Below are 281,704 nucleotides of genomic sequence, written 5' to 3' on the forward strand. Positions count from 1 at the left end.
CTGCTCTAGAAATTCCTGCCGTAACATATAGAGCAGCCATGGTCTTACACGACTCAAACCCTGGCCACAGTTGGCTGGTTCTGGAGGAGGCACCTGATCTGGATCGGTCCAGACATAGTCCCTTATCCCTGGCCAAAGCTAACTGGATCCAGGAGAAGAGAATAAATCCCTTCCTTGTGGACTCTTTGAAACTGGAATCTAAGGAGCAGTAGTCAATCCCCTTTTCATGTGGGAAGCAGTAAGAATTCAAACTCAGAAGCTCTTGGAGTCCATGTGGGTAGAACATCTGTGGTTTCTTCCTCATCTTCAGGTGATAGCGTCCTCATCTTCTTTTGGGAAGTGCTGGCCTCCCCTCCCTGTGGTCTGATAGGACTGATGGACCAGGGGCTGGGCCCATCAGCTGGGCTGATCCATCAGATTCCCTCCAAGGGCTCTGGAGCTTGTACAGAAATGCACAGGGAGATCAGATGGTTGGGGTTCAGCTGTTCCCTAGCAGGGCCCCAAAGATGGGGATCCCTGAAGCCCCCGTTCTATCTTCCCTGAGACCTGGTTAGTCAACTGTATTTTTTCCCCAATTCTCTAAGCCAGGAGTTTCCAAGAAATTCTGCCCTTCTTTCTCTTCTCCAAAGCCTCACCCACCACACACACGTTTTATTTTGAAAAATTTCACAAGTTGCAAAGTTGAAAGAAGAAGAGTACAATGGAATTCTTATTCCTTTTGCTTAGATTCACCACCTGGTAACATTTTACCACATTTGTTCACATAGACGCTCAAACTTTCTTTTTCCTTCTTTATCGTTTGCAAGTAACACTTCATCCCTACGTCCTTCAGCAAATTCTCCCAAGAATAAGGACATTCTCCTCCGTAACCATAATACCGTTACCCCATTATGCAGTCGTGCAAAGTTGTGCACGTTATTCTCTGTTGCACAACGAATCACCTCAAAACTTACTGGCTTAAAGCAACAACTGTTTTATTCTCTACCTTGGTTCTGTGGGTCGACGAGTCTTGGCCAGGTGACAGTGGCTCAGATCTCTCTTGCAGTTGTAGTCAGACGGCTGCCTGGGGCTGGAGCCAGCTACCTTCTCCTTGCTCACGTGGCTCGTGGATGAGACCGCCTGCTGGCTGGGACCTCCACTGCAGCTGTTCGTCAGAACACCTATGACCTGGAATGGCCATCTGTGGGGTAAATCTTAATAACACCTAGAAAAAGAGGAAAAGGTACCTTTACCGGGAGAAAACGGTGGGCCCCACCTCCCCATGTGGTCTGGGCTCCTCCCGGCATGGTAGCTGGGGCCCGGGACACAGGACGCGGAAGCTGCGGGTTCCGCAGGCCTGGTCCTGGCACAGCATCACTTCTACCATATTCTACTGGGCAAGCAGTCACAGAGCCCAGATTTAGGACAGAGCCCCATCTATTGCTTGGAGGAGTGTCAAAGAACTGGGGGGCTATGTTTTAAAACTACCACAAATCCTCGTAAATTTAATGTCGACACCATAACATCACCTAACACGGTCTCTTTTTAAGTTTGTCCCCTCGTATTTTGTCTTTCACGACATTGCCAATTTTGAACAGTCTGGCAGTCTCTGTAAGAGTATCTTCCAATCCATATTTATCTGGCGGTGTCCTCGTGAGCAGATTCAGGTGAAAGTGTTCCTGGCAAGAACACTACCTAGATGGTATCGTGCAGCCCCTGCAGATACCCGGGGCATGTAATGTCAGTTTGGACCTTCGCGGGGAAGGCTGAGCTGTGTCACCAGGTTAAGGTGGGGCCCACCGTTTTCTCCCGGTAAAGGTACCTTTTCCTCTTTTTCTAGGTGTTATTAAGATTTACCCCACAGATGGCCATTCCAGGTCAACTTTCCTAAGTATGCGATATGCCCCTTCAATATGTAGATTATGTTGTGTATTTCTAGAAAGTTCCTTCTTTTGGGGGCAGGGGGGTTCTACCTTTTGTTTGATATGAGTTCTTTTCAGTTGTTTTGTTTCCTTTGGGCACTCCAGTGACTTGTGTTCTCCTTGTATATCTTCTTCTGCCATCTCTTTCTCTCTGACACCCTACTCTTTTTTAAACTTTGTTACTGATTTTTTAAAAAAGATTCATATATTTATTTCAGAGGGAGGAGGGGCGGAGGGAGAGGGAGAGAGAGGATCCCAAGCCAACTCTATGCTGAGCACGGAGCCCGATGTGGGACTCGATCCCAGGACCCTGAGATCATGACCTGAGCCAAAGGCAGACGCTTAACCGACTGAGCCACCCAGGCGTCCCTACTTTGTCATTGATTTTACTTTTGTTTTCTTGGTTCTTTTCTTTCCTTCTTTGATATGAATGCCTCTTATTATATTCTCAGTTGAATTTAATTTCTCTTGAGTACCTTGCAATTTAATCATCACTTCTGAGAAGACTTCGACTTTTTTTTTTTTTTCAATTTCTTTCCTGATTTTTGTTAACTCTTATTTCGGTTTCTAATTTTTTGACGCATTTCTTCTGGATGCTCCCAAGTTTCTGATTTAAATTGTTTTCATCTCTGCAAATGGTCGTTTAAGAATATAGTCCAAGTTGAAGTGTTACATCAGAGTTGTCCTCTGCCTGGTGGTGTTTTTCTGGAGGAGACTTCTCATCAGCTGAAATATTTGTCTTTTTAAAAAAAAAATTGTGGAAGGGGCGCCTGGGTGGCTTAGTCGGTGGAGCGTGTGACTCTTGCTCTCGGGGTCGTGAGTTTGAGCCCCATGTTGGGTGTAGAGATTACTAAAATAAATAAACTTTAAAAAGTTATTGAAGTGTAGTTGACACACAATGTTGCATTAGCGTCAGGTGTACAAGAGTGATTTGACAGTTGTCCACGTTCCTCAGCGCTCACCATGGTGAGTGTAGCTACCATCTGTCACCACACAACGTTACTACAACATCACTGGCTATATTCCCGATGCTGTACTTTTCATCTCCGTGACTTAGCCGTTTTCTAACCAGAAGTTTCAGCTGAAATGTTTTGATTCTCATTTCTTGTTTTTCTCTTAGAGTTGGATTTGTATGGATGTTGTCTGCTTTTTTCTGTTCACGCTGAGGTATCTTCTATTTTCTTTGACCAGCAATAATCGGCATTAGCAGACCGGGTGAGAGGTTTGGGTGACTTCATTTCTTAGTTCAAGAGCACCCTCAGGGCGCCTGGGTGGCTCAGTCGGCTTGGGTCATGATCTCAGGATCCTGGGATCGAGCCCCGCATCAGGCTCTCTGCTCAACAGGGAGTCTGCTTCTCCCTCTCCCTCTGCCCCGCCCCCTGCTCTCTCTCTCTGTCTCTCTCTCAAATAAATAAATAAAATCTTTTTTTTTAAAAAAAGAGTAGGGCGCCTGGGTGGCTCAGTTGGTTAAGCGACTGCCTTCGGCTCAGGTCATGATCCTGGAGTCCCTGGATCGAGTCCTGCATCGGGCTCCCTGCTCAGCAGGGAGTCTGCTTCTCCCTCTGACCCTCCCCCCTCTCCTGTGCTCTCTCTCTCTTAAATAAATAAATAAAATCTTTAAAAAAATAAAAATTAAAAAATTAAAAAAGAGTACTCTCTTCTGTTGGAAGAGTGAGGTGACATTTTGAACAAACCGATGAAACCTTTTGGGGAGGGAGGATTGATACGTTTGTTGATTTGCTGGCTCTTCTTGTTTCCATCAACTTACTCCCTTACTTCGAGCCCACAGCTCACGCCCTTCCCTCCATTCACCAGCAAGCCTCCCAGGGCCACCTTCCCCTCCCCAGTTGCCCCTGTCACCCAGAACTGGTGCCTTTTCAAGACAGCTACTCCGGCCCCGCACATTCAAAAACGCCTTCCTTCCTTTCTTTATTTTAAAAATTTTATTTTTAAGTAATCTCCACATCCAACGTGGGGCTTGAACTCACAACCCCGAGATCAAGAGTCGCACGCTCCTCCAACTGAGCCAGCCAGGTGCCCCCAAAACACCTTCCTTTCAATTCTGCCAGATGCCGGTGCTGTGATCTACTGGGCGTCAGACCTCTTCGCAGTATTTCCGCACCAGGGCAGGGCTCGCTCGCTCTCAGGATCATTTTATTTGTGTCCCCATCCAGGCTCTTGCTGCCCTCTCTTCTTTTGCACGGAGTCTCCACCTGACCTTCTCTACTCTGTGGGGTCCAGACCTTGTTCTGCTGCTTTCGGAGGTTTCTTTCTCTACTTAGTTGTAGACTGAAGTTCCCAGCACTCTGTTTCCTGGTTATGCTGAAGGCAGGGGGCAAGGGTGCTTTTATTGCTCTCCTTCTTCCTTCTGTGTGGCTTTGGGAGGACATGTGCAGAGATTTGGATTTGGGCTGCTGTCATTATCCTAAGGGAACCTGAAACCCAGCTCAGGTCCTCTTAGTGAACTGGCTGTGACCACTGGTAAGTTACAGATGAGTTATCAGGTCAGTTCCTGTTAGTTAATTTTTGTTCAAGTTGGCCAGAGTTATCCTATTGCTTCCAAAGAATCCTAGCTGTAACATCCTGTTTCCGGACACCCTGGATGGAGCTGGGTTGCAGGGAGAGGCAGATGGGAGCTGGAGAGAGAGGTGGAGGAGCTCTGGAGCCCTGATTTTAAGCCATCCTGAGGTCCAGGGGGCATTTCTGGGAACCGGGCGGCTTCATAATTCTGTATATTTACTGAAACTTTTACTGAAGTAAAACACACTTTCACAGAATGAACACACCCATGCCATTAGCATCCAGATGAAGGACAGAACATACAAGTCGCCAGAAGCCCCCTCATGTCCCTTTTGGTCACTACCCCCTCAAAGGTAACCAATATTCTGACTTCTCTCACTATAGGTTATTTGTCCTGTTTTTATACTTTGTATGAATGAAATCACCAGAATCACACAGTATGTATACTCAGGTCTGGCTTCTTTTTGCTCAATATTATGACAGTGGGTTTCACCCACGCTACCGAGTAGATTTGGGATCTATTTTGGGGATTCATCTAGTGCCCTGGGAACCACTCCCTTTGTCTAACGAGCATAGCTGTGACCGAGAGCCCTTGAACTCCGTGGGCCCCCACCCCACCCCACCCCGAGCGGGAAACACACGCACCTCTCCACCCCCTCGCCCCTTGCCATTTACACTTCCAAATTTGGAAACACCTCTTTTCCTGGAGTGCCCCCCTGCACCTGCTCTCCATCCTGTCCCCTCAGAATGCAGTCCTCGGCCGCTGGGAGGACATGGCTGTACTATTAGTGAAAATATCATACGGATAACTGCGTGTTGGCCGCAACCTCTTTCAGTTGTGCGGAGTGGAAGTGTGCACGGGAACGGCTTGGGGGGGCTCCATCCCGGCTCTCTGTTAAGCTCTTCAGGATGGGGAGCACGCCATGTACCTCTGGGGGACCATGGTGAGGATGACAGGGGCTTCCCCATAACAATGGGGTTGTCAATGCTGTGCCCGTGATGCCTGACGTGGACGTCCTGGGCAGGTCTGGACTTTGCATCACCCGGGATGAGGAAGCCTGCGCCCCCCCAACAGGGGCTGATTTAATTGGTTTAGGAGGCGCCTGGACATGGAGAGTTTTAAAAGCTCCCCAGGTGACTCTAGTGGGCAGTAAGGTTGCCAACCACGGGCCTGGCACATAGTGGGAGTGCAGCCAATGCTGACTTTGGGCAGAGAGAGAAGCGAGGCTGGTTTGGAAGGCTGGGTGTGCAACTTCCTGTGGCTGGCGCCCCCCTCACTCTCCTTACCTGCCTCCTCATTGCATCCCCCCCCCACCTCCGGCTTCTGCCCACCTAGGAATCCAGGACATCCCTCACCTGCCGCTTTCTGCCCCCGGGTCAGCCCGGCTCCCTCTGTACTTGGCGGGGCATCAGAAGAGGCCCCCTCTCTCCCTGCCATCAGAGCAGGTGAGCCGGGCTGCACACGAATCCGAGGGGGCGGCGGCCCAGCTGGGAAGCAGCCTTGAAATAGACCCCTCGCCGCCCCCGCTGCCTCGCCCCGGAATCTGCTCAGGTGAAAAACAGGCCTCTCAATCCGGGCGTCTCACCGGGCGTCGGAGGGAGGAGGCGCCGAGCCCTCCCCGCCGCGTGGATCCCGGCCTGGGTCGGGCTCAGAGCCGCGCAGACCCTCCCCGGGCCGGGCCAGCGCTGCAGTGAGGGCGCTCGGCCACCGGGCGGCGCTGCTGGCCCGCGCTGCGGCGCTCTCGCGGCAGCTGGGGCTCCCCGCCGGACTGGTCGGGGCGGGAAGGCCAGCGCGGCCGCTCTCCCGAAGGGGGGCTCTTCATGCCCCTCCCCTGTCCGGAGCGCCCTGAGATGTGGTATCCCTGAAATTCTGGGGTGGAGTGGGGCTGAATGGGCCCTTCCCGAGGAGGCTGGGAGGGCGCGCGTGCACAGATCGGGGCGTTCAGCCTCCTGCCGGAGCCGGCAGGGAGAGAAGCGGGGCCCCCATCCCTGCTCTCCTGGTTCTTCGTTTCGTCGCACGTTTCCCACCTGCTTCCTGATTCTGAACTTTGGGATGGGGGGAGGTCAGGACCATCTATCCATCTAACCGTTCATCTGTGTGTCTGTGCACCCGTCTACTCAGGCACCTGGGTTTGCTCCGAGGCTGTAAATCCAGCGGACACAGGAAATAAAGGGGCGAGAGATGATCCTTCCCCGCGGGGGAAGCGGACCACTGAACTGCAAGCTCGAGAATTCTCCACGAGGGGTGATGGTTAAGCTGGGCCTTGAAGATCAGGGAGGGGGTCTCTGGACAGAGAAGAGAAGGTGATCCAGCCATGCAGGTGAGATGGAGGAGGAGGGCCAGGGTCTCACTTGGGCTGGAGGGTGCAGGGGAGCGAGGGCAGCGGGAAGACGGTGCCAGGAGCTCCACCATCTCTGGGGCCAGTCATCGGAGCAGCCCTGCGAAGGGAGCCATATCAGCCCCTCCTTATCAGTGAGGAAACTGAGGCTGGAGTGGTCAAGGGACCTGCTGTGGCCCTGCAGTGACACAGTGAGTGTCCTGGCGGGGGCTGAAGGCAGGTGTATTAGGCTCAGGCAGAGAACGAACCTGGCCTTGAACCACAGAGCACATTAACAGGCCACACCAGGCCAGGGTCAGCCGAGTCAGCTCACAGTCCTGCACACCCGGATGCTGGCCTGCCAGAAACATAGAGGGTCTTTCCTGGCCCTGGCTTCTACTTTTGTGCCCCTGAGGTTCCCCCGGCCCCTCTCCTCCCCACTCACACCCTGCTCTTGGGAGGGGGTCTGCCATCAGCCACCACCTCTGCATTGTGCGGGGAGAGCCTTTGGCCCTGGAGAGGCGAGTGAGGCTCTGCCCGCAGACGGGGAACCCTTGGCGGGACCAAGCCAGTGCCTCAGGGTACCCACTCCTCCCGTGACCGCCAGGGGCTGGGGCCAGAGAAGCTTTGGGTCCAGAGGGTAGGGGCTCAGAGCTGGGGCTATGCAGAGTTGGGCCAGGGACAGAGGTCAGACTGAACCCCGCAGTGAAACTGGTATGCCGTGCTGGCCCAGTGCCCCCCCTTTCTGGGCCTCCATTGCTCCTCTGTACCCCAAAGGGGTGGTTCAAGCCCCTGAGGTGGGGAGGGCTGGGGAGGCCCAGGTGTGGGGATGTCGGGGTGGGGCTTCATGCATGGGGGGGGAGCCCAGGGTCCCAGCTCAGCTTGAGAGGCCCCTCCTCCCCACCTCCCCGCTCTCCCACCTTGCCCCTGCTTATCCCCTGAGTCTTCAATGGTGGGTGGGTCTCATACCCCACTCCAGCTGGTTGGAGTTCTATTAATATTTCAGTTTGATGAATTAAGGATTCTTTCTGCTCTCCTTCGGATGTCCCAGGAGGGAATTAAAAGCACATCCGATCCAGTCAAACGCCATTAAAATGCAGCCCACGAGGGGAGGAGCTGGTGGGTGTGGGCTTTTCTTTCCCAGCACTGCTTTGTCCTCTTTGGGGGGGGGCGGTCTGCATGATGGGTTGGTCTTTGTGAGGCTGGTACAAGAGGCAAGAGAAAACTGGGGCAAAGGAGGAGGGCAAAGGGTATTCGCAGGAATTCGGCTGCCTTAGTGGGGGATCGGATCCCGCGTGTGGCTCAGGTTTCCAGGGTAACTGAGGGTGTGGGGTGAGGAGGGGCCGTGCAGCTGTGACCCCAGCCCCATGACCTGATCACGACTGCCGCCCGTGGGAGTTGGATGTGTTCCAGGGCAGCCCCGCCTCCCTGGCTCCCTGGGCTGTGCAAGAGATACCTCTGCAGTGAGGACCAGAACCTTGGAGACAGCGGGAACGGGCTAGATGCTCCTGAGGCTCTGAGGGCCGGAGGGCCTGGGGGTCATTCCAGCTTTCTGTCCCATCAACTGTCTGGGTCCCCCTTCAGAGGGAGCAAATGCTGGGGCTTCCTTCCAGCACTGTCTGGGAGGTTCTTAAGGCTGGACTGTGTTGGGGGGGTGGCAGGGACTGACAAAGGGGCTCGGTGGCAATTTCCAGCCCAGCTGTCAATCGGTCAGCCAGGCTGTGTGGCCTTTTCCTCTTCCCAAGTGCCTGGGGCCCATTTGGAGGACAAGCTAAGGCTCTAATCACAGCGTCCCTTACACTTGAAAAGGCTTTCTTCTCCCCTTCTTTCCTTCCACCCCCAAATTGGCCCAAGCCCCAGTGGCATCAGGATCCACATTTGGGGGGCACCTGAGTGGCTCAGTCCTTAGGCGTCTGCCTTCGGCTCAGGTCATGAGCCCAGGGTCCTGGGATCGAGCCCTGCATCGGGCTCCCTGCTTAGCGGGAAGCCTGCTTCTCCCTCTCCCACTCCCCCCTGCTTGTGTTCCCTCTCTTGCTGTGTCTCTCTCTGTCAAATAAATACAATCTTAAAAAAAAAAAAAAAGAGGATCCACATTTGACAGGAAGGACACGGAGGCTCCCATGGGGCAGGGGACTGGCGTGGGACACCATTAGAACAGTGGTGCTGGGGCCATCTGCGGCTGGGCGGTCCGCGGAGTGTGCGCCTGAGATCGGGGAGAAGTGTGGAGGGACGCCCTGGAGAAGGCAGAGCAGGCGGGGCCCAGCCAAGCAAAGACATTCCCTTTCCAGCTTGAGCCTGTCCCCCTCCCACCATGGCCAGCTGGACTGCGTCCCCTCCTGTGCCTGGCACCTGGCTGCCCCCTCTGGGGCCCAGAGCCTGGCCACTCAGCCAAAGGAGCAGGCCCGCCACGAGGCAAGGCCAGGCGGGATGGGCTTTTAAATGTTAATTGTATTTTGACATCCCGGCTTGTGACATCCATCCTAATGACATTTGGCTCGCAGCTGACAGCCCCCGGACATGTGGAGAGAGAGGGATGATAAGTAGTTTTAAATTGCAGTGTGGCAAAGAGGCTGGAAAATCCTGAGTCTTAAGAAAAAAAGAGAGAGGAAGAGGGGCGGGAGAGGGGAGGAGGAGGAGATGAAAGTAGAAATCAGGGAGGAGAAAGAGGAAGACTCCTTCTGGGGGGGGCGGGTCAGCCATTCATTTGTTTAACAAGCGAACAGGTACTGGGCGCCTACCGCAGGCCCTACACCGTCTCAGCACCGAGGGTCAAAAGCCCAGGTGGGCTGCCCGCCCCACCGCCCCGCCTGGCTCTCAGCTCTTGTAATTCCTGCTCCTCTGTCAGGGTCTAGGTGACTCTCTCCCTGACCTCCCTTCCCCGCCACCCTTGAGCTTGAGGCAGCACGGATGCCTCCCCTACTTTTCCTTTCTCCTCTCCCCTCCCTCTTCAACCCTAAAGGTGGGGAAAGCGAGGCCGAGGAAGGGAAGGGGAAGCTTCATCTTTCAGGCCAGGGAGCTCCAGGGCAGAGGGAAGGAGCTAAAATTGACCTTGGACCCTTTCTCTCCCTTCCTCCACCCCACCCACAGCTCTTCCCCTGCGCACCCACTTGGTGAACCTCCCCTCCTTCCCAGCTGCCTCCCTCACCATGCAGGCAGGAAGAGACGGAGACCCCCTAGCCCAGCGTTTAACCTTCTGTTCTGTACCCCCATTCTCGTGGGGTGCTCCTGTAGCATGTGTTAAGCTCTCTCTAGCAAGCTGGTGCTGAATGTCCCCTAAGTCCTCACGTGCCTCATCTGGCTTCTGCCTCTGGTCCCACACAGCTGGGTTTAGCAGAGCTGTGTTCAGAATCTGCTCTTTTTTGCTCTCTGCTCTGTCCGGTCCCCTCGCTCCCTTTGCAGGCGCAGGTGGGAGAGTAGGTACGACTGGGCTGTGTAACGGGAAAGTCCTTGGTCCAAATGGGATGATTCCAGGCCCTTATCAGAAACCGTTGGGGCTGAGAAAGAATTTAGAAAGAAAACATGGCACGGATATTATATATTGTACGACACACCAGGAGGCCTTGGAGCAGCATCCCCCAAACAAATAGGCCGGTTCCTGTTCCTGCCGTGAGACAGCATCTCCCACCGAGAGAGCCAGACAGTGGCAATGACTCGCTCTCACATCCGGTTTTGCAGCCAAATGGGTTTGTGGAAAACTTAGGGACAAACTTGTGGTTTTCAGAGCCTTCTGGACTTTGGAACTGTGGAAAGGAGATTGCCGCTTTAGCCAGCTTGTGACTCCTGAGAAAGTCTGGAGCTCATCGGAGCCGTCCCGGAGATTGGACCCGCACTGGCCTAAGGGAAGAGCAGATCCCCGGGTCCCTCTTCTGCTAGTCCCCAGCGGTGTCAAGAGGGGGTCACTTGCACTTTGTCCTGGCCTGTCCCACAACCTGGGCTGGGGGAATTTCAGAGCACCCATGCCCTTGAGACTCAATATCTCCGTGGAGCAAACAGAGGGCTGGTGTGACCCTGGGAGGCAGGAGAGGAATGACTGATCCCAGGATTCTTAACCGCAGGGTCCCCGCCTCTGACCGCAGCTCTTCTCCACTCCTCCCTGCCTGCAGAGTGACTTATGCCCCACTAGAGAGGCCTGGAACCCCTGCCGTCCCTTGTAGTCGGCTCTTCATCCTGGGAATGTTCTGCCGGGGGACAGTTCTTGTTTAAACAGACTACCCCTTCAGGGGCATTTTCATCTAATGGCCTGGTTTAGAGGAAACCAAAATTAAAGCCCATCAGACATGGAGATTGAGCCAACTTGATGCGGGGACCATCTATTAGGTGTCCCGGGCCTGCCAGGCTCTCCCCTGGCCCCTGTACCTTCAAGTTCACTTTGATTGATTTCAACAGATTCTAAACTTGAGGATTTTCAAAGGCAATCACCCTCTCTTAGTAGGCTTCTTTTGCAATGCAGAAATCAGAGGAGCAGCTTGGTGGGTTTCAGGTCCCAGCACAGTGGGTGGGAAGGAGCGGGAGGTGAGAATAAGAAATGGAAGAATCTGCTGCAGCATGAGGGAGTTAGATCAGACTTCAGGAAGAACTTCCAGGTCACAGAGACAGGAAGCACAGGTGTATTATTATTTGTATTATTATTTTCTCTAGGACTACCTTCCTCTTTCTCTCCTCCCCGCTGAGCCCCTACCCCCAATGCTGAGATGGTGTCTCCTTTTCTCTGGGTAAGCCTGTGCGCATGGGATTGATGGATTAGAATGACCACCGTGCTTACCCCCCTGGTGTCAATCAGGTCAGCCTTTTTAAAGGTTTCAGAATGAGACCCAACCCTGAATCTCAGCATTCTTAGGGAAACCTCACACAGCCCCTCATCTCACTGATAAGGAACCCAATGCTCAGAGAGACTGGGTAACTCACTCAGGTCACACAGTCTTAGCACCAAGGACCTAGCCTCTTGCTTCCAGCCCTAGGCCCCCTCCCCCCACCTCAGCCCCTCCCCGTCAGGGTACAGCTTGCTGAATGGGGCATCTGGGAATTCAGACCCTTGTGCCACCTGGCCTGGGCCAGGACCTTTTGTTTCCTGACCCCTTGAGGTCACTTCTGATCCTTCTTCCCCTACAGAAGTGGCTCTGTAGCTCCCTTGTTTCCACGTGATGCCCCCACTCCCCCAGGTCGGGGGACGCCAACTGAAGTTCCTTGAGGTGTATGTGTGTGTCTGGGTGTGTCTGGGTCTGAGGGTCTCTGCGTGTGTGTGCCTGTCTGTATATATGTGTGTGTGTGTTTGTGTATCTGAATGTGTCTCTATGTGTGTGTGTCTGTGTGTTTCTGCGTCTGTCTCCAAGACAAGTCAAGTCAGCCCAAGTCAGCAGGAGGGAGAAGGAGGGTGTCCCAGCCGGACCAAGCTAGGGCTCACCGGAGAGAGTGGGCGGCTGAGCACTCTGGGGAGGGGTGTGGGGAGGCCTGGAGTGGCCCAGGACGGCTGCCCAGAAGAATGAGGCTTCAGGCTGGGCACCTTCAAACTGGACGAGTCCACAAACCCAGCCATCTGCCAGCCAACAGCGTTTCTTTTTTTAACCCCTGAAAAATATAGCCTGCCCAGCCTTCTGCGACACAGCTGGTGGGGGCGGGGGGCAGGATAATTATGGCCGGAGTGAGGGCAACACCGAGGGGCAGGGGGTGGGAAGAATGGCTTCCTTCATTTGCCTTCTCCATAAACCATGGCCCATTTATTTTCAGTTTAATTGATTAATTAACTAATTTATTAATTAATTCCATACAAGGATATTGAGGACTATATCCTGTGTTAAAAATGTGGCTCCCACTTACTAGCACCTAAACCCAGGACTGGGCGCTTTGCACACGTCCTTTCATACCCAGGTGCTCGCCCTTATGGTAACTTTCCATGAATTAGACGAACGACCCCCTTTTTGCCAGACACACCTACCTCAAGGTAGGACGAGCCACTTGCCAAGCCCCAGGCAGGCTGAGCTTGAGCCTCCCAGCATTCCCTAAATGGGTGGCTCCTTGCACCCCAGCCCTGCCCTGTGAGGGCAGCTTCATGGCCCTTGTTCTCCGGGTGGGAAACTGAGGGACCCTGGGCAGGAGGACCCAGGCAGCCTGTGCCCAGGGCCAGGCTTCTCCGGGAGTGACTCGAGTGTCCCACAAGCCCAGAGCAGTGCAGGTTTGGCTGGGCAGAGCCACTGGATGGCAGGAGCTTTGTGGCCTGAGCTTCAGTCTCTGTAAAATGCGCCATGCTGAGGTGTGCGTGGCCACGGGGTGCACGCCTCAAGGGCAGGACGGCGTCCAGTCATTTGTGGATTCCCAGGGCTGGGAATGGAGCAGGATCTCGGCCCGTGCTGGTTGCATTAAGAAAAGGCATGAATGAATGCATGTTCTAGGTCCTTCCATCAGAGACTTCGGTCTGTCTGGATAAATGAGACATGTATTTGGGGCCATTACATGTGTCAGCAAAGAGAGTTCATGCTTTGCCAACATTTATTCTTTCACCGAACATTCATTGAGCTCACACTATGGGCCAGGCAGGGTGCCAGGCACTGGGTGAACCATGGTGAACAAGTTGCAGTTCTAGCTTGGCATAGTCTGGAATTCTGGAGGAGGGGATGCCTGAGATGGTCTTCGGGAAGGAGTAGGGGTGTTGGATGAGGGGCAGGGAGGGAGGAAGGGCAGGCCAGTAGGGGGAGGGTCATTCCTGCTATCCTCAGACTCCCCAGACATTCCCGTGACCTATAAGGGTGCTATCTGTGGAAATTAGGGGTTGGGCTGTAAGGGGGGGCTGAGTCCCCCCCAGGCCCAGGCACATTTGAGCACGGGAGTGACACCCTGCAGATCAGCCAAGAGGACTGGGGTGCTGATGGGGAGGGAGGCCACTGCCAGCCACTCTCCCCCCAGCTCCCTGGCACTGTGCTGAGCACCCTCCCTGGGACAGATCAGCCAGGACTGGGGTGCTGATGGGGAGGGAGGCCACTGCCAGCCACTCTTCCCCCCAGCTCCCTGGCACTGTGCTGAGCACCCTCCCTGGGACAAGGACAGTCACACGTCACAGCTCTAATTGAAGCCGCTTCTGCAGTCTGGGACGAGATGCTCTTGCAATCCTAAGAGGGCTGCATGGCTCCCTCCCTCTCTTTTTCCCCTGCCTGCCTCTAAGGCCAGTCCTCTCCTGGGATTTTTCACAGGCCCCGCCCCCCCCCCCCCAGGAGGATTGCTGGGGCTCCAGCTTCTCCCTGACTGAGGGATTCTTTCCCGGCTTGTGTTGGCCTACCCGCCAGGCCACCTGTTACACTTTGCAAACCAGTGCTGGAGGGAGACCAGCAGGCTGTGGACCATGGGCTGGGGGTTCCCCTAGCCTAGTGGGGTTCCGGGGAGGAGGGGGGCTCAGCGGAAAGGGGCCCTCCAGACAAGCTGTGAGACTAGGGGCAAATGGAATTGTCTCACGGGGCCTCAGTTTCCCCCCTTCGTGCTAGGCTCGCACCGGGAGTGGTGGGGCGTGCAAATGAACATGCCACATGGGGCATACGCCACGTGCATGCGGATGTGTGAGAAGAGGCCCTGCGGGTGGGGGTTCTAGTGACGCACAGGGGTGGGGAGGAACGCAACCCCTTTGCATCGCCGCGCTTTGCTGTACTTCTCAGGGTGTGTGTCGGAGGCTGTGTTCCCTGACCCTCGACCTTTGGAGTCGGGGGGGCCCCCGACACATCCTCGGGTGGCTGAGCTGACACCCGCAGTGTGGGGGGGAGGGGGCAAGGAAGGGGGCTTCCAGGAGAGGGCGCCGGTGGGGCGTGGTGGGAGGGGGAAACACTGCGGGGCGGGTGTGGCGGGGTGGAGGGGCGCTTTGCGAGCCCGGGCCTTCCCGCAGTGGAGGTGCGGGGTCGGGGGGTGGGCGCCCAGGTTCTCTCTCTTTAAAAGGCCGGCGGAAGCGCGGCGCGCTCGGCCCGCACTCGCCGCGCAAACTTGCCGGGCTGGGCTCGCGCCTTCCCCGAGTGCGGCAGCGGCAGTGGGCGCGGGGGCTGAGCGGCTGCCGTCCCCTCGCCCCCTCGTGCTCCCGGGCGCTCCCGCCCCCTCCCGCAGCCTCCCCTCTCCGCGTCTTCCTCGCTCCCCCTGTCTCTCGCTCGCTCGCCAGCGCGCTCTCTCGCTCGCTCTCATTTTTTCCTGCTGCTGCTGCTGCCGCCGCCGCGGCGCCGCCGGACGCCCGCATCTCAGCCGGGTGCGCTCGCCGGTCGGCTCCCGCTCCACTCCCTTCCCCGCCCGGAGTCCCCGGCTGGACCCCGCTCCCTTCGGCTCGGACGCCGGGCTCCGCGGGGCCGGAGCAGGGCTGGCCGCCGCTCCCTAGCTCGCTGGCTCGCTCTCGCCGGAGAGGCAGCAGAACGCCGCGCGCTTGGAGGCAGCTCCGGCCGGGCAGCCGCCAGCTCATCCCCGCTGCGTCCGGGACTCCGGGCGGCTCCGCGCCCGGCTCGGTCCGCAGCGTCAGCGCCGTCCGCCGCGGCCCGGGCTCTGGGCAGCGCGAGGAGCCAGCCTCCGCCGCCGCCGCCTCTCTGCGCCCCCGGGGCAGGCGGGAGCGCAACCGACCCCTCGCCGCGGCTCAGACCTCGCCGGCGCGCGGTGAGTTGTGGCCCGTGGGGAACCGGCGGAGGGGACCGTGCCCTCCGGCCTCTGGGGCGCGGACTGCGGCGGGGACATCGGGGCTCGGGGAGGTGGCCTTTGACGAGCTCCCGCGCTCAGGGCTGCCCGGAGGAGGGCCGGCGGACCCGAGCTCTCGGGGCTGGAGGGCGCGGGATCGAGGCTGGAGGGTCTCCCTTCGGGGCTGGGGCAGGCTCTCCGAATGCCCCCGAGGGAGGCAACGGGGCAGCCGCTTTTTTTTTTTTTTTTTTTTGCGGGCCTGGGGGAAAGTGTCTCTGTGTAGGGGGGGTATTTCGGGTTCTGCCGGATGGGGGGTCGGGCCAGCTCTCAGGTGGGGGCGGCGGCGTTAGCGCGCCCCCTCTGCGGAGGGGCAGGGCAGGCGGGGGCGCGGGGCGTTATTTGCACCCCTTCCCCGCCGGCTCCCGGCGGGAGGGCTGGCAGCGCCAGCCTCGCGCGCTCGGCTCCTTTCCCTTGCACCGCGTCCCGCTCCCCCGGCCGCCCCAGCGCCACCTTCGCCACCGGCCGAGCCCGGCAGCCGCTCGCTCGGGGCCGCGGCGGGTTGGGATGGCGCTCCAGGGTCTGGGGTCTCCCCGCGGCCCCGGGACATCAGGCTAAGGTGCTCCTCGGATACTCGGCACCGACCCTCTCCGGGACCCTGGTGAACCCGAGCCTCTACCGGGGCCGCCGGGAGGGTGGCCAGGCCGTGTGTGTGTGTATGTGCGTGTGTGTGTGTGTGTGTGTTGGGGGGTCCCCTCCGAGGTCGGGCTTCCCCGGCGCCCAGGAACTGGCACTGCCCCCTCCCCGCGCGGGGGCGGGGCTGCGAGGTGGAGGCCCGGACGGAGAGCGGCGCCCCCGCACCGGGGCGGTCTGAGGCTGTTTGTGCTGAAATGGGGCGGCGGTAGCAGCGGCGGGAGTCCTGAGGCCCAACGTACGAGCGCCCCCTGCCCCCAGGCCACGAGTGACACCCCCTCCTTCAGACTTAAGGTCCTTTTTGGAGGAGGCTCCTTGTTTCCTTACCCCTCTCGTCACCATGCCTGCCCCTGGGTGCGGGGAGAGCTGCTTTGCGGGACTGAGCTGGGCTTGCCGAGTGGGGTGCCCGAATCCACGTGTTTGTTGGAGCGGTGGTTAGTCTGTCTGACCCTCTGTCGTCTGTCGGAAAGCTCTCGGTGATGGGGGAGGGAGTCCTGTGTATGTGTGTATGTGTGTGTGTTCCCATCATAGTTCTCCATTCTGGGGTGAGAGTGGGGGCCCAGGGCAGGCAAGGCGCCGGTGCTCCAAGTCTTCATACTGGACATCCCCTTCCCACAGCCTGCTGCTCAGCCTCACATCCCGGGGCCAGCTCATGGTGGAAATTAAGAATGTTCTAATTCCCATCTTCCCACTCCCCCAGGGTGAGCGCTGGGTCTGCCCCACATTCCTCCCTGAGATCCACAGGGCATGCGGGGCCTCAGGCTCTGGGTCTGCATGAGCTCCTCCAGGCCAGTGCCTGGGTGGTGGGAGAACTTCAACCAAGAGGTGAGGAACGGCAGGGAGCCTTTCCTGGTGACCTCTCCTGAGGTGGCAGACAGAATTCCCACAGAGGTGTCTGGAGGCTCCAGGTGTGGTCACCTCTCTTGGGCAGGCTCTGGGGGCCAGTAGTGAGGGCCCCTGAAGAGAACGTGTCTACAGTGGAGAGTGGGGGTCAGAGCCCTTGTCCCTTCCCCTGGTCCCCGCAGGGGACCACTTGGTGGGCCTCTTTAGGCGTTAGTCAGAGTCCTGTTCTTGGCATGGGGTGGGGGGCCTTTGGGGTTGGTGCCCCTGAGCCTTTGCTTAGCCTTGGATGGGCATGCCTGCCCACTTATGAATTAGGTGACCTCTGTCTTCACCTTCCTCCAACTTCTGTCTATTAGCCATAAACTTTCCCCCACCTGTCACCACCCTCAATCTCTGAGACAAAAATACCAAAAAGTTAGATCCCCCTGAGGTCCTGGTTACTGCAAGGGCTACCCCTCCCTGGGACATCTGCATTTAAGAGAGGCCCAGAGAGGGAGATGGCAATGCTGAACCCCAAAGAATGCTCTACTGGCAGGGGGTCTCAGGAGAGAGATGTATGGGATGGAGGGAGGCAGGCAGCAGGCACAGAGAAGGGGTCCTGAGCAGGCAGAGGGGGAGGAGGGGAGGCGGGAGCATGTCAGGAGTTGAGCTGCTTTCTCGGCCTCAGTGGCCTAGCGTAGGCCGCTCCTGTCTTCCTCCCTCATCCCTCCTCCCCCACCCTGCGTCTGGGCGGCTTCATTCTGTTGGAGGCGTGACGTCCCCGGGAGGAGCGGCAGACAGGCCGCCTGAGGTAGGTGAGGGCACCAGTGAGAGAGTGAGCGAGAGTGAGCAGCGTGCTAGCAGGAAGCGTGGGGGGTGGGCCCAGGCCAGGAACGCTCTGAGGGGTCCCCAGCCCAGCTTCCAGGATGCTTGGCCCCACCCAAACCCACCCTGCTGTGGGGGGCGCTGCTGGCAGGAAAAGATCGGGGGGGGGGGGCCGGGACCCGCGGGTTTCTGCGCTTGATAATTACAGCCAACAGACACATCCTCTTCCCTAGACAAGTGCGGAGCCGGCAGCCCCTAATTACCACCCACCCCAAGACATCTGTCCACCCTGCTGTCATCCTCTGCTCGGCCGAGAACCCAACTTGGCAGTGGGCAGGCCCCACTGGCAGCCTGGGCAGCTGGGCCCCGCCGGCTGCGGGACGGAAGGTTATCTTACTTCTGCAGAGTGGAAGCTGCCTTTTGCGGCCCGGAGAAGGTGTGGGGGGGGGGGGGGCGGTGGGGCTGCATCGGGGCTCGGGCCCTGCTCGTGGGGGCTGCCAGAGAGCTGCCGGCTGGCTGGGCCGACCTGAGGGAGGAGACCCAGGGGCTTCCCATGGGGGGCCGCCTGGCCTGGAGCCAAGGACGCTAGCTTTGTGTGGCTCCCATCGAGCCTGGTGTCTGCTCCTGGAAAGAGCAAGGAGGGCTTGTTTTCATGTCAACTCTGCCCTAGTTAGCAGGGGACTATCAGAAATTAATTGAGAGATTTCACTGCCTTTGGCCCTTGCAGTAGGGCAGGCCACCTTTTCCCGGCTCCTGGGAACTCGTTCCTTTCCTGCCTGTCTACCGTCTCTGGCCTCCCTCTGTCCCCTCGCCCTGCCTCTCTCCCAGTGTCCCCCTGCTGCCTCCCAGCCCAACTCCAGGGCCGCAGCTCTACATGCCAGGCAAGCTTCCTTCTCCCCGCCAGTCCTGGAGTCAAGCTGGGGGGGGGGGGGGCTTCAGCCTCTGCTCCCCCCACCTCTCTTTCCCTGCCCAAGCCTGCTCCTGAGAAGGAGGCGTATCAGCAGAACTTGCTTGGAAAGGACAAGACTACCCCACAGCCCTGCCCAGCCCGCCTCCTAGCCTGCGGGCCTGAGAGGGCCTCTTCCAGCCTGTCCGTTGTTTCTCTTGGCTCCTTGGAAAAACGAGCACCACAAGGATAGTAAAAATCACCCCTTAAATTAAAGCTGATGATTCCCGTCGAAATGTTTTATTATTAACCTCACCGTTTAGTAATCTCGCGGCAGCAGTGAGGCATAAAGATATGTGTACACACGTATATTAAATAAATTGGGGAACGCAGTGCGTAATGACATTATCTGGACCCCGTTCAATTAAGGTCGATATTATCTGCGGTAATTGGGTAATGCCAGCCCGTAATGCCAGCCCATGCCATTTTGGGCTGAGCCGTGCTGACTAGCTGGCTGTGGTGTCTAGTGAAGCCTCCTTGTTCTGGAAAAAGTACTGGCTGTGGCCCGGGGAGTCCCAGGAGAGCTCGGTCAGCTGCTGGTCCCAGTCTGGGTCCTGCTCTGTCCCCTACCCTCAGGGGGACAGGAACTAGTCCCCCGCACTTGTTTTCTGGTGGGGGCTCTGACTTCTAGTAAAAACACTGTCATTGCTGTGGCTCACACCTTTACCAGTGATTTTAGATCTTTAGAAATCAAGATTGGGGACTTGACCCGGATTCTTAGGTTTCTAGTGAGTGATTACTTCTCAGGTGTCGCCGCCCCTTCTCCCTGCCTGGCTTCAGTGTGGCCTACTAGGGAGGGGAGTGTCACCCACCAGCGTGGTCATGTTCGTGGCCGTGCCAGACAGTGAGTTTGCTCTTTGACTTGCTAAGCCAGTCTGGGCCCTGGCCTGGCAGGGCAGTGCTGGGGGGGGGGGGGGGGCGGGGCGCGGTCTTATTTAAGGGGGGGGGACAGGAAGAAGGAGGAGAGAGGAAGCAAGCACATTAGCCGGGAAGCCCACAATGGCACCAGCTGCAAACAAAGACACTTGCCCACTTGGATTGTGCCAGAAGACTGGGGAGCGGGGAGGTAGGTGGGGGCAGGGCGAGTTGGGGCAGGAAGGAGAGGCCTGGGGGCCTGCATGGAAGTGGGGGCTGCAAGTGGGGGCTGGCAGGTGGAAGAGATTTGGGCTCTGGCTCTGGGGGAGGGGGAAGGTCAGGGTTGGGCCTTTCGTGGGCTGAACTGGTTGGCGGGGGCGGGGGGGCCCAGGGCTGATGAGATGGGCTTGCTTTGCCCTCCAGGGCTGTGAGCTGCTGTGGCCTTAGCAGGTGGCAGCTCTTGGAGTTTGTCATGAATCCTTGCCTGTCACGGTGCTCCAGGCCCTTCAGTGGGCTCCCATTTCTCCAGCCACAGAGGTCTTGTTAGATCTTGTACTTGATGCCCTCTCTGACCTCCTCTCCCACCTCTCCCCCTTCCCGCTGCTCTCCAGGTCCTTGAACAATGAATGCTAAGCACGAGCTCAGGGACTTTGCACTTGCTTCCCTCTACCTGGGACACTTCTCTCCCAGAATGGCTCACACCTTTTCTGTTTTTAGTTGCTGCTCCTATGCCACCTCCTCAGAGAAGCCTTCCTTGATTATCTTTTTCTGAAAAAGCCGCAGGGTCTTGACCTCTCTCCTCACCTGCCTTAGATTTCTTCCTAACCCCTGGATTCCCCGAAGTGCTGCACATCTTTGTGCAGGTTTATTTATTGCCTGTCCTGTGCCACCCCCTAGGCTGGCCCCACAGGGCAGGTGCTGGTGTCCGTCACTCGTAGCAGTTTCCCAGTGCCCAGAACAGAGCCTGCACACAGTAGGTGCTCAGCACATATTCGAATGACACGGTCAGTAACGATGGTCGTGGCAGAAGGGATTGTATTCTATGCCTGACCACACGGGGGGTTGTAAGAATGCGGTGCCAGGTCCGAGTCCTCCTCTGCCGACACAGGATGCTGCTGCAGACCCTGCCCTGGGCATCACCTGTGGCTGCCTGCTGGCTCTGGGCAAGGACCTGCCTGTGTCTTGTTGCTTATTGAGAATTTCCTGTGTTCCGAGCCTTGGGCTAGGCACAGGGGATACAGAGATGAGGGTGGCCCACGCAGGCCCTTAAAATCTTCCAGGCTCATCATTGCCAAATAACAACAGAGAGAGAGGCGCGAATGTGCGAGAAGGAGGGAAAAAGAACTGGAATAATCAAGGCAGGCTTCTTGGAGGAGGAAGGGTGTCAGTTGCTACCTGAAGGGTGGGAGTCACAGGGAGGAGCCTGGAGGGAATCATAGAGTGGGGGAAGCACAGCGATGGATTTGAAGTTTTCTCTTTAGTTTCTATGGGCATTAAGCTGAGGAATGACTTCCTCATCCCTCCTGTCCTCCAGCCGTTTCTTCTTTCCTTCCCCATACATTGCGGTGCCCACCACAGGCCCAGCACAGAACCAGTCACTTCTGAGTCAGGCCCTTGCTGTTCCAGTAGAGCAGGGAGGGGATGGCTTGGGAAATGAGATACGCGGTTTAGGCACTTGGGAGGGTTCCTTATACAGGCTGGTGAGCTGGAGCTGCTTGGGGCTGGGAAGGGAAGGGGGCACGGAGCCCAGACCTCCACTGTGCCTTCCTCCTGGCTCTTCAAACATGGCTTGGCTGGCCCGGGGAGTGTCTGGGAGCAGGGCTTCTTCTCTATTAATGTTGACATTGATCACCTGGGAGAGAGGGTGGGAAGAGCCCAGAATCCTTCACTCACATCACATCATTCATTCACTTCCACAACCCCTGGTGGGGGGTGCCAGGCACTTGCCAGGCTGGGATGCAGAGATAGCAAGCAGAGTCTGACACGATCCCCCAAGTTGTGGTCCCTGTGGAGAGAGGGTTGGGCTGCTGGGATTTGAGGGAGCTAATTGGCCATCCCCCCTTTCCCCATGGACTGGGAGTCACACGGGTGGAGATCGAACTATGGGCCTTGTTGCTGTGCAGCAAGGTGGGGGGGCAGCTTCCTGTTACCTCCCTGGGTCTAGGCCCTGTCCATTTGGGAGGAGACTCTCCAGCAAAGCACACCTCTGCTGGGCCAGTGTGGGGTCCCAAGGGGGATAGGAGGAGGTTCTCCCTCACTTTTCCCATTGGGGAGCCAAGCTGCCAGCCCCTTCTAGGGAAGTGTGAGATGTGGGCAATGAGGCATCTAAACAACTCAGGAGATTCAAAACAGGCTCCACTCATCCATCCACGATGCCTAGCTCTTCTGAGCATCTGGACTGGGCCGCCTGCAGGGGCAAAAGTTAAGAGAGAGGACTCAAGTGCTGGAGGGCGAGTGGAAAAGCTGAGGGGAGGGAGGAGGCCTGGCTTAAGGAAGGCAGAGGTTGGGGGGTGTGCTGGGGGCACGGCAGGTGGAAGAGCCCAGAGCTTGAGAGCAGCTCTGGGTGCAGTCCCCATCCCCGGGAGCAGAGTGCAGGGTCATTCCCTCTGACTCTGTCCTTGACTTTGGGGTTTGGGAGAATTCTCTTTCCTTAGCTTTGGGAGAATAAAAAGCAGCTTAGTGAAAAGTAAATCAGAGGTTAGTAAATCACAGTGGCTCTCTATGGATCTGGTTGTTGTTCCTTGGTTTGTGGTTCTTCCTGGCTCGCTCCCTGGTTGTGGAGGGAAGGATTTAGGTTAGACGTGAGGAAGCATGGGATCCAGCTCGTTAGGACTTGGAAGGGGTCACTGAGGCAGGTTGGGGGAGTTTCTCCCTGCAGGCCTGCAGATATCAGAGAGGCCCTCAGATAGTGGGGTGCCTGGGCTGGGGGGGAGGGTAGACTGCCAACCCCCCCCCCCCCCGGCTCTCCTCACATCCCCTTTCATTGAAGAGGATGTTTTGAAAAATACTGTTGTGTGTGGAGATGACCATGTGCTCTTCCCTCTGCTCATCCCTCCCGCCTGTCTGGAGCCAAGGATCTGGCAGGGGGTAGAAGGGAGGAGAATACAGGGTTGAGGAGAGAGGTGGGGAAGGAGAGGGAAGGATAGAATAAGAGGCCCCCTGGGAGTGGGTGGGCACACTGGTTTAGACATGCGGCCTTCCTGGTGATTTCATCTGGGGAGGGATATGTCCCCCTCCACCAACCCCCAAACGTCTGAGGTGTGAGCTTCCCTGGCTATTTTAGATTTGGGGGGGGTGGTCTGAGGACTTGGAGCCTCCCCCTATCTGGTCCCCCTTCCCTAAGGTGGAGGCAGCCCTGTGGGGTCTGGAAGGATGGCCTTGCCTCCCCTTGCTGCCCCACCCCCAGGCTCTGTTCCTGGTGGCTCCTTTCACTTAGAGTATTTTTACTTTTCCCTTGTTCCTGTTACAGGATCAAAGGAAGGAGGGGAGGCTAAAAGAGGCAGTGGTTTGCCTAGCTCTTTGGAGATGTTCAGTAAAGGCAGACCTGGCAGGGCTGAGGGATGGAGTGGGACCCACTGTAGGCTCGGGGCGGGGGGGGGGGCCCAGTCCTGGCGGAGGGAAGCCCGCGAGCAGTCTGACCAGCTTGGGGCAGGCCGGGGCCTTGAGGTCTTGATTCCAATCCTGCAAGGATTTGCTTTTCTTCTCACCGAGACCTCCTTCCTCCATGTTGCCTCTGCCTCTCCCGATTGTGCGCGCGCGCGCGTGTGTGTGTGGTAGGTGGGGTGTGTGTGTGTGCATATGGTGTGCGCGGTGTGTGTATGTTTCTGTATGGTGTGTGGTGTGTATGTGGTTCGTGTGTGTGTGGTGTGTCGTCCGTGTGGTGTGTGTGTGTGCAGTGCGTAGCTGTCGGGTATATGGTGTGTGGGATGTGGTATGTGTATGTGTGTGATGCGTGTGCATATTGTCCGTGTGGTGTGTGGTCCGTTTGTGTGTGTGCGGTGTGTGTGTGCGTACACGTGCCCCTGTGTGCACGTTCCTCGGCCTAGAGGGGTCAGGCTTGCAGGAGAAGCCAGTGGCGAGCCCTCACGAAGAATCTGGAAGCCTGAGCAGGGCCCGACTGTCGGAAGCTGCTGTTCGTCGGTCTCCCGGCCTGCGTCGGCCCTGCTCCGGCCTCGGCACCCAGCCTGTCGTGATGCCAACCATCTCTCCGTTTTTCATCCAGGCCGACCAAGCCTGGACCTGCAGGGTGTTCGGGAGGACCCCTGGGCGGGCGCGGGGGGGCGCGGGGGGCCTGCACGGCGCTGTGTGCCTGGGGCGGAGGTCGTTGTGTGAGCGTCGGAGCATCGGCTTCCTCGTCTGTGCGGGAGGGGTGGGAATGCCAGCCGGCTCCTGGGGGTGGGAGCGCCACCCGACAATGTAAGCCACGCGCTTAGTATGGTGCCCTGCACGGCGCAGTACGTTGTCATTGCTCCCCAGGCCTTCCAGCCTTTGGACAAGACAACGCTTCATGGTGCAGGCCCAGAGGGGACTCCTTCCCATCCCTGTCACAACTGAAAATGCCCTGCAGGGGCAGTATGGCCCCCAGACTGCCTCCTCCTCCAACCCCTCTGTCTTAGAGATTTGGGAACCAAGGCCTTTCCAGAGGATGGCAGGGTGGGTACAGGACTGTGGGAGTTGTCCGAGGCTTCTCCAGTTGCTCCTGTCTGAATTGCGGTGCCCTGAGTCCCCCATAGCCCCTCACTCCCCGTGGTCCCTGTGGTCCCCGGGGAAAGCGATCTGATAAACTCAGGCACAGGGAGGTGGAGGTGGAGATGACAGTTCCATCCAGGGGTAGCTGCCCCCTTCCAGCATCATAACAGCTCTTAACTCTCAGCCTTCCCCCAAGCACTGATCCCCCCACCCCCCACTGCTAGCTCACTGGCTCCTGGCTTCATGGGGGACAGTGGGATTAGGAAGCTTTCCTGCAGGCTGCCCCAGGTCTCTCCCCAAGTCCTGCCCCCTCTTGACTTGCTCTGTGACTTTGGCAGGGTTATGGGATGCCTCCGGGCTTCCGGTTCCCCTGAAGAATGGGGTGCCGGGGAATTAGTAGCTGTGTTCTTGGCCTCTGAGGAGCTAATGGGTGAGGGAACATTTGATAAGGGGTCAGAGGTGAGGTGAGGGTTCAGAAGGCGCTTGCCAGAGAAACCCAGGAGTTGAGGCTGGACTCTGGGGTGGTACCCTCTTCCCTCTCCTTTCCCCAGATCTGGAACAGTCAGGGCCTTTGCGGTGGGAATTACAAGTAGGGGACAGGTGGCTCTGAGACCCCTGTTTGGCCTGGATGCAGGGATCACATCTCTAGGAAAACCTCCCAATCCAAACGCAAGCCCTTCTTCTAAATGGCTAGGGAAACTGAGGCATAGGATGGGCACGTGGCTTGCTGGTCTTCATTTGACAAGCCCATCAGGAGGGAAACCTGGGAGTCAGCCCCCCAGCCAATCCCTGACTCAGCTTCTAGCTTTTCTCCCTGTGGCCTTTTAAGTTGAGGGGAGGGAGGTTGCTGCTGGCTTTGAGCGGGAGGCTGGGGCAAGGGAAGGAACCCCAGGGGAAATTAGCCCAAATTAGCAGTGAGAATGAGGAAGAGCTGGTGTTCTCTCCTCTACCCTTGCAGATAAATATTTAATCACAACAACAATAATAATGACAATGATCATAATAATGTGCAGTAGCTCAGGCTGTAACCTGAGCCCCACTCTCAGAGGGAGGAAGGGGGGAGAGAGGAGGAGCAGTGGAGAAATTGAGAGATAAAGACCATGAGAAAGATGGCAGGGAAAGAGGCCAAGCAAATGAAAAGGAGGCTTGCCTTCTTGAGCTTGGAGCCCCTGGGGTTACCCTCTGTCCCGGGGTGGCTGGGCAGCTGGGGTGGAAATGTGAAATTTCATTGCCTGATTCAGGAGGAGGAGTCTGAACCCGGACAGCCCCAGCTTCTTCCTGGCTGCTCACTCTCAGGGTGAGCAGCTCCCAGCTTCGTTTCTTCTGCAGGGGGCCTTGCAGGCTTTCCTTATCCCTGAGTCCCCAAGGAGCCTAAGTGTCTCTTGTTCCAGAGCGGGGAGCTGGGTTCTGCGTGGTGTTTTGCTTCTCACTACCTGTGTGACTTGGGCAAAATGCTCTCCTGCTCTGGGCCTCAGTTTCCTCATCTCTAAAATGGGGTCGGACCCTGTAGAACTGGTTTCTTGCTACTCCTTCATGTAGGTGAGTGTTGAGGAAGACCCCTCTTCCTCCCAAGTCAGTTCCAGGCTGTTCCTGGGGAGTGTGCTCTCTGATGCCCGGATTTCTGACGGCAGTGGGTACAGGCCTTGTGAAATCTTCGAACATGACCTAATTTCTGCCTCAGGCTCTCCCACTTGAACCAAAGTTGAGCAGCAGCTGGGAGAAAACCAAGTTCAGATTTGTGGAGCCTGTGGCGATAACCTCCAGCATCTCCTTCTCTCAGGCTCCTGATGAGAGATCAGAATAGCTAATGTCTTCTTTGGGCTTCTGTTTGATTCTCTCTCTCTCTCTCTCTCTCCCTTCTAAGGTTGGTAGGAGGAAAGCACTGAAGCTGTTTTCTCCTTGATGCCAAGATACGTCAAGCTAGGAGCACTCTCTTTTCACACTCCTCCGTCAAGAACAGGCCTGCAGGACGTGGGGACCGAGACTAGCACTTTGCTTCTCCCTGGCCACTCCCGGCTGCCTGGGAGCATGGCCCGTGTCGGCAACTGAGCACTGCCCGAGTGGCGGGGAGCACCAGCATGGGTTACCCCGTTGGCCGCCCTCAGCCACCCTGCTGCTGAAGCTGCCCTGGAGAGACTTGTGGGAGCTGACCCACCCATGCTCACCCAGGCTGTGGGGCCAGGGGCCTGCCAAGGCTAGGAGTGGGGCCTGCCGTTCATGGGTCTCTAGGGATTTCCGAGATGCCTGGGAAGACAGGCTGGGGCTGGTGGTGGGCCCAGCTGCCTCTTTGCCTGCTCCTTAGCCTTTATGGCCCCTGGGTGCCTTTCTCCCTGGGGAAGCCCAAGGGCCACCCCCACATGAATTCCATCCGCATAGATGGGGACATCACACTGGGGGGCCTGTTCCCAGTGCACGGCCGGGGCTCAGAGGGCAAGGCCTGCGGAGAACTTAAGAAGGAGAAAGGCATCCACCGGCTGGAGGCCATGCTCTTTGCCCTGGATCGCATCAACAATGACCCGGACCTGCTGCCCAACATCACGCTGGGCGCCCGCATTCTGGACACCTGCTCGAGGGACACCCATGCCCTCGAGCAGTCACTGACCTTTGTGCAGGCGCTCATCGAGAAGGATGGCACGGAGGTCCGCTGTGGCAGTGGCGGCCCACCCATCATCACCAAACCTGAACGTGTGGTGGGTGTCATCGGTGCCTCGGGGAGCTCAGTCTCCATCATGGTGGCCAACATCCTTCGCCTCTTCAAGGTTAGTGCCTGGCTGGTTGGCCCCAGAGGTGGTCTTCCGACAACCCCAGCCCTCCACACCCAGGGTGCTGGGCCTGGCTAGTTTCTTTCTCCTCTTCCCTCCAGGACTCTGAGGAAGAGGAAGAGAGTTATTCCCCCCGCCCCCCGGAGCAGTATCTGAGAATTTGGGGGCAGTCCTGTGGTCAGAGCTTAGGTTTAGCGGAGTGAAGATGTCGGGAGGGCCCCAGCTCCATGGTGCTGACCATGGTGCTGAAACAGCACCGCCGCCCGGAGCTCCTTGATCAACTCAGCTCCTCTGTGGGGAATTCTGAACCAAGAGAGGAAAAGGAAGTGCTGGAAAACAACAGAAGGGAGGAGGAGATAGGTGGACAGATATGTAAAAAGACAGATAGATGGATACATAGAAATACAGGTAGACAGAAAAGGACAGAGTCGAAGAGATAGATAGGGAGAATGGAAATACGAATGTTGGAGATTGCCAGAGACATAAAGCAAGACTTTTGTTTTGACATTGTTTTCAAATAATTGCAATTCTCAAGAAAGATATGTTTTTCGTCTAGTAGCTGAGAAAGCCCAGTGTGGCCCTCCCACTCCACCCCAAGACTATGCTTATAAAATGTGTCTTGATTTTTTGGAGGGGGCACTGGGCTACAGCACCTGCAGAGGCTGGACGAGGACAGGGAAAGGGCCTGGCAGGAGCAGGCAGTCTCTGTTTCTCTTGCTCCCTGCCTGGAACCAAGCTTCCCTCGCTCATTTCCTTCCTTCTGCCCTTCTGTCTTGCACACCTTTCTCCCTTTCCTTCTGGAATCCTTCCCCACCCCCTCCTTGCTACCTCCCATCCTCTCTTCCTGGGGCAAGAGCTGCTGATTTGCAATTCAATTGAAGCCAAGTGCTTTGCTAAGCTGCTAAAACAACTGAAAGCTACCGGGTAGAGAGAAAAACATTACAAGCATTTTACCAATAATTATGAGCCGCTCTTCTCTTGGAGCCTGCCTTGTTTGCTCTGTGTGTTTGTGTGTGCTTGTGCTTGTGCTTGTGTGTGTGTGTGTGTAAGGGGTAGGGGTGTGTGTGTTGGGGGGGAGAGAGAGAGAGAGAGAGAGAGGGAGAGAGAATATGCTGGAGGAGGAGGAAGGAATGCACAGAGGAAGCCGCTGGGTCCTTCCTTCACCCTGGTGTCAGGTTCTCAGCCTCTGGAGGTGGCCCCTTCCCTCCTCAAAGTCTCCAGAATTAGGCGCAGTGGGCTGAGAGAGGCTGTCGGGGCCCATGCAGAGTGGGAAGTGCTGAGGCCATTTGCCCAGTCCCATGATACATAGTACTTGGGGGGCATTTCTAGGGGCCTGGGTAGAATTGGGGTTGAATGGTGTAGAAGGCCATCAAGATGGGCAGGGGGGTGGGGGTGGGTGGGAAAGAAAGAGAGTTAGAGTTGTCCTGTCACAGCATGGGGTGGAGGTTGGAACTTTCCGGGGTCATGTGCCATGTGGTTCTCACCTATGGGCCTTCTTCCTGGAGTGCTGGTTTTACATGATGATCGAGATGGAAACACTATCTTAATTTTCAAGCAAATGGATGCATTATGAAGAATGCCAGATTAAGATGAAACAGAAGGCTTGAAGGAAACCTTGCCCTTGCAGTAGACGATCGGAACAACCCCTATGGGGCTGTACTGCCAGACGTCATTCCTCGTAGATGGTTTGGGAACGGGTAGCCTGGTCCAGGTCTCCCACCTGCGCTGTTTTGCACTGAGGAGTGGAGACCCAGAGGGGAGGAGGAAGCAGGGCTCAGCTGCCCAGGCCCTGGCCTGGCGGTGGCTTAGGCTAGCTGAGTCATCGCTTCAGCCCACCTGCCCCAGGCCTGAGAGGTGAGGCCACCTGGGGCCATCAGCAGAGGGGATGAGCCCCAGACTCCTTGTCAGTCTGTCTGGGTGGGGCCTAGACCCCTGTCTTAGAAAAGGCCAAAAGTTTCCTTATTGGAGCTTTTTATTAAACGCTTTCGGTGACTCTGGGTGTTTCAGAAGACAGCCTGATGGGGCCCTCATGGCTGTGACCTCAGTGAGTGACCCCGCCCGCCCCACCATCTCCCAGGGGCGAGCCAGTGCCCACTTCATAGGGAGGTGGAGAGGCTCAATGGAGTGGAGAGGTGTCATGACACAGGGTAAAGGCTCCAAGAATAGGATCCGTGAGCATTAGGACTTAAAGCATGTTCTTGGGAATGTGGCTATTTTGGGGTGAGGCATCCAGTGACCCCACATGGGAGTGCACTTTGACTTCTAGTCCCTCTCTGGTTGGGGAAAGGTCTCTGGTGGGGTGAGGGTGACTCACCAGCCTAGGGGCTCCCAGGTGTTCCTTTATCTCTGCCCATCTGGTCACCTAGGAACATGGCTGAGGCCTCAGTTTCATCTGCGCCTCCTCAAATTGCAGAGAGATGAGGGGGATGGGGCAGGGGGTCAGGAGTCTCCCTGGCTGCACAGAAAGCGCGATGGGACTGGGAGGTAGAGGCCTGGGGAGGAGAAAAGGAATGGGGGGCAGAGGGGGCATGTTGGAAACGGAAGGGCAGGGCAGGGGAGATGGGGAGAGAGCCAGAGGGAGCCAGTCATCTGTGGTCTGCGTTCCCTGGGTTCCTTTTAACAGCGTTAATGTTCCAGGCTGGCGACAAGAAGGCTCCTCAATAATTAAACTGATAGAAATGAGAGGCTGGGTGAGAAACTTAAAAGCCATTTACAGAGGCAAAAACGTTGAACTTTGGTGGTGGTGGCTGGGGGGAGTCGGGAGCAGGAGCCCCTGGCTGGAGAGCATGAGGGAGGGGCGCCCAGGCCGGGGCAGCTCTGGTGTCAAGTGTCTCTCTCAAGGGCACCTCTGCGGCCCCAGCCCCGCTCTGCCACGGCCAGTAAGTGGGGCCTGCTGGGAGCTTCCACCAGAGGCTCTGATTACAGCTCCCCTTCCTCCAAAAGGTGAATTTCCTGTGCGCAGCTCAGAGAGGAGCTCTGGGCTTGGGGGTACAAGACGTGATTTCCTCCCTGGCGAAAGCTAACGGGGTGCTGTCGGGGTCAGGGTGTGAGCAAGACTCAAAACTAGTAGCGCTGGAAGGGGCCAACTCCCCATCATACAGATGTGGAATCTGAGCCCTGATTAATTGTCAGGGCAGGGCTGGAAGTCAGGTCCCCTGCTCCCAGGCCTGACTCCTTCCAGAATGTCTGTCCAAATAAACTGGGTTGGAAAGTGGGACCCAGGCCTTCATGGGGACCAGAAGCCCTGACTCTGGGAAGTCGTGAGTCTGACTTGACAGCTTATATCCCTTACTTCCTGTTCCCATCCTCTTCCTTCATCCTCATTTTGGCTCTCTCTTCCTGGGACGGGGAATATTGATGGGTGTAAAGAACACGTTTTGGAAGAGATCCTAAAGGCCGAGGATGTGGCCTGCACAATACTATGTTGGGACAGCCCGGGTTCTGGAGCCAGTTCGGTCTGGGTTTGAATCTTCTTTCCACCGGACTTCCCTCACCTCCATTCACCCTATAGGTCATTTACACCATAGTGTGAATAAGCCAATAAGATCTTTTCCCGAGAGCCCATTGCTGCGGGGAGAAAGAACATATCAAGTGCCTTGGAAGGAAGCAGTTTTCAAATCCCAGACTTGTAAGAGCGAGAAGGATTCAGAAATCATTGCATTGAGTCCCTCATTCATTTGCAGCAGACAGAAAAGCTGAGGCTTGAAGAAGGGGGTGTGGCTATCCAGCATGGTGGTTAAGAATTTGGATGCTGGGGCCAGATAGTCTTTGCCACTGTGGCTAATGGTTTCTCCTGTTTGTGCCTCTGTTTCCTCATGTGTAAAATGGGGATGAGAACGGCCTCGTAGGCCAGGTGGGAGAATTAAGAGTTAATGTCCAGAGCAGGCCTAGCACGGTGCCTGGCACACAGTCAGCCCGCAGGAAATGTCACTGCACAGCTTGTCGAGGGGCCTGAAATCAGCATGAGAGACTCCATTGATGTGGAAGAGGCTGGAGCGGGTGGGCAGTGACAGACGGTGACCTTTGAGGCTGATCCTGGAGCGGCCCCACCATCTGCTGGGTCTCTCATGTCTTCCTGCAGACTGAGCAGCCTACCTAACTTTCAGAGAATGAGCTATGTCTCACTGTCACACAGTGGGGCATGGGAGGAAGGAGTGGGGTGCAGTGGAGGGAGGGTAGAAGGGGGCAGGCAAGAGAGGGGGCGGAGGGGACACCGGTGAGCGGGGGCGGGGGGGAGGGTGGAGATGGGCAGGTGCCCCAGTTTCCTAGGAGAGGATGGGCCAGGGGCGCTGCTGAGCTATATTATCCCTTCTGTGCACCCCCCTCCCCCGCCTCCCCGCCTGGCAGTGTGATGCTCTTGACCCACGTGGGGCCGTGAGTGCTGTAAAGGTTTGTGGCTCGCTTCTGGAGAAAGCTGCCTGCCTGGTGCTTGGCTCGTTCTACTCCTCAGTGCCTGGCCCAGGACTCTGGGGGAAACTTTGTGGCTTAGATAACACAAGATGTTCTGTTGAGGATGTGGCTTTGTGTCTTCAAACTGTTTTCACTGCACAACCAGGAGGAACTTTCGAGAGAGTCCATCCACCCTCCCAACAGCTTGCCCCAATCCCTTGAAGACAGCTTCATCCTTCCAGCGCCCAGGCCAAAAAACTTGGTGACAGCTTTGACCACCCTTTTTCTACTGTCAGCAAACCCTATAAGGCTTTCCTTTCAGAATGTGTCCTAGATGTGACACCCCCACCCTTCCCACCCCTGGGGCCTCTCCCCCAGACCATTGCAGGAAACTTCTCTTCTTCTCCCTGATTTGGGCCTCTCCACAGCCAAACCTTTGCTCAGGGGCCACAGCGATCTTTCTAAAAGCCAGATGGAATCTACTCACCCCTATTAAACCTTTCATTGGTTTTAGATCAAAATACAAACTTCCAAACTCCTGCCTCTCTGAGAGGCTCTGTGCTACCTGGCACCCTGACCGCATCTTTTGTCTCTCTTGGGTATACTCCACACTCATACCATTTTCCTTATGGTCCTTGATGACACTATTTTCCCCACCACAGGGCCTTTTCACCTGCTGTCCCCTCTATTTCAATGTTCTCCCTTGACTCTATGAGTCTAGATCCTTCTTATTCAAACTTAAGCTTAAATGGACTCCCTTCAGGGAAGCCCCCCCCAATTATTCTGTCTTGTTTCTTCATCTTTCCTTTTATGGCACTCATCACAGTTTGTACTCCTGTCCATACTTCCTCGTTTTCCTGTTTGCTGTTGGCTTCCCCCCTAGACTAGGGGTTAGCGAACTACAGCCCAAGAGCCAAATCTGGCCCACCACCCGTTTTTGTGTGACCCATGAGCTAAGAATAGTATTGGTATTTTAAGTGCTTAAAGAAAAAAATCAAAAGAATCATATGTCACGACACAGGAAAATCATGTGGGATTTAAATTTCGGTGCCCATAAATAAAGTCCTATGCCAGGGCTCGTCTTGATCCTCACAGCAACCCCCGGGGGTACAGTTGTTATCCCCATTGTACAAATGGAGAACTGAGGCCCAGAGAAGCTAAGCAACTCGCCCCAGGTCACACAGCTGGTGTGGTGGAGCCGGAATACAAACCCAGGCTGTTTGGCCCCGAAGCCACCCATTTTGCCAGTCTGTGCTCCTATTGCTTGGCCATCAGATAGACTTGGGTTTTACACCTGGCCTGATACTCACTGTGGGGCCTTTCTGAGCCTCAGTTTACTCACAGGCATGCTGGTATTCACCTGGCAGAGGTGCTAATGTGTACAAAGCCCTTAGTAGGTGGTTAGGGGACGCTGGTGTTACGTGAAGGTTTTTTTTTTTTTTTTTAAAGATTTTATTTATTTATTTGACAGAGAGAGACACAGCGAGAGAGGGAACAGAAGCGGGGGAGTGGGAGAGGGAGAAGCAGGCTTCTCGCCGAGCAGGGAGCCCAACATGGGGCTCGATCCCAGGACCCTGGGATCATGACCTGAGCCAAAGGCAGACGCTTAATGGCTGAGCCACCCAGGTGCCCCTACCGGAAGGGTTTTGATAGATGTTAGTGTTTGTGAGGTGCTGGGCCCCTGGAGGGGTGGGGAGGAGTGGGCAGTGGGGCTTGCTGAGGGTGACTATCAGGGGCTGCTTCCTCAGGTGGGGAGCACATAGCCCTTGCTTTTACTGCGTCCCTCTTTCCCCCAAGCACTGGGTGTCCCTCTGTGGTGAGCGTCCCGGAAGGGGGATCTCAAGACATAAGGGTCAGGCTGGAGCCTGCACAGAGAGGGGAGGGAGGTGGGGGGAGGGGACACATGGCACCAGGAAGCAGCTGCAGCCCCAAGGGGGAGGCTGAGAGCCCCCCACCCCTGCGACTACTCCTCTGCCCGTTCTCTCTGTGCCCTCTGAGCTCTGTCCAAACCACCTGGACGTTGCCCATGGTGGAGGGGTCGCCATACAGTCAGATACTGGGGAGACAGAGGTGGCGGGAGGACGGGTGGGTAGGGCTGCTGGGGTAGAGGTTGTGTGGCTTCAGTGGTTCTCAAGCCGGGCTGCTTATCACAGTCCCCCAGGGGAGTTTACTAGAGCATTCAATTCCTCAGCCTCCAGAGGGCTGATGAGACCTGAAGGCCAGGTCTGTGTTTGGACACCTGCCGGGAGGCTTGGTTGACCACCAGACCCAGGTGCTCTGAGTCAGTCTAGTATTCCCCCCCTCCACCTGGCTTCCCCAGAAGGCACCCCGCCCACCCTGCAGTCCTCTCAAGCCTGCTGCCTCCCAGGTGCCCCCCGGGCTTGCAGACCAGCTCTGAACACAGGAGGTTTGGGGGTGGAAGGTGGGATTCTGCTCTGGCGACTGGACTGGCAAACAGGCTCCTTACTGTGAAACTAAAAGGAGGGAGAGGGGCCTCCAGGGCGACTTCCCAGAAATGCCCGGGAGGGAGGCCTGGGGTCTCCTGGAGTCCAGGTAGGAGCTGACAGGGTCCCTGGGCGAGGTGTGGGGCTTTGCGGAGGGGCTGAGGTGGGACTGAACTTGGGGAGGCTCAAGTTCAAGACTGCTGGCATCTCGCTCTCTCTCCTGTCTGGACCTCGGTTTGCCCATCTCTAAAAATTAATTCCCCACCCCAGGAATTCAGATTAATTGGTCTGAGATGGGGCTTGGGTTCCCCAGGTGATACCCACGTGCAGCCCAGGTGAAGAACTACCGCTCTAAGCAACCTTATAAAACAGGACACAAAATGGAGTAAGGCCTAGCCCTGGTGGGCTTCCATGTTTGAGAGGGAAGACAGGCAGTGAACAGGTAAAACAGATAAATATCTCACGGGGAGGGGCAGTTCCCTGCAGAACGAAGCAGGGAAGTCACTAGAGAGGTGAGGGAGAGGGGGACCAATTTAGATGGCATGGTTGGGGGTGGCTTTCCTGAAGAGGGGACATTTGTGCAGAAGCTCGAATAGAGTAAGGGGGGGGGTTGCCCTATGGATATCTGGAGGAAGAGTGTTCTACGTAGAGGGAACAGCAAGTACAAAGGCCCTGGGGCAGGACTTTGCCTAGTTATTGACCTAGGAACTCAAGAGGGAGGACCAAGACAGTCCTGGGGACAGGGAGGGGGGGACCAAGGGGGTTCCAAAACCCACATCCTGATCCTTATTACTGCAAAGCGTGTTGTGGGAGGGGGATCAGCAGGAGTCTGATGGCCTTGGGCAATCCCTGGGCCTTTTAGGACCTCAGTTTCCCTACGTGTAAAATAGGCAAGTGGTCCCTGCACTGTCCTTGTGGAGCCACGGAGGTGATGGGGGAGGATCTATAAGGGCAGAGTCTGAGCGAGAGGCTCATTCTTTCCCTGGGCTCCCATCCTGCTGCCTCGTCCCACCCATGCCCGCACTGTCCCTTTTCCACACCACCCCCCACCCCAGCCTGAGGAAGGAGAGCTGGAGACAGGAGCAAGGCAGGGCCAGCCAGACCGGGAGGTGGCAGGGTGCAGTGGTGAAGGCATGGGCTCCGGGGCCAGATGGCCTGGTTTCAAACCCCTGCTCTGCCATTTATTACCTGGGGGGGGGGGCACCGCTCTGTGCCTCAGTTTCCTTATCTGTGAAATGCCAGAAACCCACATCACAGGGCACTGGGAAGATTACATGAATGCATTGCAAGTGCTCGGGGCAGAACCTAGCATGTAGGCTGCAGATGGCGGCTGAGTGCCTGGTTGTCGCGGGCAGCCAGGAGCACTCACTGGCCTTGGCGGCAGCCACATGGTGGGTAGCTCAGATCTTGGCCCCAGGTCACTCCGCCTCTCTGGACCTCGCTCATCTCATCTGTGAAATGGCAGAATCACATGTACCTTTCAGGGTGAGGATGTGGAATAATGCAGTGAGGAGCTGGTGGTGTGATGGGTGCTCAGTAGGGCTCGGGAATGTTAGTCCTCATCTGCTGACAGAGCATCCAAGAGGGGGCTCAAGGGGGAGGGGGTGTGGTCTGAGCCATGCTGGCTGGGGAGCTGGGCAATGCTGAGGGGCGGATCGCCGGCTTCTGGCAGAGGGATGACTGGTGAGTGTACTGAGTGTCCCCAGTGTGATGGTCCTGGGGCTCCCCTGACCCTCACTGAGAGGTGTGGGGGATGCTGGCATGATCTCCGGCTCCCCACTCAGGGGAGGGCTGTGGGGCCTCTTACCACTGAGGCCTCCCATAGCTCAGGGACCTGCCTTCTGGGTCTCGCTCTGCTGCCAACTCACTGTGTGACCTTGGGAGGAACGAGGGCATTGGATCAGGCGGGCTGACCCCACTCCTCTACCCCGTGACCTCTCCTGCGGAAGGAGCGCTGAGCTTACTCCCCAGTGGTCAGGTTGCCACAGGATTGCCACGGGCCCCGTGACCTTTCTGGTCGTCTCTCCAGTGGAGTCCCGCCTGCCTCAACCCTGCATGTTCTCTGAGCCTGTGCCGTGCTTTCCAAAACCTGCCTCGGGGATTTTCCTGGCTGTGCGCTCCTCCTGGAATGCCCCTCTTGATGTCTGATGGGCAGAGTCAGACTCCTCCTTCAAACACTGACTCAAAATCCAAGACTTTCCTGAGCTTTCAAGGACGGAGGTGATCCTGGGGCACATGGGGCCCTTTGTGTGGCTCTTGTGGGTCTCCCTCAAGTCCATGGGCTTGTCGAGGGCAGGATCGGGCTGGACCCCTCTTGGTCGTCCCCTTCCCCCCAGTGCCAGGCCCGGTCTGTCAGTGCCAGGGAGTTCCACCAGGTGTGGAACCGTGTGAGGGAGCTGCGCCTGCGGCAGGGGTGGGGCCCGCACTGTCCGAGGAGTTACGCTCACGGCACCTCCCCCTGCCGAACCCTGAATGAGCTGTTTGCTTTTCAGTTTCCTCCCAATTTATTAAACTAGCATTTTTATGACCCGGACATGTTGGAAATGAAAAGAAGGCAAATTCTACTTTATATGCCAATTGACCTTTACGCTTGCCACTTGGCTCAGGGGCCTGGGCCGGGGCGAGGTGATGAGATGCAGGCTCCAGCCTCCGGGCTCTGGGGTGGCGGGGCAGAGTGGTACCCCGGAGCTGTGTTGGGGGCAGGGAGGCAGGGCCACCTTTGGTCCCCAGCCCCTGCCTCATTCTGTGGGACGCTGGCTTTCTCTGCTTCCCTCTCCTATTCTCCCCACATCTCTCCTTGCTGGCCCGTATACCTCCTCTGGCTCTGCCTGGGCCACTCTGGATCATGTGGGGGCCTCATCCATGGTTAAGGCCAAGAGGTAGGAGTGGCCCACAGCTCACCAGGTCCTGCACAGGTGTGCCCCAGCCTCACTGGCCACTCTGGCCACCTGCCTGCCTTACCCCTTGATTATGGCCATCTGCATCTCAGGACTGAGCGCTCCCTGGTGGGCACCCGACCCCTCCAGATCCCCCTTCCTGACTCAGATTGTCCCCCTCAACCCCAACATAGTTCCAGAAATTTCCCCTTGATTGAAAATGTGGCCTGGCTGTGGGCAGCTGCGGCTCTGGGCTCTGCTCTCCTCGCCTGTGGGGTGGCCGTGGGCCGGCTCTGCGAGAGGCCCAGGGTGGTGGGGAGGGGCTCAATCACTGGGATGTGACGCTGTTTCAAAAGGGCAAATCCTGGCTCTGCCCCTCCTGGCCGTGGGACCTGGGGCAGGTCCTGTGAGCTCTTTGGGCCCGTTTGCAGATCTGTAAAATGGGGAGGACGGTTGTGAGCGTGAAATGGGTCAAGGCAAAGTGACTGGCCCAGCGCCTAGCATGTAGTAAGTGCTCAGGAAACAGTAACTGTGGGGAAGTGTGCTCATGCGGGAGTGGGAGGCTGGATTCTTCTCCCTGTCCCCTTCTTTCACTCTCTCACTCCTGGACCTGAGTCCTCCCCAGGGTTTAGTTTTTCCTGGGGCCCACTGAGAGGTGTCCCAGGATGACCCGGGAGGCAGGAAGCGCAGGGGCAGTGAGGGTGGGACCAGGCCTGGCTGCCTGCTCCCCAGCCATCCCCAGGGGCCTAGGAGGAATTTAAAACTCATTAAGGCTGAAGTATGCTGGAGAAGCCCGCTGAGCACCACCCCCGCACCGTGCAGGAGCAGCAAGGGGCCCTAAGGGTCCTCTGGTGTCTCTGGCCAGGGCTGCAGGGTAGAGAGACAGCACTTACCTCATTCTCCCTCCCCCTCCGCCGGGGGTTTTGGGGGAGGCCCCAGGGGAGGCCCGGCAGCATTAACCTCAGTCAGGGTCAGGACTGTGGGTGTTTGTGTTCAGTGCAGTTGCCTCCTGCCCTCTGAGTTCAGGTCCTGAGAGCTGTCAGGGGATCCACTGTGCCCCCCTCCTCCCTCCCGCGGTAGCAGAATGGAGAGGGCGAGGCTAGACCCTTAGGAAGGACTTTGGGTGGAAGACACCCCTCCCTCCCCCCTCAGGGGAGACATTTGAGGGTTAGGACTGGGCCCCGCCCCCCGGTGTGTGCGGGAGGCCTGGCTTCCGGGATTAGGTCTGTTCTGAGGGGGGATGGGGGAAGTGGGGTGCACAAAGCTTTCACAAAGGAGCCTTTTATCCAAGATGAGTGGCATCTCCCATGTGGGCCTGACAGAAAAGGGGTTCCTCTCTCTCACAAGGCATCATGAATTTTATTACCCCCAAATTTCAAGCATATGGAGAATTATAGAGCCTAATAAACTACCCTGTGCCCACCACCTGGCTTGGTCAAATATTGATGTTTTGCCCTAATAGTATCAACATTTGTTTTCATTTTGAGAACGAAAACATGCCAAAGGTCATCAGAGGCCCTGCGTGTACCTCTATGTGCCCCTCCTCTGCTTCCTCCTCAGGCAGCCACTGCCCTGTCCTGTATGGATTGTTTCTTTTTTATTTTTTAAGATTTTATTTATTTGTGGGCACCTGGGTGGCTCAGTCGGTTAAGCGACTGCCTTCAGCTCAGGTCATGATCCTGGAGTCCCGGGATCGAGTCCCGCATCGGGCTCCCTGCTCAGCCAGGGAGTCTGCTTCTCCCTCTGACCCTCCTCCCTCTCGTGCTCTCTGTCTCTCACTCTCTCTCTCAAATAAATAAATAAAATCTTTAAAAAAAAAAAAAAAAAAAAAAAAAAAAAAGATTTTATTTATTTGTCAGAGAGAGAGCACAAGCAGGGGGAGCGGCAGAGGGAGAAGCAGGCTCCCCGCTGAGCAGGGAGCCCGATGCGGGGCTCGATCCCAGGACCCCGGGACCATGACCTGAGGCGAAGGCAGACGCTTAACCGACTGAGCCACCCAGGCGCCCCCTGTATGGATTGCTGCTAAGTCTTTTAATTACTGTGTACTTAAACATAGTTTTGTTTTGCATGTTTTATGCTTGCTGAAAATGTGATCGTCTTGCATGTCCTGCGGCTTGCTGGGTTTGCTCGGTATCACATTGCTCCTCAGTGGCCTAGTTCCTTCTCTTGGCCGTGTAGTTCCCCACTGGAACAGTGCCCCGTGCATTTACTTGTTCATTTGCTGTGGGCACCTGGGCAAGTTCCCTGATGATCTTCCTGGTTCCACCAACGGTGTTGCACAACCATCCTTGCCAGTCTGTCTTTGTGTTCTTGGGAGAGTTTCTTGTGGGTCGCACCCAGGAGCGGAATTGCAGACTCATGGGGAATAAGCCTCCTGAACTTTCCCAGAGGCTGCCAGGCTGCTCTCTACCTTGTGTGCAAGGGCGCTGATTTCCAAACCTGCCTCCCCATTGGAACCTCCTGGGGCTTATTAAAACACAAGTTTTCACCAGGTGCCTGGGCCTACACAGCCTTGCTAAGGGGACTCTCAGGCTGTGAAGTCTTATTTCACCAAGCTCCTGGGGGCTTTGTGGACCTGCATTCGGAGATGCCTCGCCTGGGTCTGCCACTCACTTGCTGTGCAACTTTGGGTGAGTTGCTGGATCTCTCTGAGCCTGGGTGTCCTCCTCTATAAAATGAGGATAATGATAAATGGTGAGGACTCAGGGTTGGCCCTTGCCTCCCCCGGGATCAGCTTGATGTTTTGAGGCTTGTGATGTGCCCAGGGTTACCACAGCCTGACTAGGCTCTCGTGTCATCCAGGGGAGGGTCGGACCTTCTTGACTCCATCTGTGAAGTCAAGCTTGGATTCATTGTTTTACTCAGCAAACATGACGGACCTCTGCTTTGTGCAGACCATGCTTTAGAAACCCGGTGTATGGGTCAAGGCCCCTGACTTCGGGAGTCAAGGGGTCAGTGATTTCATGACAATGAGATGAGGGCTTTCGTGGGGTGGATGAGGTGCCCTTCATCAGCCTGGTAGGGGGTGTCAGAAAAGGCTTCCTATAGGAGGGCAACCAGCTGAATAGCCAGGATACAGTGAGCTGGGTGGGGGGCTGTGCTGGCCAGCAGGGGAGGGCCTTCCAGGCAGAGGGACCTGGAGTCTGAAGGCCTGGTGGCGACAGGGAGAGCCTGGTGCTTGTGTGGAGGTCGGCTGTCTCGCTTCGGGCACTGCCGAGGCTTGGGGTGACACGGTAGGACCCGGGGCCTGACACAGGCGCCGACCTCCTGGCAGTGGTCGCTCTGAGGCCTCAGGTGGCAGCTGGAAGGGGGTTTATGGGAAGCCTGAAGTGTGAGGAAATGTTAAGTGCCTTCTAAGTACTTTGATTATTTTAAATTGCTTAAGTGGTTTCTAAGATGGTCGTAAGTATCCCGGGGACACAGACACAAAATCAATTACGAAAGTACAACAAGCCTCCATGAAGGGAGAGTTAAGCCCCCTCGCCTGCCTGCCCTCCCCCATGCCCACCTAGGCCTGGTTCTGGCCCTGGCCAGTCAGCCTGGACCAGGACTTCTCCTCTCACCTCCAGCATCAGGCGGGGAAGCCCCCAGCCTCTGTGCTGGGCCTTCCTGGCCTTGAGTCCTGGCTTCTTTCTCAAGCATTTTGAGAGATGGGGGGAGAGGAAGATGTGTGTGGAGGGGTAAGGGTGGGAAGCAGAGAGAGGGATTGTATGTGGAGGGGCCTGAGGGGGTCTCCTTTAAAGATGCTTCTCTCTCCTGAATGTGCCTTTTATCCAGGGGCCCTGGAGTCCCCTAAGCCTATAGTATTATTTTTGAAGTGCATCATACATTCCCACGGGCATTCGAAGGAAGCCAAGGACATACCCCAGCCCCACCACGGAGGCAGCCACTGCTTCCTTTCAAAGAGGGCTTGGGGCTGGACTCGGGGCTGCCGTGTTGCACACTCGGGGGGCGCCATTCACTAGTGTATCAGGGGAATGCTTGCACACCTATGTTTTCCCTCATGTTCACACGGCCGCAGCACCTGCGTGGTGACCTTGGGGATTGTTCAGCGGTGAGTAAGGAGCTTGTCCTTTGTATGACCACACAGTCCTCTGTGCTTCTGGTCTCCTTGCGACGGACACTAGGTGGTTCCCAACCTTGCCAGTTTGTGAGCAGGCTGCGTTTGTGCACCCACCCCCCTGCACATCCCCAGAGTGCCGGGTCAAAGGGCCAGTGTAGTTGTAATCTCTTGGCCTCCTGCCAGCCAGGGGTGAGGCCAGGACTCCCTGGGGCTGGGTCTCCACCTCTGCTGGCTGCTGGGAGGGGCTGGGAGGAGGCCCCATGGCTGATGCTGACCTGGCCTCTGCAGCCTTGTGTAGCAGATCGTGGGGAGCAGGGACCCCAGTCCTTAGCTCAGGAGCTGCCCAGAAGAGTGAGTGGGCCCTCCTTCACTGTGAGTCTGTGTGGGGCAGGGTGGGGGCAGTCCCAGGCCTCTGTGCAGGTCCGGCAGGAGCAGGAGGCCCTGGGCTCCTGGGCCTCCATCCCACACATGCTCTAGGAAGGTGCTGAGAACTGGCAGGGGTGGGGGTGACCATCGCTATCCCGGCTTGGTTGTCTGCCGGCCCACCCCCCCACCCCCATCATTCAGGTGCGACTACTAGCAAAACCGCTTTCATGCCCATACTCTGCTGTCTTTGGACTCCATGACTGCCTTGTGTATCCACCTAACAGATGCAGCTCGGAGGGGTGGTGACTCCTTGGGTCCCGCAGCCGCTCAGGGCTGGAGTTTGGCTGGTCCTTCGCCTCCCTGGCTCCTCAAGGAGCACTCCCGTCCCAGGCCCGCACATTATGCTCATCCCTCCATCTGCACCTTGGTTTAGACACTTCTGTCTGCTGGGAGGGCCCACCTTCTGTTCTAACCAGCCTTGGGCCCTTGACAAAAATCACTCAGACTGTCAGCTTCTCCATTTTCCCATCTGCACAATGCATCCAGACCCAGTTTCACTGAATACTTTCTGAGGGTGGTGAGGCAGGAGATTTCCCACTTCTTCCCGGAGGGCCTCAAAACTCTCCTTTTGGGGGGCTTGAAACTGTTCTTCTTGTTTTCTATGTAAATTTTCCAGGTAATACGTCCTCTGAAGTATCAAGGAATCCGCTGCCTTCTTTCTTCCACCCCAAGGTACGCAGTGAGATGCAAGAAAAGCCTTGTCACCCGGAGCACATTGTACATATTTATTATATTAATTTTGCATAATTCACCAAACTCTCTTTGAAAGAGATGTGGCTTCCCTTACTGAAAACCCTCTTTATTCTTCCCCATTCTTCACATCCAGTTTCAAACCTCCTCCTCCTCTGGGACCCTTCCTGCCCTCACCAGTCCTCACCTGGACGGGCTCCAACTCCCCTTAGTCCGTGCTGGTCCCAGAGCTTTCTTTCCTTCTAGCCTCCCCGCCAGAGAGACCCTGAGGTTAGGGACTGTGTCACCTATTTCTTTTGTGGGTCTCCACAGAAGCTAGAGGGATGAGTTGAAAAATATAGTTTTTAAAGATTTTCTTTATTTATTTGTCAGAGAGAGAGAGTGAGAGAGAGAGAGAGAGTGTGAGCATGAGCAGGGGGACCGGCAGGCAGAGGGAGAAGCAGACTCCCTGCTGAGCAGGAAGCCCGATGTGGGACTCCATCCCAGGAGCCTGGGATCATGACAAGAACCGAAGGCAGACGCTTAACTGACTGAACAACCCAGGCCTCCCAAGTCGAAAAATATTTTTAACAGAAAGAAGTCAATGTGAAAAAAAAAAAAAATTCTCTGTTCCTAAAAGAAATCAGGCACAGAGCCGGCTGGAACTGAGGCAGCAGGTACTTGCTTTGACAATGAACTTTCCCCTATTTCATGAGTGATCAGATGAGTGGGTTTTGCTCCAATTTGTACAGTGGTCTTTGGCAACGTTGAAGGAGGAAGTGGCTTTTTCCTTAGCTTTTGTTGGGATTCCAGTTTAATTAAAAATATGTATGTTTTCTGTACAGCTTGAGATTCAGCATGTACGATTTTGGGAACTTTCAGGCACCTGCTGTCGGCAGCTTCTGAGCATTTCTCAGAAACTGTGGTAGGGCCTTAGGGCCCGGAGTAGAATAGGAATCGGGGGGACAGGGGTCACTCAAAACCACTGATAGTGTACGATCTTTCACAGTTACTTCTTGGTCATTCCACATGACCGACAGTCCTACAAAGATGTCCTACTTTACATGAAGAAACTGAGGCCCACAGAAGTTAATATGTGGGGCCACCTAGCTAGTCAGAATCAGAGCTGGGCTTAGAACCAGATTCCCAGCCCAGTGCTTGCCCCTGCACACTCCTGAATGTCACGGGCAGGTCCTTTGAGGCCGCCCGCTCTTAGTGTGGGAGTCTGCGGGTGGTGTCAAGTGGGTTTGTAGGCTGGCATAGTGTTGGTCTTCCCTCGGCCCCATGGAGCACAGGATAGTCAGCTCTGGGTCCCTATGTATGAGTGTGGCCCCATGGCCCCTGACTCCTTCCTGTTGGTGCTGTTATAAAAGTCAACACGTTCATTGCAGATTTGGAAGAAAACAGCAGAGCTTAAAGACGCAAATGAAAATTGCCCACTCATCCTACCATCCAGAGTTAAAAACCTGAAGCGTGTGTGTATTTCCTTCTAGCCTTTCTTGTGTATAATTTATGAAGTTGCGACCATAACATCTCTGTGGTTCTGTAGGCAGCTTTTGCCCACCAGCCTACAGTTGGGAGCATTTTCCACTCTCCTCAGTCTTTGAAACATGGTGTGTAATGGCTACGTAATCCCCCATCAGGGGGCCCTATCGTGTTTTATGGCTGGCGGGGTGTGGTTTCTGGGCTGCTCCCTCGGCCGTGTCTGTGCCTTTCCAGTGGGCTGTCTCTCCATGAGGCAAAGGGACAGTGAAGGCTTGGGTGCTGGGTGGTGGGGAGCAGGAGGTGGGTGGGTCCTACCTAATTGGACCGGTTATCCTGGGAGAGACAGGTGCTCAGGTGAGCTCTCTGAGAGGGCGGACGGGAAGGTGGACATGGCAGGTGGAGTGTGGGCGGCAGAGTCAGGTGGCCCCAGTGATGCCATGGGCATGGGACACCAGGGCCTGGAGAGACATGCTCAGCTCAACTACAGGCATGGGGCTGAGAGGTTGTGGCTCCCACTTTATTCCCGCTCAGGATGGAAGCCCCCCGAAGCCCCAGAAATGAAGCTCAGGGATTCCAATCTAGGGTGGTAGAGGAGGGAGGGGGTGGGCTGGGGGCCAGGCTGCCACGGAGGGGAAATGACCTCACCCGTACCATGTGCTGTGGACAGGTGAGAAGTGTGGCAGGGGATGTCTGGAGAAGGAGGTAGAAGACCCTGGGCTCCCAGGGTGGCTTTGCCTCAGCGGCCCATCTGGCTGCCCTCCACTCCAGTTCTTCCCTCTGGCCCTTGCCCCTTCTGCTTCGGTTCCCCTGCACCACTCCCTAAACCTCCCAAGGTCTGATCTGCTGGCTTCTGCTTCTGCTGTTCCCTCAGTCCCTGAAGAATGCTCTGTCCACCTTTTCTTTCCTCTACATTGAAAGAAAATTGGGGCACCTGGGTGGCTCAGTTGGTTGGGCGACTGCCTTTTGCTCGGGTCATGATCCGGGAGTCCTGGGATTGAGTCCTGCTTCGGGCTCCTGGCTCAGTGGGGAGTCTGCTTCTCCCTCTGACCCTCTCCCCTCTCATGCTCTCTCACACATTCTCTCTCTCTCAAATAAATAAATAAAATCTTTAGAAAAAAAATAAATAAAAGAAAATTGAAGTTTAACTTATATACAGTAAAATACACACGTTTCAGGTGTACCACTTGATGCGCTTTTAATAAATGCATGTACCTGTTTGAACATCAAGACCGAGAACATCTTCAGTACCCTAGAATGTTCCCTTGAGCCTCTCCTAGTCAATAGCCTTGCTTCCCCAAGGCTAATCACTAGCCCGACTTCAAACAGCATAGATTATTTGCATCTGGCTTTGAGCTTCATATAAACAGAATCATAGAGTAAGCCTTTTGTGTCTGGCTTCTTTCACTCACATTGTCTGGGAGATTCATCCGTGTGGTTGGTATTGTTCTTTTTCCTCGCTCTGTACTATTCCATTGATTGCTTAGTTTATAATTTTTTTACCCATTCTGCTTCTGCTGGACATCTGGGTTGAATCCAGTGATTGGCTATTATGAATAAAGCTACTCTGAGTATTTGTATACACATCTTTTAGTGGACATAAGCACTCATTTCATATATATCTATACATGAACACGCACACATACACGCGCACACATGCGGAATTGCTGGCTCATCAGCTACGTGAATGATTAGCTTAAGAGGCGCTGCCAAGAGGCGCCTGGGAGGGGCGCCTGGGTGGCTCAGACGGTTAGGCGTCTGCCTTCGGCCCAGGCTCCTGGAATCAGCCTCGCATGGGGCTCCCTGCTCAGCAGGGAGTCTGTTTCTCCCTTTCCTTCTCCTGCTCCCCCTGCTTGTACTCTCTCGCTCTCTCTGTCAAATAAATAAATAAAATCTTAAAAAAAAAAAAAGGCACCTGGGAGGCTCAGTCAATTAAGCGTCTGCCTTTTAGCTCAGGTCATGATCCCAGGGTCCTGGGATCGAGCCCCGCGTCGGGCTCCCTGCTCAGCGGGGAGCCTGCTTCTCCCTCTCCCTCTGCCCTTCCCCCTGCCTGTGCTCTTTTGGACTCCCTCTCTCTCAAATAAATAAATAAAATCTTAAAAAAAAAAGAAGGGACTGCCAAACATTTTCCCAAAAGGATTATACCTTCTTGCTACCTTTTTTTTTTTTTTTTTTTTTTGCTTTGGAAATTTTACCTGTGCCTCAAGGTCCATCTCAAATGCTACCTTTCCCATCATCTTGTTGGATAGCAACACTGGTCATTTCGGGTGTCAGCTCTACAAGTCAGGGTTGTGTCTCTCTTCCTCCCGGTTGGAAACATAGTAGGTGCTTACTAACACCAGTGGTTGAATTTATGTGTCTGGCCCTCAGTCAGAGCTTCACAAAGGTCATCAAATGTGGGTGATCAGCTGGGAGATCCCACAGGTGAGGAAGCGGGCTTGTCCAAGAAGCAGCAGAGGCCTGCCGCAGCGCCTATCCCCGAAGCCGGTGCTCATTCCACTGTTCTTGGCGGCATGTGTTTGCAATTTCTTGCTCTTTTTCAGCTCGCCCACTTTGATTTCACTCGGCCTCATATTCCAGTCCGGGGGTTGTTGAATTAAATCTCGTGGGTGACCTAGTTAGCTTGTGACCCAGCCAGCTCCTGAAGGATCTGCCAGCTTCTTCTTCCTCCTGAGACTGTGCCCCAGAATCAGGGATTTTCAGGTTGGGGTGCGGGTGGTAAGGCTGCAGAAACCCACTCCCATGAAACAAAAGCCCTCTGCTAGCATGGCCCACATTTGTACCTCACTTTAACGTTTCCAGGTCCCTCTCCATTGAACGTGACACTCCCTGGGCATCACAGCCTGGGCATCGTCATTTGCATTTTCCAACTGAGGAAGGCAGAGCCCAGGGAGGTGGTGTGATGTGTCCAGAGTTCATCGTGGAGGTTGGAGAAGAGCTGGGGTGCTCCTTGAACTCCTGCCTTCCAGCCACGGGCTGTAAAGTGTTTCAGAGAGTGCTGGGAGATGGTAGAGAATCGGAGTAAGGCTCAAACCCAGCCAGGCTTGTCTCAGGGCCGCTTTGGGAAGCTAGAAAGGCTCTTTTAGGTCACTGATTTACTAAATGGTCTTTGAAAGCCCTGAAGGTTTTGCCAGGTGTCTCAGGGGCAACCTCTGGATTAAAGTCAGGGCAGCCTCCTAGAGGACGGGGGCACTGTCCGTGGTCCTGAACCAGGACTCGGCTGTGGGGAGGCGAGGGAGGGCAGCCGTGTTGGCCTTGGGGGCACTGATGGCTTCCCTGGGGGTGCTATCCTGCCAGTTTTGGTGGGATCTGGGCATGTGGCTGGGCAGACGGTGCGGGTGCCTTGATATTTTAATTGAAGCCTGGAGACACGGTTGCTCTCTCTGCTGCGCTAACAATGTACGGAATAAATAATTCAGCGGTGGCTGTGTTGTGCCTGCTGTCCTCACCCATGGGGGTGGCCACACTTGTGCTCATGCATGCAGGCTGCCAGGTGGGCCAGGAGCTGCTATTATAGGCTGGGCCAGAGGCAGTGCGTTGCCATTTTCACAGGGCCCTGGCCACCTCTCAACCCTGGTGAATCGGTTTCCTCCCAGGCATCCCCCAAGGAGAGGTTAGTGGAATGTGGGGCCGGCTGCTCCCCTGTGCTGCAGTTAAGTGGCACTGAAAGGTCCGTTTGTCCTCAGACCAGCCTGAAATGCCAGCAAACTGGAGGAAAGGCCCCTCTGAATGGACACTCTCCCTGGACTGTGTTTGAACTGGTTCCATTTGATTCAGCAAATATTTATGGAGCTCCAAGTTTGTGCAAGATACTGGAGCAGGTGGTAGGGATGGGAGAGATTGCCAGAGTGAATAAATCTGGGTCCTTCCTGGATGGGGGGGTGACATACATGTGATTTGTCATAGCTCAAGTTGGGGTGTGGGAGGGCTGTGGTGGAGGAGCAGATGAGGGTCTGTGGGGCCTCAGAGGAGGCAGAAGTCACTTCGGACAAGGCATGCATGGGAGGGGGGCTGCCTGGAGGAGGTGGTCAGTGTCCTGCAGGCAGAGAGGAGGCCATGACAGTGCTCTAAAGGGCAGGTGTAGCTGGAACTTTAGGTATGCCTGGTTGGATGCAATAAAGCTTGTGGCATTGGGGGTGGGGAGTTGGGTGGTGGATAAGTGGAGAGTGGGGCTGGGGTAGATTGGGGGCTTAGACCAAAGGTGTGGACTTGATCCTATAGAACAGTGCCCTGGTTAGATTTGGGGTTAGAAATATTCCTTTGGGTGTGGAGTGGAGTGTTGGTTGTAGGCTGAGCCCGAGTCTGAGAGAGTGCTTGGGAGCCAATGGAACAGTTCCAACTAGAGGTGATGGTGGCCCGAATGATGGCCTTGAGCGTTCATTCATTCATTCATTCATTCACCCATTCACCAGGCAAATAGTGACTCAGATGCTGGGGGCTCAATTAGGAATATATCAGTGAAGGAAAACACATACATACAGTCCTTGCTCACATGGAGCTGACCTTCTAGAGGGGGAGAAAGATAGTAAACAAGGTAAACAATAATTCAGGTGGTGACAGGCACTATGGAGGAACATTGCATAGAGTGAGGAGTTTCGAGAGAGAGGAGGAGGGGAAGGGCTCTTTTAAACAAGGTGCTCAGGGAGAGGGTGTTTGAATATAGATCCAGGCAAGTAAGGAAGGGGGCAGGTGGCTGGATGGTGTTTGGGCAGAGGGCACAGCCAGTGCAAAGGCTCTGAGGCAGGAACACTCATGGTTCATCTGAGGAACAACAAGCATGCTGTTCAGAGAGGAGGGGAAGGGGTTGGCAGGGCTGGATTGGCAAGGACTCCTGGGTGCCAGGACAGAGTTGGACTATTCCTTCCAGTTGTCATGGGCAGCCTTTGGGGGATTTTAAGCAGAGAGTGGTGGGATCAGATACATGGTTTAAAAGGTGCTCGCTGGCTGCCCTGTGTAGACTGGATTTATAGCATTGTCAGGGGCGGCCGGCGGGGAGTTTCTTTGTAATAACCCTCCATCCTCCTCCATTCCTCTCTCTTCCATTCTTGCCTCCCCTTCTCCTAGGGGGGCAATCAACCCCCAGTCCTCCTCCACAGAAAGCCCCCGAAGAGGCTTCCCAGGGGCCTGGCAATTCTGAGGAGCCCTGCCCTGCACCCGGCCCCGCACCCCTGGTCCCCACGCCCCCTGCCCGCCAGGGCTGGGACCCTCAGCCACAGCCAGATGCACCTTGCTCATGGTCCTCTCTGAGCCTCAGCGTTTCTCCCCCATCAAGTGAGCATCAGTGACAAATACCTCCCTCACCTGGTTGATGTGAGGTTTAAATGGGAGAATGTATGTGAAAGCTGAAAATGGCAGGCGATTATTCTTATACTTTTCAAAGCTAGAGGGAAACCAAAGCGAGTGGTGGAGGGGGGGACCCTGAGAGTAGTTATTTAGGAACCTGTGACTCTAAGAGGTGGCCTGGCAGAAGCATAAGTGGATTTAAAGGCTGTGAGGAAGAGAAATTCGGGGAGGCAGCTGCCCAACAAAGTACCAGAGGAAGTCGGGGGTGTGGGGCACATTCTTGGCCTGAGGGTGATGCGGTGACCTGTGGTGCTTGGTGCCCTGAGCTGGAGAGACTGAGTCCTGTCCTCACAGGAGTCCTTCCTCAGCATCCTCTGTGCCCTGCACCCCCTTCCAGCTCCTTCCTACCAAGAGGCTGGGGCCAGGAGGGTGTTTCCAGCTGGAACCGTGGGCATCAGAGTGTCCTCACTGGGGGGGGGTGCTCATGCTCCCTGCCATCCACACCCAGGCCCTTCTCCCCCCACAGAGAAGCTGGTGAGTCCCCTGCCCAACCATAGGGAGCTCCCTCTGTCCCATCGCTGGAGGGTGGTTGAGTTAACTGCCGTTCATATTTTTGGCAGAGAGCTGGCAGTGAGACCTAAACTGGGAGTGCGCTAATTGAGGGGCTCCTTCTGGGGAAACCCCTGTGACTGGCGTCCGGGGGTCATGGCTCTGCCATGGTCCTCCCAGCGGCACAGCTCATAGAGCTGTAAGCAGGAGACACCGCCTCCCTGGGGAGGGAGAGAGGACAAAAAGAAAAGGCCTGTTTAATTTAATTCCATGTTTTATTGCTTGTTGGATAAATAATCTTCATTAAGATGGAAGGTGGGGGGATGGACAGGGAGAAGTTTGATTAATTTCGAGCTGGTTTCTCGTTTGTTAATTTTCTTCCAGTTCAGCAGGATTATTAAAACAAATTACAGACACTGCTCTCTCCTCCCTAGGCTCGAGTGGGGCTTGGCTCGCAGGGAGTGATCCCGCCCCCCACTTTCCACTATGGTTATTTAGGTGCAACTTGGGGTGAGGGAGGAGGCTTCCCCACCTCAGGGTCTCTGGGCAAGGCCTCCCTATTTCTTGTTTGGGTTTTCATGTCCCCACAGCCTCATGGAAGATCTAGACAGCCAGGAAAAGGAGCATGGGGGTGCTTGCCAACGCATCCTCCTCCCAGCAGTGCCAGTGACCTGGGCAGTTAGTGCCTGGGGCAGGGGGCAGGCCTGCCAACCCCAGCCCCCACGCCCGGTATCCATGGGAGCAGGCCAGGCGGGCAAGCAGAGTAGGCGAGTACACAGCTTCTGGGCTGCCCCAAGCTGGTCCCTCAGTCCTCCTCCACCCCCAGGACCTGGCCACTGCCTGGTCTGGCCCTTTCCCTGCCCATCAGCTCTCGCCCACCTTGAGCTCTGCCCCTGCCAGGCTGGATCTCCCACTGGCTCCAGCCAGCCCTGCAGAGAAACTGCCACCTGTCGGGTGTTAATGGGCGATAGCAGGTCAGCACTTTTCCTGCTCACTTGTGGGCAGTTAAGAGTTCCAGCTGCTTGATGGGCACCTGGGCTTGGCAGTGACTTTTGGGAGGGGGTTATGAGCACTCTTTTGTGCTCCCCAAATGTACTGTGAATGATGACGGCACTGGTTTTAACTGTACCAGAGTGCTGTGTGTGTGCGCGTGTGCATGTGTGAGCCTTTCTGGGATATCCGTGTGGCACACCCATGTGTGCAGGTCCTCCGATTTGGGTGGACTGACTCTGAGTCTGCTGGGCCTGCAGTCCAGGGCTGAGTTCTACCGTGTGTGTCTGTCTGGATGTGTGTGTTTCCTCTTTCCTGGCCCTGCCACCCTCAGCTGATACTCTGGAGCATGCGGTAGGACTGTCTGGAGCTGTCCGCCTGGCCATGGCAGCCCCCGGAGGACTGTGGAGAAGCCTCTCTCTACTTGGCTCCTTGCAGCCCGTGGGGCACAGGGTCCCCTTGGAGAGGGGCCATTTTCTGTGGGCTTCTAACTCTCCACATGCCCAGCCCACCCCTGCTGTCTTCCCGATCTCCAGGCGGGCGCTGGAGGAATGGGTCCAGTGAGGGACAGATGGCCTGCAGCCGGGGCCAGGGAGGAGAGGGGCACCATCTCGATCTCCAGCGTCTGGGGGCCTTGGCCCCTGTGGCTCTCGGGCTGTTGGGGCTCCAGTCCTGTGAGGCACAGCCAAAAGACTGAGCTAGACACTTACTCAAGGAGAGACACACGTTATATAAGGTTGGAGTGAGCAGGGCCGTGGGTAAGGGGACAGGGCATGGGGTTGCTTGAGACGAGCTGTTCAGTGACAGCATCTCTGGGAAGGTGCCACTTGATCAGAGGCGTGGATGGAGTGAAAGAGAATGCTCTGTAGCTGTGTGGGGAAAAGCCAGCGAGGCAGAGGGCTAGACAGCGCTGGGATGCTCAGGGGCTGTGTACAGAGGGAAGTGGGGGGGTTGGTCAGAGCTGAGGTCAGCAAGGCAGCAGGGCCCACACAGGTCTTGGCTTTCCTTCCAAGCAGGGGGCTGGGGACTGGGGAGGGCGTTGGGGCAGAGAGTGATGTGGCCTGACGCATGTTTTAAGCGGTGGTCCAGCCTGGGAGTGCCCCCACTGTGCCCCCTGCGTGTCCACGTGGGCCCACGTGTGACCTAGACCCCCAAATGGAGGAGAACAGGCCAGATGCCCAAGCAGGGCTGCAGGTGGGCATGTAAATATAGTAGAGTCAAGGAGCCCTGGGGGGCCTTCCAGCTGGGGGCACAGGCTGGGTCTCTGCAGCTCCAGAGAACCACATAGAAGCACATGGAAGTGACAGAGAGGCAGATTTCAATTCAGAGTCCCGAAAAGCCTGGCAGACATTGGAGCTGGGATGGGATCCCTCGTGAAGTGGTGAGCTGCCTGTCCTAGGAAGTGGGTAAGCCCAGGTCCCTGTCAGGGGCACTGTAGGGGGGCAGTCCCACCATCCTCATCTAAGAGTCTGTGGTTCAAGGTTCCCTCTTCCAGGTAACATGGGTAGGTTTGAAAGAACTCACTTTGATCACAGTGATGGGGATTCTGGCCCCTGTAGCAGGTGTTAGAAAATGCTTGGAGGACTTGAGCCGAGCTTTATGCTCCTCTGAATTTACCTTGTAGATGCCTGCTGCCTGCTGGTGCTGAGGGAGGGCCCATGTCCTAGCTACAAGGGTGGCCGGACCCTTCACCAGGCTCTGCTACCCGAGGCTGCCCCCAGTGGGACCTGCGGAGGCCTGGCTTAATGGGCAGAGCTTTGTCCACCCCAGAGATCCTGGGGCAGGGGCCTGAGTGGATGAGACAGGGTGGAAGGGGCCAAGAACCACTCAGGGCTTCCCTCCAGAGAGCGGTGTCAGCTCAGATTACCAGTTGCTGGAAACTGGACACATTGGGCTGGGACAGGCAGAGCCTGTGGGCATCTCCAGCCTGTCCCCTCATTGTCTGGACAGGACCCAGACGTGCCGGTGGTTCCTGCCATGGGCTCTGTCTCTGGCATTGGTGGGCCTGGGTTTTGATCAGTAGCTGTGATTGAGGGAGGATGATTTCTCTCCTAGTCCCCAAGTTTTGCCAACAAAATGCAGATAGTAATGTCTCCCTGGAAGGGTTTTGTTATGAGTGAATTAAGTGAGGTAATGGTAGAAAACACTGTCTGGGGCCAGACCCCTGGAGGTAACCTCAGGATGTACCAGTGACAGAGGAAAAGGGAAGGGGCCAGTACAGGTGTCTTAAAGAGCAGGTTTGCTCAGCGGGGGGCCAGGACCCATGCCACTGGGGACTGCTGGGACACTGTGTAGAGCAGGTCCTTGGTCCTGGGCGGGGACTGTGCTCTCCCCCACCATATCCGAATATCTGGCCCATTGTGGGCAGGTGGAATGTGGTCGCTGAACTGAATGGAACATCTGGAGGTTTCTGCAGAAGGTAGAGAGAAGTAGAAGGGTCTGGGGAGAGACCCGCCCAAAATCATACCTGCCATCCTTCTGGAGATGCCGGGGCCTTCCAGGCTGGAGGCTGGATCTCTGGGCTGAGAGTCTCAGGAGGCAGCCACTGAAGAGCTCAGAGGGTCCCAGAGGGGATTCAGTCCGATCCTTATTTCATATGGGGGGGGCAGTACAGCCCATCTGCCAGGGCTCAAGTCCCTGCTTGGCCACCTGCCAGATGCCTATCTTTGGGCAAGTAATTTAACTTCTCTGGGCCTCAGTTCCCTCTCCTGTGAAATGGGCAGAATTCTGGTATCTCTGCCTGAGACAGGATTCTGGGGACGAGTAAATAAATGAATGTTGAGAACGGAGACTGGCACACAGTAAGCACTCGATACAGGTAAAAGCTGCTGTTGTAGTTGTTACGACTCTCAGACGAGAAAGCTGGAGCACTGGATGGAGGAGCGTCTAGTTCGAGGCCAGGTGGTGAGTTGGCGACAGCCTGGAATTCAGGTTCTTTCCATCGTGGCAAGCTCACGGAGCTGTAGAGGGCGAGGGCAGTGGAGGTGAGAGGCAGGGCTGGCCTTTTCCTGCTCTGGGCCTACTCCTCACCCTGCCTGTCAGGGTGCAGCCTCCAGGCCTCTGGAGCACCCCTAAGAGCCTGCTTATCTTGAAGGAATGGGCTTGGCTTAGAGGAGAAGCCGGGATCCGGATAACCTGTTTGCCTGTCTTCTGGCTCCAGGCCCTTCCTTCGGTTTTGGTGAGCTTGGAGTTTAGCGAAGGGCTCGCTGAGTGTCACAGGAGGGAGATACTTGGGAACTGGAGGGCCTGTGGGGAGGGCATACTTCTCTCCATCTCCACAGGTACTCCCTGGCCCTCTGCCCTCCCCTCTTACCTGGACTAGTGCAGTGGTGCTCCCGCTGCTCTCCTCTGTCCTCATCTTGTCCCCACGCCTGTTTTTTGTACAGGTGCATCTCATGCTCTATTCTCCCATCCTCTTTCTGTTCTTGCTTTTCCTTGAAACTCCCTTGGGCTTTTGGCCACAGGACCTTTGCTCTTGTTACCCTTCTGCCCAGGATGCTCTTTCCTTCCCTCTTCACCTGGATATCCATCCTTCAGGTGTCAGTTTACTGTCTGTCCTCAGGAAGCCTCCTTGGGTACCCTGACCAGATCAGGCCCTTACTCCAGGCTCTCAGGCCCCTTGCCTTGTCTTCCCAGCACATCTCGGAGGCTGTGATTGTGTCTGTGTTGGTATGCATATCTGGTTAGAGAGCATTTCTCCCACTGGACTCAGCTCCCTGAGGACAGATATTTGTCTGCTTTTGCCCACCCGCATGCCTGGTGCTTATGATGCCGCACACACAGTGAGTGCTCAGTAAACATATTTGAATGAATGCATGTTGGGGTGGGAAGCCCATATCCCCTCTACCTTTGCTAGGGGCCGGAAGCCCTCATTTTGCAGGCTGAGATGGGGCTTCCACAACAAATGTCCCCCAAGAGGGACCCCCGGGGTGGGACACCATCCAGAGTATGCCACATGGAGGCCCCTTCCTGACGGTGCTAAAGAAAGATGCTGGTTCAGGGTGAGGGGCTGCTGGTGCCTGAGGACAGAGGTGGGGGCAGTCAGGGATCAGAGAAGCCCTGGGAGAGTGGTGGCACCCCCTGCAGGCTGGGTGCTCAGCAGCCTGCTCACCCCGGGGCCCCACTGCATGCAGGGCTGGGTCAGAGGGGAAGGCAGCAGAGAGACCAGCTCTACTCGTGCTCCTGGCCAGCCGGCAGCCCACCCTGTGGTCTTGGCTAAATTGTTGCCACTTGGCCTCTCCGCTGCTGGGTTTCTTCATCTGGACCAGGCCAGTGCTTTGCAAACTCTTTCTTTAGAAACAGATACATGTCACCAACAGAATCATGTAGAGAAACTCATTTATGAGAATCAGGTAAAAGCAGCCTGCTGCTTTAGTTCATCTATTCATTCATTGATCATTCATATTTATTTGCAGAATCTGCAAAATTAGGGCTTTGGTGCCAGGCACTGTCCTAAGTCCCGGGGCTATGTAAGTGAGCAAGGCAGACAAAAACCCCCATCCCTGTGGGACTGACATTTCACTGGGGAGGCAGATGATCAAGAGGACACATGAATGAAATGTATAGTACCAACAGGTGGTGATGAATGCACAGCCAGTGCCAAGGTCCTGAGGCAGGCTCCTGCCTAGTGTGTTGGGAAGAACAGCATGAGGCGCGAGTGCCTGGAGCAGAGCAAGTGAGGGAGAGAGGGGTGGGTGGTGAGATCCAGAGGCTCAGGGGGGTGGCTTGCGTAGGGTCTAGTGAACTCTGGCTGAGATGGGAGCCTCTTGAAGAGAGGAGGGACATGATCTAACTTGGGTTTTAAACGGGTGCCAGCTGGGGAATGGGCTATGTGATGGGATGGGTGGTAAGTGTGGGAGGTGGGGGACCAGTGAGGAGGCTGCTGGGATAGTGCAGGCCAGAGATCCTGGAGCTGTGGCCCAGGGTGATAGTGGCAGCGTGGTTGAGCCGTGGTTGGATTCTGGGTTTATTTTCAACATAGAGCCACCAGTATTTGCTGATAAATCAGGTTTGGGTGGTGAGAGAGGAATCAAGGACATGTCTGATCCTGTGGACTGAGCAGCAATTACCTGGCTAGGAAGGACTTTGGGAGGATCTGGGGGTCCCAGTAGATGGCCAAGGGGAGCAGGCAGTGGGTGGGAGCCTGGAGTTTGGGGGTGGGTCAGCAGGCTATAGGTGGCCTGGGAATGAGTGGAGAGAGGGGCTGGAGGACTGAGTCCTGGGGTTGCCAGCATTCAGGACCAGCCAAGGAGGCTGAGGAGGTGCTGTCTTAGAGGAAGGAGAGCACCAGGGGAGCAAGGAACTGGGCAGCCAAGTGGAGGGACTGCATGGTCAGATGTGCTGTGGGGTCAAGTGCTGTGAGGACTGGTTGCAGGGCTCAAGCAAGAGCCCCCAAACCACAGGGGATCACTTGGCCTTGCCTGCTTGGTGGCATGTCCCTCTTGCTCTGGTCTTGGCTCACCTCCCCCGCCCAGGGCTCAGGCGCCCTTTCTCCTCCGCGGGAGCCCCAGAGCTCCGGTGGGGCCTCCCCTCCCCCGCCAGCCGGCTCTGACCCAGGCTGTGATATAAATTACACGGAGTGATGGTGATGTGACTTTTATCGGCTCATGTGTTCAATAATGTTAATACATCCCATTATATCATATTATATTAATACAGAGCCGTATATTACACGCGGCGCAGCACATTAACTCGGGAGAGCCCTGGGGCAGTCGCTGTGGTTAATTTCCCCCCAGCCCGGCCACGCCCCCACGGCTGGCGCTCCGCGTGCAGGAGCGGGCGGCGGGGCGCGGGGCGCAGCCGTGGTTCCGGACGTCTCAGGTGCACCCCACTTGCTGAGCTTGTCCCAGGCTTGCCCGCACCTCCCGCGGCTTGTGGTTGTGGGCAGATGTAATTCCCGTGTTGTGGAGGCCCCTCCCTCTGTCCTGACCTTATAAATCCAGCGGGCAGGGGTTGTTAACCCCTCCCCCCTTGAGCAGATAAGGAAACTGAGGCTCGGAGAGGCGAAGCAGTGTGCTCACGGGATGTGCTGGGGAGAAACCTGGGGCACGGACTCTTGACCCCCCATCCTGGCTGCCCCCCCCGCCCCCCGGAGCGTGGGGATGGTGTGGACAAAGCAGGAGCCCGCAATGAAGGTGGAGGGCGGGCCAGGTGTGGCATAGGGCTGCGTGAGCTCTCAGGGGCTGGAGTCAGACAGCCCTGGGTTCAGATCCTGCTTTGCCACTTGCTCTAGTTTTATGTCCGTGTTTTCATAGGCCTCTGTTTTCTCTTCTGAAAAAAACGAAGGTAATGAATAGCATTCTTTTCATGGGTTATTGTGTGAGGATTAAACCAGATAATCCCTGTGAAGTGCTCATTAAGGCACAGCTACTACCAACACCTGAGCAGCCTCTTGCCTGCTGACCCTCCCCCCATGTCCAGCCCCTGCTCAGCCCCGCAGGTTGGTCCCCTGGGGTGCCGGGCCACTCTGGGCCTCCCCCCCTTGGAGCCCCCTACCCCTTGGACACTTGCGTGTGGCCCAGTGCCGCCCAGCTCCCTGGCTCATGGGCAGTGCTGTGGCACAGAGAAAGCCCAGCTTTGCCATCAGATGGGCCTGGGTGACCCCAGGCATGCTCCTCAGCCCCCTGAGCCTCATATAAATGGGGCTACGGCTTCCTGTCCTGGGGCTGTGGTGAGAAGCAACAAAGGGAGAGTCTGTATCAGCTAACTGCACCCGGTGTGCAAGCAAGAGGTGTCGTCATGACTCCTAGTGTCTTGGACTGCTGCTCTCTTTCTAAGATTTAACATCCATCCTCCCGTATGAGCCTCAGAGTAAGGCTTACAGATGAGAAGATGGAGGCTCACTGCTGTGCCCATTTGACAGATGAGAAGATGGAGGCTCATGGGGAGGTGACTGGCCCACGGTCACACAGCGAGGCAGTGGGCGGACGGTGTGGCAGCCTGTTTCCTTGCCTCTGGGAACTCGGGCTTTGAGCCCTTCTTGGAAAAAGGGGTGCAGGCCCTGTGGCCCCAGGGGCTCCACCAGGCCCCTGGCCCTTCCTCTCTAGGCCTCTGGGCTCCTCCGTCCCCTGGCCTCCCCCGATATGTATCACTCTTGACAAGGTGATGGAGTCAGCATGTAAAACCTGCAAAAGTGAGTGTAATTTATTGATCTACATTTTACTTATGAAATAGGACAAGTGCTGATTTGAGGATCTTGTTTGCTCTCGCCCTTGCGCCGCCCGCTCCCCCGCCTGTGCTCTTATCTGCGGTAATTCCTGCGAGCCTGCATCTGAACGGCTCCTTTGTCAGCCCGCCCAGGCCCTCCATTCTGGGCCCTCTGTTCTTCTCCAGCCTCTGTGCCTTATCGGGGCCCCATTTTTTCCTGGGCTCCTAAGAAAGCATATAATGTTTAAAAGGGTGAGACAAGGGACTGAATAAAGCACTTTCTGGGGAAATATTTGTTCAAAGGCCTGTTGCCTGCATCTGTCTGGTTCTCTCCTAGAAAACATAATTCAGAACAGTCCTGGAAATTAATCCAAGTGTCCACGTGCTCTCCTGATAAGAGGCCGGGTGGGCCCTGGGGAGGGGGAGACAGAGGTGGGTGTGGGCCGGCTCCACAGTGATTGCCTTCTAGGGTGTCGCTGGGAAATCAGGGGGCCGAGGAGGTGGGGACAGGGCTCAGCAGGCCCCAGCAGGTGAGGGACACCCCTGCTGAGCCCTGGGGAGGGAGGAAGGACCTCTGAGCACCATCTGTGCGTGCCGGGCACCGTCAAGGAGGGGCCTGCTTACCCAGGCAAAGTGTCAGACCACGTGAGAACTGGACCTCGGCCAGTGACCGGCTCTGGGACCCGGGCAAGGCCCCAGGGCTGTGCGGTTGGGTCTCCACAGCTGTCTCACGTGCTGGCGAGACTGCGGAGCTGGTCCTCAGGCTGCTTCCGTGGCAGGAATGCGGTGGCTCCTTTGCTTATGGGGCACCTGCCCTGTGCCGAGTGCTGAGCGAGGCCTCCTGTGGGGAATAAAAGAAAGGTCCCTGGATTTGTGGAGCTCATGGGTCACGAGGAGGTGGATATTAAGTGAGAAAGTAAATGCTGAGTGCGTTAGAAAGCGATCGTTGTTCTGGGGAAAATCAAAGCAAGGAAGGTGGAAGTGGGGTGCAGGGGAGCGAGGGAAGCAGGGTGGGTGTTAACTAGGGTGGTTGGGGAAGGCCTTCCCAGGAAGGTGATGTTTGAACAGTCTTCTATCGAAGGGAAGGATGTGAGGGAGCGAGCCACATCCGTGTCTGCGGGGAAGAGCATTAGGGCCGAGAGAACAGCTAGAGCAGATGCCCCGAGGCAGAGCATGCCTGGAGTGTTCAGGGTTCAGCAAGGAGGTGGGTGTGACTGGAGCCCCTTGAACCAAGCAAGGCCAAGATGGGGGTGGCTGGAGATGAGGTCAGAGGTCATGTGTTGGAAATGCTTTGTTGAAAGGCCAAGTGCTGCTGATAATTTTGACAGACTGCCCTGAGCTGAGCTGTAAGAGGTATTTTATTAGCACCTGGCAGGGGCTCCCAAAGGGAGGCTGCTATGTGAATTTTGCATGAAGAGGGGAGGTCTGTTATATCTCCTGGCTCTTGCTCACCTTCAACACCCCAGTCCTTCTTGCTGCAAGATGATATGAGTTCTCGCCAAGCTGTTTCCCCCATTATGATGCCAGGAGGGAAGAGGCCACTTGCGACTGTGGGGCTGTGTCACCCCCTGTGGGGTGGGACATGGGTAATGGTCCTGGCGAGGGGCCCTGACTTGGCTGGCGCGGGGGCAGTCCCCGGTGACGGTGGAGCTGCCCACACATCCTGGCTCTGCCTGGGGCCTCGGGAAGAGAAGCAGGGGCCAGGAGCCCACTTTCTGGCAGGCTTGGGTGGGGTTGGTGATCCTAATTAAAAGCTTGGATCCGAAAGGCTTGATGATGGAATTTCTAATTAAATCAATTTCATCTCATCTGGGAGACAGAGGTTTGCATATGATAAGCATGAAATTAATAATTATGTTTAGAAATTATCTGTTGCTCAAAGCAGAGCCATTTACACAACCCTCTGGGGCCCCTGGCCCCCACCCCTGCCTGATCCTTTGTGCTGGAGACAGATGGGCCACTTCAGCCCAGCGTGTGACAGCCAGGAGTAGAGGGGGGGCCGAGCGTGGGAGAGGAAGTAGGGCTGGTTCCCTCTGCTGCTGCCCTGAGGACCCCACCCTGCAAGAGGTGTGGGCAGCCCTCCTGGTCCCTGGAGGCTGTCAGCATCGCCCTCAGATTCTGTGTGTGCACGAGTGTGCGTGTGTGCATGCACATGTATGTGCGGGCCTACTTGTACAAGGGGGAGCCTGGGGCTCTACAGGACAGTAGCCTGGGCTCTGGAGCTTGTCCTTCTGGGTTCAAATCCCGCCTCGGCCACTTGCTAGCTGTGTGGCCTTGGACAAGTTTCTTAACCTCTCTGAACCTCAGTTTTGGGAAAATGGGAAGAATAAGAAGGTCTATTTCATATGGTTATTGTAAGATCAAAGGTGTGAAGGCATTTGTAACTACTTAGGACAGTTCCTCGCACATAGTAAGCACTCAATAAATGCTAGTTTTCTTTTCTTTCTTTCTTTCTTTTTTAAGATGTTATTTATTTGAGAGAGAGAGAACAAGAGAGCGAGTGCGAGCGGGGTGAGGGGCAGAGCCACAGGGAGAAGCAGATTTTCCGCCGAGCAGGGAGCCCGATGTGGGCCTCGATTCCAGGACCCCAGGATCATGATCTGAGCTGAAGGCAGATGCTTAACCGACTGAGCCACCCAGGCGCCCCTGAATGCTGGTTTTCATGACGACGATGATGATGATTGTGTGCGTGCATGCGTGCGTGTGTGTGTGTGTGTGTGAATGTAATTCAGTTCAGCCCAAACCAGCTTGTGCTGAATGTGGACCGGACATCTCCAGGCTTGTGAGGTGGACATAAGGAAGACCTGTTCCCGGGCGTGCCAGGGCCAGAGCACGATGCTTCTGCCGCTCTGTCAGTCATCGTTGGTGAGGCTGTGCTGAGAACAAACCACCCTCACGTCTCTGTGGCTTAAAATACATAAACTAGGTACTTAGCACCTCACACGTCTGTGTGGGTCGGCTGAGTGCTCTGGCCCATCTCCTCAGGGACCCGGGCTGGTCTGGAACGTTGCTGGTCTTGGTAGCAGAGGGAAAGTGTACCCTGTAGGGTCTCACAACTGCAGGGAAATGCTCTGGCCCCGAAGGAATGGCATTTTCTGCTCCCGCCTCATTAGCTAGAACGTGTCACACGGCCGCAGCCAACCACAGGGGTCAGGGAGTTGGATCCTACCACGCGGCGCCGGGAGGGCAGGAGCTGGACATGTCTCCCGTGGCTCTAGGGACGACATCAATTGTGTGTGTGTTTGTTACTGGTTATCCCTCCCACTAGAATGTCTGTCCCACGAAGGCAGGGATTTGTCTCTGTGTGTTCACCCCAGAGCCACAGAGCGTGCAAGTGCTGTGGAAACCGTTATTGGGCGGGCAAATGAGTGAACGAATGAACAAATCAACGGGGTTTCTGAGGAGTGCGGGTGGGCCGGGAGAGTGTGGGAGGCGAAGGCTGGTGGCCTCGAGAGCAGCCGGGTGGAAGGGACCACAGGGGCCTGCTGGGCAAATTTTGCTGTCTTTTAAGATAGCGTTTGGCTCCTGGGAAAATCTGATGCCCACTTCTCAGTCGCGGTGAGGAGATGTCGTAGGCCACAGTGTGAGAGGAGGGGGGTCTCCAGGCCTGGGGGGTGGCGGAGCCAGGGGGGCTGAGTGCCCCGGGCACCGAGGTGGAGACAGAGATGAGACGGTGGGCGCAGCCCCCAGCAGGGGCCGAGTGGCTGACTGGTGGTGCTGGGACACAGGCCAGCCCAGGACCCAGCCGGGGTGCATGGCCAGGCCCCCGAGTGACTGGACAGCTGGGGCTGGGAGTCGGTGGCAGGTCTATGTCAGCAGAATAGGGTAATGAGATCCGACTAATGAGGGCGTCCTGGAGTGAGCAGTGCAGGCCAGCCTGACCCGAATTCCCAGAAGATCTGTGGGCCCCAAGTGACCTACTGAGTGTGGGGAAAGGCCCCCGACTCGGGGTCCGAGAGGAAGCCCTGGGGCAGGCGTATCAGGGTCTATCCTAGGTCCTTCCAAAGACTGCCCAGATGCCAGCTCAGCCCCGTGCCCAGGGTGCCCTCTCCACCGCCCCCACTTCCCAGGCTTCGGAAGTCTGTTTCTCTGTTCTTTAGGGGGGCATCTCCATGCGGTATGGGTGTATGAGGCCTTGTGGCTGTCCTAAGCAGTAGGGTCACTCTTTTTTTCTGCTCTTAAACCCTGGGGTCCTTGTCCGAGATGGGCCCAGTCAGGGCTGAAGGCGGGGGGCCATCCCCACCCCCTCCGTGTGCTGGGTCCACAGCCCCCCTACTCCTCTTATGTCTCCCTGCACCCTTCAGGTGTATTCCTGGTCTCTCACTGTGAAGGCCCTGCCCAGCTGTGCACCTCTTCAGCCTGTCCAAGCCCTCAGCCTGCACTGCCAGGCTTTTCTCTCCTTACAGCTCCCCTGCGAGGCCCCCAGTGAATCTCTTGTCCCAAACCTGGCATGTCAGCCTGGAAGTGTGTCTGAACCACCTTTTCCAGCCCCCACCAGGCTAGTTCTCAGCACCTGGCTGAGAGGAGGTGCTTGGTGCCCCCACAAGAGTGGGTGAAGTGCCTACTGTGGGCCCAGCTCTGATGGAGACACAGTCCTCCTCCTCCCCTGCCCTCCCGAGGCCCCGTAGAGGGAGGAAGGGTGGCTGGCAACACCTCCCGCTCCTCTGGGCACTGTGTCTGCAGCAGAAGCCCCTTGGGAGACGGCACATGGCTCAGGCGGGTGAGGGGGCTGGGGGCGGGGGACCGTGTCCCTCAGCCCTGTCCGTGCAGGCCAGGCCTTTGCAAGCTGGCCTTCTCTCCTCTCACCAGCTCTCTGAACTCCAGTTCCTGCTCGTGCAGCTTTCATGTACCTAAAAGCCTGGCTGCCTTTCATCTGGGAGGAAAATAATGGACGCTGAGAGCCGGGCAGTCGAGGCCTCGAGCAGCCGGGATCAGAAGGGCAAGGAGCAGGAAGCCAACCGAGGGTCTGCCTGGCCTACTGCAGGGCCTCTCTGCTTCCCTGGTGAGAGGGGCTGCAGTTAGCCAGCTGGGGGTCCCGAGGTCTGCGTGGGCCCTGGCCGGGGCTGGCTGCCGGGGCTGGCTGCCGGAGATGGCTGCCGGAGGTGGCAGCAGGGTCCAGCTTCAATCTGTGGCTGCCCGGCCTGGCTTGTGGGTGGAGCAGAAGGGGCAGAGTCAGCTGGGAGGGTGGGCAGGGCCCGAGGCCAGGATTCCGGAATGGCGGAGCAGCTCAGTCTCTGCCTTGTTTCTGGTATCTCCTGGCTGTGATACTCAGAGGGTACTTTCATCTCTCTGAGCCTCCGTTTTCTCATCTGCAAAATGGGCACAATGGTCCTAGCCTCGCCTCCCTCTCTCCTGCTAATAGCTAGCATTTGCTGAGGGCCCCCCTGTTTGGAGCACTTGGCATGTATGTGCAAGTGCAGTCTTCTGTCTTGTCACTGTGGCTTCTTTATAGGGGAGGAAGTTGAAGCCCAGAGAGGCTGCTCGCTTGCCTGAGGTCACAAAGCTGGATGACAAGGCTGGGTCGACACACAGCCCCAGGCAGGCTGGCTGCAGGGTGTGCTGGAAGCTTCCGTGCTGTGCAAAGCATTAGGGAAGAGACAGGAAGGGGAGGTGCTTTTAAACACTAAAGCACACAGGAAGAGGGTTGGTGTTATTGTGGGGTGGCCTTGGGGTGGCCATGGTGATGGTCATGGACACCCAGCTGCTTGGCTCGGGGTGCTGCAGGCCTCGTGGAGGTCAAGGTAGAGGTTTGATCCCTGGCTGTTGCAAACAGCCTTGAATGAAGTATCGGCTTTCAGGGAACTGTGCCCTGGGTGGCTCTGGGGCACGGGGCAGGTTTCCTACCTGTCAGCTTGCTTCTCCTCTGCTGGGTGGTGTGGGACATGGAGCAGCCACTCTCAGGGAGTCCCTCGATTCTGCTAGTCTGGGAGCCAGTGAGTCAGAGCCTGAGCCGTGGGCATCCTGGGGCCCACCAGTGTTGCCGTACCTAGTGGGGATGTGGGGCTGCTGGCCAGGCCTGGGACAGCCTGAGAACAGATTCAGGCTCTAAACACACACGTGTGCGCCTGGACACACAGGCATGTAACATACTCACACATGCACATGCATGTGCACACTCACGCACACGTATGTGCAGGGGCCTTTGCATTGGCTGTTCCCTCTGCCTGAAATGCCCTCCCTCAAATACCCACATGGCTCCCTCCTTCACCATCTTGAAGTCTTGACTCAGATGTCGCCTGGTCAGAGAGACGTCCCCCGGCCCCTCTAACAGTCCCCTGCTCTGTTCTTCCTTTTTCTCCTGGGCCCTTATTTCCGTCTAACAGCTTAGGATCACCTTTGCATGGCCTACCTCTGTGTCGATTGGGAGCCCCACGAGGACAGAGTGTCCACCTGTCTGTCGCCAGCACTCAGAACTATGCCTGGCAGGCTGTCAGTACTCAGTGACTATCGGTAGGAGGAGTAAATGAATGAACGTGCTGGGTGCTCATGCGCTTAGGGCACACGCGCGCGCACGCGCACGCACACACAGATGCACTTGGCATTCATCTTCATTGCTGCTCAAGCCCGGAAGCAGCTTTTGTCTTTCCCCACGTGGCATGAACCTCCTTGTCACTCGAGAAGCCTGAGAGAGAGAGAGAGAGGGAGAGCGCGATTGCACGCGCACACAGGGTTGGGGGGTGAGTGCGCATGGAGCGGGGAGAGATTTCTTCACTTCCTCCCTGCCTCCCATCTCAGTCACTCATCCCTTGGGTGGGAAGTTCTGCTGGGTGCCAGCTCCAGCCACAGTGGGTCACTCTGGGGTGCCCCACCTGGCCCTTCCGGGGATGCAGTGGGTGTTGGGAGTAGTCTACTTTTCTTTGTGTGTCCACAGAGTGGCCTTGCCCAGCACGATGGGAGCACCTTAGGATGCCTGCTGAGTTGACAAGTGGGCCAGGCATCCTCACACCAGGAGAACATGTCTGGTGCCCCTGCAGCAGCCCCACTCGGTGCTGTGGGAGGTCTGAGCAGGCTCTCTGGAGCTCAGGGAGGGCTGCCTGGAGGAGGTGACATGGGCTATGTGGGCAGAGGAAGCCAGGCAGATGGGACCGAGAGTAGGCCAGCTGAGGTCGGTCAGGGGCCCCTGGAATCTGGGTTCTGGCTGACGCTGTGCTGCCTTTGGCATGGGTGAGGCTGGAGGGAGGAGGGCCTTGGAGGGCCTGCCGGGCCAGCATTCCAGAAGGAGGCGCCCCAGCCCTGGGAGCATAGCCGTAACTGGGCTGGGAGAGAGCTGGCAGAGGGGCTGGGAGGTGTGGGGATAGAGGGCTAAGGGAGGTGTAGCAGGAGAGATTATAGCTCACCTCAGAGCTAACTTTTCAAGTGCTTACTGCCTGCTAGCCATTCACGAAAATTCCCTATGAGACAGGGATTGTAATTATTCCCATTTTGCAGCTGAGAAAACTGAGGTCTGGAGAGGTGAAGTAACTTTCTGGAGGCTTCCCAGCTAGTGGGTGGCTAAGCTGGGGTTTGAACCTGGACACAGCAAGTTGAGCTCCCCAATCTCAGCTCGAAACCACCCTGCTAGGAAGCTCGGAGGGCCTGGAGCTGAGGAGGAGCCTGCGAGGGCCGGGGGAGGTGGGGCTGGCAGGGGATGCTGGCTTATTCCCCTGACGCTACTCAGGAGGCTCTCTCCTCCTCTCAACCACCTCAGGGCTGGGTCCCTTTTCCAGGGTCTGGGGAGTTGTTGGCAGAACAAAGGTCCTTCCTGTGCACCTGAAATCTGAGGCCAGGGCACCCCTGCAGACTGACCCGCTTACCCGCTTACCCTGCGGGAACTCCATGCTTGGCCCTCCTACCCTTTGTGGGAATGGGGGTGTGCAGTGGGGCGGGGGCCTGGGTCCTAATATCTGGACATCCATCTGTCCATCTGCCATCCCAGCCCATGCTGAGTGCCTGAACTAGAGGAGAGGTGGGAGGTGGCTTGGAGGGAGGAATGAGGGGTGATGAGTGAGCAGTCTTCTGTGTGAGGGGCCCTGAGACCTCCCTGGGCTTCCTGCCCCTCTGCTGGCTGCAGTCCCTTTTGACTCCAGTGCCGTGTTGGGAGAAAACATCAGAAGTAGGAGACAAGCTTCTTCTAATTAGGAAGAGAGTGGGTTCCCGGGCGTGTGATGAGCACTCCTTGCTGAGGACCAGGCACCGAGGGAAGCTGACAAACAAATCTGTCTTCTCTCGGGACCTGCTGGGAAGGCAGGTCCTGGCTCTGCCCTCTCCAACACCTGCTCTGGCTCCAGCTCCAAATTTGGGGCTCTTCTGTTCAGCGGCATGCCCCAGGGGTGCTGTTGATTTTGTTTTGTTTTATTGTTAAAAATGTGTTAAATCTGGACATTTCGGCCGCATGCAAAACAAATGGGGTGGTGAGCCCCCAAGTACGTGGGACTCAGAGTTGTCTGCTCTTGGCCATCGTTCTTTCTTCTTCCATGTGCTCCCATTGTGATGCTTTTGAAGCAAACCCCAGACCTCATCATATCACCGCACCCCTCAGTGTTTCAGTACAGACCTCTAAGGCAGTAGGTCTCCACTGGGGATGGTTCTGCACCCCGGGGGGCCCTTGGCAATATCTGGAGACATTTTTGGTTGTCGTGACTGGGGGAGGGGTGTGCTACCGGCATCTAGTGGGTAGGGGATGGGGATGCTGCCAAACATCCTTCAGTGCAAAGAATAGCCCCCCAACAAAGAATCAGACCCCCAAAGTCTCAGTAGTGCTGAGGCTGAGAGACGTTGCTCTGAGTGACAGACCCTTAAACACCAACCAACCCCTAAAACCTTGATACCCCTTGGCTGACCCTAAAAATAATGACGCTCCTAAAATTAACCACCAACTGTCCAAACAGAGACCATGTTCTAGAGGGCACTGTGTTCATGCTCAGCGCTCTCCACGGCAGAGGGGACTGGCTAGTTTTCGGAGGCCATGGACACAAGTAGGAGAGGGGACAGATGCAGGTGCTTGGGAAGATTATACTGTGGTTTTCCAAGCAGGTGGTATGTTTGCATGATTCTGCATGTAAAACATGCAAAGGGTACCAAGGGAAGGCTCTCCCCTCAACCCTGTCCCCCAGCCACCCAGTTCCCTCTCCGGAGGCTGTTTTGTTTCAGAGTGGGGAGGGTCCATCCTGCCCCCTCCCATGATAGGCGGGGCGCTGCTCACGCACAGAGCTGGCCTTGCTGCTTTGCTCCTGCTGTGGGTCTTGGAGAGCTGTCCGAGCCTCGCATGGAAAGCTCCCAGGATCTTTTTCACGGCTGAGTAGTATTCCTTGTGTGGCTGTGTTTTTTTGTTTGTTTGTTTGTTTTACCAGATTATTTCCAAAGGTTTGCTCTTACAAACAGTGCCATGGGGGTTATATGCCATCTTAGAAAGACCACAAGAGCTACAATGAGAGGGCTTGGGGTTACCCTTAGTTGCTCAGCGAATCTGGACAAGCCATCATCTGTTTTCCCCACCCCATCTTTCCCTTTCTCCTGAGTGAGTTCAGTGAGGGGAGACAATGAGGGGCCTGCTGGGGCCCACCTGGGGGGCATCACGGGGGGCCGAGCTGGGCCATGTCCTTGTCCTCATGGGCATCCTCCATGGAAGGTGGACCCTTGCTGTCCCTGGGGATGGGGACACCCTAGGCATAGGCCAGGTGGGCAACCACTTGTCCAGGGGGCACCCCAAATCCTCTTGTCCTCTGGAACATTTCCCACCCTCAGTGGCCAGACTGACCAGGAGGTTTTTGTCCTTGGGTTGGATGTCAGCCATAGGAAGAAGGGCAGCTTAAGGGCTCTGCATCTCACCTTTGCATGGAGAGGGCCCAGGTGAGGTCTGTGGGGGCACAAAAGTGCTCTGTGGCTGGGAGCACCAGGGCTGGGGGCAGGGTGCTGGAATCTGCCGTGGAGGCCTATCTGGACCCTGTGTCCCAGGCTGTGGAGAGAGGGACTTACTGGGGGCCCCACCCACTCTGTCTTCCTGTGATTCCATCCTCTGGGTGGCCAGGGATGTGGGATAATGGTGGGGACCCAGGTTCTGTCTCCTCTGAGCTGGGCAGGACGAAGGAGCTGTGAGTTCAGCGTCTGCTGGGTGCTGACATGAGGGGCTGCCTGGGGGAGGGTGATGGGCCAAATGACCTCTCAGGGCCCCTCTTGACACCCTCATCCCCACCCCATCCACAGCCTGAACTGTGTCATCTACCTAGGGATTTTCCCCTGCTGGGATCTTCCAGCCCTTTTGTAAATGGAGGCACCCAGAGGCTCCAGTGTGTGTTTATGTGTGTAATCCTGCATGATTCCCTGTGTGTGTGTGTGTGTGTGTGTGTGTGTGTGTGTGTGTGTTTGGGGGACCACCAGACACAGGACCCAGGTGATGCTGGTTGGGACACTTTTCTGGAAGAGGAAGGCTTGGTGCCGCTGCGCCAGTCACTTCTCACCCTGATGTCAGTCTCACTCCCACTGGGGATGCGGAGGACATGGGGAGGCCTGGCGGTGGAGGCAGCTGAGAGGAGGTGGGAAGCACTGGGACTCTGGGCTGGAGCCAGGGGAGGGCCACCCAACCAGGTGTTCACACTTCTGGCCTTAGTTTCCTCCTGTGTCAAGCTGGCTAGGACCCACCCAGCCCACACCACAGGCTCTCCCTCAGGACAAGAAGGGCTGGGGCAGTCCCGAGGCTGTGGGGATGGGAAGGAGACTGTTGTGGAGTGGTGTGGTGCTGGCTGGGCACGGTGGGGGTGCCAGCCGCCCCCATCAGCGGCCCCTCTCGCCCCCAGATCCCCCAGATCAGCTACGCCTCCACAGCCCCCGACCTGAGTGACAACAGCCGCTACGACTTCTTCTCCCGCGTGGTGCCCTCAGACACGTACCAGGCCCAGGCCATGGTAGACATCGTCCGCGCCCTCAAGTGGAACTACGTGTCCACACTGGCCTCGGAGGGCAGCTACGGTGAGAGCGGCGTGGAGGCCTTCATCCAGAAGTCCCGGGAGGATGGTGAGTCATGCTCGGGAACAGGGGGATGTCAGGGCACAGTGGCCCAGCGCTGCCTGAGAGGCTCTCTCGGTCTTGCCGTGGGCTCTGCCTGCCCTGGGCCATTCCCCTCGTGGACCTCCGTCTGTCCCCTGGGCCCTGGGGAGCTGTCCGTGGCCTTGCTGGCCGGCTAGGTAGCCCCCAGGACTAGGGGGTGGATGGGAATGACTTTTGCCAACCAGGCCAGGCAGACGGAGGGACTGTTGATATTTCTGGCATGGGACCCAGTGGAACAGTGCTGTTCTCAGGCAGAGGGAGAAGGGGATGGGGTGGAGGTGGTTTTGTTTAGTGAGGGTCTCAGGGACCCAGGAGATGGGGCTCAGCCAGCAGGTCCTGGGAGCCAGGGTTGTGTGAGGCATTGGCTGTGTGGTGGGAGGGAGAGACTGGGGCGGGCAGCGCTATGCTGGTTCCTTGTGGCTTCAGGGAAGTAGGTGCCTGTGGGTGGGATGTGAGGAGCTGGGAAAGAGATGTGCTCTCCTGGAGGTCTCCCCCACCCCCCATCAACCCCTTACCACAAGCCACCTTTCCCCCCATTAAGCTCCCCGCCTTCCCTTAATTGTCCTCAGAAGCTCCAGGGATAAAGTTTTAGATATCCACAAGCAATAAGAGGCTGGCACAGCAAGGGTTAACACTCCGGGCAGCCCGAAGCCTGGCCCGCTCAGAGGGTCAGTTCTGATGGCCATGCTGAGGAGGGCAGCCTGCACACGGGGCTGTGGCGGTGGGCAGCCAGCCCAGCAGTCAGTCCCCTGGGTCGGGGGCTCCACCTGGGTCTGGGTGAGCCTTGCCAAGCAGGCCAGTTCATTGAGGGTGGGGTGTTGGGGGGAAGCAGACAGGCTCCTCCCCTCCTGACAGACCCAGCTCCTGGCAGAGGGGCCCCTGGCCTCTCCCAAGGCTCTATCTCTAAATAGCTCACTGTGGCGCCCTCGACCTTGGAGGATGGCATCTGTATATTTATACGCGCATAACCCTGGGACTCTAATTGCTTTTCCTGGGGAACCACAGAGTATCCAGAGGCTGGCGTTGGTAACACCCTGTGGGCATCATCCTGCTCTAAGTCTCAGATAAGCCCCTTTAATTGTACAGCCAGAGCAGCTCGGGAGCCTGCAGCCTGGTAGACAGGACAGAAGTGGGGCGGCCCTGACCGATGGCCGGGCTCCAGGCCACTTACCACGCCGGCGGCTGGCCAGGCAGAGGGGAGCATGGGCTGGACGGGCCCCCACTCCCACCTCCAGGCAGGTGGGCCGCAGCTCCCTGGGGCCCCCTGGTGGTGCCACAGCCCCCTCCCTCTGGCTGCCCACATGTCCTTTACTGCTTTGCTCCGACACGACACGGGCCCCTCTCTTGGGGCTGGCCCCACCCACTGCACTCTGCCGGGTTCCTGTCCTCAATGGCTGGCATCCTTTCCCAAACGAGCCCACCGCCCTCTGTTTCAGGTGCAGTCTCTACAGGATTTGGGGACAAAGGTGCTAGAAGGAGGGACAGAAAGCCTAGAATTTTAGTGTTCCGTGGTATTCAGTCCCGGGCACGAGGGACCTGGAAGCCACTCCCGGTACTCACGTAGCTCTCCCTATGCGCCTCACACATGCTGAGCACACGTTTGACACCTGTTGTCCCGGGTAATCCTCCCTACCCAGTGAGGTAGATACCCCATTTTATAGGGGAGGAAGCTGAGGCATAGAGAGGCCTAATAATAACCAGCCCCAGGTCATACAGGTAAACGGGTAGAGAAGGGATTTGAAGCCAGGCGGTCTGGCTCCAGGGCTAGAGGTCATAACTGCTTTTGTAGTCATCACTCCATCTTCTGCCCCCGTTTCCCACAGATGGGGGCATGACAGACAGACAGACACACACACATACACACACAGCCTGGAGGGACACTTGCTGACATCTTAAGGGTACGAGAGGCATGGGATTGGGGTGAGGTCTAGGTATTGCATTTTTTTAAAAAAGATTTTATTTATTTATTTGTCAGAGAGAGAGCATAAGCAGGGGGAACAGCAGGCAGAGGGCGAGGGAGAAGCAGACTCCCCACTGAGCAAGGAGCCTGACACGGGGCTTGATCCCAGGACCCTGGGATCATGACCTGAGCCAAAGGCAGACACTTCACCGACTGAGCCACCCAGGCGTCCCTAGGTATTGCATTTTGGCTGAAACTTAGACTATTGTTTGAATTTTCCACAAGCATCTAATCAGGCATTTGGTGGTCAGAAAATATATAGTCTACTCAAGACTTTTACAGAGGAATTCTAGAAAAAGAGAACTAGCTGTGCTGCCAGGGCCCGTGGCTCAGGGGCACTCCTGGCCTGGTGCAGGTGTCCCTCACAGCGCCCCCTGCACCCCATCCCATCACCGAAGGCCTGACCTCCCACGTCCTTAGACCCTCCTCCTGTCTCCCATTGCAGCCCCGGTGCCCTGGCTGGGCCCGCTCTCGTGTACGGGCCTTTAGGCCTCCCCACCCCACCTGGTAAATGAAATTTGATTTGGAGGAACGTCTTTAGGTGGGTGAAAAGAAAAGGAGAGAGAAAGCCGCGCTCCAGCTGGCCAAATTGAAATCAGAATTGAGCGGCCTGTAGAAAGAGGCCGCTGTACCTTGTAGCCTAATCCCTGTGAAAGATTAAAGATGTCTTTGGCCGTATATGGTATTGATTCATCCTCTGAAGTATAAATCATCTGTGAGTTGCTCAGAGGAGTGCCAGGCAGCGGAGTAGAGGGAAGGGTGTGCTTGCCAGGTGGAGGATGCACATCAGAGCTGAGGGGAGAGCTTGGCCAGCGAGTCCTGGCTGCCTGCTGTGTGGGCTTGGGGCGCACCATTGCGTCCATTTTATAGATGAAGAAACTGAGGCCCAAAGGAGTAGGTCATTTCCCCAAGGCCATTTAAGCAGGATGTGGAGGACCAGGGACTGGAACCCAGCTCTGTCCTCTGGGTGGGGAGCTCTTGTGTAGCACTCAGCATGGGTTGGGCCATTGGCACGGGGCTTAAAGAAAGCCCTGGCCAGCATTTCCTAGCCCCCATCAGCGCCGTGCTCTCCCACCCCAATCATTCAGTCATGTGGCTCATGCCCCAGGCCATCCTGTGGCCCTTGGTTGAACCCTGCCCTGTACCAGGCACCCTCCCTGCACTGTCACGAATCCTGGTGACAACGTTGTGGGTCCGGTGTTTCTGTTCCCATTTTACAGAGGGGGGAACTGAGGCTCCAAGGGGTGAAGTGGCTTGCCCAGGCTCACACAGCGAGGTATTGGAGCAGGACTTGGAGCCAGGCTGTCTGTCTCCCCGCCACCCGAATCACCGAGGTGGCAGCGTGTGGTTAACGGGCAGCTTCTGGAAGACAGATCTGGGCTCTGGCTTGGCTGCCTCTTGGCTGTGAGAGCCCGGGACAGTCACTCAGCTGCTCAGTTTTGGTTTTCTTACCTGTGAAATGGGTTTAAACCTGGTCGCTGCCAGAACGGAATGTGCTTCTGGCCCACGGATGTGGGAGCTCAGAAACACACATCAGAGGGCTCTTATCTGGGGTCCCGCTGCCTGGGCTGCAGCCCTCCCTGTCGCCTGGCCACTCCTAGGGAGGCCCAGGGAGAGCTGGAGGGCCCGCGCGGACCAGGCTGGGCACTAACAGTAGCTGTAGGTCATGTTCAGGGATGAGGCTAGGACAGGACAGCTGGGCTGGTGGTGCCCAGGCAGCGAGGTGAGCTCCAAAGGCAGCTAGGGCGGGACACGCGTCGGGGTGAGGGCTGCATGTATGTGATTTTCTGGACATGTGACTGGGGGGCCTGCCTCGGTAGGGGTGTCCGTGGACAGGCTTTTGTGCGTGTGCATGCTCGCGTGAGGCATCTGGTGCATTTCCCCATCTTTGAACGCCCGGACTCCCTCCTCCTGGCCAGGCTGCTGAGTAAAACCTGGGATTAGGCATGCCGAGCAGGCCCCGCCTGGGCTCTGGAGATAATGGGAATGAGTCACCCCGGGAGGGAGAGACAACCTGAGGGGGTGGTACCAACGTGGCCCTGTCCTCAGTACCTCCCTCCACCATCCTGGGCCCCCTCAGGGTTGGGGTCTGGGGTATAAACTTTTATACCCCCACAGCATTTCTCTGCCCATGGGGCCCCATGTGAGCCTCAGTTTACTTCCCGTAGTACTCCATTTCACGGATGAGGAAAACAAAGGCTCAGGGAAGTTAAGGGGCCTGCTCAAGGTCAAACAGAAGTGCTGAGTAGCAGCCCAGGCCTCCTGTGTGGGTGATGGGAGAATGGATGATATTAGTAGGTAATATTGATGGAGTCCTTCTATGGACCAACTCTTGTTTTATGTACTTCATGCATGTTAACTCATTTAGCCCTCAAGACAACCGCAATGTACAGATGGCAAAACTGAGGATCAGAGAGGTTAAGCAACTCCCCTGAGGTCACACAGCTGGAAAATAGCAGGAGTGGAATTTGAATCCAGCAGGTGGTTCCCCCACCTCTGGTGCATGTGGCAGGAAAGACACAGGCCAGCTCCTGGCAGGGGCTTCTCCATGGGGTCGCCTGGGGGCTTTGGTTCTGGTCCTCTCTGGTGAGCAATTCCAGCGCCCTGGGCACATCCAGGCCTGTGCTCCTAGGGTGGGAACAAGATGGCCGCTCTGGGTGGTGACAGGGCAGGAAGGGGCGGGGGTGGATGGGTCAGCCTGCTCCTTGGAGGACGTCCTGTCCCTTGCTCAGTGAGAAGTTCCAAAGCCTCATCTCCCCGCTGTGTCCCTGTGTCCCCTATTGGTATTCCGGAGACACTGGTGAGTCAAGCTGTTGCTGGTCTGACCTCCAGCTCCAGCTCCCAGGGCTGAGCGTCAGACTTGCATTTAGATGGCTCGGGTCAGCGCAGCAGCACGGATGGAGACTGGCAGGGCCGGCAGCCGAGGCTCAAGGCTGGGGCGCCTCCTCATCCCACTGCTTATGTGACATCTCTGGATTCATCTTCTCTTGCTGTAAAAGGAACGCTCTCCTCCTGGAGGCTCCAAGGGGATGGGGGAAGAGCTTGGCCCGCTGGAAAGATTTGTGGTACCGGGGTTGGGGGTGCTGGCTCTGCTTATGTATCTGGGAAACCAGAGAGGAGAGGTTTGTCCCAGGGTGCCCCCAGGATCCAAGACCCCCTAACGGTGGACAGAATGCCTGCTACCCTTCCCGCTGCCCCTGGCCTTTTCTCCTTCTTCTCCCCTCCATCTCTCTGCTGCAGCCACACCTGCCTCCTCACTGCTCTTCTAACACTCTGGGCATCAGCCCACCTCAGGGCCTTTGCACTGGCTGGCCCCTCTGCCTCGAACTGTCTTTCCCTGAATATCCACTTGGCCCACATCCTCCGTGTATTCAGGTGTCTTCCCAGCTGTCCCCTCTTCAGAGAGGTCTTTCTGACCACAGTATCTAAGATAGCCCCTCCCCTGGCCGGTTACTCTCCTTTCCCTGTTCCTGGCTCTGTTTTTCTTATAGCACTTGACAAGTGAATTTATATTTGTTTATGGTCCACAAGGGCAGAGGTTTTTTGCCCATTTTGCTCTCAGCTGCATCCCTAGGTCAGTCCCTGGCACATAGTACTGCCTAGTAAATGTCTGGGGAATGGGTGACCATAAAGCCCAGCCCCCAGCTACTTACTTCTTTAGCTCTTATCCCAGGGGTCTGAGGTTGTTCTCCCAGCCTGCAGAAGGGCAGACGGAGGCCGACAGAGCAGAGGCACCTGGGGTTGGGTCGGGTGGCCCCGGGACCCCAGCTTCCTCCCCCACTGAGCTCCCTGGCTGGCCCCGGCCCTCTCCTGACTCCCCGAGGACAGAATCCTTTCCTGGAGGCAGAAGAAGGGATATGAGAGCTCAGGGCCGCTCTGTAGCTGCATCAGGCTGAGATGCAGGGCTCCACTTCCTCTCATTTCTTGCGACAGTGCCTGTCTTGGGATTCTTCATCCTGAGGGGCTGCCTGCCCCGGAGGGCAGGAAGGGGAAGAGGCTCAGCCTTCCAGACCTGCTTGAGTTTCCCAGCTGGCTTGGGCTTCGCACCCCCCATGTAGGCAGCCCTGGTGTGAGGAGAGGAGTTAGGGGCCCTGCTGGCTCTCGGTGGGCACGGGAGGAGCGGTACACCACCAGACCTCGCGCCCTGCCCTGCGTGCAGTAGGGCTCAGTAGAGTTTGCCTGAATAAGTGAATGAAGGGATGTGATGGTGCATCTGTTAAAGGAAGAGCTATACTGCAGGGCTGCACGGGACCTGGCCCAGCAAGACGGGCTTAGACAAGTGAAGAGGAGGGGAAGGGCATGCCAGCTGGGGGAACAGCATGAGCAAGAGGTAGGAGTGAGTCAGGCAGATGGGACCCCGCTGAGGGGCTTGGCCTGGTCTTAGTGGCCATGGGACAGGGACCAATGCAAGACAGAGCTGAGCAGAGTTTTTTCAAGCCAATGCTGTATTTTAATTTTTTTTGGCAGTTGGGGTCATGTCGGCTTACCCCAGGGAATGTATTAGCACACACCATTTCTACCTGCTGTGTCCCACTTGCTCAGGACCCTGGGGGGTCCTCTCTGCCCTTAAGGCTCAGGCCAAGGCCCTGCCTCCCTGCAGGCTTCCCTCATCTGCTCTCCCCCCATGCAGAGATGCTCACCTGGAGGGAGGATGATGGTCCCCAGGGCTCACCACCTGGGAAACCTCAAGTACACCCACCACAGTGCCTACTGAACTTTCCCTGAGCCTCTTTCATATGGCTCTGCACCCCCTGATACTGGGGAAGGACAGGGCTCACTTGGCTCTGTGCTTCTCGCCCTCCCTTGCACACAGCGGGGCCTTAATAGATGTTGATAGAATGAACACGTGAGCCAACAGATGACCAGCCCTGTGTCCTTGGGTCTGTCACTGCCCTTCTGGGGCCTCCTTCTCTCTGTAACAGGAGAGTCAGCTCATCTCCAGCGTCTAGCTCTGCCCCCCATAGGCTATGTCCTCACAGTCCAGGGTGCCGGGCTCCAGGCATTTTTCTCCATCAGCAAAGGCTCTCAGAGAAGTGCTGGAAAAGAAGACATCCCTCAAGACCTAAAGGAATGGGTGTCAAATGGGGATGCTTCAGAGTCTGGTCTTTTGGTTCAGGGATGATTGGGACCAATTGCACAGGGACAGAGCCTGGAGCATGCAATCTTCTCACCCCCAATCAGATGAAATGTGGTTGACATTAGCCAAGGGGCTGGGGGGCCGGAAGCAGGGAGGAGTCCTGCCACTGGCTTTAGCTTGGTGTATATGAGCTTGCAGCATCTTCTCAGGGGGAGACCTCTGGACTCTCCCCGCAGGTGCTTCCTGAAGCCACAGCACAGGGACCCGGCAGCCAGGGCCCAGGATGCCCTGCCCACTGGCCATGCATTCTCCAAGGATGCTGAGCAGAAGTGGGCCCCACCTTGCAGCCAGTCGCCACCATTCTAGCTTAGCAACCAGGCTGCCCTGAACTTGAGACCCATCATGTCTTCCACTGCCTTGGTCTGCTGCCCGTCACTCTAATGTAGGTGGAAATTAAGTGGACCTGGCATGGGCACCCCATGCCGAGCCACGAGGCCCACCGTGCGCCAGCTGGGTCTCCTGGCCGGCGCTTGGAGATTGGCAAGGTGCTGGCATCAATGTGACTGCTTGGTGATTGCCAGGTCAATCTCCGTACTGCTGTGAAGACGAAGCCCGAACTTGCCTGGCCCGCCTTGGGGACTTGGCCTGTCCACTCTGATTTCTCTGCCACTCTGGCCTTTGGCAGGGCGCTGACACCTCTTGATTCTGTGAGTCCCCTGGGTTGGGTGTCATTGGGTCACTTTTCCTGCTCTCTGCAGTTCGTCTTTGATGTGTTCACCCTGGCCTATCACAGCGGGGCCGTGATCCGTTCTGCATTTGCCTCCAAGCTTGACGGGAGTGACAGGAGGAGGAAGATGTTAGCCGCCAAGCCCTTGTTGCTCTGAGTTTGCATGCCTGCCCTCTTGGACAGGAAGCAACATTTTCTCTCACCAGCCTCCTTTGTGGAGCGCGTTTGAATATTTCTTTGGGGTTTAAAAAAACTTCCCTTTGTTGGTGGCAGCCCCGTTGTAGCTTTGACCTTCTGAACCCTGTCCCCTGGACGCTGCAGTAGGGCAGAGTGGTTGAGAGTCCAGATGCTGGCTCTGCCACCAGGAGCTGCACCACCGTGAGCGGTCCCTCAGGGCCTCTGGGCCTCAGTTTCCACCTGGTGAAAGGTGGATATCGATAGTACCCGCCCTTTAGGTTGCTGTGAGCACGAAGTGAGTGAGTCGGCGTAAGGCCCTCAGCACACGAAACACCTTGCTGCCAAAGGTGTCAGTTGTCGCCATGACTAAGCAGAGTGGGGGCGCGGGGGCCCAGTCTAGTTCTGCCTCTGTCTCTGGGTGGCCACGTAACCCTGGGCCTGTCACTTTCCCTTGCGGAGTGTCAGCTTGATGACCAACGCGAAGGTGATGGGTTAGGGGACCTCGGAGCTGCCCCAGCGTGCAGCTCTGCATGCCTCACTCACCTCTCTTGGGTTTTTTTTTTTTTTTTAAGATTTTATTTATTTATTTGAGAGAGAGAGAGTGAGTGAGCGAGTGAGAGAGAGCACAAGCCAGGGGAGGGGCAGAGAAGTAGACTCCCCGCTGAACAGGGAGCCCGATGTGGGGCTTGATCCCAGGACCCTGGGATCACGATCTGAGCTGAAGGCAGACGTTTAACTGACTGAGCCACCCAGGTGCCTCTCTCGGCTTTTCTATCTGTCCTCGCCACATGGAAGTCCAGGTACCATAGGGTTGGCCTCCAGTTTCCAGTATGTCTCTTGTGGCTGGGCCCCAACCTGAGCCCACAGAGGAGCCCTGTGCACACTAACCTGATCCCTTCTGAGCTCTTCCTCTTTGTTAAAGAGCAAGCGGTGAAGGCCAGTGACCTTCCCTGCTCGGGTTTGGGACTTGACCTCCAGGGACCCTCTTCACCTGTTGGCTAACTGCTGGACTTCAGCCTGTTTTCCTGTCAGAGGTGGGGTCCCCAGTACCCCCCACTCTGAGCTCCTTGGAGATGTAGCTGAAGCAAGCCCCATACTGCTTTTTCCTTGCAGCTCTGGAAAGACCCTGTGAGCTCACCGTTTTCTTTCTTCGTCACCCTGAGACTTCCTACTTCAGGCCTGTATGGGGCTGTTGAGTGTCCTGGGTGTCTCAGACTCATCCTCTACTCCTATGTGACCTTAGGCAAGTCCCTTTCCCTTCCTGAGCCTCGTGTTCTTCATTGGTAAGACCAGGAAGGGGCTGGGTGCCTTCTTCAATGGGCTCACACAGGTGGACACACTGAGGGATGCTCGTAGCCATTTTTGCTTGTTATTCCGTGTCCACCAGCCCTCTTCCCAGAGTCTTTGAGCCCCAACAGGCTCCAACTCCTGCATTGGCCCCTCAGCCAGCCTGGCCTGGCCTGGGTGAAGACCCCTGAATCTCCTTTTTTTTTTTTTTTAAAGGTTTTATTTGTCAGAGAGAGAGAATGAGAGTGCACAAGCAGGGGGAGCGGCAGGCAGAGGGAGAAGCAGACTCCCTGCTGAGCAGGTAGCCCAATGCAGGACTGGATCCCAAGACCCCAGGATCATGACCTGAGCCAAAGGCAGATGCTTCACTGACTGAGCCACCCCAGTGCCTGTCTCCTTGTGTTTTAATATACATATTTCTTAGGGACATCTCATTAACCATCCTCACAGAAGCTGCCAGGCCCTGGCCCCAGTGTCAGCCCTACACAGCCACTCTGAGACTTGTCCTTTTTCTTTTTTTTTTTTAAATAGAAGTGAGTGTGGCTCAGCATGCCCACAGGAGAGCCTGGGCCTCCACTACTTGTCAGTGGCTGAGATAGGGTTGGCACTTAAGTTTGTGTGACTCGGGAGCTTGAGAGAAGGAAGGTGGAGCCTTCCCTCAATGAAGTATTTGTTCCTGTCACCTGTCTTTCTCCAGGGAGACACTGGTGGGTCAGCTGTGGGGAGGGACATAGGAGGACTGCCCCCAACAAAGGCCAGAGGTTCTGCTCAGGGCCAGGGGAGAAGGAGGAGGTGGAGGGGCTCCTCTGATGGGGAGTGTGTGTGTGTGTGGGGGGTTGGGGGGATGGATCAGGAGTCACCAAGTCATGGTGGTTGTGTAGGAGTCTGTGAGAGATCCTGTCTAACAGGCCCCAGAGGTGGGGAGGGACATATCCCTTGGTGGTCACTCCTTCAGTGCTGGTTTCCCTCATGTTCCTGGGGTTTTGAAGGACTCAGAAAGATGGAGTCCAGGCCTCTAAATCACATAGAGCCAGCTTTGTGGGATGTAGCTGGTGAGGAGAGGGGCATTTCTTCTCCTCTTCAGTCACTTCCTCTCTCGCCTCTGTATGGTAATTCATTCATTTGCTGGATAAATATTTATTGAGCACCTACTGTGTGCCAGGCATTGCACCAGGATACTGGGCATATGGCAGTGGACCAAACAGATGAAGATCCTTGGCCTTGTGAGTCCCATTTGGGGAGAGGGCCAGAGGAGCTTACGCAAACAAGTAAATGCATCATTATATAATACAATTTCAGATAGGAGCTGATGGCATGTTATGGAGAAGAATAAAGCAGCATAAGTGGGCAGAGAGGGCCAGGTAGGGGAGATTATCTCATATAAGGTGGTCAGGGAAGGCCTTTCTGAAGAGGTGGCATTTGAGCAGAGCCCCAAACGCAGTAAGAGGCAGAGGAACCAGCAAGTGCAAAGGCCTTGATGTGGGAGCCTGCCTGGCATTTGGGGAATAACCAAGAGGCAGGAGCAGAGTGAGTGAGGTAGAGGGAAGTAGAAGAGGGGCAGATCACGTGGGGCCTTGTGGGCCACTGGGAGGATCTTAGCTTTTGTTCTGAATGAGATGGGAACTATTGGAGGATTGTGAGCAGGGGAGGAATGTTAACAGACTTGGGTTTAATAGGAGCTTTCCAGCTGTTGTGTGAGGGCGGGGGGTTAAGGCAGGAATGCCAGTGAGGAGGCCACTCCTCCTCCACAGGTGAGAAATGTTGATGGCTTAGACTGGGGGTGGGGATGATGAGAAGGGACAGATTTAGGGTGTATTTTGAAGCTCAAGCCGGAAGGACTTGCTCCTAGATTGCATGTGGACGGGAGGTCGCCCATGTGCTCCTGGGTTCAGCACCATGGACAGTGGCAGTGCCCCCCCCCCCCCCCCCCCCCCCCCCAGGCCGGACATTTGGGGACATCCAGGTTGGCTCTGGTCCCAACAGACTGCCAGTTCTCTGCCAGTCTGTGGCTGCTGAGCAAGGCCTCATCTGTAAGGTGCAGGTTCCTTTCCCTCGATTCGGTTATCAAATTCTTTTTTGCCAAGTATATTTATTTCTGGGCACTGCTATGAATTCTTTTTGGGATGAGGCAGGTCTAAATGTAATTACAGTTGATCCTTGCACAGCACAAGGGTTAGGGATGCCAAACCCTGCGCAGTTGAACATCTGCATATAAGTTTTGACTCCCTCAAAGCTTAAGTATTAATAGCCTCCTGTTGACCGGAAACTTTACTGATAACGTAAACAGTTGATTAACACGTGTTTTGTATGTTATAGGTATATACTGTGCTATTCCAATAAAGCAAGCTAGAAAAAAGAAAATGTTATCCAGAAAATCCTAAGGAAGAGAAAATACATTTACAGCACTGTATTGTATCAAGAAAAATCCACATACAAGTGGACCTGCACAGTTCAAACCCCTGTTGTTCAAGGGCCAGCTGTTTATAGCTGGGAGAAGAGGTTTGGACACTTTTGTCTCCAGGAATCTCTGCATCTGGCTAAACAGTTGTTTTGGGGAGGGGGGGCTTCCTCGAGGAGGGGTGACGGGAGGAGAGTTAAAGGACAGGTGGGCCTGTCCCAGAGGAGCAGGAGGGTGTTCTGGGTGGGAGAACTGCATGACTGGTGTGGCTCTTCCTGACATCTTCCTCCTGAGAGTGAGGAAGGGCAGCCTTCCTGGGAGAGCAGCAGGCCTACGTGGGTTGGGGGAGCCTGGCCCATGGCAGAGAGTGCTGCCCCCCAGGAGTGCCACAGACTTGCTGTGTGTCTTTGGACAGCCACTCTTCCTCTTTGCCTCTCAGTTTATCCACCTGTAAAATGGGGATAATTGCAGTCCCTACTTGGCTGGCTATTGTAAGAATGACAAAAACAGGTGAATTAGCCACCAGAAAGGCCAAGAAAGGGCCCGAGGGGGGCTGATTTTGAGGCCTGAGACCCCAGTGGTGAGCACTTGGCCTCTTCCTGATTGGGGTTCTCCCCCCTCCCATTGTGACTGTCCTCCCCTTTCTTCCTGACTTGCATGGTGCCTTATATCCATGTCCCATTTTGCTGTAGACAGAATGATCATATGGATATTCTATGCAAATTCTCATTTTTAATGAGCCAGAAGGAAAGCTAATGACCATTTTACAGACATTTTGGGACCCAAGGGAGGCTTTGGGATTGGGGAAAGAAGCAGGACAAAGTGACAAGCAAGAGGAAAGGGGAGGGAGGGAGGAGAATGAAGATGGAGAGGGACACAGTTCCGGCTGCCGAGGGGGGTAGGGGAGAGGGAAGCACGGGCCCCATTTACCATCTCCCAGAGCCTGCCTTGCTTGCCTCATTTTATAGATAGGGAAATGGGCTCAGAGAGAGGAGGCAACTTGCCAGTCACCCCAGAAGGTGGGAGGAAAATACAACTATAACATTATTCAGGAAGAGAAACGTGCATGTTCTGCTCTGGACAATCCCTGGGCCTCCCCACTTTGGCCCTGGGTTCCGCCCAGCTCCCCATCTCTGGGGACAGTTCCTGGTTTAGCATGGTGCCCCTGGTCCCCAGAGCATACCTCACTGGCGCTGGGTCCTGGAAAGGAAAATGGAAAGGTGGAGGAGAAGGGGAAGATAAGCCGGAGGAAAGGAAAGTGGAGGCAGCCAAGATAAGGCTCTGGCTTGTGGGTCCTTATCTGTAAAATGGTCACTTAAGCCATGGGCTGATTGGGAGGAATTAATGAGAGAACATGTGAGCACTGCATGAACATAAGGGGCTGTGGAATAATGGGGGAGTGTGCGTGTATGTGTGTGTGTGAGAGAGAGAGAGAGAGAAGAGACAGGATGGGGTGGGGGATGACAGAAGAGGAAAGCAGGGAGACAGGAGCTGAAGATGGAACCAAGAGACTTTCTGGACAGTAGGCCAACTCCTAATTAATTAATTAATTAGTTCGTTCCTCAGCATCTGTTGTCTACTTCATAAATGGCTATCAGCTCCATGAGGGCAGGATTCTGGGTTGTCCTATTCATAGTTGTACCCACAGTGTCTAGGACAGCGCCTGGTGCTTAGTAAGTGGTTGCTAATCAGTGAATGCTCTGAGCCCGGCAGCGGCCATCTCCCATAAATTTCATTCACTGTGCTAAGCTCAGTGATGGAGATGTTGGGATTGCTATGGGTGCCCAAGGAAGAAGGAGCCTAGGGATACCCATGAAGGCTTCCTGGAGGAGTGGGCCATGCACTGAATCCTCAAGAATGGACAGGGGCTGACTTGAAGGAGGAGTTTGGGAAGGGGAATTGGGCACAAAGGCAGAGAGAAGAGACTGAGCAAAGGGAGGAAGAGAGGGGCACCTTGGTGTGTGTCGGAAACTGTAGGTGCTGTTAGAGGTGGGGAGAGATGGGTGATGAGGGTGCAGGGCCTCAGGCGGGACTGGGCTGAGGAGTTTGGACTTTGCCTTGAGGGAGGTGAGAGCCACTGAGGCAGGGGAGTAGTGGAAGGGGATTGGAGTTTGAGTGGGGAGGTAGTGGGCCGGGCTGGGCAGGCTGAGGTTTGTGTGTGGGTGTGGGGCTCTGGTCTGGTAAGATGGTGTTGACAGGAGTGGGGGTGCACAATGGGTTATGGCTGAGGGGTCAGCTGGCTGCTTCCAGGTGAGGCTGGACCTGCCCAGGAGCACTGTGCCAGCCTGGGGAGGGGCCAGGGCGGTGTGGGTGTGGACTGTCTTAGGTGAATCACGGCCCCTCTCTGCGCCCTGGTTTCAATCAAAAAGGAGCACTCCCTCCCTCAGCTCTGCTATGCGGCATGAGGGTCAGCTGAGCATCCCTTTCCCAGCTCCCCTGCTCCTGGATGCTCCCCTGAGACCCACTCAAGGCTGTTCCCAGGATCTAGGCCTGGAGCCCCTGTCCGGGTCCCTGTCTCTCTGCTCCGAGATGTGGACTAACAGTGTTGGGAGAGCCTGGGGAAGTTTTTTGGGGTGAGGTGGGCACTGCAGCTCAGGGCCCACACTGGGGCCTCAGCCCCAGACCTTTGTCCATCAGCCTCTACTAACCTGAGTCCTGGGCAGCCCAGCACCTCAAGAGAGCCTCTCATGGCACGCTGGGTCAGGCCGGTGTCCGCTGCTGTCCTCAATGCTGTCCTTCCGCTGTCCTCTGCCGAAGCCAGTTAATGGAGCACGTACACATTGACCGTCTGGGTCCTCCCTCCCAGGCGTGGCTCAGCAGCCCCATTTTCTGGCTGAGGAAGCTGAGGTCCAGTGGGGTGAAGGGATTGCTGGGGTAGATCAATGCCAGGGCTGGACAAGGCCCCCCGGTTCGCTGCGTGTCCTGCTGTTCTGCCACCCCTCCTGCTGGCCTGGCCTGAAGAGGAGGGGGCGAGGACTGGTGTGGGAGAGGGTCCGGGAGGACTTCATTACCCAGTGGCTGCTTGTGGCAGGTGGGGGGGTGGGGAGCCCGCCGCCGGCAGGGAGACATGCTTGGCCTGCCTGGGTAATTACATCTCAACATTTCATTTTGCTTGTCAGTTTCCACTTCCTGGGGATGTGGGCTCCTAAATATTTTATCCCGGCCTGCAGCCGCCTGTTCGTCCCTGGCCAGACCGCAGGCCCGGCAGCCAGCCCCTCGCCCCGGCCCCTGCCTGCCCAGCTGAGCCTCCATCCCTGCTGTGGGGGTGGAGCTGGCCAGAGGTCATCTTCTTCACACCTCTGCCCCACACAGGGGTCCCCGCCACCAGCCCCTCATTGGCTTCTCTTCTCAAGGGGTCTGGTGTGAAGAGGCTAGGCAGACAACATTGCTGGAAATGAGGCTCTGTTCAACCACTGTTGGTTAGTACCTACTGTGTGCTTGGCACTCTGCTGGAAACGGGGAGTTAGAAAGGAGAAAGACACAGTCTCCCCTTAAAGGGGCGTATGGACTGATGGGGGAAGCCAACGATAATATTACAATATAAACGCTTACTGAGTGCGTGTGCGCCTGGCAGCATTCAGAGCACCTTTCGTATATTCCCTTATTCTTCACACTCTAGTACAGGGACATAAGGCCCAGAGAGGTAAGTAACTTGTCCAAGGTCACCCAGCTAAGAAGTGGCAGAGCTGGGAGGCCTCATGCCCTGAAGCAGGGGAGTTACCGAATGGGCCCAGCTCAGGCAGAGGAGCGGCGAGCTGGTGGAGAGGGTGTGAGACGAGCCTAAGTGGGCACGGTGAGTTCTGGCTGGGGCAGAGATCTGGCATGTTTCCAGGGGGAAGAGGAGGAGAAAGGGAGCCCCTACTGGTGTTGGGCGGGTAGAGGAGCAGGAAGGGTATTTCCGGCAGAGGGACCAGCTGAGGCTGAGGGTGGGAACGTCCGAGTTCACTTGGAGAAAGAGGTCCTGCTGTGGTAGAATGTGGAGTTTGAGGCCGAGGAGGCAGGGGGTGTCACCGGAGCTGGGGGTCTTGTTCTGTGCGGGGCTGCTCAGCAGAGGACTCTGAGCGAACACTCAGCAGTCCTGGGTCTGGCTGACCCCTGACTTGCTGTGTGAGCCTTGGGCAGACTCTTCCCGCTCTGAGCCAAATCTGAGAAGTGGGTAGGATTCCTTCAATCAGAGGATGCCGGCCCTGCCCACTGAGAGTCGGGGAAGGTGCGGCCTGGGGGGCTGTGTCGGGGCAGGGGTCTCCTGGGGAGAGGAAGCCCTGGGGGGAGATGGGTAGGAACCAGCCTCTCACCACCACCTGTCTTGAAACCTCTTTGCTTCCTTTTCTATTTTTTTCCCTGCCTTTCTCGCTTCAAAGGTGTTTTGCCTAAATGGGTTTGTGTTAAGATATTAGGTCGATCACTCAGCAAATTTCCCTCTGCTCAGAGCTGAGCGCCATGAATAATGCAGCTCTGAACAACGCTGCCACTGCCCAGTGGCCTCCTGGGGGGGGGACAGCAGCACTCAGCTCAGAGGCACTGAGCCCCACGGCTGCCCTGACGAATCCCCCCAAACCTGCACCCTCTTCTCCCCCCAGATATCCCCTCGGAGGCCCGGCCTGTCCACGGGGCGACCCCTTCAGTCCTCACAACAGCCCTGCGTGTCTGGGGGTGGGGGTAACGTCATCCCGTGTTACAGACGCAGAAATGGACGTTCGGAGAGGTTGGGCAAAGGAGCTTTTACCACGAAGCAAGTAGGTGAAGTGAGACATGGGCCCCGCTGTGGCCACACTCAGCCTCTCCTGGTGTCACACCAGGACAGCTCTTTGATGCCTGTGTCCCCTGCACCCCCAGAGCCAGGCCTATTCTCCACGGGGTGGAGGCAGAGGGAGAGGGTTTCAGCAGGAAGACAGGATTTGCCTCAGTTGGAGGGGCCACCGAAGCTGCTCGGTAAATGGTTGTTGGATGACAGGGATGCTGGACCCCGCCGTCAGTCACTAACCCCCGCCCACGGCACTCCCCAGCCAGGCCCCCCTCTGAGCCAGTAGCAGAGGGTAGGTGTGAATGGTGCCGAGGTGTGGTCCGGCTGGCCTGGCAGCTTCGAGGACGTGTGGACACACGACTCGTGTGCCGGCAGGCAGAGCTTCATGACCGTGTGGCTGTGGGGGGCCAGGTGTGGCGAGTGGTCACGTGAGGCTGTGTGGTCGCCGTGGGAGCTTGCGTGGCTGTGGGATTGGGTGAGTGGCGCCCGTGGATGGCCAGGTGTGTGTCCTGGTGGCCGCGAGGCTGCACACAGTTGTCATCCGGTTCGTGCCTGTGATGGGTGGGGCTTTGTGTGTCCTCGTGAGGGTCTGTGGCCCTGAGGTTGTGTGAGATTGTGATATGTGATCTGTGAGGGTGTGTGTTCCTGTGTGTGCATGTGTGTGCGTTGGGAGGGGGCGGCTGGGAGTGGTGGGAGGTGCTGAGATTATTCGGGAAGAGAAACGTGCATGTTCTGCTCTGGACAGTCCTTGGGCCTCCCCGCTTTGGCCCTGGGTTCCGCCCAACTCCCCATCTCTGGGGACAGTTCCTGGTTTAGCATGGTGCCCCTGGTCCCCAGAGCATACCTCACTGGGGCTGGGTCCTGGCCCGGGCTGGGTGAGGAGGTCTCTGTCTTCCCGGCTCCTGCCCTCCTGCATGAGCAGCTCCTACGCCTACTCGCCTCACCTGTTCCGCGGAGGCCTTGGCTCCAGGAGGCAAACCCAGGCCTTCACAGACTCCACCGCACTTGACCCTCACTCCAACTCCACCCCGTGTGGCTTCTTTAAGTCCTTTCCCATGTTGCAGTTGGAAAGTCTGATGCTCAGAGAGGCTAAGTGACTTGTCCAAAGTCACACAGTGAGTCAGCCGTGAAGCCAGCATGCTCTGCCTCGGGATGGAGGGGCGGAGGGAGCTGAAGCAGGTGCAATACTCATGCTTTGCACAAACCTTTGGTGGAGTGCGATAGGGAGGCACCTCCAGGTGGGAAACCGGGGGACTGTCTTCCCCTCCCAGTCCCTTGGTACTGGGTCTTCCTGGCTCCAGCCAAATCTCTCACAGGGGGCCCAGCACTTCCCTAGGGCTGGAGTCATGCTGGCCACAGCAGGGAGGGTGAATATTCTACTTCATGCCCTTCTCCAACTGGCCCTGCTGTCTTCAGACTCTGAGGACCTGCCAGTTTGCATGGCTATCTTATACTTTTCTTCACTTCTTCTTTTTGTTGTTTTTTTTTAAGTAAACTCTACCCCCAACGTGGGACTTGAACTCATGACCCCAAGATCAAGAGTCGCGTGCTCTACCGACTGAGCCAGCCAGGGGCCCCTTCACTTGTTCTTCTTTTGCACATACATTTCCGAAGCGCTCATAGCAAGGAATTTGCATCTAGGTGGAGAAGTAAAATCTCAAGGCAAGGCAGGACTGAGAGAGATGTCCAGGTGTGTGTGATGTCCAGCCCCTGCGTGTGCATGGAGTTCACGAGTGCGTCCTGCAAGGGCAGATGCTGTGAATGGATTATCTTTGTAGCCCAGAGCCTGGCATGAAGTAGGTGCCAGGCGCAAAGTGCGTACCCGTGCCTTTGCATACAGATGTCTGGGCACTCGGTGTGACCAGGCGGTGGCTCAGAGCGGAGGTCACGGTGGGTTGCAGGGCTAAGGGAGCTCCCAGAGGAGGTACAAGGGTTTGAGCAGGTGCAGGTGTCCACCTTGGATTCCCACAGAGTCTCTGCCCCAACACCAGTGCTAGCAGCTCTGGCCCCTTCCACCCCCGTCAGTCGGGTACTCAGTGGCTCATTCATGCAGCAAGGATGAATCAGTGCCCGTCTCTCGAGCAGGTGTGGCATGATTGCTGGGCCCCTTGAGGCTCTGAGCGGAGTTGCAGACACTAAGGAGATAACCAAGGCCCAGTGAGGGAAGGCTGCAGAGGGTCACTGCAGCGCCAGGTGGGGGCCCTCCCGGCTGGGGGAGCAGCCTCTGCAAAGGCCCGTGGAGGCGGCGGAAGTGGTCGGATGGCAGGTTCTCATAGGGAGCCGGGTAAGCCTGGATGTTGTAGACCTCGAGTCCCTGTCTCTGTCTCCCTCTCTGTCTCTGTCTGTCTGTCTGTCTGTCTCTCTCTCTCTCTCACACACACACACACACACACACACACACACACACACACACAGAGACACAGAGGGTTGTAGGCAGGGAGCTGTGTGTCAGATGGAGGCTGGAGTGGACACTAGATAGTGGGGAGTAGGTCCGGGAGCAAGAGCAGAAAGGGACGGTGGCCATGCACCAGGCCTGAGCTGCCCCCTGCCCTCCCCCGTGCCCCGCCACCCCAGAGGCCTTGAGCCCCCTGTGGAGCCCCAGACCCAGCTGGAACCAGAGCTGGTTGGAGTCTGGGCCCATCCTCACTGTCTCCCACAGCCTTACTTGGCCTGCAACTGCCGCGGGTCAGGGGCATTCTCTCAGAGCCTGGGCTCTTCCCGACCTCAAAACCCCTCAGGCCAAAGGTCTGCTGCCTGAAAACAAAAGTAGCACTGGATTAGTCACTGACCCCTCTGAGTAGCTCCCTTTCCTGAGAGCGGATTTGGGAAGAGGGCCTGGCTTTTGGAGCAGAAGGAAAGAAGGGCAGGGCCATGCGTGTGTCTGTGTGTGCGTGTGTGTGTGCGCGCGCTCGTGCATGTGTGTGGCCATACGGTCCAGGGTAACTCCCAGCCTTCCCCCCACCCCCCCTCTCTGCTGGGAACCTGTGGGAGCCTGGGGGCCCCCCTTGGGTTGTCTAACTCCCCCCACCTTTCTCTCTATGTTGTAATTTGCTGCCTTCACATTTTGCCATAATGTAGATTTTTCCACTTGATTCCCCAGGATTTGTCTTTTCATTGTTTTTCTCCCTTTTTAAATTTAAAAGGACAAACAAAAGAAAAAGCAAGGAAAAGAGAAAGAGAAAGCGGAGAGGAGCCCACATCTGTGCTGGCCTCCTGAGGCTGCTTGCCTGCCCTGTGAGGGGACAGGCCTTCCTGGGCCACCTGCACGCTTCAGCCGCGGGGAAATTTCTCCTCCCTGGTCTGGAGCCCAGCACCCAGGTTGTAGAGTGTGATCCCGGGGCCCTGGGTGCTAGAGAGAGACCGGGTGGCTGTGGCGTCCCCCTGGGGAGCCATGGGTGCAGCGCCCTGTCCTGGCCACTCTGCCCCATGGGGCCCACCCCACTGCCTGCGTGCTAGCCGCTTAGCTCCTTCCTCAGGGCCTGGCAAGGGTAGGTCTCCTGGTGAGTGAATGAGAATAGGATGAGGAGACAGATGTCCAAGCCGGGAGGGTGAGACCCCTGGGGAGGAACCAGAGAGCCCAGGTCCCTGACTGCCCCCACCGTGGGGGTGGGCTTGGCTGAAAGCAGGCTGCTCTGGTGGGAGGCCTTTTCTCTCTGCCTGCCCTGGCTGCCAGGGTGGGCACGGCCCACAAGGGGGGTGCTGTGAAGGCAGGGGATCTGGGGATTGCTTGGGGGGATGGCAGGATGGTGGGGAAGGCGTATTTAGACAGGTGGAGTGGGGAGAGCCATCTGGTGGGGGGCAGGGAAGCGTGGAGAGGAGGAGGCTGGGCGCAGGTACAGTGTGTGCAAACCCGAGGCCCCTGGGGCATTAGGGAGACCCCTCCAGGTGGGAAGTTTGGCTGACTGACTCCCCCTGGGTGTCCCTCAACGCAGCGCCCCTTCGTTCCTGCCCTGCTGGTTTCTGCCCGTCCCCGTCCTCAGACAAGCTCCCCGGATCGTCCGTGCTGATGGAGGGAGCCAGGCGCACACAATCCCGGGCAGCGGCGGACAGAAAAACGAGGTCATTTCAGCAGCGAGCTCTCACTTGAGGGTGGGATTTACAGGTCCAAAGTGTCTTCAATTCCTGGCTCGCAGGCAAGGCAGCAGCTCCTAGGGAAAAGTCAGAGCAGAGTCCAAAGCGGCCTCTGCCTCCTGAGCTGCACGGCCTGGCCTGAGCCCCGTGTCCTCTAGGACACACCAGAGTGGGCCGAGGGGATGCCACCCCCACCTCCCGCCCTCACTTCACCCTGCTGGTTTCCTCCTCTGCCTCCAAGAGGTTTTCTGCCACTGCGAGTAGGCTGTCTGAGGGTAGGGGCTCTGGCTTCCTCCCGGCTGCGTCCTAGCATCTGGAACTTACCAGGCACCTAACGAGCTCAGTAAACATTTGTTGACTGCATGAAGGGAAAGCAGTGGGAGCACGTAGGCGGGGCGTGTTGGCCAAAGCGTGGTGAAGGGTGGAGAAGCAGGCAGTGGGCCCCGCACCCAGGGGGCCGTCCCCTGCCACTGTGTGCTCCTGCCGGCCAGGAGGGCCGTCCCCTTGCACTCCTCCTCCGGCCGATCGCTCTCGTTTCTGGTCTTGCTTTTCCCAACTAGACCGTGAGCTCCAAGGGAGGGATCTTCCTTGCTATCATTTCTCAGCATCTGATTGTGCCAGGAACCGAGCAGGGCACTTCTCGAGTGGGAACGCATGAATGAATGCCTGAATGAATGAACGCACCAATGCACAGACCCGGCCTTGCCCTTGGGGAGTGCAGTGGGGGGCAGGCGCTGACACAGGTACATCGGCTGGACCTGAAGAACACCCGGAAGGGTCATCGGACCGCAAATGGAAAGGGCTCAGAGACCACAGAATACAACAGGAAACCAGGATCGAGTTTTGCTAGTGGGGTCTCTATGCCACATTCAAGTCAGGGCAGGTGCCTGGAGGGGAAGATAGGATTTCAGGAGCCAGAAGGCTGGCGGGCACCCCACTCTCCTCCCCTCCAGCGCACTGTGGATGCCACTGGGCTGGGAGTGGCTGAGGGGCTCCATTTCACAGACGAAAAATGGAGGCTGGGCTGTGTCCCTGTGTTCTCCATCAGGCAGCCCGCGTGAGGCCTAGAACACCGTCATTGCGGCTTGTGTGTGACAGGATTTTTGTCTGGTTTGGGTTCTGGGGTCCACGTTCACTAAGCATTGACATTTTGCCATATTTGCTTCTGACTATTATTTAAAGAAAGAAAGTGCGGATTGTCTAGAAGCCAACTCCCCCCCCCCCCCCCCGTCCCCCTTGCCCTGTGGAGACCTTCTCGGTCTCATTATTTTGCTTCCCTCCCTTGAGGTGACCACGACCCTGAAGGTGGTGGGTTCCCTTCTTGCTCTTGCTTAGTCATTCAGCATGCGTTTATTGAGCACCTACTATGTGCCCAGCACTGTTCTAGGCACTGGGGAGGTTGCAACAAGTACAACGGACAGGAGCTCCTGCCTTCACACGGCTTTTGCTCATATGGATGTGTATCTCCGTATATGCTAAGGCTTATTACATGTGGTCTTTAAGTTTCTCATAAACAGGACAGATCACTTTGCGATTTGCCTTTTTGATCAACTTCCGGTTCTCAGGATTTTTATTGTGCCAAAACATGAGAGCTGTTTTCTTTCCATTGTACAAACACCACAGTTTATCCGTTCTTCTGTTGTAAAATATTTAGGTCATTTCCGTGTGTTTGCTGTTTCAAACAGTGCTGCGGCGCCCGCCTGCGTGGGGCTCCTGGGGCCCGCGTGCGGGTTCTGCGCCCCCACAGGGGCCGTGCCTCCACACTCCACTTTACTACATGTCGCCACGTGGTCTCCAAAGGGTTCGGTGGACCCTCCCCCACTGAATTGTCCAGCTTTCTGGGAGCAGCGGCAGGGCCTTGAGGGTTGGGATCATCCTCGTCCGTTTTGACCAGTGGGAGGGGAAGGTGTGGAGAGAGGGCGGGCTGGGCCCTCACTGCAGGGCTGGGGGAGGGAGGGCGTTGGAGGTGGGGCCCAGGGAGGTGAGTTCACTGCTTGTTCAGTTGGCGCTGTGACAACACAGGCCAGAAGCCACAGAGGGCTGGCCCCGATTTGAAACCCCCTGGTGCCGGGGCGAGAGCCTCAGCTGGAGGTGGGCTCTGCCCCAGCTGCCGCGTGCCCCTGGGCAAAGGGCGGCTCCTGTCCGGCCTCCTTCTCCTCGCTCCTTGCCCAGCGTGGGCCCGGAGATCTCTGAGGTCCCTACGCGTCCATGTGCTCAGATGTGCTTGGCACGTGGCTGTGGCTTCGTGCCCATGGCCCTGCGAGTGGACGCACTGACCTGGTGGACAGCAGAGCTTGCAGCTGGCAGCTGGGTGCTCACTGGGGGGCTGGGAGGTTGGGGTGTGGAGTGAGGGGCTTGCTAAGGGGGGCTCCAGGGGACCCCCAGACTCCTCCATGCCCCTTGCCTTCTTATGATCCTGTGCCTGGAGTCTGAGAGAGGTAGAAGGTTCTAGCTTCTGAGGGGAGATAGGGAGTAGGCTTGTTCCTTGTTCCTTAGGTTTAATTCAATTCTGTTTACTGTCCGTATTTTATCCAAAGTGAGAGGGCACAGGGGGAAAGAAGTAGGGGTGCAGAGAAGGGCGCCCTCCCTGCTAGAGAGGTTTGCAAAAGGCATCCCAGGCGGTATTAGCCACAGCCCCCACGGTGATGGCGATGGGTCTGCAGCGGCTGGGACGGCGGGCAAGAGGGCTGGCGGGCTTGGCGTGTGATTGGGGGCTGCAGGAAGTAGGCGTCCGCAGAGACCCAGTGACCCAGGCCTTTTCTTTCTCTGCCTGAGAGAGGGTCTGGACACAGACCCCGATTGCAGTCCCACTACGGGCTGTGTGACCTCCGGGGGGCTACCCAGCACGTCTGAGCCTCAGCCCTCATCTGTAAGATGGGACTATTAGCCCCTGCCCTGGGAGGTGTGAGGACTCCCTGCCAGGCTTGCAGGGGCTGCTTCAGTAAATGCTGGGCCCTCAGGGGCTGTTCCGGTTCTCTCTGGCTGCAGCGGGGGCCGGGAGGGCAGCTAAGGTAGAGGCTGTGCTACTCGCTACTGGGAGCTCGTGTTACACCAGCAGAGGCCCTGGTGAACCAGCCGCTTAATCCCTATTCTGGGGTCCCTGAGCAGCCAGGCTGACATTTGGGCCACAGTGCACCGGGATCCTGTGGGTACTTGGCTTCTCACCTCAGGGCAGTGACAGCAGTGGGCACTTCCTCCAGAGCAGGCCGTGTGCCCAGACGTGCCCATGTCTACAGGCCGCAGGTGTTTCCTTGACCTTGTCCCCCAACCCCTTCCCCACGTGGCCTGAGCCATGGCACAATGGACTGGCTGAGGGGGTGGCTGTGGGAGACAGACGGCCTGTGTTTAAACCCCCACCCTACCCCTGGCTATCTGCGTGACCTTGGGAAGCCCCTTAACCTCTCTGTGCCTCAGTTTCTTCGTCTAGAACTTGGAGATGTGCCGATGACACCCCAGTTGAATGAATCCATGTAAGATTTGCAGAGTTATATTCAACACGCAGTAGATGCTTCTTAAACCGTTCCCTGGTGTTTTCGAGCTCTGCCGAACCCCCCAAACTCCCCTCCAGTCGCCTCCTCCTCTTGTGGTTGTAAGAGTACCCTGCTCAGACGGTACTCCTGTCTCAGGTACCTCGAGGCTCACTCACATTCTAGCTGACGGAGCTGTGGTCATTTAATTCTTCTTCTCCCCAGAGAAAAGAAATGTGCAAGATATGCCCGGGGCTGTCAGTGGGGCTGGGGGGCCGGGACCACCCCCGCGGATCCTCCTAGGGGGGCATGGCCCAGAAATAAAACCTGATCTGCAAGTTTCTTCCCGTTGGAGGACAATTAACTCCCATTCCCTGCTTCCCTCCCTTCTGCCCCTGGCCCCCCTCTTCCCTCCTGGAGCCAGGTGGCTCATCCTCACCCCCCCCCACCCCCCGTCCAGCCGCTTCCCCTTGTCCATCTGTCTCTCCAGATGGGGGGGAAATGTCACAATTGGCCCACTTTCTAACTGGAAAGGAACCATATGGAGGGTTTAGCCAGAAGCTGAGCGTCTGCCCAGCCGCCATTAGGGCAAGGCCAGCGCTGTGGGCAACAGAAGGGCTCCCCTTGGCTCTCTCTGTGGGACCCGCGTCTGGAGAGACCAGTCCTGCCCAAGGACCCTGCCTCCTTCTCTCCCTTCCCTGGGATCTTCTGGTGGCCCTGGTCTTCTCTAGTGCTTGGGACTTCTTTGGTGCCTTAGGAGAGAGCCAAGGAGCTTGGCCAGCCTGCAAGAGGCAGAAAGTAAGGGAGGTGGGTTCTAGTCAGGGGCGGGGGCAGAGGACCATGGCTGCTTTGCCAGCCGTGGAGAACCAGAGGGTCCACTTCTTGGGGACAGGGATGTGAGTGCGTGTGTGTCATTTGGCCCCAGGCCTGGCAGGTGCCCGGCATAGAACAATCCCCCTTCTAGCGGGTGTACCTTGTTTCTCCCCAGAATGCCCCCTATCTGGCTGTGTATGCCTCCTCCCTCAGACTCAGCTCAGGGTCACCGCCTTTGGGCAGCCTTCCCTGGTTGCCACCTCCCTGCCCAAAGGTAGAGGCTCCTTCTTGAGTGGGGCTGGGTGTTGGCATTTCTCCTGGTGAGGCCGGTGGGTGGGCCTCCCACAGAGGGGCATGGAGTCTGTGCAGGAGCGTCAGGTGGCCCCAGCATGCGCCAAGAGACCATTTGGAGGCCCACAGGTAGCAGCCAGGTACCCAACCGAGGTAGATGGTTTGAGGCATTGCTGGGTCCCCGAGGGATCGTGTTTGGGGTGGAGCTGGGCTGAGACCTTTGAGTAGGACCCGGAGGAGACTGACAGTCTTAGATAAAGGATCGGCTTCATTAAGAATAATCCCCCATGCTTTTCTATCAGCTGAGCCCTGACTCTGCCACCTGGGGCGCTGGGGTTCTTAATCCAGGGAGGCTCCCTGCTCTGTATTGCAGTAGGGGCAGGGGACTGTGTGGCTTTGGGCAAGCTACTTCTCCTCTCTAGGGTCCTCGTCTGTCCAGGGCTGTTGATAACAGCAACAGTACTCCTCAAGTGCTTTTGTACCAGGAGGTCAGCTGGGATTTCAGTGCACGGAGGACACCTGTCCCCCGCCCGCACTGGATGCATGCCTAAGGCTAGGAACTGGCTGGGTGAAGTCTAAGGTGCTCCCAGGGTTTCTGTGAGCCCCACAGCCTGGGTGTGAATCTGGCCCTCGAGATATTGACTCTGAGTTCTGGATGCTTCCAATGGCCTGGGGGCTGGGCTTCTTGTAGGGGAATGAGCTCAAGAGATAGTCAGGCCCTGGCCCCGGGCCCCTCCTCCAGGAGCCACCTAGGTGGCAGTGGGCCAGAGGAGGAGAGACGGGAGGGCTCCCAAAGACCCCCCGACCCCTTCAGAACTCCTCTGGTCACCCCACCTGGAGCACTCCGTTAGAATGGTTTTCCTGGGGGCTCTTGAACTGGGACTGGGGGTAGAGGCGTCAAGGCACGCTGTGGGAGCTGGGGAGCCCCACCTACTGAAGACCTTGGAAAGGAGAGCCTAGGACGACCTGGAGCGATGGGCCTGAGATGGACGGGTGTGAGTCAGCAGCTGTGCGCAGTGCTCTTGTCAAGGGGCCTGTTGCTGAGCACGTGATCCGGGGACAAGAGCCCTGGGAGGTGTGTGTGGATGTGGGTGCATGGTGTGCTGATAGCCCAGGGTGGGCAACTTGCTCTCTTCTCAGATTTACTCCTCCAAAAAAACCTTATGAGGTGGTTTCAATGAAAATAACCATCATTTACTAAGTACTCCCTGTGTGCCAGATATTCTTGTATTTATGTGCACTAACTCGCTTAGCTTTGTAACGACCCTGTGAAGTAAGTAGTATTATCTTCACTTTATAGATGATGTATTTGAGGCACAGAGAGGCTCAGTAACCACCCTGAGGTCACACAGCAGTAAGTAGCAGAGCTGAGATTTAAACGCGGGCCGTCTAGCTCCTAAACAGGATGCTGTATTGCCTCTTGCTGGAAGCCTCTGTTTTATATAGGGGGGTACTGAGGCACAGAGAACTGAAGTGACATGCCCAGGGTCATCCAGCTGGTGAGTGGTGGAATCCTGAGTTGTACCGTGGCTGTTCTCCAGCCTGGGCCTGGAGATCAGGACGTGGGAGCTAGGAGTCTGGGTGGGGGGCCGTGGGCAGCCCCTGGCCTCCGTCTCCTGGAGGGAGTGTGTGTTGGGGGGCGTGGGGTGAGACAGGGAGAGACTGGCGCTGCCCAGCTTCCCCCGGGGCTGACTGGCGCCCCTTCCCACAGGGGGCGTGTGCATCGCTCAGTCGGTGAAGATACCGCGGGAACCTAAGCCGGGGGAGTTTGACAAGATCATCCGGCGCCTCCTGGAGACCTCAAACGCCAGGGCGGTCATCATCTTTGCCAATGAGGATGACATCAGGTGAGATCAGGCCGCAGCTGGGAGGGGATTGGGAGCCGGTCATGGGGAGAGCTATGGGTCCTGCTGGAGACCTTCCTAGACAAGCCCGACCCCACTGTAGGATCCAGACAGGTGGGGTGGGAGACCCCTCAGGTTGGGGCACAGGCTGCTGCTAATGGGCACCCCTTCCCCCGCCTCCTCATTTCCTGCATCCATTCTACCAACTGGGGATGGTAAGCAGGTACTTTAACAGTGGGGCTAAGGCCCTGGGCTTTCAGCCAAAGCACCTAGGTTCTAATCCTGCTCTCCCTCCTCCTAGCTGTGTGACCTGAGGCAAGTTTCTCAACCTCTCTGTGCCTCTTTTGTGCTTTAAAAAAAGGTGGGGGCACCTAAGGATGCCTGCCTGATAGTGTTATTTGAGAACTGAATGCAGGAATGTGCATAAAGGGCTTCCAGCCGAGTCCGGCATGCAGCAGGTGCCCAGGGCATGCAGAGCCCCTGTCAGCCCCTGGCTCCCCTCTTTGGCAAAGCTTGGAGTAGTGGGAAGAGGCCTGGGCTGTGGGTCCAGTCCCGGCTTGGGTACACACTCACGGTGGGCAGTGTCGTCCCCTCCCTGGGCCTCAGTCTCTGCATGTGCAGAGGAAACAGGTGGACTTTTGGGTGCCAGGACCATGCGGTGCAAATGCTGGGCCAGCCCAGCTCTCTGCACGTCTGCTTCTGGCCCTGAGTCAGAAGCTCGGGTGCACTGAAAAGCACCCATCTTAACCCACTTTCCTTCCTCCTGCCTCTTCCCCTGCTACTACCTCTCAGACTGATGTCAGAGCCAAGATGGGCCAGGCGTCCGCCATTGTCCTGTTCGGCGGGGAGAGACACAAGCTCTGAGCTCAGGGAGCCCTAGTCTGAGGGGAGACACAGTCCTGCCTCAGGGAGCCTCAGTCTGAGGGGTAGACACAGCCCTGCCCTCAGGGAGCCCCAGTCTGAGGGGGAGACACAGCTCTGCCCTCAGGGAGCCCCAGTCTGAGGGGGAGACACAGCCTTGCCCTCAGGGAGCCCCAGTCTGAGGGGAGACACAGCCCTGCCCTCAGGGAGCCCCAGTCTGAGGGGAGACACAGCCCTGCCCTCAGGGAGCCCCAGTCTGAGGGGTAGACACAGCCCTGCCCTCAGGGAGCCTCAGTCTGAGGGGGAGACACAGCTCTGCCCTCAGGGAGCCCCAGTCTGAGGGGGAGACATAGCCCTGCCCTCAGGGAGCCCCAGTCTGAGGGGGGAGACACAGCCCTGCCTCAGGGAGCCCCAGTCTGAGGGGGAGACACAGCCCTGCCCTCAGGGAGCCCCAGTCTGAGGGGAGACACAGCCCTGCCCTCAGGAAGCCCCAGTCTGAGTTGGGGGAGACACAGCCCTGCCCTCAGGGAGCCCCAGTCTGAGGGGTAGACACAGCCCTGCCCTCAGGGAGCCTCAGTCTGAGGGGGAGACACAGCTCTGCCCTCAGGGAGCCCCAGTCTGAGGGGGGAGACACAGCCCTGCCTCAGGGAGCCCCAGTCTGAGGGGGGAGATACAGTCCTGCCCTCAGGGAGCTCCAGTCTGAGGGGAGACACAGCCCTGCCCTCAGGGAGCCCCAGTCTGAGTTGGGGGAGACACAGCCCTGCCCTCAGGGAGCCCTAGTCTGAGGGGAGACACAGCCCTGCCCTCAGGGAGCCCCAGTGTGAGCGGCGTCAGAGACACAACCCCTGCACTTGCAGAGAAGGATAAGACAGTAGATATGGTCCTCCCCAGACCTCCTCCCTCAGCTGGCTGGCCTGAGGTGTCAAGCCTGCTGTGCCCCCGGCCTCCCCTGCCCTCCAGCCCAGCCAAAGCTGCCTGTCTGCCCCTGCCCCCATGTGTCTCCCTCCCTGTTGCTAACCAGTGTCCATCCGAGTCCCATTCTTTCCAGCACTTTCCCCACTTGGTAAAGACCCCATCCTGGACCTGAGTTGCAGCAAAACTTATCTCCCCCTGGAGACATTGCCAGGTCCCTGCAGGGATGGAGTGGGAAGTTCTGGAAGATCATTAAGGCCACAAAAGCCAACAAGACCAGCTCTAAGGACGGTGTCTCAGGCAGCGAAAGGCTGGGAAGGGGGAGTCAGAGGCTACTGAGCCCAGGGGCTGCTCCTGACCCCCTCAAGGTTTACAGGCCCCCTACATTCTGCCTCAGGACATTCCTGTTGCCCAAAGGTCTGCCAGCTCCTGGAGCAGGAGGGCCCCTTCAGAAGTCCTTTCCCTCACTTAAATCACCAGTCCCTGCACTCCTGTCCCCACCCCACCCCCAAAGCCCGGCACTCAAATCCCACCCCCCACCCAGAGGTGCGCCCCGCTCTAGGCCTGCTGCTTAGCTCAGATGGACCCATGTGCTGGGAGGGGAGGATGAAGGCACTGGGCCTCATGTCCTAGACAAGAGGCACCTAGGGGAGGGACTGACTCCAGAGGGAACTGGCAGCAGGAAGTGGGGGGGGGGGCAGAGGCGTTTCTGGAAATCCAGTGCATTTTCAGAAGCAAACAGAAGTAAAAATAAACCCAGGTGACTTTGCAGGGAGGGAGGCCTGGGAGCTCTGGTCAGCTCTGGCTGGCCAGATGCAAGTGGGTATTTATAGGGCTGTGGGTGTGGCTTCTGGGAACAGCCCCCCCCCCGCCCCGATTTTTGTGCCCTGGGCGGGGAGCTGCAATAGATTTGAGGGGTCTGGGATCATCAAGAGTCAGGAGCTACTGGAGGAGGGAAGGTGTGGGCTCTGGGGCCTGGAAACCTGTTTCTCCCTGACAGCCCCAGGCTGTCCCGCCCCTGCCCCGGCTCAGCAGCCGCTCCTGAGCCCTGGTGGCTGTGTCCCAGTTTCTAGTAGCACAGCCTCTTGCCTGCTGTGTGATCCTGAGCAAGGTGCTCGCCTCCTCTGTGTTCCAGTCTCCCCTTCCCCCACCCCCCCATGGGAGGAGCCGGGTTGGGGGAATTCTGCCCAGTCCTCGCTGGTTTTCTCCTCCCTGAGTGCCTCCTGTGGGCGCCGCTCTGTGCTGGGCTCTCGGGTCCCTGATTTGATGACAACTGCTGTCACAGTAGGACTGTGGAGGGGGTGAGCACCTGCCTCGCACCCTTTCATCCATCCAGGAGGGTGTGGGAAGCAGCTCTTCAGAGGCCCTAGGCTTTTGGCCCAGAAAGAGATGGGGTGGAGAGGGCTCTGCTGGGAGGGGAGCAGCGAGAGCGGAGGGGTAACCGTGTAGACAGGTATGTGTGTGTGTGTGTGCGCGCGTGTGTGCGTGCACACATATAAATGTGAGAAGGAGACCAGATGTGGCTGTGGGATTAGGGCCAGGGTGGCATGAACCTGAGGACACAGACTGAGTAGGTGTAGTGCTGGGGGCCTGAGTCAGATCCGGGGTGCGCACGCACCTAGGGAAACAGGTATGGTCTTACGAGGACAGATGTGGCCCTAGGGGCAGGAGTGGGTGTGGGGGAGCACCCTGGGCCTAGAGAAAAGTGTGGGCCAGGGGCCGGAGGAACCATGGGCCTGGGGGAACAGGCATTGGCTATTCGGGGGACATTTGTGTGCCTGGGGGGGTTCAGCCAAGGGCCCCCGCAAACAGGGGTGGCCAGGGCGGGGCAGTGGCAGGGGCAGACACGGCTGGGCTGGGCTGGTGTGTGTTCCCACAGGCGTGTGCTAGAGGCCGCGCGGAAGGCCAACCAGACTGGCCACTTCTTCTGGATGGGCTCGGACAGCTGGGGCTCCAAGAGCGCACCCGTGCTGGACCTGGAGGAAGTGGCCGAGGGTGCTGTCACTATCCTCCCCAAGAGAATGTCTGTACGAGGTAAGCCCGGCAGCCCCGGACTGCGCCCCCCCCGCCTGCCCCCACTGTCCGTGTGTTCCCCAGCTGTTCCTTCTTACTGTCCCCCTACTCCATTCCTCGCCCACTCCTCATCTTCCTGCATCCTGTCTTTCCTCTTCCTTGGCCCACACCCTCTCTGTGCTGATGCTCGAGGCTGGGTGGCCTTACCAGTTACACTCGACCCAGCAGGATTCAAATCCGGATTCAGGAGCTTTCTTCTCCCTTCTCAGATATTTTCAGGTGTGGGAGGTGTGTGGCACATACAGGAAGCTTATTTATCAAGGACTTTTCCTTCATCTCCACACCCTTCCATCCCTTCTCCCATCTGGGACCGAGAGCCAAGGCCCTCGCCCTGCCTGGGGCATGTCCTCTGTCAGAAGGGCCTGGGAGCTGCCAGCAGGAGACAAGAAGTAGGTGATGTGCCAGGTTCTCCCTGCAGGCCCTGCCCGGGTCTGGCAGGCCCTCGGTGGTGTCGGGGTTGGGTCTATCCTGTCTGGCATCCCTTCCTCTTGGGGCAGAACCCACAGTCACCCTGGGTAGGACTGGTCTGCTCTGGCCGGAACCTCGCTGTGAGTGGGGTGTGAAGTTCCCATTAGTGGCCCAATTTGGCAGGGACCTCCCTGTCCTCACCACAGGGGAGACAGGCTCCCAGGGCCTTCTCCCCTGCTCCTGCTTCGTTAAATAGAGGCCAGCATTGATGTTGCTGGGAAGGCCTGCAGACATCCGTCTCTACCAAACTTTCTGAGAGACCAAGGCCTGAGCACGGGAGGCCCTTGCTCAAGGTCACAGGCAGCGTACTCCCTTTACCCGGAGGTAGAGGCCGCAGAAGTTCCCATGTTACCCTTCTCAGCCTCGAGCCATAATAAACACAAAACAGTAGTGACTGTGGCTACTGGGAGACATCTCGTTTAGTCTTTCCAGTGACCCCATAAGACACTTTTTTCCACATTTAGTAAATGAATACATTAAGGCTCAGAGAGATGGAGCGACATATAGTGGCTATTAAGTGGCATACTTGTCTGACAAGTCCCTTTTCTCTCTGCGATACTAGAGAAGACTTTGAGCAGTGGTTCTCATCCAGGGGGCGATGTGACCCCCAAGGGACATATGACAAAGTCTGGAGACATTTTTGGTTGTCACAACGAGGGAGTGATGCTGCTCGACATCCTGCCCCCCACAACACATAATGATCCAGCCCTAAGCATCAGAAACGCCAAGGCTGGGAAAGCCTGCCCTCGCCCAGTCCCTCACCAATGTCAGCATTCTCCTACAGCTCCCACAGTCACAGAGCCCCCACTTGAACCCTGCCCTAGTGTGGACCCTACTGAACTTTCAGGCCTTCCGGCCCATCCCCAGCAGCTCGGTCAATGATGCATGTTCCTGGGAACGGTCATGGATGTAGAAGGGGCACTGGGTGGGAGAGAGCAGGCACTTTTCACTCGCCAGCCTGCCCGCCTTGGGGTGAGGTTTTCTGGGCTTAGAGCAGAGGCGGTGAGTCCCCTTTGGAACATCTGGAGGAGGAAGCCGTGTCTGTCATCGATGGAGAAGTTCTGGACTCGAAGACAGAAGATCCAGGCCCTTCCTGGTCTTGCTGTGTGACCTGGGTCATCCCCTACCCTCTCTTGTTTGGTCTCCTCTTCCCAACCAGAGAGCGCAGGTGCTCCCAGCCTTGGTCACCACCCCCATCAGCCTCTCTGCTCTAATCTCAGGACCCCCAGGTGGCTCCTTCTCAAAGAGGCCCGATATTAGCATTTTGGTGGTTAAAAGGCCAAGCATGAAGCATCCTCACCGCACACTTCTCTTCCATAAAGGCAGCAGAAGCAATGTGCATTCTACACATGCTTCCCCTGGGACTTAATACAGCTCTTTTCATTTTGAATGAAATGAAACGCTCCACATTTTGTTTTTTCTGGCGGGGCCCTGGATCAGAGGCTGTGCTCTTCCCTTCCTCTCTCCCTCTGCCTGGGCCATCTCTAAACCTGGGGTTGGGGGGAGTGGAAGCGGGGAGGGCTGGGGGCAGGTGGGGAAGGCGGGGCGCGAGGCCCTGACGTCCTGGTTCCCTGGCAGGCTTCGACCGCTACTTCTCCAGCCGCACGCTGGACAACAACCGGCGCAACATCTGGTTTGCCGAGTTCTGGGAGGACAACTTCCATTGCAAGCTGAGCCGCCACGCGCTCAAGAAGGGCAGCCACGTCAAGAAGTGCACCAGTGAGCACGCGCGGGGCGGGGCCAGGGTGGGCCCTGGGTCGGGGGTGGGCCTACCACCGGAGCGGGGGCGGGGAGAGGGGCTGGCGCCTGGGGGCGGTGCTGGGGGACCCAAGGGGCGGGGTCTGAGGGAGTGGGGGGCGGGGCCTTTCGGATCGGAGGCCTCCGGGGTGGGAGGGCTTAGAATCCAAGAAACCGCGTGCTCTCAGCCATCCATGATGCTGCTGGCGGGAAAGCAGTTCTGTCCGGCTTGCGGCCACCTCGGGGTTCATCTGAATGTCCCTAGGATGAGCCCACAGAACTGACCCTAGCTGCCCCGTGTGGGAGTCCAGATGCTCACTGGTCTGAGCATTCTGCAGAAACCATCTCTAACCCCCTCACGGTTCCCTCGGTCGTTCAACAAACACCGGTTTGACTCCCAGGGTGTGCCTGGCCCTGTTCTAAGCACTGTGGATATAGCACTCAACGAAAGAGTCAAAAATCTCTTGGAATTTTTATCCTAATAGGAAAACGTTTAAACAAGATAAATAAGTGAACTATATAGAATATGTCAGAAAGAAAATGTGCAGTAGAAACAACTAAAACAAAAAGATGGCTTTCCTGTAAAGGTAACATTTGAGCAGAGTCCTGAAAAGGATAGGGAATGGGCCACAGGAGGATGGGACAATGGATCCATTCTACAAATTGGAAAACAGAGGCTCAGGTAGGTAAAGGGACCTGAGTTCCCATAGATGGAAAATGGTGGAGCCCGATTTGAACCCAGGTGGGTCTGAGCTCTAGGCTCTAAGTCCCCTAGGGTAGCTATCATGGTGTGTCCACATTTGGACACATTCAGATGTGGGTCTCTCAGTACTCTTGGTCTGGGCAGCTCTGCAGCAGAACCTTGCCTCAGTGACTTTGAGGGAGCTCTGGGTGTCTTCAACATGAGTGGTACCTGTGGGAGGATGGTGAACTCCCTCTTGTATCCTCCTGGACTGATCGGTGTAGCTTGGGCAGAGGGCCAGATGAGCAAGGGGCCACTGGCCTGGGTGCAGGGACATGCTGCATGGAATCTTAGGCAGTGGGGAGATCCCCCCAGGGCCAGGGGAGGAGGAAGCTGGATGAGGTTGGTGGGCATGTGGGGAGGATGCTGCCCTCTGGTGGCCAGGGCCTTCTGGGAATCAGAAATATTGGCCATTTAGGACCGTGGGTATCCCCCCTCCCCTCTTCATCCCTGGGGCCCAGCAGGCATGCTCACATGTGGGTTGTATGTGGTAGTGTGTGTGCACACATGGGTGTGTGTGACTGTGTGTACATAAGTCAGTATGTCTAAGAGAGAAGGGGTATGTGTGCGTTTGTCTGACGTAGGGGCTTATGTTTCTGGGTGAGCCAATAACCATAAATACCACTGCTTGTTGTGCATCTACTGCGTTCCAGATGCTTTAAAGGCATTATCTCATTTCGCTCTTACAACAGCTCTAGGGGCTTTTGTGATCCCCATATTATAGAGGAGGATATGGAGAGTCAGAGAGGCCAAGCTGCTTGCCGAAGGCTGCACAGTAAATGCCTTCATCAGGCAGTAATCACAGCGGAGGTTTAAGAAGTGCAAACGTGACAGCACGGGAGACTGAGCGTTCGTGGGTAGGGTGACCGTACAGCTTGGTGACTCCTTTTCTCCTGGCCGAATTTTAGAAAAATCCCATTTATTACTATTTTTTAAAGATGAATTTATTTATTCTAGAGAGAGAGAGAGCACAAGCAGGAGGGACAGAGGGAGAGGGAGTAAGAGTCTCAAGCGGATTCCATGCTGAGATGGTGCCTGATGCGAGGCTCGATCTCCTGACCCTGAGATCATGACCTGCGCCAAAACCAAGAGTTGGATGCTTAACCATTGGCGCCACCCAGGTGCCCCTAAAAACATCCCTTTTATTCTTAAAAAGTGCCTAAATGGGGTAGAAAATTGTATAGTCACCCTGATTATAGGTCACCAGACCTGGCTTGAAGATGGGGATGGGGGACACTGGAACTGGGGTCAGGATGGGTAACTGGGGTCTCCCGTATCCCGCCTGCCAAGGGCGAGGGGCTTTCTGGAGTGACTTCTTGGTCTGGGAGGGGCAGGAGTGGGGAGGGCCTTGGTCAGCCCCTGTAGGCTCTACCCAGACTCCCAGTCCGCAGGTCAGGATTCGCAAATGTCTCCCACCTGGCTGGTGAACTGGGGAGAGGGGCACCTCTCCGCAGCCCTAAGGGAGGATGTTTGGGCTCTCAGAGCCGGCAGAGGAAGGAGGGCGAGAGCACAATTCAGAAGAGCGTAGAGCTTCACTGCGAGCCTAAGGCAAACTCTGTGACCTCTCTGGGCCTTTGCTTTCTTTCTTTTTTTTTTTTTTTAAAGATTTTATTTATTTATTTGACAGAGAGAGAGAGACACAGCGAGAGAGGGAACACAAGCAGGGGAGTGGGAGAGGGAGAAGCAGGCTTCCCGCGGAGCAGGGAGCCCGATGCGGGGCTCGATCCCAGGACCTGAAATCATGACCTGAGCCGAAGGCAGACGCTTAATGACTGAGCCACCCAGGCGCCCCCCTTTGCTTTCTTATCTGAGGAATGGGATTGATGGTGAGCCAGCCCAGAGGGTGTCTTGGGATGGAAATGAGAAAGTATGGAGGTACTTTGTGAACTGGAGAATGGGGCCTCTCAGGCCTGGCGGTGCATTGGAATCACTGGGCAGCTTTGAAAACTACAGTAGCCCTCACCCCCAGACTCGTTCAGTCAGAACCTCAGGGGTGGGTTCTGGGCTATAGATTTTGTGAAAACTCCCTGGATGATTTTATGTGTATTTAGGGCTGGGAAGTCCCCAAGCCTGGTTCGCTGTGAATGTCCTGGGGATTTTTTTAAAGCTACTGATGCCTGACCCCCAGACCTTGTCAGTGAATTGGTCCTGGGTGCAACCTGGGCATCGGGATTTTTTTCAAAGTGCCCCAGGGGGTTCTACTGTGCAGCAAAGTATGGGAGCCTCTGGGTGGGAGGGAGAGGCAGTGATGGGAGGGAGGATAGCATGCACCCCAGGCAGGAGGGAAGGCGTAAGCAAAGCAGCAGAAACTGGAATGAGGAGGGATATGCATCACAGGGAGGGGTGAAAGGACAGCACCTTACAGCTGCATCTGAAGCCCCAGCAGGGGTGGTAAGGGTCGTGGTGTGACCCCACGTCAGGCGCAGCGAGCCCGTCCATCTCGGGGTAACGTGAGGAGCAGGGCTCCTGCTGGGAATGTTTGTGGGACCTGAAGACCACCCTGGGTGAGGGCGAGGCAGCTCTAGCTTCCCATGGCCTTGCCCGGGTTTGAGCTGAGCCGCTCCTTTGGGAGAATGTCTTAGGCCAGGAGGGCTGGGGTGATGCCCACGGAGGGCTGGCTCTGCACTGGGCACCTGGTAGGGGGCAGGGGAAGGACTCGCCCCTGGTCTGGATCTGACTCTGTGTCCTCCCTGCTGTGTGACCTTGGACGGGTCATTTAACCTCTCTGAGTCTCAGAGAAGACAGGAAAGTCACCGCCCATGTCAGTGGGTTGTCTCGAGGACTGGAGATGAAGGTATGAAGAGGCTGGCTGAAAGATGGCATGCATGATCGGTGCTGGTAAAATGGTTGTTGATATGGAAAGGGAGTGGGAGCGATGGGATTTCCAAGTCTGTTGGGACCAGTGCTATGTGTCAGCTGTAGGATCCCAGGTGAGGGAGGGCAGTTGGTATAGGCTGTCGCAGGTGCAGCACCCATTCTACAGAAGAGGCTACTGAGGCCATTTGAGAACATCACAGCCTAGAGAATTGGCAGAACTGGCTTTCTACCCAGGCAGCCTGGCTCTAGAGCTGGTGCCCTGCCCAGTCTCTCAGGTTTCCTGCCCTCCCCCTCCTCCAGCCCCCCTCTCTCTTGCCCCCAGCCAACCCAGGCACACTCTGTGTTCTCCTCTGAGCCCTGCTCTGTCTCCAGAGCCTGGCTTCCCACTCACTTCTTCCAGGATGCCTGCCTCTCTGCCCTGGGGGCCTTGCACTGGCCCACTCCGGTCCCCTTGACGCCAACAGACTCCGTGGTTGGCCTCTGCCTGTTTCAGTCCCACAGGCTGCTCCTGGAGGGCGCTAAGTCCTCCGCACCTCCAGCCTGCCTGCCAAGGGCTGGCGACCCGAGGAAGTCTCAGAAGAGCCACAGAGGCCGGTGGTTGGAGATTGGGCTGGTGTGTCTCCAAGTGGTAAGAGGGAGAGGGTATCACACGTTCTTTCTCAACCATACAGCCAGGAGGGTCCGGCAGACCTGTGTGACCTCAGCATGGCATCATACCTCTCGAGGCCTCAGTTTCCTCATCTGTAAAATGGGAATCGTATTACCCACGCCTATCCCCCAGAGCCCCACCCCCAGCAGAGCTACCTTGCTCACCTTTTCCCAGAGAAGGGGTTGGAGGTGATCTGCAGGAAGCACCTGCAGATTGCCCAGGGACCGCCCCACACCTGAGCCAGGGAGGGGTCACTGAGTGGGGGGTGGTCTTTGCAGCTGTCAAGGCCCAGGGGAGGGCAGCACCTGCCTCCGTCTCTGTCTCCCAGGGAGCACGCGGAGAGGGTTTGGGAATTAAAGCCGTAAGCAAGGCAGATGCGGCATCCGTCTTTCTGACAGAACAGCCAGCCAGGTGATGGCTGAGCGGAGGAAGGCCCGGTTTATGAGGAAACAGGAGAAATTTACTGCCTGCTCTTCCCAGCGGCTGGGCGCTCTGACAGGGAGGGGGGCTGCATGGCAGCTGGGGATGTGTGGGAGACTCCTGTCACCTGCCCGCGCTAGCAGCCACGATACCACCACCAGTAATAATAACAGCTAATAGTTATATTGGATTTATTGGTTGTCAAGCCCTGTTCTAGTGTTTGGCATTTAACCTTCACAGCAACCTATTTTACAGATGGGGAAACTGAGGTACAGAGGGGCTGAAGACTTGCCCAAGGTCACAAGATCATAAGTAACAGAGCTGGGATTTGAACCTGGGCAGTCTGGCTCCAGAAATGTCCTGCCTCAGAGCAGCTGATAATCTTAGCCCCAGGGCCGTCCTGGCTATTCCAGCCTGGCTTTGAAGGATCTGCCAATCTACACATTCCCAAAGGGACCTGAGAAAGCTTCCTTCCTGGGGAAAGGCAGGGGGACCAACATTTGAAATTGCCTGTTATCTCTGGTGGGTGCCAGGCTGTGCCGCCCGTTAGAGGAACTCACCTTTGTTCAAGCCATCAGTCACATGGCGGCCGGAGGGATCCTGGGCCCGTCCCCTCCGTGCTGCTTCTCCCTTGTTCCAGCGGGTTTCACTAAGAGGCTGATTCCTGGGCTCTGTGAGGGGAGCTCCCACTGCCCCTGGGAGACAATTCAGCTCTCCAGACAAGGGGGTGGGTGGTGGGGTAGCTCTGGCAGTCAGTGCCTCGGGTCTCCAGGGAGGGCCCCACCATGAGGCCAGAGAGAATAGACCCCAAGGAGCCCCTTGGAAGGAAATTGAGAGTTCTGGGAGCCCCGGGAAGTTGCACTTTTGAATAGGGAGGTCAGAAGTTCTCATGGAGTAGGTGATGCTGGAGCAAAGACCCGAAGCTAGTGAGAGAGCCCGGCATGTGGAGGCCTGGGAACGAGCATGCCAGGCAGAGGGCACGGCCTACGCAAAGCGTGCCTGGCAGGTCAGGGGAGCAGTGAGGAGGCCCGTGTGCTTGAAGCAGAGTGGGTAACAGGAAGGAGATGAGGTCAGAGAGGCGGGGTGGGCCAGTCCATCCTGGGGGGGCCTGGTAGGCAATTTGTAGGGATTTAGTCTTTTCTGCCGAATGAGACAGAGCCATTGCAGGGTTTGAAAGAGGATTGACGTGATCCGATTTCTGTTCTAAGAGGCTCACTCTGTCCGTGGCCTGGAGAGAGGAGGTAGGGGTGTGGGCAGAGTGGGAGCCCGGTTTGGAGGCCTGTGCTGTAGTCCGGGTGGGAGGTGACGGGGTCTGGAGCAGGTGGTGGCCTTGGAGGTGAGGAGGGGTCAGACTCTTTGCCAGTTTTGCAGAGTGGCCATAGAGTTTGCTGAAGGATCAGAGGTGAGAGAAAGGAGATGATAAATCAAGGATGGCCGCATGATTCTTGGCTGTGCAGGAGACGGGGGGAGGAAGGTCGGGCTGGGGAGGAGAGTCAGGAGCTTGGTTTAGGCATGAGATGTCTGTCCGGTGTGGGGGTGGCAGGCATTAGGGGGGACACCTGGCTGGCCTTGGATTTGGGGAGTTGCTGGCATATGGATGGGGCTGGCTGGAGACACCAAGGGAGGGAATATGGTTTAGGGTCCTGGCACTGAGCTCTGGACACTGGGAGGTCAAGGGGGTTGGGGAGGGGAGCCATCAGGGAGGCCGGAGGGAAAACAAAGCTCAGCCCCATCACCTGCTGTCATGCTGCGGGGTGGGGGGTGGTGCAGAGAGAGCAAGTGAGATGGGAGGAAGAATGGGTGAGGGGATTTGGCAGCGTGGGACTCCTTGGAGAAATAGGTGCAAAACCCAGATTGGAGTTGGTCAGGAAAACAAGGGAGAAATTGATGACAGGTGAGTAGGGACAATGATTTCGAGAAGTTCCATTGTGCACAGAGAAAGAGAAGGCATGATGCTAGCTGGGGGCAGGGGGCATCAAGAGAGGGTTTTTGTTTGCTTAAATGGGGGAAGTGAAGGCATATTTCCATGTTGAGGGGAAAGATCCACTGGAGGGAAGGTCAGGTGCTGCTGGAAGGGGAAGGAACACGGCTGGGTGATGGGGCACGAGAGGATGTCCCTGTGGGACAACTGTGATTCTAGTCCCCTTCCCCCCCCAGCCCCGGGGCCCCGTCCTACCCTGTCTGGGAGAGCTAAGCCCAGGCTCCTGGGCGCAGGCCTCAGAATCAGCCCGATGCAGAGAACAGCCTTGCCTGGGAGCTGGTCTGTGCAGGTGGCAAGCGTGGCTTCTTGTCTAGTGGTCTCGTGTCTAGTGGTCCTGGGGGCCGGCCTCATTTCACAGACAAGGGGGCCAAAGCTCAGAGATGCCAAGCAACTCACCAGGACTGCAAGAGACCCAATGGGGGAGGGTGGTAGGCTGCTCCCATCGAGACGTGACACCCATGTCCTGATTCTCAAACTGGGGTCTGTGGACATCTGGGGACACGCTCTGGAAGTCAGACTGTCAGGGACCCAGGAGTTCCAGGATGATTCTTGAATCATTTTCGTTCAGTGGCCATCCAGAAGTGATCTCTACCAATTTCAGAGACACAAACTTCTCTGCTGCTGTGAGCATTTGCCATCGGAAGTCAGGGTCATAGTGGGGACTTCAACTTCCGATGTCCTCGAGAATATGAGGTCATATTCTTGAGGGTCTGAACTGTTGTCCTTCAAAAGGGGTCTGAAGCTGGTTCAAGGTTGAGGAGCCATGGGCTGTACTGCCACAGAGCCAGAGCGAACCCCTGAGAGAGTCAGGAGCCCACCCCCGCCGGGCGAGTCACCGTCCCTCCTCCCCGCTCAGGTGGTGATCCTCCATCTGCCCTAACCGGTCATCCGCAGAGACACCTGAGCTGGCCCCGACTTCCCTGGGACACGAGTGGGTGGAGAGCTGAGGCTGGGGTTGGGAGTTTGGGAAAACAGATAGAGGGGGCCAGACAGAGTTGGAGCTGCCTCAGACTGGAAAGCAGGTGTCTTGATGGAGGGGAGGGCCCCGCAGAGACCATGGTGTGAGGGTGAAGAACAAGAGTGTGACCCTAGGAAAGGGAGAGCCTGCCATGTGATTTTGGGGCGTGACGGGCAGGACTGGGGAGTGTGGAGCCCAGCCTCAGGAGCAGGACTCACGGGACCCTCAGAAAAACCTGCGTGTTTCAGGGAGGTGACGAGGAGAATGGCTCAACCACAGGTGAGTCAGGAAAGAGGGGGGATGGCCTGGAAGCACAGTGTGGCAGCTTTGTCCCCCCATCTGTATATCGGCAGGCAGGCAGACCTGGGCCCCTGTCTGCGTGGGGTAGGTACCCTGTACTCATCTCTTCTTGAGGGGAGGAGAGCCCGCATGCACCAGGCTGTAGGCAGGATGGAGGGGGAGGGATGTGGGATCTTCCACAGTGGAGGAGTGCCCGCGAGGAGAGGAAACAGGTTTATGAAGCGATGCTGCGTATAAGGTATGATGCAGTGTGTTATCTGCCCATTCCTCCTTAATCCTCCCAGAGACTCCGCAAGGTCAGTATCATTACCCTGAATTTACATCTGAGGAATGGACGTTTTGCTTGACCTGGGCCATCTAGCCGATCCCTGGCAGAGCCAGGAGAGAGGCCCAGCTGTGTTTGCCAGACTGTAGCCCCTAGGGGGGTCTCTTATCCTACTTCCTGGAAGTTTGCCCAAGGGATGAAAACTGGTGTGTACGTTTGCGTATTTGTACGTAAATGCAGGCTCTGCACGCAGATGGGTGTGGTGTGTCCACGCACCTGTGCTGGATTGCACGTGTGGACGTCCGCCTGTGAATATAGACGCGCCGGTGCCCCCTGGTCCCCTCAGTGCTCACCAGCCCCGTCTTTGCCAATGGACTTACTGCCCCTGGGAGCAGGCCTTGGCCTAAGATTGGCGGGAGCCCAAGTGTTTGTCTCCTCAGATGGGCAGCCCTGAGGCGTCCTCCACGTCGTCTCCTGGAAGGCCCCAGCAGAATCGAGCCCCACGCCTGGTATCCTGCCTCCCTTCCCCAGCCCAGGTTCCGAGCCCCAAGGATGCTTCCAGGTGTCACCTCCCAGAGAAAACACCCGTGGGCCTCTCAGCCCGACAGTGGGTGAATCTGGAGGACCGGATGCTCGGATGCTGGTTGAGTAGCCGTGTCTATGTTACCTGTGTTTATACGCATTTGGACACGGGTGTGTGTGCAGATGTGCATCTCAGTGCCCTCAGGGTTGTGTGTAGCCACCCTGGATGTGTAACTGTGGAAATACACGCGTGTGTACATCATTGATTTTTGTCTCCTTTATGCGAGGGAGCCTCTTTGAGAACTGTGCTCGCGCGCGCGTGCAAGCGTAACGCGCAGGAGGGTTGCAGTTGGGCAGGGTGAGTTGTGGCGAGGTGATGGGGGAGACAAGGAGGAACTCTGATTATTTCAACCTTGAAAACTCATTTCAATTACAATTTACAACCTGCAGACAAAGGCTGCAGTCACCGTAGTAACCATAGCTGCGGGGTTTTGACGGAGAAAATCCTTTCCGATGGTTTCCCCGGCTGGCTGTCACCCGTGGCATAGCCAAACACACCTCTGGCTCGCTGTACCCCGGGACACAATTAGGACATCTTTAAACTGTTGCTGCTGTCATCACCGCCATGTGTCTGGGATTTATCTCCTCCAGTAGTGCTCAGAAATGTGTGTCCTGCTTCCTCCCAGAACTACCTGGGCCTGGGGGTCCTGCCCACCCACGAGGGGATTTTCTGACCCCCTCCCCCCTTCTCTCCATGACCACCACCTGCTTTGGACCTGCAGCAGCGATCCCTAACTCCCAATTAGGCCTGGGCCCCAGAGAAGGGGCAGGAGGCAGACCAGGGGCTGGACGGGGGAAGAAGAGGGGGAGGGATGGTATGGGGTGGTGGAAACTCTTACGGAGCCAGAGAGATCCAGGTTCAAATCCCAGCTCTGCCACTTACCAGCCAGTCCCATCCCCAGGTATGTATGAGCAGGTGCTAGGTGACAGGATTCCTGGGAAATTCTGGGTACATCACTTGACCACTTGCAAACCTCAGTTACCTCCTCTGTGAGGGGGGCCAGTTCAGCCTACCTCCCAGAGCCTCGGAGAGGAGAAATGCCAGGCATGTGAAGGCTCTTGGTGAGCACCAGTCATGCTGTGGGGTTATTAGCTGAGGAGTCAGGAGGTGCGTGGAGAGCCATGCTGGTTATGGGCACAGCTTCAAACATTCAGGACGGAGCAGCTTGTCCTTGTTTAACTTGTATTTATGACTCCTGCTCCGTCCTCCCCACCCCGCCCACACCATGTGAACCACTTGGGCCCTGTCATTGTTGCCTCCTGAGGGGCTCAGGGAAGGGCCCTTGGGGCTTGGGTATCTGTGTGTAGAGGGCATGCTTGAGGCCTGGTGTCCCCTTGTAAATAAAGGTCCTTTGCAGGTCACCCCTCTGCACATTTTCTCATCTGTAATTGGGGCTGGACTTGAGACAAAAGTCAAGGATGTGAAGGTGTGTCGAGAAGTCTCTAGACGTCCATGGCTGGCACTGTGACAGCTCTGGGGTAGAGATTCTGGAGGGGCAGCGCTGATGGGCCGCTGACTGCCCACAGGACCCCAGAGCCCCTCTCGTGGGAGCTTCCCCGGGCAGATGTGGATTCTCCTGGTGAGGCTTGTCCTCACTCTGGCCTTGGGGCAGGTGGCTCGTGACCCCACTTGGTCCTGGACCTGAGTGGCCCGGGAATGGATACTTTAGCTGGACCCACTGAGGACGGACCCCTGGGGGAGGAGAGAGGAGAGGCTGAGGGCAGCTCAGGTGGGGACGTGCAGCCAGATGCCTCAGCCCAGTGTGTCCTTGGCTTTGGGAGGGAGCTGCCTGCTCTCTGCAGTGGCCTTAGCCTCCCCTCCGTCCTGGTTAATAATTCAGTCTCTGAATGGCAGTGCGGGGTTGTTGAGCGGTATTTTATGTTTTCCGTTCTTCAGGCTGAGGGGAGCAGGACTGGGGGGCTGGGTGGGGTCCAGGGCTGGGGCTGCAGCCTGCAACCTGCCCCAGCCCCCTCTGTTGCCCTCCCTTTGGGGACAGGGTTGTCCCTGGGCTTCTCTCCTGGGTCTCAGAACCTTGTTATCAGGAGCTCGGACAAGAGGGCAGGCTGGTGAAGCTGGAGAATTTGCCTTTCATGTTTATTCCCGTCTGTTTGTGCCTTGGCCTAGAAATGGTGTTGTTTTATTAGCAAGGCTCTGCTGGCCCAGGAGCTCCGAGGCAGGGCCGGACTTACACCTGTCTTGCTGTCAGGTGTTTGACCCACCTCTGTGGCACTTGGCAAAGCACCATGCGTCTCTTCAGGTCTTGTGACTATTAACCCACTAATCCTCGTTAGGGACCCTATCCTGAGCCCGTGAGGCAAGTACCATCATTATCCTCATTTTGTAGTTGAGGGAACTGAAGCCTGAGAGATGAAGTGACAGGTCCAAGGTCACCCAGATGAAGGGGTTGGTGGAGCTGGGGTTCCAGCCCAGACAGTCTGGACTTCGAGTCCAGGCCCCTGCAAATGCAGGGCAGTGACGGCGGATAGTGAGGACCTTTGCTGACCAGGAGAGAGCCAGGGAGACAGCTCCCAAGCCCGCCCTGCCTCCAGCCCCGAGGCCACACTGTAGGAGCTGTGGGCCTGTCTGGACTGAGCGGTGTCCCAGGGCCAATGGGGCATGTGCCCCAAACTGTCCAATCTGAGCAGTGGTGACTCTTGATCTCTGACCCCGAGGTTGGGGTACCTGGGGTCAGGTTCTACCCTCGGTGGCTGAGGCAGGCATATGAAATATGCCCCCGGCTCTGTGGGAGCTCCGGACAGGCAGTTGGCTCATCTGTAAAATGACAGAATTGCCGCAGATGACCCCTTTGGTCCTGCGATTTCTAGCACCGAGAGCCATGATTTCTGTCATCCACTCAGCAAGTGCTGAGTATCCACCCTGAGATAGGCTGAGAATGGGGTGGGGCCCTGGCCACCTGACGCAGCCATTCGAGGGGTGACAGCTGGACAGGCTGGTCATGTGGGGCAGCAAATGTTCTTGCCGGTGTGAGGGGATTAGATGGTGGAGAGACCCCAGGCACCGCGGTGTGTTTCCCTGTATATACATACCCTGTGTCTGCGTCTGAGGTATGCAAGCAGAGGGATGGACGTAGTGACCTCTGGAGTTCCCAGGGGAGCAGGGCCTGGCACTGACCCAGCCCAGCCTGGCCCCCACACAGTGGACATGGAAGGTTCTGGCTGTGGCCCATGGGGCTAGGCTGGGGTGCCGCCACTCCTGCTTCCCGCTGGGGAGTCTCCTCTGCAAGGTGTGGTGCTGGCCCCCTAGCAGGGAGGCAGTGGGTGTATGTGGTGGGGGTAGGGGGTTGATTTCTTTGTCCTGGTCTCCAGGGAGGAGGTTATAGGCTGTGATGGGGGCAGGGACTGCGGCCTCAGGAGGAGAAGCCCGGCTTCTCTAGCATTCTGCCCTTCCTCTCCCTACCTCCACTTTGCATCCTCCAGCCCCCTCCTGTCCCCTCCTCCTCTCCCCTCCCTGCTTTCCTGTCCCCCCCCCCCCGCCCCAATCCTGCTCTTAGACTCCCTCAGGCATAGAGTGGCACACAGGCTGGGAGCTGGAGTGCTGGGGTTCAGGGTCAGCACTTCATGGTTCTGGGACGTCACTGGGCTTTACTGTGCCTCAGTTTCATCTCTGATGGCGGCATAATCACTCACCTCATGGCACCCTGTTGGGAATTCAATGAGTTAATGTGCATAAAGGGCTTAGAACGATGCCTAGCATAGAGCAGGTGCTCACTAGACCTTAGCAGCCCTTATTCTTCATTATGATTGCTAGCCTGGACCCAGGCTCGGGTAGCACCTCCTCTTCCAGAAAGCCTTCCTGGCCTGCTCTGGCCCAGGGACCTCTGTTGCTGACCTCAGAATCCCCCCCATTCTGATCACTTAGCACAATAATAATGTGGATCAGTCACCTACTCGGTGCCAAGTGTTTTCCGTACCTCATCTCATTTAAGCCTCTGTGGGGCAGGATTATGATCGCTTTTTACTGAGAGGACACTGAAGCCTTAGGCAGCTGGGGAGCTTGGGCCCAGGGCCTAGGGGGTGAGGATGGGAGGCCAGAGCCCCAAGACCATGGCGCCCTAGGAAGCCACTGCTGTTTGCAGTGAGGTGGGGGTGGGAGTGGTTCCCCACTTGACAGAGCTCACTCAGCCTGGCTAATGGGGAAGGAGTGGGTGGGGATGATGGTGACTTCTGGTGTGTGGGGCAACTGGAAGCCACTGAGGGCACCAGGTGGCCTGGGTCCTAAACCCTGAGGGATCTGCAGCCAGGCTCTCACCCTCCCTGGGCCTCAGTTTCCCCATCCGTACCCTGTGGCAGGGGCAGCGTGCCCTGGCTGGTGTGGCTGCCCATCTGTGAGCTGCGGTAGGGTACCACTGCAAGATACAGCCCTTGTCCTGGCGATTTCCCAGCCCGTGTGAGGGCCAGCGGCTCCTGCGATCAGTCTAGGCCAGGCAGGGGGAAGGCAGGGAGGCTCCACAGCCACAGGGAGACCCCTTGGCCAGTTGCCTTCTGCGGGCGATCGTGACATGCAGGCCTGCCTGGCTGTTCTGGGCCTTAGGGCACAGGGTCTGGCCGTACAGTGGTGAGGGCAGTGGACCCTCCCTGTCACCTTTTGGGGTTGTCCCCCATAAGACCACTGCCTGGGTGATAGAGCAAGCACTGGGCCAGGAGCCAGGAGGCCTAGGTGTGCAGAGATGGGCTGTGCCACCTCTCTTGGCTCTGGTGCCCACCACGTGGTCTGTGAGGACGGTGAGCCTCATGGACGCCGCCACGCTGGGCGTTTCGTTGCAGACCGAGAACGCATCGGGCAGGACTCGGCATATGAGCAGGAGGGGAAGGTGCAGTTCGTGATTGATGCCGTGTACGCCATGGGCCACGCGCTGCACGCCATGCACCGTGACCTGTGTCCCGGCCGCGTGGGCCTCTGCCCGCGCATGGACCCCGTGGACGGCACCCAGCTGCTCAAGTACATCCGCAACGTCAACTTCTCAGGTGGCTGCCCTGGGCTGTGCACTGGAAGGGGTCCTGGGGTTCCTTGTGGGGGAGGAGGTGGGGGTCTCCTCAGGTATTGCCAGGGGGGTGGAACCATGCAGGGGCCTCCCCAGAGGTGTCTCTGCCCTGGGCTCCTGATCCTCCCTGCTCCTTGGTGAGAGCTCAGCAAAGATATGGAGTGTGTAACATTCACTGGCCCCCCCAGGCATCGCGGGGAACCCCGTGACCTTCAATGAGAACGGAGATGCCCCTGGCCGCTACGACATCTACCAGTACCAGTTGCGCAATGGCTCTGCTGAGTACAAGGTCATCGGCTCCTGGACGGACCACCTGCACCTCAGAGTAAGTGCGTGGCGGGAGGGCAGGGAGGGGCCCCGGGAGGGATGGACAGAGTCACTCGTGCCACCCAACCCCGGGGAGGGAAGAGCAAGGGGAAGCAGCCGCTGATTAGCCAGGACTAGCCCTGACTCCCCGTTTGCTGCTGCCAAGCCCGGGCTTTCTTCCGTGCCCCACTCCAGGCCTCGAAGGGCCCTGGGTGCCACCCCTGCCTGAAACAGTGGGACTTCTGCTGTAGGCCCTTTCCCTTGGCCTGGGGCCTTCCTGCCTGCCGCCTGCTGGCGCGGGGGGGGCTCTGGGTAATCCAGACAACTCACCCTGGAGGGAAGGGCTCAGCGGGTGCGGGGAAGCCAGGTGAGGAGGGGGAGGGCTGCATCAGGACAAAGGAGGACAGTGTCTCAAGGCAAAGGGCACAGTCAGGGGGGGTTTCCGGTGGGGGGTAGAAGGCTGTTTGAGAGTGTTTCCTAAAGCTGTCAAACTATACCTGGAAGGTCATCATTTTTCTGGGTATTTTGGGCAGCTGAGGGGGGGCGTCTTCTCCTGAATCTTCTTAGCCACATTTTTCCCAGCCCCTGATTGTGCCAGGGACGTGGCGGCTTTCCCTCCCTGGGCTCAGTGTACCTAGCCGTGACTAGAGCCATGTGTTTAGAGAGAAAGGACCTGTGGTTCATTCCCCGAGGAAATGCCAGTGGACGTGTCCCCTGCCTTGCAAGGTGAAGGGGTGAGCCGTGCTCGGGGTGGGCACGGTATGACAGCCGGATGGATGGACCAGTGGGACACAGGAGGCTCAGGCCCGTGTCTGGCCTCAGCTACCCCTGTTCCAGATCCTGGGAGAGTGGCATCATGTTCCTGCTGTCCCCTGTTGTAAGAATCTCTTCTGGCGACGAGCCCCTCGAGCTCCTCAAAGCTCTTCCTGCCCATGATCCCATTTAGCTCCGACAATCTTCTGAGTCAGGAGAAGTATCTCCACAAGCCCATCCTGAGGGGTGTTCCAGAGGCCACATGGCAGGGGGTGGGGGGGCAGAGCCCATTCCTATGGTGATGCTCCTTGGGTGGCTGAACGGAGACAGACAGAACAGAGCAGGTGGGAGCACTTGGCAAACGGGGCGATACCCCAAATGGAGGCATGTCTCTTTTGGGTGCAGTGGGAGGAGCAGTGGGGGGGCCAGGGATTCAGTTCACTACCAGCCGCAGCGGCTCATCCTTCCTGAGCGGCTGCTGTGTGCAGCGACTCTGGTAAGCAGGTGACCCTATTGTATGGACGGCAGCCCCGTGAGGCAGGCACTGTTCTGATCCCATTCTACAGCTCTGGTAAGTGAAGGCAGGGCCTCGGTGTGGGGTGGGCCGTGGCCTCCTCCCTGATGATACAAGGCCCCTCGGCCAGCGTGGCGTTGGGGCGGGGGGAAGGTTAGGGGGAAAAGGACTTCGACCATCAGAGCCTCCCCGCCTTCTCCTGAGGGCTCAGTTTGGGCTGTGCTGTGGGGGCCACAGAGCAGGCCAGCCTGGGGTGGGGGGCCCCTAGGAAGAGACTTCACCCTTCCCGCCACCGTCTTCCTCCAGGGTCTGACAGTGAGGTGGCCTCTCATGGCCGGTGCCTGGGCCTCACTACCTCTGTCATAGATTCCACAGAGAGTCCCGGGGTCCCCTGTGTGCCAGCCCCGTGCTGGGGGCTAGACACGCGGCAGGGAACATGCACAGAGCCCCTGCCCTCGTGGGGCTGACCTTCTGGGGAAATAGTCAGAATTTCCGTGGTGCCTTCCAAATGGAAGTCACACTAAGTAGCAAAGGGCCAAGTGGCCTCATATCTGCTGTCCTTGGATCGGGTGGGAAAACAAAGGCTCAGAGAGGTTGAGGTGTTCGCTGCAGGGCTCACAGCCAGCTAGCAGCACACCTGTGATCCCAGGATTTGCCCGCATCCAAGGCCGTCCACGGGAGCCAGAGTTTTCTGGAACAGCCACCATCGCCCTGTGTCCCTCTGTGGTCTCATAGCTCCGGCACATGGGGTTGTCCTGCCTCATTGTTCCTGCGGGGACAGTGGCCCCGGTTGTTGCTGTGCTCTTGGGCTCCTAGGGGACCACATGGCCCTGTCAAGCCCAGAGCCACAGGGCAAGCTCCTTCCCTGAGCTTTTCCTCCCGCCTCCCATGAGGCCATCTTTGGCCCCCCTCCTCTTTTCCTCAGCTCTGAAACCGTCCCCTTGCCCAGCTGGTTATTCCTTCTCCGGGCTCCAGGACCGGCACAGAGGAGCACCTTTCTGGCCAGGCCCGCTGCTCGCTAAGTGTCAAGTCCTCCTACGAGCCACTCTATTTGGAACAGATGCTTTGAATATGGCTCCCAAGTGTAGTCCAACTCCCTTTGCTCAGGGCCTGGGGCTCTTCTGGGCCTCTCTCTTACTTACCAGACTTTTCTGAAACACTGAACTCGGTAGGGTGTGCCAACATGGTTCCTTTGCTCACAGCGATTGTGTCTTCGGAGACACATAACGGCGACTAGCACTAATTTAGAGCAAGATGTAAAGAAACTCTAACCCCTGGGCACAGATTCCGTATCCTCTGCGCAAACTTCCGTTCACTGCTGTCTGCTGAGCGCAGCTTCCTGTGCCGCCCAGAGGAGGCCCCGTGGGCTGAGCCGTGGGGCAGCGCATCTCCCAGCAAGCACATAAGTCACCTGCGCGGTCTGGGTACAGCTCAGATCCTGAGACCGTAGGTCTGGGGTGGGCCCCAAGGTGGCACTTCCAACAAGCTCTTGGGTGATGCTGATGCTGGTCTGGGGTCAGGGCTCCTGAGTTCTCTCTCCTTCCCCGTGGGACTCCCGGTTCTCACTGCTGCGCTCTGGGCTCAGTGTCTCCATACGGTCCTTGAGGGTTTTGGATTTGCTCAGGATGCCTCATGGGGGTCAGCCGTGTCTGAATCATGCGGGTGGGCTTATTTAAATCCAGCTGTTGGGTCCAGTGGGTCATGGCTGGGGTGCCAGCCAGTGGGGTGGCCCAGGGCACCGGGTGGCATAGCCTGAGGCCAGCTCCCCTGTGCTGTCATTGCCAGATAGAGCGGATGCACTGGCCGGGGAGTGGGCAGCAGCTGCCCCGCTCCATCTGCAGCCTGCCCTGCCAGCCGGGCGAGCGGAAGAAGAGCGTGAAGGGCATGCCCTGCTGCTGGCACTGTGAGCCCTGCACGGGGTACCAGTATCAGGTGGACCGCTACACCTGTAAGACCTGCCCGTATGACATGCGGCCCACAGAGAACCGCACGGGCTGCCGGCCCATCCCCATCATCAAGCTGGAGTGGGACTCGCCCTGGGCTGTGCTGCCCCTCTTCCTGGCCGTGGTGGGCATTGCCGCCACGCTCTTCGTGGTGGTCACCTTCGTGCGCTACAACGACACGCCCATCGTCAAGGCCTCGGGCCGCGAGCTGAGCTACGTGCTGCTGGCCGGCATCTTCCTGTGCTACGCCACCACCTTCCTCATGATCGCCGAGCCCGACCTGGGGACCTGCTCTCTGCGCCGGATCTTCCTGGGGCTAGGCATGAGCATCAGCTACGCGGCCCTGCTCACCAAGACCAACCGCATCTACCGCATCTTCGAGCAAGGCAAGCGGTCGGTCAGTGCCCCGCGCTTCATCAGCCCTGCCTCGCAGCTGGCCATCACCTTCAGCCTCATCTCCCTGCAGCTGCTCGGCATCTGCGTGTGGTTTGTGGTGGACCCCTCCCACTCGGTGGTGGACTTCCAGGACCAGCGGACGCTCGACCCCCGCTTCGCCAGGGGCGTGCTCAAGTGTGACATCTCGGACCTGTCACTCATCTGCCTGCTGGGCTACAGCATGCTGCTCATGGTCACGTGCACCGTGTACGCCATCAAGACACGCGGTGTGCCCGAGACCTTCAACGAGGCCAAGCCCATTGGCTTCACCATGTACACCACCTGCATCGTCTGGCTCGCCTTCATCCCCATTTTCTTCGGCACTTCGCAGTCGGCAGACAAGGTGAGTGGTGGGGCTGGGGGCGGGGGGTGGGGTGGGGGAGTGAGGGCCCTGAGCTGGGGGTAGCCTTGGGGGCTCGCTGGCCTTTCCCCCTGCTCTAGAGATGTCTTCTTCCACACCTCACTGCCTCCTCTGTCTCCAGTCTGTTCTCCAGCTTCGGGGTTGTCCCTCCTCTCTCCCACCCATTCTCTTTTCCGGCTTCCCCTCCCCACCCCTCTCATCTCCCTCCTTCTGTCCTCCTTTTCTCTTTCCCTCCCTCTCTCCTCTCTGTCAGCCTTCACTCTCTTCTAGACTCTTCCCCACCTCTCTCCCTACCCAGCCCCATCTTCCCTGCCATCCACTCCCCCCTTCCTCATCCTCTCTCTGCCCCTCTCTCTGTCTTCGCAGGATCCCCATGGGTCCCTGGGTGGGGGATGGACTGCACTCACTCCTCTCCTCGTCCCCAAGCCTCCGAAGCCCGGGAGCCTGGGGTGTCAGCTGAGGGTCCTCTCCTCCAGCAGCCAGAGCTGCAGAGGGGCTGCCTCCTGCTGGCTCTGTCAGGCCATCCTGTGGGCCTGGACATAGCCCAGGGCCCCGTGCACTCTGCCCACATCCCAGCCCCAGCACTGCCTGGCTTCTGCAGGGTTTTATCTTGAAGGATTGAGGGTCACTGAAGCCAGAGGCTAGAGACTGGGGAGGGGGGGTTATGGGGACCAAGGACCCCAGCTCCTCGTCCGAGCTCCATATCTGGGATCCTGGGCAAACCAGCTGGCTTCTCTGCCTCAGTTTCTTCGTCAGCATATTGGGACCATGATCCTTCCCTTGCAGTCCTTAAGGTGTTATAACAATCACATGGCCTGATGGGTGTGGAAGCTGTTTACCCACTGCGGGGCAGCTGGGGCTGAGGAACGCAGAGGAGGGTGATGGCGACAGGGGTCAGAAAGACGGCAGGGCAGATGGTGGAGGACCCAGAGGCTGTGGGAAGGATGCTGGTTCTACCGTCAGCGAGAAGGGAGCCACTGCGGGGTTCTGAGCAGCGACGGACATGATGTAGTGCAGGTTTAGATGGAGCCCTCTGGCTGCTGGGTGGAGCCCTGAGGAAGGCGAGCCAGGAGCGGGATGGCCAATGTGGAGGTGACTGCAGCGAGCCCAACAAGGGGCTGCTGGGGCCAGGGGTGATGGGAAGCGGGGGCTCCTCGATGTGTCTGCAGGGGGCACGGGCCGGATTTGGGATGGATTGCATGTGGGGCAAGAAGTGCAGAGGAGAGTCAAGGATGACTCTGGTTTTTGGTGTGAGGATCGGAAGGAAGGAATGTCTGCACCCTAAGGTGGGGAAGACCACAGAGGAGCCAGTTTGGGGGCTGAGATGGAGCAGTCGTTTGGACGTGCTGAGTTCGGGCTGCCCATTAGAGGTCCGCGTGCTGCTGTTGAGCCGACAGCTGATTATACAGGGCTGGGGTTCAGGGCCGAGGGCCGGGCTGGAACTGGAGCTGGGGAAGTCGTCAGCCCATGGCTGGCATTTGAAGCCAGAGCCTGCCCAGGCGTGAGGTACTAGGGACGCCTGGCTTTGGGAGGCTGCCGCCAAAGCCACGATGGAGGGGGTGCTTGTCATGTGCTTGACACTCTGCCTACTGGCCGGCAGGCTCCACAGTAGCAGGGTAGGGTGGATAGCGCCATCCCCATTGACACATGAGGACACAGAGACACAGAGAGGCCAAGTGACTTGTTTGAGATCACACAGCCAGTAGGTGGCATGGCTGAACTTGACCCTGCTGTGCCTAACTCAGGAGCCCCCCACCCCAAGCCCGGTCCACACTGCCCCCCTGCAGCCCTGGGACACCTTCCTGCCCTGGGGCCTCCTTGGTAGGTGCCACCTCTGCTCCAACAGCTCCTCGACGGCAGGAGCTGTGCCCTCCATCCTGAAACCCTTGGCCTGGCCCAGGGAGGCCTGTGGCCTGCCTTCCAAAGGTGGCCTGTGGGCTGAGGGGCTCTGAGAAGCAAACCTTGGGGTTGGCAGTGAGTGCCCTGAGATCAGAGACCAGGTTTGGCTCCAGGTCACCCCACACACCTGAGCCAAAGCAGCTACCAGGCCCAGCTCTCACTGTGAGCCAGGTCTCCTGCCGCCCCCGGCCCTCCCTGCTGAGGACAGGCGCAGGCAGAAGCTCCATGCCCCGCAGTGCCCAGGGGGCCCACAGAGCCAGCAGTGGAAGCCACCCCCCACTCCAGGAAGCTGGCAGCTTGAGAAATTTCCTTCAGCAGCACCAGGAGGCTCCTTCCCCTGCCTCCTCAGGGAGTAAAGGTGCATGGCTTGAAGGCAGACAACATGGCGGCTGAGCCCCTCACTCTGCCTTCCCATTGTTTCCTCAGGGGGGGCCCTGCCCTCCCAGGGGGTGGGACCCTCCCCTGCCTCCGGCTGCTGAGGCCCCACCCTCCCACTCAGCCCCCCACATCTCTCCAGGCCATCCTGCCTGCCTCTGATTTCTCCCTTTTTAGGAGGCTCCCCTCAGTGTGGATGATGAAAAGGAGCCTCTGAAATGATCTCTCCTGAAGCCCAGAGAGGGGCAGAGACTTACTTGCCTGGGGTTCCACAGCAGGCTAGCCTCCCAGCCACAGGTGGTACTGAGACCCTGCTCTGCCCCTGATGGGGGTGGGGTGGGGACATGGGACATGCCCCTCCCCTCTGGGCTTCTGCACGAGGAGGAGGCGGGGGATGAGCTCTGAAGTCCCTGCTGGGTCAGCCTACCTGACTTCCTAGAGGCTCAGGCAGCCCAGGGGCTGAATCTGTGCCCGGTCCTGCCAGCACTAGGAACGCGCCTGGAGAGAGTGGGGTGGGGCTGTGGTGGGGAGTTGGTGTGGTCAGTGGCTGGGTGGTGTGTGGATCTGTGTGCAGGTGGGTGCGTGTGTGCACTCTGGGTGGGGATGGGCAGCTGTGTACGCTGAGAGCTTCATGGCTGCTGGTATGTGTGGGTGTGCAGAGGAGTTGTGTGTATGTGCAGATGTGTGCATGTGCGGTTGTATGTGCGTATTCAGGTATGTGTGCAGATGTGGGTGGATGCCTCTGTGTGTGTGCATGTGAGTGTACCCAGGTGCATGAGTGTGTGTGTGTGCGTGCACGCGTGCCCCCAGGTGTGAGTCTGAGTCGAGTATGAGTGTACAGCTGTGAGTTCAGGCGTGTGTGTGTGAATGCAGAGATGCATGTGTCTATGGGCGAGCATGTCTGTGGGCATGTGGGTGTGTCCAGGTGTGTGTGCACACGCGCTTGCAGGGGCTTGGCGGCACCCAGTTCCCCCCAGCGTGCAGGTGGCGGTGCGGAGTGAAGCTGTCTGTGCTGCCCGGGTGAGCAGGCGGATGGGTTTCCCCACGCTAGCCCGGATTTCCAGGGGTTATCACGGCCGCCGTGTGGCATTACTCTGAGCCATCTGGAGCGTGCTTTCTCTGCCGCGTGGCGTTCCCGCTCAGCTGCACTTGGGCAGGACCTAGCCACAGAGGCTGGCCAGGTGGTGGGTACGTTCATTTATCTGATTTGTACAGATTCCGAGCTTCTCAGTAGCCACGGGGCCCCTTGGACCCTCTGCCCACCAGACCTCGCACGGAAACAGGAAACTCCTCATCTCCCTCCACAGTGGCTCCTTTCTGCGCCCTTTGCCCCACCCACACCCATCAGCAGCTCTGACAATGTCTTCACTCTGGGGAGCAGTCACTTGTGAGGCTAAGGCAGGATTTCTTGCAGAGGACAGAGTGTAGCCAGGGCCTGACCAGAAAGGGGAGCAGGAGTTCAGGCACCTCCGTCTGGAAGATGGGTTGGCTGGAAAACAAGACGAAATCAGATCCTTGAGGTCGCCTCTCACCCACCCCGCCCCGTCTTTGAGACCTGCATCTGTGTCTGGGCCCCATCCCTGCGGAGGGTGGGGTGCCTGCTGGGTTCTACAGGTTCTAGAGGACCGCTGCTTCTTTGATAGAATCAGCATGCTACCACCTCCTGGTGACAGCGTGTGCCTTCACACAGGGGGCTCCGGGACAATGCCTGAGCGGGTGGGAGGGTGGGAATTCCAGACCCCAGAGCAAGGAGAGGGATTGGGGGTGTGCAGACCCACTTGTGCTTGCACAGGGCCAGCCACCTCCAGCCTGCGATGGCTAGAGGAGCCCCCAAGGCCCCTGCTGGAAGGGCAGGGCCCCAGTGGGTGGGGGTAGCTCTGCTTAGGTTTGATTGGTTTACACCCCATCTTGTATTTTGTTTGTGAAAAGGCTCCTAGGCTGAAAAGCAAAATAGAACACCAAGGATTGTACTCTTTTCCGTGCTCACGGCTGGCTCCATGGTTTTCAGGGCCTTGTGCAAAAAGAAAGTGAAGGCTCTTGTTCAAAAATGATTCAAGATTCAAGATGGTGGCAGCAGGGCATGAAAGCAAGCGTGTGTGCCCAGGGCTCTGCCTCTGCCTGTGTTAGTGGAGGGGCCTAGCATCCCACAGAGGGCCCGGGCAGAGTGGCATCTGGCCCCCAACACAGAGCTGTGTCCACCGCAGGGCTCACTCTGTCCAGAGAGGGGGCCTCTATCCCTGGTTCCACCGACTCTATATGGGCCCCACCCCCAATCAACAAGGTGGGAGCAGAGGGCCTAAGATGGATATCCGACTTAGAAACGTGGCGCTGATACCCAAGAACCCCCATTGTGAGAGGGGAGATGGCCCTTGCCCTCAGGAAGCCCCCAATCTAATGAACGAGATGTACTCTCACCCAGGGAGCTCCCAGTCCAGTGGTGAAGATCCAGAAAACAAGCCTCATCTTGATTAGCCCAAAACTTCATTATTTTCCCCAATGGTGTGGAACCTGTCCCCCCCACCCCCACCCCCATTAGCCCCATCTCAGGGGGTGGGAGAGGTAGCCAGCACCCTCCCACTGGCCAGTCATGCTGGGAAGCAGCACTGTTACACAAGAGAGTGTGGCTTGTGTGTGAGGACAGGGGATGACTGTGTCCAGAGGGCTGTGTGCTCCCTGGGGGCCAGGCTCTCATTTCCCTGGGCCTGTGACATTTTCTGAACAGTGACAAATGAAACTGCCTCTCCACGCTCCCAGGCCCCTTCCCCATAGTACTGTGCAAGCTCACAGAGCTTCACAGTCTGAGTTTGGCTGACCTCGTGGGTTGGGAGAGGTAGCAGCTATCATCCCATTGCACTGATGAGAAAACTGAGGGTCAGAGAGGGCTTGAGACTTGCTCAGGGTCACATCACTCTTTCCTTTCAGATCCTAGGGCTTCTCCAGCCTCTCTCTCAAGGGTAGCTGGAACGATAGCCTTCAGATCCAGGTCATGAAGCATTTCTGGAGAAGGGCAGGAGATGGGGTAGAGTATGAGAATGGGTGTCAGAGGGGGTCGGTTAGAGCTGGGGGTCAGGGAGAGCTTCCTGGAGGAGGTGGCACATCAGCCAGGCCCCAGGGGAGGGGGCCCAGGCCTAGACACGTCAGATTTGGGGGGTAGAGCATTTCCTGCCTTCCCCATGCCCAGACCTGGGGACTACAGCCTGGGCCTCCTCTGGCCCCACGCAGGCTGAGGGGGGCCGGAGGGACAGCGGAGGCCTGGAGAACTGGGAAGGACGGAGGAGGTGGGGAGGGGACCCCAGGGGGCAGTGGGAATTGTCAGGCCCTGCCTGGAAGGCCCCACTATTGAAGAATGGATTATCCGACACCCAGATTAATGGGCTTTCATTTTGCTAAACATCTGTCACCGTTAGTGCTGGCGAGCGAGCGTGAAATGAGCTTTGACCTTGCTGCCATCGCCATATCTCGCTGGGCACGGAGGCTCCCGTGCCAGTGGCCTGCTCTGCACACGGTGTCAGTGGGGGGCGCAGTCACTGGATGGGGGCCTGGTCAAGGGGCTGCGGCACGGCCGCTGGGAGTTACTCCAAGGCACCAACAGACGTTCATCTGACTCCCAGCCCTGTGCAGGGGGCTGCTCCTGGGAGGGTCAGCTGTGGTCCCCTGAGGTCCCTTCCTTAGGGGTGCTCCCCCCACATAGCATGTAGCAGTGGGGAACACTTCCGTGCACGTACCATGGGCTGGACATTGTACATACGATCACCATTTACCAAGGCATTTCATGCTCACAGCGGCCCTATGAGGTAGGTACTATAATAGCATGCCCACGTGGGGAAACCGAGGCACAGGGTGGGGCTTGTCCAAAGTCATACAGCTGGAAGTGGTGGAGTCAGGATTTGAATCCAGAGAGTCTGGTCTAAAGTCCCAGCTCGATACCACGACTCCCTTGAGCCCGAAGTCAGTGGGACACGGGGCAGGGCTCCTGGCGTCTGTCTCTGGGGTCGGGACCGTGAGGCCGGGGCAGAGCCCTCGCTGACGGCGCCCTGGCCCACCTGCAGCTGTACATCCAGACGACGACGCTGACGCTCTCGGTGAGTCTGAGCGCCTCGGTGTCCCTGGGGATGCTCTACATGCCCAAGGTCTACATCATCCTCTTCCACCCGGAGCAGAATGTGCCCAAGCGCAAGCGCAGCCTCAAAGCCGTCGTCACCGCCGCCACCATGTCCAACAAGTTCACGCAGAAGGGCAGCTTCCGGCCCAATGGTGAGGCCAAGTCTGAGCTCTGTGAGAACCTCGAGACCCCAGGTGAGTGCTCGGCCCCGCCCCTTTCCCCTGGGCCCCGCCCAGGCCCGCCTCCTTCTTGGAGAAGGCCGGGCCCCCCACCCGGGACCCTGGCCACGCCCCTCCCTGAGCCCGTCCTCTGGGGGTCCTGGGAGAACCCCGAGGCCGCGGGTGAGTGGGAGTTCCGGGAGAACCTTGAGACGCCAGGTTAGTGTCCCTCTGCCCCGCCCCATCCTGGTAACCAGGAGAGAACCTCAAGGTCCCACCCCACTAGCCTTAGCTGCACCCTTCCAGGGATCTCTGGCCACCAAGGGTGAGGCCATGGGGGGACCTGGATCATGTAGGGTGACGGGGGACTCTGGGATTTCTCTGCCCTGGCGCCCACATCTGGGCCTGTGCCCTTTCAGTCCCTCTGGGAGAAGGGGTTGTCGGAGGGCCCCTGCCTTCTGGCCCTTTAGTAACCTGGGCACAGAGGCTCTGCGGCCAGCCTGGCCACCGCCTACCAGGGCCCTGAGAGATGGGGACTCAGGAGATGGGTCCCCAGGATGGGTAAGGGAGGAAGTGGGTTGGACGGAGGAGGGCCTCCAGAGGCCTCAGTTCTCAGGTAGCTGGGTGTTCCCAAGGGATTGTCCAAGGAGACCTCTGCAGTAGAGGGTCATGCTCTGCGAGGGACCTCGGCATCTGAGGGGCAGGCCCAAGGTCCGCACCTGGGCAGGAATGTGCATGGGAGGGAGCGAGGCCGCCGTCTTTGCCAGCTCCTCTGGTCCCCCTGCAGCCAGCCCTCTGTGAGGAGAAGAGATGGAGAGGAGAGACGGGCCGGGCAAGCAAGGGACAGGTGGGGCCTTCGGGGCACCAGTCGTAGTGGTGACCATTTCTTGAGCCCTGATCGTGTGCCACATTGCTATGCGACCTTGAAAGGCAGGTTTTTATCATCTGTGTAATACAGATGAGGAAAGGGAGGCTTAGCAAGGTTAGGGACTCACCCGGGTCACACAGCCAGCAGGTGGCTGGGCTGGACTTGACCTCCACGGTGGTATCCCTACTGCTTCCTTGGAGAGACGGAGGCCTCTCTGGGCTGAGCCGTGGGGTCTCCTGCCTGTGGGGTGGGCCTCCGGGGGCCTCCCAGCTGCTCCGGTGGGGGGGAGAGATGGAGGGGTGGCTGTGGTCACCCCCGCCCCTCTGAGACCTTGGCTCCCTCCTTGGACATCGTGCAAGTGTCCAAATAGTTTAACTGGCAGCTTCTCCTGCCTCCCCTGCTCTCTGAAAGTCCTGGGGGCTCCCATTGGTGGGGAAGGAGAAGAGCCTCCCCCCGCCCCCCCCCCCCCCCGGGGAGACTGTCAGTCCCCATGGGACCTGGGAGTTAGCACTCAGCTTCTTCCCTCTCGTCCTGGGAGAAAGGCCAGAAATGGACATTGTTGATGGCAGCAGGAGGGATATGGGCTAGACTACAGGAGGGACTGGAGCACAGGTTCCAGAGAGGAGGCCCTTTGTCACCCACCAGGAGGTCAGGAGAGCGGGAGACCAAGTCTCCCTGGTGTGTTTCCGCTGGGGTAGCACCTCTCACAGGCTCCCCACCTCGTGGCCCTGGGGAAGCATCTTCCCTTCCTTTCTCAACATGGCTCCCATGTGTTGAGAGACTGCCATCTGTGGAAAGAAGGGAAGTCCCTTCCTACATCCAGACAGGATTTTTCACTCCCAAAGCCCTCTCCCTTGTTGAGTGATCTTCACAGCAGTCCTGTGAGGCCGGGGTAGGGCTAGAGGTTTGATTCCCGCTGAGGCCAGAGAGGGTGAGTGACTCTCCTGAGGTCACACAGCAAGGTGGTGGCTGGCTGGACCCACACAGTGTCTTTCCCTTGACCTCGACTTCACATGGCCTCCCCATCTCTGTGCAGAGCAGTGCAGGTGGTTTCTGACATGCCCCCTTCTTTGATGTGCTGAAGATAAGGTGTTGCCCCCCTCCCCCCATCTTCTGCCAGATGACCTCTGGTTCCAATCCTGCTCCTCCTCCCAGAGCTTCCCTGGACCTACAGCCCTGGGACTCCCTTCAGGCCCCCCACCTGGGCCCTCCACTCTGAGATGGGAAGGGGCATTGTCCTCCCAGGACTCCCCACCTCTGGCCTTTTGTGTCTAGATGGGCAGAAACCCCAAATGCAGCCCCTCACCAGACCCTTCTGTCCTGAGCAGGGGCCCCTCGCTGCTCCCCACCCACACTCCTGCCTGCCGTTTTCCTCCTTCCCATGGAGATTTACCCGTCCCGGGTTCCACCCTCTGTGCCTTACTCTGCTGGTGCAGGAGCAGGTGTGTCCAGTGAGCTCTGCTCCAGGGCTCAGCCAAGTGGGGCATTAGCCCTCCAGGGACCATGGGCGTCTAACTGGAGATAACGCCCTGACTCCAAAGGGCGACCATCATGGTGATGTCACTGGCCAGAGGGAGCCAGAGGGCAGGGCCTTCCCGGACACCTCTGATGGCTCCTCACTGACATGGCTTCTTCTGCCTCTGTTGAGGTTGGTCCCATGGGGACAGGGTAGAATTACCACCCCTTCCCACCCCACCCCTCCACCAGACAAGGAGCTGAACGGAGGCCCGGGGAAAGGAGACACAGTGTTCCCAGCCCCGCTTCCTGCAAGGGAAGGATGAGAGCTGTTTGCCCCCCTACCCTGCTGTGGGAGCCAGAGACCAGGGCCCTGCGCCCCCACTGTCCCTTAGCTCGGTGACAGCAGGAGATGTGGAGGCGCCGGGTGGGAGCCAGGTGATTAATTCTGGGGATGCCAGACTGAGGGGGTGTGAGCAGGAAGAGTGGGGAGATGTCACTCCTGTGGAGCAGGGACATTTTTCACTCTGTCACTGGCAGGTCACATATCTTTACACAAACAACAGAATAAATAATTCAGGGGCCCGATTGTGGGCAGACTGGGCACAGAGACCCAGGGCAGCAAATGGGGGCTGTCAGCTCGTGCTTGCCACCGCCCGGCTAATTGTTATCTGAGGCAGCAGGGACTAAAAACCAGCAAGGGCCTATCACCGGCAAGGGATGGGTTCGGGGCCCTTGGCTCATACCCTCCATCCCTCCCTTCGGGCTGAGGATGCCCCTGGAGCGTCACTCTCCCCACCCTGTCCTAATTGCTATAGTATTTCAGCCTTGCCCCTTTGCCCACCTCTTCGCAGGGCTTAAAGAGTATTTCCTTCCACCCTGTGGCTGAGAGCCACCCATTTTACAGATGAGGGAATCGAGGCTCTGAGAGGTTCAATTTGTCGGAAGGGCTTCTTGGCAGGTGCTAAGATCCCCTGTACTGGGGAGGGTAGGACTGGACCTGAAGTCTCCTGACTCCTGGCCACAGTGTTTCCTTTTGAGCCTCACCATTAGCTCCCGGGGGCCCGGGCAGACTCACTGCTCCCATTTTCCAGATGGTGAGACCGAAGCTCCGCTGAAGGACTCTGGGGCCCCTGGCTTGTAGCTGAGGGCCGAATGCGCTTCCAGGTTCTGGAACCCAAGGATTGGATTTTCTATTGGAGACAGCTCTGGTCTTAGAGGGACGGCAGGGCCCAACTGTCCCTCACCTCCCCACCACTTGCCCGCCTCCCGCCGCCTTGGTGCCCCTGGCCCAGGTGCCCGTTTCCCTACAGCTGGTGAAGGTTTGGCTGTTCCTGCTGCAGTTTTCCTTCACCTCTGAGCCACGGCTGCTGATGGGTTTATAGGTTTGGAAACTCAATTTTATCAGTTCACCCAGGGGGTGATGGAGCCCTGGGGAACTGATTCTCACCGGCCTGGCCTGCAGCTCGTGATTCACAGAGCCGGCTGCCACCTCTTTTTCTGACCGTGCGGGAGAGAGCGGGGTGGAGACGTGGGGCTGGGGGAGCCCCTCAGGGAAAGAAGTCTGGGCCAAAGGGCCACCGCTCTCATGCCCCAGGTGGGGAAACGGAGGCCTAGCAGGGAGTGGGGAGCTGCCAGAGGTCACAGAGGGAGGGAGTTAGAGGCTCCTGTCCCCAGAGCGCTCATCTGCGTACCCTCCCACCTCCCTTTCAGCACCTCTGCCTTCGTGGCCCAGCTCCTTTGCCCAAGTGTGCCCAGCCCAGGCCCCTCTGGGGTGCTGCCCCCTCAAAATAGCCCTGTCCACGGCCCTTCTTCCCTCGTCAGTCGGCACGCTGGAGGCACATGGGTCATTTTAGAAACGAAGCTGGCAAGCCTTGGCACGCCGTAAGCCTCCTCCTGAAGTCAGGGCCCCGTTTCCTCCCATTGTACCTGTCCAGGTGCCACCTAAGACTTGCCACTTCCAGGCTATGGCCCAGCCAAGTGACTGTTCATGTTGTGCTTGAGTATTTCCGCTGACAGGGAGCTGAATTACCACATAAGCCCCCCGCTGCACTCAGGAGAAAGTTCTTCCTTTAGCTCCCCTGCACTCCACCCCTCATGCCGCCCCGCTGGTCCTACGGGGAACCCCTCTGCTCACCCCACCCCCCACAAGTTTGCTTCTGGCCACACTTGATGGACCATCTGGGAGGGGGACCTAGCAATCCTGCCTATGTCGGTGGGCTTCCAGCTACACTGATGTGGTGGGTGGGCAGGATGGGGGACCCGGGTTTCTTCCCTCTTGCCCCATCAGCTCCCAGAGGGTTGTGCTGAGGCTGGTCGCTCTCAGTGTCTGTTCTGTCCACGGAAGGCAGAAGAGGGGAAGTATGGGAGCAGCAGTTTTAATCAAATGACATGCAAGCGGCACACAGCCCTTCCACTCACATGTCATTAGCAGGAATGTCATTGAGCAGAGAGTGTGGGAAATGTGGTCTTAACTCGGCAGTCATGGGCACAGGGTAAAGAGGATCGGAGGGCCAGCGTGTAGCCCGCCACACTGCTCCCCCTCCATGTCCTTCACTCTGGGCCGGCCACCCTGGCCGAGCCTGGCAGAGGCACCCCTTTTCTGGGGGACAGGCCCCTGATGGAGTGTCAGGGCAGCTGTGCGCACAAGGGCACCGTGACCGTGTCCCACCCGGCTGCCTCTGCGCGCCAGCACTCAGCTCCCACCCCAGGCAGCAATTCGGACCTTCATTACTCTCCACTGAGCAGTCCCAGGCTGTGGAGGGAGACCCTGGACCCAGACAGGACAAAACCAAGGGCCTGGCCGAGCTCCTCACCCCTGTGGCCTCAGGGCCTCATTTGTCACAGGAGGGTGGCCCTTATCTGGCCTTGTCACTAGGCTGCCTTGAGGCCTAAACCCCAGCCCAGCAGAGGTGGGGGAGGCTCCTGCTGCCCGGAAGAGCTTGTCACCCAGCTGTGTGTGTGTGGGGGGAGGGCCCCAGGGGGCTGAGATCGGGAAATGGGGGGTACCCAGACATGCAGCCCTGGTCCTGGTGGTGGCTGAGCGAGGGCCGGAGTGATGGGTGCAGATAGGGGAGACTCAAGGCTGAAGTGAGACACAGACACCCAGAAATGGGAAGGGGAGCCACACTGAGGCCTGATGGGACCTCCTTCCACCTTCCTTGGGTGAGGGACGGGGGCCGAGTTACTCAGAAGGGCCAACTGGTCAGCTAGTCAGTGTCCAGCCTCGCAAGGCCCTGCCGCTGGTTCCATCATTTATTCCCTCCGTCCCAACCCGCCACTCCCATCCCCTAGGCTGCCAGGCTATGTTTAATGTCTGTTCTTTGCATGTGCTCTTCCAGATGTGTGCTGTGGACCTGAAACACTTCTGTTGATAATACTTTAAGGCTATATATAATTATATCACAAATAAAAATGATTCTCCTCAAGTGTGGTGGAGTTAGGAGGTGGTGGGGGCTTCGTCGGGGGCGGGGTTTTGGGGGACCCTCCCCGAGCGGTGGGGTTGGGAGGGAGTGCCCCTCAAAGGAGGGGTCCTAATTAAAGTGACAGAGTGAAGAGGGCAGGGCACTCCAGGGAAGCAGCCTAGCCCCAGCAAAGGTGTGGAGGTGGGAAGGATGTTCAGACGCTGGGTGAGTCCAGGGAGTGGGGGCACTTGGTGCCGGGGGTGGGGGATGCGGCGCTAGTTGGTGGGTGAGGAGATGCAGGGTAGGGGAAGGGAGGGTGGGGGAGCAAGGGGCTGGGTGGGGTGAGGCCACCATGCAGTTCGCGGGATGTGAACTGCTCGGCTCAGGGTCTGGACTTGATGCGGGGGGCACGGCGGTGCCTGTGCGGGGGGGGGTTGAAGAAGCCAGCCCCTGATGCCTGGGCACCCCTGGTCTCTCTCCTTCCAGCACTGGCCACCAAACAGACCTACGTCACCTACACCAACCATGCAATCTAGCTAGGCCACCAGAGCCGAACAAGAGGAGGAGGACCCGAGACCCTTGTGGCTGACGCGTCGGGCCAGGGCCACTCCCAGGGGCCCAGCTGATGTCCTGCCTGCCCGTGGGCGCCCACGGACATGGCTTGGTGCTGAGGACAGCAGAGCCCCCGGTGGTCATTGCTGGGCAGCCTGGGCAAGCCGGGCAGGTGACAGGAGGAGAACAAGGGGCCAGGCCAGCTGCAGGCCACCCCAAGGGCCTGCATCTTGGACCACGGCCCCTCCCAGCCTCAAATGACAGGGGCTCAGGCTGTGTGGGCCCCAGAGCTGGTTTTCTCTCTCCCTTTGTCTCTGCTGTCCCCTTGGTGACTGTCCCAGTCTCTTTCCATCCCTGTCTTTATTTTATCACTGCCTTTGCTGCGTCTTCACCTGTCTGAGTGCTCTGCTTTTCCCCATCTTCTTTCTGCCTCTGCCCCCTCTCCCTGGTACATCCTCCATCTCCAGTCGCTCCAGTTTTTTTTTTTTTTTTTTTTAAAGATTTTATTTATTTGACAGAAAGAGCACAAGCAGAGGGAGCAGCACACAGAGGCAGAGGGAGAAGCAGGCTCCCCACCGAGCAGGGAGCCCGACGCGGGACTCGATCCCAGGACCCCGGGATCATGTCCTGAGCTGAAGGCAGACGCTTAACCGACTGAGCCACCCAGGCGTCCCCGCTCCAGTTTTTTCTCTTGTGCTCCACCTGGGTCTCCTGTGCAGTTTTCTTTCCTGTCCTCAGCCCCCTCCTCGCCTTCATTACACCCAGCCTTTGCTTTCTCCCTGCCACTGTCGCCCAATTCACCAAATCTTACGTGTCGCAAAAGAGAAAAAAAGGAAAAAAAAAATCAAAACACAAAAAAAGCCAAAACAAAAACAAATCTTGAGTGTGTTGCAAAGTGCTGCGTCCTCCCGGTGGCCTCTGTGTGTGTCCCTGTGGCCCGCAGCCCGCCTGCCCGCCCCCCGCCCGTCTGCCGCGTGTCCTGCCCGCCTGCCCCCGCCTGCCCCTCCTGCCGATGACACGGAGTTCAGTGCCTGGGTGTTTGGTGATGGTTATTGATGACAATGTGTAGCGCATGATTGTTTTTATACCAAGAACATTTCTAATAAAAATAAACACATGGTTTTGCACCCTGCCTCCACATCCACTGAGGGTCCTGCAGGGGGACCCCTGTCTCAACCAGCAGCAGGAGAGCCTGGAATTAGAGGCAAGGAGAAAGTGGGTGATGATGGAGACCTAGGGCTTCAGGGCGGTGGAGGCTGCCCCCGGGGTTGGTATGGAAGTGGGAGCACGGAGAGGCCCTGGGCAGCGAGGGACCAGGACTTTGCAGCAGATTCCAGAAATCAGCCCCTGGGGGTCCCCTGAGGAAGGGGGATGTTCTATTCCTGTCCCCTGCCCTGCAGCCCCTACGGCAGGTACCATTTCTGCCCTGTCTCTCCCCTGACTCCCATTCCTCACACCTGGGACTCCGACCCCCACCCCATAACCGGAGCCTCTCCTTCTCTGTCCAGCCTGGAACCTCTCCTCTTGAAAGATTGGCTTCCAGGGCTCCCAGCACCCACAGCCCTCCCCTCCTGCCCGGCCTGTCTCCAGGTTGCAGGTGCTAGGATGATGTGTGTCTGTCCTGGAGACTGGAGTGTGGCGTGTGTCCGTGTGAGCCAGGTGCGCGACACAGGTGTGTGTGTGGCTCCTGCAGCCCTGGGTGTGTGTCTGTTTCGGCTGCGTGTCTGTGTGTGCTCCTGGCGCCTCCATAGGCATGCGTGTCTGTGTAGTGTGTCTGTCTGTTTAGGCCCAGGTTGCGGGGGGAGTCCGCAGAGCACCCACCGTGAGGATGCCAGCCACTGGCCGGCGGCAAGTGTGCAAGTGGTGTTCACAGCCGCTGGCTTCCTTGGCAGCTTGGGAGGTGGGGAGCAGGAAGCAGTTTAGGGGTTGGGCCCCGCCAGGGGTGAATTACAGAGCCGGGGACACAATGAGGCCACAGGCCGCAGCTGCAGCCCAGGCTTCCTGGCCCCGCCCCCAGGGCCCCTTCCCCCTCCCTGGCCAGCGGGTGGGGTGGGAGCCAGGCTGGGACTGGGTGTGTGTGTGTGGGGGGGGGGTGTGTGTAGAGGTGAGGCTGGTGCACTGAACTGGCCACTGGGAGCGCCCCCCTGGGGGAGGACGGGCGTCACGCGCACCTCTGCTCAGGAAATCTGGTCCCCTGGAGGGTCAGTGAGACTGTGAGCGTGTGGAGAGCACCTACTTTACGCTCAGTATTTGTAAGGGAAGGGGGAGGGAAGGGTGTTTCCCACTCATTGTCTTGCTTCCGCAGGACGGTTCCTAAGACTGCACCCCAGAATAGATTCTACCCAGTGCTCTAGCCTAATCAGGCAAAACTAAGTTGTCAGACCAGGAGTGTTTGCCAGAAGCTCCCAGGGAAGTGTGCGTGTGTGGTGTGCATGTGTGCGTGTATGTGTGCGTGCATGTGTGTGTGTGTGTGTGTGCGCGCGCGCGCGTGCACGTGTGGTGGAGGTGGTTTGGATGGAGAAGGGGAGTGTGGCATCTCCAGTGTGGGCACCTTGTCCCCCTCTCTGGTCTGTTTCCCTCTCAAGGTGAGTGCCATGCTAAGGCCCAAGGCTAGGTGGAGTGTTTGATGCTCAACCCAGGACTTTCCCAGCTGCCCTCCCCACATCTATGGAGCCCCTCTTCTAGGTTCCAGTGGGGAGAATCACCTTCTTTCCAAGGGGGTGCTGCCCCCTCTATTCCCCTCAGCACCCAGAGCCAGGGGAGGCTCTTGGTGAGCCTCAGACCCATCAGGTATTCCTGAGGCTTGGCCTAGTCCAGTCTGCCTAGACTCTAAGAAGGGGCATGTGGGAAGGAGACACCCAGGCCCTGCCCTCAGGGGGGTACCAGTCAGATGGAGGAGACATAGCCCCACCTTCAGGGACTGCCCTGTCTGAGGGGAGAAACACAGCCTCTCCCTCAGGGAGCTTCCAGTCTGATGGGAGAAATACAGCCCCCAGCATATTACTACAACCTAGAAATGCTGAATATCCCAAAGTAACATCATTATGGGAATAGGGTGGGTTAAGTGGGGAAGTCTCGGGTGGGGTGTGAATTCTAAGCAGCTATGTCAGGTGAAGAGAGGAGAGGTGTGTAGGCTCTAGGGGCATGAGGTAGAGAGGAGGCACCAGTCTCCCCAGGACTTCTGGGAGTCAGACCAGCTGCAGCAGAGTGGGAGGGCGGGTGCCACCCATCACCTCAAAGGCACCGCCAGCGAAGCCTGGGCTGGGATCCCACAGGTGGGCCCGGGTGGGACCTGTTCTGATGCATGGGTGGGGAAGGCCCAGGACTGCTCCCCTTTGCTCCCTATGCCATGCTATTAATTCCCCAGGCTCATGTGGGACACCCAGGAGAGTGGACAGATAGAGGAGTACCTTCAGTTTTACACTTCAATAAGATGGGGGTGGGTTTGCAGTGTTTCTGGTTCCCTGGAGAGAGGGCTGGTGGCCCCCGGAGACCCTTGCTCTGCAAGAGGGGTGATGGGGTCTCCCCAGGTTCCCAGGGAGAGGCCCAGAGGTGCTAGTAGTGGTGGTCCCCAGGGCTGCAGTCTCCTCCTCTGTGGGTGGGGCGGGTGAGAAGACATTTTACCAGCTCCCCAGGTGTGGGCTAGGCAGCCCAGTGGGCCAGGTAAATCAGTGGTTTTCAAGCTGTCCCAGCACCAGAACCCTTTCTTTAAATCAGCATCAGCATCAGCATCCCTGGGAACATGTTAGAAAAGCAAATTACGGGCCCCACCCCAGACCTGCTGAACCGGAAGCTCTGGGGGCGGGGTCCTGCGGTCTGTTCTATAGGCCTTCCAGGTCCCCGCGAGGCAAGCCCAAGTTTGAGAACCACTGCTTAAAACTAACCGTGTGTGGGAAGGCCAACAGGTGTGGTTGCAATGTGTCGGGGGGGGCGGTGGTGAGGGGTGGGAGGAGGTGGTATTCAGGCCTAGGGTTATCAGGGACTGGCGTTTGGGGGAGGGTGGCAGAGTTCCTGGGATGCCAGACCTTCCGTGCTAAAACCAAGAAAGTCCTGGAAAAACTAGACAAGTTGGCCACCCCGTCAGACCCTGTTCTTAACCATCCATCCAACAGGTATTAAGTACCTACTACGGGCCAGGCTCCAGGTGTGCAGTAATGAACGAGACGGATGTGGGGCTGGACCTTGGGGTTTCTGCAGCCAAGAGGGAACAACACCCACTCAATAGCTTTTGGGGCCCAAAGCCAAGACTGGGTTGCTACCAGCCCTGGGCAGGAGGCCACGAAGCTACCAAGCCAGCAGGGGACACAGGCCACCTCTGTGGAACTCCTTGGTCCCTGGGAACTCAGCTTGAGAGGCAGATTACAAGCTTGAGTCTCTTCCAGCTCAGCTGGGGAGTTCCAATGTCTCAACGTCTGCTTTTCTATCCTGCCTTCTCAGGCCCCGGAGGCAGAGGTAAAGGGGACCAGAAAGTGGCCTGTTAGCACCATGCCAGGTTCCCTCCGCACCATCTCGGCCTCCAGATCCAGGGAGGGGCCCTTGGGAGCCCACAGAAAGATGCTGAGCTTCCAGAAGGCTGTGCGGCTCCTCTCTGGCCAGAGGACAGGCCGTGGGCCCTTTCTTTTAGACGCTCTCACTGAGACCTGCAGCGTCCTCCTCCCAGCCTGGGGTTTCCAGCTCCCCAACTCTCCCCAACTCAACATCTAGGGGAGCTGGGGCGCTCTCCCTGGCATCTAGAGCTTCTCTCTGCCCCCACCACCTGCCCTGCACTGCTCTGGGTGCCCAGCCAGGCTTGGCCCTGGCACTCAGCTTCCCAGGGCTCGGACCTCCCTGCAGACAGCCTGGTACTGAATGGCACATGGTGCCCAAATCTCACTTCGGTTGGCAAAAGCAGCAATTAGCATTTAATGAGGCTTCTTGCTTTATTTTTAGGTAACCTCCAAGGCCCTGCCTGTGTAATTCAGCCCGCCATTGCTCGGCAGATAATTAAAGCATGTCACCATAATTTGCCTTTTTTTTTTTTTTTTTAATAAAGCCCGTAATTATGTTTTTATTGCGAGTGGGGGCGGGGGGAAGAGGAGGGAAAGAAAACAAAGAGGTGGAACTGGGGCAGGAAATGGGGCTTGGCTCCCTTCGCCAGGCTCCTCTACCCCACTGGCAGAAGCAGGACCCCCATTCTAGGTGCAGCAACCCCTTGGCCTCCTCGGCTTCAGGGTCCATCCGGGGTCCTGCCTGCCCAAGACTGCCTCCTTGTTGGCTCGCCTCGCGGGCACTTCTGCAGTCCTCCTCTTCCAGGTTTGGTGGGGAGGGCCTTCCTGTTCTTCCCCTTTCCTTATAAAAGCAGCCCGTTTCCTTCAGAGCATCCCAGGCGGCAGGAAAGGGGTGGGGCTAAAACCAGAGATGGCCCCGAGCTGGTTTCCTGAGCTGCACACAGGCACCTGGGCGTGCTTTATGCTACCCTCCTGTTACGTGTTTGAAGATTTCCACAGCAAGTGAAATCAAACTCCCCTCCCAGGAAGGGGCCTGCTAACAGAGCTCGGCATCTGGAATCTGCTCTCGGGGGCACTTGTGACTTGCTGTCCTTTCTCACCCTGAGGTGAAGGGCTGTCTTCCTGCACTGGGAACCACGCTGCGCTCAGTGTTTTGATGCTGGCGAGTGGTGGCAGGCCACGCTTCCGGGGCCTCTGAAATCCGACTCTCAGCCTGCAGGCCACGCTTCCGGGGCCTCTGAAATCCGACTCTCAGCCTGCAGGCCGCGCTAGGAACGGGGAGGGCAGCTGCCCACATCGGGGAGCCCACTGCCCCCAAGCATCTTCCCAACTGCTACCTCTACCAGTAAAGCCTCAGGCTCATGGGCCAAGGTGTGTTTGCCCAAAACGCATCAGTTGGTTGGCAATCTTATTGGAATCGGGTATCAAGACACCAGCTGCCCTGGGGTGTGGAACAGGGGACAGGTAAGTTGTCTAAGAACATGCAGATTGCCTTAACTCAAGTAGCAAGTGGTCCCTCCAGCACCTTCTGAACACCGCATCAACGCAACATCACATTACGTTCGTGTGGTTTGTTCATCTTCTTCATCCTCCCACAAGACTGTCAGCCCCACTATAGGGCAGGCATTTTTGTCAGTTTGATCACAGCTGAACCCCCAGGGCCTAGAACAGTACCTGACAGCCTGCAGGCGTATAATAAATATTTGTGGAATGAATAAGTTGGGCGGGAGGGGCGGGGCTGGAGACCCAGGGGGACCTCCTTAGTTGTAACCCTACCTCCACAATCCCCAGCGCTTGCTTCTATCTCTGAGTCTCCGCCCCAAGTCCAGTGGTCATTTCTTCATTGTAGCTGCCCAAGGTCTTTCCCCCAGAGGCCTGAGGTGAGCGTGGATGTAGCATGCTGGTGGCCGGGTAGGGAGCTGACCACCCCCAACCCCCCCGAGGGTGACAGGCACCCTTGGAGTTGGAATGGGGAGACCCGGATTCTGGGTAAGGTTCTGCTGCTAACTCACAGGGCGCCCTTGAGCAAGCTGCCTTCCCCTCTCCGGGCCTCAGTTTCTTCATCCATAAAATGAGGGCTTGAGCTCTGAGCCCTCCGAGCCTGGGTAGGGAGCCAGCATTCCAGCAGTACAGGAAGGGGAAGTGACTGCCAAGAAGAGTCTTTTGGGGCATGTTGCTATGGCAACTGTGCACACACCGAGGGGTGGGGGAGGGGCTTGCTACGCAAATCAGGCCCTTGCTTTGGCATCCCCAGTCTCGCTTGTCTGTGTGTGATGGGAGGAGGCTTTGTTAAGATTGCAGGGCAGGGGAAGAGGATGGCGAAGCGGTGGGCCTGCCGGCCTGAACTCGACCATAGTGTGGTGTCTGGGCTTCCCTGTGAAACAGCAGCAGCAGAGGAAACTGAGGCCCAGAGGGTCAAGAAGTTCATCAGGATCTGAGAGGCCCCGGACAGACCCTCCCCACCGACCTCCTGGTCAACCTAGGACATTAAGGAGGCACGGTTTTCAGACGGCCCTGGTAAACCTCTCGCTGGTAAACACTGTCCCTCCTGCGGGTGCTCTTGGGAAAGCAGGGAGCAGAGCTGGGAGGGAAGAACCCTGGCTTTGGTCTCTGCCAGGTCCCTGTGACTCGGGCGCCTGAGACACTCAGCCCTCCGACCCTGGGACTCTGCATCTGCGAAATGGAGGTGTAAGTATCTACCGAAGAGGATCTCAAGCCTCCAAAAGGACACACAGCAGGTCAGGAGTGGCCTCGCGCCTGCCCTGGAGCCTTGGCTGCCTTACCCTCCAAGACCCCGCTCGCCCTCCTCTGTGGTTTAGGGCTTTTCTTCCCCCCACTCCTCAAATGCTGGGGCTCCCTCTGGGGCTCCAGGCCCCTGTCCACGCATTCTTCTCTTCTCCTACCTCAAAAGTTCCATGGTCTCTCCCATCTAACCTTGCCACCTCGGTGCTTCCCCAATATTCTGCATCCTCACCCTACATTTCCCAGCCTCCTTTGCAGTTGGGCCGAGGTCACGTGATAGTTCTGACCAATGAGCTGTGGGGGGCGACCACGCCCATCCCTTCTGGGCGGGGCGAAGGCGCAGGTGTTCCTGGACCAGGCATCTCTTTTGCTGTGGCAGCCGCGGACGTCGCGGTTTGAGATGGTGGCATATAAGATGGAGGGCACCTGGGTCTCAGAATCACTGGTCGGAGCATATCCTCTGTCAACCCACTGTGAACTTGGTATGAACAAGAAATAAGCTTTTTTTTGTTAAGATGCTGAGATTTCAGGATTTATTTGTTTCTAAGTTCTAGCTTTTCTTGTTCTGACTAATGCATCATCAGGCAACTGCCAAATTTATATTTTTCTCTCAGCCACCAATCCTCCTTCTGTGCACCCTACTAGTTACTCAGAATCATCCATGGAGGAAGCCATAGCCTCTCCTAAATGTGTTCCTCTCCCACGTTCCCCATTTTGGTGATCCAGCAGCCTCCTGGGCCAAAAACGCCGCCCCTTGCCCTGCACCCCACTTCGCACCTTGGGTCGGTGGCTAAGTCACCACCGTTTTCCCTGCCGTCTCTGGACTTCATGCCCTCACCGCCTGTCGCCCTGGACGGTGGGACACCCCCCCGCGGCTCCCCCAGCTTCCAGCCTTCATCTCGGTTCCGTGAACATGTGGCTCCCTGCCTTCTGGCTTGTGTCTTTCCTGGGAGAAATCTGCCGTCATCCTGATCTTTGTCCTTTCGTATGCAGTGTGTCTTTCCTCTGGCTGTTTTTAAAGATTTTTCTCTTTACCGCTCTTTTAAGCAATTTGATTATGATGTGCCTCGGTATGGCATTTCTTCATGTTTCTCGTGCTTGGGTTTTGTGGAGCTTCTGGGATCTGTGGGTTTTTATGGTTTTCATATTTAGGAAGTTTTTGGCCATTATTTCTTCAAAACTTGCCATCCTCTCTATCTTCTCTCCTTCGGGGACTTCTATACACATGTATTAGGTCTCGAAGTTGTCCAATAACTCAGTGATGCTCTATTCTTTCATTTTGTAGACTTTTTATTACTATGTCTTCAAGTTCACTAACCTTTTTTCCTGCGGTATCCAGCTGCTGTTAATTGTTTCTAGTGCATTTTTCATCTCAGTACGTAGCTTTCATCTCTAGAGGTTTGAGTGGGTCTTTTTCATACCTTCCATGTTTCTAGTTAAATGTTCATTTTCCTTTGGCTTCCTGAACATGTGGAATACAGTTACAATAACTGAATATCCTTGTCTACTGATGCCATGTCATTTCTGGGTTGGTTTCAATTGATTGATTGATCTTCTCATTATAAGCTGCATATTCATCCTTCTTTGTGTACCTGATAATTTTTTTTAAAGATTTATTTATTTGTTTTAGAGAGCAAGAGAGAAAGAGAGAGCAAGAGAGTGAGCGTGGGGAGGGGCAGAGGGAGAGGGAGAGAGAGGATTTTCAAGCAGACTTCCTCCCGAGTGCGGAGCTCAATCCCAGGACCCTGAGATTATGACCTGAGCCGAAATCAAGAGTTGGACGCTTAACCAACTGAACCACCCAGGAATTCCATATTGGATGCCAGATATTGTGAATTTTATCTCATAAGGTGCTGGTTATTTTTGTATACACATAAATATTCTTGAGCTCTTCCAGAATGTGGTTAAGTTACTTGGAAACAGTTCGATCCTTTCAGGTCTTGCTTTCAAGCTTTGTTAGGGAGGGCCAGAGTGGCATTTCATCAGGCCTCGTTCTGCCCCACTATGAAGCAAAACCTCTAGGCTTCCTGCTCTGGCTGGTGGGGCATGCGCAATCCCAGGGATTGTTCCCTCTAAGCAGCTTCAGCCTGCTTCCTGCTGGAACCTGATTGCTCTCCAGCTGAGTTCTGGAGGGAGGACTCTTTGGGATTCTCTCTATGTAGCCGTCTCCTCTCTGACCTCTGACCTGTGAACTCTACCCACCTTGGCCTCTCTGTCTACCCAAACGCAGGAAACTCCAGGCTCTGCCTGGGTCTCCTCTCCTCAGGCCAGAGCCTGGAAGCTCTCTCTGGGCATATGGGGAACAATTGCAGGGCTCACCTCATTTGTTCTCATGTCTCAGGGACCACTGTCATTTGTTGCTTGACGTCCAATGTTTGAGAACCAGGGTTTCATGTGTTTCGTGCATTTTGTTGCTGTTTCAGACAGGAAGGTAAATCTGGGCCTTGCTACTTCATTTTGGTTGGAAGTGGAAGTTTTTCTAAGATGCAGATAGGCCCAGGTTATTCCCTGCTCATTTTTATCAGAGGTTCCTCGGTGAGGTTGGCCTAATAACAAGAAGGGCTAACTCAGTGCCAGGCACTACTCTAAGTCCAACACGCATCGGATCGTTTCACCTTTGCAAAGACTGTGTGAGGGGAGTACTGATTTTGTTGTCCGCTTTACAGATGGAGACACCGAGGCTCAGAGAGGTTAAATAACTTGCTCAGGCGCACACAGCCAGGAGGTGGTGGAGCTGGGATTTGAACCCAGGCAGTCCAGCTCTGGTGCTCACCCTTAGCCTCCAATCTGCATTGTTTCTCTAAAATCCACTAACTGGCTTCTGCCCGCCGTTCCGTTCTCCCTACAGTTGTTTCTCGAGCACTGCCACGTGCCCAGGTTCGCTGCTAGATACTGGAGATGTGGAGCAATGGGCTGGATGAAATAATTATGAACCAAAGGGGAAGTGGAGGGTAGGTCCATGCACCCGGAGCTCAGGGGCTCTGAGTCCATTTCCTGAAGGAGTAGTGCCTGAGCCAGTCCCAGAAGGATGAGAGGTCTGTAAGCTGGAAAGAGGAAAGACTATTTCAGGGATGAACAAAGGGAGAGGTGATAAATAACATGATATTTGGGAGAGGAGCCAAGTGGGGCATTGGGAAGATGGGGATGAGCACTGTAGGGGTGAGAGATGAACCTGGAGAGGTGAGCAAAGGTGAGGGGAGGAGGGCCTTGTAGGGTCTGCCAAGTGGCCTGGACTTTCTTCCGAAGAGGGAGTGACCTGGTCAGAACTGCAAAGTGGGATGGGCATTCTAAGGATGATGGTTTGGAAGGGCCTGGCCTGCAGGCTGGGAGACCTGTGGAGGCCACTGCCTTGAGCCTGCTGAGAAGTGAGGACCTGGAGAAAAGTGAGGAGCTCGAGGGGAGCAGCCACCTTGGACTCAGAGATTGGAGCCAAGCTTAAGGGGTCAGAGCCACATTACAGCCTAGGAGCACCCAGCTCTGGACCGTTTGTGTGGGAGAACTCAACTTCCGTCTTCAAGCCATTATATTTTACAGCCTCTGTAACAGCAGCTTAGTATGTTCTTGAACTAATGTATCTATATGCCGCTGATTCTTCATCATGCTGCTTTGACTTTCCTACCCTTGTCTTAACTGTTGCCTATGTTGGTCCCTGTACCAGGGATGCATTCCTTCTGCCACCTCCACCTACACTTGCTTGGACAATGGTCACCATAAAGTCAAGATTCTACCTTGGTATTTCTTCCTCTGGGACAAGTCCTGCTGTGCCTCCACTCCACTCCACTTTCTTGTGTTTTCTTGACCACTTCTGTATCCAAGACCACAAGCTTCTCAGGGGCTGGCCATGTCTTATTCCTCTTTGTGTGGCCAGTGCCCCCTTCTAGTGGGGACTCAATCAATACATGGTGGTTGAATGATTCTGAGAAGTCGGAGTGGAGAGTGCATCATGGGGCTGTTAGGAGAATTCAGTGAGCCCACTGTGACAGTCAGGTGGGCTAGGTTATGCTATGTAACAAACGACTACAAATTCTCAGGGACTTAAAACCACAAAGATTTTGTGCCTTGCTTGCAGGTCAAGGGGAGAGGGCTCTGCTCCTATCATAGTGACTCAGGGACTGCAGATGCTGGAGGCTCCCCCATCATCTCCACACACGCTTTCTTAGCAGGAGAAGATCATGTGCAGAATTTGCATAACAGCTCTTAAATGCTTCCACCTGAAAATGAAGCAATCCTTTCTGCTCATATTGCATTGGTCAGAGCAGATTCTATAACCCCATATAACTTCAAAGGGATGAGGATTTGTAATCCTGTGTGTCTGTTAGGAGAAGAGAACTGGACATGTTGGTTAGCAGTGGTGATGTCTGCCACAGTTGGTTATGTAAAAGGTCTGGTACAATATTGAGAATGCAGTGCAGTGATCAACCAGGGCTTGGTTTTGCTCCCTAGTCATTCATCATTCAACATGTATTTCACCATACACCGTGGTGAAAGACAGGTAATGTTCCTTGTCTCACGGAGCTTATGTTCAAGTGTGGGAAGAAGGGCAGACATTTCTCAAATCATCACGCTCATATATAAGTAATTACAGTTTGTAATAAGTGCTCTGAAAGCAAAGAACAGGGTCCTATGAAAGAGAATAATGGTGTGTGTGTGTGTGTGTGTCTGTTTATAATAGGATGTAGATTCAGGGAAGTCCTCTCTGAGGAGGGTGCCTTTGAGAGGAGACTCAAAGAAAAAGGAAGTCAGGGGACAAGTGTGGGGGAAGAACTTTTTAGGCAAAGGGAACAGCGTGTGCAAAGGCACTGGGGTGGGAAGGCGTCTGGCAAGGAGGCTGAGTCTGGTGCAGAATGACTTGGTAGGAGTATGAAGGAAGTGAGGATAGAGAGGCCCAGGACCTGGTACCATGCAGCCAGAAGGCTTCTGGAAAGCTTTAACCAGGATGGGGCCTGACATGCACTTTTAATGACTTCTGAACTGTTTGTACATCCAGGGCTCAGGCCACAGCCTCTTTTGCTTCTCCAACTGTTTTCCCCCCAGGGGCTCTCATCAGGTCCTGTGACTTTGACTCCCAGATGTGCATCTTTAGCTCTGTTCTTGCACCTAAACTCGGCCCCTGTGGTCCCCTGCCTACTCCTCAGCTCTGCCAGTGTAAGGTAGGGAAAAGTTTTCCTCCACCCTCTTAGGGTCCCTGGCTGGGTCTGAAAATTAAAACAAAGACATATTAACAGGAGAAAAGCATACAAATTTACTTAATGTAAGTTTTACATGACACAGGAACCTTCATAAGGAAATGAAGACCCTGGGCACCTGGGTAGCTCAGTCGGTTAAGCATCTGCCTTCATCTCAGGTCATGATCTCAGGGTCCTGGGATTGAGCCCCACATTGGGCTCCCTGCTCAGCAGGGAGTCTGCTTCTCCCTCTCCCTCTGTGCTCTCCCTCCCTCCCTCCCTCTCTCTCAAATAAATAAATGAAATCTTAAAAAAGGAAATGAAGACCCAAAGAGACAGTTAGACCTGAGTATTTTTCTGCTAGGTTTGATGAAGAGTGGACAGCCCTGTAGAAACAGGATGGGTTAGAGAGTGGGAGGGAAGTGTAGCAAACCACGGGAATGTAATAGGCTTGTTTGTTGGGATTCTTGTCATTGCTTTGTCTTCAGAGATAAGGAAGCTCCTTTCCTCCAGGTGTAGGGAAGGTGCCTCTCACCTGAGGGTTTTATGACCTGTTTCACGGAGGAGAGTTGTTTTCTCAAACACATTCAGTGTCAAACATTCAATATGCGTGGTGCCGTATTCTGGGGTAGTGTGTCCTGAACCCCATTACCAGGTACCTCCATCTTAGCATGTGCAGATCCAGACTTTTGAGCACCCATCAACTTTTTCCTCCCTCCTCTCCCCTCTCGATAAAAGACCCCACCATCCTCATGGTCAGAAGCCTTGGGCTCAATCTTGACCCCTAATCCCCACCCTTCATCCAATATGTCAGCAAATCCTGTTGGCTCGCCTTTAAGATGTCTCAGAATCCAACTGCTTCTCGTCGGGTGCAAACCTCCATGATCCTTGGCCTGGGTCATTCAGATGCCCTCCTAAGTGGCCCTCAGCTTCAGCTCTTACCCCCTAACTCTGTTCCCCAAGCCGCGGCCAAAGGGGTGTTGGGAAAATATAAATCGTATTCTTTCCCACTCCTGCTTAAAAACCTCCAGGTTTCCCACTCAGACCTCTGGCTAAGTCCGGGAGACTCAGGAGGTGGGCCCTCGGTACTTCTCCTGCCTCATTTCCCTCCTTCCTTCCTCCCTCCCTCCCTCCCTTCCCTCCCCTTTTTCACTCCTCCCAGTGCTTCACATACTGCTCTCTCACCATGGAACCTTCTTCCACCTAATTCTGGTGAGCTTCACTGAACTAAGTTGTCTTCAGAAAGAAGTGTTTCCGGATTGGCCCTCAACAGCACATCCATCACTGCTGGTCACCCCACTTCATTTTTCCTCCTGGACCTTGTCACTCCCTGGCATCACATATATACTGATTTTATCTCTCCCCCTGGGGGGAACAAAAGCGCTGAGTGGACAGGGACTCTACTCTGTTTTCTACGAAACTTCTAATGCCCAAAAGAGTGCCTAACACATGGAAGGTGTTCTGGAAATATCTGTTGAATGAATGAATGGCGGGAATGACCTTGGAATTCCAGGGACTGCTGGGGCAACAAAGACCTTGTTTTGTTTCAGGAAGAGGCTGGTTGCGTACAGTTTGGGTTTTCGGAGGTGGAGAACTAACGGCTTCGGAACAGGCTTCATTTGCTTTCTCTTCATCCCAGACTGGGCCCTGTGGTTACAAACAAGCGAGAGCCCTCCCATATTTGTTCTCGGAGGAAACTATAAAGTCACCACAAATTGGAGTGCGGATGTTGCAGTTTACGAGGTTAAGTGCGTTAAGTTGTGTAAATTGGGAGTGTTTCTAGCCTGGTTGTGCCCTCAAAGCATTAGAGAACCATTTTGCCTAAATGTGTGTTTGGGGAACTCAGCTAAACTGTGGCTTTCCCAACACAGTGTCACATTGAAGTTGAATAATCCAGACTATGGGAAATCTATGTGCCATTACTATGACTGCCTTGTCTGGGCCCAGAAACCAGGCCCCATTCATCCATCCATCCATCCATCCATCCATTCGAAAGTCCATACTGAGCCCCTCCTGTGGGCCAGGTGCCAGACACCAGAGTGGACAAGGCCAACACAGACTCCAAGGACAGGATGAATATTCCTGCTGTGGGAACTGCTTGGGCCTGGGGTCGGGAGGAGCAAAGGGCACTCTCTGTGGGTCAGGGAGGTGAAGAGACCTGGAGATCTGGGGAAGGGGGAGGTCATAGGAATCAGGCTTTGGCCTTATGGAATCAGGCAGGGGCCACGAGGATAGGATTTAGGGGTTTGTGAGCCCCAAGAGTCACTGCTGCTAGAGGGCATGTCACACCCTCTCAGGACTCTCTTGATGGTCTCCCAAGCCTTCAGTAACATTCTTGGGGTTTCCAGGTACACACAGGTGCAGGGAGAGGGGGAGAAATAGAGAAGGTGGTTACCAGTCAACAAGAGGTGAGCTGGAGCAGCAGATGTTAGAGAGGTGGATGCAAACAGGAGTGACAAGTGGATATACAGGACACCCAGAAATACTCCATAAAACAGACAACTATCTTTTCAAATAAATGAATGAATGGAAAAGCTTTAAAGTGTCAAACATAAAGAGGGTGCTGGAAGCCTGGGTGTTAGGGAGCTCCAAAGCTGCAGGGAGTCCTCAGGTCATTTGCACTATATCTTCATGACCTAGATCAGAGTTTCTCAATAGCAGCACTGTTGACATTTTGGGCAGAATTATTTTTTTGTTGGGACGGGACCTGTCCTGTGCATTGTAGGATGTTTGGCAGCAACCTTGGCCTCTACCCAAGAGATATCAACAGCAACTCCCTCCTCCAGTGGTGACAACCAGAAATGTCTCCTGGGGGAACAAAGTTGTCCAGGTCCAGAAATAAAGGTCTAGAAGAAGAAGGAAACAACCTGTGGGCTCTCATGGTGGGGAGTTGTAATTGAGACCTCTGTGAAAAACCAGGGCTTTCAAAGGCTGCACTTTGGGTGAAAGGATAGAGAAAAAAAAAAAATCCATCCAGTGGCAAAGAGAAATGGTAAGAATAATTGTCTATTTCAGCATGTGCTCCAGGTAGAAAGAAAACCTTTACATTTGTAACAATATGCCAACACACACAGGGGTTTAGGGTAAGCATTTGCATTACCTATGTGTTCCAGGAAACTCCCAAGAGGTGAAATTAACCCCAAGTATGTTGGTAGTACCTGGGGCACCTGGCAGAAGCAAAAGTAAATTCTCCCTGGAGAGATACACCCTTGACTCCTGCTGTAAGTGTTCTCATGGATAGAGCTCAACCAAGCTTGAGTTTACAATACAAAGCACATGAGGAATCTCATGAGTGAGTCGGTGAAAACAACAAATGGTAGCATTAGCCTTCAAAACTTAAGATATTGAGATGATCAGATCCAGGATATTTAAAAAAATTGCTTGTTTAAAATGTTTAGAGAAATAAAGATGCTACCAGGAAAACCAGGCAAATATGACAATGAACAAAGACTCAGAAATGAAAGTGGTAATGTTGAAATTTAAACCCAATGTTTGGTTAAACAACAAATTAGATACCGTTGAAGAGATAGTTAGTGAACTGGAAAGTGGATTTGAAGAAATAATTGGCCATAATGTAGCACACAGAGAATATGAACAAGTGGGAAAAAGACATGGGATATAGAATGAGGAATTTAACAAATGTCATCTAGGAATTCCTGCGGAGATAGCTGAGAGAATTGGGGGAGGCAATTTTAATAACAATATGTTGATTAGGGATTTTTCCAGAAATGATAAAAAAAAAAAAGACAAACGCTGGGAAGGAAGCATGAAGAATTCAAGCAGAGTAAATAAGGAGAAACCCAGACTTAGAAACATTGTGATGAAACTGCAGAACTCCAAAGAGAAGACCTTAAAAGCATCCAAACAGGAAAAGTCAGATCACAAACGGCCCAAGATGGAACTGTACGGCATGAACACTTGGCCTTGGGACACCCAGCGATTACCTGGGGAAGGGTACCTCATGAGGAATGCCGGACTGCTGCCTGCATGAGGGGTGGGGCCTCAGACCGTGATGGTTCAAATATTAAAAGACATATAATCTCAGTATCCCCTTAGCCAGGGCCTGGTGGTTGCACAGCCCAGGGTGTGGGTGTGTGGGGGGCACGCTCAGTCACCTCTGGGCAGAGGCCTGGCCCACAGGCTGCAGGAGGTTATTTCTGCCTGGAGAAGGGGAGGGCCACCTTTGGACACAGCCCGGAGAGGGCAGTGAACAGGAGTGTGAGTTGGGGGTATCTGGAATGGCTCTGGGAATTGACTGCCCGTCCTCCAGGCCTGTTTGGGGTCAGTGCCCTCAAGGGACTCTGGAGGACATCAGGGATGGGGGGCTTGAGGGGGGCTGTTGTTCATCTTTCCAATCCACAAAGGTGGTGGAGGAAGGATGAGAATGGTGGGTTGGGGGAGAGGTGGGCCTGGGGTGTGCGCGGGAAACCAGGGGTGGGAGGGAGCAGGAGAGAGGCTCAGAAGGTTGAGGGGAAACCCAGGAACTGCCTCTATTTCTGGATAAATGCAGCGTCTCCTGCCCTTCCACACACACACACACACACACCCTTCTCTATTCTTGCTATGAATTTCTCACCAAACAAGCTTCATTAATCGTCTAATAACCAGATTAATTAAGGACGCTGAAAGTAAACAGCAAGAAGGTAATTTGCTTCTGATTACTGTGTAATTGTAAGAGGATGAACTCATTTGCATATGCAAAGAAGGCTCCCTACACAGCGAATAACAATAGAGAGAAGTAATTGTGTATCTGACCTGCACCCTCCATCTCTCCCTGCCGCTTCCTGCCTCCTCCAGCCCCCTCCTAAGCCTCTCTAGAAAGCTGATTGAGAGGCCCGCAGCCCCGCCAATCAGGACCCCTGCTCCCCAAGCCCGCTGGCCTAGGCCGGCTCCTGCAGCTCCTTTCGCTCGCAGAGAGGCGCGTCTCACAAAACAGGGATGGGGGAGTCTAGTTTTGGCCCTACCCGAGTGATCTTGGCAACGTGCTTCCCCAACCCAGATTTCCTTAACTTCAAAATGGGCTGGCACACCCGCACTCCGTAGTCCTCAAGACAACTCCACTAAAAGCAAGTGAGGGAGCGTTTTATAAATTGTAGAGCGCTCGGTCAAAGCTTGCTGGGCATTATTTTTTATCTGACCCCGGGATGGGTTGAGTGTGTGGTTTCAAAGACCCCTTAGAATCCTGCCTCATCCAGGAAGCCTTCCTGGATTGTGCCCTTCCTGGGGACTGGCTTTCCTCTGGGGCTGCAATTTGCTAGTTTCTGTAGACACGCTGGCTCAAGGCTCGTGCTAAATCCCCAGTACCCTGGAGCCTGGAGGGGAGTTAAGGGCCCCCAGAGTACCCCCTTCCCCCATCGAAGCTAAACTCAGGCTTGGGGGTACCCCATGCTGGGGCTCTTCTTGTCGCCCAGAGCCTCAGACGCCAAATTGTCTCCTGATGGCGGCCTCCGTCTCTCCTGAACTCAATTTGCGTTTTCAAAGCAGCTAATAGAGGCATTAAAAAATCCATTTTCACTCAGGATTGAATCTGACTGGAGCAAGATCAATGCGCAGAGGCCTCCCTCCTTCTCCCCCCACCCCGCCCCCGCATCGCCATGGAGACCGCGGTAGCCGCAGCACCCAGCTCGGCTCCAGCCCGCCCCTCTGCTCCCCCACATCCTTCCAGCGCCCCGACCCCACCCCCGCTGTCGGCTCCTCCACACTCGCGCGGGTTAGCTCAACGGCACCCACCACGCAACCTCTTCCAAGTGTGTGCCTGGGGGAGGTGGCTGGTTCATCGATTGAACTGCACCCCAAAACTTGATTTCAACCCACCACCACCTGCTCAGCCAGCTGCGATAACTGCCTAGCTCTAGGAACCCGGCAGCTTTGCCTCTGAGCTGCTGCATCCATCATGCGCCGGGTTCACATTGCGCTTGCCCCCTCTGGCTCCGAGACCTTGGGCAGATCACTTCCCCCTCTGGTCCTCATTCTATTTCCTCCCCTGTAAGAGCGATACTGATTCCTTCTGTGCAAGATTGGGGTGAGGGTGAGGATGAGGAGGAACCATGCTTCTGATGGCAGACAAATATATTTCCAACCCCGAGCTGCTTTGGGGAGACACGCTGCGCCTGTTTACACGCTGGGTGGGAGACAACCCCGCAGCAGCATCGGGGAGCCCCCTACACTGCGATCTAGGGCTGGAGCTCTTTCTGCTGTAGACTGTGGCCCGCTGCCAGCCTGACAATGGCATGCCCTTTAATATGCGCGGAATTCTCAGTGATGAAAGAGGGACCCCACATTCTACCGTGGTGGATATTGGAGAACAGGCTAGCTTGGCTGCTTGGGTCTGAATCCTGTCTTGCCCATTTACTGCTGTGTGGTCTTGGGAATGTTCGCATCTCTGTGCCTCCCTTAGCTCATCTGGGAACCGAAGAGAATTATTGTACTGACCCCATAGCGCTGTTGTAGGGAGTAACCCATCCAACTATAGGAAGTTTTAGAACAGGGGTGACACACAAGGAGTGTCAGCTTGGATTCTTCAAACCTTAGACCATGGGTTTTATGGGAGAGGGAGGACCTGCCCCCAGCCCTGTCTCTCCTTTTCTCTCTGTCCTCTGAGAGCTGCCCCAGCCCCAGATCAACGGGCCTCCTGCAAAAGTCTTTGGTGGTTTCCTTCTGTGTTTAGTCTTTGGGGATTAGGACACCTGCGTGGGCACGGAGGTCAGCTCTTGTTACCAGTCCATGGCCACTCCCCGGCCTCTGGCCTCCCTGATCCTCAGCTCCTGTGTTCCCTCATTTCCGCCCGCAAGCCCTCTCGCTACCTCTGATGGCTCTTGCCCTGTTCTGGTCTCCAGAGAGACCCTTAGTGGATGAGTAGGATTGGGAGGCAGGATGATGGGGCTGGCCTGGGTTTTGTACAAAACAGATTCTGGAACTGGAGGGATGTGGGGTGTTCTGATCAGTGCTCCTGGTGACAGCGGCTCCTCATTAGCAAGCACCACTGATTTTGCGTGGCTCAGCCTGGCATGGCAACAGCCCGGTTTCCCTTTTGGAAAAAAATGCCTTTGAAGGCTTGGGAAGGTTTTCCAGTCTCACAGTCTCCCCAGGCTGGCCAGAGTTCCCTCAGGCTTTCATCTCAGTGAGTGGGTCCTCCAGGCCTTGTCTTAACAGGAAGATTGGCCCCTTTAAACACACACACACACACACATACACACACGCGTGCGTGCGCGCACGTCCAGCCCCTCTCATCAAAAGCTGGGTGAGTCTCCCCTGTGCCCTAGTTGCCTCCTCTCCAGCCCACTTCTTCCCTCTGGTGCCCATCATGGGACCAGGCTGTCCGGGACGGGGGCGGGGGGACAAAGCTGTTGAGATGGGTGGAGGAGTCTCAGGCTCTCAGTGGTTTCTAGCGGAGGAGCGGGGAGTTGCTGGCCTGTGTGAAATAGATATTTAAACACTCAGTGGTTCTAATGAATTTGAGGTCCTGGCTTTGAGCCCTGGCTCCACTCTTGACTCAGCTAGTTCACTTCTCTGGGTCTTAGTTTTTCTACCAGTAAAGTGGAGATGCGAATAACAACATTAGTAATAATGATCAATGCCAGATGCCTGGGTGGCTCAGTCTGTTAAGCGTCTGCCTTCAGCTCAGGTCATGATTCCAGGGTCCTGGAATCGAGTCCCACATAGGGCTCCCTGCTCAGCGGGGAGTCTGCTTCTCTGCCCCTCCCCTGGCTTGTGTGCATTCTCTCTCTCTCTCTCAAATAAATAAAATCTTAAAAAAAATGATTAGTGCCTTGAAGGGTCATTACAAGGACCAAACGAGGTCCAGGAAACTCTTGTAAACTGGTTAGGTCTTCCCTCCTGGCTTGGGAGGGCAGAACTGGGTATCCCTCTCTTGTATGTCTGCAGAGCCCAGCCAACACCAAGTGTTTAACAAATGTGGGTGGATTTGAAAAATCAGAGGCTCCAGGAAACCCAGGCCTGAACTCATGTGGGAGATGGAGAGAGGCCAAGATATTCACCCAGAGGAGAGGGGGGTAGAGAGGGAATTGGGGCAAGAGGGCATTAAAAAATCATGACTTTCATACAAGTAAAAAATAAACCCATATGAGAGACTTAGTGGAAACCAGTAAGATGTTACAACTGGTTCAAAGGAGAATCCAAGGGTCCATATACAGGACACCGGGAAGTGAATTTACAAATAGATGAGAGGGGTGCCTGGGTGGCTCAGTCGTTAAGCGTCTGCCTTCGGCTCAGGTCATGATCCCGGGGTCCTGGGATCGAGCCCCGCATCGGGCTCCCTGTTCCGCGGGAAGCCTGCTTCTCCCTCTCCCACTCCCCCTGCTTGTATTCCCTCTCTCGATGTGTCTCTCTCTGTCAAATAAATAAATAAAATCTTTAAAAAAACAAACAAACAAACAAAAAAAACACAAATAGATGAGAAACTGGTCAATAGCCATAGGTCAATAATCATTTGCACCCCTATTAGACAGAAGTCATTTGCATTTCTATGGAAAAAATAATTTGCTTTAGAGTCAGTTTTGTTCAACTTACAGGGTTGTACACACTGCTCCAGGGCAATGAAAGGCAGAGGACCCTATAGAATCATAACCCCAGGCTGCGCAATAGACAGGATAGTGGGAGGTTCCCCCCATTTCGAAGTCTTTCACCATTTTTTATGGGCTGGGAATGAGAGGTAGACAGAGGAAGGGCCCAAGGGCAGGGCCAAGGACTCATCTCATCAAAGGCCTACACTTCACCCCCTTTCAGGTTTCCGGGGCTTTCCTGGGTCTTGGGGCTCTTGTGGGGAGAAAGCCTGAGCCCCTGGGAGCCCTAGCATCCATTGCTCTTCTTTCTTTTTATTAGTTTTAAAATTGCGATAAAACAGACTTACAGTCAAGTGCACAAATATTAAGCCTAGAGCTGAGGAGGGGAGGGGCAAAAAAAGAAAAAAAGTCTACAGCCTGATGAATTTTTACACATGTATACGCCCACATCACTGTTACTCAAATCAAATCATAGACCTTTTCCAGAACTTCATTAGGGGTCCCTCACGCACCCTCCTAGCCAAGAACTAACCTCCACTATTCTGTTACCATAGGTTAGTTTTGCTTGGTTTTGAACTTCCAGTGAATGGAATTGTATAGTATGTACTCTTCTGTGTCTGCATTATTCCAACCAGTATAATATCTATGAGACCCATCCCTGTCGTCATCAACATCAGAAGTTTGTTCCTTTTCTTTGCCGTGTAGTACTCCATCGAATGATTACACCACAGCTGTTTATTCTTCCTCCTCCCGAATGTGAACATTCTTGCATATGCCTTTTTGTAAACATACATTTTTATTTTTCTCCAGGAAATGCCTTGGAATGGAACTGCTGGGTCTTAAGTTTGACACGTGCTTAGGTTTAGGAGATGGAACAAATAATTCTTCAAAGTGGCCGTACCAGTTTCCATTCTTCCCAGCAGTGTGTGAGAGGTTTAGTTGCTCCGCATCCTCACCAATGCTTGGTGTTGTCAGATTTTTTTTTCTTCTTCATCTTAGCCATTCTTGTGGGTGTACGGTGGTATCTCATTTTGCTTTTAATTCAAATTTCCCTGGCAATTAGTGATATTGAGCACTCTTTCATAGTTTACTGAATATTTGGATATCTTCTTTGTGAAGTGCCTGGCAAAGTCTTTTGCCCATTTTTAATTGGTTGTCTTTTTCTTTTTGATTTGTGGGAGCTCTTTATATGTTCTGGATGTGAGTTGTCAGATATGTGTATGAGTAGGGGGCTTCTTCTGCTCTGCGGCTTGCCTTTTCACTTTCCTCATGTTGTCTTTTTTTTTTTTAGAGACATTTATTTATTTATTTTAGAGAGACAGAGAGAGAGTGAGAGAGAGCGAGTGGGGAGAGGGGCAGAGGGAGAGAACCTCAAGCAGACTCCCTGATGAGCATGGAGTCCGACGAGGGGCTCAGTCTCGGGACCCATGAGTTCATGACCTGAGCAGAGACCAAGAGTTCATTGTTTAACAGACTGAGCCACCCAGGGGCCCCCTAATGGTTGTCTTTCTATGAACAGATGTTTCAAATTTCAATGAAACCCATTGTTTCTTTTCTGGTTAGTGTTTTTGTGGTTATGTGTAAGATATCTTTGCCTATCCTAAGGTCATGCAAAATATTCTCATATTTTTACCTGGAAGTTTTATTATTTTACTCTTCACATTTAGATCTATGATCCATTTAGAATTAATTTTTGTTTATAGTATGATGTAGGAGTCAAGCTCTTTTCCCCTATATGATCCAATTGAGCGAACTGGTCCAGCACCACTTACTAAAAAGACAGTCCTTTCTCCACTGACTTGCAGGGGTGTCATTGGGGAGGAAAACTTTTCTTTCTACCCTTTAGGTTCTTTGGCTGGTCTAATAATTAAATTGAAATAAGACAGATTAACAAGAGAAAAACAAATTGGGGCGCCTGGGTGGCTCAGTCAGTTAAGTGTCTGCCTTCAGCTCAGGTCATGATCTCGGGGTCCTGGGATTGAGCCCCGCATGGGGCTCCCTGCTCAGTGGGAGGTCTGCTTCTTCCTTTCCTTCTGCCCTCCCCCTGCTCATGCTTTCTCTCTCTCTCTCCCCACCAAATAAATAAATAAATAAATAAAATCTTTAAAAAAAAACCAAATTAAATTTTGTACATATGGGAGTCCCATAAAAATACGAGACCCAAGGACATGTCGGGCAGTTGAGGCTTATAGGCTATTCTGAGCTGAGGAATGGGATAGGGCCCTGGAGCTTCACAGGGGTGGAGGGTAATTCACAGGGCAATAAGAAAAGCAGAAGTTTGGTAATTAGATGTTTACCCTGCCATAGAAGTAGGTCCTTCAGATAAAAGTTATCTCTGGTAATAGCTCTCTGTCTGAGGCTCCCTATCAAATTCTTTCAGGTAGTTAAGGGAGAAGTAAAAGTTTTTCTTGAGTCTGCTGTGTCTTGATTGCTTTCAGTTCAGTATAATCTACATGCCAAAATGGCATATTTTGGGGTCATGTATTCTGCTCCCTTTCAGTGCCCTTGTGATAAATCAGTTGACCATGTATGTGTGGATCTATTTTTGGATTCTCTCTATTATAGTAGTCTATTTGTCTACCCTTAAACAAATATCACTGTCTTAATTGCCGTAGCTTTATAGAAAGTTTTAAAATCAGTTTGTTTAAGCCATTCATCTTTGTTCTTCTTCATGATTGTCTTGGTTATTTTAGGTCTTTTGCATTTTCATATATATTTTACAATAGGCTGGTCGATTTCCATAGAAATGGGCCTTTGACTGGGCTTGTGCTGAATCTACAGATAATTCTGGGGAGAATCGACACTACCCATGTTGAGTCTTCCAGTCCAGGAGCATGGTGTATCTCTCCATTTATGAATGTCTTCCTTAATTTCTCTTGGCATTCTGAACTCTTTTTTAAACCCCACTGCGTTCTGGCACTTGGCGGGAATTAACTTCCATCCCTGTGACCGCAGTCACTTGAAGGGAGTTTGATGCCCGGCTGCAGCCCTTCTGAGGGACACCCGGGGATGAGGCCCTGAGAGAGGGAGAGGGTCACGTGGAGAGATCTAAGGAGGGAAGGGGGCAGTCGGGACTCTAGCCACAGTCCTGATCACTGAACACTGCTCTTGAGGAAAATCTGCTCCGTGGGAGATCTCTGAGCTCGGCAACTTGCAGAGTAGCCATTTCCAGTGTCTTCCTGTCTGTGAGGTGGAAGTGGGCGTGTGGCCTCAGTGCGGAATAGCAGTTGTGAGGAAGGAAGAATATACCGAGCAGGGCACTTAGTAGATGCTCAGTTAATGCTTGTTTAGGCCTCAAAGGAAGACTGATGCCACCAGTGGGGACATCAGACTGGAAAGGACCAGGCTCAGGCCCCACCCCCCCACCTCCAGTCCTGCTTTTTTCCTATTAAGGGCAAACTGAAAGTGCTTTAGTAATCAAAGAGCTGGAAAAAGAAAGATGAAATCTATCCAGAAAGTTTGAACAGATAATGGAGGCCCGGCTTGGGTGGCTTGTTGACGTACTCCTCTTGTTATCACCAGACTGTTCATTCTCTCAATACACTTGTATTTTATTCTGTCACCCAGCTTCAAGGTCTGGGCACCCACAGTCCCCCTCACCATGGGCCTCCCTGGCTGTTGAGGGTCAGATGCCTACAGGCTGAGCTTCTGGACCACAGGCCCTGGGCTCTGCCAGCTCAGGTCAGCCCGCTGGCTGAGGCTCAGGTGGCGGTCACTGGCAGCTGGTGCCCCCAAACTAGGGCGCGCTGGCTCTCCCCAAGCTGGCCGTCACTCCCACCTGTGCTGACCTGAGGGCCTGGCTTTAATGCTAAGAGGAACTAATTAAACCATTGGCAACTCTTGCTTTGGTTCATAATCACTGACTTTGTGCTGATAAAAGCAGTTTCTTCCCAGATTATTCTTAAAGGGGGCAAACCCTTTTCTTACTGAACATTTTAAATACAATTACATGGAAGAGAGTGATTTTAAAATACACTTTACTAAGCACTTTCTTTTTTACTTAAAAAACACTTTCATAGCACTTGTCATGGGCTACATATTATCTCATTTAGCCCCGCTCTAACCCTGTTATTACCATCCCCAGTTCATAGGTGAGAGGTTCCTACAGGGTGATTAACCTGCCCAAGGTGGACAGCTAGTGAGGGACAGAGCTGGGACTCAGGCCCAGGCAGCCTGGCCTCATAACCTCATGGTTTATCTCTAGCCCGGGTGGCCTGCTTGGAGTACACGTTTCCTGGGCAGCTGGCCTCAGAGTGGCATCATTTTAGAAGCACCTGGGGCATTCCCCCCTGGTGACCCTCCACCGGGCCTATAGCCACAAGCTCCAAGCCCTCTGCAGGGCCCTCATGAGCCAGTTGCTCCTGGGGGTTGGGGGTGGGGCATTTACCCATAAGGTTTCCTCCTTTCTCCCACACCTGGACACTAAAGAGGCTGCCTAAGGGTGGGCAGGGATAGGACCTGGCCCTCTCTGGTTCCTGGCCCACAGCATCCAGGTTGGGGAGAGTCATTCCAGGCAGTCAGGCATTATGGCGTTTGCAAATAAGGCATGCTCTGGATTCCTGGCATGAAGCAGCTTATGTGGCTACCTGTTACCTAAGGAGGGCAGCCAGGGCTGGCAGGGGGCATCCAGGGCTGTGGTTTAGGGGAATGCAAAGGGAAGAGTTCCCAGGGCAGCCTGCCTGACTTGCTTCTCTTGGACCTGGTCCAATATTGTCCTTCTTAGCTGCTGCAGAGTGAGACAGAGAGACCTCGGTCTTGGTCCCAGCTTCAGCTAAGTGCTAAGCAGACTCTACCTCAGGACCTTTGCACCTGCTATCACTGCTGCCTGGACAACTCTCTCCCCTGATACACACGTGGTTCACTGTTCCACTTCCTTCTAATCTCTACTCACATGTCATCTCCTCAGAAAGGCACCCCTGACCACCCCATCTAAAATAGCACACACTCCCCAGGCCTCTATCTTCCGGTGTTGCTTTTTCTTTCTTCATAAGTGCTATAAAAACATTCTATGTATCTGTTGCTTTTTTATTCATTGCCTGTCGATTCCCCACTGGACTATAAGTTCCATGAGGGCAGGACATTCGACCCTTGTTCATTACTTATTCTCAGTGCCTCCTGGAACATGTCTGACACAGTTCAGGCTCAATAAATACTCACTGAATGATTGATTGGTGAGTGCGATGAGGCTGAAAGTGCTGTCTTGTGTCTCTGTGACCACCTCTCCTTGTCTGTATAAAGGGAGATGGAGGCTGCTCTCTTATCTGATCCTGCAGTTGTCAGGATAGGCCCAGTTATGCTGCAATAACAGACAAGCCCAGAACCTCAGTGCCAAGCTCTGACTCCCCTGGGTCTTCCCTCTGTCTTATCTTTCACGATGTGCCCCCTGGGTCTTTCACCTCTCCTCATGATGAGGAAACACGGAGTAGTCACATGCCGTCGGTCTGTCTAGATCAGTCTTATCCGTAGGTTGTAAGTTCTTGGATTTACCCTACCCCAATCTGGCATCAAGAAACTGAACTCCAACCACTTGTCCCACCCAAATCTTTACACCCTGCTTGTGACAGCTGTGTCCACCTTTTATTTTTTTTTTCTTAAGATTTTATTTACTTATTTGAGAGAGAGAGAGAGAGAGAGCATGAGCAGGGGAAGGGGCAGAGGGAGCAGGATCCCAGGACCCCAAGATCATGACCTGAGCTGAAGGCAGACACTTAACCAACTGAGCCACGCAGGGGCCCCTAGGCTGTGTCCTCCTTTTTTATTTTTTAAAGATTTTATTTATTTATTTGTCAGAGAGAGACTGAGAGCACAAGCAGGGGGAGTGGCAGGCAGAGGGTGAAGCAGGCTCCCCACCGAGCAGGGAGCCTGATGCGGGACTCGATCCTGGGACCCTGGGATCCTGACCTGAGCTGAAGACCAATGCTTAAGCGACTCAGCCACCCAGGCGTCCTGGCTGTGTCCTCTTGTAAAGGAAGCATAGAGATAGACCATTTTACCAGCACGGTGCAAACCTGCAGTGGTGGCTGAGTAGCTACCAATGAATTTAGGGCCTTGGAGGAAAGAAGGCCACCTGGAAGCTGGAAGAACCTCTCCCCCCGCACCCGCCTCGCACACGCCAAATCACGTACAGCTCATGGGGCCCTGCCTTAAACACAGAGATGGGTGCGGTGGTGGAGCAAAGCCCACACAGAACAGCACACAGAGAAGGGGTTCTCACTGCGCGGGTGGGGTTCAGGCAGGGCTTCCTGGGGAGAAATGCAGAGGCTGGAGCTGTGAGCCTGGTAAGGGTAATGGAAGGGGGGAGGGCAGGAGGAGGACAGGAAGGAAGGGAGAGGCAGGGGGGCTGGGACTTTGGAGCAATGCCCTCAGCGACCCCAAGCTTGAGTGAGGCTTCTCTACAAACCCGCTAGGGGAAGATCAATACCTGGTTGGGTCTCCAGGCCCAGGGCTTGAGGACCCTTGTTCAGAAGCCCCATGAACAAAGCAGGTCTCTCCAGCCTCGCTGGAGGCAGCCTGAAGTTGCCACAGGCTCCACGGAGGGGAATTTGGCAATGCCATTCAAAAGTAAAAGTGTCTTTTCCTCCCAGTCCTGGTGTCCCACCACTTCCTGAGGGCCTGGGGCCCTGGGGCCCTGGGGCCCCGGGGGCGGCTCTGTCCTCTTCAACTTCTGATGGAGTGGCCGCCCTCCCCCATAAACCGCCCTCTGTCCTTGAGCAAACTCCCATTCCCTTGCATGGTCTCAAGGCCCTGATCTCCCTCCCTCTGGGGCCTCCTGCCCCTCTGTTTCTCCCTCCCAACCCTGTAGGCATCACCACACCAGTGCTGCCCACTTCTCTGTTCCCCCGCTTCCGGCCTTTACTGTGCCATCCGCTCAGCCTGGAATGCTATTCCATTCTCTATCTGTTGAAACCCGGGTCACCTTTCAAGACTTCACCAAGATGGCACCTCCCTGAGGATCCTCTCCAGAGCCCCAGTCAGAGCCTCTCCTCTGTGCAGTGGGTCACCAGGACAACCGACTAGAAAGCTTGGCAAGGAAGCTCAGGGGCCAAGAGCCTGAAGGAAAGATCTGGACCAAGAGACCCAGGAGAAATCAAAGGAGGATATCTTCCAGTCCCATTTATCCTGAAGTAGGGGGCGGGGAGGGTGCAGGATTGGTTAACGGTGGTACTGGGAAGGAATCATCTGGATTTTACAAGGCCTTGTAGTGGCAGGAAGGCTCTAAGAAGAGGGAGATGGTGATAGCAAAGGAGAGGTTGGGGGAGGGAGAGGATTAGAACTGATGGGACTCCTGGGAGCAGGTGGGGGATGGGGCAGGGCTGGTGGGCAGCCAGGAAGCCACAGGGATTTGAAGTGATGAGGGGAAGTCTCTAGAGGGGCCACCATTTTTGATTGCCTGGGCTAGCTCAGGGGACATCGACTCCCAGGAGGGTTTTGATCCTGGGGTTTCTCTCCATCCAGGAACAAACGGCACACACACCAGGCTGGCGATGGATAAGACAGAGACTGCTGCGTAGATGGTATGTTTGCACATGTCTAGGCTATTGCCACTGGTATCCAAGAGAAGCTGGTAGGAGGATTTGGTGGCTTGAGGATGGGAGGGGGACAGGGGGACTTTTTTTTCCCCAATATTTTATCATGATAATTTTCAAGCATATAGAAAGATTGAAAGAATGAAATAGAGAATACCCATCTATCTACCACCTAAGTTCTACAATTACCATTTAGCTAGATTTACTTTATCTCACAGGTCTCCATTGATCTTATTTTTTGATACATTTCAAAGTAGTTGTGGGGCACCTGGGTGGTTTAGTCGGTTAAGCGTCTGCCTTCGGCTCAGGTCATGATCCCAGGGTCCTGGGATAGAGCTGAGCCCCGCATCGGGCTGCCTGCTCAGTGAGGAGTCTGCTTCTCCCTCTCCCTCTGCCCCTACCCCCAGGTGCTCTCTCGAGCTATCAAATAAATAAATAAAACTTAAAAAAAAAAAACATTTCAAAGTAGTTGCAAGCATCAGTATATCCACCCCTAAACACCGCGGGGTGTGCATCATTAACTAGAGTTCAATATTTGTTTACAGATTTTTTATTTTATGTTTGTGTGGGGATGTTTGGAGATATTTACATAAAGTGAAATGCACAGATCTTAAGTGGAGCATTTCTAGAGCTCTGAGAAATGGATACACCTGTGTAATCCAACTTCCATCAAGATATAGAACATGACATCACCCCAGAAAGCTCCCTGATGCCATGCCCCTTCCCAGAGAATCTCTGCCAGAGACTCTTCACTGTACCTCTTTTGTATGACTGATGTTCACCAACATCCATTCTCCCCTTGAGCTCGTGGCTGCCCAGAGAAGACCACATTCCCCAGTCTTTCTGGCAGCTTGGAGTGGTTATGTGATTAAGCTTTTATCTATGGAGTGTGAGTAGAAGCATCATGCAGCTGCTTCTAAAAACCATCTTTAAAAGACAGCTGGTGTGTCCTTGGCCCCAGCCTCCTTCCTGTTGCCTGGGACACATCTCTCATGGCCACCAGGCTGGACCACAGAGAAGGGGACACACCACACCCAGGGGTGGGGGAGCAGTAGGCTGGAGGGAGCCTGGGTCCCAGAACTTTTGAGGGAGCACAAATGATCTGGATTGCTTGCTCCAGACTTTTCAGGTGAGAGAGAAATAAACAGCCACCTGGTTTCAGCCACTGTCAAATGACAGTCTCTGTTACAATCAAATCTATTCTTAATGGCAAACTTTCGCGCTTTTAAATGTGGTATTATGTGCACGTATTACCTATTCAAAAAAGCAAATCATAACACAAGAGTAAACATAAAACAAATAAAAAGAGACGCCTCTGTAGAGACTGTTCTCTGCCCTTCCCGCCCCAGCAGGCCGTGGGGACGCTGCAGCTGGTTCTATTAGTGACAACTGCAGATTGGTGTCGCACAGCAGAGACCCAAATTAACAGTGGCTTCAAACAAGATAGAAATGTATTTCTCTGCACGTAAAAACTGGAGCCAGCCAATATCACAGACTTCTGAGCCAGCCTCCCACTCTCCCAACATTCCGTGTTAGCGGGACAGCCGCAGTTTCTAAACACAAAGCCTGGCCATCGGGGCTCACGCTTGAGGTGACCACAGGACATTGTGCCTTCCCGGAGATGTAGGTACCCATCTGGTCCACACAGTGGTGAACCCTCTGACGTCTGCCTGTACGCTGGGCAGGGGCCCCTCCAGTCTGTAGCAAAACCTTCCAAATGTGGGGCGCTCCCAGCACCAGCCATCTTGGGGCTGGGCCAGCTCCCAAGCTGTGCTCGTGGGCCGGCTCCATGTTGCCCTCTCTGTCCCCAGACAGCCTCTCAGCCTCCAGGGCCCTCCTCCTGGGGCCTGGGGATTTGGAGGCGTGTTCTCCTTACCGGGCCCCGCAGCAGGTTATCAGCCAGCCTCCTGTCCTCTTGCTGAGGTCCGGGCCATGTTCACACACCAAATCTTAATCTTCTTAGGCTGTCCTCACTCGGAGCTGTCGGCTCCTGTGCCCGCTGCCCTCTCGGCCTTCGGCTTCTGATCCCAGCTGTCACCATTCCACTCCCCCCACTCCGCCAACCGAGTCATAGCAGGTGGCCATCCCAGGGGCTGTTTATCTGGCACAAGTATCCCTTAAAAGTCACTCTTGGATTTGGGACTTTCACTAGACTGGCAACAGTAATAACTTCAGTAATAGTAGCAATTACAGCAACTGCTTTTTTTTTTTTTTTTGGAGAGAAAGAGTGTGCCGGGGTGGGGGGGAGTGGGGGCTGGGAGCAGAGGGGGAGAGAATCTTTTTTATTTTTTTAAAGATTCTATTTATTTGAGAGAGAGAGAGTGCACAAGCACAAGCAGGGGGAGGGGCAGAGGGAGAAGCAGACTCCCCGCTGAGCAGGGAGCCCGACTTGGGGCTCCATCCCAGGACCCTGGGATCATGACCCGAGCCAAAGGCAGTCACTTAACTGACTGAGCCACCCAGGCGCCCCGAGAGAGAGAATCTTAAGCAGGCTCCACACCCAGCCTGGAGCCCGACACGGGGCTCAATCTCAAGACCCTGAGATCATGGCCTGAGCTGAAATCAAGAGTCGGACGCTTAACCGACTGAGTCACCCAGGTGCCCCTACAGCTACTGCTCTCTCAATGCCTAGTAGGTGACAGATGTCATGTGTCCTGAGGCAAAGATTGCTTGCTTCCATTTTACAGATGAAGAAACTGAGGCTCAGAGGTGTTAACAGACACTTCCAAGGGTTGGATTCCAGGCCAAAGTGTCCTGCGGTTCTGCGGCTAGGTCCTTCCCCAAGTCAGGGTAAAGGCCTGGAGTCCAGTCCAGCTCAGCCACTCACCAGCCATGTCACCATGGGCAAGGCCCTTTGTCTCAGCCACCTGGGTTTCTGAACCTGTCAAGTGGGAAGAAGGATGCATGGGACGCAGAGACATGATATGTGTGACATCTTGTCTGTGTCCTAGGCTCTCTGGGGCAGGGATGCCTCAGGCCTGGCCCTCCAGGACCTTACTCAGTGCCGCCATGTTGACCTGAGTGGCCAGTGATTCTGTTGACTGACACGGAGGGACCCAAGGTTGGGAAAGGGAGAGCCACAGGGGCTCCTTAGGGTGGGGTGGGGATGAGGAGGTAAGAACAGGGAGCGGTGTGGATACGAGGGTAGCAAGGGACAGAGATGTGAAGAAGCCAGGATGACAAAAAGTTGGGGACAAGGGAAGAGGGTCTTAGAGCAGGGCAGAGGGACCTGGGAAGCCTTGGGGAGGTGACCCCTGGTGGCACACCACGAAAGAACAGGCAGAGATCCCGGGGGCCAGGGCTGGCTCCTGTGTGAGCCACACTTTGGCAGAGAGTCCTTGGTCCTGGATGGCTGCAGGTCACTTCTGTCCCTTCCAATCTGCACCCCTCAGGCCTGCCCACTCCTTCGGAGCTTGCGAATGTCACAGTTCTGAGCTCCCCTCAGGGAGGCCGTTCCCACCACCCCGGAGCCCCCTGCCCCTCCTGCCCTGAGAGCCTGCAACATGGGGGTGGGGGTGGGCAGTGGGTGACAGGGGAATCCAGGGCAACGAATTACAGAGAAACCTGTCAGCCCTCAGGGCAGCCTTTGGAGGTGGGGGCAGGTGGCAATTTGAAGAGCAAACTCTAGGCTGTTTACCCACTGAAACGTCTCCAGGTAGGTATTTACTTTTCTGGGATTCTGGGAGGGGGAGAAAAATGGGCATGGGGCTTCCAGGGGCCTCAGCAAACAGCAGAGAGGTGTCTGTGTGTTAACTGATTCTGTCAGCCGGCTAGGCACCTCCCGGAGGCCATTGGCTTGCACGCTGGGTCTGGACAGCTTGGCGACCACTCGGAGGGCTCAGCACTGGTGGGCCAGAGGGAAACGTGGAGGTCAATGAGGCTGTACCCCCACCCCACTGTCCAGAGAGGGGAGGTCACAGCCCCACCAGAGGGGAAGCATTTCTGGGTGAGGGACTGGGGCCATGTAGCCACTGGGCACTCGGGGCCGAGCTGAGCACTGTCGCCCGTGCCCTGGGGCGGTCCTCCAGCTGATCTGGCAGCTCTGGGGTCCAGGACTTGAGACCCGGGCAGCCCCTTAACCATTTGGGGTCTCTTGTTTCTCTGGCTGCAGTGTAGGGAGGTGAGGGCTCCCTGGGAGGTTCCCAGGTATTGATGGAACTTTGTAGAATTTGAAGGGCTAAGTAGGAACAGAGTGTCATCATTTCCCAGCCTATTTCTGGAGGTCGGCTGGTTCTCTTTTTAAGAGAGGAGGTAGAGAGAGGCACCATTCTGTGCCTTGTGCCCTGCCCTGGGGAATGGGTGTGATAGTAAAAGTACCCCCCCTCAAAGGTAGTTGAGGGGAATGAGTCCGTCCTTGAAAGCTCCTGGGGAGTGCTCAGCAGTGTTGACTATTAACTCTGTGAATGTTTGTTGGGCGTTGTCTCTGTGCCAAGGACCCAGGGACAAGATTGCACAGCCCCTGGGGTGCGTGGCTGGCTCAGTCAGTGGAGCGTGTGACTCTTGATCTCGGGGTTGTGAGTTCAAGCCCCACACTGGGTGTAGAGATGACTTAAAAATGAAATCTTAAAAAAAAAAAAAAGATTACACAATCCCTGTCCTTTAGGGGCTCAGTTCTCAAGATGTGGTTCCAAGACTCTTTGGGGGGGCCTCATAATAATACTCAGGTGCTATTTGCCATTGTCATTGTGCGCTATATTTGCAAGTGATGGTACCCAAGCTCTGGTGCTTAGAAATTCTGGAGCCTCAGTAAATGTCTAGGGAGCAGATCAAACTGTACTAAATGAACAGTGGCCATGGTTTTCTTTTCTTGCAGGAAGGGGAGGAAAACTTTTCCCTTCTTCTCTTCTAGGTTGTTCTGCTGGTCTAAAAATTAAATTGACAGAAGACAGATGAACAGGAGAAAAACAAATTTAATTTCATATATGGGAGCTCATGAAATATGAGACTCAGGGGCGCCTGGGTGGCTCAGTCGGTTAAGTGTGCGACTCTTGATTTCAGCTCAGGTTGTGATCTCAGGGTCGTGAGATCGAGCCCTGTGTTGGGCTCCATGTTCAGCAGGGAGGGTGCTTGAGATTCCCTCTCTCCATCTCCTTCTTCGTGCCCCCCTTCCCCACCCTGCTCTCTCTCTCTCTTTCTCTAAAAAAGAAATGAGATTCAGAGAAGTGACCAAAGCAGGCAGCTTTCATTCTTTTTAGGCCAAGAAACCATACATTTGTGAAGAACTGATAAGACCAAGAAGTTGGGGCTTGCGACAGAAAATTAATGACGAGGTAATAGGTTTTGTTTATACAGCCTTCTTGGCCCCAAATTCCCTACCGCTGCTGATGAGAATGTTTCTCCACCTCCCGGTACAGGGAGGGCACCTTTCACACAGGGGATTTATTTGCTGCTTTCAAGGGGACAAAGGAGGGTCAGAGTGTCCTTCTTCTCCTGGCTGTTTCCCAAGTAACTGTCATTCAAGATAATCAATATGTCAAAGTGGCATATTTGGGGGTGGTCTGCCCTGAACTCCATCCCCAGTTTCATGAAGAGTCCTTGATTTGCCAATAAAAATCATTAACTTTATTAAATCTCTATCCTTGAGTACACATCCTTTTCATTTTCCGTGTGATCAAGTGGGAAGTACATATATACGTTTTTTTTTAAAAGATTTTATTTATTTATTTGACAGAGAGACAGTTAGCAAGAGCAGGAACACAAGCAGGGGGAGTGGGAGAGGGAGAAGCAGGCTTCCCGCTGAGCAGGGAGCCTGATGCGGGGCTCGATCCCAGGACCCTGGGATCATGACTTGAGCCGAAGGCAGACGCTTAATGACTGAGCCACCCAGGCACCCCGGGAAGTACATATTAAGCATCCTGAAGCACGGTCATTGTCTCAAAGAATCACACTTCTGTGATTGTTTGAGTTGGAAGCTAGAACAGCCATTTTCATTTTTACTTGGAAAACAAAACAAACTCGTTATTTTTCTTGGGTATTTGACATACATTTTCCTGAAAATGAACCAAGCGAGTGTGTCGCTCCAAGGAAAACAACTGTTAGTATTTATTGCCAATGATAACATCTGAGTTTTCAAGCAAAATTTGGAATTTTGGACCACTTTTGTCTGCAACCAGGAGCTTGACAGCTTCCTAATATTTCAAGACCTTATTTCCAAATGGCCAGTACATGGTATTACAAAATCTTACACTGGTAAAAGATCCATTCAAAGTGTAATATAAACCAACGGATTTTAATGTAACAGAATAGGAAAAGTTTGTTGGTAATGTTTCAGATTCCAGACTTCAATTCACCCTCAAGAATCTACAACATGTGGGGGTACCTGGCTGGCTCAGTCAGTAGAGCATGCGACTCTTGATCTCAGGGTCATGAGTTCAAGTTCCATGTTGGGCATGGAGACTACTAAATTAAAAAAATAATAATAATAATAAAAAAGAATCTACGACATGTTGAGGTTTGGTGTAATATCAAAGAAAAATGTCCACAGTAATGGAAGAGGCTACTAGAATTATCCCTTTCCTAGCTCCCTAACTGGGTGAGGCCAGATTTTCTTTTCCTTTCTTTCTTTCTTTTTTTTTTTTTTTAAGATTTTATTTATTTATCTGACAGAGAGAGCACGCAAGCAGGGGGAGTGGCAGGCAGAGGGAGAGGGAGAAGCAGACTCCCCGCTGAGCAGGGGGGCTTGATGCCAGGACCCCAGGTTCATGACCTGAGCTGAAGGCAGACGCTTAACCGGCTGAGCCACCCAGGTGCCCCCCGGATTTTCTTTATCTAATTCAACCAAAACAGCATATTGCAGGAGATGGAATGTAGAAGCACATACAAGGATCTAGCTGTCTTCTATTAAAGAGATTTGTGAAAATGTGAAAAATTCTGCTCTCTTTTGTTTCCCCAAACAGTCATCTTTCACAAAAATATATTACTTATATTAACATGTACTGAGTTTATTATTTTTATCTTCACATGAGTTAATAAATGAATACTTACAATTTTCTCCGTTTTAATTTCAAAATATTGAATAAACCTCCATAAACAAACGCTCTTTGGGGTCCTAAATAATTTTTAAGAGTGTAAAGGGGTCCTGACACCCAAAGATTTGAGACACCCAAAGATTTGAGACACCTCCATAAACAAACGCTCTTTGGGGTCCTAAATAATTTTTAAGAGTGTAAAGGGGTCCTGACACCCAAAGATGTGGGGTGGGGAACAAGCAAACAGTGATACCCAGCCAGGTGAAGGCTAATGTGGGAGGCAGATGGACTGACTGCTGTAAGTCAGGAGGGCTCCCAGGAGGGGGTAACCTTAAATTCAACTAAATGTGGCTGGCAGATTGTCCTGGTTACTAGAACAGAGGCTGGTATGAGTGTTACCGATCTATCTATCATAGCCGCTAACTCAGGAAGGAAACAGAGGAGCCCAGGTGCCCTGCTGGGGCCAACGGCTCTGGCCTGGGGAATCTCGAGGGGTCTGGAGAAATCGAAAGCAAGCTCCTGGCTGCATTTGCCAACACCCGTGCCGGACAAACTCAGATAAACTCATTTGTCGTAAATGAAGCCAGTAACTCAAGAGACGGGGCTTTGGAAGAGAGAAGGGAGAGATTTATTTCGGGTGTCGACCGCGGGGGTAGGTAGCAGGCTCAAGCCTTAATAACTGACCTCTCAGCCCGCGAGAGGGTTGCCTAGCATTTTACGGGAGAAGTTCAGGGGAATGTGTGCAAGAGAGCGCGTATGTGTTCAGTACACGATCCTGGGAGGGGGGGGACGTGTGGGGTGTGGTCTTCGAGGCCGTCAGTTGCTATAAGGACTTTCCTGGCCTGGCTTTTGGAAAGTTCCAGTCATTACAAACCAACGATTTGAGCTGTTTTCCCCAGATCAAAATGCTCAGGCTTTTATGGACTCCCCCCTCCCAGGGTGCTGTGTGCATCATGGACACTATGTGGTCAGATCCAGCCGTCCCCCGCACAGTCCCATCACCTCCGACCCCTGGCAGAGAGGCCCGTGGACACCCTGTCAACCCCCGCCCCCACGCCTCCAAGCCGGGGTCAGCACCCACCCACCTTGCTGGGCCCCCACGTCTCCAGTGCTTTTGCTAACTCCCCACCCCCCTGCGGTCTTATGTCTCAGGGACCGCCCTTGACCCCCGGATCTGCCAGGAACATGCGCAGCTGCTGCCGCAAGCACGGAATATTTGACTGACAGCCACCTTTTTATTTTTCTAACAGAACAAGAAGCTTGGAGGGCCGGCCCAGTTGCCCACGGAGGTCACGTGGCCACCACCAGCTGCAAGGGAGGTTGGGAAGGGTAGTTTTACTGGTGTTCTTCCCATTACCGGCACAGAGCTCCTAAAACTCTTGGAATTTCCTAATGGAGGAAGGCAACAGAGTGTCTTCTGTTATGTTAAGGAGGCAACTTTGGGACCACACCTAAACCTGGGGGCTGGTTGCCTGGAGAACCAACCCGGGGGGATTAGAGGGTTGGAATTTTCAGTCCCACCCTCAGACCTCCAGGGAGGGGAGCTGGGAGGCGGGAGGTTGAATCTCCAGGTAGACAGTGTCCCAATTGAGTTAACTCGACACCCAGCTGCTGTCAGGGAGCGCTTGGGGTGGGGAAAAACCCATTCCAAACGTTGGAATTGGTGTCAGAATTGGAACTGGTTTCAGAGGGTGAGCGGGCAACCAGGCCTAATGGGCACAAATATCTACTCTTGGAGAACTCTTCTCCCGAGGGTCTCCTCCCTGCCAATGCCTCTGAAATTGTTTTCAACTTCTCTCCTGGGCTCTTGATCAGTGATTCCAGTTGCCTGGTCTGGTTTCACCTTACAACCACGGGTCCCAACTCCATCCAACCAAGATGAGCTCTCTTCCTGGGTCGGGAGCCCTGCAGTTCTCTTGGTTGGCCGAGTTGGAAATAGGACATCCAGTGGCAGGCTTCTCCCCTGTAATGTCCTCCCAGCTTGGCCAGATCTCCTCCTGACTCACTGCCCCATCCTAGCTCCGTGTGCCATCTCTGTCTCTAGCCTCCCTTCCCGCTCCACTGGGCCAGCTCTGTCAAGGACACACATCTCCCTGCTCAAGGGACTTCCTGCTGCTCTGGGCACATCCCCCATCATCTGGCCCCAGCCCGCTCTTCTGGCCTCTTAACCCATTTGATATATATACACCTCTAAACCTGGTGGGGACACATTTGTGCACGCGTGTGTATCCCTGTACCCGCATACCGTGCTCTGTTCTAGCTTGGGCAGACCACCCACCATCCTCACTCTGGGAACACCTCTTATAACTTTGCCTTTGCATCTTTGCCTACACTGTGCTCAGGGCTGGGAATGCCCTTCCGGCTCAAGTTCTAGTTCTGATATTTTGGCTTCAAAGAGCAGAGACACTCAAGTTACCTTAATCAAAGGTTTATTGAAGGATGTATGTGGCCTGGAGCCCGAGGCCCACTTGATGAGTGTCTCCAGTCCTCGCCGGGCACTCCTGCCTCTGCATGGTCCCCTTTCCTTGAGCCAGCAGGCAGCTGCCTGCTCCCCCATTCCTCATAGAACGTGCTGGGCTGTTGTGTGGGTTCGTTTCCACAGGGCCCATCGTGGCCTCTCCTCGTACTTCTCCCCTCCTGCCCTGATAACTGCCTGGTCTACTGCATTGTGGTCGAGATCCTGAGCAGACTCCAGCACAAGCCACATAGGTCAAGGCAGCCTCTGTCACTATAATGTGCTTAGTTGCCCCCAGTCAGGTGCTTGCTCTGGTCCAGCCGGGGCAGGCATGAGATCATGTCACCAGGCTGACCTTCCCAAGGGGCTGGGGCCGAGCCACGGGGGCAGGGGTGATGACCCTCAGCAATCCTGTCCCATGTCCCCAGGTCCTCTGCTCCGTCAAAGCCCTTCTCAAATATAATCTCCTCCAAGAAGCAGAACTTTCTTGCAGTTTCCAGCTGCCTGGCACAGGGACTGGTGTGGAAAGAAGGCCCATGGCAGGAAGGAGGAGAGAAGAGGCGGGCCAGAGCTTACCTGCAGAGGGCAAAGAAGCTTCTCCAGCTACAGTTAAGTCAGAGACAAGGGGGGGAGAAAAGGCATGGGGCAAGACGGAGGGAGCAAGTTGCCCCCTTTGGACAGGGTGCCAGCCCCGACTCGCCCCTTTCCTTTATCCTCATTACCTGCTGCCCTGAGGGCTGCTACGTTTGTGAGCCTTGTCGGCAGCACCTGATCCTTTTATAGAGGACGCTGAGGCCCAGGGACAGGGAAGGCCAGAGACCTCAGCCAAGATTGCCCTGCTGTGCTGGGCCCGGGGCCCCGACTCCCAGGGGAGTATTCCCAGCCGCCTGCTCTCCGTTCCCTCCCACTGCGGGGCTTGCTGGTGGCTGATTCTTTCTGCCTCAGGAACGCAGAGGCTCTGCCCAGGCCCCTCTCCCCTCTTCCCAGCTGGCTCGGGCGGATTCCAGTAAATAACATGCTGCCCATCAATCAGAGGTCACTCAGGCCAGGGCCGATCGATGGCCGCAGACAGCTGGGCAGGCGGGTAATGAAGTGCCAGCTCCTTAGCGGGGGGCAGGCCTGGCCCTGGGATTTAATCCCCTTGACTCCGGGACAAGCCTCCAGCTCTGGTGACAGAAGGGAAGACAGATGAGGCTCCAAGGACAGGGAGGGGAGGGGCTGGGGCAGGGGTGGAGTTGGTGAAGCTCGGGTGGGGGGCGCACAGTGCTCTTTTCAACCTTTCCAGGCAAACCTCCCTTAGAGATCTCCCAGGGGGGATGCACATGCCCCACCCCACCCCACCCCTGCCCACTGGGCAAAGCACATTCCACACCATGTACTTACCCCCCCAGGCATAACCTTGTTCCTCTAAAACGGGGTGCTCTGGGGGCAGAGAAGATCACAAGCATTGTTGCACATTTCGTATCTGTCAGTTCTGTGTCATCTTATTTGGTCTTCACAGCAGCCTGGTTTGATGAATATTATTATGTCCAACCTATAGATAAGGAAAGAGGCTCAAAGAGGAAGCCATGTTTAACAAGTAGAGCTGCCCTATAATGGACCAGGCCAGGCAGCCTCAGAAGGTGGTGAGCTCTCCATCACTTCGGGCATTCAAGCAGAGGCTGGAGGAGTAGCTGTTGGGGGGCTATGGAGGAATTCCTGCAGAAGATGGGCTTTGTACTACATAGCCTTGGGGTCTTTCTCGACTCTGAGCTTGTGTTAGTCTTTGGGAAACAGGGAATGAACTGGGTTTGGGGGCAGGGCCCAGGGCCCCAGGTGGAGGGATTGTGAGATGTGGCTGCGAAGCTACACTTCCAAATCATGTCTGCGTGGACCCCTTTGGGTCCTCTGGAGGCACTGCAGAACCCACAAATGTTTGACTCAAGTTCATTTCCGGTATCGTTCTTTACGATAAAACAGTATTTAAAAATAGAGGCTGGCAATTAGGTTACACAACTTGTAACCCATTCGAAATCACCAGAAGGTTTGCTTTGAGTGGACCTGGGGCTGAAAATTGTCCTGCATCTGTGTTTAATTGAAGAGTATTGCAAGGAGGGATAATAGAGGAAACAAGCCTCTTTTAACTTGCAATTACTTATCTGCACGAATAAACTGCGTACAACACAAACAAAATGTGAAACAAGTTGGAAGCAAGGACAGAAACCGTCATTCATAAGCCCTTTGTTTTATTTTATAGGCAACAAAGCAACCTTGTTCTCATCTTATCTAATCTTGTTATAATTGTTCTCTCTTATTACAATAACAATATGGCATACGTGTGAGCCTATCAAGTACACTTATACCAGCAAAATACGACTTTTCTCTGTTTTGCCCATTGTAATTCTACTTCAATTTTGTTCAAGAAAGGAGTTCTGTTGAAAACGCTGGAATGTCACTATAGCAAAGGGACCTAGGCTGCCACCCCCGTGCCCTTTCCAAGCAAGTTGGGGTGAGGGGCTCGGGATTCAGATTCACAGCCCCTGCCTCTCCAGATACACAGATCACAGGCTCGGTGAGCAGGACCAGTGGCGAGAGAGGAGCTTGATCTGTGCACTGTGGGTGCGGGGATAAACAAGGGGCAGCCGCAACATTCTGGCTGGTTCTTCCCTAGGAGGGAGGACTGGAGGAGAGGCTGTGGTGGTGAGGGGTGAGCTCAATCACCTTCAGAGGTTGTGTGCAGGTCTGATGCAGGGGGCCATGGGTGAGCAGGAATACTGAGGGTGAAGAGGTCACAGGTAGGAGAAAAATACACAAAGATGGTGGTGTCTTCCATTGGGAACAGAGGGACCGGCACATGCGAGCTGGTCTCCATTCTTGATCCTGCTCTGTTCTGTAATCTGACAAAGAGGCCCAGAGGCTGTGGCTATCCTGGGCCCTGAACTGTCTTCTCTTCCAGAATTCCCTTCTGGGGCCTGCCAGGCTTTAAGGCAATTTTTTTGGGTCACATAGATGCTTATTGGCTTCATTTCTATCATGTGTGTCTGCCCTACAGACTCTGACCTTGACGTAGAAAGAGTCCATTTAGCCTGACCAGCAAGACTCAAGGTCCCCTCTCCAAATGGCCCCCAGACATGGCCTTGATTGAGTGAAGGTTTGGGGATCAAAATGCCAACCTCATCTCTTATCACTCATTCCTTCTCTCCCTACCTTTCAGCAACCCTGGTCTTTGGTCTGCTTCTCCAACCCCATCCAAGCACACTCCTACCTCAGGACCTTTGCACTTACTATAGGTCCTTTACCTGGAAGTTCCTTCCTGCAAACCTTTGCACAGCGGGTTGCTTCTCAGTCTCAGGTCTCACCTCAGGTGTCACCTTCCCAGACTGCCTCCCCTGACCACCTCATCCAGTGTAGCTTCCCCTGCCCTCCCCCCCCGTTCTGTCATTGGGTTTTCTTTTCTTCGTAACACATGTCATGTCTTATTTACTTACTTGTTTCACGGAGTATTTTGCTTCTTCACACTAGGATGTCAGCTCCACGGGGCAGGGACCTCATCTGCCTTGTTCACTGCTGTGTCCCTTACTCCTAGCACTGTGCCTGGCACACAGTAGGTACTCAACAAATGTGTGTGTCATCAAGGAGCTCAGAGCTTTGGAGCTGGGCATGCTTTTCAGAGATGATTTCCCGAGAAATGGGGGACTTCATTTTTAAGCACAGAAGCTTGGAGCCTTGAATGGGGAAATGGAGAGAGGGGTTTGCAATGGGAAAGTAGGGGGGGAAGAGTGGCTACGTAGACATTGAAGGCTTGGTATGGGGGGGAGCAGGGGGCAGCAGGAGTTCTGGCGTGTGGGAAGACCTATAACTTGCTCTGGGGGAAAGCCAGCTGGAAGGCAGAAGGTTCTGGATCTCAGTGATGTGACAGGAAGACACCAGGGCAAGGGGGCACAAAGGAGGGGCCCTGTTTCTGGCCCTCATTTAGACCCTACTTTCCAGGGGAGTGAGGCCCAGAGCTGGCTACCTACTTAGCTGAGAGAAAGATGGAAGGAGAAGTGCAGGAAGGGAGAAAATTGGAAAAAGAGCTTTTAAAATAGCAACCTATCATCCAGTCACAGTGTCAGCCAGTGGCCGCAGCAGACAAGCGGCTCGGCTTTGCTCACACCCCGGGGGCAACTCCATCCTGCCTTGCAGGGGTCCCACTCCACAGAGGATGGGGCCCCTGGCTCTGTCTGGGGGGTTTGGGAGAGTTTGTTTTCTTTTTTAATTTTATTTATTTACTTATTTGAGAGAGAGAGAGTGCGTGGGTGCAAGCTGGGGGAGGTAGAGGGAAAGAATCTCAAGCCAACTCTACGCTGAGCACAGAGCCCAACATGGGGCCCGTTCTCATGACCCTGAGATCATGACCTGAGCCAAAACCAAGAGGCAGACGCTTAACCAGCTGAGCCCCCCAGGTGACCCTAGGAAGGCTTTTGACAGGTGGGGGTAGTTTGCTTGGTGCAGGGAGGACCTCACCTGAAGGGATGGGCCTGCACAAGCAAAGGCTAGGAAGGGCAGAGAACTTTCGGGAAAGGTGTCTAGACTGGTGTGACTGGCTTGGAGGAGCCTGTGGGGTGCGGAAGAAGGGGCAGGATGCCAGACCACCAGGGAGCTGACGCTCTGCCAGGTGACAGGAGATTTAGCGGGGCTCAGGTCTGGGCGCACCCCTCCAACTCCCGTGGTCGGTCCGGGAGGTGTGCGATGCCAGGCCGACAGGGGCGGACAGAAATGTGTTTGCTGTGTCCCCCTCACCTCCTGAAACCCAGCCGTCCTTTCATCTGGGCTCACCCTGCTCACCTCCCCGCTTCTGATCTCGTTTAGCGGAGCAATTAAATTTTAGAGGCCCATCAGCACGGTCCTTCGAATGCCAGGTTCTTCCCAGATAGAATTATTTAATAGACTGGATGGTAAGTCTGCGGGCTCCGGCTGGGGCTGCCGACCCACCGAGGCAGAAAATTAATAAACACGGCGCCTGCCCCCGCTGCCCTCTCTCGGCAGGGCCTGGCTGGCCTCTGCTCACTCTCTCCTGCCCGTGGGGGGCTGGCAGGGACAGCTTCCCCGGGCAGGGGCCACTGGAGATTTTGGGAGGAAGGACAGGAAAGCCTCAGGGACTTAGCAGACCATCTCGGGATACTGGGGCCAGTCCGGAAGCCCCTTTCTGCCGCACTGTGGGACATGTTACTTAACCTCTCTGGCCTCAGTCCACTCATCTGTGTAATGGGGTCAAGGTGAGGCTCGCAGAGGTGATACGTGTAAAACGCTCGGCGCGATAACCAGCCCGCGGCGGGAACCCAACAGGCAACAGTTCCTTCCCTCTCCCTCGCAGGTAACCATGATTCCTGTGCTGATGGCGGGGCCTCCTGCCTGGGGGTAGGGAGGAGGAGGGCTGAATGGGGAATAATAGTCACCAGGCGGCTCCTGACTTACAGGGCACGGAAGTGCTGTAGGCTGATTGGAACTTGGATGTGTGGCTTCAGGAAAAGAGGTCCCCACGTCCGGCATCATGGGTAGGAATCTCACTCTCTGCATGTTCTGGGGCAAGTCACTTAGCCTCTTGGGCCTCAGTTTCCTCACCTCTAAAATGGGCACAGGGAGTATGGTGAGGCCTGGTGGAGTATCGGGAGACCATGCTGAGCCCCTGGCATGGCAGCAGGTGTCCTGACAATTCTGCTCGTCTCCCCACAGTGTGTCGGGCAGCCCCCAGGGGAGAGGAGCAGCTGGGGAGAGGTGGAGGGGGCCCAGGAAAGGGTGAGGCGCACTGCTGAGGAGATGAGGAGCATGATTCTGGGGGACAAGGGCCCGATGCTCAGCTTGAATCCCAGGCTCATGTCGGGGGGCAGTGGCTCAGGCTCTTGCTCCCTCCCCACACTATTCCACACCCAGTGGCCCTCTTTGGTGGCTGGTGGGTGGAGCTTGAGGGGGAGGAAGGGAAGAGGGAGCCAAGATATGGGGGGTGGGGGAGGAATCCTGACCTGGGATCCCATATTCTTCTAACAGATATGGATCGCGCATCTACTATATGTGGGGACACACAGGGACGTCAGCAAAGATCCTGTCCTCAGGGAGCTGATGTTAAGCCAAGGCTTAGATGCGGGTCAGCATGGTGGACAGAGAGGGGGACATTGAGTGTGTGGTAGCAGGAGAGGGGGTGCTGCTTCTCATATGGGGCTGTTATGGAGGGCCTCTCTGAGAAAATGACATCTGAGCAGAGCCCTGAAGCAAGCAAGGGAGCACGTGGGTATCTGGGGAAGAGCATGTGGGCAGAGCGTAGAGCCAGTGCCAAGGCCCTGAGGTGGGAGCAAGATTGGTCTGTTGTTTTTTTTTAAAGATTTATTTATTTATTTATTTATTTATTTATTTATTTATTTGACAGAGAGAGAGACACAGCGAGAGAGGGAACACAAACAGGGGGAGTGGGAGAGGGAGAAGCAGGCTTCCCGCTGAGCAGGGAGCCCGATGCGGGGCTCGATCCCAGGACCCTGGGATCATGACCTGAGTGGAAGGCAGACGCTTAACGACCGAGCCACCCAGGCGCCCCAAGTTTGGTCTGTTTGAGCAGCAGAGGCTGCGTACGTGGAAGTGTGGTGCTTGAGGGGAGAGTGGGGGGGCGGGATGAGGTCAGGGATGCGTGAGGACACAGGCCTTGTGTGCACTGTTTCACTGGGAAGAAATGGGGGGCAGGAGAGGGCTCTGAGCAGGAGAGTGACAGGATGGGACAAGGTTTTACCAGGGTTTCTGTGGTTTCTGAGGGGAAACTGAGTATAGAGGGCAAGCGAAGATGCCAGGGACCAGTGAGGAGGCTACTTGAGCTGTCCAGGTAGGAGGTGATGGTGTCCTGAACCAGGGTAGGGACAACGGAGGTAAGAGAAGGGCTGGCTATGTTTTGAGGGTAGAACCAACTAGAAGCACAGACCCAGGGTTGAGTCCAGGATGGTCTGTCTTCCTCAGAGCTCTGGCCAGCTCAAGCCTCCCACCGAGCACATTTCCTATCCCTCAGTGCCTTGACTCTCTTTGGATGACTGGTCCCTCTGCCCCTTCCAGGAACCTTCTGGGGCCTTGGGGAAGCAAGCTATGGTCTGGGGAGAATCTTCCACTGAGGTCTTTCCCTCCTGTTCATTACCCACCCAGGGCATCCTTGCACCCTGGGGTCTGAAGTCTTGAGTGGGGCTGGGAGGAAGGCGCCGCCTCCCGGTGGATGAGAGGGAGGTGTGTGTGTGTGTGTGTGTGTGTGTGTGTGTGTGTGTGTGTTTCTGCCACAGTGGGAGATCCTGCAGGGGTGGTGAATGGCTCTTTAAGGCTGCGGAGGGGGTGATGGGCAGGCAGAATGAGGAGGTGCCACCTTGGGGGAACGTGTCCCTGCGGGTCCTCAGCCTCCTAACCCTGACCTTCCGTCCTTCTGTCGGGCGCCCGCGGCCCAGGTTCCAGGGTCCCAGGTCCCCAGACCTGGAGCCTGCGGTTTCCCGTGCTCTCCTGAGCCCCAGGAATCAGGCGGAGAGAAATCAGCCTTGTTTTCCGTTTTCCTTTTAAAGTACAATGAAAAGGTTCACGATTGCCTGTAAAGAGGGGCTCTGCCTCGCGCTTCCCAGCTTCCCACGCAGCTAGCTGCGCCGAGGGCGGGCCGGGGGGGGGGGGGGGGGGCGGGACCGCGCTGGCCGCTGGGGCCCCACCTCCCATACTACCCGCATCTGCATTCGGCAGCCACTCTCCCCGCTCCCCCGTGTTTCTGAGGTGCCCAAATATGAAGACCGCCAGCGAGGGGTGTGTTCTGAGGTTTACTTTACAATCTGCACCTTTAACTTCCTGGTCCTTGGGGACTATGGCAAGTTCAGGGGCAGTTGGAGCAGGGGAGGGGTGGCAGGGTAGGCGGGGGACACGCGGGGAGGGAGGTTCGAGGGCGCCTCCTCACGCACTCCCTTCCCGCAATTCACCCTTGGCTGCAGACAGGCAGAAGGAAGCTTCAGGGAAGGACACGCAGCGTAGGCAAAGGCCCTGAGGCGGGAGAGAGCCTGCACTTTCAAAGAACTGAGAAAAGAAAGGCTCATGTGTAGAAGGCAGCGTTGCTGATGGGAAATGAGGCTGGCGGGTAGGAGCCGAGGCCCTGCCTGGTGAGGAGTCTGGCTCTTGCTGGAGCCCACTGGGAAGGCTTTAAAGATTTTCAGCAGCAGAATAACATGGTCAAATTAAGAAAAAAAGATTTTTTAAAATTAAAGTACAGTAAACTGGGCTTTTTTTGGGAGGGGATTGTGTACGGTTCTATGAGTTTTTAACACATGTATAGATTCCTGTGATCACCACCACAATCGGTATACTGAACAATTCCATCAGCCCCCAGAACTCCCCTGTGCAATCATCCTACCCTCCACCCCTAAACCCTGGCAACCATTGATCTCTTCTCCGTTGTTACAGTTTTGCCTTTTCCAGAATGTTATGCAGATGGACCTTACTCTGTCACTTGGCATAATGCCTTTGGGATTTATCTCAGTCCCTTTTCGGTACTGAGTAGTATTTCATTGAATGGATGCACCACAGATTGTTTATCCCTTCGCTTATTGATGGGTATTTGGGTTGTTCCCAATTTTCGATGATTAGGAATATAGCTGCTGTAAACATTCATCTACAGTCTGTGTGTGTGTGCCTGTGAGTTTTCATTTCTCTAGAATTAATACTCAGGAGTGGGACTGCTGGGTCCTTTGATACGTGTATATTTAACTTTATGAGAAACTGCTAATCTGTTTTCCAGAGTGGCTGTATAATTTGTATTCCCACCAGCAATGTAGGAGAATTCCAGTTGCTCCAGATCCTCATCCGCATCAAATATTTTTAATTCTAGTTGTTCTTTCGGTGTGCAGTGATATCTCATTGTGATTTTAATTTGCTTTTCTCTAATGACTGATGATGTTGAGCATCTTTTCATGTGCATATTTGCCATTCATATATCCTCTTTGGTGAACTATTAAAGTCTTTTGCTCATTTTAAAACTTATTTTGTTGTTGTTGCTGTTGTTTACTGTTGAGTTTTGAGAGTTCTTTATATATTCGAGATGCAGGTGATTTATAAATATTTTCTTCCCAGTCTGTAGCTTGCCTTTTTGTTCTCTTAACAGCATCTTTCACAGAGCACAAAAATGTTTAATTTTGATGAAGTCCATTTTATCTATTGTTTTCATTATGGATTGTGCTCTTGGTGTCATATCTAAGAACTCTGACTTTAGGTTGTGAAGATTTTCTCCTATGTTTCCTTCTAAAAGTCTTATAGTTTCACACTTAACATATAGATTTATGATTCACTTGGAGTTAATTTTTGTATAAATTGTGAGGTTTAGGTTGAGGTATATATTATATATATGTATATGTGTGTGTGTGTATATATATATGTATGTGTATATATATATATATATCTCCACTTGTTCCAACACTACTTGTTGAAAAGGCTACCTTTTCTCCATTGAATTGCCTTTGTACTTTTATCAAAATCAATTGACCATATTTATGTGGGTCTATTTCTGAGCTCTCCATTCTGTTCCATTTCCCTAGTTGTTTATCCCTTGTTAATACCACCTTTCCTTTATTATTGCAGCTTTATTAAGTTTTAAAATTGGGTGGTGTGATTCATCCAACTTTTTCTTTTTTCAAAATTGTTTTGGCTATTTTAGTTTCATTGTCTTTCTATATAAATTTTAGAATCAGCTTGCATGTATCTACCAAAAAATCTTACTAGGGTTATGATAGGAGAGAATTGACGTTAAACTATATCGAGTCCTCCAATTCATGAACATGGTATGTCACTCCATTTATTTAGGTCTTCTTTGCTTTCTTTCATCGGCATTTGTAGTTTTCAGTGTACAGATGCTGCACATGTTTTGTTATATTAATACCTGAGTGTTTTATTTTAGGGAACTATTGTAAATGATATTGTTTTCTAAAATTTTGGTCTCCAAGTGTTCATTGCTAGTATATGTAAATATAATTAATTTTTGCGTATTGACCTTATATTCTGCAACCTTACTCAACTCATTTGTAAGTTCTAGGAGCTTTTTGGGTAGATTCCATATTTTCTACAAAAACAATCCAGTTGTCTGCAAATGGGGACCATCTTATTTCCTCCTTTCCAATCTGTATACCTCTTATCTCTTTTTTTTGCTTCATTGCGTGGGCTAGGACTTCCTGCATGATGTTGAATAAGAGTGATGGGAGTAGACACCCTTGCCTTGCTGCTGATTTTGGAAAAAGCATTTTGTTCTTCATTATTAGGTATGATGTTAATTGTGAGTTTTTGTAGATATCCCTTATCAGATTAAGAACGTTCCCTTCTATTCCTAATTTGCCGAGAGCTTTTTACTATGGATTGATGTTGAAGTTTGTCAAATGATTTTTTCTGCTTCAATTAATATGGTCATGTGATTTTTCTTCTTGAGTCTATTAATATGGTGGATTATATTGATTGATTCTCAAATACTGAACCAGCCTTGCATTCCTGGGATAAACCTCACTTAGTCATGGTATATTATTCACTCTATTTATTGCTGATTCTATTTGCAAATATTTTGCTGAGGATTTTTTAAAATCTGTGTTCTTGAGGGATATTGGCCTCTGGTTTTCTTTTCCTTTACTACCTATATCTGGCTTTGGTATCAAGGTAATGCTGGCCTCATGAAATAGGTTGGGAAGTGTTCCCCTTTCTATATTCTGGAAGAGATAGGTGTTATTTCTTCTTTAAATGCTTGGTTAAATTTGCCAGTGAAGCTATTTGGGCTGGGAGATTTCTTTTTTGTAATCATTGAATTGAATTTACAAATTCAATTTTTTAAAATAGATACTCTTTGGATAATCTGTTCCTTCTTCTTCTCCTTTCTCCTCCCCCTCTTCTCCCTCCTCCTCTTCTTCTTCCTCCTCCTCCTTTTCTTCTTCTTCTTCTTCCTCTTCCCCTTCCTCTTCCTCTGATCTGTTTCTTCTTGAGTGAGTTTTGGTAGTTGTGTCTTTCAAGGAGTCAGTCATTTCATCTACCCTGTTGAATGTAATGTGTGTAGAATTGGTAAGAGTATTCTCTCATTATCCTTCTAATGTCAGAGTCTGTAGTGACATACATCTTTCATTACTAATATTGATAATTTGTGTCTTCTCTTTGTTCTTTGTCAATTTGACTAGTGGTTTATCGATTCTATTGATCTTTTCAAATAATCATCTTTTATTTTATTAATTTTTTCCTATTGCTTTTTTTATTTTCAATTTCATGGCTTTCTGCTCTTAATTCCTTTCTTCTGCTTGCTTTGGGTTTATTTTGCCCTCCCCCACCCCCACCTCCAGTCTTATAGTTTCTCAAGATGGAACTTGGATTGATGTTTTGAGACCTTTCTTTTAATGTAAACATTTTAAAGCTATGAATTTCCCTATAAGCCCTACTTTAGCTACATGTCACAAATTTTGACTTGTAATTTTATTTTTGTTCCTTTCGGATGTTCTTGAGACTTTTTCTTTGACTTGTAGATTATTTATAAGTGTGTTGTTTTATTTCCAGTGTTTGGAAATTACCAGTTACCTTTTTGTTATTGACTTTAATTTAATTTCATTATGGTTGGAGAACATTCTTTGTATGACTTCAACTTTTAAAATTTGTTAACATTTGTTTTATGACCCAGGATATGGTCTATACTGGTGAATGTTCTATGTGCCCTTGAAAAGAATGCATATTTGGCTGTTGATAGGTGGGTCCTAAAAATGTTATTTAGATCCAGTTTGTTGGTGGTGTTGTTCAGTTCTATATCCTTATGGATCTGTATACTTTTTCTATCAAAGGCTGAGAGAATTATTGAAATCTTCACCCATACTTGTAGATTTTCTCTATTTTTTGGTTCAGTTCTGTTAGTTTTTGCTTTATGTATTTTGAAGCTTTGTTGTTGGGTGCTTAACATTTAGGAGTCTTATGTCTTCTTGGTGAATTGACCATTTTTTTAATCAGTATTAAATGTCCCTCTTTATCCCTGTTAATTTTCCTTACTCTGAAATCCACCTTGCCTGTTACTAAAAGAGCCACTATAGCTTTCTTTTCTTTTTTTTTTAAGATTTTATTTATTTATTTGACAGAGAGAGACACAGCGAGAGAGGGAACACAAGCAGGGGGAGTGGGAGAGGGAGAAGCAGGCTTCCCGTGGAGCAGGGAGCCCAATGCAGGGCTCGATTCCAGGACTCTGGGACCATGATCTGAGCCGAAGGCAGACGCCCAATGACTGAGCCACCCAGGTGCCCCTATAGCTTTCTTTTTATTACTGTTTACAAGGTACATCTTTTTCCATCCTTTTACTATTAACTATCTATTACAAAATGGTTTTTTTTAATAGACAACGTACTGTTGAGTCTGACTAGTTTTTTACTCACTCCAATAATCTCTGATTTTTAATTGGAAATTTAGGTCATTTGCTTTTAATGTAATTATTGATATGCTTGGATTAGAACTTCCTTTCTTAAAAAAAAAAAAGATTTATTTATTTATTTTAGAGAGAGACTACGATGGGGAGGGGCAGGGGGAGAGGGAGAAAAAGTCTTAAGCAGACTACTTGCTGAGTGTGGAGCCTGATGAGGGGCATGATCCAATGACCCCAAAATCACGACCTGAGCTGAAACCAAGAGTTGGCTGCTCAATGAACTGCGTCACCCAGGCGCCCCTAGAACTTCCATTTTATAATTTGATTTCCATTTGTTCCCTTTGTTATTAGTTCCTCTGTTTCCCCCCGTCTGCTTTCTGTTGGATTATTTGACTATTTTTCTGTATTCTATTTTAATTTATTTATTGAGGGGTTTTTTTTGTTTTTTTGTTTGTTTTTTGTTTGTATTTTTTACTGTTCTTGCCTTGTATACTTTTTTTTCTTTTACCTTAGGAAGGCTGAGTAGATTCTAAATTACTTTCCCAAGTTTTCATAAAGCTCCTTGAGACAATACAAACTAAGTCTAAAAGAATCTGTCAAGATTCTCATTTTTTAGATTTCTGAGAGAAACATAAGCTACCACTTGAAAACACATTGTATTATTTTACTATGTGCATGCCTTCAAGGAACTGGATCCACCTGGATTTCCCTGAACTAGGAGGAAGGTGTTCTGCTTAAAGGCTGTGCGAACTTTCTTCAGAGTTTGGCATCCCATTTCATAGATGTTGGCTTCAGTAGATCCTGAAGATTTTCTTCAGGGGTCTTTGCCCTTGGAATCAATGAGATTTAATGTCTGCTCTGTCCTCGGATTCCTGGGGACCCTACAGAAATCTCTTAATCCATTTCCATTTTTCTAGAATCATAATAAATTGACTATATTTTCTCTGATCCAATGAAGATAAATCTTTTCCTCTCAAAGATATGAAGTTATGGATTTTTTTTTTCATTTTTATAGAAATATAGTGGAAACCAGTATACTCAGCATTTTCTCAACAGAAACACAATGAGGCAGCACTTCTTCACTCTATCACCCTATAAGGTGATTGAATCAGAGCCAGAAATAGCTTTTAGAGATCATTTAGTGTAGCCCCTCATTTCATAGAGGAGGAAACTGCAAGGGAGAGAAGTAAAATGATTTGCTTAAATCCAACAATAAGGTAAGAATGAGACCGGGACCCAACTCCTGTGTCCCTGGCACTCAGTTCCATGTGCTTTCCAGATTCTAGGCTAATGTTTCTGTGCTCCTAAGGTATTTTATGGTGGTGACTCTGAAGCATCATATGGTCTCAAAATGATGAATTAAATCTTATTCATGCTTATATTGTTATATCCTTGCAAATAGCGATGCCAAGTGTGAGGTATATTATCTATGATAACTTGATTAATCAAAATTTTTGGTTAAACGGAGCATTTCATTTTCCAGGCATCTCTGGAACATAGTGGACACTCAAGATAATATTAACTGATTTAAGTTGTTGCCATCAACAGAATTTTTTTAAACAGAATTTTCTGTACTTACATTTTTTCTGAAAAAGAAAATTTTTAATTTTAATTATTATTTTTAAAAATGGAAATATGATTGATATGTAACATTAATTTCAGGTGTACAACATATTGATTCAATATTTGTATATATTGGGAAGTGATCACCACAATAAATCAAGTTAACACCCATCACCATACATACTAATGAATTTTTTTTCTTGTGATGAGAATTTTTTAAATGTACTCCCCTCACTAGTAACCTTCAAATATACAATCCAGTTTTATTAACTATAGTCACTATGTTGTACATTACATATAGTTTTTTTTTTTTTTTTTAAGTGGTGGATCTAGTGATTACAATACATATACTTAACTTTTCTGACTACTCAGCAAATTTTGTTTGAACAAGGTCATCTGGCCACAGTGTGGGGTTGCAGGGATGTCAGTAAGGATCAGGATTACCAGATTTAGCAAATAAAAATACAAGATGATCCTTGAAATACTATGAGAATTTCATAGAATTTTAACTAGAAAAGAATTTCAAATAAGCAATGAAAAATTGTTCTGTATAAGTATGTCCCATGCTATATTGGGATATACTTATACTTTAAAAGTAATTTTTTAAAATCTGAAATCCAAATTTTATTGGGCATCCTGCATTTTATCTGATAACCCTAGTTAGGATGTTATTTCAAGTGAAGGTGCCCAGGATGAGGGGTGGTGGCTATGAGATGGGTGCAAGTAGACTGATCCATAAAGAAATGGGAGGTAAAATCTAGAGGACTTGGTGATGGATGCGACATGGGAGAGAGAGCGAGAGAGAGATGAGTCAGGATGGCCCTACGGCAACGTGTGACCGATGCCTCATCAGATGGAGACTGGCACCGTCGCTGAGATGGGGAAGCCAGGAGAAGGACTGGGTTGAGCTGCAGTGGGCAGTTGGGATGTACTGATTAGTGTGTCTTTGAGACATGCAAGTGGAGGTGAGAGGCCGGTGCTTGGCTCTCAGATGCAGGTGTCTGTGGGGTCCGCTAGGCAGAGAGCACACTGTGCGGGGGATAGGAGGACCAGGGCCCCGCCTAGGAGTCTGACACAAGTGGCCACATGGAGGAGGAGGACCCGGCAGAGGAAGCTGAGAAGACGCATCCCAAGAAGGAAGAGGGAAACAAGCAGAGAGTGTGTCTCAAGGTATAGGGAGTGGGCAGTGGTACCAAACCCACCTGAGAGGCGGAGCAAGCTGAGTCCTAGAAGCCAGAGGGAGGTGGGGTTGAAGGATGTTTCATTTTTCCTTTGGATGGGAGAGACTTGAGTCTGTTTAAACGTAAATGATGGGAGAGAGAGAGAGTGAGTGTGAAGGAGCGACTGGTGGCTGGATTGTAGAGATTCTCCAGAAAAGGGGAGAAGTTATACTGCACAGGTGGGCGGTGGTGAACGTGACCTTGGCCGGGAGGAAGGACCCGTTCTCCAAACCACTGGGACTGGCTTCATTTGGGTTCCCTGAAAGCAGAGCCTGAGACAAGACTTGGTACAAGTTAAACTCCAAGTTTAACTCGGAAACAGGTTTATCTGTGAGGTGATCCTAGGAAATAAAAATGAGGGAGTGGAAGGAGTGAGAGAAAGAAAAGGAAAAGCTAAGGTGGGACAGGATTATCGAGCTGGTCACCACTATGGGCAGCGGGAGGTTGCTCCTTCTGAGACCTCAAAGGAACCTGCAGAATGCATCTCAGCATTGTCCCTCAGAAGGACATTTGTCTGTCTGCACCCATCTTCCATGAACGAGGTTGCCCCTGGGGTATTGACCCCCTACACCCTCGGTCTGCTGTGTCTGCAGGCTGCATGAGTGCTGTCGCTGCCCTCTCCCCGCAGAGAGAGTGGATGGGCCCCGTTGGGGTGCTTGAGTATGGAGAGTTGTCTACAGCCAGAATCCCAGGAGGGCCGATGGGATATGGAGCAGGGCGCTCAGATCATTATCACAGGGATGGGGTGGGCAGTCAACAGGCAGGAAGGTGAAGGGATCACTGGGGGTTCCCCCAGGAGGAAGGAAGGAGGTGCTGTGTTGAGGCAGGAAGGAAGTGGTGGAAAAGCCAAGGAGAAGGACACAGAAGACCTGGAGGGACGAACCTATTCATTGAAGGGGTGAGAGAAGCCAGAGTAGGTGGATCCAGGTGGGTGGGTTTCAGGGCCAAGTGGGACTGGGCGGGGCTTCCACTGCAGCCTATAGGGGCCCCCAAATTCCTCCTTGACCTCATCCATCTTCCATCCTCCCCCTCACTCACCCTGCTCTGGCCACACTGGTGACTAAACTGTCCCTGGGACTCACCAACATTCCTGCCTTTGCCCTCCCTGTCCCTTCTATTTGAACCCCCCCCCCACTCCCTATACCAACAGGGCTCCCTCCTCACTCCCCTTGCCAGAGAGGCGCTCCCGAGGACCTGATAGAAGACAGCACCACCCTCCCTCTCTGACCTGCTGTGGTCTGTCTGCTCAGCACACATCACCAGTGGACATTGTCACGGATGTTCATTCACCTGTGCATTGTTTATGCTTGTCACCCCTCCTGCTCATCTCACTCCTTGAGGCCAGGGTTTGGGTCTGGTTGGATCCGGCTGCACGGCCTACTCAGTGCTGGCACAGCACCTGGCACAGAGTAAGTGCTCAGCACCTGTTGCTGAACGAATGAGCCTGAAGACTGAGGCCCAGAGAGAAGTGGCTTTGGCGCCGCAGGGGTCAGCTCACACCTGCTGCACGGGGAGGCTTTGTGCTGGCTGCCGAGGACACCGGGAGAAAGACGAGTGGACGATCAGGGCCACCACTCTGAGAGGCCCTCAGGGCTGTGGGCACAGGGGGAGGCTTTCCGGAGAGGTGGCACTTGAGTTCCCAAGGTGTCAGGAGCTGGCTGGCTGAAGAACCGGAGAGGGAGCGCTCGGCAGCAGAAACGGTGTGTGCAGAGACACCGGGCATGGGACAGGCCTTTCTGGGAATTGGAAGCATGCTGTGGGTACGGTGGGGGGCGGAGGGAGGCTGGCAGGGAGCAGGGAGGGCATGGTTTGGGGTGATTTCTAGATACACAGGCAGGGGCTGGATCAGGAAGTGCTTTGTGCCCTGGACCACAGGGGCTTGGGATTTATAGCTTAAGCTGCTGGGAGCCCCTGAGATGCTATAAGCAGGTGAGGGACATGATCTGATTTGTAATTTAGAAAGCTCTCGGTGGCTGCTTTGCAGAGGAGGGAGAGACCTGGAAGCCAGGAGACCAGTTAGGGATGATTACAGTCAGTCTTCCAGACCAAGACGGGAATCTGAACCCAGGCGGTGGCCGTGGGGAGAGGTGTCTGGGAGACTTTGCCAGGGCTGGGGAGGGGAGGCGTCCAGGTGTCCATGTCTGAGGGCAGCACCTGCTGGCGCCGGGGGAGGGACGTCCGTGTGCTCGGGGCTGCGGTGGCAAGAACAGAAACCCCAGTGCAGGCAGCCGGGATGAAGAGCAGGGCTGGCTCCATAATTTGTAGGGCCTGATGGGCTCCCCTGTTGGAAAATCATGAATCATTTCAAGGTGGCAATAGCAGGACCTCAGGCCGGGTGTGGGGCCTGTGGGACTGCCCAGGTCACATGGCTGCGAAGCTGGCCTGGGAGGGGGTCAGCTTTGGCTCACAGAATCTGGCGGAAGACTCGAAGTTAGGAGAGTCAGGGAGGCAACGTGGCCTTCAGACAGCTGCCAAGAAGACACTGAAGGGCTCACAGGACCCTCAGCCACCAATACTGCAGTTTAGGGGGAAAGGTATGGGCCTTCACAGCAGAAATAGGGGAGGGCATGTCGAGTTAGCGAACTGGCTCTTAGATGGTCCGCAAGGGAAGTTGAGGTGCACAGAGCCTCACCTCCTGCCGCTCCTCGCTGACAGGACATCTTGCTTTGCTCGCGGTTCAGGCTCTAGCCCCTCTGTAAAGAGTATAAGTTTGGCCCTTTGAGCCAAGACTGGGGAGGGGGGGCGCTGCTGGAGATGAGGTCCCTCCCCAACCAGACCACGCAGATATGCTGGAGGCCAGTGTGCCACACCATCCTCCCAGAGGCTCCAGATCCTTCCAAGTCTGCATATTTACTCCTCCCCTCCGTATAGGCTCCTCCGTGTCAGCTTTTTAGCCCCAGCCTTCTGCTGAAGGAGCTCATTCTTCACCATCCAAGTGTCAGAAAAGCCAATTCAAAGGGGCTTAGTTTTCATTATTTTTATTTATTTAACACCAGTATTTCCAGGTGTATGTGCACGCATATATATCTAAAGGGTTTACAAATGATTCACTTTTATCCACATAGCAACCCAATGAGATAGGTCTTCTCCTTCTCCCTGCATGTTCTTCTCCTTCTGAATTTGACAAATGGGGAAAGCTGAAGTAGGTTGCTTAACAAGATGTCAGGAGGTTGAGCAGATCCAGGGTAGTACAGTGGCTCAGCACATTATCTTAGACCGCATTTCTGCTCATTATTCCATTCAGCTATTCTCAGCATGTCAGCCATGTTTCCCTTCATGGTCACAAGGTGGCTGCCACATCACATACTCACACCTCAGTATCCAAGAGCAGAAAGAAGGGCTCCTCTTCTAGCACAGGGCTTTCTTTTCAGCAGGGAGTAAAACCTTTCCCAGAATCCCTGGGCAAATTTCTCTTTATGACTTATTGGCCCAAACCGGGTCACATGCCCACCTTTAAACCAATCACTGGCAACGGGGAGCAATGGGCTAGCTGTGATTGGCTTTGGCCTTGGGGGAGGAGCCTTCCTTCCCTGAGCCCCCACAGAAGAAGACTGGGCAGCTGCTGCGTGGGTGTGACTGCTTTGCTTCTCAAAGGGTCAAACCTTTTTGCTTCCCCACTTTCTGAAACCATCAGAGGAATTCAAGTAAGTGTCTAAGAGTCAGAAATGGCAGGGCCCCTGTGTGGCTCAGTCATTAAGCATCTGCCTTTGGCTTAGGTCATGATACCAGGGCTCTAGGATCGAGTTCTGCGTGGGGCTCCCTGCTCAGCAGGGAGTCTGCTTCTCCATCAACTCCCCCCGCTTCTCAGACCTCTCCTTGGGTCGCTTTTCCACTGTTCACCCCTTAAATATCGGGGTTCCTCAGGGTTCACCCTGGGCCCCCCTTCTCTTCTCAGTCTACATCTTCCCACCCATCACCCCTCCCACCGCTCCCCCCCCAGCCCCGGGGCCAGAATCCCCACCTCTGGGCCAGCGTCTCCCAGTCTTTCCCCTCCAGACTCCAGTCTGTACCTGCCTACTGGTGACACCTCCACCTGGACACCCCCCAAGTCCTCAAACCAATGGGCCAACTCAGAATCTTCACCTTCCTCCTCGTTCCTGCTCTTCCTTTCTTCTTCCCTATCTTGGCCAGTGGCTTGCTTCATCTTCTCCCGCCAGGCAAATGAGGAGATCTGGAATCATTTTTAATCCCCCCCCCACCTCCAGTAAATCAATGAGCCAAGTGGAGTCTTCAGAATTGTCTTCCAAACCTATTCTCAAATCCGCAGCCTGCAGCCACAGCCCTGGTTCAAGCTTTTAGCCATCTCTCTCTCTCTCTTTTTTTAAGATTCTGTTTATTTGGGCGCCTGGGTGGCTCAGTCGTTAAGCGGCTGCCTTCGGCCCAGGTCGTGATCCCAGAGTCATGGGATCAAGCCCCACATCGGACTCCCTGCTCCGCGGGAAGCCTGCTTCTCCCTCTCCCACTCCCCCTGTTTGTGTTCTCTCTCTCGCTGTGTCTCTCTCTGTCAAATAAATAAATAAAATCTTAAAAAAAAAAAAAGATTCTGTTTATTTGTCAGAGAGAGAGAGAGAGTACAAGCAGAGGGAGAAGCAGGCTTCCCGCTGAGTAGGGAGCCCGATGCAAGGCTCGATCCCAGGACCCTGGGATCATGACCTGAGCCGAAGGCAGACGCCCAACAACTGAGCCACCCAGGCGCCCCGCTTTAGCCATCTCTGCCTAGAGCACTCCTGACGCCCCCTTGCTGGCCCGCCTGCCTCAGGCCACCGGGTGCTGATCCAGTCCTTGGAAGTGCTGGCAGGGACGATGGCCACACTGTACTGCGGAACTGGCTCCCAGGAGAGCGGTGCTTCTGTCTGATCAGGAAGGCTGATTCCCAGGCCAACATTAGAGCTGTTCATTTAAGAACACATCCCGCACCCTGCAGCTGAGAGTCGGGTCTGGAAGCCGGGAGGAGGATGCCCCTGTCTCCTGCAGTAGTCTCTGCAGGATGCTGGAGGCTGGACCCTGGATGCTGCAGAGCCACCCCGTGTCTCTTCTTCCTTGCCAGCTAGAAACAGACAAGGCAAGAGAAAGACGGCCACACCTCACTGCACCTTCCAGATCATGGACGACTGCTTCCACCTGGTAGAACCTAATTCAGATTTTTTAAAATACATATTTTATTTATTTATTTGAGAGAGATCGAGATCACAAGTAGGGGGCAGGGGCAGAGGAAGAGGGAGAAGCAGGCTCCCCACTGAGCGGGGAGCCCAATGTGGGACTCTATCCTAGGACCCTGGGATCATGACCTGAGCTGACGGCAGATGCTTAATTGACTGAGCCATTCAGGTGTCCCCCCAATTCAGATTGTTTTAGGCAGAACTTAATTCAGAAAATTCAGATTTTATTTTATTTTTTATTTTATTTTTATTTTTTTAAAGATTTTATTTATTTGACAGAGAGAGAGACAGCGAGAGAGGGAACATAAGCAAGGGGAGTGGGAGAGGGAGAAGCAGGCTTCCCGCCAAGCAGGGAACCCAATGTGGGGCTCGATCCCAGGACTCTGGGATCACGAGCTGAGCCAAAAGCAGACACTTAACGACTGAGGCACCCAGGTGCCCCAGAAAATTCAGATTTTAAAACTTAGCTGCAAGGGAGTCTGGAAATGTAGTGTCTAGCTTGCCAAGCCCTGCCGGACCAGCAGGTGTGCCAGACGGGAGTGAGAATGGTTGCTGAGGGCCAGTCCACGGCTGTTCCAATCCACCCTCCTTTTTGCACCCAAGGAATATTCTGAAACATCGGTCAGTTAACGTCATTTCACTGTGCTGACTTCCCCCAACCCCCAGTGCTCCTGGGAGAAAGTTGGTCTCTCCAGCCTCGATTGGTGTCTGTCCTCATGATGTGACCAGGACTACCTGTCAAGTGCCACCATTCCTTAAGACTCAGCCCCACGTCTCCTCCCAGCCCCTCACTTCCACCCAGCAATGGCACCTTGAATGCATCTCGGGTGTGGCCCCTTCTGAATTACGTGTGGGTTGTATGGGACTCTCCTCTGCCCCCCTCCTCTTCGGGTCCTCACATATAGGGAGTGTGTCCTTCATCTTGCGATCCACAGAACCTAGTGTGGGAATACGGAGACATCACAGCAATTGCTTATAGGATACTTACCATGTGCCAAGTGCTAAGTGTTTTATATTTATTAACTCATTTGATCTTCCTTAACAGCCCTCCCAGGGCATGTGGCAGAGGCCACTCTCCATCTGTCATTGTTCCCTTTCTCCTCCCTGGGCACATGACTTGACCCATCTCCCAGCCTGCCTTACAGCCCAGCCAGCCCGTGTAACACTTTCTCAGTGAGGAAACCTGAGCCGAAGGGAGGTGTGCCTCCCCACTCCTTCCCCTCGGCCAGCTGGCTAGCGGGACACAGAGGAGACCCCGCTGAAACCAGGGGTACACCGGCAGGGCCCCTGGGCCGGGGGAAGCCATAGGAGGGAAAGAGCCTGACCCACCTGCTGCCATGAGCTACCCTTCCCGGGCTACAATGTGAGTGGGAAATAAGCAGCCATTGCATTTGGGGTCGATCATGGTAGTTTAGCTTGCCCTGACTGATGTGGGGGAGGCTGCCGTCATTCCCACGTGATTATCTGCATTCTGCAAGTGGGGAAACTGAGGCACGGGGCCTTCGGTAACTTGCCCTGGGTCACACAGCTAGTAAGTGGAGTGCCAGGATGAATCCAGGCAGCTTGGTCCCCATGCTCTGTGTCCTCAGTTGGCTCTGAGGAAGTTGGGGGCAGAGGGGGACAGTGGGGACCTGGAGGCTGCTAGCTGAGGGGCTGGACCGGGACGCTGGGAGAAGGCAGAGGTCAGAAACAGTAGCAGAAGGGGGACCTAGCTCCGGGGAACAGGGGAGGGAGCAGGGGAAGGGGGCTGGTGAAGGGGAAAGAGGTGCAGGGGGTGTGGTCAGCAGCTCCCCCCTGAGAGGGGCCGAGTGGAGTGAGGTGGTCCTTGTGTGTGGAGATGGGAGGGGTCAATACAGATCTGAGTATCACAGATGGAACCCATGCGGTCAGGACTCCAGGGAGCCTTGGCCATCCTCTGGTGCACCTGCTACTGAGGAGGAAACAGGCTGGGGTGGGGAGGGGTTAAGCGGCTTGCTACAAATCCCAGGGTGTGTGTGTGTTTTAACTCCAGAAGATGACTTGTGTGACACATGCTCAGCTCCAGACTCACATCTGGAGCCCCGGGTAACCCCGGGCACCCCCGCCAGCCCCTGGCTCATCCCGGTGTCACCATGCTTATTAACTGTTGCACTCGCAGAGAAATAACTGCTAGCATGTTAAAGACGGCATTCATTAATTAACCAGGCACTTCATTGAGAGTCAGTGGTGTAATTGTTATTCGTGGTGGATAAATACTAATTGAATATTAAGAACATATTTGTGCAGAAGGAGTCGCTTCGGGAGTAAGCCGTGCCCTTTGTCAGCCAGATGTTTGGCCTCGTTATGGAGGCTGAGTCATTAGCCAGGAACACCCCGGCATTCAGGCTCTGCTGTTCCGTGTCAGGGAAGGACAGGCTCTCAGGTGGTAAAAGACGGGGGCTGCGGAGGGTGTTGCCACAGACAGACCTGGGAAATAACGGTTTTATTAAGCAGATGGCAAATATGTATTGAGCTTTAACTTAGGCAATTCTAGGTGTGATTTTAGGCACTGGAGAATACCTCCTTCCCCTTGAAGTCCTTAGACATCTGGTTTAATCCCAGCCAGGGAGACAGGCAGGGTGGGGCCTGTAAATTCCATTTTACAGGTGGGAAAATTGAGGCTGTGTGAGGCCAGGTGACTTGCTCAGAATCACGAAGCCACGGAATTGCAGTCTCCTTGCTTCCAGCTATGGCCTCATTCCTTGTGGCCGGTAGCTCAGGCTCGGCCCCCAGATCCCTGGTCAGCCAAGGAGAGATGACTGTCTCCCCTTGGTTCTTTGGAGTCCCCATGTCTTAGGACTGACTTGGCCCTCCCCAGCTTTCCAGTCCTCCTTACTGGCTCAGTCCTGCCAAGGCTGCATGAAGTCATGTAGTAAGGATTGGAGGCTCTGAAGCCAGAATTCTTGGAATCAGTCCAACCTCTTACATGCTAAGAAATCTTGGGGCAAATTACTTAAGTTCTCTGTGCCTCAGTTTCCAAATGATGAAAAGCTTTCCTTCTTTTCCCCTCACCACCCGGAGAGACACAGATATGTGCCAGGTATGCTGCTTGCTAGGAAGAACATGCGCTGTCCTCTTGGCCAGATGCTATTGGGCAGTGAACAACCTGCCCGACTGTATGTGGCAGCCTTGCTTTCAGGGTTGTTATGAGAGTAAATAAGATATCACACCTAATTTATGTTCGTAATCCTCCAATTTTCTGATTCTACCTCCTGAAGAACTGGGCGTGACTTTGCTGTTACCACATGCTGCCGGCAGCCTCCTGTACAAGGGCTGATAAAAGGATGTTGACACATGGAGCAAGAACATGGAAGGAGACAGCTCTTATCACAGCACCAAAAACAGCAGAAGGTCTGCAGAGCCTGGTAACAAATCCTGGTCCTGGACCCTCAGAGCCCCTGAAGGAGGAGCCTTCCCTCTGACCCAGGTCCAGCCTCTGAGTCACTTGGTCTTGGGGAGAGCTAGCTGAGAACCATGTGAAACTCTCAGTTTGGGCTCCCCCAGAGGCAGGCCCTGAGACCAGAATTCAAATCCAACTACACTCAAGTTTAATTGGGAGGGGATCCCAGGACAGGCTGGGAGGCTGGAAGGCAGTGCCCTGGGCAGAGAGGGCTCAAGCCCCCTAGGGGCCTCTGGGAGGGGTGCAGAGCAAGCCCACAGTTACCTCACCAGGGGCTTCCAATCCAGGGCTGCCGTGAAGGAGGGCGGCGCTGACCTGGCATCATGCTCAGAGAGACTTCTGGCTTGGCATCGAGCCGGTGGGCTCTGAGTGGAAAGGGCCTAGGGGATATGGCAGCAGTGATGATCAGCCCCACAGCAAAGCGCCTTGTCACTGCTCACTGTGAGTGAGTGCCCTGCGAGTCTGGGCCGGGAGGGCCTCTTCCAGCTGAAGAATTGGAAGAGGACACCCCAGGGGCTTCTGGCCTAGGGACTGTCCTTGCTGTGTGCAGGCACCATTGTATTATGTCATCCCCATGATGCAGGTCCTCTTAGGAGTCCCCTCAGAGGAAGTGAGGCTCAGAAGGGTTTAGTGCCTTTCTGTCATCACAGAGTTACTGAGTGCAGAGTCGAGTGGCTCCAGAGCCCATGCTCCCTGGCCTACATGATCCATGCTGTTGGAAACCCACCAGGCCCAGAGGGGTCCACAGCCTCTTGCCCACTTGTCCCAAGCCTCCCCATTTCCTCCTCTGAGGACATTTGAACCCATCAGGGTGGACTGTGGTGGGTATGAGTGCTCTGCTCCCCGAGTGGATGGAGCCCGGTCCCGGCAGGGCCGTGCTGAGGAGGGTGAGGCCAGGATGGCGAGAGCCAGGAGACATTTGTCTCCCACCAAAATCTCTGTCGTTTCTTGTGCTTGGACCTGGCTCACAGCGAGGGGGGGATCTAAATGAGGTGGCTATCTCCTCAAGGTCCCCCAGGGCAACCTCGCAGAGCCCCTGGGCTTGGTGAGATCAGCGGAGTGATCTGGGGGTGATGTCAAGGAAGAGACCTCAGAGGGGCTCACGCCATGACCCGTACAGCCTGGGGTGTTGGGTCTCTGGCAACCAAGGTGATGCTTGAGAGAGGCCAGGACGGCCCAAGGCATTGGCCCCGAGGCACACTGGGGCCCCCCCCGCCACTGCGGTCTCCTCGTCACAGGCCCCCCACTCTACCAGCGGAGCTCTCCTGGGAAGCTGATGACATCAGAAGTGCCCCAGGAAGCCACCCACCCCCAGGGAGACAGACAGACGGGACTATTTATATGGAGGAAATGCAGCCCTGTCACCCTCCAGCTCCAAGTTGCCTTCTGCTTCCCCTGCTTCCCCTGCTCCCCCGCTCTGCGCCCTGGCTGCTGATGCCTATATTAGGAGCTTGGCAGATGGAAGGAGCCGGGACCCTCCCCCACGCCCCGGGCTCTCTGCACGTGCCAGGTCGGCCCTGAGCCAGCGAGGGCCTGGCCCACCCTCCCTAGGCTGCACCTGCCTCAGACCCTAGTGGGTAAGGACTCCATGTCAGGCTGATTCTGGGGGGCGGGGGAACAAACCAAAGGGACCCATAGAGAGAGGGTACGGAGAGGTGGATAATGGCTGGAAGATGGGGAGCAAGGAGGGGTGCAGGGAAACAGAGTGTAGAGATATGGGGGTGGCGGGGGACCAAGGAGCAGGGAGGAGAGGTAAGATCTGAGAGGGAGGTGTAGAGCAGAAGTCCGAGGTCTCAGGGGTACACACGCCCCCACAGGCCAGCACAGCGACAACTGTGTGCGAATTAGGAAAAGGCGCCCTCTGTGGGAAGATTGAATTAGAAAAGGGTGTAAGTCAAGTGTGTCTGTGTGGGAAGAGAAAAACACCCTTCTTCCCAGAGGATGTGGCCCCATGCCAGGTCACCCGGCTTGGGGAGCAGGGCAGAGGCCCTATCGCAGCCCCACTCATGACCTGGGCAGCTGTGCCTGGCAGCCCGCTCGTGAGTCCCCAGCAGGAGGAGGGGCGGAGGGAGTCAAGCCTGCCTTGGGGCCTGAGCTCGGAGCTGGGGGCTGCTTGAGGTGGACCGCGGTGCTCTGCTTGCTGGCAGCCAAGTTCTAACCGTTCAAGAGCCGATCCGTTGAACCATGTTGGCAAGTAGACAAACAATTCTTACCATCTCCCCGTGGGGGGCTCATGAGGAAACCACCCAGCATGTTGCCCCAGCCAGGCAGAGAGCCAGCAGAGGACCCACGGCAAGCTCCAGCCTTGTCTACTATGGGGGCAACAATCCAGACCTCCGGCCCCCCACTTCTGGCATCAGTAGCTGTTTCTCCCTGGAGCCCTAGGGGCAGGATGAGCATCTGGCTCAGCATCCCAAGCCCACCTGGGGCCCATCCTCTGTCCCCCATTTCCTCCTGTATCCAGCAAGTGGGGCCGCTCACCATCCCAGTAATCTGATTGGCGGGGGGGGGGGTGGGGGGGGTGGGGGTGTGGGGTGTGGTGTGTCCTGCAGCTTTGATTCCTGATTGTGTCTCATGGCTTTGGCACTGGGAGGTGTGAGACTGAAGTGCAATTTGCATTTTAATAAAGAAAGTTGTATTTCAGCCATTTGCATTTAAATAAGGTACTGCTTCCTCCCACCCTGCCTCCCCTGCTGATGGTTCCCAGGCCTTCCCTGCACAGCCTCCTCAGCCCTTCTTCAGTGGGGGATGATGGGAAAGCAGGGATCCTCCCGCCTTTACTCGAGTACTCTCTCTGCGGAGCTCTTGAGCCCAGGCCCGCATGCATGCGTATGCGTGCACGGACACAGCACGTGCGCACGCAAACACACGAGGGGGCCCTGCGCAGACATGCACAGACACCACACACTGAGTACACGCATGCACACCCGGGTGGGAGCACGCACACACCCAGCCACCAAGAGTGACAAGTTGCCCCCTTGCCTTGTGCTGGCCCAGCTACCCGCCCCCCCCCGGGGAGCCCAGCCCTGTCTACCCGCAGACCCAGTGCGTCTGGTCATCCCCGGCTCCTAACTCTGGGCTCAGGAGAAGGACGGGGTGTGTGTGAGTCAGGAGGGGCTGAGATGCCTGGCGGAGCGGGGATGGTGAGTGGTGGGGTTCAGGGCCTAGCACCTCCCCAGGGTCTCTCGGGCTCTGCCGAGCGCGCCGTGGGCTCCTCAGAGGGCACATGGGCTGGCAGCTTCCTTCTTCCTCTGGCCTGCTGGGTCGCTCCCCAGTGGCTGCCAGCTTGCCTTTCCTGGCTAGAGCGCGGTCTCCTGAATCGGCTGCCGGGTCCCGCGTCCCCTCCCGCCTCCCAGACTCTCCCAACTCAAAGTTTCTTCCAGACAGCATTCCCTCTCCTCTTGGCGCCCTCCTCTCTGTCCCCACCTCCCCGTCTCTGCCAGCAGCGCTGCGGGAGGTGGGCAGGGGGACAACACAGACTTTCACAGCACGACGACCAGCAGCCTTCACTCCGGGCGCTGGAGCGCTTCCTCGGCTCTGCACCGGAGAGCCGTGCCTATTCCTAGACGTGTGAGCATTAACAAGTCCCGGAGTCAAACACCTGGCTCCGGGTTGGGGCTCAAGAAATGCAGATTATCTGGCATCGCTGCAGAGCCCTGAATTCACATGGCCCTCCTCTGTGGGGTCCCAACATAACCGCCGAACCAACCCCTGCCACAGTCCAGTGCACAGGGAGATGCCTGGACGCTGTGTCACCTCACCTCCCGGGGCCTCCAATTCCCCATCTGTAAAATGGGCACTATGATGTCTGCCTCACCTCCGTCAAAGGATAGTAGAAGGAGCTGATCAGCAAAAGTGTGCTCGTGCTGGGGAAGCTATAAGGCAGAGTGGGAAGGCGTGCCGGGTCCGCTTGGGACCCAGGAGGGATAGGCCCCTTGCTGGGTGGAGATCCCAGCCCAGAACAATGGGCATTTCTCTCCCCAGCAGCCAGGACACCCAGGCCGAGCCTGGGCGGGACCATCGGTCATCCCGGGGCCCAGTCACCATGTCCCTGCTCCACCCAGGAGGGCCCAGACACCATCTCTGTCCTCCCGGCCAACCCCAGGATGCTGATGATATTGTCCTAATTACAGATGAACAGACTGCAAAGCCAGGGTCCCTCCATCACCTCAGAGTCCTGGCAGGCTGCACAGAAGGTTAGAATCTGGGCCGAGATGAGAGGAAGTGCTGGTAACAAATCATGTAGCTATTTGGATTAGAGCAGAGAGGTCTGGCCAAGGCTAAGGCCAGAGCCCTGAGGGAAGAGTGTGCCAGGCTGTTTAGGGACAAGGAGGCTGTTGTGGAGTGTGTCCTCAGCCCTCGGGGTGCTGGCAAGCCTGGTTGCGTCTAGCTCCCTTGACCTCTCTTCGCCACCGTGGTTCTCATTTTCTCTGTGTGCTGTGGTGGGCAGAAGGTTGGGAAGCAGGACCTCAGGCAAGAGGTGCCCCAGGGAGCTGAGAGACGCCAACCCAGGCCGCTCTGAGCAGGAAGGGCAAGGATGCTGGCCCCTGGGATGCAGTTGTAGCATAAAACGGGGAACTCAGACTGCAGAGCAGCTAGGTTGGAGCTTGGCCAGTCTCGGGATCTCCTGTCCTAATGGTTTGCCCCAAATGCCTTCCTGGCCTGGCCATCCTCATAAATGCCTCCAGACTCACCAGTTAGGGTCTTGGAGGATTTCCCCTTCTAGGCGCATGATTAGAATTCTACCCCACTCCCGCAGACAAGAATGCCCATGCAGGCATGACCCCCAGCCCAGCCTCGATGGACACGTCTCCCTGTTTCCAGACACCGTCCACGGCCCAGCCCTGGCCAGTCTCCTTCGCATGCTCCTGGACATCTGCCTCGGGAGAGCTCTGTGGAATGCCTTTGCCTTCCTGGCTGAAGAGCCAGATCTTTGGGCAAAAGCCTAGAACTCGGGAAGCCACAGCATTGATTAAAGTGTGTTATAATTTATGGAACATTCACCATACGCCGGGTCATGTACCAAGCACACTATTTTATCTCCACAATGACCATATGAAGCAGGTATGCCTGCCGGGCGCACCCAGAGCACTTTGACTCAGGCCCCACTCTTGCCTCTGAGCTGTAGTAACTTCTTCCCTCCCTCCCTCTGTCCACCCTCCTCCCCAACTTCCTTCCTTCCATCTTTATTTGTTGAGGTCTTGCTTTGTGTCAGGCCCTCTCTGCGTGGAGTTTATATTCTAGAACGAAAGCCCCTCACTGTTGCTATGCAATGGACCCTCCGGCATCTGAAGTAGCCTAAGGACCCCTTCTCAGAATAACATTTGAACATCCACACAATAAAAGTTATGAGTCAAAGGAAACTGATTATATAAAATGCAGTTATCAAAATATTAAGAAATTGGGATGGAGTAATACATGGGCTTCTTTATTAATGCACTAAATAATAAGATGGAGCAGTGGGTCTAATAAAACTACAATCACTTTGAAGTAGGGTTGAGCATAAATGATATTTCAAGACTGGTGCGGCAATTATGATATGATTTGAAATTATCTGCGCTTTCCCTGTGTGACAGAGCCACAGGGTTCTGTGACAACTACTCTGGTTTGTCGCTAACAGGCACAATGAAGGAAGTGCTAAATTTCAGCTAAAAATGAGTAAAATAAAGACATGATTTTTTTTTTCCCATTCCCATTCACTGACCCCCTGAATTCCCAGGGGTCGTTGTTAATCCCTGGACCTGAGGCCCTTCTTAGGAGCTGGAGACAAAGGGAAACAAACAGCTACTAGCCAGGGGGTGAAAAGCAGGGAAAACCAGTGGGGAGGAGGTGGGGAGGGAACCCCTGCGAGAAGTGAGGGACGGCACCTGGAGGCATCTGGGGGGAGAGGGAACGGGGAGGAGGCCCGTGAGGTGGGGGTGCCTGAGTGGGGAGAGAGAGGCGGCCATGAGGTGGCAGAATTTTGAGCCATGCTGAAAACTAGGATTCATCCCAGGAACGGCAGGGCAGTGAGACCACGGAGGCAGGCGGTCCGACCAGTGCTGTCATAGGGGCGCTCTGGCTGCATGAGGAGCACCCACTGCGTTCCTCCAGGCGGCAGTGGGGGTGGGAGGAGTGGTTGGATTTGGGGGCACGCTTTTCAGGCAGAGTCGGCAGGAGTTCTGGTGAGGGTTGCAGGTCAGAGTGAGAAAAGGAGAGGCGCTTCTGCCCTACTCCCTGACCCCACCCTGAGGGCTGTTGGCAGAGTGAAGGCTCTGGGTGCTCGCCCCGCTGCACAAGATGGGGTGGTGGAGCTCTGGTTCCACTACCGGTCCCTACCCCTCAAGGTGCCCTGCGGGAGCGGAGGCAGGAGGCAGGGACAAGGGGGGAGCCCCCACTAGGGGCCAGATTGCAAACTCACCCCTCGGGCGTTCCAAAGCAAATGCTCTCCCTCTCCCATCAATCACTATTGTCTTTGAGGACACCTTCCTGCTTCCTCTGCATAGTATTGGCTTTGCTAAATTACTTGCTTTGCCAACACCCAGGGATTTCCTCAAGGGATTACTTATCTGCTCTGTTGACACGGATGTCCTCTATTTATTCTCATTTCCCAGGCAGCTCTGAACGTCCTCCAACACACCTCCCCCTCCTCCAGGGTCATTTCCAAAGACAGCTGCAAGACTAGAAGGCTTTGTCCCAAACTGAAAAACAAGCCACCCTAGTAGATGCTCAGAACATGCTTGTTGACTGAATGAATGAGGTGACTAATAAGGAGAGAAAGACACCTTCTCAGCTCTCTCCAAGTCTGTTCTCTCTCATTTACCTTGAGGACCCAGAACATCAGATGCACCCACAGACCCAAGTGAGATCAGGGGGCTGTCCCAGGTCCCGAGGCCTTGGCTTGGCCGCCATGTTGGATTGTCCATGCCTTGCCCCGTAGTCAGCTGGACGGCAGAAGAGCTGGTGGTAAAGTCCTTGTCTGTCTCTACACTCACACCCATTCCCATCTGTCTCTGCATCACATCCTGTCTCTTGGCCTGTCTCTGTCCCTCACTGTGGCCATGCTTTGTGGCCATTTGGTTCTCTGGTGAAACAGGCTCTGGGACCTAATTTTTTGCCCTCCTAGCTCTCCCCCAATAAGGCTGGTTCATGGGACTTCAAACTCCCTGCCCCAGGAGGGGTCTTATCCCAGGAAAATGCCCTTTGGGATGCTCAGGGAGTCCAGAAGATTCCTAAAGCCTAGAGCAGGGGTTGGCAAACTATGGCCTGTGGGCCCAATCTGGCTCACCACCTGTTTTTGGATGGTCTGTGAGCTAAGAATGGTTTTCACATCTTTAAATATGTGAAAAAGAATCAAAATAAGGATAATATTTTGTGGTGTGAAAATTATATGAAATTAAAATTTCACTGTCCATAAATAAAGTTTTATTGGCATGCAGCCATGCTCCATCATTTATGTAATGTTTACGGCAGCTTTTGCACCATGTCTGCAGAGCTGGGTGGTTGTGACAGACTGTATGCGGCCTGTGAACCTCAAATATTTATATCTGGCCCTCTATGGAACAAGTCTGTCGACCCCGGGCCTACAGCCCATGGCCCGCGGAGCCTAGACCCGGGGGCAAGTCCACGCCCCCGCCCCGTCCCTCACCTGCTGACTTGGGTCACATAACCAAGATCCTTTATCCCTCGAGGCGCGAGCATTTTCCCACCAGTAATTCATACCTCCTGCTAAGGTCAGTTTGAGGATTTCACGAGATGGGTTCAGGTGGCATGTGGTGCTAATGGGCACAGAGCGGAGGCTCACAATGCAACCCCTGAGAGTTGCCCTGAAGAGGCCAGGTGTGCAGGGCACCTGAGGGTGGCTCAGGTTATGATCCCAGGGTCCTGGGGTCCAGGCCTGCATTGGGCTCCCTGCTTGGTGGGGAGTCTGCTTCTCCCCCTCCCCTTCCCCCAGCTCGTGCGCTCTCTCTCTCTCAAATAAATAAAATCTTAAAAAAAAAGAAAGTGGCTAGGTGTGGCCCATTTCATCCTGGAGAAAGCAAGCTACCAGGACCACGGCCGGGCCAGCCTGACAAGTGGGGCAGGATCAGCTGGCTTCTCCTCAGGGGTGTAGCACCCTGGCTTTGGGTGGGAGAGGAGATCCATCAGGGTGGGCCACCACCTGGCCAAGGAGGCAGGTGGGGGAAGAAGGGTGTGGTTCAAAGAGCACGGTACAGGTGGCCCCGGGGAATTTGGGCAAGCCCCTGTCCTTCCTGGGACTAGGATCTATTGGTATCACTGGGGTCAACATGCAGCCTCCCCCACCTCCAGATCTGAGACAGGGCAGACCCTGTCAGCGTCTCCCTACCCCCTCCCAGGTGTTTATTACCCCTAACCACCTGCTCCCAGGGCAGGGCCCTCTGAGTGTGGCTGGGCCCAGAGGGGGGTGGGGGGCAGTCGCTCAGGAACAGGTGGAGCTTGCCCAGGCTCTCGCCTCCCACAGTGGCTTTATTAATTGTTTATATTGAAGTCTGTTAATTGGCAATAAGCAGCACGCTGAAGTGTCTTTTAATCACCCCCTCTCAGGGCCCTGAGGCTGTGAAGAATTGGTGGATTCAATAAAGTGAGAAGGAATTAGCACCCCCTCCATCCTCTTCATTATCACAGTAGATAAACTGCCAACACCTGTCACACAAATGGAGTGGGAAAGAAAACTGGCCCCTCCTCCTGGCCCTGCCAGAAAATTCTGTGGGTGAGGTGCAGGCCTGACCACACTGGGCATTGCACGGCCGCAGCCCCTCCCACCCAGGCACACACACATGCACCCCCCCCCCCACAGGTGTGCACAGGCCCGCAGTGCTGTGCTGTTCTCGAGCCCCTACTCTGTGCCAGGGGCTGTGCTCCCTGGGATGCCGTAGTTATCTGTCATTGCCCCGGAGGAAACTGCAGACCCACAGGAATCAGACCAAAGAGGAACATTAGGACAATGAGAGAGGCCTGTGTGGGGTGCTGTGGGAGGCCAGAGGGCCAAGGACTCTGTTCTTGGGGGGCACAGGGCCTCTAGTTCATACGACCTGGCGCAGGTGCATTTGCGTGCCCCGCTGCATCTGCCGAGGCTCCTGGAGCCCCTATCTCGGTCCTCAGGTGAAGCTCTATCGCACCCACACTCCTGCGGTCCCCAGGTCTCTATCACTGGGCTTGGAGGCAGGGCAGCAAGGGGAGCTTTGTAAACAGGTGGGGTCTGGAGCAAGGGCTGCTGCCTGGGTGGGAGGGGCTGCACCGGGAAGCTGGGTCTGCCTCTCTGCCTGGTCTTTCCCCAGGGCCCGGCCCTGCCGTGGCCTCCTGTAACCCACCCGGCGCTCCAGCCACATGACCGCCAGCCCCGCGGGGCCTTGTTCACAGAGCCACTGCTCTGTGCTGCTCCCATCCCTCCTGCCGGGCTCTGGGGCGGCGGAGGGGGCCTGCGCTGTTCAGCCTTGTGCCAGATGGCGAAGGAGCCGCTTCCATGAGGGACACGAGAATGTCTGCATGTGGGAGAAGTGGGTCAGAGAGGGGATCCTTCTGCGTCTTTACACAGGGGACAATGGTGGCTTGTCGATGGTGTCACCACAGTGCCCGCGGAGGGGACATGGCCCAAAGTTGCCAGGACTAGAAGGTGCTGCCTGCAGCCCACGTGGGCCATCCCTTTGGGGTCTCCCTGGGGATGGGCCTCTGTGAGAAGCCGAAAGAGCCCGAGAGCAGATGGGGGGCAGGGAACAACCAGGGGCTTTAACAGCTGATGTGACCGTACTTGTACTAGGAAATTGCCACAGGAAATACGCCCCCTCGGCGACTGTCTACACATCCAACTTCTCCTCCAGAGGATGGGGACTGGGTTTTATTTATCCCTGTGTCCCCGGCCAGGGTCTGGGACCATGGCGGAGCTGACAGGGACAGTTCTACAGCTCGTCCCTGACACTCCGGTGCCTGATGGGAGCGGGAGTCAACACGGACCCTTGGGCCTCGGGGCCTGGGCAGGCCCTTCTCCTGAATGACATTGCTCCCGGGAGGCCCCTGATCTTCCTCCCTGGCTCCAGCTCCTCAAGGGGACCTCCTGTAGCCCAGCAAGGTGGGGGCATGACTGTGCACTCATACTCAGGCCGGGGCAGGCATCTGGGAGCAAGGACAAAGGAGAAGCCAAACCGTCTATCTTTCCCCTTGAGAGCAGCCTGGGATGGCCAGCTGGGGGGAGGCGGGCAGCTCTGCACATCCAGGGCTCATGTGTACCCGGAACCTCCGATAAACGAGTGATCGGACCCCAGGGATGTCACTTCCTCTCTTTAGACTCCAATTTCCTCATCTATCAAACCAGCATCCTAGGTCTGACCTTGCAGTTTCCCACCCAGAGAGCCACGGGGGCTCCCATTACTTACAGAATGAAGCCGAGGGTCTTCTGTGGGCCTACAAGACCCCAGGGGGCCTGGCTCAGCTGCCTTTCCAGCCCTGCTCCCCATCTTCCTGCACCAGGCGCCCCACATTCCTGCTGCGGGGAGTTCCTCCCTGTTTCCTGAGTGTGCAGCTCTTCCACATTCATCCGGGCTCCTCCTTCAGCTTAGAATGCTCTTTTCTGTCTAGCAACATGCGGCTCATCCATGAAGACGCCACTCTTTGACTTTCTTTCCGCACCACGCGTCCACTCCATCGGTGGTGCTCGCAGCCTATCATCATCCCCGTGGCACAAAGCTTCTGCAGGAGCCATGCCATGGGGGCTATATACCCCCAAGACCTACATGGAGTCGGGCACGGTAACTCTGCCAAGGGAGTGAGGGGGCACAAGTGCTTTCTGAGGTCCACTGCAGCTTTGGGATCCTGATATGGGGGCATATATGTGGGAAAGGTGAGAATCAGTAGTTGGGCGATGGGGAGGTGGGGGCAGCTGTGTCCTTGAGGAATGACCTCAGGCCTTGGAGCTCCAGTATACCCCCAGTACCCCACGGCCGCCACAGCTTTCATAATGGGCTCACTAAGAGAGTCATAGGACTGAAGCATGAATTCAATAGGATTAGGTTTGACCAGGAGTAATAGAGACAAAATATCAATATGTCAAATCATATAAAAGTGCATTTCTCTTTCATGTAAAAGTCCAGGGTCAAGTAGTCCAGGGATGACATGGCAGTTTGGCTCTACAGTCCTCAGAGACCTGAGCTCTTTCTTATTGCTTTGCTATCTATGGTCTCCACTCCAGGATCACCTCATGGTCCAAAAGCGCTGCCACAGCTCTCACCATCTCATCTTTATTCCATGAACAGAAAAGAAGAAGGGATGAAGAAGAAGAGGCAAAGTGTGTATGCCAACTGTCTTTAAGCAAAATTCTGGAAGCTCTACATATGTCCCATTGGCCAGAACTTAGATAATCACTCCTAGCTGCAAGGAAAATGTCTTTACACTCCAGACAGCAACTGGAAGACAGGGTGAACAGATACTGGGGAATCAGTAGCAGAATTTTCCCCAGGGCTCAGCTCCTGCATTCGGTGTGTTCTTCCTTTTCCACTGTTCTTGGCTGAGTCCCCAGAGACACGTGGGCTGGGAGTTTGTCCCTGTCCAGCCTCTCTGTGGACATAACCCTACAGGGAGACAGTGCTCGTCTGCCTTCCATGGCATCCCCTGGTCCAGGGCAGGGTGAAGTGGGGAGAGGACAGCCTGAGCTAATAAAGCCTGCTGGGCCCAGGAGCCAAGCAGCCAGAGGGCAGCCTCCCGGGCTTTGCTGGCTCTCTCCCCCTATCCCTGTTCTCCAGATGCTGTGCTCGCTCTGGGGGGGCAACTTCTGATGAGGGCAGGGCCACCACCTGCCTTTCTTTTCAGCGGTCAGTATTTCCCAAGTACCACAGGTACTCAGCACCAGACCAGGCGCTGGGCGTGCAAAGGAGCTTGAGGAGCCTGTAGGTGAGTTAGAGAAGGTGTACGCATACCTGTCACTGCAGAGAACAAAGAGGACTCAGTGGGACTCTGTGCCTGGCCCCGGAGGCCCTGGGCTAGGCACCCCCCCTTACCCTGCCCACAGAGGCCCCACATCCCACCTTCTCCTCTCACGGCCTGGCTGACGTCAAAGCGAAGCTTGTCTTCAGCTGCTCCTCGTCCCCACCAGCTCCTTCCTGACAGGTCACATTTCTGCCTTCTTTATTCTTCACGCTAAGTGCTCCACAGAGGATGGCCTCAAGGAAAGTCTCTGCTATGGAATGCTTTCCTCTCTGCCCTGGGTTTCCGGACCTTGTCTGATAGCTTAGCTTGATTGATTGATTGATTGATTCATTCATTCATTCATTCAACAAATGTGTTGGAGGCCATGAGGACACAGGAGACACAAAGTTCCTGCCTCCAGGAACTCCTGTGCTAGGGTAAGGGCCTTGCCTCCAGGCCTCCGCTCCAGCCACAGAATCCCAGTTTTCACTTGGGGATCTCTCTCCTCTTTTTAGTTTGTGTTGGACTGAGCGGACCCCACTCCCGGCTCAGGTGGCCACATGACTCAGCCTCACCAAACCCATCAATACCAGGGCTTTGAAGTGGTGTCCCCTTTCTGTGAGTGTTTTCCCGCTAGTAGAAGGCAAAGCTGGGCTGCCAGGGGTCTTCCCTGCCTGCCCATGACTGAAGCCAGCTCACAGGAGTCAAGACAATCCTGATGACATTGCTTGAGCATCTGGATCCAGCTGTATCTGAAGCTCCAGATTTTTACCTTGACTTGAAATAAATCCACCTCCCCCGTTTTTATTTTGCCTGAGCTAATTTGAATACAGTTTCTATGACTTACAACTTGATGAATACAAGGGTTTACGATGTCACCTTTCCATGGGTATTTGGATTTAAATAGGAAGAGCTCTGGAAGTGGAGACATATTTAAACCCTAAAGGAATAAGCTAAGGAGAGGAATATATTAGAATATTTAGAATAGGCCTGGCCTCTCCAGTGAGCCTGGGCAGCTGGCTCCATCCTCTATCTGATTCACTGCTGAGCCCTAGATCCACTCTATCTCTGCCCAGACCTCCCTCCGGGCTCCAGAGCTACCGGCTCCGCCTAGCTTCCCGCCAGACATGCCTGCCTAGACAGCCCCGTACCCACCGCACCTGCTACACGTCCCAAATTCAATACATTCTCCCCCGCCTGTCTCCACTGTAGCCCTCTGTCCCCTTCACCACCGTCAGCCCGGGTCCCAGCCCCCACCAGTCCAGCGCCCCCCCCGCCGCCCCGCCCCGCCCCGGCAGGCCCACCCCCCTGTTCTGGCTTCCCTCACTGCCTGTTGCCTCCTGCTCATGGTGCTAGCGCCCTCTTATTCTCTCCCCAACTTCCAGGTCTGCCCTCTCCCCACCCATTTCTGGCAACTGCCAGGGCCTCGTTCTAAACACAGGTGTGTTTGGGACGGACTCTCTTTGGTCCCTGATCTTCCGGTGGGGTGCTGTGGTCTGGCAGGACTGCTCTGAATGGCCCAGAAGGGGGAGGACAGGGAACCCTGGGAAGAGCCTGGTTCCTGGCACCTTGGAGACAAGAGAGGCCGTGGGTCCAGTCTCTGGCGGAGGGAGACGGAAGTCCAGTGCCATCTTAGAGATCCCCTGAAGGGTGGAACCGTCCAGAATATCCCACTCTGCCCAGTGCAGGCTAGATTTGGCTGAACTTTGTTGACCACACTTACCTCTCTACCCGTGAAGCCCGGGAGTGGGTGGGTGGGTGGGGTGGGATGACCAACACTCTCATGACATGAGGGGAAAATGTGGGGCCTGGAGGACCCCACTGGGGACAGCCCCTGCCTTCCCAAGAGGCCTCCTTAGCAAAAGTGGAGGAGTTTTTTTTTTTATCAGGAGCAGAGGTGCAGGGAGGAGGCAAAGCTCCAGGGTGAATACACCTATCCCTCACTCGGTGACTTTAATTAATTTCTAAAAGCCCTGCCCCTGGCTGAAAAGCCATAAAGATGAAAAAGTGTTTTCATTAATTTTAATGAAAAAATTACAGTGTGTTCCATCCCATACCAAGACACCCAATTTCTCACAGAAAGACATAGTAATTGTGCAAGGGAAACATGTTTATGGAAGGAATAAACAGCGGCCTGAAATTAAACCCTGTGGTCAGTAACTAAAATACAACGTGATGAAGGTTTCTTGTCCCCGCTCGGGAGGGGGCAGGGCCCTGCCAGGTGAGGAAGGCGGCAGGGGGCAGGACGCCCTCCGGGGACCCACTTCCAGGCAGCGCCTTTGGGGGCTCCCGGTTATCTTGCGCTAACAAGTAGTTAGAGAAAGTGGACTTCGGGCCAAAGTCAAGGCTTACCAGAGTGCACTTGCGAATAGATGTTAGTGGCGGTGCGTGGAAGCTGCCTCCTGCCTCCGAGCCGCTCCGTGTTCACCGTAACCAAGCGAAGCGGTTTCGTCCATGCAGAAGTGGTCCCAACTCCGAGGTATTATTCCACAGGACGACCTCGCCCAGAGACCACAGAGGTGAGTAAACAGATGGCAAGAGTGTCTTTCTCTGAAAACGGATTGCAGAACTCTACTTTTTAGAGTTGATTTAATTATTGGGTCCGGGGGTGAAATGGTTTTATTACAGAAAAAAAGCGGAGGAGTTGTTGGCTGAAAAGTTATGTACCTTGTTTAAGAGCCAGTAGGGCAAAAAGTCTCCAAGTGCAGAGCCTGAGGCAAAGGCCTGTATCTTCCCAGGACGTGGTCCCCAGGTTCCCAGCCTTGTCGGGAGGGGGCTTCTACGCCTCCCAGGTGCCAGCCAGAGGGGGGGGATTTGGGAGGAGAAAGCCAGCCCTCCAGGTGGTTGACGGTGTTTGGGAATTCAGGAGAAACAGAGCTAGGGCTGAAGCAGGTGGGTTTTCCCTTCTACCCTCCACCCCCGGGGGCCCCAGCTCGATCCCCTCCAAACAGCTAGCTGAGGGCCCAGAGGAGGAAAAACCTCATGAACAGGGTTAGAGTCTGAGCTTATAAGATTCAAGCCAAAACATGGGCCTGTGATTCTATGATCATGTGGGGAAGGGCAAACCTGATTCCTCTCCCTGCACCCCCCCCATTGTGGAGTCTGCTGTTTGTGGGGCCCAGCATCCATTCCCCCCACTTTATGGCAACAAAGCCCCTTATTTCCTTTAGAGGAACGCCCCTCTCTACCCTTGGTCATGCTGCTTGGGCTCCTTTCAGCCCTGGGGCGGGTGTGTGTGGTGTACTGGATGTCTGCAACCAATCAGTGAAAATCCCTGGCCACAGAAACTGGTCCACCAAACGGGTACATGACCCAATTTAAGCCAAGGAGACACAAGGATGCTGGGGGATTCCAGGAAAGGAGACTCTTCTGCTTTCCCAAGAGTTGCCAGCAGAGTTGTGCTCGCTCCCAGCAGACTGGAAGGCAATGTGCAGAATGCTGGTGGCCATTCTGTGGGGGCCAGAGAGGGCAATGTTAGGATAAGGTCAATACCATGGAAGGCAGAGGGGAGTGGCAGGAATAAGGTCTTTAGTGATATCACTGGGCTGCTGGATCCAGCCTCGCCTGAAGCAGTTAACTTCATATTTTTTCAAAATTACGTGAGCCCTTCTACTTTTTAAGCCAGTATTTTCTGCTACTTGCAACTAAAATATTCCCTCCTGATATTCCTGGTTTCTGCTCCAGAGAGTATAGAGGGTCACTCCCACGTGGGACGGAAAAGAGAAGCCCTGACACGGTTCATCACAGGGTTACTGAAGATGGAGCTCTGCTGGGCACAGCCCACATGGGGCCGGGGGCACCAATGGCATCTGATTCGTGATGGATAGTTCAGGCTGCTAAGTGCTTGGTGACTCAGGGTTAGGTATTCAGTCTCTGTGGAGCCCGGGGCAAGAACCCATTTCCTCAAAGGAGAAAGCTCTAGAGACTCCATTGGGCTTTTCCCACTGAGAAGTGTCTGCCTGCTGCAAGCTCCACGCAGCACTGAGCCCTGCCCCGGACACTCTGAGCTCTGCTGGGCAGGAACTGAGGTCATAGGGGCTTGCGCCACAGCCCAGGCCCCTGCAGAGCCTCTGCTTGCTTGGGACCCCCCCTGCCAAAGCTGGACACTTCCCAGCCTGCTTAGGAAATGTGTCGGCAGAGTTGACCTCAAGGCTGCTTCCAAAATCCAAAGAAGTCCACCAAGCATTGTGCCTCCTTTTCAGAGGCAGGAGGTTCGAGTTGCAGCCAATTCTCCTTCACTTTGGAGAGAGTATTCCAACATGTCTCAGACCATGGGCCTGCAGGATCCTCACCAAGGTGGTGGGTCCTGGGTTATGTCCCCGTCTCTGTCACGTGCATCTTACCGAGACGTCTAGGGCACCTGTGACGACCTTCTTGTCGGATGCTGTCAGTGTGTTGCTATCCCTTCAGAGCACAGACCGTGGGCAGGGGGATGCCCCGTGGGTGGGGGCGGGGGTCCAGAGAGGAGCTGGAAGGCCACACCCCGGAGGCAGGACCGTGACATTCTCCTGCTGCTCTGGTCAGGAGCAAGCGACCCGCTTCCGGCGTGCTCTGTTTGTCAGATGGAGTGCGTTCCACTTTCCAGACCAGCCGCTGAATACCAAGCACCGGGGCTGAAGTAGTTTGCTCAGCCACGGAGACCACATCTGGAACAGCAGCTGCGAATGGAGTCGCCCCCCGCATACGGTTATAGCGCGCCGTTGCGGTTTGCCGAGATCTGGGATAGAGTGAGGGTGCCATCGGGATCATCACAGCCCCGTGTTTCCGGTGTTTGAGGGTGGCCCTCCGCTCTGCCGTCTCCTCGGGGTCATGATGCTGCTTTGGTTCGCTGTGTCTGTAGGTAATGGGGGCGTAATGGCTTCCTCCTGGCCGCTCCTCTTGGAATAGGTCCTCGTTTTCCGTTCAGGAAGCTGATGTGGGTTTTCTGTCACCCACGAGGACCTCCATTTCCTCTCGGGAGCTGGAGATGTAACCCATGGCGGGGGTTGAGGCCCCAGTGACCTAGTGTGGGGTGACTCCAGTGGGGAACACAGTGAGCCCTGAACTCCCGAAGTCAGCTCTGACCTCGGGCCACGTGGCATCCCAGGAGGGAGAGTTATAGCCAGGTACTCGTCTAACCACCTGTCACTTCTGTGCTCAGCAACCCAGGTAAGGGGCAGTAGTTTCCTGTGGGGAAGCCGGTTGGAAGACTCATCACGTCGTCTGTGTGCTGTCACAACGAGGTCCTTGCCCAGAGGCACTGCCCACCCCTGCATTTGGGAGGCCCTGGGTCGGAACCAGCCCTGAACTGGGAATTCTACCCCAGTTACAGGTCCCCACGGGAGCCCAGTACTTGGCAAACCCAGAGGTGAGGAAGGCCTCAGTGGGCTCCTTGCTCATCCCGTCCCAAGGGACCCTCGAGCAAGCACCCATGCTCAGGGATCTCTGCCCCCCAGACGCCCCCTGCCTCTCAGGGATGACCATGCCTACTATCTTCACATGATGACTTTACTGGGCTGGACCCCCAAAGCTCCTTCCTTCCACCCACTCTAAGATTAGAAATCCCCCTGCAAGAGCAGCCCCTTTGCCAGAATTCCTCAGCTATGGAGAGCAGGTAGCTGAGCCCATTTTAAAGACTTGGAAGGTAACGGTTGATAAGGAGTTTGGTATCGGCCATGTTTCATGTGTGGCCGTGAAAACGCATTTGGCCTACTGTGGGGTTCCTAATTGACCCATGGCCCTCGCTGCTGCGCTGAGTCCTCCACTGGATTTGTGTCAAGGCGACACACCCCCAGGTGGCACCCAGCCCTGCTGTGCCTGGCAGCGACACCAGGCAATCCTTGTCTTGTCACATGCAGGGCTCCTCTTGCGAGTGACTTTGGCTCCAGGACATCCCATTGGCCTGATGAATGTATCAGAACTGCAGTGCTGTCTGGAATTCTTCCTAGCGAGCCTTCCTCCCTCCCCCCCGCCCTCCCCGGTGGTCGGGCTGCGCTGCAGTCTGGTGGCCCTGTCCCGCCTTCCACCTCCCTCCCCATTTCCCTTCACAGATGTTTCCAGGTACCCTCCTGATGTCTGCTTTCCTGGAGGACTCGAATTCACTCATTCCATATGTTAGGTTGGATAAGAGGCTCATGGATGTTTGTTACCTTATTCTTTATACCTTTGTCTGAAATATATTACTGATTTTGGTTAAAAAAAAGAAAGATTATGTGATCTCTTTTCATTAGAAATATCCTCGCATGGGGCAGGAAGGGAGCGTCCTGGCATGGATGGGGATTAATAGATCTAGTCAGCATCCTTGTCTTGTTTTCCTCCATGCCTCTCATTATGCCAGGGATTTTCTAGGCCTTTTTGCCCAGTTAGTGAGGATCATCATTTGGCCCAGGTTTGCATTGGTGACTTCAGCAAAATGTCAGAACTTGTGCCAACTGCCCGGGAGAGCACACCGCATGCAGAATTTCTGTTGACTACACCCATCTCCATCAACGTAGCTGAATCCACGCTCCCATCCCTCCTGGCTTGATGGAGGCACCCTCAAAATTCATCCCCACGTGTATCCCCCATACCTTAGAAATACAGACTAGGGACTTCCTGCAGATCAGTCCTCTGATTCTGCATTGTATTATCTGGACCACATGGGGCCCAAATCCTCAAGATTCTGGGAGAAACCGAGGACGGGTCATGAGGGAAGTCAAAGGTGGAACAGTGAGCCACCTGGGGGCTTAGGGTCCTCCAAGTTCTCATAATCCTCCCAGATATCATCATTCTAGTAGGATACGAGTGTTTCCTGACCAGTGCCTGCCCTTCTACCGAGGGGAACTGGTGAGGTTGGGAATTCAACAGACACTGTCATTCAGTAACTTCCAAATCAATCTGTAAGTTCAGTCATCTGCAATTTCAACTCCATGGCTATCTGCCATAAAAGATTCCTTCAGCGTGGTCATCTAATGGCCTGAAATTGTATTCTGTGCCTTGGGGCAAACATTTTGATTTGAACCTGTCATTTTCTGGCTTTAAATGATCCAGTGTTGGGGCGCCTGGGTGGCTCAGTCGTTAAGCGTCTGCCTTCGGCTCAGGTCATGATCCCAGAGTGCTGGGATCGAGCCCCGCATCGGGCTCTCTGCTCAGCGGGGAGCCTGCTTCTCCCTCTCCCACTCTGCCTGATGTGTTCCCTCTCTCACTGTCGCTCTCTGTCAAATAAATAAATAAAATCTTTAAAAAAATAAATAAATAAAAAAATAAATAAATGATCCAGTGTTTAGGAACAAGCATCCAGCCGATGGGCCCGGCGCTCGTCATCCTTTATACAGTGGCTGTGGCCGCTGCCCCGCTTTGACTTTCAGCTGGGACATGGTCCCGGTGGCTGGAGGGTAGGACACGATTAGCTGTTCACCACTGGTCCCCTTGGCTAACCTCTCCTCTGTCCAGTCATATGAACCCGAGGCTTCCTGATTTGGGCCTTGTGGAGTTACGAAAACCAATTCCAAGTAGCTCATACAGCCCTAAGGGTTTTCATGAATCTCACTCCTGGTACTAATTTCTGAATTGGGATTATTTGGTTGCAAGCACCAAAAGTTGTGAAACAAGAGCGGGCGATTTACTGAAGAGGCGGCGAAGCAGGTCACAGAGCGGGAAGAAAAGCTAGACCACGGGCCTCGGGATGGGGGGAGCATGCGCAGCTCGGGGGATCCGAGGAGCATAAATAGTCTCGCTCAGGTACTACCCCAAACTGCCTCAGCTCTCACCACCTTCCAGCCTGCGGGTCTCCAGCAGAGATGCAGATTTTCCAGAGAGGTGCTGATGGGGCTAAACTGGGTCACGGACCTAACCCTATGGTGAGGGACACGGTGATGAGATTGGCCACCTCCCAGAAGCGACACAGAACCAGGGAAGCTGTGCCCTCCCCTCCCATGACCAATGAGAAGATGCTGAGCAGGTAAAACCAGCATGTGGATTCCATACACACTCCTTTTCAGTTCTGAGCCTTTTGGCGTTCTCTTCCCTCTTCCTGGAAGGCTCCGCTCTCCTGCAGGCCTAGGCAGAGATGTCGCCACCCCTAGGAAGTTTCTGTGAGGTTCCACACCCAGGATGAGTGCCCCCTCCTAAGTGCTTCCATGGCACTTGTGTCCCTGCAGTTTCATTGTTTGTTTACTTGTCTTTTTCCCTCACTGGACTGGGAGCTCAATGATAAGGGGGATTATTATGTTTGCCTTGCTTACAAGTTATAAGCCTTAAATCGACAAAATTCATGGCACATAGTAGGACCTCAGTAGCTATTTGTTACATGAAGAGAGGATGAAGAGCTGGCTCTTTCACTAACCAGCTGTGACCTCAAGGAAGGCCCCTTCCCTCTGGGCTTTGGTTTCTTATTCATAAAACACGGAATAACAGCCTGTCCTGTTTCAGGAGAGTTTGATGGCAAGAGATAGAAATCCGCTCAAGCTAGCTCAGCACAGGGGGATGGGGCATTATGAGGAATCAGGGGTTTCTCACAGACCCCAAGGGCTTCACCAGGAGCAGGGCGATGTCGGGCATCAGCTCACGCACGGGCTTTATCTTGTTCCCTCCCTGGGCCGGGGGGTCTCATGCCTGCCGCTCACTGCTCCAAGTTCCTGCTTCTCATCTCTGTTCATGGATGGCGGGGCCTCTTCAGCCCACATGTCTCAGGTCTTTCCAGCTCTGGCGTCGTGGGCTGGGTTCCCAGGAGGCAGACTCCGAAATGGAGAAAGCGGGTTGATGATAGCTGTTGGGTGGCTCATTCACTATGTGGGCCACGACCTCTTACTGCTGGCGAACCCTTGGGCAGGTCACTTAACTGCTCTAGCCTCAGTGTCTCCATCAGTGAAATGGGGATAACTATAATGTCTACACCGTTAGGTGAGTTCGTAACACCTGGTATATGGGAAACGCTCAACAAATGTTCATCAGTATTATTACCCTGATGATCAACAATTCCGATGGTGGCGTTTGAGGCATGGTGGCAGCGTGTCGGGGGTGAGGCATCTGTTGTGCCCCTCGTCCTATGGGGTTCTGCCTTGGAAAGTACAGCTTGCTGAGCTACGAGTGATGTGATGAGCTCCATAGAGGCAGGTGGGGGTCAGGATTTGGTTTCAATTTGAAATGTTTGGGGCCAGAGAGCGGGGCATCTGAGTGTGGGCGTGCCCCACCTTGGTGGGGGGGGTGGCCAAGATGGCCTTCAGCTTGGGGGACGGGGCAGCTCGGTGGGTCAGGGGGGGAGGGGGGACTGGCATGTGACAGGCTGGCTGGGCCCCCTTGGACCAGCTGGAGTTCACTGCAGTGAGTGAAATTTGGCCCTGGGGCCCCAGCGCCTCATTTCTCTTCTTCACTGTTAGGGAATCAGAACAAATCGCTTGTGAGCAACTTTAATAAAGTGATTCAATTTGGTGAACAAAAAAGGCAAAAGAGAGGGAAATATGTATTGCTTCTAGTCATAGAGCCAGTGGTTAATCTCGGCTTCCTAACCCTGTCCCGGTGGTGGCTTAAATAATGAAGCCGGGTGCGCGAGGGCTAAATGATCCCTCCTGTCTGCGCTGGCTTTCCTAGTGGAGCCAATGGCCCGTGTACCCCGATGCCCTCGGGGACCTGGGATGGTGTGTGGGCCAGGCCCCCAGATGGGCTCAGGGCATGTGTGCACCCCCCATGCCTGCAGACCTGCGCGCACACCGTCCCCCCCAGGCCTGCCCCCCCATACACACATACACGCATGTGCACACATACTCACACACGTGCGCGCACACACTAGATGAGCCAGGGAGGCAGCCCTCCCACCCCAGCGCTCTGCACATTCTCACATGCAGCTCGCCGCACCCCTGCCCACACTGGCCTGAGAAGTTGGCCTGGCCCCTCACCACTCCTAGCCTTGGTTTCCCCATCAGTAACGTGGGCTTTGGAACAGGTAACTGCAGCTTGAGCCTTTCTCTTCACCAGATCCCTGGTGCAGGCACCTGGCAGAGTGACTAAGAGCCTAGCTTTGGAGCCCCACTACCTGCATCTGTGTGACCTGGAGCCAGTTACTGAACCCCTCTGTGCCTCAGTTTTCCCATCTATAAACTAGGGCATCGCAGTTGGGTCTTGGGGTTGTTGTGAGGGTCCAACATGGACAACTGTGCCTGGCCTGCAGTGAGCACACACAGGGTTAGCACTCTTGGCGGCGGCAGTGGGATGCTGGGGAGAGGTGGGAGGGCCCCCTAGGTCAGGCACATATTGATATCCATGACAAGGCCCTCTCTCCACCACTTACATCAGGACCTCTGGGCAGGACATCAGGATTGCTAAAACTTTCCAGATGACTCTCCAGCTGACTCTACTGTGCAGCAGGACTGGGAACCACCATGTCAGACGATTACTGGGAGGGCAGCAGGTCTGGGGTGACAGGCACAGCCCAGATGGAGGCCACCTGGGAGTCCTAGCCAAGCATGACTGCAGGAAAGCTTCCTGGAGGAAGGGGCAGAAAAGGTGAGGGACGAGGTTAGGGGATAGGTGGTGGTGTGGCTGAGGTGGGAAGGGGCCTGGGGCTCAGGGGGCACCTGGGGGCACCGTGGGGCACCCCCTCAGCTATCTACCTGCCGCCCCACCCTCCTGGCTAGGATGCTGGCTCCTCCCAGCTGCCTCTGCTCTTCCGCTCCTGTCTCTCGGGGCGCCTGCGCTCTGGCTGGCGCCCGCCTAGTTAATAAAGGCAGATTGCTGCTCAGCTCATCCCCAGCACTCCTGACGGGGCCATTAATATTCCAGGGAAGATTAACTGCTCCTCTGCTCCCTCCCCTGCATCCGCTGGGCCCTGCCTGACAGATGAGGGCCTCTGGCTCAGGCAGCGATGACACCTGGAACCCAGGCAGGGGGCTGCCGGAGATGACCTCTGCAGCTTAGGTGCTTTCCTGCCTCTGCGGGCCCTTCCAGGTTTCCCCTGTGAAAGTGGGAGAGCACGAATGAGAGAGCCTGGAGAGGCGGAGTGGGGCTGTGTTCAGTCCTGGGACTCTATGGCGGGAATTTTTTTTTTTTTTTTTTAAAGAAGTTAGATACCTGGTAGCTCATCTTTAACTGATGGAATATGTTACACTTTTCATACACACGATGGCAACATGATCAGCGGACCAAATGCAGGAAGCCGGCAGGAGCCCAAGGCTGGAGCGGCAGCAGGAGCACAGCCCGCCAAGCTCGGAAGATGCTGGGCCTCTCAAGGGACAGATCTAAATTTTCATTCTCGATTAAGAGGTGGGGAAATCAAGTCCAAACATTATTCCTACGTAATCCCTTCCTAAGTCAGATCGATTTTCTCCATGAGCCACTTGGTTCCAAGTTCTTCTCCAAGTCACTTGGTGGTCTTGCTGCTGCGGTTCGGAGCTACCTGTGACCCCTTTCCAGAGCCAGGGCGGTTGTTTGACCTGTTTGCTTCTTCCAGATCGGTTCCAGCAGCCCCCGCGGGGTCCAAGAATGCTGTCTATGGCGGGAATCTTAAGGGATCTAATTCGGTCTTTTTATTTGGCTCAGAGAAGGCACATGACCTACCTGCAGTCACGTGGCAGGGGTGGAAGCCAGGACTCCAGACTTCGGGTTCAGTAACCTTTGCATGTCAGACCCTAGGGCCTGGGCAGGTGGACGGCACCCCCCACCCTCCCCAGAAGACTTGGCATGGGGCAGAGGTATGACAGGAACGGTGGCCTCTGGGAGCTGCCGGCAAAATAGGGGCCTCCGTGAGCCCTGCCCGCCTCACTGCGGGGCCTTCACCTGGACCTGCTGTACTCAGGGAGTGGGGTGTGTGTTGGGGGGGTTGCGTGGGCAGGACGGGACCAGATGTGCTGCCCCAGGGGCCCTGGACTGGGCTCCTCCCTCAAGGTGATCTCTGGTAACTTCTTCCCTGCCTGGCAGTGGCTAGGGGTGGGTCCGAAGGAGGCAGGAGCTTTGAAGGAGGAGAGTGGGAGGCAGCAGAAAAGGGAATCCAGTCTCTGAAGACTCTGATTTAAGGACACACCCCTCCCTTGACTCCCATCTCTTCTCTGCCAGCCTCCCGCTCCCAACCTTGTAACCATGTACACACACCCCCTCCACACTACACCTACTACATAGCACGTGTCACTAAACATCCCCCGCGTATATACACACGACGCACAACACACACACCCACACGTGCCACATGCACACTCAAGGGCGCGTGGAACTCATCCATTCCCGGGCTTCCGATTAGCACATACATGCTGCTGACACCCCAGTCTGGGTCTGGCCCAGCCTCTCTCTGAGCTCCAGACTCCTATCTCTGTGATAGAGTGGCCTCCCATGAAACACCTCCTGGTATTCACATCCTGTCTAGTCCCCTATTCTTCAACCTTGGTCACATGGCAGAGGGGACGCTGCGTGGCTTTGGAGACTGGGGCATTAGAAGCCTTACTGCTGGGACAGTCCTTGGAATCCGGCCTCCTTGCTGTGAGGAACCCACAGCCCCAGCCCGCGCCACCTGCCAGTGGGGTGAGGAACTCATCTTGAAACTCAAGTCTTCAGATGGCTCCGGCCCCAGCTGTCACCTGACTGCAACCTCACGGGGGACCCCAAGCTAGAAATGCGTGGCGAGCCCAGAAAACCCGCGAGAGAGAAATCGTGTGTGAAGCCACTCTTTGGAATGATTGGCAATAGATAATCAAAGCCAAGATGAGTTTGGATGAGACCTAAGGCAGAAGAGCCTGGACTTCGGGGAGTCCCTGCTGTGGCACTTCTGTGGGTCGTCTTTTGGGGCCACCGTCAAGGTAGGGTGACCTTTCTTCTGAAGGGAGCAGACAGTCACTCATCCTGGGTGCAGGGGATCTGGGCAAAGGAAAGGAGGACATGGGTTGGATCTTAGAGCAAGGGTGTTAGGAGTAGATCCCAGTGCAGCTAGCAGAAAATTCTCAAATGGCAGTTGCTCATAATGGAAGTATGTTTCTTGCTTACACAATGTCCAGAGGTAGGCAGTTGTGATAATCTGATTTATAATAAGAAATATATATTTTGTCTTTGTCCACTGTGCCTGGCACAGAGCTCCTGACAGTGTCTTTTGTTATGTTAATGAGGTGACTTTTGGACCCCACCTAGGATGGGGGCTGGTTGCCAGGAGAACCCACTCTGTAATTGAGACCTCTGGGGAGGAGAGAAGGGCTGGAGGTTGAGTTCAATCACCAATGGCCAATGATTTAATCAATCATACCTAGGTAATGAAGCCTCCACAAAAAAAAGATGGGGTTCAGAGAGTTTCCGGGTTGCTGGCCATGTGGAGATTCTGGGAGAATGGCGCCCTTGGAGGGTATGGCAGCTCCAAGGCGTCTTCCCATACTTTGCCCTATGCATCTCTTCCATCTGCTGGTTCCTGAGTTGTATCCTTTTATAATAAACTGGTAATATAGTGAGTAAGTGTTTCTCTGAGTTCTGTGAGCTGCATTAGCAACTTAATAAAACCCAAGGAGGGGCTCACGTGAACCTCTGATTTAATGGGTCGGAAGGATAGGTGACAGCCCAGACTTGCGATTGGCATCTGAAGTGGGAGCAGTCTTGTGGGACTGAGCCCTTAACCTGTGGAATCTGATGATATCTCCAGGTAGACCGCGTCAGAACTGAGCTGCATAGGCCACCCTGCTGGTGTGTTGGAGAATTGCTCGGTGATGTGGGGAAACCACACCTGTTGTGTTGAAATTGGGTGCCGAACCCTTAGCCGTTGAGGCTGATGTGGCATGCTGGTATCAGGGGCCCAGGCTTCAGCACCACTGTTTGCAAACTCCAGGGATGCCCTTCACATTTCTATTTGCCATAGAATACAATGGAAAGGGTGCCACCTGGAGTTGGGCCATGTAGGGTATGCCAGACTTTCTGCTCCACTGGGTGTGGCTTCCATTCCCAAGGTCACCCTGCCTCGTGATCCAGGGTCACTGCTGGAGCTCCAGATATTACATCTGTGTTCCAACTGTCAGGAAGGAGGGACGATGAAGGCCACACCTCCTCCCTGTATAGACACTGCTTGGAAATGACACTTACTTACACCCCATTAGCCAGACTTAATCACATGACCATATCCAATGGTAAGTAAGATTATGCTGGATGGGTATATGCCTAGCTCAATCAGGAGCTCATAAAGGAGGGGCGCCTGGGTGGCTCAGTTGGTTAAGCATCTGCCTTTGGCTCAGGTCATGATCCCAGGGTCCTGGGACCGAGCCCTGCATCTTCACTGGGCTCCCTGCTCAGCGGGGAGTCTGCTTCTTCCTCTCCCTCTGAACCCCCCCCACTCCGTTGTGCTCTCGGTCTTGCTGGCTCTCACTCTTTCTCTCTCAAATAAATAAAATCTTAAAAAAATAGGGAGCTCATAGAGGAGAGTGGATATTGGGGACACCAGCAGACTCTGTGGTAAGGGGAACCCTTGTTTTCTGGGTACAGGGATCACTTTGGCCCAGACCCCCAGGTTTGGAGAGGTGGGGGTAGGAGGCCTGTGGCCATTTGGAAGGAAGCAGAAGGCAAGGCCAGAAGTAATGCAGAGAGCTGGCCGCAGAAGAGACCCTTTGGTGTGGTCATGTGATAGAATTATTCCCAAACCTTCAGGGGCTTGTCAAAAGCCACGGCTGGGACCCTCCAGGGAGGTGGGGAATCAGGGAATAGTTTTTCCCATGCTTGGAACAACATGGATGAGGAGGGAGACCAGCCCCTTCAGAGGTCTGTGGCCCCAGACGTGTTGATGGCAAAGAGCCTAAGGGGCCCACTCCTGAGGACACCCAAGTCTACACTCCGGATCTCCCAGAAGCAGGATCCTCTCTTCTGGAAATCTGCCAGGCCTCCAGTGGGCACTCTCCACAGACACCTCACACCCAGTGTGTCCAAAAAAGAACACCTCACTCCCTCCCCCTCTTCATACTCCAAGCCTGCTATCCCCAGGCTTCAGTCTTCCCCTGTGTGTTCAGCCCAAGTCAGACACCTGGAGGCAACTGGACTCCATCTCATACTCCCCAGTCCAGTCACCAGGCAGCCCCTCCACCCTCTCAACCTCCCCTCCCTCTGCCTCCACTGGGCTCCTATAACCTTGTCAAGATCACCGAGGCCACATCAGGACCTGTCCCTCCTCTGCCTGCCTGCTCTAAGCTCATTCTCTCTGACAGGCTCATTTTCATACTCTCGCAGGTGGCTCAGTATACAAAATCTTACCCAGGTCCCCCGAGCGATCTGGCTCCTCTATCCGGTGGGCTGTCACTGTCCTGGGCCCCAGGGCCTTCACATGGGCTGCCAGGCCCGGTCTGCCGTGCCAGGAATGCTCCCCTACTCACTGCAGGGCCGGCACCTTGTCATCTGTTAGGTTCAGCTTAAATGTCACTGCCCCACAGAACGTAAGGTGCTGAGGCTTCAGAAAACAGTGTGGCCGTTTTTTAAAAAGTTATATTCACCAGGGGACCCAGCAATTCCACTCCTAGGAATTTATCCAAGAGAAATGAAAAAATCACCCATCCACGCCAAGGCTTACTGTGAAATGTTCAGAGCAGCTTTGTTCGTAAAAGCCAAAAATTGGAAGCAACCTAGTTGTCCATCACCTGGTGAGTGGATGAACAAAATGTGGTCTACCCGTACAGCCGAGTGCTAGTCGGCAGTGAAAAAGCGTGAAGCGCTGCCACGTGCTGGAACAGGGGCCTTCACAGCCTGCTTAGTTGAAGGAAGCCAAACGAACGACATCACATATCCTAGGATTCCATTTATCTGAAATTTCCATGGAAGGCCTATCTACAGGAACAGAAAGCAGATTAGTGGTTGCCAGGAACGATATGAACTCTCTATGCATTTAAAGACTTACTGGGTGATGAAAATGATCTAAAACTGGATTATAATGATGGATGCACAGCACAGTCAATTTACTAAACATTGAATTGTCCCTTTGAAAAGAGTGAATTTTAGGATATATAAAATATAACTCATTAAAGCTGTCAAATAAGAAAGATATTTTAAAGAGTCGCTTCCCCAAAGCTGGACACCTGGTCCCCGTTAAATGTAGTGCTCCTCGCCTAGCCTTAGGGTCCCTTGCTTTTCCATGACAGCTCTTGTGTCAGGGGAAACCATACCTTTGTGAGGTGATTGGTTTCAGGCAGACCTTCTCGAGGAGGGAGCCTCCATGGGGAAGGGCCTGGGTCTATTTTCTTTCAAGCAGTTTTATTGAAATATAATTTACATACCATATATTCACCCAGTTAAAGTATACAATTCAGTAGTATAATGAATTAGTATATTCACAGGTAAGTACAACCATCATTGACTCCATTGACTGTGGAGTCAATTTTAGAACATTTTCCTCACCTCAAAAAGAAGGCCATACCCATTAGCTATCACTCACCCCCCACCCTCCGCCATCCCTCCACCTAAGCAACCACTAATCTACTTTGTCTTTAGAGATTTGCCAATTCTGGACATTTTATATAAATGGAATGACATCATACACAGTCTTTAGTGGTTGAGCTCCTTTGCTAATAAAGCATGTTTTCAAGGTTCATCCATGTAACAGTATAGAACAGCCCTTCATTCCTTTTATGGCTGAATAATATGCCATTGTATGGATAGATCACATTTTGTTTATCCATTCATTCATCAGTTAGTTGGGTTGTTCCCACCTTTTGGCCATTATGAATAATGCTACATAAATATTTACATATATACTTTTGTGTGGACATATATTTTCATTTCTCTTGGGTATATAACTAGGGGTGGAATGGCCAGGTCATATGGCAACTCTTACGTTTAACTTCTTATGCCAGACTACTTTCCCATGGGGCTGAACCATTTACATGCCCACCAGAAGGGTTTGAGGATTCAGATCTTGCCATATTCTCCCCAAAATTTATCTGACTCTTCGATCATGGCCATCCTAATGTCAAGTGCTAGCTCATGGTGGTTTTTTTTAAAGATTTACTTGAGAGCAAATGCTCATGTGTGTGTGTGCGAGGGGGGAAGGGCAGAGGGCGAGAGAGAAACTCAGACACCTCGCTGAGCACGGAGCCTGATGTGGGGCTCGATCTCATGGCCCTGAGATCGTGAACCTGAGATCACAACTGGAGCAGAAACCAAAAAGTCAGGCACTTAACTGACTGCACCACCCAGGTGCCCCCTCTCTCATGGCTTTCATTTGCATTCCCTTATGACTAAGGGTGTCAAGCATCTTTTCCTGTGTGTATTGGCCATTTGTAGCTCTCCCTTGGGGCAATATCTATTCAGATCTTTAGCCCATTTAAAAATCAGGTTATTTTTCTTTTTACTATTGAGTCGTAAGAGTTCTTTATTCTAGATACAAGTCCCTTATCAGATATCTGATTTGCAAATATTTTCTATTCTTTAGGTTGTCTTTTCACTTCCTTGATAGCGTCCTCTGAAGCACACAAGGTTTTAATTTTCATCCAATTTACCTTTTCCTTTTGTCGCTTGCGCTTTTGGTGGCATATCTAAGAATGCGTTGCCAAATCTGAGGGTATAAAGATTTATCCCTATGTTTTCTTTCAAGAATTTCATAATTTTCTTTTCTTTTTTTTTAAGATTTGAGAGAGGGAGGGACAGAGAGAGAACACGAGCAGAGAGGAGGGGCAGAGGGAGAAGCAAACTCCCCGCTGAACAGGGAGCTTGAATTGAGGCTCGATCCCAGGATCCTGGGATCATGATCTGAGCCTAAGGCAGACGCTTAACCCACTGAGCCATCCAGGCGCCCCTATAATTTTAGTTCTTATTGGTAAGTCTTTGAGCCTTTTTGAGTTAGTTTTATGTATGGTGTAAGGTTAAGCATCCAACTTTATTCTTGGGCGTGTGGCCATCCAGTTTCCCCAGAATTACTTGTTAAAAAGACTCTTCTTTTCCCTTTGGATGGTCTGGGCACCCTTGTTGAAAATCAGTTGACCACTAACACATGATTTTATTTCTGGACTCTCAGTTCCATTGTGGATCACATTGTATATCTGTCCTTAAGCTGGCACCACACTGTTGTGAATTCTTTTTTTTAATTGAAGAATAATTGACATACAATATCCTACTAGCTTCAGATGTAAATCATAGTGACTCGATATTGTTATACATTACAAAATGCTCTCCACGGTAAGTCTAGTTAACCGTCTATCACCACACAGTTGTGAATTCTGTTGCTTTTCGTCACATTGCCTGGAACACTGCCTGTTCACATTATCTGTTGGATGTTCAAAGCCCAGCCACCAAATGCCACCAGGAACACACCTGTAATTTAAAAAGTTAGATTTATTTAGCTTGCTGCAGGCAAAGGAGAAGACACCCTACAGGAACTCCAGAGAATCTCAGAAGGAAGGTTCTGAGAGAGTCCTCAGGTTGGTGCTGAGTGATTTGAGGAGATGTTGGGAAAGCAGAGGCAGGCTGGGGGTGGGTGCTGCGAAGAAGTGGGCTGATGCAGTGGTCGGGATCTTCATTTATATCTAAGAGGTGGGAGGACTCAATAGGGCTAGAGCTGTCACTGCTGGGGAAGCACCATCACTCAAAGTGGCTGCGGCCGAGTGACCTGGTCTGTGTGTTCTGAACATGGTCTGCGTTCGTCCGGGAACTCCTGGGTCTGATTGTCAGCAGGGCTGTCTTCTATTTTCTGGGAGTCAACAAATGGTCCCCTCTGCAGAAGAACTAGAGCTTCAACAGCCAACCAGACCCTGCGTCTCCTATGACATCTACACTTTGGGGGCCCACACAGGGACAAGGGGCTGGTGGGGAAGGTGGGAGGTGTGCACTGGCCAGAGTCTAGACCACTAACTCACCATGTGGCTTGGCCCGGTTGTTTTCCTTCCCTGGGGCTCAATTTCCTCAGGGCTCAATTTCCTGTAATATAGGGAGATGGGATGGACAGCGTCTGGACCTCCTTCCGGTTCCTTATCCGTGATGTAGCCGTCGTCTTCTGCTATTTCAGAGAGAGGGAAATCTTCGCTGATACACGTCCCTATTTCACTGCCCCCCACCCCACCACACACACACATTCCCTCTCTCTCCCTCTCTCCCTGCCCCCCACACAGCTGACTCATCTGGCCTCAAGTCCCTATTCAGTCTTTTAGCTCAGCGGCAACCAGACAGTTGGATTTTATACCTGGCAAAATTTTCTGAAACGTCTTTGGGATCCACATAGGGTTGCTACCATTTTATGCGTCAAATAGGACATTAAAAATCACAAGGACTACCACCTGTTGCAAGCATTGTGTCATAAAAGAAAGGATGATAGATAAAATAAAGGATCATACTCTCAAACTGCTTTCACCCCCCTCATTTCTTGGACAGTGATAGAAAGCCCTCTTGGGATGGACTATTCTCACCTGGGCTTGGGCCTGGCTGCCTCATCTCCTGGCTTTGACTCATTAAAATGCAGACACTGTGAAAGAGTCAGCCTTGATTTTCCATAAGGGAGTGGTGGGCTCTTGGAGGGGTTGGTGGCAGGCAGATGTGGGGGTGGGAAGAGCTCGGATCTGGGCTCTGAACACCAGGGCTCTGGAAGCTGCACTGACCTAGAGGGAAGGACCCGCGTGCCCAGACGCATCTCACTGCCTCCCTAATTGTGAGACTGGAGACACAAGCCTGGGAGAAGGTGTTGAGAACTTGTGAAGCTCTGATCAAATGAAGGTTGAACTAGACGATCAGTCGTCCCTCTGGCCTTAACACCTCCCCAACTGGCCCCTTCTACGTCCAGTCATTTCCACCTCCAATGTTCACCCAAAGCCTGTGAGAAATACTGTGTGCGTGTGTGTGTGTGTGTGTGTGTGTGTGTGTGTGTGTGTGATTCCTGTAACCTCCTTAAGTGTTTTTGTGGAAGGGAGTAGGAAGTGGAGAGTAAGTTGTCTACCCCCAGAACAATGTTGTGGGTCTGGTTTTTTAACTCTTTAGGGTCACAGAATAACACATGGCATCTGTGGGTTCCCTCTGGACGGTGAAGAGCTGCCTTTAAAGATGGGACCCCTCCCACACCCTAGAGCATTCTCCCAGGGCCTAGAGGCGCGCTCTGCTACTGTGCCTTTAAAAAGTACTCCTGTGTCACAGAGGAAACCAATCAGCAGACGGGGGAGGAGCTACGTGGGAGCCTGGCCAGGAATCCTGCCTATAGAGTCTGTAGGAAGCCCCAAGAGTGACAGCCTCCTGAGGGAGCCTGAGCAAACTTTGTTTAAAGGGACAGTGTCCCAGATGGGCTACTCACATGGTGTAAGAAACCAGAGCCCCTGAACTCACCACCGTTGCATCCTCAGAGTGGCAGCTGCCCCCACCCACCCCCCCAAGATGATAATTTGCTGGGAAAGACGAGTGATTTATCTGTCTAATTGGGCTTTTATTTGCATTTTAAATCACGCTCTTTTGCTAAACTAATGGACCCCCTATTTATAGATGACTCCAACACAAAGTGACTACTAATTACTACAATTAATATCACGTTAAGGGCTTGCCAGCCAACTTCACAGCAACTTGTATCGCCTACTCATTTTCAATTAAGGCACATTGACAGGGAGAATACGTGGTTATTAAGAGCGGGCCCTGGGGTGTAATTACTGCTCACAAGGTCATTAAGCAGCTCCCCTGCAGGGTTGGCACCTTGGAGCCTGGGGGCTGGGGCCCAGATCCGTGTCCTACCCTAGGGCCATAAAGCCTCAGTGCCCCAGGCTGCCAGGGCAGATGGGGGCCTGGCTCTGAGCTGCTTGGAGGTGGAGCAGATCATGCCAGAAGGCTTGGGGCTGGGATCCGAGAACCAGGCAGGGAGGCTGAGGGGGACGATCCAGCCTTTCTCAAAGACGGCAGTTTGTGGCAGCCAGCGGAGAGCTGACAGAACCGCAGCTTTCCTGGAGCAGCGAGTGTCTATGGAGGCCTCCTCTGGGACAGGCAGGGGGCTGGCAGCCAGGCGGTGGGACTGAGAGGATGAGAGTCCGGGAAGGAGACAGCTGGTAAAGCACTGTGTGGGGGCGGGGCCTGCGAGCCTGGGGGTTAGAGAATGGGCTTCGGGACTGGGAGGAGGCCCAGGCTCCAAATGCTGGGGAATGGTCCCTTCTGACAAGGAGGAGGAGAGTTTGAAGGTGAGGAAAAGCCATGGAAGAGAAGGAAAGGCCTGGAAGGGATGTGGGTGGGGGGATGGGAGGGCAGGGGCAGAAGTCAAGGAAAGTGAGCACCTCAAGAGGGTGCTCTAGTGGCTGATTGTCCCCTCGTTCTTCTCTACCCATCGGCAGAGGCCAACCCACCAGAGACAAGGTTCAGGCCGGTGGAAAGGCTCAGGGGCCCAAACCCAGGCCAGGCAACCTGTGGGCTCAGGCCCAAGACACCACGGTAGGTGATGAGAAGCCAGTCCTGAGGGCCAGTGGAGGGCCGTCCCCCTTCTGCCTTCTGGCACTTCATGTTTACAGCTCAGACATTGCCATGGTGGAGGATTCAGACCACAGATGTCTGCAAAGACTACAGAACAGGGCGTTTTTTCCCCTCAGAGACCCGGTGGTTAACCATGAACCGGCATACCACCATCCTGGGGCAGCCTGGCAGGGCAGTGTGTGCGGGGGGCTGTGGTGTAGCGGCTTCTTAGCACTAGGCCCCATGTACATAGAGCATACACAGCAGGACGAGTGTATGTTTCCAGAACTGAGTTCAGCAGGGACCCAGTAGAAGCCCACTTCTAAGAAGCAGCCATGTGGATAGTATGGGGGCCTCGGGAATGAGGTGGGATCTCTGTGCTCAACTCTAGACCTGTTGTCTTGATTTGGGAAAAATGTGTAGGTCTGAGGAGACACTCCCTCCCTGTCCCCAGCCTCAGGCCCTCACTCAACACCCCTCTCACCAGACTAGCACCACCCAACACACACCTACTGCCTCATCAGGAAGGGGCACTGGGCCTTCGCCAGCCAGTGGGGAGGTGAGGGAGTGCACTGGGCCCTCCGGGGGAGAACTGGGGTAGGCATGGGTGGGTAGGAAGTTCCTGCTGCCCCTGCTCTTCCAGAAGGTTCTTCCCACCACCCTGCACTGACAAATCCCCCCCAGGCTCTGTCCTCCTCTTTCTGTGCCACCTCCATTGCCTTGTTTCTTGGCATCCTACCCTTTCTAAATCGCCTCTCGCAGCTTCCATATTCCTCCTCTGCTCTCCATGCGGTAGGTGCTTCATCAGTGTTGGTGGAGAGAAGGGGAAAGGCAGGGAGAGGGGGTGGGAGGAATTACAGTTGTACGTATCAGGCTCAGGTTTGCCTGCCCGAAAATGATAGGGGACAAAGAGGACAGATGTTTCTCTCTCACCTTAACATGGGCAATCCAGGGCTGGTTCTTGGTGGTGCCACGTTTAACCGTCGGCTCTTTCATCCTCACGACGTGGCCCCCGTCTCGTGGTCGGAGATGGCAGCCATCACTTGTCTGCCTTGCACGCAGGGGCAGCAGGAAGGGCCGGGAAAAGGAACATGCTGGTCCCCTTGAGGTGCTTCCGGAAATCCACACATGGCCATTGTTGGCGTGTCCATTCACAGGGCCGCACCTGGATGCCAAGGAGGGCTGTGGGATTGAGCAACCGCTTCATTTCCCCTTCACGGCAGGGTTTTATCAGAAAGGCAGGGCTGGAGCTACAGGGACAAGAGCAGTCTGTCACACAGGGACTACGGCGCTGCCTGACGGGATGGTCGGGGTCGGTGAGGGGGGAAGGGTTCCTGATCCTGGACAGCCGCTACCAGCTGCCACGCCCCACAGTCCCTTTGGCGATGCTCAGAAGCAGGACAGACTGCAGGAGCCTGGAGAACCAGCACCGACTTTGGCCTCCTTCCTCAGCCATCGAGACGCTCCCCGCTTCTAGGGCTGGGACTCGGCCTTCTCACCTGGTCCTCCGTGGAGCTGGAGAACTTGCTTCCACAGCACAGGTGTGCACAGCGGAGGCCCCAGGGCTGTCCCGACGGTGGGCAAGGAGGAGATCCTTCGATGGAGAAGAGGGGACTGGCAGGGCGACACAAAGCTAGGGCCAGGGCGGTTCAGATCCACAGAACTGAGACGAACACAAAGCAGAGGCCACAAAGCGGCAGGGCGCATTTGGAGAGAGGTTGGCAGTTTGGTGGGACTAGGAGCGTGGGCTGAGTGCGGAGCTGGGGTGGAGAGCACTTGCCGTGTGTCAGGCATCTTTCTTAGAATCAGAAATGCTTTATCACGTGTTTTTTCCTCCCAGAGATCCTATGAGACACATGCTGCCCCATTTTACAGGAGAGGTTGCTGAGGCTCGGAGAGGTTAAGTATTTGCTTGGGGCCCTGAGCTGCCAAGCATGGGGCTGCCATTCATTCATTGCTGAATCACCTGCTGGGATGCCCAGCTCAGGGGCTAAGCGACCTTGTCATGAAACCCAAGGGGGGAAGTGTCATGGAGGGCAACCCCAGAAGGTAGGGTAGCATACAGCCCTGCAGACCCTAGGGCTGTCTCCCCATGAGCTGTGTCGTATCTCCCCCTGCCCCACCCCCAAACATCAGGCTCAATCTCTCCTGTATTCCAGTGTAACTTTACCCAGGCTCCCTTGGGCTCCCGCTGATCTTTCCCCACCCCCACCTCCCTGGTAAATGAAACCTCCACCTTCTCCCACCACTCAGGGCTCAGAAGGCAGTCAGAAGGGGGAGGCAGTCCAAAAGGGGAGGCTGTCCGAAGGGGGAGGCCCCCAGGGCTGTGCCTCTGTTCCTGGGCCTCGCACAGACAGGATTTTTCTCGGGGCAAAGGGCATGTTCAGTGGCTGTCCCTTGAGCCCACCAAGCTGTCTTACTTGGGAGTGGCCGGGAAAGGGGCCGTTGCTGCCAACCAGTGAAGAGAAGGCATATAGTAGGCATTAAATAAATGCTAAGCATTTTTCTTGTCTTTGCCATCATCACACACAGGGCCTTAGGTGCAGGGGCTCTGCTGAGGCCTGTCATCTCTCCCAGCCTTCCAAGGACCCCACGGTGCCGAGGGACTGCTCCCCACACTGCTCCCAGTCCAGTCCGGCTTGCTTGTACCGCTCTTGGGTTCGCGTCCTGCCCCCCACCCACAGCCCTCAGACTTCCTTTGTTTGGCATTAGTTTTGTTCCCCCACCCTTCCGGCTGGAACATCAGCTCCAGAAAAGTGGGTGCTTGTCTGTCTTGTTCATAGATGTATTCCTGAGGCCTCGGCCACGTGGTTGTGGCCCGAAAATATTTGTTCAATGAATGAATGAGTGAATGAATGAGTGAGTGAATGACTATTCTCATCCTGATTCTACTTAAAACAGCCCCTCCCCTCCTGGGGCCCCTCAAGTCTTCCAGCTTTGACCCAGCACCCTGTTTGCCATCCTGGGCTCCTTTCCTGTCTCTGTCTATGCCTGGCTCGCCTCGTCAAGCCCCCTCCTCTGGGGGGCCAGCTGGGGTTCTTCCTCCCCCCACTGCCATTCTTGTGCGGGGTTCTTCACCAAAGCCCCTTGGGTTGGTTCAAGACATAAGGGGATTTATGAAGGATGCCCCATAGCTCACATGCTCTCGGGACAGGCCACCAGGCGCTGCTGAGCCAGAAGCAGCATTCAGCTACCCCTTGGGTCCGGGCTGGCTGACCACACCCTTCTCCCCACTTGGCATCTGGGACACTGAGGCTGGATGCCAGAAACCCTACTCTGCCCCCGAAAAGCTCGAAGACTCATTTTCTGGAAGATGGAACTTCCCAGGCAGCCTCACAGCAGCACATCTGCTGACGGAAGCCCCGATCACTGCCTCCAGATGAGAATTCTCTGGATTCCCCTGAACTCCTAACAGGGGAACTGATCCCACTCCCACCCCAAAGGGGAAGGCGTCTGTGACAGGTCCCTGCATGGGAGGGTGTGGTCTGCGCCAAAGCCCATTCTGATGGAGGCAGGGTTGCTCCCCTTCTGCATCCCTTGGGAACAATCCGAGAAGCCCAAAGGTCCTGCCCCCATGCTACCCTCGGAATCTTGTAATCTGAGTCTCTCTAAAGGGGACCCGGGCCCCTGGGGGTGCCGGGAGCCAGGAGGGAGGCTGGGGTCAAGAGGATGGGATGGAATGGGTGGGAGCGGGGGAGGGAGATCCCTGGGAACTCTCCTAGATGCCCATCCAAGGCCGGCTGCCTGCACTGGACAGTGGCCCAAAGGAAAGCAAAGACCCACTTGTACATCCCTTGTCCTTTACTTGTCTCCCTGGTGGCCAGTGGCAGGAAGGTTTCGTCCCGGGTGCTGGCCTCGTCCCGGGTGCTGGCCTCGGCCAGGGGGCAGAAGTGGGTCCCCCAAGCCAGAACTCGGAGGAGCTCCTAGACCAGATACCCACATCTTCCATCTCTTCCCCCATGTGCTTGAAGCGGCCTCTCCAGCCGGATGCGGCCTCTTCTGCCTACAGTCGCTCCTCCCTTGCGTCCCCTCCCTCACTGAAGGCCACCACCACACACCTGGCCTCCCAAGGCCAGGAGTCACTCTCTCCAGACTGCGTCTACCCCTTTGTGGGTCTTTAAGCCTTGTATGGTCTCTGCAGTCTCTCTCCATCTCTGTCACTCGGGGAGCATTGGCCCCTGTCATCCCTGCCTGCTTAAGTGCCATTGTCTCCTAACTGGCGCTGATCCCCCAGCCTGGCCTGTGCCACTGGTGGGCCAAGACCTCTCTCCAGCCCGCCCGGGGTCCCCTCTCTGCTCACTCCTCGTGGCGTGGCCCTGTGTGTCCTGGGCCTGCTGTTTCTCCAGCCCTGGTTCTTCCCCGACCCTCTGGCTAAATTCCTCCCTGTTCCTTAGCTGTGGCATTTTGCCCCCCTCACTTGCTCCTTTCCGTCCTTTAGGCTTCAGCCAGGACAGCGCCACCTCCTGGAAGCTCTCCTGCCCGTTGCCTTGTCTAGACTGGGAGTCACGCCTCTTCTATGTGTTTTCCAACCTGCCGCACTGTCCCCAACCTACACCCATTGCACCCCCGCCCACTTGGTGGTGGCAAAGGCCATATCCATCTGTTTTCTGCCGAATTGCCATAAAATCCTAATCCACTCTTCAGGGCCCAGCAGGAAGGCCGGGGAAGCCAGGACTCTGCCCTCAGCGTGAGGACCTTTGGCGGGATGGAGGAGGAGATAGGGAGGCAGCTATGCCAGGATGCAGTTCACTGGGGGGCTGGCCTGCACCCCAAGGCCCTTCTTCCTCCCTGGCCATCCTTAGTGACTGCATGTAGAGATGGCATGGGAGGTGGTTCTGGCTGATGAGACGTAAGCCAAGGGGATAGGCCCCAAATGGTCCAGTCTGCCCCATCAGGCCTTCTGTCCCTTTCCTCTGGGCCTGGTACCTGGAAGAACATTAGCATTTGGTGGGCATGAGGGTAGAGGGGACATGCTAAGGTTGGCAGAAAGATAGACAAGGTCCCAATGGCCTGGGCCCCCATCCCAGCTTGCCAACTTCCACGTTTCCTCTCCCAGTGGATGTGGGCACTATGCCTGGGCCACTGGCCAAGATCCTGGGGGAGACTCCTCCTGCCCTCCTCAGATGTCCTGGCTGCCCCCTGGGGACCTGAAGGTACCTCCTTTCCCTACCACCATGCCCTCAGCCCTAGTCAAAGAGACCCCGCTCCAGACACACTCTTGGCCCACGAGCCCGGTCAAGCCTTTCCCAGGCTTACAAGCTTTGATGATACTGTGTTTTAAGCCTCGGTCTGAGCTGAGGTCCCCTTAGTCCTCCTTGCCCCTGGAGGAAAGGTCACTATACACTATGTACTACATACGGCCTGATCTCAAACTCTGGTTTGTCTGGCTCCTCTATCTACCTTGGTTGTGGCTGCCAGAAACCCCGGCCCTGCAGGCCTGTCCCCTGTTCCTGGAGGGTGGACTAGGAGATCCCAAGGAGGCACTCCACTGACCCAGCCTCCAGGGATCATCCGGACCTCGAGGCTGGCAGTGTGGATAGGGGCGGCCAGGCCCACCTGTCTGGGATCCAAGCGCAGATGTGTGTGTTTGGCTCCTCTATCATAGACTTTGGGCCCAGAATGGTCTTGTAGGCACAGGATGCTCAGCCCAAGGCCACATGTGGGATTAGTCATTATCAGCACCTCGATCTCTGGCTCTCAACGCTAATGACCCAGTGAACACCTTGGAAAGGACCAGGGATGCTGGCAGCCAAGGAGCCCTCCTGACGGCAGAAGGGCCACCTCCCCTGACAACACGGTGGCTGATGGGGCAGGGCTGCAACATTTAACCAACATGACAGTTGGGCAGAGAAAATGACATTTCTTCATTTGGTCTATAGCTTAAAAAAAAAAACCTGCCCAAATGCTCAATCTGGTTCAAAGTTCAGTCCCATTCAATAATGGAGAATCTCTCCGAGGCCCCACATGGGGCCTGCTCCGGTCTTCAGGGTGGGGCTCTTTGCTCCACCAGGGGACAGGGACGTGGCACCTTCTGTGGCTCAAGCAGTGTTCCTGGCGGCACTCCGGGCCAGCTGCCGCCTCCACGTGGTCCAGCACAGTGTTGGCGCTGGAGTGACCCTGATGCCAGGCACCTCCAACAGAATAGCCAGCCACTTCCGGGTCTTTCCTAAAGCACATGGGAACCAGGACAGCTCAAGAAAACTCAGACTCAGTGACCCCTCAGTCTGCCGATGAAAGGTGTCCCATGAAAGTGTCTGTGGGACACTTGCCCTTTGTTTTGGCCGTACTCTGTTAGTAATGCTCTCCTCCAGATGCTCTGGGGCTGAACCCTGGGAGAGGGGTTTCTCTTTCTCGCTTCTCCTTCCCAGAATCCCCTGGGCAGGCAGGATCTGCTTTGCCCCCTCCTTTTCTACCTGGACCTCACTTAAGTAAAAATTCCATAGTCCAGTTCACTCAGCCTGGCCCTCAACATACTACTGAAGATGATTGGAGAGTTAAACACCCTTCTTTCAGAACTAAAACCTAGTTTGCTAGCTCCTGGGGTTGTAGCTCACTCACTACGATAGAACCAGACACCGGTGATTACTCCCACTGCCTCTTTTGTTCTTTCTAGAACCTATTGGAATGCTCCCGTATGCCAACTTCACCTGTGATGCGGGCCACTTCTCTGTCTGGGCTTTATTCCTGGGTTTGCTCCCTTGTTCCTGGATGGGGTTTTTTTTGGCATGGAAACTAGCCAGTCCACCACGGGAGTTGATGTCACTCTAGTCCATTAAGAGCCCAAAGCCCCATCCCATCCCCAAACCACCCCCATCCGTTCTTGCATATATTTTCTGCCTGAAAAGTTGAGGCTGGTAGAATGCAAGTGCCCTGTAGACGAAGAGTCTTCTGCCATCCAGACCAAGTTCAAGGCCAGGCCACCGTCCTGAGGGGCCTGGCCCCATGGACAGCCTCTGTACCTCCAAGCTCTTCAACCAGGGACAGTGCTTTAGGGCTAAAGCACTTCATGGTTCTAACCCAGACTCTCGGAAGCAATTCTCCCACTCTCTCGGCTGCCCCTTCCTGCTAGTAAGGGCACCTCAAAGCTCCACCATCATTCCTGCATCTTCCCCACTGTCAGGATCCCAAATGCCACACACACAGGTTTCTGCTTTCGTGGCTATTTGGGGCTAACCCTTAGCCCTCCATCTGCTTAACTTTATTTACTCTAACCTCCTAAGTTTATCTATCCCCCAGAAACCAGAATAGCAGTGAGGTCAAACCTCAGAAACCCTAATATCTGATCCTTACAAAAATGGCATTCCCAAAAACCTTTGCAGCTGGATATCCCAGCTTGGATTCCATTCCCTTCACTTATGAACCAGACTATTGGGCAGGATCAGTCACAAAGGGGACTGCTTCCTTTGAAGTCCTTTAGTTTCTAGGCAGGAACCCCCCCTCTTCCGGTACCAGTGTTACTTGGTCTTCTCTGACCGATGGGGCCCTGGGGGCTGCCAGGGAGGCCCAGCGACTGGTACATGGATCTGTCATGGCCCCCCATCAATCTCAGGCTGTCTCAGCTCCCATCATCTGGGGGTGGTGGCCCCACTTTCAATGGGGTCTTCCTGTGCTGCTTCAACGGGTGGATTCTGGCCCCCCATCATTCCCCCCTGACTTCCTACAGCCTGTGAATGCACATACAATACCCAGAACAAACTGGATCACAGCTGACCTCCAGGAGACTCAAGAAAATCCAAAGAGGTATGAAAGCGAAGTGGGGGCCACCAAGAACCAACCAGAGGATGAGGCCCTCCCAACCATTGACACTTCTGCTTGGTCAGGGACAAATGTTTCATGTCATTTCTGAGATTTCCTGAACATCTTTTAGGTGATCTGTTACCCCACTGTTCTTGGCAGAGAAGCATTTGAAACGGACAGGACTCCATGCCTGACCAGGAGGTGATTGGCCAGGGGGGCAAGAGTGCCCCTCCGAGGCCGCTGCTGAAGGCAGGGATAAGAGCCAACGAAGGTAGGACAGGTGGTTGCAGCTGTGAAGGAAAGAGGACGCTGAACCTGAGACCCTGAGGCTCAAGCAAGAGGGGGACCCACAGGGATGGACCCAAGCCCGGGAAGCAGGACGGGGCTTCTGTGGCAAGAGCCCTGCTACAAACACAGGGGACTGGGATAAGGAGGGGGACCTGAGTGGGCTAGGGAGTTGGGGGTGATATGGGGGAAGCAGATGTGGAAGACGGTGGGTCCCTGCAGAGGAAATGCCCAATGGGGCACTTTGCTCTGTGGGGATGGCAGCACAGGGAGGCTGCAGAGGCTCATCAGATTTGTGCCCGATGGGCAAGTGAGGAGAGTCCAAAGCCATGCCTCACTCTACAGCTCCTGGGCCCAGACACCAAGCCCTAGAGGTTCCCCCAAGGCTCAGCCTTGAATGCTCTTTGGGTATGCTCTAGGACACTTCCAGACCTTCCATGAGGGGGTGAGGGGCCTGGCCAAGGCCGGACAGGCCAAGAAGACATAGATGGGGTGAAGGGCAATCTGCCCCCTGATCCTTGCTCTTTGACTAGTTTTGACCAGCCCCAAATATCCCCAGCTCAGACTGGTATCAGTTTGGGGTTCCTCTTTCCAAACCCAGATATTTTCTCTCTTAAAAATAAGAGATTCAAACTCCCTCACAAGTATAAAAAGAGGGAAGGAGCCCCTTAGAAGAGAGAAAAAGGTATCATCAACCTATTCTAGAACCCACCTTCAGTGAAGTTCTTAAGTTCCTCTCTGAGCTTCCCTATCCCACTGTCTGATATTTCCTGAACTTTGAAGTGATGGGACCCTGTGGGCCAAGGTGAAATCTCAAGGTGCTTTCTATTCCTTCTCATTGCATTGGCCATGCTGGGGTCTTGGAGGCAGCAGCGGCGGTGCGGTTAGCTAGGAAGGAGAACAGGACTAGAACTGCCTATGTTAAAGTTGAAAAGAGGTCCAGGTTAGAGTCTCCGTCTAGAACTCCTGCATCTGGGTGGGGGGCGGGGGAGGTAGCCCCACCTGCTCGTGCACCTAGCTCAAGGCCCTCCTGCTGCCCCCCTATTGGACCGACTGCTGTCACCCAAGGGCTGTGACACCCCATAGGCTCTGTGTGCACAGCACCACACCTCCTACTCCATCAGACAATCTGAGGACCGTGCTTCTCCCTCTCTGACCCTCAGAGACCCCCTCTAGACTGTCTGGCCCTCAAGAGCAGGCCCCATGCCTAGGCAGGGGCAATAGAACTACGCATTTTTGGTCCTTCCTTTCCCTGCCTCCAGGGGTTCAGGCTCAAATGAAACTAGGCTTGTATCCCATTTCACAAATCTCTCAGCATGCCCTCTATCGGGGAGCAAACACTGACCAGCCCAGGCCCAGAATGCATTCTCTACCCCAGCCAGGAGCTCCCCCAAATGAGGTCCTGGGATGAGCATCAGGGAGGTTTGAAACGACTCCCACCCCAGAGACCTGGTGTTTGTCCATCTGTCGTCATCCACCCATTCATCCATTCAACAAATACTCATTGAGTGCCCATCTGTGGCAGGCCCCATTCTAGAAGCTGAAGGTACAGCTGCAGTCAAGAATGACCAGGACCCCGCATGCATGGAGCTTACCCTCGAGGGAGGAGAGAGAGAAAACCAATAAGGAAACAGAGATGGACAAGATCAATCCAGATAATGGCAAGAAAACAGGACCAGCAGGGTGGCAGGACACTCCTGGGAGTGGGGCTTTGGGGTGGGGGTGGGCACTGGAGCTGAGAGGCATCCGAGAAGGCTTTTCTGAGAGGACATTAGCTGAGTTGGAGGGAGGAGGATGAGCCAGCAATGCACAGAAGAATAGAAAGTGTTTCAGGAGAAGCCAGGAAGTTTCTATTCTGGAAACCAATCAGGGGTCAGAGGAAGGCGAGATCTCTGCTCCCTAGGGAAAAGCCACTGGCCATCCAGGGCTCCCTGGAGGCCCCTCTGCCTAGTGTCTGTCGGGCTTGTCTCTGATGGGAACCCTGCTCCCAACACCCCACCAGGAGCCCCCCTTGCTACCCCACTTCTAGCTGGCTCTTACTGCAGAGGGAGGGCAAGCACAGCCCAGAGTAAAATCACATTGGAGTTCCTCTCCCCCACTCCCCACTCTGTCTGTCCTTCCCCCTAAGATGCAAGAACATCGGAAGGACGATTTATCACCTCCATTGTGCAGTTCAATTTGGCCTGTATTCATGGCCTACCTGGGCTGTGCCCTGCTTCCAGCCATCCCGGAGCCTGGCCATGGTCCCCAGCTCTGCCCTAGGAGGGACGTCCTTCCTTCCCCTCCCTGTGCCCCAAACCCTATCCACCCCCCTCCACAGCCCTCCCTCTGAGCTGCCCTGGCTGGGCTGGACGGATCATGGGGCCCTCGGGTCCCATATGCAAAGCAGTGGTTCCAAGGTGCAGCCTGCCCACTTGAGGTAATGGTCTGGCCCCTAAGTCTGTCCCTTCAGCCCAGTGTCCAAGTCCACACCCTTCCTGAGCAGGTCTTCCCTGCTTGGCCCCCTCACCTCACTACCTCACTCCTACCGCCCCCACCTAAGCCTTTCTTACATTTCCTTGCTCCCAAGAGCGTCCCAAGCACCAGGTTTAATTCCTTCATTGCCCTTGAACTCCTCTCTTCCATCCCCACAGAGATGTCATCAGTTGTTGGGGCCAATGCCATTGCTGTCTATGGCCTGTGCCCAGTACGCCGCACTCAATACCTTTTCATACTGGACCACCAGCCACCATTACCCAAGCAACCTGGCTTCCCTGAAGCTCCTCGTTTATCCCCCGGGGGTGGAGGGGTGCTTTACGAAAATGCAGTTATCTTGCTAGATCTTGCTTTAGTTCTAGAGATTAAAACCAAGTTAAGCCATAAATGGAGTATCATAAAGCACTAAATAAAATATGGGATGCAGGCATTAAAATCTCTCCTTGTCAGAGGACTGGGGAGATGGTGGTGGGCTGGAGCGGAGGAGAAGGGCCCAGGCAGGCCTCGGAGAGCAGGTTGAGAGTGCTAGGAGAAGCGAGGAGGGGGGGCGGGGAAGTTGCAGGTATTTAGATACACCCCGCCCCCACCCCCAGAATGAATCCCGGGGCAGGAAGAAGGAGGAGCCCTTGGAGGCCTGTTTCCAGCTGCTTCCTTGTGTCGCTGAAGGCATTGGGGAGCCCAGCAGAAAGGCCTGGGCAGCCGACCTTCTCTTGTCTTTCCCAGGGGACACACTGGCTGAGGGCTGGCTGGTTCTGGAGAGTTGGCTGGGGTTGAGGAAGCAAGTGGGGAAAGGCCCTGGGGGTGGGGGTGGGGGAGTGGGGGGTTCAGTAATTTGGATGTGGGGGCATGCAGGAGAGTGAGACAGGCAGGGCATGGCCACCTCCATACTCAGGAAAGAGGCCCTTTCAGCCTGGCCGGAAGTGGGCTGACTGCAGGCTCTGTTGTTGGTGCAGGGGGAGGGTCCCGAGGGGAGGAGAGGGGAGGGGAGGGGGGGGGGGCAGGCGCTGCAACGGGCCAGAGACCAGCTCTCCAAAGGAGGCTGAGGCAGCCTGCCAAGCAGCGCAAGTCTGGCTGCAGAAGAGAGGTTCCCATCGTACTGCTGATCATTTGCTTGGATGTGGTCCAAGAGAGTGGCCATTATTTCCCCTACTCCCTTCCCTGCTCCCAAGGCCCAGAATGCCTGTCCTCCCCACCACTCCATGTCAGACAGAGCATCCTGCCCCAGCATGACCCTTCACACCTCTCCCTTTCTCCTTATACGTTGGGTATCTTCTTCACCTGCCTCCCTCTGCCTCATCCTCTTCATCTCCCCAGCGCCCTCCTTAACTTGCCCTGGATTCTGGAACCTCCAATTTCCAGGTCGATCCACACATAGCAAGTGCTTGCTGCCACCCTCTTGGCCCAGCCTGTTCCAGGCTGGTTCACCATCTCGTGCTACCACTCCCACTCTGTTTGCTGGATTCATTTTCCTCTAATTCTCCAGTTCCTCGGAGGATTTCAGCTCCGATTGATGCAGGACGCAAGACAGGTAGGGCCTCTGAGACCGAAAGCACGGGCTGGCCGGAGGGGCTCCAAATTGCTGGGAATGGGATTCAAATGGAATCAGGGTGGTTTTCCGACTAAAATAGGAGAAAACGACAATTGGTGTCACGCTGTACTGGGATTCTGGCTGGTACCTACCCCAGGGCCAGTCAGTAGTCACGAGGACATGCTCAGGGATCGGAAGAAAATGGTAAGGACATAAGAATCCGACCCCGGGCAGGCCCGGAAGTGGCAGAAAAGCAAAGACCAAACACGTAACTGTGTCCACACGCCTATCACAAGTGGAGAAATCGGATGGGGTGGTTGGTGCAGTTGCGACAGGAGTGAGTGAAAGAGAATTGGTGGAAGGCAGCTTGGACCGATGGCAGCGGCTCCGACGGACGAGAAATTCTACAGGAAGGAAGAAGCTAGCAGGGGCTGCACCCCAGGGGCGGCTCAAACGATTCTCCGATTCTCCTGTACGTGGAGAAACAAAGAATCGACACATAGTTATAAAGCGCTTGGTTTCAAGAACTAAATCTCATTTTACTAATTGCCCCGAGATGTCCCCAAAGGTTTCTAGAACTTTCATCTTTTCCAGTGGTACCACTTTTCTGCATTACGAGTTCCGTATGTTATTCCCATCAGTCTGTTGCCATTTCACACCTCAGAATGAAACTCCCCTCTCTGGGCTCCGGCTGCTGCCTGCCTCCTCAGGACAAGGCGCCGAGGTGAGGCTCTTGGTGAAGATAAATGGCTGCTTCCTGTGAAGATAAATAGCTGCTTCCTCAAATACAGAGTTTTCTCATCCATAAAGATAGGAAATAGGCTGGGTTCATTCTCCAAAGGGACCGACTGTGGAGTGGGAGGGGTCCTCAGGGCTGCGGCGAGGCTCTGGATGCCCACGTGATATTTCATGCTTGGTGGTAGAGGGCCGGCCCCAGCTATGCCCCTACAGGTACTCAATTTCCGGGAAAGGACCTAGGATGAAATGTGGCCATCAATAAGGGGGGAAAAAATCAAAAGAAACTGAAGAGCAAAAACTCCACAGAAAGCCTTGGAGAATACTTGAAAACGAGAGAAGAAAAAAACCCAAGTGTCTTGCAGAACAAAAAGTCTCGGGCCATGACCAGATACCACGGAATGCCCACTGCAAAGCCGCTGTGAGCAGAAAGCCCGCTGGGAGAGGGGGGGATGCTGGGGGCCAGCAGCCCGGGACTCCTCACGTACCCCCCCTCCTCCCAAGGGGCCCCTCGCAGACATCAAAAGCGGGAACTAAAGGACCATTGGGGCCTTAGGAGGATTCCATCAGCGATAGAATGACAGCAGGACGCACAGAACCCCAGACACGTCTTACCAACTAGTGGCAGGCGTCCGCCCGGTCTGCCCGTGACACAAGAGGAAGAAGGACCGCTGTGTCCACTGGTCCCCCTAGCGCTCCCTCATGGCCACCCAGCGGGCTCCCCGGGAACCAGAGCAACTGTGGCCAGGAGAGATGCCTCGATCCTTCTTGCCAGGACTTGGGCAAAGCCCTGGCCACACATAATGTCCATTCAAGCGCCTTGAACAAGAGCAGCTTCTCTGCCCACCACTGTTGGTAGTGTAACACTCTGGTTAAGCCCTCACACTCTCTTCTTTCTGGCCCCAACGTCGTAAGACCTCCAGGCTGTTTGCCCAACAACTTCTAGCAGGGATGTTGAGGATCCCTTGGGCATGTTGGGACAAATTAGAAAAAGGCACCCCCCACCCTGGGATGGATCCAGGGCAACTGGACCCTGATGGGCCTGCTGAGGGCAGCTGGTACACACCAGCGGAGGGATAGCCCCCGAGACGGCCCTCCCAGGTCCTCAACTTCAGGCGAAGGAACTGTGCGGTCCCATAGTTGTAGGCCTTGCTGCGGGAGGCACTGGACACAAAGCCTGGAGCATTCCAGAGGGGAAATGGCCTGTAGTATTTATGATGTGGTTGGACATCGGGAAGGCCTTTCGCCATGACCGATGAGGGTAGGGGGGGAAGGCGGAGGTGGTTTGCCCCCTCCCCCAGAGCACTAAGTCAGGACGAGTCACGGCCACTGTGATAGCTCATGTGTCCCTCTGGCCAGGAGGAGGCCCACCTTCCGTGACAGGAGGCCATCTCAGAAGCGACCGCCCTTGCAGCCCAAGGCAATTGCTTCACCTTAGATAGTCTCTCTTTTAAACTTTTTATTGAAGTAGAATAAACACACAGAAAAATGCCCATGTCATAAATGTATAGGCAACGCATTTGACCGACCGGACGGGCCCGTGGAGCCGGCATCAGGATCAGCAGGTGGAACGGTTAACAGCCCCTGGAGAGCAGTTGGTACCCCTCTCTAGAGGCTTCTCTCCCCAAGAGTCGTCACTGTCTTGAAACCTAACACCACAGATTACTTTTGCCTGTTTGTTGAACTTCACAGAAAAGATTGTAAACAGCACCTAGTCTTTTATGTCTGACCTCTTTTGCTCAACAGGTATATGTTTTTGAGGTGTATCTATGCCATTGCATGGAATTGTAATGTATTCCCCTGTAGAAATATACCACAATGTATTTATCCATTGTACAGTTGATGGGCATTCAGGCAATTTGGCTTTTTTAATTGATCTCTTTTTTTGCTGATTACAAAGATAATCACATAGTCAAAGAGTCATTTTTATTTATTTATTTTTATTTATTTTTTCATCAAAGAGTCATTTTAAAACATGTCCCCATTTTTCAATCTCATGGAGAATTCCAGGCCCTGGGAGTCCCATTGGGGGTCTTGGCATCCAGGATTCACTTCCTTCCTTCACTGCTTAGACCCTGTCTCACCAAGATTCAGCCCTGTGGGCTCTTGCCCCTTTGTCTCAGCCTCCGTGGAGACCTCTAAATGGGGAACAGTCTCCCACTCAGGCTGTCAACTTCAAATGCTCAGGCCTCTAAGTACCTCAGGAAAGATGCCCTCCAGGATGATCTGTGCCCTCAGTACCTACCCTCCCCCCCCCCCCTTTCACTTGGCTGTGAAGTCTCCAGACTCCTTGCAACCACTAACCCAAACCTCTGAAAATGCCCTCACAGCAGCTGTCTCATGAGGACAGAAGGGCCCGGAGCCCGGTGGCCTTCACCTGCCTCCCATCCCTCCCATGTGCTCACCACCAACTGCCCCTGCCTCTCTCCCGAGGTCTCTCAGATCCCCCGACCAGGGCCTCGGGGCCCCTCCCCAGCCCCCCAGGACTTGGCCTTCAGTCTTCTCCCTCAATCCAGAAACCCTCAGCCCCTCTGGCTCTAGCAGCTCCCCCTCAAGCTGCTAACCGGGCAACCCCTTCCTTCCCTGCTGGGGCCACACAGCACCTGCCCCCCGCCACAGAAGCAGCCCGGCCGGCCCGCTCCCAGCGGCGCTAAGTCCCCAGGATACACCTGGCGCCTTCCAAATGTAATCTGACGCGGGTCACGGGCGTGCTCTCTCTGCTGAGACACTTCCCTGGATTTCTGGGGCAGCGATTTTTCCTAATCTCTCTCCCTCCACCCCTTCATCCCCACCCCGCCCTTCAGAGTCCTCTTTCCCTGGTTCTCTTCCTGGGCCTGCCCCTTCAGTGTCCACTTTACCCAGAGTTCTGGGTTCATCTCCATTTTCAGCCTCCTCCTCTCAGCAACACCAACTACGGGGACACCCCCCCACCTCTCTCCATCCCTGGTCCCACCTTTCCCCCCACCCCACCCCAGAGTTCAGGCTTCCTACCCAGCCATTCCATCTGAAGGCCCCAGAAGCCTCAGAAAGGTACCTTTCAAATAAAAGCACATTCAGACGAGAAAACAAACCGTGTTTTCACAACACAAACCCCACAATGTAAAGCCCAGCAAAACCTTGGCAGGTGGGTGGCAGAGCAAACAGTCTGTCCCTCCTGAGCATGCATGGTGCCTAATCATGCGGGGTGGGGGACCTCCCACTCTACCCAAGAGGTGCATCAGAATTCCCGGTGGAGGGCCAGATTTGTGTGCTCACTGACAGGAAACATGGATTTCAGAAGCCGAGAAACCTCCCTGGAGAGGAGGACTGTCTCAGCCAGGGAACCAGCAGGGACAAAGGGCCTGTCACCCCGGGTAGCTTGAGCAAAGCTCAGTGATCCAACTGTTTACAATGACAGGATTTAGAACATGCTTCAGTAGGACATAGAAGACCTTAGAGCCTGGGAAGTACACAGTTAGTGCGCCCAGGGAGAGCCGCTGTGTGCAGAGGGCAGCCGGCCCTGAGCTGGGCCTCCCCCCAAGGGACATAGCCTGTCCTCTGGCCGCTTCATTCTCCTCCCTGTGGATGAGGTCAGTGCCTTTCAGCCACCCTGGGAGACATCGCTGCAGTCCGTTTAGGTCAGCCTCCTGCCGCCCAGAGTAGGACAGAGAGGCCTCGGACGGGGTTGGAGCGTGGCTGTGGAGAAGAATGTCAGTGGGTGATGGGTCAGCTCCACTGGGACATAAAATGAAGACAGAGGACCGTCCCTGACACTGCGATAGAGACCAGGAAGTAAAACTGGGGGGACCCCCTGACATCACTACAGCCTTGTGCCTCCGCCTCCCCCACCCCCCCTCACCTTCTTGGTCCTCCTTTTGTATTGCCTGGAACAGTTACCAATCAAACCCGCCCTTCACTAGAGAGGATCTGTGTGCTCACATCCATGTGAGAAGAAAAGCGAAGAGCAAGGTGGAGGATGGTGGGATCCTGCCTCTAGGATTTTGTCTTTGGGAGGTGCCACCCAAGTTAGAAAGCTGGTCGAGGCAGCTGGTGAAAGATGAAATAGGCAGGTCCCTGGGACTGGATTTTAAGGAGGAAGAAATCTGAGACAGAAGATGCGTCATCAAACACTTGTAGAGAAGAGAAATGGATCACCAAAAGCAAACCTCAAAAGCAGAACTGAATGTGGATGTTTTGGGATGGAGAACGTTTAGGACAAGGGCAGTCTGAGGAGCCACACTGGGACCCGTCTTATTTCCTGGGGAAATGGGGCACACAAAAGAGAGTCCTGACGCCCAGCCACTGGGGAGGGCTGCAGAAGCCTCGGGGCAGGGGTGGCGGGGGGAGGGAGGAAATGGCAGACTTGAACTTCAGGGTAGACAGATGATAGTGCCCGTGGGGGAAGCATGGCTTCCAGTAGCGCCTCGCAGTGAGGAGGAGGATCTGGGCACCCCCAAGCAGGTGAAGCCAGTGAAGGGCTGAGACCACCAGCAGAAAGCATCTGACCCAGCTCATCTGACGCAGACACAGCAAGGAGCTTCCATACCTGACACCCACTTGAAGTTCTGTTCACTCTACCTCAAGCAAGACAATACAAGGCTTCTTCTAGTCCAGAGAAGGGAGCCAGGAAGTTCAAGCGGTTCTAGAAAGAAGAGGGCTGTCTACAAATCCTGATGTAGCGTCTGTGCATAAGGATTTGTTGGCAGAGATCATGAATCAGCTCAAGAGATCATGCCCTATCAGGACTAGAACACCCCTGGAGCTGTAGCGGCCTATTTAACGAAGCAGGTAGTTTCTCTCGGGAGAATTTGCTAAGTTGAAGATACATTTAAAGTAGGCCTTAGGCACATGGAGAGCACGAGGAAGCCCCATAAAAGTTATGGCGGGGGGAAGCTCTGGGAGCCCCGACTGCACACCCAGCCCCAGAGGGGCCATGTCCTGCCCCTTGCCACAAGTCAGCCTTCAGCGCCTCTGCCCTGGACAGAGGGCCCAGGTGTGGCCTCTCTTACACTCCCTGCCACCCTGGCGTGTGCACGCATTTGGCCCTGTCATCTGCAAGCGCTTCCTGTGTGTGGTGAAGGAAAGGCAGGTGTAGAGGTTTGGTCTGTAAGAACCAGAGTGGTTTCCAAGCAGCCATCAGCCAAACGGTCTCCGCAGAAAGCAGAGCTCAGTCGGGGCTGAACCCGAAGCTTGGGAGTGGGGGCGGGGTGGGGACAGTCGCCAAGAGCAGTGAGGGAGCCCCACTCCCTGAGGCCCAATCAGAACCCCGGGGCACTGGCTGGGAGGCCGTTCCGGGAAGTGCAAGGGCGAGGCGACCCCCCCACCCTTGTGCTCATGAGAGCCCGGTGCAGGAAGGAGGTCCTGGGAGGGAGGAAACCTGCTTTACACGCCCCCTCCCCCCCACCCCAAGGAACCCCAGCAGGGTTTCACGGGTGGGTGGAGGGGAGCACGTGCTTGTGTCCCACACCATCAACCCCAGAAGGGGAACTGTTTCCAGCACTTTGCCACTCTCCTGCCTCAGGCCCTCTTCTAAGCAGTTTCAAGCTTTTTCGCCTCTCCCATTGTTCTCCCCTAGAATTATCTGCTGCTACTCACAGGTGCCCCTGGGGACTACGTGGGTAGAGTCTCCTCCCCACCCTTCTTTGGGGGGTGGGGGGCAACAGCATCCCTCCCCAGGGTGTTCCTGCTCCTCCCTTCCTGCCGTCCCTTCCCAAAACTGCTTTTGTTTTCTTTCTCCAGACGCAGCAGTTGCTGAGATGAGAGCCAGGAGCAGGAAGAGAGAGACCTGACCACCAGCCGGTGGGGCTGATGGAGGCCCCAGGCCTTGCTGTCCTTCCAGAGACTTTGAAGGCAAAAGGAGGAAAAAGACCTCAGGAATTCAGCTCTCCTCCCTCCCTCCGGCTAATGGCCTCTGCCTCTAGCTCTTCCGGAAAGACCATTCCAGACTCAGAGCGGCCCTCCTCCTGGAGCAGAGCCTTCTTGGCCTTTAGGGGAAGCTGAAAGCCCTAGGTCATCCTGCCCCACAGCTTTATCTGGAATCTAAGAGAGAACAACTTGATTGTTCCAGCCATGCCAATGGGCAGGTCCCCATTTCCCAAGAGAGGGGGAATGAAGACCAGATGCTCAAGTCAAATGACAAGGTCAGTAGTGTAGGGAATGAGACAGAATAAAAGCAGGCGACCCTAGAAAGCAGAGCTCAATCTGGAAGGTGGCATAATGGCTGAGAGCCAGGGTGCTCAAGTAGAAGGAAAGCATCCTCCCTGAGGATGGGAATGAACCCCGGTCTTTGGAGCATCACCATCCACCTCTCTCCAGGCCCTTTCTGCAACACTGGCCCCGACCACTGCCCCTGGACCTCTCCCTCTCTTGTGACTTCAAGGTGGCCTGAAAGACAGAGGACAGGAAAAAGCCATTGGAAGGAGGTTTGCTGGCTAACGGGAACCCCTAAGACATGGCAGAACCAGATGTGCCTGGTGGTTATCCCATAATACCCTCTCTTCCTTTTGGTCCCATTTGGCTCTGTGCTTGATTGCCTTCCTCCAATCCAGTCCTGCATCCTCTGTGTGCATCCACCCCCTTTTTCCTTGGGAATATCTTTTAGCTCCTCCTCCTTTTTCATCCTTGTCTCTCTCCCTCCTGGACTCTTCTCTCTCCTACCACTGTATCTGGTCTTGCCATTCCTCTCTGACCCTTCTTGTGCTTCTCCACCATTAACACAGCAGATGAGGGCCAGAATCCGGAGCTGAAGTCACAGAAAAGGGGGTCACAGTCCCTGGGTGGAGCCTCATGGTGTCTGAGGAAAGACTTGCCTCTCCCCTTCCACCAGCCCCATACCATCCTGAGAGACCCGAGGTGTGAGGCAGGCAGGGTGGGCTGCCAGGAGGAAGCTGCAAAACATGCTAGCTTCCCACCCACACCCCATCCAAAGCCTGCCTTTCCATGATGGTGCTCCTCTTCCAGCTCTTCTAAAGGTTAGAAGCTGCTCCTCTCCTATCCATCCCAGCCGGCAGCGCCCTCCTGACTTCCTGCCTCATCTTTCTGACCATTCTGGCCCCTTCCTTGGTGACACTTCCTCTTCTTCTTGGAGCCCCGCGGCCCCCTGCCAACATGAGCCTCTTCTTCCCATCTTCATCTATCAGCAACCCAGTGGACTCCCAACATTCACCTCCCCGCCAGGGCGGGGAAGAGTGCCTGGCACATAGTAGGTGCTCAATAAATATTTGTTGAATGAATGAATTGAGAACTCTGGCCTCAGGCTCACGGGTTTTGCCTTTGCCCCAATCCTGCCGCCACCTAGACAATCTTAACAACTCCCAAGTGGAAACAACGTTGTCTACTTCTGCAACCCCTTCGTTGCCATAGCCAAGCCTTGAACCTGGACATCACCTACGAGGCTCCAGGCTGGCTCTCTACCATCCCCTTCTCTCAAAATGCTTCCGTGGCTGCTCATCCCGTCTCTAGTTCCGAATCCTGTTCCTCTACCTCATGTTGCTTCTTTACATCTCCCGTTATGCTGGGCTGGCGTTGCTGGCCTTGCCTGTCCCCAACCTTGGAACAATGTGACCTTTCTCTCTAGTCTTACACTTGAGCTCTGCTAAGAGAAAAATGCAGAACTGCCCGCCTGTTCTATTTCAAAGGTATGAAGACCAGTGCGGCTGGCCCTCCTCTGACGCCAGCCAGTGGCCAGTTTACTAACCCTTTCTCCCATTCCCCGAGTTTCCCACTGCCCTCAGATGTCCTTAAACTGTTTCCATCCCTAGCCCACTCCCTTCGGTGACATACCCACTCTCAGTTCAAGGTAAAAACCGGGTCATCGACTGGGAACTCCCTCCCTGGTCCTCGCACCCCCTGTTATCTGTCTATACCCTCCCCCAAACCTGTTCCCCACTCTTTTTTAGGATAATTCCTCCACTCGGGACTTGGGATCCCACAGACCGTTCTGCATATACCAGGCTGGCTCTCCAGCCAAGCATCCCTCTCCTTAGCATCCTGTGAAATTACTTCCACTCTTGCTTCCCTCCCCCCAGCCTACCAGTGTCAACAGCTCCCAATAGATATAAACCTTCCCTCCACCACGCCTCTTCCTTAAGCTAGCATCTTCTTCCAAAAATGCTGTTCACCAGAAAACTTCTGGAAAGGTCTTCGCAGTCTGTGGACAGCTTGCTCATCCCTCCTGTCCATTCCACCCAGTGCGATTGGCCCCTGCTCCCCGCAGTCTAATGAATCTGAGCTCCCAGAGGGCAGGAATCCGTCTTCATCGCCATCTCCTACAATCTTTTTCCTTTTTATCACAGAAGAAACACACGCTCGTTTGCACCATACCACAGGGAGAGTCAAATAGTGTGAGTCCCCCCAATACCCTACCCTGAATCCCATTCTCCAGAGGAAATGGTGTTAAAGGTAGAATATGTATGTATCCTTCCACATATTTTTCTGTGCACAAACATATATAAAGTTTTATGCACACAAACAGTTGTAAAAACTTAGATGGGATCGCAGGACACAGAGCAATCTGTTGTTTGCTTTATGTCATTTAATGCATCAACATGTTTCCATATCAGTGCCCACAATCCCCAATGCATTTTTGGTGAGGCTGCATCATATCCCATCACACGGGATATTTACGTGAATTTAGCCACTCCCCAGTTAACGACTGTTGGGTTTGTTTCCAAATTTGCTTAACATCGTAAGGCTACCGCAACTATCCTTGCATGCATAACCTCACAAAGATACTTGAGCATTTCTGTTGGAGAGACTGTCAAAAGTGAAACTGCTTTTTATGTTAAAAAAAAAAAATGGTCCTCCAAAGAGGCTGTCCCAGCTCCCCTGCCCACCCAGAGCACCAGAGGGTGATGCTTCGGTCTATGCCTGGGCAGGAGCCTGATAACCATTCCCTCAGGACATCCGTAGCATGGCCTCACCCCACACTTCTGTCCCTTGGATTTCTTCTGACCTTTTCTCAAGTCTTACCCCATCCCTCCACATTGGCCCGTCCTCCCCCCGCCGCCCCCCTGAATGCTGTCTCCTGAATTTCCTGTGTTTACTTTTTGAGCGGCCTCCTGTATCATCTTTATGCTAATGGGCCTCACATGGGTCTCTAACCAGCCCCTGCAGCCCCAGACCCCTTCTTTCCAAATGCCTCAAGGAGCTGGGAAGCCAAGCAATTCAAGTGAACTGCCCAATGAATGAGGGTTGCACAGGTGAGTGTGTGGAAAAGGAGAACTCATTTCGCACCTTTCATTCATGCATTCTACAAATATTTATTGAGAACCTATTAAGTGCCGAGGTATTGCAAGAGAAGCGCGGTGGGGAGAGGGTGGAAATCGTGAGCCGAACCAGGCAAGGTCAGGCTTGGGGGGGAAAGAGATGTGAATCAAATAACCTGCACAAATAAATGTATGAGTTCAAACTGTGCTAAATGCCACAAGGGAGCGATTCGTGGGACAGCTGCCAGGTCCAAGGGGCCCAGGAAGGTGCTCCTCAGGGAATGACATTAGAATGGAGGTCTGAATGATGGGCAGGCTTTGAGCAGATGAAGCAGGTCGGGGAGGAGCTCTCAGCATTGGAACAGAAGGCCTGGCACATTCCAGGGACCTCAAGGCATGAGGACAGAGTTTGATACATGGCTGAGGGCTTGGGAAAGACTTGGGGCTGAGAGGTGGGCAGCAGGGTAAATAAGATGTGTGTTTTTTGAGATTCCTGCTCTTGACCTTGCCTGAATTTCTAGCCACAAGAAAGAACAGAAGAACACTTGTTCCCCCTGCTTTGCCCCCCCCCAGGCCACGGGACCTGGGATTTAGGATGTACTGACTGGGGGGTGTGTGGGGGGGAGAGGGGAGAAGCAGAAAGCAGAGGCCTTCACCCTGCCTCTCATTAATTGTCTTTGTTCTATCCCTGTATTCTGCCTTTGCAGATATAACCCTTCCCCTTGGCTGGACAACTCAAAACTTCCTACGAGTCACTGGAGAGCACAAGTTAGCATCTGAGCCACAGCTAAGGGTGGGTGGTTGGGGGGTGGGGAGGTTGGCTTTTGACCAATGAGTCTACTCTTCTGTTCTGCCAAGCCCCCCTCTGGCTTCCAGAGGCATGCTTTTCTCAACTCTGGCGTTCTGTGCCAGGCAATGCTTTCTCATGATGGAGGGGGGTTCGATTTTTTCATTCACTGGCATTTTCTGCTCTTGCAATCTGGGCACCTCTCAATTAAGGCTAAGAAATGCTGATCCTTGTGGATAAAACAAAGTCACTTAACTCGGCCACTGGCCACTGGCCCCACCATCCATCTAACTTAAATCTCTCCGGATGGTGGTCTGACCACTGGCTGCTCTATCTGGCTACTCAAGCGGCTTCCACAGGCACCATCTTAAACGAAGGAAGAGGTGACAGAGTCTCTAGCCCCACCCTTCAGCCTATCAGCTAAGAACCACCCACTCTTTGCCCAGAGAGGCCCCACTGACCTCCAGCCAAAGGGACTCCCTTTTGTCTCCCTAGGAGGGAGGCCCTGCTTCCATCCCCCAGGAGATTTACCCTCCCCCGCCCCACCCTCCGCTGAAGTTTGAAATATGCTAGGTGGTGGTTCTTTTCACAACACCTGGCCAATCCTGTATTTGATGCCTCAAACCCCCTTGGGTAATGCAAGAAATGCCAAGGCCCAGCCTACTTCCCTGGCCACCCCAGCCTCTTGTCTGAAGCCTACTGCCCATGGTGTGAGGACTTAAAAGTCCTCCAAGAAATAGGCCAGCCAGCTGCCACCCCTTTTTCCCAGCAGCCCTACAAACTTGAGCAAGCCCCCTGTGACCTCATTTCAGTTTCACCCTCATGCCTATCCACACTGATTACCAACCACTAAGCCTGGTCTCAGGAGTCGCCACAGCACCGGCCCCGGGGCCAGGTCTCTGACTTTGAACTTGTAGCAAAGGAGGGGGTGGTTCTCCATAAGGTGAGACCGCCCCTTCTTTCTGGATTTTGGTTCTGAAAGTGTGGAATAAGAGCTCAACAGCTCTCTCCCTTCTCAACCTGAGGCACCTCCATAGAGTTGCATACCATTTCAAAGACCTCCTCCAAACAGAAGGAGAACGGCCATTTGTACTACCAGCACCGGGAGATTCCGGAACAAAGAACGAATGAAGCCAAACCCTTTAGGAGAACAAAGCTTTCAGGAATTAAACACTCAGTTCCTTCCTGGAGAAAAAGACATGTGGGTGGCTTCCGGACTCCTTCCACCTGGGCAGCCATATGGCTCCCACCAGAGCTCCCCCGCCTGCTGTTTGGGCCCTGAGCCAGGTGTTACGGCTTCCCAACCCAGGGGACGTGCTGGCTCAGGGTCCCAGTGGGCCACCGTGTCAGTGGAGACAGTACTCAGTGACCTCGGTTCTCCAACACAAACTGGGGAACCGTCTTCTGCACGAAGGAAGCCAACGGGCCCACAAGGGCAGCCCCTGCTGACGGGTGCAGGGCCCGGGCCACCTCCAGCAGCTTCTCAACTCCAGTCCTTAGACTCTTCCGGTACTTGATGGAGAGTAGACATCAGAGGGCATACGGCACTTCTCCCGTGCATTTTCTCAGTTCCCAGTTGGTCTCTGAGCTGCAAACTATTCACTCAGAGAAGATAGGATGAGGATGAACTTGCTTCTCCCTGACCCCTCCCCGGAGCTGGTAGAGGCAGCTCCCTTCCTGTTCCGTGGAAGCCACCTGGTTTGGCGTGCCTGAAGAAGTCAGCCCAGCCACCCACTCTGTCCAGGAGTGTAAATACGGGGCCCCTTGGTGGGCTCCCAGAAGCCCTGCTCCTTCCAAAGTTGAAAGCAATGATGATCTGCTAAAGAAGCCAAAACTCCCAAGGAAACTGCTGAGAAAATGAGGCAAGGAAGCAAGGGACTTGGAACGCACCCCAACCCCCCAACTAGAAAACCCAAGCGGGAGCTATGTCCTCTGGGATGGTCTAAGATCTTCCTATCGCTGGCCCTGAACTTCTGCTCCTTGTCAGAGGTGGGGGTCTCTGACAGCCCCGGGAAGGAGGCCTCACTCCGCAGAGCCTCCAGGCTGCCTTCAGGACACAATGCTCTTCCCAGTCCTCAGGGGATGTCTGAGCAACAGGTCCTCTGCCTGCTGCCCGGGGAGGGCAGGAGTGGCACGCTGGTTGGGGGTGGGGGGCTGCCTTCCACCGCTTGTAGCTTCTAGGAACCCAGGGACACCCCTCTCGTGGCTGTGGGCAGCGACCAGCTGTGCTTGAACAGCTGTCTCCTGGGGCATTGTGGTCCCCGGGGTGGGAGGGAGCTGTCATGCTGCCTGCCTGCTGGGGACGGGGCGGGGGGGGGGGGGGTGATGTGTGCAGACCAGAACTAAGGGACAGAAGAAAGGAGGCGGCCTTTCGCAGTGCTTTTTCCTCCACATCTGGGTGTGGGTATCAGCGCGCCTTTCTTGGCAAAGAGGCATCTCAGGGTCCTTTTTAAGCTGCCATCCCCTCCTCCCGTGCCTTCTAATTAATATCTACTATGTGACTTATTTATTGGGAACAGATGTTGGTGTTTAAAGAGTGTTGAGTGGAGATCCTTTGCTAATCAATTTATTTTAACAGGTTTACGTGTTTACTACAAACCAAGTTGGAGAGTTCCTGGCCACTGGAAGCCTGTGCTGCGACAAGCTTGTGTCATGAGTGTCTCTCGCTCGCCCCAAGCCTGCTGCTGCCTGCTCTGTTACTCCCCACCCCAATCCTGGCCAAGGTGTCTCCTCCTACTGGGAGTCTAATTTCATCTGGAGAAAGAGTGGTATCAGTCCTTCACTCTCCAACCAGAAAAGACAAGCCTTAGCCCCTTGTTTGGGACCGAATGGTAACTCAGTGAGATCTGGGCATGCCTCCCCAGGCCTCAAGCCAAAATTTCCCAGGTCGTGCCATTAAAGAAACATACCTGGGATGGTGAAGTCAGCCTGAAATTCTACATGAAAAAGGCTGCAGGACTAAATGACCCCATCTGTGCCTCTCCCCAGTGGCTCTTCTCACTGGGGCAGTCGGAGAAGGCTAAGGCAGACTTGCCCCTCTGGTCCTAAAATCACAGCAAACTCCTTGGCAGGCCTGCTAAGCCTGGGGGCAACTTAAAACATTTGGGGTGGTGGGCCGGTAAACGCTCCCAACGGGCAAAGGCCCTGCTCCCTGAGAGAATTTGTAGTCTGGGAGGGGGCCAAGCCCGCACCTCCGTTTTTCTGCCCAATCAGGATGAAGCAAGAAAAGACAAGCTCTGCCCCGAGTAACCCTTCTTCCCTGCCCTCTGCCTGCCCCCGGCTCTGGGCCACTCTGGGTTCTGGAACTGCCCCCGGCGGGGAGAAACGGAGGTGTTTTGGAAGGTCGCAGCGATTCCCATGCCCACATAGCCCCATTTCGTCCTCCGGCAGCAGCTCTCTGGGGGCTCAGGGGGTCTGCCGCCGTAGAGAGATGATCTAAAGGGCAGACGCAGGGGCAAGGGCAGGCGAGTCATGGCCAGGGAACGGCCTCTGCCCCACTACTAATCTTCCCATGTCCCCAGCCCTGATCCCACCCAAAGCCATGGTCCACACCTCTCTGATGGTTCTGTAGCCTAAGGTTCTATAGCCTCAGGGTGTGAGCATCTCCTCCTGCGAGTCCATCTTTACTTGGGAGGCCTGGGCGGAGGAGGCGCCCAAGAGAATGTTTGCGTTTGCTTCTGCCTGGATCCCCAGGGATGGCATCATGGTCCCAGGAGCACTTTTGGGGTGCATTCCTCACTGTCTTGTATTTGTGGCTGAAGTTCATCTGTGGGCCCCACTCTAATTATTAGAGACATGTATCCAGGGAAGGAGGGAAACTTTGCAATAACTGGAGATGTGGGTTGACTACCCCCAGGAGGGGCCAGCAAGGGCTCTGTGCAGGGACAGGTGTCCTGGGAGCAGAGGACATACAAGGACCACACAAACAGAGGAGTAAAACCATTTCAAGTAGCTGATGCCTATGTTCCATCTGACCCGAAGCACGGGTAAGGAGCCACCACGTGCTTTATTGTGCCTCCCAAAAGGGTAACTGGCGATCTCAGAGCAGAGGAGAGCAAACAAACTTCCCTGCTTCATTCTAGGCAAAGCTTTGGAGGGGCCCAGGCTGGGGCTGCGGGCGCTGCCTCTGGCTGAAGTCCAGAAGAAACCATGACTAGGACTTCAGTCATGATAGAGTCTCCCTTGGCCTTGTCCAATATTTGACAGTTGTCACTCGCCATTTGCAGAGGTCCCTGGGATATGAGCTCCTACTCTCAGCCCCCAACACAGATCCTGACAGGACTCACTGTCCAGAATTCTCTGATAGTTCTCAAGGTGTTTTGGAGGCCTAATCCTGCTGTTCTCGCGAGACAGCTCATCTTTTGGGGGATTTCTGTCTGGGCAAGGCAGGTAGCCACTGTCTGAGTGGGGGCCTGGGCCCCTTAGGCGGGGGCTACTCTAAGTCCAGAAAGCCTCCTGAGTCCTCTTGTCTCCACAGTGAACTCTGCAGAGCAGGCGAGGGGCTTTGCCTCAGAAGATGGTCTGGAAAGCTCGCATATTAACAGGACCTGTAGGTATGACTTATGATGACATCCGTGCCCGCAGCCATGATCTACCTCTGAGAATTGCCCACTTTGTAGCCTTTAAAACCTCACACACAGAGGTGTCCCCATGCCCCCGGAGCAACTAGCTGTCTCAGGTCCTTTCAGGGAGGTTCTTGTGGGGCTGGGCTCTGGGGACCAAACCCTCTGCCACACCCAGTGAAGACAAGACAAGCAAAGAATAGCACAACATCCAGGATAGGATGTCACCTGGGAGGCCAAACGTGGCCCACTAGCCCTGGAGAAGAGAGCGACTCCACAGAGCACAAATGGGGTGCTCATCAAAGCTAGGGCCCAAGTCACCAGCAAGGCTAATGGGCCTTCACTTCCTTCCCAGCTCTGATTCTATGCACTTGTTGGGACCACTTGTCACCCACCTCAAAGATGCTTCCCTTTCAACTCTAGCCTATTTGGGCCAGGCAGGCAGGCCTAGGGCTTCCTTGGCCCCTTTTCTTCAAGAAGTTAGCCCAGGCTGATCAGGCAGGCAAGAATGGTAGTCTCCATACACTTGTTTTAGGGAGCAAGAAGCTACCTTGGAGGTAGGGGAGTATTTACTGCTGTGGCCTATAGACAACCCAGTGTCCACCCAGAAATCCTTCATGTTTCAGCAAGAAGGGAACTTCCTAGGCGCTTTTATGTTCCTCGAAGGCACATCCAACTTATAGAAGTGTGAGCAAGTGGGGCCTGCTCAGGCTCCATTCTCTAGTAGTTAAAGTTCAAACTGATCTATTTCTTCAGATACTTTACATGATTTCACTTAATTCTCCAGCTCCTCCCCGCCCCGCTGCTGATGGAAATATCTTCTAAACGTGCCTACGGTTTGGGCCTTCAAGATCCAGTATGTGTCTGCCAACGCCAGCTGTGTGCTGTTTCAAAACCCGGGCTGCAGGGGCCCAGAGGGGAATGAGGCACTCCCTGCCTGGAAGGGAGTCTGCCTCAGGTTGGAAAATGAGATGAATATAAGGGCATAGTGCCCTGGTGAACCTGCCTGCATCCACATATGCCGCACGGGCGAAGTCTTGAACCACAGCTAACCTGAATCCCTGCCTGACGCCTTGTGATCCTCCCAGAACACCAGAGGATGGAAGCCTCTCCCCAGGCCATTGCCAACCCTGCCCCCTTCTCCCCTTAGGAGGCTGTTATGAGATAGTTTCTTAACCACCTCCGGGTTCTAGCTGGAAAAGAGAATGGAAAGAGCTCCTTTCCAAAGGCCCATGATGTAAAAACTAAGGCATGAACAGTCACGCCTGATGGATTCAAGGTCTGGATACCCAGAACCATTGGAACTCAAGGTCAGATTCAAAAGATTTTCCGGTACCCTGGATCTGTGAAAGAAAGATGTTTCTCTGAGTATCTTAGTGGGGAGCCAGTTAAGGTCCCAAACTTCTCCTCTTCCTCCATTCCCATTGCATTGACTGTACAGATTCCTTCAGGAAATATCTCCCAAAGGTAGCTGAGGACTGACAGCAAAAGGCTGATGCTGGGTGACCTGGAGCAACCCATCCGCTTCCCCTCCAAGCCCTCTTATGACACCCCAGTCCTTATTTAATAATCCTGGCTGGCACCTACCCACTCCTGGAGTTTGCCAGTCTTGTTAGCTGATTGAAGTCCCATTAATTTTCCACATGTCCCAGCCCCAGGGCCTATGTGCAATGAGCTGTCACTGACTTCTGCTCTGTAAGAGCAGGCTCCAGCCCACTCCGTGTATCACAACTGCTCCTTTGCGCCTCTTCCCAGACCCTCCATGCCAACATTTCTTCAAAGTGCCTACAGTTGCCCCTAAAGAGGCAGCTCTAGCAAGCTCACTTCACAGAAACCAAGTTGTAGGCCAAGCTATCCAGACTTGCTAAGTGCAACTTTAAAAGGGATAGAGTTGGCAGATCCTTGCCCCAAAGTATCCAGACAATATTATGACCTGGGGGAGTGGGGCACAGTGGCTTGCCTTCCATTTGGGGCCCAAATGCTGCACCCCCGGGGTGAGCGGCCTCCATCCCAACATACTCCATCTAACTTGCTGCCCCTGCAATGCCTCCCCTACACTCAGATGCCGACAGCCCCGTCTTTTGTTCCAGCCTCCGCCTTTCGCCTGTTTGGGACCCCGCAGTGACCAAGAACAGAGGCTCCTGGCAGCAGGTGGGCTGAACGCGCGGAAGCCCGCAGCGCGACAGCGGCCAGCCCAGCTTCTCTCCCTCTGGGGCCACGGCGGACCGCGAACCGAGAAGCGTGGGGGCCTCTCTCCCGGCTCCCCAGGCTCCAGGACGGCGCCCCCAGCCCCGCTTCCTCCCGCCCCACCCCGTCCTCGGACCCTTCTGTTGCTCAAAGCCCGTCCCGCACCCCAGGGAGCGCAGCACTGCTCTGCCTCGCGGGCCGCACCCACACAGCGGTTGGGAACTGCCGTTACCCGGAGGCTTCCGCGCGGGGGCGGTGGGGGGGCGGGGCGAGGACCCGAAGCCCCGCCCCTCTAACGGCCGGCGCCGGAGGAGCTCGCCGGGGGTGGGGTTGAGCCTCAGGGCCCCGCCCCGCCCGCCCCGCGCCCCGCCCCACGCCGCGTTCCTCCGGCGCGCCCCGCGGAACGGTCACTCGCTCGGAGATTCCCGGCGGTGGGTGTGTGAGGCCCTCCGCCCCTCTGGACTCAGATGCCCGACACTCAGATGCCCGACAGCCCCGTCTTTTGTTCCAACCTCCGCGGGGGGGGGGGGGGCGGGGGTGAGGACCAACTTAAGAGGGTTTCCCCAGAGACATCCCTGATTTCAAATACCCTGTCCCGTTGTCAGACGGAGCCCCTCTCCCCGCACTTTGGAGAATGGCCCATTCGTACACTTCCTAAAAGGTCTCAGATTGAGCTGAATAGAAGTGATCGAGGGTTACTATATTCAGATAGCTTGATCCACCAGATTGTCCCTAGGGTCAAAAACGTCTTTTTTGCAGGGCGGGAGGTGAGGGGGGGGCGGCTATAGACGTTGTTTTCCCGTCTTTGGGCTTGAGGAGGAATGGACAGTGCCAAGGCCAAGGACGTTGAGTGAGCAGGACAGAGCAGGAGAGAGGTGGGGGTAGAGTGGACCCACCTCACCCAATGAGACTGAAAGCCCTGCCCAGAAGTTTGGGGAGCCTTCAAGTCCTACTTCCCCCCTGAGCCTTCCATTCCTCCCCATCCACCCTGAAATTAAAGGATCTTTTTTAGCTTCCGCCAGAAAAATTCAGGCCTCAGTTTCTCCAAAGCACCCTCCTGCCAGAAGGAGTGGGCAGGCTACATCTCTCTCCCTATTCTAGACAGAGTCCTGGACAATCTGTCTTTCCTCCCCACTGAGGTTCCAACTCTAGTGAGGAGATAAAGCAGTGGTGTGAAAAGAGAGGGGGTGAAAAGTCATTTCCTTTCAGTTTAACGGGCTCTAAGAGGAACCTGGAGGAAGTAGAATTAATAAGCTGAAAGTCGTTGCCACCAACCCTGACATACTCCCACCTCACCAACCCCCAATCATTGCTTTTAAATACCTGAAGACCTTTTACAAAATGTAAAGTGAATTGGCTGTTTCTTGAGGCAAACCAGAGGTGGCTCTGGAATTACAGCATTTGTTAGTGTAAATCCATTAAAATAGAAAGTTTATAATTGTCCTCATTTTCATTGATGACCCCAGTCCAACTATTTTGCAGTAACCTCCTCCCGGCCCTCCCACCCAATCCATCTATGACGGTGATTCTCACAGAAAGTCCTGGTAAATTGCAAGCAACTGTGCCCCAGAAGAGGAAGGAAGGAGGAGAAATCTGTTTTTAATTAGAGCTTGGACTTTAAAGTAGCAAAAGCTTAGAGGGACTTACCTTTAAAATGCAGATGTGTGTTGTGATGGTCTGAAGGGGGAAGGGGGAAGGATATAAGGAAGACAAGGCGGAGAATTCTCCCCTGTGGCCCCTGACACATAGGTTAAGGTAGGTGGTCCACAGCAGAAGCCAGAGCTGCTCTGCCCCACAGCAGAGAGGAGGTCTCAGACTAGAGAGAAGTGCTGCTTGTCTCTGGTGAAAGTGGTAGTGATAGCAGGTGCATCTAGAAGGGGCTCCCAGCTGTGCTCTGCTGTGCTTTTGCCTCCTAGCTGGCTGTGTGTGTGTGTGTGTGTGTGTGTGTGTGTAATTGTGTGTGTGAACCAAGCAAGCTTCATGGGGAGTCAGAGGGGGAGGCTGAGGTTTGAGTGGGGGATATTCACACTCTCGCAGATTCTTCTCTCAGAAGAGCCAATTTCAGATCACCTACAGAAGGGCTCAGGGCTCGGTCATGTCACATCCCAAATGAGAGTGTCTTGATAATTCTAGGAAAGGGGCTGAAGCCCGGTGGGAGGGCTAACCAGGCATCAGTACTGGATAACCAGGCTTGGGATGGTAGAAAGGAGAGGCCACAGAGTGTGGAATGCCTGGCCACACCAGGAGGACTTCACACACCAGGAGCATTTGCAGTTGGCAACGATTTCCCTCTGAAGCCCCCTGCCAGCCTCCTAGAGGGTGAGGCTCAGGAAAGCCTCCATACAGGGGCAGCTTTGTTTTTTTGATTAGCACAGCCTTGGCATTAAAAGCAGAGGGCCAAACTCCCATGGTGCTTCCAGAAGGAAATCAGAAACTATAAACTAGGGGCCCAGGACTCATAGAATCTTTTGAAGACATTTTTGTCTGTTTTGAATGTTTCTATTTTGGTCAACTTTCTTTCTCTGTAGTTAAACCCTTAACACAGCAAGGAAGTGAGGAGCAGGCAAACTGTTCCTCTCACCAGCTAGGCTTGAGAGGAGCCAGATCCCTCTCAGAGAAACGAGAAAGACTGAACCCTCGGGGCTTGTTGTATAAAGAAGTAGTGGGTTGGGGGGGGTCGGCAGAAATGGGGTGGTCTGGGGCTTCAGTACAGAAAGTCCCTGGGGATATCCCTGAGGGTAGGCCTTCTGGCCCAAGAAGAGAAACCTGAGGACAGAGGATTTGCATAGATGTCTGGGTGCCAGGAGGGACCAGGGAAAGAGTAAGAGGGTCTGGCAAGTGAGAAGCTGGATCATGGCGGAGCATAGTTTAGTCTCTCCTTTCTTTGATTTGTCCTGTGAACTTGCATACAGTCTGGCCACCCCAGCTAGACTGTTTGTCCCTCAAGAGCTGGGGCTCTGTCTTACTTTCTGTTCCTTATAGCACTTAGCTCAGTGCCCGGCACACTAAGTCGAACTTTATTTAAAACAATTTGCCTTCCATGGTATATTTGCAAACTCATTCTCAGGAGTGAGATCTCGGTTTATTTTTTCCCCTGTAATTTTAAAGGGATTCTCTCAGACCCTCTGTAGGCTAAGGGAATTGATCTCACAGTGCTTGAAGCTTCCTTCCAGAATTCTCAGGAAATGGAGCTTGTTGACTTAGTGGGCTATTTCATTCTATTTAGGATTAACATCGTCTAATATGTGTGTGCACACGGAGTGGGTGAAGTGCTATACAATTGAGAGATGGTATCATCTGCCATGTGTCTTTGATTAGAATAGATTATTCTCTGCCAAACTGAGAAGGCCTAAAGCAAGGCAGGTTGCTGAAAGGGGAGGAAGTCCAAAGAACAGAGCCAGAGTTTTACTAGATGTTTACAACTGGGCCCTTAGCATGGCAACGGGAAACTCACCTGGTTTGGGGCTGAGGGACAAGGCTTTGACGAGACGGGCCCATCTCTCTCCTGGCCCACACCTCACCCAAGGTGTGCTGTCTGTCTCAGAGCTGCACACCTGAGTTGGGTCAAACCCTGGACTTAGCCAGCAAAGGAGCCACGATTCAGATTGTTCTAGCGATGGCCTTGCCTCAGGGTGTCCACGAAGAACGTTGCTTCCTAATTGAAGAAGCTCAAAGTAGAGTGCTTTGGGGGTTTCAAAAAAGAGGGACCTGTGTTCCTATCTTGGTAAATTGGAAAATGTCTCCCCCACATGTCCCTGTCCTAGACCTGCCCCCCTTCTTTCTGCCATTGCAACCTCTGGCACAGAAGCCTTTCAAAGAATAAAAAACAAAAAACAAAAAACAAATGAAAAGCTTATTGCTTCTCCATGTTCCCTAATGTTAAGCATGCACGTGCGCATGCACGCACACACACACACACACACACACACACGAGGTGTGATTTTGTGGCCTGCACTTGAAATGGGAATATATATTTATTTGAAAAATCTTAACGCTGCCCTGCAGAGAATTGCTCGGCATTCATTTGGCCAGTAACCCGGAATGTCGAGTGCAGGGTTCCCTCTAGTCTTGTGACTCAGCCTGGAAACCACATTTTTTTTGGCAGTTACTTTTTTTAAACAAATCCAGACAGCAGTGTTCCAACATTTATCAGTTTATTGGCAATGCTGAGTGCAGATTATACCACAATTTCCTTTGTTGGGGGCTCTCTCTCTGAGCTCTCGGGACGCAGCTGAGCCGGGAAGAGCCCCTTCTGATGCATCCATCCTCCGTCTCCTCCCCCGACTCCACGCGGGGCTGGGTGACAGGTGAACGAAGTACGGAACCTGTCTGGTACAACCCCCTTATTTTACAGATGAGAAAACTGAGGCCCAGAGAGGGATGGCCCTTACCCAGTCCTACAACCTCTACACCTAGTCCTTCTGCCTTCATTTCTGATGCTTTCTAGCATGAATTACACAAACCTTGCCTCTCCCTGGCCCCGTGTCCTGCGTTACTCTTCAGAATATTTTTGAGTAGGTGGCCTGTCACCCTCTCATATTAGGCATGCTAAAAGCAGACCTCTTTTCCTCCCCCCAGCTCCTCCTCACCTCCCCCCACTATGAGTATCTTAACGCCAGCCACCCCACCTCCCCAACCCTGTCCTCCCATTCATCACAAACTCAGCATGTTCAGCTCTATCTCTTACCGTCTTGTATCCACAAAATGGGCTACAACAGGGTCACACCATAGACATAGATCAAGGAAAATGATAACTGACAATTGACTACAAGGACTATATTGAGCGAGATCCTTTTCTATTTGAGACAACTTTGCCACTGTTTGGCTTTCCTCTTAATCAGGATACCAAAAATTCAAGTAAAAATGTGGTATCAAAAGCTCATGAGCATCATTCAGATCTTCCCTAATCCATTGCCTTCATTTGAAAAACCAGCCTTTCACTATAAGCAGAACTATTGTGCATGACACTTGACGGTGCATTAATTTGTCATGTGAATCTGTCACTTGGCAAACAACGGCCTGGACGCCCCCTCCTTGCGCAGTAATCTCTCCCTGGTTATAGTGTGGCAGCTCTGGGAGCTCAGGGCTTGACTTTACAAATGAGGAAACTGACACCCAGCCAGGGGAAGGGACTGGCCTAGGGCCACTAACTAGTACTAAAACGGACTGGAATGGAAGCCTCATGACTCCCCGTCAGGACCCTCCCCCACCTCCCCACCCCCTGCCCCTCACAGCGGTAGAACCAGGATGTTGACAATGGAAAGGATCTTGGAGGTCTTCCTGACACTTCTAAATATAAAAAGGGCTGGACTGTCCACATCAAGGGAGAGCCAACTACCCTGAAGTGTTTGTCACCACCTCCTGGCAGCTGTCTGAATTAGAGGCCCGGGTCCCGGGAGGTGACTCTCTTCTCCGGAAGCAGGTTCGACAAGCCTATGCACGCCGGCTCTCGTGTCACCCCTCAGCAACCGGCTTTGACGCTTCCTCAGCCAGCAGGTGGTCACGAAAGCCCCCCAGTTGCTGGGTCATTTGCCAGAACTTTGAGATGTCAACAGAGAAAGATAAAGCCCAGGAAAGCGTTTCTAACATAGTTGGCCCAGAGCAAAGAGTAAATGCCAGAAACGGCCTGGAAGAGGCTATAAAACGAGAATAAAACAGGATGATAATTTATGATGTGCAGTAAAAAGATCTGGGGAAGCTGAGCAGCCAGTGAGATTTCATTTCCTTCTGCTTGGTGGCTCTTCAACCGTGCTGAGCAGGGCCCTGCCCACCAGGCAGCCCCCACATTTTGGAGAGCCAGCTCCCTGTCCCACATCAAGGTAGGAAAGTCGGTGGCGGCTGTCTTCTGGGCCCCCTAGAGCCCTCGCTGCACCAGTTCTTCCCTGCAAGGGCATCTGCCCTCCCAGGCCCCATAGCCCCCAAACCCCCGAGAGTAAACTCCATTTCCACTAGAGGCCGCCTTACACATGGTAAAGCACTGTTCCACCCATTATCTCATTTGATCCTTACAGAAACTCTGTGAAGGGCCTTCTACAGAGATATGAAGGGACTGGCTCAAGGTCACACAGCTAGTCAGTGGCAAATCCAAGACTTGGATGCAGGACTACCTATTTCAAGATCAAAGTCTTTCTCAAACCCAGCCCCATTACCACTGCGGGGAGCAGAAGATAAGTGAAGACTACTCCTCACTTCCAACTTCCACCCGACCCAGAAAGCCCCAGAGACTGGAGCCCAGGCCCAGGCCAGAGGGCACCCGCTTTAACGGCACCTTTGAGCACCAAGGTGGAGTGAGGCAGCCCCAGAGGGAGGCCAGCAAACCCCCCAACGTCAGATACACCAGGCCTCGCACCCCCTCCCTTGATTGGGGTCACCCGCTGGTCCCTGAGTTGGTGGGGCTCTTGGGCTGTCCCTGCTCTGAGGGGCTCGGGTGGCTCTCCACAAGTGCTTGCCAGGTACCCCAAGGGGCTAAGACAGCCCCTTCCCCACTTACTGCCCGGTGCGAATTGTTCTTAGTGGTCTGCTGGGTGGGGAATGCCTCCTGCCAAAGCCGGGGGGTGGGGTGCCCCCCCCACTCCCAACCAGCAAAGTTGAAAGGCCGAGCAGGCAGCAGCCGCGAGAATGTCCCTGTCACCTCCTTCCAAGGGGGCTCTGGAAGGTGCCTGGATTGAATGTGGGGGGAGGGGAGGTTCCTGGAAGCAGAGCGAGCCCTGTACACGCTCACATTCCAGGGAGTCTTTTCTTGGGGTGACTTGGGGACCCGTTTCCAGCTTCCCTTTGATAGAGGGGAAGGGCAAGAGTACAAAGGACCAGAGGTGAGCCCTCTGGGGCTGGAGTCTGGTGCCGGTTCTCCCACTAAGCTGCCGTGCGCCCTCAGACAAGACACCTCTCTGAAAACCAGTCGCCCCTGCTTGCCCATCTTGAAGTGCCTGTGGAAAGCTCCAATGAGAGGCTGGATACGACAGGACTCTATAAATCTCCAAGGTCCTTGAGTTGTGGCGTGCTGTAACTTGCTGGCTGAGCAAAGAGGTCACCGTCGGGCATCACTCTTGAGGCCATTTCTGGTCTGTCCCCAGGCCTGTGGGTGCCACCATGTTCCCGCCACATCAGGGCCCAGAGGACTCTAATACACCTTCCCCCAAGGCAAGCCTAATATTAGGGAAAGCCAAGTGCAACTCCGTATCGGGTCAAGGTGGAAAATCTGAGGGGTCCCTGATGCAGAATATCCCCCCAGGATGACCCCACTTCCCACCAGCATCTTTCTTTTGACTTCTCCGTCTTCCCATGATCCCACAGGGGAAGGGGGAGGCCATCTGTTCAGAGCCCTGCCCTCCACCCTGCTTATCTGCCTCAAGCTCAAGCTGTCCCGATCACTTACGCTCAAGAACTGGTGTCTACGCCACCACCCGGCATCCTCCGCAAGGGTCCCCTAGTCTCGGCTTGAGGCTGCTCAGCCTAGGAGCTGGCCTGAGGCGCATCCCAGGGTTCTTGGAAGACTGATTACCAGGCTTGGCAGCAGCTGCCCTAAGTGTCTCTCCAGTGGGATGATTTTCTGATCCATCTCAAGAACTCCAGATTCTTCCACCTAACTGGTCCCCTTTATTTAGCCCAGTGAACCCCTTGGATCAGTTGCTACTCAAGAGGACAATTCTTTGTTAACCCAAAGCACAGAATCTCAAAGTGACTCTTCAGGGGGTGTGGCCGCCACCACCAGGGTCTTGAGCAGTAACTTCCTTTTGCTCTCCAGCCACTGCTGCTGAAACTCTTAGGCGTCCAGCCCTCCCCTACTAGTCTCCAAAACAGCTTCTCTCTCTTCTCTCTCACTCTGTGCCACCCCCTTCCCCCACAAAGCTTCCATCCCTTGAGTGGGTTGACATAAGCTGTGTAACAGGTATAAAGGAACCAAGTTTTAAAGTCATTTACACAAGGAATCTGGGCACTTCGAGGACTTCCAGAAGGTAAAAAAAAACACAGTGGCCTCCTTGGCTAAGCCCTGCGATGTTTAACAAACCCTGAGACCGGCCAACTTCCTCTCCTCCCTTTTCAAAAACATGATCCAAGGATGCAAGACGGAGAACCCACCCAAACCCCTTAGCCACACCTCCGCAGAGGTGCCGTGTCCTAAGAAACCTCCAAACTGTTTCCCGTTGGTCTGGGTCTATTTTTCCAAACTCCCCCAAGGAAAAGGACAGAGGTTTCTCTGGCCAAATCCTGAAATGAACACCCTGGAGTTTGCTGCCAGTCTGGTTAGTCAGCATTCTGACAAGCGGCCTGGCCTGTTCCTTTACATCCCCCTGAAGTTCTGCAAACAAAACCATCTGGGCTCATCCAGATGTCCCCCCCCAACCCCCCACCCCCCACCCCCCGGCCAGCTGTGGGCACCAGGCCGATGCCCCTCCAGGAGAGAGGTCTTTGGAGAGCTACCATAGCTTCTTTAAGGCATAGTTCATTCCCATTACTCATCTTGACCCTTTGGGGCCTTCCATGCTCTGCTCAAATACAAGAGGTCCCAACATCTGCTTCTTCACTGGTCAACTGCTGCCTGGCCCCGCTGCTCCAGGTTCCCCAAGGCAGTTCCTCAGGGGGTTGCTGGGTGCTTGAGGCACAGAGGCACTGTGTGCTTGGCTCAGGGGGCTCCCGGTCTCCGTCCCTGTCCTCATGGAGCTTACAATCTGGTGAGGGACATAAGACACAAAGACACCCCTGAGAAAGGCCCGGCCAGAAATCACGCAGGATGCCCCTGTGAGGCCCAGGGGCAAAGCCCGCCTGCAGGGATCTAGCTCAGGGGGCTGTCGCTCTTGGCAAACCCTTCTCACCACACCAAGAATAGAGACGGACTTCAGGCTAGACCCATGGAAGTTGTGGTGGGTTCCTACATAGTGGGGCCTGAATTAACGAGTCTCTCTCTTTTCGTTGACAATGCAGGTGAGGCACTTACTGGATGGAGCTGCTCCCTAGACGAGGCTGTCTGGCTCTTTTCCTTCCAGAGCCTACTTAGCCCCCTGCCCCTGCTTCTCTCAACCTCCCTCTGTTTATGTTCAGCTTGACATTTCTATTGAACGTATTGATCTCTGCTAGCCAAGGAGCATTTCAGCTGAACACGCTCACTGCTCGTTTTGGGGGCCAGAGGGCATAGCTGGCTGCAGCTTCTCAGGTGCCAGGCTCCAGGGGCAGGCCTGATGGGCGGGGGGGGGGGGGGGGGGGCGGCGACAACGGCCTCATGGCTGGGGGAAGGGGAGGAGCCTCCCTGGAGTTGGGACAGAGATTTGGATGGGAAGCAGAGAAACAACTATTTGGGAGGGACACAAGTGGGCAAAGCCGTGGCTGCCCTGAGGGGGAAGGGGAGGCATCATGTGGTACTGAGACGCAGATCGACCTTGGAGTCTTTCTACCCCATTCCAGAACTGAGTGAATGAACATGTGTCCGCATCTGCCTAGGGAGGCTTTTTTTTATCCTTGCTCTTTATCCAGACTTAAGGGCAGGCTTAACATAATATAAGAATGTCCTTTAAAACCTGTAAAAAAGAATGCCAAAGGACTGAATGTAAGCTAGGAGTCCTTGTTGCCACCACCCAAGGCCCTGTGAGGTAGCGAGCCAAGCATGGTCTTGAGAGTGTGGCCCTCTCTCTGGCACCTGGCCAGTAAGTAGCCATAGGTTCATAAAGTGGGCCCTTCGGCTGTCCAGACGAGGCACACTTGTCTTACCTTCATAGTTTACAAAGTGGCTCCAGAGCCACTTCCCTCCCAGCTGCCAGGGTTCCCTCCCGGCCTCCATCCGGCGGAATTTGGAGTCATCCTGGCAGAGTTCTCATTTTTTTGCACAACCCAGTCATTTAACCAAAGAAAACACTCAGGCTGATGGGTGGGGGATGCGCGGGGGGGCACAAAAGGGAGCTACTTCCTTGTCTTTGCTCCCTTGAAACATTTCCTTGTTTCCTTTTTTTCCATCTGCCCCCATGGCCCTTGTCCTCAACACCATTGTCCTTCCACTTAAGGGGGTATCAGCTGGCCCCGAGTGGGATGGTGTGAACCATTCCTGGTGATAAAGAGTAATGCAGGGAGACATGCCATGAATTCTGGCATCCTGGAACATTCATGAACACAACCCAGCGAGATATTAGCAGATTGCTCGTCAGGAAATACATGTTTTCATCTCAGTGGGGTGGGGAAAAGGCAGGGCCCAGGGCCCAGCTCTGCCATCGTGAGTGGGTAAGCACTTACATGCTGCATCCAAGCTTCACTTGCCTCCAGGTTCCATTCCAGAACTTTCCCAGAGTCTCCTCTTTGGCTCAGACATTCTAAGCTTGAAGAACATTGGGACACAGTCATCATATTTTGAGTAAACTCCATGAAGAATCATGTAGTCAGAATTACCCACAGAAGCCCCACCTGGTCCCCAAGTCGGGGCGGGAAGAAATGTGAGTCTGTCTAGCCTGCATCTCCTCTCCATCCGAGCCCTGCACCATCACCCACATGCAGCCATGACTGAGAGCTGGGGCCGAGGCCGGATACTTCTGACCACCCTCTGCTTCCTAGTGGCCTCCACCCCTGGCCTCGTAGACTGAGCCGGGCTTCCTGTGCACACTGGCGTCCATCGGGCACATCATTCCACATGGTACCCTCTGCCCCCCTTCTCCATGTGACATGTCCTCAGGGTCATCTGATCCAGCCACTTGGGAAGGAGATCTCCCCACTTGGCACCGTTGAAGCCCCAACATCCGGGTGCTCATTTTCTCTGAACGCTAATTTCCCGGTGGGTCTAGTGTGAAGCTCCTCAAGACCCCGAGGTCAGTGCATCTGATTAGCAAGGGGGCAGGGAAGCCAGCCATCCCATTCCTCTTCCCACTGCCTGCCCCACCCTGGCACCCGGGCCCCAGACCCATGCTCCCCAGCCCCAACTTGGCAACCTACCTGGGCCCTCTTGCACCCCACCCCACCCTACATCTGCAAGACAAGCCCTTATTGAACATGAACAGTGTCAGCACAGAGGGGACTAGGACTAAGACTTCTGCAGAGGATAGACCTGTAAACAATTAAGAATGAGAGAATGCAGTAGGATTTCTTAGGGGGACAGAGTGTTCCATAGGCACACAGAGGCCAGTGGGTTCAGGGAAGACCATGCGGGGAAGGTGATGCTTGAGTTGGGTAGAAGCAGTGGGATGGGAAGGGTGGACCCCGTGGACTGTCTCGGCAAAAGTTGGGGTCTGTCTGGGAAGCTCAGCAGAGAGCCCCAGCAGGGGCAGGAGCATCAGAAGAGGCTGGAGAGAGAGCGTCCACTCTGGCCAGGGAGACAGACCCAGGCCTTGAGCTGAGCACAGCGTAGCCGATGATAGTGACCAGGCTGTGAACTCGTGTGGCAGGGTGGTCAGATAGACGAGAGCCGATTTTGCCTGGGGAAGTGGCAGGGCTTCATAGAGCTGCGCTCTGGCCCAAGGGTGGCCTGGATGGAGGGTCAGCCACAAAGTGGGAGAGGAACAGAACATGCACGACTTTTTTTGATGTTCAGGTGGCTGCACTGCTCTCCCCGTGGGCCCTTCTTCCTTCCCTGGCGACCCTGATGTTGCCGTGGCAACAGAGCTCCACTGGGGCTGCTGGGGACCAGCACTATGGGCTGGGGGTCTGGTGAGCTCAGGGTGGAAACTACCCCCCACCTGGAGGTGGCACCGCAGGCCTGTGGGGGGGAAAGGCATGTGACAGAGTGAACCAGCCTGGGGTGGGGGGGATGGCTAAAGGTGAGCTTCTGGTGGAGGGGATAGAAATAATAAACACCTGTAAGAATAAGCAAAGAGCTGGTCTTTACTCCCCTGCTCTGCATCCTCAGTGTGACGTCATGTTTGAGAACACCAATTACCCACCACAAGAGCTGGGGTGGGATCACTGTCCCCAAACCCCAGCCTGAGCCCATGAGTGACACAAGTTGAACTTGACCCCTGGAAGTGAGAAAAGCTTCTTTGTCTCTGCAAGGAGGGCAGAGTTCCAAACCTTTTCCAGCGGTCCCCAAATTGTCCTTGACCGCCCCTCTCACCAATGTCCATCCTGGCCGCCATCGCCAGGTCCCTACCCCATCTGAGGTATCCACAGCATTCATGTGCAGCAAATAGTCAGGGTCTTCTCCAAGTTCTTCTGAGGAATAACTTCAGACAGAAGAGGGAGGGGTAGGTAATATGTGACCCGATGTGGCCCTGAGTTGTGGCCAGGGGTGCAGGGTGGGGAGGACGGCTATCCCGTACCACCAGTGCTCCTCCATGAAGGTGGCCCTGGCCTCTTGGCAGCTTCCCCTCCCCGGGAAGGAGCGTGATGGGGTGATGGAGAGGGCTAGATTAGGGGCATGGGATATGGGATATGGTGATGTATGCAGGTTTATCTGTGGCTGAAAGGCACCAAGAAGGCCCTGGGGCCTGGCCCCTGGCCCGGAGGTAGGATCAGCAGAAGAACCCTCCTTCCTGCTCACGGGCCCCACTGTTTGATATCTCCTCAGCCTCCCTAGCCAAGCATTTGAAGAGTTCTTTTCTCTGAAGGGTGAGAAGCCAGCTGGGTTGCTCCATCAGGAACCCACCAAGTTGTAGTGTCCTGTGGTTAGTGAGACTCGGTGTCTCCTTGTTCAGCATAAGTACAAGATGCCATGTCATCCTGCACATGGAAAGGGAGTTCTCAGCCATTCCTCAGGCCCTCTGAGTCATCAGTCCCCACCTAAGTGCTCCTACCTTCTGCCCTGGCTCCTTCATCCATCCCAACCCCTACCCCAGCAGTGGGGAAGGGTATCTGCGAACTCCCTTTCTATTCTCCTACTAGGGTCTTGCAGGCAATTTTTGGGAGCTTCTCCCTAAATGCCAACTGGGATGAACGATCCACTCATGTGTCCCCCAATTTTTTGTTCTGCCTTTGAAGTTGGTCAGATTTGGATTTCCAAGTTCTGGCTCTGAGGGGGGCATCTGCCTCCTTCCATCTTTTCAAGCTTTTGTTCTCAAGACCTTCCCAGAGCTAACTGATATTGCAGGGGAAGGCTGAATAGGGTCAGGGTGGTTACAGATCTACAGGAGGCCGTGGGGGGCACCATGTTAGCTGGGAACTGGAGAAGAGAGTCTCTGAGGTCGCGCCTGGCCTCCCAGCCCAGGGCAGGGGATGTCTCCCCTCACCGCAGGACTACTGCTGACACCTGGCTCCTGGTCCCTTGTCATCTCCCCTTATGCCCGCTCTCCCTTACCCCACCTCTACCTCTTCCTTCCAGTGATTCTTTTCAGCTTCAGATCCCATTGCGCAACCCCTCAGGCTCTGAGCGCTTCCCAAGTCAGCCTTCCGAGAAGCCGAATCCGTTTGCCCTGTGTCCTCTCTCTACCCAAGCCGCATCTCAAGTTGGCTGGCCTCGATGGGCTGCCCATAGGTCAGCTGGGACCAGGCATGGTACACAGAACTCTGGCTCTCTCTCTGGGGTCAGACGGTTGTCTTTTGAAGGAACCATGAGCCTGGAGCAGCTGCACCTGGCAGGTCTGTTAAAATTTCCTGAATCGGACAGATGCCCACTGAGCACCTATCACAGGGCAGGCACTATTCTAGGCCTCGGGTGTAACTCTGGTATACCCCGCCCGGCCCCTACCACTCTTTCTCTGGTACACAGCCCTCTGGAGTCCGGCAGACTCTTCTCTAAGAAATAGGAGATGGGGGTGTCTGTAGAACACAGAATCGTATGGGGGACCCAGCAGAGCCCCAAGAACTCTTCCTGCCGTTGCAGACAAGGAAACGGATGTGCAGAGAAGTGGCATATCCCATGGTTCCTGGAGGTGCCGGGCATGGCCTCTGTCTGTCTTCATTTCAGGGAAATATCCATCGTGTTTCTCTCTTGAGTAAGGGAAGCCCTGATCTCCTGATTCTGCAATTCTTCTGCTCTCGCACCTTCTCCCTTTCTCCCGCCTCCCCGGACTGTGCCCAGGCTCAGCCAACATCGGTGGGCTTGGGAGGAGTGGGGGACACTCGAGAACCCACCAGCTGAGGGGCCCAGAGTCAGTCCTTGGCCCTCCAGGAAGCCAGATGGGCTACGACCTCCCTGATGTCTCAGACCCCTCTGCTGTCCGCTCTGGGGCCACTTCTGTCCCCACAGGTTGATAAGTGAGTTTGAACTCTGAGGGAGGTTTGCTAAAACAGGACAGTGCTGCAGAAGAGCCCAGGGCTTCCTGGCCCTCGGGTCACGTGGTCACGTGGGCTGCAAGCAGACCCGCTTCCGGGGGAATCCAATCACTCTTTTCTAAGCCCCACATCACGGGGCTGGCTTCAGCCCAGCAAATCCCCTCCACATTGCTGCCTTTGGGCTTCCATTCCAAGTCTTCTTGCTTTTTGTGCTCCGCTCCTTAAAGCTGCCCCTGTCCTTACCCTGAGGCAGAAGTGTCCCTTGACCCCTCTCCCCTCCCCCTGCAAGCACCTCCTGTCCTCCTTGCTACCCTAGTCTAGCCACACCCATTCACTGTCCCCAGGATGGACCAACAGGGTGAGATGGAGAAAGAATGAGAAGACGGGTTGTCCTGACTGCCCCTCCAGCCAGCGACAGGGAGGCCCAGGTCAGGGTTCCCAGCCTAGACTACAGATTGGCATCACCAGGACACTCTTTCTAGAAACTCATGTGCCTGGGCCACCTCCCAGGGAGCTTGGTCAGTACGTCTGGGATGGGCCCACATTAAGCTTGCCTGTCCAAGCAGGGAAGCCCCCTCTCATCCCACTGACAGTCTCCAAAGGGCAAAAAAAGAGAGAGCGAGAGAAACTGCATTAGGGAACAGTTGCCTATAATTGTTACCAAACTTCTGCAAACCAAGAAACAACAAAGAAGTAAAAGCAGTAGATAATTAAGTACATAATTGTACACACCACTCGTTAATTAAGCTTTTACTCCTAGAACCTGACAGAGTCTGCTTATAAGGTGATAGCGAGAGGGAATGTGGCATATGGCAAAGCCATCTGCAATACAAACGCTTTGTCGATGAAAACTTCCCTGCCCCACAAAAAGAATGAGATGCTAAATGTAGTTTTCCGGAGCAGAGCGATTTATCTTCATTCTGCGCAGAAAACGAGTTGAGGGTGCTGAGTACAGATGAAAGCGCGCGGCACGGAGCCGAGGGGCTCCGTCTGCGAGGGTGGCTGCCCCCCTCCGCACGTGCCACGCCTCCGCTGTTGGGTGGCCTGTGCTAGCAGCCTTCTGGGGACCCCTTTCCTTGCTTAGCTGCCGGAGAGCAGTTCCTTAAGGACGCAGAAAGCACAGAAGAGAGATGGCATAGCCCAGGGTGATATGATCAGCTCCTCTCTGAAGGGCTCCCATTCTGCGTGTGCAGGGAGCTGAAGACCTGTGGAAGGTCTTGAGAAAAGTGAATTAGCGGGGTGCTGACAGTCCCCTTGTTTGTCTGCTGTCAGCCCACTGCCCGCATTTCCACCTTCGGGGCTTCTGGTCTCCAAGGTCCGTAACCTCTTCAAGCCTACTCCCTCAGCTGTAAGATGGACATAGATTACCTACCTTGGCGGCCACCCTGATGAGCTGATGCCTAAATGATATTAAACACTGGAAGGTTTACATTTGAATGGAATTATTGTTCTTAGTAATAAGCCCTTGAGCCGATGAGCTCACACCTCCACTTCTGGCCAGCCCTGTCCTGTGCCCAACGCTGCACGGCAGGCGAGCCCAGAGTGACGGGTTCAGCCCTGGGTACCCCAGGCGGTGTGCAGCAGCTTGCTTCATTCTAAGGGCCTTTCCAGTTCTGCTCCTTGTGTTCTAAGAATCCGACACAAGCAGCCTCTTACAGCTGGAGGAAGGGGGGCTACCTGGGAGATGGGGCTCAAGGGGCCAATGGATAGCTGGCCTCCTGGAGATGGGCTTGTTGGGGACACAGCAGGGCCGGGAACATGGACCCAGGCACAGCCTTGCCAGGCTCCCAGCATGCATCTCCATCTCTGGCTCTGCTCCCCTCCACCTAACGGCTCCTCAGGCTGGGTCACCACCCCAGGGGAGAGGGGGCTGCCTTGGCCCCGTCAGTGGGGTCACATAGTACAAAGCATGGTGACCTATGTGTGTGGAAGCTCCCCTCTTCCCCCGTGGACTCCCTAGTTCAGAACTGCCCTCTACCCAGACTCAGGCCAGGACCCAGGCTGTTCACGTCTAGACCCCAAAGTGGGGGGGGATCCCCTCCACCTCTGCTGGGGGGCATCCGTTGCACTCATCAGTGCCCTTTTTCTCTCCACAAGCATTCCAAGAAATCCCTTGTTGGACCGTGGAGACATGGCTGCCTTGCTTCCGGGGCTCCCACGTCCCACTCCCACCTGCCTCTGCAGCAGGGCCCACTGCTGTGTGCTCCATGGTGGCTCACTGTCCCTCACCTGAGACTGACCAGGCCCTTCCACCAGGGGTTAATTCTTCGGCACAGGCAGCCCCTGGGAGGCCTCTGCTCCTGTCACGTGAGAAGGACTCTGTGCAGACCTGAGTCTACTCCCTGGCAGGCAGGGCGTGGCTGGGTGTCATAGCTGCTGCCGGTCCTCATGATTAAACTGAACAGAAGATAGTCTCTGTGTGTCTGCGTCAGCCTTTCCTGTGGACCAGGCCCCTGGGTAGAGAGCATCCCACTGTTTCCTCCCAACAGCCCCAAAGGGTGGCAGCGCGGGGGGTGGGCAGCAGGGATGGGGAGCACGGGGAGCCCTGGGTTCCAGCCGGACTCTGCCACATGCACCGGCAGTTCCCTCCCTTCTTTGCAGGGCGGCTAACCGTGTTAGTTCCAGAAAAAGCAGAGGGAGGGCTCTTCATACTCAACACTTCATGTCTGGATGGTTTTATTGCTCTCCACATTTTATCAACAAAGCAACTGAGGCTACACGATCCCCAACATCATCACAGAGACGGATTTCTTAGCTAGAAGGAACCGCTGAGTGATGGAGTCCACTAGCCCCTCATTTTACAGATGAGGAGACTCAGGGCCTCAGGGCAGGAGGGACTTGTGGAAGGGTCGCCAGGCGGCGGGAGAACTCCCGGCCTCAGGACCTCAGCACAGAACAGCAATGTCATGAGCAGCGAGCAGATGGAGAAGTGGCTTCAGTAAGGAGCCGGCAGGAGAGGAAAAGCCACTTTCTGGCCATCCCTGGGAAGATGGCTTACCAGGACAGAACAAAAGGGTCTCTGGGCCTGGGCAAATGGCCACTGTATTTCTAAGAACAGACCCCTTTTTATATTGCTATGGGCCAGAGCTCCCTTGGGACGTACTTTTTCTGACCGGCTGGGATGTCGGAGAGAAAAGGGAGAAAAAAGGTGGAAGTACGGCTTGGTGTCGGGTGGGAGGTGGGAAGTGGGAAGTGGGGACCGGAGAGAAGAGCCAGAAGGGAGGCTCCCATTCAGGCTCAGCCCCCTGAGAAAGAAGTGAAGAGAGCCAGCGGAAGTCCCCAAAGGCCCCCAGGGCCCGTGTTGCACTCAAGCTGGCTACATTCTGCCAGCACAGTTTCCATCTCAGGGTCTGCCCAGCTGTGGGGTGGCATTGAGTCAGCACAAATCCTGGGCCTCGAAGCACCCAGGACATTCACAGGAGGGCCCCGGGCTCCAGAGACCCCTCCAAGGGAAGCACATCAGCTGCAGAACCTTGGCATCTCTGGGCTGAAGGGGTGGAGGAGAGGGACACTTTTTTGCAGGCTTTAAAAAGGAGTGGAGAGCTTGGAGAGGTAAAAGAAAAGTGAGGTGGGGGAAGGTGGGGGCAGAGTTCTGGAACCCATTTTCCTCCTTCCGCCTCACCCCTGCAGACAGTTCAGATGCCCTCCGCGGGGGAGAGGGTGCCTGACAAGGGCTCCAGATGACAGACAACGGCACAGAACTGCCACTGGCCCGCCAAGTGCTCCCACCCTCCCCCCGGCATCCTGCACACAGTTCCCCCAGAAACTTCTCTCCAGCCAGCTGGTGACCAACCTAGCACCCCCAGGAGGCTCAGACAGCCCACCAGCATCCCATTTGGAGCTGCCGCAGGTGCAGCTGGGGCCACCCCGCAGAGAGAAGGCTCTGGCCCAGAAGCTCCAGGTAGACAGGCACTTCTCCCCGGGCGGGGGCCAGCACGCAGGAGGGCATGATGTTGCTCTCTTCGGAGCCCCTGCCAGATGCTCCGGGCCAGCTACCCTCTACCCAGGCTCCTCTTCCTGCACTCTCTCTGATGTCCCCCAAGCCGGGCCTGATGGGGTGAGGAGATCTAGCCCTAGCAGGGCCCCCCCCGGAAGTCCCCCACTTTTGCTTGCCCAGCAGATAGGGAAGGCCCTGGAAGGGGCCCAGGGCCTTGCCCTCAGGACCTCAGTTGTGTACCACCTACCCGGACAGCCCTTCCTGGCTTCCTCCCACCCCTACCCTATACCCTAGGGCCTCTCTCTCAAGCCTGCTCCAGAGAAAAAGAAACTGGCAGCCTTACTGCCCCCCTTGGGCCCCCCAAAGTCTGCTGATGGATGCTGGCCACAGCCCGCCCTCCTCCTGGTTCTCTGTCCCTCCCACTGTGACCCACACCCCTGCCTGCTTGTTCCCTGTCCACCCTCCCCCTGCTGAAGCTGCAGGGGATAAGCTCCCCGATTCCAGGCTGCTGTGTTGTCCTGTTGCCCCTTTTCATGGGGTGAGGCTTCCAGGCCCTCAAGAATTCTGTTTGGGACCTCCCTCCTCCTCTTACAGCTGCTTATAATGGAAAATCTGGACTGGTAAGAGGGAGGGGAGAAGGTCGGGGCAGGGGCAGAGTAGGTGAATTTTAAACAATGCAGCTATCGGGAAGAAACTTCTCGGGTAAAGTTGGGGATCACGTTCTCCAGGAGCAAACATGCTCACCCGACCCCTTGATGTGGGAGATTAATGGCCAATGAGATGTAGAGTTAATCTCCGGGGATCTTGCTTGGGGATAATATGAATTGGTTGCCCTGAGTATAGTCATCAAGTGGGCGGCTCCACAGCACAAATGCTTGTATTCGTTCTTTGTTAGAAGGAACGCAGTTTAAAAGGAGAGCTCTCAAATTTCCCTTCTTTGTCTTCATGCATGAAGGGAACATGATTTGGTGCCTTTGGTAGATCCCTTAGAACAACGCGCACGGGGCTAACAGTCCCGTCACCTGCTCTCACATTGCTTTTTACCCGATCTGGACTCTTTGGGCATCTTCAGAGAAAATGCCCAGAAAGGGACCTAGGAAAATTATCCCACCCATCTACCCACCTCTGATTCGACTCTGGCTTGTCCCCCAGCCATCCCAGACAAAGAATAGTCTTGTGCTCAAAGATTCTCCATAGTCGAGACTCATTTACTCCTAACCCTCCCTCCCCAGACAGTCTTGGACTTGGAGGACAGCTCTCCATCCATCCGTCTGTCCATCCATCTGTCCCTCCCACAGTGCAGAACTACTAGGCATCCATCGTTCAGCCTATTAGCACCAAAGAGGGATAGGTCCTGGAATTTCCCAGAGAGTCCCAACCAAACAAATCGCATTTTTTAAAGTGAAGGTGATACGTCCAATAAATCTGTTAATGGGCTTGATCTTTTTTAAACCTTTGAGTGACTTCACAGAGGCTGCAAGTTTGATTTCTGTTCTCAAATGCATGGTGGCTGATGGAGGACGCCACCCTATTCTCGTGGGAATAGAAAGGTGCTGCCGGGTCGGGGTCCTGGACAGGGGCCAGCCGCTGTCCAGACGGCCCCCATCCCATCACCAGGAACTGGGGTCAGGTCACCAGCCTTAGAAAAAGGGACCCTAAGTGGCTGGTGGCTCAGAAGGGATAGGCCTGGGACCCTGGTTCATAGGTTGTAATCTCATGAGGGACCCGGTTCTAAAAACCAGAAGGCCAATTGTTTACTGACATTGAGAATGATAACCGTCCTGGAGACTGGAGTCTCCTGTTTGCCCATCAGTGCATTCTTCCTGTAGATGAGTCGACGACCTGGGACAGTAAATCCTAACCTGCAGCTTGGGGCAGAAATCAGATTGGAGAGGACGGCCCAGGGAGCTGCATTTGTGGGTTCTCTCCCAAGAAACTGCTGGCCCCGAACAGCACTGCTGCGAAAGGGCCTCAGCGAGCAGGCAGAGGGCGGCCGGCGGCCACGGTAGCATGCTTTGCCCCTACCTGCCCATCATCGGAAGCTGCTTCTTATTAAGCCGAAAGTTGGCCTCGCTTTGGCAGAAATGCGCACCAGCGGACACTCACTCTTCCGTCCTCCTTTGCAGCTTGGCTGTACAGAGCCCCAGGCCCTGTGGCAGCTCGCATCTCCCCATGATTTAAGCAGGAGGTTGCCAATGGGAGAGTTCTCCACTCCAGCCAAGTGGTGGCCAGGCCACAGCCGGTTTCTGAAGCCAGAAGTTCTTCCAAGAGCGCTCAGCATCTCCTCAGCATCCAGGCCCGTCTATCTGCAGTGCAAACTGCAAAGGCCGGGACCTCAGGGCATCAGTGGCGTCCTCTGGACCGGCTCCGCAGCTGAATTCCACACGCTGTTCCCCATCGTCTATTGCCTCCAGGCGGCATTCTCCGGCCCTTGCGGAGCTTGAGCTCCCTGGTGTCCTTTAATAAATTCCATTTCTGCTCATATCCACCAGTGTCGTCCTCTGTGGCCTGCAAATAAGAACCCTGCCTCTTAGATGACCCCTGGGCCCCCACTGTCTGCCCTGGGGAGCAGCAGATGGGAGTGCCATGTTCGTGTGAAGGAGGGACCCATCCCCGCCAGGCGTGGTGGCCAGAACAGGCTTCTTGGAGACAGTGCGCCAGAAGGGTGAGTAAACTAAATAGGTGGGAGGAAAGGGGGTGGTTTTCTGGGGAAGGGACATTGTACCAAGCCTGGCCATTTGGGCAGTAGAATTAGGAATGGTCTCAGGATCAGGGACATGGCCCCTGTGCCAATGTGTCATCCCCCCTCCCAGCCTCTGGCTTTGAAGTGACAGCAATAGAAAACAGAAAAATGAGCACTTGGCAACGATTAATTGCTAAGATGCAAAGAAAAATTGTTTTGAATATTAGAATTATAGATATAATGCTATTAGGAGCATGATTCAGAGTTTATGAAAACATTATTTACATTGATTTATTCCCAGAGCCATCAAGACTCCCTGAAAATAATTAAAGTTGACATTTCCATTGCTGAAGCTAAATGTTGGTATCATATAATGAATATTCCATGCTCAAGATGGGCTGTGCTGTAGAAAAGCTTTAAACACCAACATCTGGAGATTTCCACCCCACCCCCACCCCCTACTACCCAGCCACTAATGGACAGGCCTCTGAGGCTCTTCGCCTTCTGTCCCCTTGGCCCAGGCCCCCAGCCATCAGCCATCCCCAGGAACTCTCAGAGCTGACAGGGACAGTGAGGACCAGCACCCCAAGGCCTGGAGTGAGGAGGGGGCTCAGCCATGGTCGTGAGCCAGGACGGAGGAGGGTCCAGACAGGAAGCCAGCTCAGCCAGGCCTTGGAGGAAGAAAGGAAGTTAGAGAGGAAAGAGGAGAGGGGAGAGGAGTAAGGAAGGCAGAGAGGAAGGATGAAGGGGAGGGAGGGAAGTGCTTCTTCCCTGCCTTGGAAAATTCCCCACACTTCTATGACCACAAAGCTGTGGCCTCTGGGCTGCTGATGTTGCATACCAGTCTCCACTTTCCCTGAGGCAGCCGGTGGCCACTGGGGTCCTCCTTTGTTGATGGCTTTGTAAGAGCCCCTTCTCTCCTCTCAGGAGCCCTCGCCCTTTCTCATCACCTCATCTTCCAAAGGCTGGTGTCTGTTCCTTCTGCCCTCGCTTCTCCACACAGGGCAGTTGGCCTCTCCTGCTTCCCTTTATAAAGCCCCGGGTGGGGGGAGATGCTCTAAGATGATGAACTTCAAACAGCAAGGCGGGACCCACTGGTGAGCAGTGAAATCAATTTCATGGGCTATGACCAGTATTACATATATATATATATATATATATATATATATATATATATATATATATCAAGTAGAATACATCTGAGTACACGGTGAGCAGTGATGGGGCAGTTTCTACCAAACCTCTTTGAAGTAGGTTACCTGCATGGATATCTGGGTCCTGTGTAGTATTTATTTTTCAAAACACTTTGAAGTCTGTTTATTGCTCTAGAGTTTTGTCCAGATTTTAGTGTTTCCGTATCCATTTCTGAATTATGGGTGAAAATGGGTGTGTTCAACCCTATTATCCCTGTGATTTTCTATTTCGATTCCAGGATGTGTTCCTGAGGGCCCGGATGGGCTGGGGAAGGGGTTAAAACCAGGTTACACTACACACACTCACACACTCACACACACACACACACACACACACACACACACACACACCAGCAGAGACTCAGAACTTCCGCTCTCTACATGCTCTCTTTGTGCATCTGTTGGCTCTGCATAACCAACCCCTGCAGGAGAAATCAGTCCAAGGGACCATTGAGGCATCCGGTTTTGTGCTCATTAAAAGCTCACAAACACGTAAATCACCCACAACAGGTTTTCTCTCGTTGGTCACTCCCGTAGGCAGCATGGGTTGGGGCAGGAGCTCCATATTGCTGCCACAAAGAGCCAGCGAACCCCTCTGCCCTGGAGGGTGCCCTGGAGGGCTTTGGGGCAGTGTAGGGGGTCAGGGCCGAGATGGGGCTGGCGCTGGGGAGAGCTGGGATGTGGCCACGCCCAGGAGCACATTGTCCACCAGCCCCACTGCCCCAAGTAATTTTCTTTTCCCGGCCTCATTTTCTTCTTCGGTAAGCAGAACCCTCCCACAAGTTCTTCTGACAATTCTGTAAATGAATTCTTGGTACTAAATCCTTTTCTGCTTAAACTAGCTAAGGAGGAGACTGCTCTCTCCAGACTGGCCTGCACGGGGAGTCGTGAGTGCCGGTGAGCGCCCGCCTGCCCGCGTACTCCAGGCTGAGGCGGTGGGAAGAGCTCCAGGGCCCAGCAGAGAGGCCCTCGGAGGACCCCAGGCTTCCATGGCTCTGGGCTTTAGAAGGTCTCCGGGGAGACGGCTGACCATTGGCTGCAGCCAGGAGGAAGTCCCTGCTGGAGGGATGAGCCGACCGGGCTGGGGCAGCCGCGGGGACCCCCCAGAGCAAAGGGAGGACAGAGGAAGGGCTGGACGCCTCCAAGGGCAGGGGGGGATGGGCTCTTGGCTGTAGGTGGCAGACTCCCATGATTCTTGTTTCAGCAAAAAGAATTTATCAAGGGGGCACAGGCAGCTCACAAAGGCACCAGAAGATCTGAATAGACAGAGTAGCTAAACTTTCCTGAACAACTTCCAACACCACATCCCCAAATGAGGTTGCCCAGAATGAGCGGCTGCCTCCAAAAAGTGCCAAATCAGGAAGCTACCCTCAAATGACTGGCCCTACCATCGACCCTAGTAAAGTGGACACCTCATGCCCTTCCTCCATCCCCTGAAAACGCAGCTCCAAATCAAAGTCTCGTGGGAATGTGCCGCATTGCAGGACCCGAGGGCATCTGGGCAACGTAGGCTGTAGCTCCCCAGCCAGCTGGTGCAGGAGAGAAAGCACAGCAGAGTGTGGGAGTGGAGGGTGAGTGAGCCCACCCACCTGTGCACACACCCCTCCCGCTGTCTCTTCATTCCTCATCCGTCCTGGGGGCTCAGGAGTGGGGGGACAAGGTCGCGGGATCTCCAGCTCCCTGCTGGGCTTTGAGCAGTGGCTCTGGGTGAGGCGGTCAGAGTCACTGGCAGGGCCAGGGAGCAGGTTCGGCAGCTAGCCAGTCAGGAATATCGTATCGTCCAAAATCCCACTGCAGAATTGAATCCCAGGGACCCCGCTGCTGTCACAGCAGCCGCGGGCACCCCATCTCGCCCACCATCGCTGAGGACACAACACTAAAGCCTCTGCCACCACGGACGCTGGGGTCGGGCGTGCCTGCGGCCACCCTCGCCACAACAGTTTACTCTCCGCAGACGTAGCTTCTGCTTGGTAGAGTGCGGGTCACGGGCCTGTGCCCTGGCTGCAAGGGATTCTGGGAAAGCAAGCGTTGGGATTCCTTAGCAGGAGACAGGGACTTCTAGAGTGGGACTCCCCCCAACTTCTTAGGGTCTGGGTGGCCAAAAAGAATGCCAAACATCACCTCCAAACCCCCAAAGCCCAGGCCAGATGGGGGTTAAACCAAGAATCTTGGTCGCTAGAGTGAGGGTTGGGGCCTGCCATGGCTCTCTCACCTGGCCTCCAGCCCTCTCAGAGACTCCTCTGCCTCTCCCAGCTGGGGTGCATCCTTCTCCATCTTCCTAGCTCTCCCCTGCTCCCTGATGCCAGACTACTGCCTGGCACATCATGGGTGTTGGCTAAATGTTTGTGAATTGAGCTGAGTCGTCTGCGTAGTTAATCCGCCTGGCTCCTGTCAACACAACGCGGGTGTTTGCCTGGTGATGAGCCTGTTTTCCATCCAGAAACTCTGTGGGGAATGAGAAAATCTTGCCTTTGCAGGCTTCCCTTTGACTGTGACCATGACCTTAAGACTGGAGATGGTTCTGGGACATGGTTAAAGACAAGGGGCACCAGGGGAGCAGACGAGGGAGAAAGAGAGCATAATAGAACTAGCAGGTGCCATTGATCAGATCCAGTAGAGTGGCCACGTGCTGCAGCTGGAGTCAGACCGCCCGAGTTTGCACCCGCCTCCCCCACCAGCTCAGCCCTGGGCAAGGTGCTTATCTACCCTGTGCCTCAATTTCCTCACCCATTAAATGGGGATAACAGAGGGTGGGTGAGGCTTGCATTCGTTTGTGCAAGGAAAGCCTTTAGGACAGGGCCTGGCCCCGAGAGAATGATAGCTTTTCAGGGGAGCCTTCTGTGCGCCCAACAAGCCTCACGCCCGTGAGGGGAGTTCCATCATTATTAGCACCTCTCCTGAGTTGCCCGGGGTCACACAGCTAGTGGCTGGCAGGATGGGATTTAGACCCCGATCCTAGGATGTGCCTGGCGCTGGGCTAGGGGCTAGTGGTCCCAGGGGAATGGGCTGCCGCCCACAGGAGACCGCCACAATCAGCTCTTTATAACCCAGGGTGGTGAGTGATGGGGCAGACGTGGTTCCGGGTTCTCCCAGAGCTGACCGGAAGGCACTTAGCCCAGCCTGGGCACACAGGGTGACGTCCTGGAGGTGATGGCACTGGGCTGAGCTTTTGTTTGAATTTATTTTATTGGGGTATAAATTATAAATGACAAAATGCACCCATCTTAAGTGAGCAGTTCAATGAATTTTGACAAATGTACATATGTGTGTAATCACCACTTCAGTCAAGATATAGAAACTTTTCATCACCCCAGAAAGATCCTTCATGTCCCTTCGCAGTCCCTAGGTCCCCACCCCCACCCCAGGCAACCACTATGGCTGAGCTTTAAAAGATGAGCTCAGCTGGTTAAGCGTCTGCCTTTGGCTCAGGTCTCAGGTCACGATCCTGGGGTCCCTTGAGCAGGGAGCCTCCTTCTCCCTCT

The 281,704-nt window shown here is 54.9% G+C and overlaps 1 protein-coding gene and 1 long non-coding RNA gene across 4 annotated transcripts; both read left to right on the forward strand.

The window, feature by feature from the left end:
- Positions 1-14,984: 14,984 nt before the first annotated feature.
- On the forward strand, positions 14,985-132,915 carry GRM4 (glutamate metabotropic receptor 4). 3 transcript variants are annotated; one of them, XM_036115776.2, is made up of 12 exons: positions 14,985-15,343; positions 26,053-26,947; positions 68,040-68,256; positions 95,013-95,148; positions 98,798-98,952; positions 101,038-101,178; positions 114,696-114,896; positions 115,102-115,238; positions 118,272-119,207; positions 125,549-125,581; positions 125,660-125,795; positions 131,973-132,915. In XM_036115776.2, the coding sequence occupies exons 2-12, from the start codon at positions 26,429-26,431 to the stop codon at positions 132,020-132,022; spliced, it is 2,661 nt and encodes an 886-aa protein (XP_035971669.2). In that variant the 5' UTR covers positions 14,985-15,343; positions 26,053-26,428; the 3' UTR covers positions 132,023-132,915. The 3 variants fall into 3 exon arrangements, with proteins under 3 accessions (XP_035971669.2, XP_035971668.2, XP_035971666.2); XM_036115775.2 differs by lacking the exon at positions 131,973-132,915 and adding an exon at positions 129,177-131,486 and having other exon boundaries at positions 125,549-125,795; XM_036115773.2 differs by having other exon boundaries at positions 14,989-15,343; positions 125,549-125,795.
- Positions 132,916-138,653: 5,738 nt separating this feature from the next.
- LOC144378993 (uncharacterized) lies at positions 138,654-194,565 on the forward strand. Its single transcript, XR_013440958.1, has 3 exons — positions 138,654-139,263; positions 160,410-160,468; positions 193,449-194,565. It is a non-coding gene; the product is annotated as an uncharacterized LOC144378993 (long non-coding RNA).
- The last annotated feature ends 87,139 nt before the right edge of the window (positions 194,566-281,704 follow it).

Source organism: Halichoerus grypus, chromosome 9, assembly GCF_964656455.1.
Source record: "Halichoerus grypus chromosome 9, mHalGry1.hap1.1, whole genome shotgun sequence".
NCBI classification, from domain to species: Eukaryota; Metazoa; Chordata; class Mammalia; order Carnivora; family Phocidae; genus Halichoerus; species Halichoerus grypus.

Bases quoted from the DNA above. Each gene is read 5' to 3' on its own strand.
- GRM4 (XM_036115775.2), top strand. From the start codon at position 26,429: ATGCCTGGGAAGACAGGCTGGGGCTGGTGGTGGGCCCAGCTGCCTCTT. The intron at 68,257-95,012 runs GTGAGTCATGCT...CCCTTCCCACAG, and splicing joins CCAGAAGTCCCGGGAGGATG to GGGGCGTGTGCATCGCTCAG. The intron at 125,796-129,176 runs GTGAGTGCTCGG...CCCATTTTCCAG, and splicing joins TGAGAACCTCGAGACCCCAG to ATGGTGAGACCGAAGCTCCG.